The sequence below is a fragment of the Pongo abelii genome, chromosome 7, assembly GCF_028885655.2.
Source record: "Pongo abelii isolate AG06213 chromosome 7, NHGRI_mPonAbe1-v2.0_pri, whole genome shotgun sequence".
Classification (NCBI taxonomy): Eukaryota; Metazoa; Chordata; class Mammalia; order Primates; family Hominidae; genus Pongo; species Pongo abelii.
Window position 1 is genome coordinate 136104509 of NC_071992.2, and position 265345 is coordinate 136369853.

General features: G+C 42.9%; 1 protein-coding gene and 1 long non-coding RNA gene across 4 annotated transcripts; both read left to right on the forward strand.

The window, feature by feature from the left end:
* Window positions 1-3722: 3722 nt before the first annotated feature.
* On the forward strand, window positions 3723-194102 carry DEPTOR (DEP domain containing MTOR interacting protein). 3 transcript variants are annotated; one of them, XR_010141294.1, is made up of 10 exons: window positions 3757-4020; window positions 61439-61617; window positions 62876-62999; window positions 98296-98474; window positions 134679-134864; window positions 136121-136255; window positions 139953-140023; window positions 142166-142270; window positions 184226-184292; window positions 192738-192871. XR_010141294.1 is itself a non-coding variant. In XM_009244060.4 (9 exons), the coding sequence occupies exons 1-9, from the start codon at window positions 3899-3901 to the stop codon at window positions 192864-192866; spliced, it is 1230 nt and encodes a 409-aa protein (XP_009242335.2). In that variant the 5' UTR covers window positions 3723-3898; the 3' UTR covers window positions 192867-194102. The 3 variants fall into 3 exon arrangements, 2 of the variants coding, with proteins under 2 accessions (XP_009242335.2, XP_063582867.1); XM_009244060.4 differs by lacking the exon at window positions 184226-184292 and having other exon boundaries at window positions 3723-4020; window positions 192738-194102; XM_063726797.1 differs by lacking the exon at window positions 192738-192871 and having other exon boundaries at window positions 184226-185245.
* Window positions 194103-212584: 18482 nt separating this feature from the next.
* LOC134761967 (uncharacterized) lies at window positions 212585-219052 on the forward strand. Its single transcript, XR_010141295.1, has 3 exons — window positions 212585-212840; window positions 214226-214295; window positions 217464-219052. It is a non-coding gene; the product is annotated as an uncharacterized LOC134761967 (long non-coding RNA).
* Window positions 219053-265345: the final 46293 nt, after the last annotated feature.

Genomic DNA, 265345 nt, shown 5'->3' on the forward strand with positions numbered 1-265345 from the left:
GCTCATGCCTGTAATCCTAGCACTTTGGGAGGCTGGTGGGAAGGTCACCTGAGGTCAGGAGTTCAAGACCAGCCTGACCAACATGGTGAGATCCCCGTCTCTACTAAAAATACAAAAAAATTAGTCAGGCCTGGTGGCATATGCCTGTAATCCCAGCCACCCAGAAGGCTGAGGCAGGAGAATTGCTGGAACCCGGGAGGCAGAGGCTGCAGTGAGCCAAGATCATGCCACTGCACTCCAGCCTGGCTGATAGAGAGAGACTCTGTCTCAAAAAATAATAAATTAATTAATTAATTAAAATCAGGCAAGAATAATACCAATGCATATTAAAAGGCAACAATAATCATGACAGCTAACATATTAATCTTCATAGCTGACAGTATTCTTTCATGCATTTTATCAATTCAAGTTCATCTCCTTTTTATATTGCTGCTGACCCTTAGGAAGAGTTTATTACACCAGTGCTACTCCAAGTGTGGTTTGCTAACTGGGCACGATCTCGGCTCACTGCAACCTCCGCCTCCCAGGTTCAAGCAATTCTCCCACCTCAGCCTCCCAAGTAGCTGGGATTACAGGCACCTGCCAACACACCCAGCTAATTTTTGTATTTTTAGTAGAGACAGGGTTTCGCCGTGTTGGCCAGGCTGGTCTTGAACTCCTGGCCTCAAGTGAGCCGCCCACCTCACCCTCCAAAAGTTCTGGGATGATAGACGTGAGCCACTGCGCCTGGCTTCATTTTTATTATTGTATGTCATCAAAGTATCAGGCTTCAATGGGTTGAAAGCATACATATACACACACACAGGTGGATCTTCCCCACCAAACCTTTGAGAAGCACTGGCCCCAAAGCACCAAAACAGACAGAAGGCATGAAAGAGGTAAGTGTGGAGAGCTAGAAGAGAAAAGTGTGGAGAGCTAGAAGAGAAAGCTCACACTTAATAGTTCCCACCTGTAATAAGTGCTTTCGGTACATTTTATTTAATCCTCCCAATAACCCAATGGGATTGGTGTTATGATCTTAATTTTACAAAAGAGGGACAGCAAATTCAGAGACGATAATGAGCTTGCCCAAACATGGCCAAGAATCAAACCAAGGTTTGTCAGAATTCTGTTTTTCTGAAATATTTATGCTGAATTAGTTGCCATATGAGTGCCCTTTTCTCCTTGATCAATATCTAAAAAATTACAGTTTATCTGGAACCAGTTGCTCCTGGGCTCACAGTCACGGACATGTCCTCAGGATGTGGCTCACCAATTTTTCCCTAAGTTAAGAAAAAGGATCTGTCTTCTTACCCAGTGGAGCATGGTGTGTGTCATATGTCAAAAGGTTAAAACAATAACAGCAAACCAGTTCCCATTTCCTGTTCAAATATACCTACCTATACACACACCGCCCCCTACACACACTTCTTATTAGGCAAGAAAAATAAATCATGCTCTCTCACTGTCACTGGAACAATAGCATCAGGTACTTTCCTAACTCGAATTTCCTTTCTTTTCTTTTCTTTATGTTAAGGTGCTTTTTTATCTTAAACTTACAAATTTATGTTACTGACATGGATCTTAGAAACTTTACATAATAGAAATTTTAATGTTATTTATTTTTTCTTTTTTTTAAGTGGCAGGGTCTTGCTCTGTTACACACACTGGAGTGCGGTGGTGCAATCATAGCTCACTGTAACCTTGAACTCCTGGGCTCAAGTGATCCTTCCACCTCAGCCTCTGGGACAAGTAGCTGGGACTACAGGTATGCACCACCATGCCTGGGTAATTAATTTTTTTTTTTTTTTTGTAGAGACAGGGTCTTGCTATGTTGCCCAGGCTGGCATTGAACTCTTGGCCTCAAGCAATCCTCCCGCCCTAACTTCCCAAAGAACTGGGATTACATTATTTCATTTAAGGCAACCCTATGAAGTAGAAATTATTATTCCTGTTTTATCGATAGGAAAGGGAGGCCAAGAGAAATAACTAGCATAAGGTTGCAAAATTAGCAAACGACAGAATTGAGATAGAAATTGCATGTTTGACTGAGAAGCCCGTGCAAACTCTTGATATTCTATTTAGTAGTTATAAGATTAAAACATGAGCAATAGACACCTTTTAATCTCATTAACTCTGGGACTTCTGTTCAATGATTTATATATTTTATGCAGAATAAGGCTCTTAGAATCACAGTCACCTAGAACTATGTCTGCCTTGGTCTACATGTCTATTGTGGCCTATTTAAAAAATTAAGAAACTTAAATAATTTCTTTTGGCAAAAGAGTCACCTAACATCTGTCTCATGCAGAGTCAGAGCTGGTCTGCTCCTGGATGTTCAAGGGAGTTGGGCAACTATTCTCTTTCTGGAGTGGGGCTGAGCATGGCCAGGGTTTAAGGGCTGCCTAACTTTCTAGGCAAATTACTTCATCTTTCTATACTTAAGCTTTCTCATTTGTAAGTTGAAAATAATACCAAACTCCAAGGTTTTGTAAGGATAAGGTGTTTAGCGCAATGTAAAGCACAGAATAAATGCTCAACAGACATGAATACTGCCATAAACATTACTTCACCTTCCTGCAGACCAACTCTGACTCTGCATGAAACAGAAAATCAGAACATTTATTTGGTACTAATCAAATTTCTTTTCATAATCTTTTACGGTAGACAATACCATTGTATCCCCATTTTAAGAGGCAGTCTTTCAGTCTTTTCAAAGCATAACTTTGAAGCCAGAATGGCCTGGGTTAGATTTCTTCTTATACTTATTATTATTATTATTTGAGACGGAGTCTCGCTCTTGTTGCCCAGGCTGGAGTGCAATGGCCCTAACTCCGCTCACCCGAACTCGGCCTACAGCAACCTTCGCCTCCCGGGTTCGAGCGATTCTCCTGCCTCAGCCTCCGAAGTAGCTAGGATTACAGGCATGCACCACCACGCCCGGCTAATTTTGTATTTTTAGTAGAGACGGGGTTTCTTCATGTTGGTCAGGCTGGTCTGGAACTCCTGACCTCAGATGATCTGCCCGCCTCGGCCTCCCAAAGTGCTGGGATTACAGGCATGAGCCACCGTGCCCGGCTCTTCTTATACTTATTATTTGCTTGCCTTAGACAAGTAACTTCACCTCTCCAAGCCTGCATTCTAACGCAAAACAAACACCAATACCCATTTTATGATTTATTGTAATAATTAAAGAGGTAATACCATACCTGAAGTATCTTTAATGCAGCAGATGTCAAAAAGTGGTAGCGGCAATTATTTTCATTTTGTAAGGGAGGATTAAACACATTTAAATAGGACATCACAGGAGCGGAGCTGGATCCCAGGTCTGCCTGATTCCTAGGCCTGCGTTCCTTATTGATTACAACATAAGGCAAACAAGTCGTCTTTGGTGAGAGAGGTTGGGGAAAAAAGAATGTTTAATTTCTCCATGCCCTTCAATGACATGTATAACCTTCACTGTTGACCATTTGGCCAGATCGTTGAATTATGTTTTGCTCTCTGGCAACTTGGGGTGTGGAACGAACAATAAAAACGCCTTCATACTAATAACCTCCAGGCCTGTCCCCAGGATTCTACAGCATGAGCTTTGTGGGTAAAGAGAGCTCACCAAATTCAGCCTCCAGCAGCACACACAGCTCGGTAGCAGCGCCCCGCCCAGATGTTTATATTTTCCTCCATCGGCCCCGCCCCCCGACCACGAGTTGCTCTAGCCACGCCCCCAAGCTCAAGTTTCTGGGGCCGGACTAGCCCAGCGCGTCTGCCTACCCACAGGGATTCCCTCTCCAGCCAATCCAGTCAGAGCAGCGGAGCTGCCCCGAACAAAGATGGCGCGGGAAGCGTCTGTGAGGGCAGGCTGATCCGAGCACCCAAACCCTCGGCGGACAGCGGAGCTAGAGATAGCCGCACGGCCCCAACCATGGAGGAGGGCGGCAGCACTGGCAGTGCTGGCAGTGACAGCAGCACCAGCGGGAGTGGCGGAGCGCAGCAAAGGGAGCTGGAGCGCATGGCTGAGGTCTTGGTCACCGGGGAGCAGCTACGGTAAGGCAAGAGACACAGCGGGTGAGCTCACGATGGCACTGCCAACGCGTGCCCGCTGCAGTGCTGCGCGCACGCGCTCCCTGGCTCGTGGCTTGCGACTCGCGTGGGGCGCCGGGACGGCTGCGGGCGCGTGGATGGTCCTCAGTGCGCCCGCGCTTAGCAGCTGCAGCCCCGGTCCCTGAGGACTCGCTCGCCACGCGGGGCTGCCTGGCAGAAGCCGACGAGCGGGTGGTGCGCGCTGCGCCCTAGCCTGGCTGCTGCAGCCCTGTGCCGGGCAGAGTCCCTGCCACCCACCGCGCTGTCCGTCTTCTCGTGTACCTGGACGCCGCCAGGCCTCCCGGCTGACAGCCTGCGCCTCGTCCGCCAAGAGAGCAAGAGGGGTCGGTGTGGGGTCCCGAGAAGACCCCAGCCCCTCTACTCCTTGATAAGAGGAGCAAGACCAACGATAGCCTTCACTAGGTTTTCCTTTTTGCTGACAAGTCTTCCTTTACTCCCCTGAGCCTCGGTGTTTTACATCTGTAAAACAGGGCTGATTCAAGGGCTTTTGTGGGGTTAAACTGAGATAGCATTTCTGAAACCCTGCACCTATCAGTTAATTGGCACATCGTCCTCAATCATTTGGGTCCGCAAGGGGGCGTGGAGGCACCTTGTCGGGCTGCCTTGAGGCTGTGCCAACTCCCTGGGTTCTCACGTTTTGGGCAGCGGGATCCATGGGGACCCTGGCTGCTGCAAGAATTAAGACTTGCGGCGTCTCACGGAACTTGGGAACAAGGATGACCCCCAGAATCCCCCTTGCCATTCCTATCCCTGTATGGTCTTTCCTCTAGGGCTGTTTGGGAATAGTACTTATGGTCTAACTGGTTCTGCAGCTGCCCTTCGTGTGGTCATAAATCAGTTTGCCAGGAAAAAGAAAACCCAGCTCTGCAGCGTTTGAGCCACAACTTGTACGCAGGCCCCTGTTACTTCTAGTTCTTAGCCTGAATTCCCCAGCTCGTTTTGGTTTCTAAATGTCTGTGTTTCAGGACCTGAAAGAGTGTCTTGCAAAGGTCTCTGAAGGAGACCAATATTGGAAGTCAGAATTAACTGATTTTTAATGTTACAAAAGGCAAATTGCACCTATTGATTCTTTGTTGATTTTTAAAAATATGTGGTCAAAATTAAAGGGAATAAAAACTTCTTTTCCTTCGTCAAAAGTACTTTCTAATGAAACCTGTCAAGCGTGTCCGTGTGAAGAGACCACCAAACAAGCTTTGTGTGAGCAATAAAGCTTTTTAATCACCTGGGTGCAGGTGGACTGAGTCTAAAAAAGGAGTCAGCGAAGGAAGATGGGGAAGGGGTTGCTTTATAGGAGTTGGGTAGATAATGGATAGTGGTTTAAGTTTGTGAGGTGCAGTCCAAGAAGGCGGGGGTGACTTCATAAAGCCCTGTTGTAAAGAGTAAGAGTAAGGAAGAAGAGACCTGATATCCCTTGGAGAATAAATGTTGAAGGAGCAGGAGGGTGTCTTGCTGAGAAGATTCAAAGGAGGGGCTACAAAGTAGAAGGTCATCAATATATTGAATAAGGTGAGAAGCAGAGAGGTAGAAAGAAAGTAAATCATGAGAAAGGGCTTGGCTGAAGTAACGAGGGCTGTTCCTGAAGACTTGCAGCAGTACAGCCCAGGTAAGCTGCCGGGACTGATGAGTGTCAGGGTCAGTCCAGGTAAAAGCAAAGAGAGGCTGGGACGAGGGGTGCAGGGGAATAGTGAAAAAGGCATTTTTAAGATCAAGAATGGAACAGTGAGTTTGGAGGAAGGTATTGAGGACAAAAGAGTGTACAGGTTGGGCACCACAGGGTGGATAGGCAAAACAATTTGGTTGATAAGGTGCAGATCCTGAACTAACCTGTAAGACTTGTCCGGTTTTGGGACAGGTAAAATGGGGGAATTGTAAGGAGAGTTTGTAGGCTTTAGAAGCCCAAGCTGTAGCAGGCGAGTGATAACAGGCTTCAGTCCCTTTAAAGCCTGCTGTGGGAAAGAAAGTTTAATTTCTCTGCTCTTTATTACTGGGCCATCTTTTTAAAAGTCTTCTGTTGGATAGGGTTACTTATTTTTTCATTTATTTTACAAATATTAAATTTCATGATGGCTCTTTTTGTCCAGCAAGTACTTTTTCCTTCAAGATGCAGTTTAAATGCCTTTTCCTTGCAGTCCCCAGAGCACTTGTTATTCCCCACTTTTCTAGCGCCTCTCTGCACTGCAGCAGTTTTGAGAGCCATCCTTGTCACGCAGGAATTAGACCTGGGTTTGAATGACTGCTCCACCATTATGTAGGCAAGTGTCAGCATTAAGTTGTTTCAAGGAAGACTTTAAGCTAGACTGAATCTTGGCTTTGCTACTTACTAGTGTGGGACCTTGGACAAGTTATTACGCCAGTAATCCTAGCCCTTTGGAAGACCAAGGCAGGCGGATCCCTTGAGGCCTGGAGTTCGAGACCAGCCTGGCCAACATGGTGAAACCTCATCTCTACTATAAATACAAGAATTAGCCGGGTGTGGTGGTGAACGCTTGTAATCCTAGCTACTTGGGAGGCTGAGGCAAGAGGATTGCTTGAACCTGGGAGGCAGAGGTTGCAGTGAGCCAAAATAGTGCCACTGCACTCCAGCTGGGGCAACAGAGTGAGACTCCATCTCAAAAAAAAGAACGATGGGTAATAATGGAATTTACCTCATAGTGTTACTATGAGTATTAGATGAGTTGCACTTAGGACAGTTTCTGATAGATATGTACTAAGCACCAGGTCAACATTAGCTAAGGTGGAGTTCTGTGACCTTGGACAAGTAAATTCACTTCTCTGAGTCTCTGTTTCCACATTTGAAAAAGACAATGAAGATGAATGTATTTCATGGAGTTGTGAGAATTTGCCCCTGGGCTTCATGTATTAATGAGCATTCATCAAATTGTTCCTGGAATTAATTAGTATTATTGGTCTCTCTGCATCACTGCATGTGACTTCCAGCCAAGCAAGATCGGGCAGGAAGGATTGGGTGGTGGTGAAGAGCGCAGGATATAGAACTAGGCTGCCTGGGTTCTTATTCTGCCTCCACCATTTATTCTGTAACTTTAGGACAATATGTTTAGCCTTTCTGTGCCTCAGTTTCCTCTTCTACGAAATGTTATTCTGATGACACTTCTTCAGGAGCTCTGTGAGGATTAAATGAGATGCTACATGTAAAAGGCTTAGGAAATGTTAGCCACTTAATTCTACTTTGGAAAATTTTAATCATTGCTCTTTTTTATCTCAACTGTTTTGGCACTGTAACTAGCACATAGTAACTACTCAGTAAGTAGTTAAATGAATATCGTGAATATTCAATATACTTCTGTTAGTACAGAGCAATATAATAATCAGAATTTAGGAATTAAAGTGGTCGTATGCCTGGTTTCCTAGTTATTGGAGGGTTGGAAGTTCAGTCATTATTGTCACTTTCACAAAGAGTTCCTCTGTCTGCAGGATTGTAAGTGCTTTGCAATATTCAGGCCTCCTGCCTCTAAGTGCTTCACACACTCTCAGTTCCCCTCTGCTTTCTCTCGCTTTGCATTACTTTCTGGGTCATCAGAGATGAGGTAGAGGTGGTAAGAGGAAACCAAGGACTGGGATTTGAAATAAAAAATTTAGCCTCTAGGCCCAGTTCTATCAATTTCTTTTTCTTTCTTTAATTGTAGCTATGCCTGCTTGAGCAAGTCACTTAACCTCTCTAATCCTAAGCATCCTTCCCTACAAAATGGGAACAATAATATCTTCCCACATAAGATTTGTGGTGTTGGATCAAATAGGGTACAACATGGGAAGAAACTTTGTAAAATAAATCAATAAAGCAAGAAGAGTGTTGTTATGACTATTGTAACCTCCAGATGTGAAACTGGGGGCTGGCTCCACAATCCTGACACTTCTTTTTTTGTTTGTATTTTGTTTTTTGAGATGGAGTTTCACTCTTGTTGCCCAGGCTGGAGTGCAATGGCACGATCTCGGCTCACCGCAACCTCCGCCTCCCGGGTTCAAGCGATTCTCCTGCCTCAACGTCCCAAGTAGCTGGGATTACAGGCATGCGCCACCACGCCCTATTTTATATTTTTTAAATTTATTTTTCTTGAGGCACAAGAATCACTTCAACCCAGGAGGCGGAGGTTGTAGCTAATTTTGTGTTTTATTTATTCATTTATTTATTTATTTTTAGAAGAGACGAGGTTTCTCCATGTTGGTCAGGCTGGTCTCCAACTCCCGACCTCAAATCCGCTCGCCTCAGCCTCCCAAAGTGCTGAGATTACAGGCATGAGCTGCACCCGGCCGATCCTGACACTTTTTTTTTTTTTAAGACAGAGTCTTCGCTCTGTCATCAGGCTGGAGTGCAGTGGCATGATCTCAGCTTACTGCAACCTCCGCCTCCCAGGTTCAAGCGATTCTCCTGCCTCAGCCTCCCGAGTAGGTGGGATTACAGGTGCGCGCCACCACGCCCAGGTAATTTTTTTTTTTTTTTTTTTGTACTTTTAGTAGAGACAGAGTTTCACCATGTTGGCCAGAATGGTCTCGATCTCTTGACCTTGTGATCCGCCCGCCTCAGCCTCCCAAAGTGCTGGGATTATAGGCGTGAGCCACCATGCCTGGCCAATCCTCACACTTTTTAAAGGGCAGTTGGTTGTATAAGGACAAGAAATTAACTAACAGACCTAAAAATATCTCTTGCTTCCTTTTTCAGCTTAACTGCAGGACCCTTTGTTTAATTTTCTTCATGTTTTTCCCTTGTCATAAAAGATTTGACTTCCTTCCCCCAATGAATTTCTATTTTTGCATCTTAAAGATGCATTTGGGGCCAGGCGCAGTGGCTTAACACCTGTAATCCCAGTAGTTTGGGAGGCCGAGGCGGGCAGATCACCTGAGGTCAGGAGTTCAAGACCAGCCTGACCAACATGGAGAAACCCCATCTCTACTAAAAATACAAAATTAGCCAGGCGTGGTGGCACATGCCTGTAATGTCAGCTACTCGAGAGTCTAAGGCAGGAGAATTGCTTGAACCTGGGAGGCAGAGGTTGTAGTGAGCCGAGATTGCGCCATTGCACTCCAACCTGGGCAACAAGAGCAAAACTCCATCTCAAAAAAAAAAAAAAAAAAATGTATTTGGATACTACTTCACAGCCCCCAGGATGGGTATAACAAAAAAGACAGTCACAAGTGTTTCTGAGGATGTGGAGAAATTGTGGAGAAATTAGAACCCCTACACACTACTTGGTGGGAATGTAAAATGGTACAGCCACTTTGGAAAAATATTTGGCAGCTCCTCAAATATTAAACATAGAGTTATCATATGACCTAGAAATTCTGCTTTTAGGTATATACCCAGGAGAAATTAGAAAACATGTCTACATAAAAACTTGTACACGAATGTTCATAGCAGTATAATTCATAATAATCAAAAACAGGGCTGAGTACAGTGGCTCACGCCTGTTAATCCCAGCACTTTGGGAGGCTGAGGTGGGTGGATCGCCTGAGGTCAGGAGTTCCAGACCAGCCTGAACAACATGGAGAAACCCTATCTCTAATAAAAATACAAAAATTATCTGTGCGTGGTGGTACATGCCTGTAGTCCCATCTACTCAGGAGGCTGAGACACAAGAATAGCTTGAACCCAGGAGGCAGAGATTGCAGTGAGCTGAGATTGCACCATGACACTCCAGCCTGGGTGACAGAGCAAGATTCTGTCTTAAATAAATAAATAATCAAGGGCCGGGCACAGGGGCTCAAGCCTATAACCAGCACTTTGGGAGGCCAGGTGGGTGGATCACCTGAGGTTGGGAGTTCAAGACCAGCCTGACCAACATGGAGAAACCCTGTCTCTACTAAAAATACAAAATTAGCTGGGCATGGTGGCACATGCCTGTAATCCCAACTACTTGGGAGGCTGAGGAAGGAGAATCACTTGAACCCGGGAGGCAGAGGTTGCGGTGAGCTGAAATTGTACCATTGCACTCCAGCCTGGGCAACTAGAGTGAAATTCTGTCTCAAAAATAAATAAATGAATAATCAAAAATGGAAACAGCTCAAATATCTATTAACTGATAAATGGATAAACAAAATGTGGTATATCCATATAATGGAACATTATTCAGCAATAAAAAGGATTGGCCAGAGAATGCAATGACATTTATTTATTTATATATTTATTTTTTGAGACGGAATCTCACTCCACAGTGGCTCATGCCTGTAATCCCAGCACTTTGGTAGGCTGAGGCGGGTGGATAATGAGGTCAGGCGTTCAAGACCAGCCTGGCCAAGATGGTGAAACCTCGTCTCTACTAAAAATACAAAAATTAGCCGGGCACGGTGGCAGGTGCCTATAGTCCTAGCTACTCGGGAAGCTGAGGCAGAAAAATTGCTTGAACCCAGATGGCAGAGGTTGCAGTGAGCTGAGATTGTGCCACTCCAGCCTGCGTGACAGAGCAGGACTCCGTCTCAAAATAAAGTAAAATAAAATAAAATAACATAAAGAAGCCCAACAATATCACTATTCTCTTTCTAGCAATGGTAGCAATTGTAATAATAACAGTAACACTTTCATGGCACCTATTACCTGGTAAGGACTCTTCTAAGCACTTTATGTATGGTAATGCCTTTAATCTTTATAGCAACTCTATGTAGCAGATACCTTTATTACTTGTATTTTGTAGATTAAAAAATTGAGGAAAAGATCATTTAAACCAACAGGCCATAGATTATTCAGCCAGAAAATTACGGTAGAGTTGAGGGTTTCTGCTCTTAAGCAGTATGATAAGCTACAATACTGTTCCCAACTAGTGACTTACAGGGTTAAAAAAAATGAAACACTAAAACAACTTTAAAACAGAATCATGTATATGAGAATATCACATTGCAGTGTGACAACTTTGGTAAACAAAAAAGTAAGACAAGTAGCTTTTCCATTCTGCTGGGGAGAATCTGATTTATTCCTGTGAGTATTTATATTTTGACAAGATAGGATTGTCACTTTCTCTACTAAATATTAAACTCAATCTTTCCTGACATGTGGTTTTGAAAAGTGAGTTTGGACTCCACAGATTCAGAATTTGTAACCATTTTAATGGGAAGATAAATTGCAGTTCTATTTTGCCATCTGTGAGAATGGGAGTAGGGTAAGGAAGAGAATTAAGAATGTATAATAAAGGGAATGCTTAAATAGAGAGAAAATGCATTAATCATTAATTTCACTTTAATTCATTTAATTTCATTAATTCATAATTAATTTCACTTTTGCTCCTCTACCAAGATGAAGTGTGCTAATTACAACAATCTTATCCAATCACTAAGGCTGACTTCCCAAAAGCAACTTACTAGACTATGAGTTTAGTTAGCTAAGTTGGAGGAAATGCAGTTCTTTCAAATTGTTTGTCACCTTTGCCTTTTTTCTATAACAGGCTGCCTTTCAGGCTCTTCCAGGCTTGCTATTGTCTTTTTAATAAAAACGTCTTTAATAAATATTGAATTGCTTTCCTGAATTTACTTTGCAAATGTTAATGCAGTTTTCAGAAAAAAGGTAAAAACAGGCCAGGTATGGTGGGTCAGGCCTGTAATCCTAGCACTCTGGGAGGCCGAAGTGGGCAGATCACTTGAGGTAAGAAGTTCCAGACCAGCCTGGCCAACATAGTGAAATCCCATCTCTGCTAAAAATACAAAAAAATTAGCGCTGGTGGTGGTGCATGCTTGCAGTCCCAGCTACTCTGGAGGCTGAGGCAGGAGAATCACTTGAACCAGGAAGGCAGAGGTTGCAGTGAGCTGAGATGGCACCACTGCACTCCAGCCTGGGAGACACAGTGAGACTCTGTCTCAAAAAAAAAAAAAAAGAAAAAAAAAAAAAGGTAAAATCAGCCATTGAACCAAAGATCAAGCTCTAATAAATCGAATATGAGATAAGGAATTTAGAGCATACACAACAGGAAAAGGAGAAATAATTCATTTTATTCAAGTAGGCACCTAAGGAACTTTACGGTTGGTATAAGAATATCTTAGGGGGTGTCCCTTAGAAGCTAGGATTGAAATTTTCTTCTCCTAAACAGCAGAGAGGTATCCTGGAGTCAGGAAATTACTGCCTATACAGATTTTTGAAAAAGAAGGGCTTTAGGAAATGAAGAGTCCCTGTATTTGGAGTCAATGGTCAAGAGCCTAATTCATGTAGAATGTTTATTCTATTTTTATTTATTTATTTATTTATTTTTGAGATAGAGTCTCACTCTGTCACCTAGGTGGTGTGCAGTGGTGCAATCTCGGCTCACTGCAACCTCTGCCTCCCAGGTTCAAGTGATTCTCCTGCCTCAGCGTCCTGAGTAGCTGGGATTACAGGCAAGTGCCACTGCGCCCGGCTAATTTTTTAATTTTTAGTAGAGATGGGGTTTCTCCACGTTGGCCAGGTTTGTCTTGAACTCCTGACCTCAGGTTTTCTACCCGCCTCGGCCTCCCAAAATGCTGGGATTATAGGGATGAGCCACTGCGCTCGGCCTTGTAATTACTTTTCTAAAAGGCCATTGCTGATGTAAGTTATGGCTTCCATCAGCTTTGGAATCAATAAAACTGAAAATAAGTTAAATAAACCTCAAGAGAAGAGAATGCAAGGTGAAGGAAGGTCATTCTTCTGTCCTGTTGTGTTATTTCTTTCTTTTTTAATTTGTTTTTAAATTTTAGAAAAAAATACATTCTTTTATATTTTTTTTATTATTTATTTTTATTTTTATTTTTTTAGACAGGGTCTCACTCTTGTCACCCAGGTGCAGTGGCATGAACCTGGCTCACTTCAACCTCTGGGTCCCGGGCTCTTGTGATCCTTCCACCTCAACCTCCCAAGAGTCTGAGACTCAAGTATCTGAGACTCAGGCACATACCACCACACCCGGCTAATTTTTGTATTTTTTGTAGAGATGGGGTCTTGCCATGTTGCGCAGGCTGATCTCAAACTCCTGGACTCCAGCAATCCTCCCACCTCAGCCTCCCAAAGTGCTGATATTAGAGGCCATCAGCACCAGCTTCCTGTCCTGTTCTTTCTAGTTTTCATTTGAGTCAGGAGTTCATTTTCCCTTAATTAGTGGCCCTTAAATGGTTGGTTTCCATGAGTTTAGTGATTAGGAAATGACAAAGGAAAGAACAATCGGTCCCACTTTCTACACGGTAATTATACTTTTCCGTGTTCCATTATCTACCAAGGAGAGGTGGGTACCAAATCTGAGATCCTTGTTCTAGTATTATCAGCCTTAACTAAACTTAGAAGTTTATGGCAGTGATTGTTTCTATGTATCTTTAGATACATGGGTGACATAGTGAAGATGGAGTCGGGGAGAGGATTTAGTGGGACAGACAGCATGCTTGCAGGGTGGTACCTTCAGGATCAACTTGAGCTATTTTCATCAGGGCGGGCTGCAGAGAATCACTTTTTGGTAGCTTTACAAATATTTGTGAGGTTGGATGGGGAGATGAGGAGAGAAAACACACCCTGCAGTATGAGACAAGATATGCATTAGGGCCGGGCTTGGTGGCTCACGCCTGTAATCCCAGCACTTTGGGAGGCCGAGACGGGTGGATCACAAGGTCAGCAGATCAAGACCATCCTGGCTAACACGGTGAAACCCCGTCTCTACTAAAAATACAAAAAAATTAGCCGGGTGTGGTGGCAGATGCCTCTAGTCCCAGCTACTCAGGAGACTGAGGCAGGAGAAATGCCGTGAACCCAGGAGGCAGAGGTTGCAGTGAGCCAAGATCACGCCACTGCACTCCAGCCTGGGCAACAGAGCAAGACTCCGTCTAAAAAAAAAAAAAAAAAAAATGAATGATATGCTTTAGTATTCCCACTTTTCAGATAACAGCTGTTGGTAGGGTGTAGCAAAAGGGAACAAATGTCATGGCCTCTAGCTTGGGGAAGCCCGTGGCAGCTGCAGAGGAGGAGGTAGGTAGCAGCTGAGGGAGGCTCAAGGCTCAGGTCTTTCCACCTATAACTCTCAGGCTGCTACTTATAGATCTGTTTGATTGTGTTTGTTTGCTTGGATCCTTGTGTCCTCCTATCTCCCTGCAATACTTTTACCTACAGATTTTGGGTTCTGATATTTACCTGGAAGCTCTGTTTACTGAGCAAGCCGTGGGCCAGTACGTATCTATGTCTTGGCCTTGTTTAGATCATCCCCCTCTATGAGGCTCTCCTTTGAGTGGTTAAACTATTACAGCTATAGAGAACTGAACCTTGTCCCTTGTGTGCAGAGCAGGCAGGATTCAGAAGGACTAGTCCTAGCACAGTACGCTCAGTAGCTACTCTGACCTTGACTTAAGGTGTAAGAAACAAATGAACATTCTCATGGCCATTCTCTCATTGCATGCCACCATAGTTTCATTAGAGTTAGGTTACAGTTAGAGTGAGACGAAGTTTCTCTGTTGCCCAGCCTGAATTGCAATGGCGCGATCTTGGCTCACTGCAACCGCTGGCTCCCAGGTTCAAGTGATTCTCCTGCCTCAGCCTCCCCAGTAGCTGGGACTACCGGCATGCACCAACACACCTCGCTAATTTCTGTATTTTCAGTAGAGACAGGGTTTCACCATATTGGCCAGGCTGGTCTCAAACTCCTGACCTCAAGTGATCTGCCCGCCTCGGCCTCCCAAAGTGCTGGGATTACAGGCATGAGCCACTGCACCTGGCCAGTTGCATTTTATTATGTATGAAGTTTGACTAACATCTAACAAATATTGAAATTCTGGAGGAATACTATGTGAGTCGTGAGTGGTGTCCGAAAACAAAGAAGATAGTGTAGAGGGGGAACAGTGTAGAAATAAAGAATTATTTGCTGGTTTAAGGACAACCAATATGAGAAAAGGCAATTTATAAAGAAAAAAAATACTTTTAAAGGATTGGCTTTTTCTTTTTTTCATGTTGAAGGATTGAGCACATATTTCTATGGAGGATCTTGAGTTAGTTTGCTACTTAAAATGCAAGTTCCTTATACAGATAAGGTTTGTGTCCTATTTCCAAACACATATAATGAGTGTAGTAAAGAGGGAATTTCTTTTTTTGTTTTTCTTTTTTGGAGACAGAGTCTCTCTCTGTTGCTCAGGCTGGGGTGTGGTGGCGTGATTGCAACCTCTGCTTCGAGGGTTTAAGCTCACTGCAACCTCCGCTTCCAGGGTTCAAGCTCACTGCAACTTCTGCTTCTAAGGTTCAAGCAATTCTTGTGCCTCAGCCTCCTTAGTAGCTGGGACTACAGGCGTGCACCACCATGCCCAGCTAATTTTTTGTATCTTAGTAGAGATGAGGTTTTACCATGTTGTCCAGGCTGGTCTCGAACTTTTGAGCTCAGGCAATCGGCCCGTCTTGGATTATAGGCGTGAGCTACCTTGCCTGGCCTGAATTTCTTGATTTGAAGAACTATTGTTTTGCTTCTTAGTTTCTTTCTCCTTTCCCAAAGGGAAGGAGAATGGGGTAACCTTGGACCCTCTTTTCACTGAATTTTTTTAAAGCACTACTTATTTTTTACTCTTTAACTTTTCTATATATGAAAGTGACGTACACAGAATATATTCACTGCAAAAAGTGGGGTTTATTCCCTGTAGTGGTATATGACTGTGTTCTACACTGAAGTGTGAAATGCCCCTTAATCATCTTAAGTTATAGTGTGGTTGATAAAATAAGACTATACCAAAGCTCTTCCTATTTTGTTCTGAGGAACTGACAATAATAAAACTGTTTAGGGATATGGTTTTGAGGGAATTACCTAATGTATGACTCTGATTCATTTTCCTTCACATTGCCGATCACATTCTACAAACCAGTCATCAATAAAATAAATTCTAACAGTAGAAACAAATTCTCCTGTTATACAGTGAGCATAGCCTAAATCATCTTGAGAGAGGATTAGCAGGCCTTGATGCCACGATAAGGAACATTTTTCATCTTGCTATACTTGAAGAGCCAGAAGCCATCACATAATATCTAAAGACATCCCAGTATAAGCAATAGGAGTGAGCTAGTTTTTCCTCTAACATTGTATTATGAAAAATTTCAAATGTACAGAAAAGTTTAAATAATTTTACAGTGAACACTCATGTCCACCACTTAAGATTCCACAATTAACATTTCACTGTATTGCTTTATCACATAACTATCCATCTAGCTCTCCCTCTATCCATCCATCAATTAATTCATCTTTTTTTGGAAAGTATTTCAGAGTACGTTGTAGACAATAATACACTTTTCCTAAAACCTTCAGCCCTCAGTGTGCTAACTAGTATTCACTATTTGCTTTTGGTTCTTTTTTTCAGAGATAAAATTTATATAGAATAAAATATACCATTTGATGAATATTGGCTAATGCAATTGCAAATCTATGCAACCCAAATCCCTATCCAGATATTTTTTAATGCTTTTGACTGCAAGAAACAGACAATCAACTTAAACTTATTGCCTCCTATAAGTGGAAGTTCAGGAGATACAATGCCTTACAATTTAATTCATTCTCTGCAATTCTTTTGGTTCTCTCTTGTAGCTCCTTCATGTGCCAGCTCTTTTATTGGTTGGCTTCATCTTCCAGCCAGTGGTAGAACAGGAATTTCAGGCCTCATATGGCTTATAATAATGTCTGGGAGAAGGAGAAGAAGCATTTCCATTCAGGATTCCAATCACAAGTCCTGAGGTTCACCCTGATTTCACTGGTTAGGTCACATGCCTATTCCTGAGTCGGTGGGATTGTAGCCAGGGGAGGGGAATGACACAAGCCAAGGAGGCATCTCCCCCAATACACACACACAGACACACACACATACATATACACACACAGACACACACATATACACACAGATACACACACACAGACACACACATACACACATAGACACATACAGGAGTCACTCCACGATTCACGCACAACCCTATTCTACCACTTCCAGAAAAACTGCGCTGGTTAATATAATTTTCTACTATTTTGAGAAAGGGAAAAACCCACTAGTACATGTTGTTTTGAGAAAAAGAAAAATAGTGTCACAAATTAGAAAATACTCCAGTGAAAAGACAATCTTTTATTTCTTTGCAAATGTAAAACTACGATGCAGGAGGTCAACACTGTGATAGTAATCCTTACATTTATAATAGGCAACTATATTTCAGCTAATTTTATGAGAATTTCTTTTAAACAAACCTTATTTTTGGCAAATGATACCATTTCTTCACTTGCTCAGCTCACATTTACTCAGTGCCTGCTATTTGTCGGGCATCTCAGTACTAGCTGTGAGAGATACCAAGTGAAATAAGAGAAGGTTCTCATTCTTGAGCAGCTCAAAATATATCCTGCCCAGTTTTACCAAGTGTGTGTACTAAGTGGAATTCATGACCTAAAACCACATTATATTAAAGACTATGGAGAAATGGTTATGTGTTTTTACCAGTCCCTTCCCCTTCCCCTCCCCGCTCCCCTCCCATCCCCCGTCCCCTCCCCTCCCCTCCCTTCCCCTTCCCTTCTCTTATTTCTGGAGTTTTACTCACTCTGTCACCCGGGCTGGAGTTCAGTGGTGTAATCTCAGCTCGCTACAACCTCCGCCTCCAGGGTTCAAGTGATTCTCCTGCTTCAGCCTACCAAGTAGCTGTGATTACAGGCATGCAACACCACGCCCAGCTAATTTTTTCATTTTTAGTAGAGATGGGGTTTCACCATGTTGGCCAGGCTGGTCTCTAACCCCTGACCTGACCTCAAGTGATCCTCCCGCCTCAGCCTCCCCAAGTGCTAGGATTACAGGTGTGAGCCACCGCGGCTGTTTTTGTTTTCTCTTCTTTCTTTGTTTTGTTTATTGGACACATGGTCTTGCTCTGTCACCCGGGCTGAAGTGCAGGGGCATGATCACAGCACACTGTAGCCTTAACCCTACCCACTCAAGTGAGCCTCCCGCCTCAGCCTCTGAGTAGCTGGGACTACAGGTGTGTGCCAACACACCTGGCTAATTTTTTTTTATTTTTAGTAGAGTCGACGTCTCACTGTATTGCTCAAGCTGTTCTCAAACTCCTGGGTTCAAGTAATCCTCCCGCCTTGGCTTCCCAAAGTGTTGGAATTACAAAGGTGAACCACTGTACTGGGCCTCATTTATTTTTTTTTACTACAGCAATTAATTTAAAATGTTATTTGTTTTATTAGAAAGAGAACAAAGAGAACACAACATCATATTTTTCTCCTTCTAGGAGAAAGAACTCCTCCAAATAGAATAACCAAATGATGCCACACTCGTACGTAACTATGTTTCTTCTGAAATTATACTGCATCCTTAGAATTATGATACTATACTATTAGAATTGTCAGACATCAAGCCCTCCCCTCCCTTTAGCTCTCGACTTGGCAGAAGTGTCGAAAAGCTATAGAAAAGATTGGATTGTACATTTTGAAGCCAAAAGTTGACTCAACAGTGGCATAAAGGGCTCTGTCTTCCTGTTGAATTCTGGGCAGAATTTTTCTCAGTGCCTCATTACTAGTTTGATAAACAGTCAACAATCAACAATCTTGATTGATAAACAAGAATTCTTTATCCAAGGCTGGCAGGGTGGCTCATGCCTGTAATCCCAGCACTTTGGGAGGCCGAGGCAGGCAGATGGCTTGAGGCCAGGAGTTTGAGACCAGCTTGGCCAATATGGTGAAACCCCGTCTCTACTAAAAATATAAAAATTAGCCGGGTGTGGTGGTGCACGCCTGTAGTCCCAGCTACTCAGGAGGCTGAGGCAGAAGAATTGCTTGAACCTGGGAGGTAGAGGTTGCAGTGAGCAGAGATTACGCCATTGCACTTCAGCCTGGGTGACAGAGCAAGACTCTGTCTCAGAAAAAAAAAAAAAAAAAGACTTCTTTATCTGTTCATTTGTATTTGTCCTGAGGTAAAATCAATTTTATGAAGGGGTGTATATCACATAGGAGTGGGAGTTGGGAGGATGCCTGGGCGGAAAAGGGCAAAAGCACATATTATGGAAATCTCATGTCTCATACATTATTCATATAATGAATTTATTTAAAAGTTTGTACACAATAACTTTAATAAATATTTTGATGATAATTCAATAGCTATAAAAACTGAGAAACATTAAAATGAGGTTATTCAAAATCTAAGGGTGGAGGAGTTAGGGAGTATTGAAGATGTTATTAGGCATCCTTGGCAAAGAAGGACACTGAAAAAAGGAAGTCATACTTCTAACACAAGGGAAGATAACTGTCTTAGAAACTTCCACAGAAGCTGGGTGTGGTGACTCACGTCTGTGATCCCAGCCCTTTGGGAGGCTGAGGTGGGAAGATGGCTTGAGCCTAGGAGTTTCAGACCAGCCTGGGCAACATTGGGAGACCCCATCTCTACAGAAATTTAAAAAATTAGCCAGGTGTGTTAGTGCATACCTGTGATCTGAGCTACTCGGGAGGCTAAGGTGGGAGGATCACTTAAGCCCAGGAGGTGGAGACTGCAGTGAGCCATGTTCTGGCTACTGCACTCCAGCCTGGGTGACAGAGCGAGAGCTTGTCTCAGAAAAGAAAAAAGAGGAGAGGAGAAGAGAGGGGAGGGGAGAGGAGGGGTGGAGAGGGGATGGGAGGGGAGGGAAGGGAAGGGGAGGGGAGGGGAAGACGGGGAGGGGAGGGGAGAGGAGAGGAGGACAGGGGAGAGGAGTGGAGAAGGGAAAGGAGTGCAGGGCAAGGGGGCTTAAGACCATAAACCTAGAATAAGTGATAAAGAGCCTATGTTGTGGGAAACCAGGCCAGAATTGACCCTTTAGCTTCTGGGTTGCCCCTCTGACCTAACAAGCTTGTGGCAGTAGCTCAGTACAGTATGAAGATCTTCTCATGACTTTTAGATGAATTTGGGACAAAAAGTTAGAGGTGATGATAATCATTGTAGAGGAGGGTGATCAAGGTGTCTTTTTTGTTGTTGTTTTGTTTTGTTTTGTGTTTTTAGACAGAGTCCCACTCTGTTGCCCAGGCTGGAGGGCAGTGGTGCAATCTTGGCTCACTGGGACATCTGCCTCCTGGGTTCAAGTGATTCTTGTGCCTCCGCCTCCTGAGAAGCTGGGATTACAGGCATGGGCCACTACACCCAGCTATTTCGGGTCGAGACAAAGATTCCCAGGCTGATCTCAAACTCCTGACCTGAAGTGATCCACTTACCTTCACCTCTGAAAGTGCTGGGATTACAGGTGTGAGCCATTATGCCTGGCAAGGTGTCCATTTTTATATGAGTTTTTTGTTTGTTTGGTTGGTTGGTTGTTGTTGTTGTTGTTGTTTGAGACAGGGTCTCACTCTGTCACCCAGGCTGGAGTGCAGTGGCACAATCTTGGCTCACTGCAACCTCCCTCTCCCAGGTTCAAGTGATTCTCTTGACTCAGCCTCCCAAGTAGCTGGGATTACATGCACCTGCCACCATGCCCAGCTAATTTTTGTATTTTTAGTAGAGATGGGGTTTCACCATGTTGGCCAGGCTGGTCTTGACCTCCTGACCTCAGGTGATCCACCCACCTCGGCCTCCCAAAGTGTTGGGATTACAGGCATGAGCCACCATGCCTGGCCTATATGTGAGTTTTGAAGAAATGCAACAATTCAGTCATTTGTTAAATAATAGTGATAGCAACAATTAAAAGAACTAGAAAAGCAAGAGCAAACACATTCAAAAGCTAGCAGAAGGCAAGAAATAACTAAAATCAGAGCAGAACTGAAGGAAATAGAGACAAAAAAAACCCTTCAAAAAATTAATGAATCCAGGAGCTGGCTTTTTGAAAGGATCAACAAAATTGATAGACCGCTAGCAAGACTGATAAAGAAAAAAAGAGAGAAGAATCAAATAGACGCAATAAAAAATGATAAAGGGGATATCACCACCGATCCCACAGAAATACAAACTACCATCAGAGAATACTACAAACACCTCTACACAAATAAACTAGAAAATCTAGAAGAAATGGATAAATTCCTCGACACATACACTCTCCCAAGACTAAACCAGGAAGAAGTTGAATCTCTGAATAGACCAATAACAGGATCTGAAATTGTGGCAATAATCAATAGCTTACCAACCAAAAAGAGTCCAGGACCAGATGGATTCACAGCCGAATTCTACCAGAGGTACAAGGAGGAACTGGTACCATTCCTTCTGAAACTATTCCAATCAATAGAAAAAAAGGGAATCCTCCCGAACTCATTGTATGAGGCCAGCATCATCCTGATACCAAAGCCGGGCAGAGACACAACCAAAAAAGAGAATTTTAGACCAATATCCTTGATGAACATTGATGCAAAAATCCTCAATAAAATACTGGCAAACCGAGTCCAGCAGCACATCAAAAAGCTTATCCACCATGATCAAGTGGGCTTCATCCCTGGGATGCAAGCCTGGTTCAATATACACAAATCAATAAATGTAATCCAGCATATAAACAGAACCAAAGATAAAAACCACATGATTATCTCAATAGATGCAGAAAAGGCCTTTGACAAAATTCAACAACGCTTCATGCTAAAAACTCTCAATAAATTAGGTATTGATGGGACATATCTCAAAATAATAAGAGCTATCTATGACAAACCCACAGCCAATATCATACTGAATGGGCAAAAACTGGAAGCATTCCCTTTGAAAACTGGCACAAGACAGGGATGCCCTCTCTCACCACTCCTATTCAACATAGTGTTGGAAGTTCTGGCCAGGGCAATTAGGCAGGAGAAGGAAATAAAGGGTATTCAATTAGGAAAAGAGGAAGTCAAATTGTCCCTGTTTGCAGATGACATGATTGTATATCTAGAAAACCCCATTGTCTCAGCCCAAAATCTCCTTAAGCTGATAAGCAACTTCAGCAAAGTCTCAGGATACAAAATCAATGTACAAAAATCACAAGCATTCTTATACACCAATAACAGACAAACAGAGAGCCAAATCATGAGTGAACTCCCATTCACAATTGCTTCAAAAAGAATAAAATACTTAGGAATCCAACTTACAAGGGATGTGAAGGACCTCTTCAAGGAGAACTACAAACCACTGCTCAATGAAACAAAAGAGGATACAAACAAATGGAAGAACATTCCATGTTCATGGGTAGGAAGAGTCAATATCGTGAAAATGGCCATACTGCCCAAGGTAATTTATAGATTCAATGCCATCCCCATCGAGCTACCAATGACTTTCTTCACAGAATTGGAAAAAACTACTTTAAAGTTCATATGGAACCAAAAAAGAGCCCACATCACCAAGTCAATCCTAAGCCAAAAGAACAAAGCTGGAGGCATCATACTACCTGACTTCAAACTATACTACAAGGCTACAGTAACCAAAACAGTGTGGTACTGGTACCAAAACAGAGATACAGATCAGTGGAACAGAACAGAGCCCTCAGAAATAACACCACATATCTACAACCATCTGATCTTTGACAAACCTGACAAAAACAAGCAATGGGGAAAGGATTCCCTATTTAATAAATGGTGCTGGGAAAACTGGCTAGCCATATGTAGAAAGCTGAAACTGGATCCCTTCCTTACACCTTATACAAAAATTAATTCAAGATGGATTAAAGACTTAAACGTTAGACCTAAAACCATAAAAACCCTAGAAGAAAACCTAGGCATTACCATTCAGGACATAGGCATGGGCAAGGACTTCATGTCTAAAACACCAAAAGCAATGGCAACAAAAGCCAAAATTGACAAATGGGATCTAATTAAACTAAAGAGCTTCTGCACAGCAAAAGAAACTACCATCAGAGTGAACAGGCAACCTACAAAATGGGAGAAAATTTTCGCAACCTACTCATCTGACATAGGGCTAATATCCAGAATCTACGATGAACTCAAACTAATTTACAAGAAAAAAACAAACAACCCCATCAAAAAGTGGGCAAAGGATATGAACAGACACTTCTCAAAAGAAGACATTTATGCAGCCAAAAGACACATGAAAAAATGCTCATCATCACTGGCCCTCAGAGAAATGCAAATCAAAACCACAATGAGATACCATCTCACACCAGTTAGAATGGCAATCATTAAAAAGTAAGGAAACAACAGGTGCTGGAGAGGATGTGGAGAAATAGGAACACTTTTACACTGTTGGTGGGACTGTAAACTAGTTCAACCCTTGTGGAAGTCAGTGTGGCGATTCCTCAGGGATCTAGAACTAGAAATACCATTTGACCCAGCCGTCCCATTACTGGGTATATACCCAAACGACTGTAAATCATGCTGCTATAAAGACACATGCACACGTATGTTTATTGTGGCACTATTCACAATAGCAAAGACTTGGAACCAACCCAAATGTCCAACAATGACAGACTGGATTAAGAAAATGTGGCACATATATACCATGGAATACTATGCAGCCATAGAAAATGATGAGTTCATGTCCTTTGTAGGGACATGGATGAAATTGGAAATCATCATTCTCAGTAAACTATCGCAAGGACAAAAAACCAAACACCACATGTTCTCACTCATAGATGGGAATTGAACAATGAGAACACATGGACACAGGAAGGGGAACATCACATTCTGGGGACTGTTGTGGGGTGGGGGGAGGGGGGAGGGATAGCATTAGGAGATATACCTAATGCTAAATGACAAGTTAATGGGTGTAGCATACCAGCATGGCACATGTATACATATGTAACTAACCTGCACATTGTGCATATGTACCCTAAAACTTAAAGTATAATAATAATAAAAAAAAATAGTGATAGCAATGTGTCATGTCCTATTTTATGCTTTTATATGTACATTATTTCCTTGAATTCTTACAATAATTTTATTATCTCCATTTTAAAATGGAAGAAACCAAGGCATGAGCAACTTGCCACGGTCACACATGTGGTAAGTATGGGAGCTTGGTTTATTGGTTTTGAATCCAGGCCTCTCAGAATACATACATACAGCTGTGGAAGTAGCCCTGTAAAATATCAAGAAGTAGGGCTTATTCTCTTTGCCTTCAGGTCGCGGTCTAAGCAGGATGGGAAGGAGGAAAAGACATGCATTTAGGTACTAATTCAAAAGGGCAATATATAGAATGGTTTAAACAATGATGGGGATTTCTTAAGCTTATGTAACATTAAATTTCAGGAGAGGGTTTGATCAGAATTTCAGGTCTATTCCTCCCATCCAAGTACCCAGGCTGGAGGACAGTGGTGCAATCTTGGCTCACTGGAACATTCTGTGGACAGGCCTGTAATCACAGGATTACAGGCCTGTCCCTGCTTAGCTTCCGAGATCAGATGGGATCCGGCGTGTTCAGAGTGGTAAGGCTGTAGACTCAAGTCTATTTCTCTTAAATTTCCTTGATTCTACTCTGAGCATTCACGATGTCTTCATGAAGACTTCTTTTATAGTCATACAATGGCCACCCACAGCAATCAAGACTGAAGACAGGGCTGTCTGCCATTCACCATCCACAAAAGTTGTGAGCTCTGATCTTTTTGAATCATCTTAACTCACAGACCCACTAGATACTAAGGCACAGCAATGTCCTTCATTGGTTGAAGAAAATATTCCACAGAAAAAGATACAGGCTGGGAAAAATTAGGAGACGTTAGTGTACATTTTGTTCTTTACTACTTACAATGTGATTGTCCTGGTAAACCTCCTCACCGTGAGGATGGCCTGTTCATCATGCTCACTCCTTCACCCCAAACCATTCCCTTACTTGGAAGATATGCCTGTCCCCCCCTACAAAGATTTACTCAGTAATAAAGTAAAATAGAGCTCTCAACATATGACTGAAGTGGTAATTGGCTTATGTTCAAATTTCATGGAATGATTTTTGTATTACTTGAGTTTTGATGTCTTTCCAAGAAACACCTCCACCCAGAGAGAGTCCCAGCCAAAGCTGTATAAAAGTCATCTCTTTGTATAAGCAAAGCTACTTAGGGAATAATTAAGTTGCAGACTTCTGGGAAAACTGCAAAGTGTTCTTTACTTGCATAACTCAACTGAGTAAAGGTCTTTCAGGTCGTGTGTTTCAATATATTTGTCATCCCCTCAGCCTCTGTTGGAGCTACCTTTGTTTTTTTGTTTTTTTGTTTTTTGTTTTGTTTTGTTTTGTTTTTTGAGACAGAGTCTGGCTGTGTCACCCAGGCTGGAGTACAGTGGTGCAATCTTGGCTCACTGCAACCTCCGTCTCCTGGGTGCAAGCAATTCTCCCACTTCAGCCTCCCGTGTAGCTGGGACTACAGGCACGTGCCACCACGCCCGGCTAATTTTTGTATTTTTAGTAGAGACGGGGTTTTGCCATGTTGGCCAGACTGGTCTCAAACTCCTGACCTCAAGTGATCCACATGCCTTGGTATCCCAAAGTGCTGGGATTACAGGCATGAGCTACTATACCTGGCCTGGAGCTACCTTTGATTATCAAGGTGTCAATTTTTTTCTCCACTATTAATAAGATTAAGCTTATACCTCAGTATATCATTGCATTGACATTACAACAGTAACTTTGGCATTGATTTTGTACTGCATCTTACCATAAACATAAGTAATAGGAATGAATCCAAATAAAAGTGATTTTATGCTCAGATAATACTGTATGAGTTTAGCCTTTTATTCTATGGAATGGGTAGCACGTGTCCACATGCAGCAAACCTTTTGTACTCAAGTACTGACAAGGAACTGTGATATGAAAAGCATGATTTTTCTTATGCCTGTGTTGACTACAAAAGAGAGAAGCTCCAGTTAAACCCATTGAGAAGCATCTATGAAATACAAGAAGCTGGGCTTGGAGCCAACACATTTGTCTACATGTTCTCCATTTGCTGAGTCTGCGCTAATGAGAGCTTTAAGCCAAGAAGAGCAGAGTCTGATTACTAAGGACTTTATTATAATTTTTTTTTTTTTTTTTTTTTTTGAGATGGAGTCTCGCCCTGTTGCCCAGGCTGGAGTGCAGTGGCACGATCTTGGCTCACTGCAACCTCCATTTCCCAGGTTCAAGCGATCCTCCTGCCTCAGCCCCCCTAGTAGCTGGGATTACAGACACGCACCACGAGGCCCAGCTAAATTTTGTATTTTTAGTAGAGATGGGGTTTCACCATGTTGGCCAGGCTGGTCTCGAACTCCTGATCTCAGGTGATCTACCCGCCTCGGCCTCCCAAAGTGCTGGGATTACAGGCATGAGCCACCGCGCCCGGCAGACTTTATTATAATTTACAATTACATCTTTCAAGTGAAGGTATAGTGGTTAAGGGCAGGAATTCTTTAGAAACCACTATCCCGATGCACCAGGATTTATTGAGCCATTTTGTTTATCATGGGACAAAAAGTTATTTGATTATTTATATGCTTAATTAACCAGGGGGAATCTCTTCAATTGTCTTCTTCTGCTTTGGGTGGTTATTCGACTGCTAGATAATTTCTTTCCCTAAAGGGGAACACAGAGAAGGGGAGGAAGTTGGTTTGGCTACTTGTCAGCAGTTCTGGAAGAACGTTTATTTAGGGAGGAGTTTGAAATCTGTGAGAATTTGGGGATTATCTGGACATTTTCAGTTCCTTCATGTTGTTCCTGTCTATCTGTAGTCTATGATTTCCTGGTTGAAGCCAGACTTACTGAGAGTGCATGAAGTTAGTGGATGAATCTCATAAAGATCTTCTCTCCTAGGCCAGGCCTGGTGGCTTGTGCCTGTAATCCCAGCTCTTTGGGAGACCGCAGTGGGCAGATCACTTGAGGTCAGGAGTTTGAGACCAGTTTGACCAACATGGTGAAACCCTGTCTCTACTAAAAATATAAAAATTAGTGGGTGTGGTGTCATGCACCTGTAACCCCAGCTACTCAGGAGGCTGAGGCAGGAGAATTGCTTGAACCTGGTGACAGAGAAGACTCCATCTCAAAAAAAAAAAAAAAAAAAATCTCTCCATAGGTTCTTGAGATTCAGAACACTGCTCTGTCGCCTGTGACTCTGCTACCCTACCAGTGTTCCTCCATTGATTCTCCAGCCTCTGCCAGAGAAAACTTCTAGTGGCCAGAACTCTATCTCATCTTCATGAGCTTCTAAACAGACAGGTGTTGAGGGGAAGGCCACCATCACTATGGTAGTCATACTAACGGGATCTATATGCTTTTGGGGAAATCATTGCAATCTTTATTAACAGCTTGTGTGAAAGGAAATTTTCTTATGATATTTATCCTCACAGTTGTTTTGTTTTTTGGTACAAGGTCTTCCTTTGTTGCCCAGGCTGAAATGCAGTGGTGTGATGAGGGCTCACTGCAGCCTTGATCTCCTGGGCTCAAGCGATCCTTCCACCTTAGCTTCCCCTTGAGTAGCTGGGACTGTAGGTGCACACCACCACACCCAGCTAATTAAAATTTGTTGTCGTTGTTGTTGAGACAGGGTCTCACTATGTTGTCCAGGCTGGACTCAAACTCCTGGGCTCAAGCGAGCCTCCCACCTCGGCCTCCCAAAGTGCTGGGATTATGTCTTGGGTGTGAACCACTGCACCTGGCCTCTAATAGTTCTTAAACATCAGTAATTGAATTTACTATTATTAATAGAACATAGCCACAGTTAGTTAATATGCCTGGAGAATCCTGGGAATTGGACTTTCATGGAAAGTTCAGTATAGTATGTAACAAAGACAATACTTATTTATAACTACCCTGGGGTCTATTCAGAATCTTTTTCAAAGGTTACATCTGAAAAATGCAGTTTGTCACTTAAAATTTGCCTACATTAGAAGGTAGACATTTTGTACCACACGAGGCCATGTGGCTTTGGGAATCGAATCTGTGTGACCTGAAATGCATTCCATGGTAGAACGTTGTCAAAGTGAGGTATGTTTTTCTCATAGGGCAGATGTTTTCTACTTGAAGAGCCCCTATGTCCCATTTGATAATTTTCCTGGATAAAGGTCAAGGTGATTGCAGGCCTGTCTCCCCGTCTCCTTCAGACTTTCAGGAATGGAAAGTATAAGCAATAGTTGAAACCTGAAAGAGAAGTACAACTGTAATTGCTGGACTCATTATTCTAGTGACTTAAAAGAATGGGCGCCCTTCCTGCATTGAGCCTTTTAGTACCTTGTATAGACTTCCATCAGAGGGTCTACAGCCTTGCACATTTCTGTCCTGTTTGTGTGGTGAAGTACATAAAGGTGAATACCACAACATTTTATGGTCCAGATTAAGGAACAGCTTAACTGGGCACCCATAAATGCAAAGGATCAGCAAGAAGGGACGTACAGTCCTCTGTCCTCTTAATATCCTACAATGAGTTGGGCAGGTACATGAAGCTGTCTGGCCAAGCTGCATATTTCTGTTCCTCAGGGAGTACCCTATCCGTCTGCTATAGTACAAGCATGAGAATGGCTGAATGGCTTTATTTCTGGAGGACAAGTATTTTGAACTCAGGCACAGAAGAGACTGAGCTGGGAAAGAGTGAGTGCTGAAGTCTTGGGGGCTTGCTTGAAGCTGCAGCTTCTCCTGCTGTGGAAAGGCCAGGCTACTAGTCCCAGCCCACTCACTGCTTGGCAGATCAAGCTGAGCTTCTGAGGTCACATCCACAAATTCCATGGGTCCCTCCACAGCTGGCATGTCTGCACAATTTCCAAGGTGAGGTATGGTGTCCTATTTATTCATATATCCAAGGGTTCCTTGCTTAAAATCCAGGAAGAGGCATACCATTATTTCCATGGTACAAATGCATTTTGACTTACACGGATGCTTTGAAATGAGGACTTTAAACTTTACCTTATCTTATTAGATAAGGATGTTTAGATCAAAGGTTAAACTAGGTTTTTTTTTTTAACCTCTTACTCTTTTTAATTGTTTAACCCTTTTTAACACTCTATTTTATGTCCGCCAAGATACATGGCTAATTTATTCCTTGGGAGTAGGTTGTAAATTTTGTTATTATGCTATTTTTTTGCAGTATTTATGGATTTTGTGTTATGTGGATTTTTTTCAACCTTCTCAATAAATAGTAACAACAATAATAAAAATAAAAACCAGTATTTATTGAACCATACTACGTGACCAGTAGTTGCGTGCAGTTTATTTAAACAGTATCATTTAATCCTTGAGTAAGTATCATTAGTCCCATTTTAGAAATGAGAACGCAAAGGCTTAGAAAGATTAAGAAACTTGCCCAGGGTTACAAGATGAGCAGGTGGGAGCTGGGATTGCAGCTCCAGTGTCCCTCCAAAGGCCATGCTCTTTGATGGTTGAGGACACAGCTGGGCTCAGCCCTAAGCTGTTGGAGTGTGGCGGTCAGAGGCAGAGATGCCCCAGCTATTGTGGACATGGAGCCTGGACCTTTGAACTTTGACTTTTCTTTGTTTCTTTGTATTTTTGTTTTGTTCTGTTTTGAGCCTGAGTCTCGCTCTGTTGCCCAGGCTGGAGTGCAGTGGCGCCATCTCAGTTCACTGCAACCTCTGCCTCCTGGGTTCAAGTGATTCTTTCGCCTCGGCCTCACGAGTAGCTGGGATTACAGGCATGTGCCGCTGTCTGGCTAATTTTTGTATTTTTAGTAGAGACGCGGTTTCATCTTGTTGGTCAGGCTGGTCTCAAACTCCTGACCTCGTGCAATCCTCCCGCCTTGGCCTCACAAAGTGCTGGGATTACAGGTGTGAACCTGTAATCCTACCCAGCCTTGACTAATCTTTGAATATTTGTGAATACTTGACTAATCTTGAAAACCGTGCCCAGCCTTGGCTAATCTTTGAATATTTGTGTCTGTGTTGGGCAAAAATTAAACTTAAATAGATGATAATAATTGTGTCAACCACATATATGGAAATGATTGATAACAACATTAATACATTGTAAATGAATAAATATTTATTAATAAAAGCTACAAAAACTTGGGTTGGTTGCATGAATAATTATTTATACTATTATGTATGCCTAATTACCAGACAACATACTGATCAGTGTATGTGTGTATGTACACATATAAGAAGATATCACTATGGATTATAATTAACTAAAAATATTAGAAGTTCTAGAATATGAGTATAGTTGGTTATATTTTAGGTTCTCAAAGAGTTTCTATGACATGAAATTCTAGGAAAATGCGTATCCCCAGACTGGATGTGTTTTACACACAAGGGATAGATTATCCATCAGAATCTCATGTAAGGATCATTAAAACATATTCCAGGTCGGGAGTGGTGGCTCACACCTGTAATCCCAGCACTTTGGGAGGCCGAGGCAGGCAGATCACGAAGTCAGGAGTTCAAGACCAGCCTGGCCAGCATGGTGAAACCCTGTCTCTACTAAAAATACAAAAATTAGTGGGACATGGTGGCAGGTGCCTGTTATCCCAGCTACTCAGGAGGCTGAGGCAGGAGAATCATTTGAACTTGGGAGGCAGAGGTTGCGGTGAGCTGAGATTGCACCATTGCACTCCAGCCTGGTTGACAGGGTGAGACTCTGTCTCAAAAAAAAAAAAAAAAAAAAATTAAAAAAATTATTTGGTATATTGTAGTATAAGAGCTTTTCAAGATATTTCTCAATTTCTGTAAGCACTGGACAATTAATTCAAGACACTCCTGCTTTCTTTGTAGGAATAGATAAGGCAATAATTTTATGACTATAACTGAATTTTTTCACACAAGACCTTGAGATTTGGTAGAAAATAGGATCTGTTTGATCTGCCTGCCTTGGCCTCCCAAAGTGCCGGGATTACAGGTGTGAGCCACCGCGCCTGGCCTGTCTACTGTTCTATAAAATAAGAAGAATAAAAGGGGTACTTGAGGTACATGCATTTGAAGTTCTTAGAATGACACCTAGCATGTAGGAAACACTCATTGTTAGTTGCTCCTGCTATTAATAATAGTAAATAGGTCAACATGACTCAGTTAACATTCAGGAAGTACCTTTTTTTCAATTATGAAATGAGGATGTACAAATTTTCATATATCATTTTAAATGTAGAGATGTTTAAGTTATAGATGCCTATGTGAGGGATAGACAACAACTATGGCTACCTGTATAATAAAGTTTTACTGAAACACAGTCATGCCCGTTGATTTACATATTGTCTACAACTACTTTTGTGCTTCAACAACAGAGTTAAGTAGTTGCAACAGAGATTGTGTGGCCTCCTAAGCCAAAACTATTTGCTATGTGGCCCTTCATAGAAAAACTTTGCCAACCCTTAGTGTATATCTAAGAAAAAAAAGATGTGTGTACGTGTGTGAATGTGTGTGTGTGGTTTCTATATGGTTAAACTAAGGAACATTTACTAGAAGTTGTTGGCATTCTCCCAAACAAGAGATTATAAATTTATAAATTGATTTTGAAAGGTTTGGTGTTGATTATGATATTTTTAATTTTAAAAGCCTTGTATTGGGCTGGGCATGGTGGCTTACGTGTGTAATCCCGAGAACTTTGGGAGGCCAAGAAGGGCAGATTGCTTGAGCTCAGGAGTTCAAGACCAGCCTGGGCAACATGGTGAAACCCCGCTTCTCCAAAAAGTACAAAAAATAGCTGGGCATGGTGGCATGTGCCTGTGGTCCCAGCTGCTCAGGAGGCTGAGGTGGGAGGATCGCTGGAGCCCGGGAGGTTGCAGTGAGCTGAGATTGTACCACTGCATTCCAGCCTGGGTCCCTGTCTCAAAAAAAATAAAAACTGAAAAAAAAAAAGGTTTATATTTTAGGAAAGCAAGCTTAGGGACACTGATAGTTTTGATCAAGGGTAAATACTTTACTGAAATAATTAGCCACATAGAACCCTAAACCATTTGTTTTCTAGTTATTTTCCCCTCAGCATAGGTGCCTACCACTTATTTCATTGATACAGAAGATGACATTAAAAATATATATGCCACTAAGGACTAATAGGTTCTCTCTGTGCAGCCTGTGCCAAAACCCCATATTCCTTTTGGTGAAATTCATATGAGACCACATGTATTGTTGTTTTAGCCAAATGTGGAATACTGACTTAATTTTCTCCCATCTCTTTTGGTGAACCCTCTATCAGCCACTATAAATTTAAAAGTAGTATTGTAGATAGAAAGTCATACTGTTCTTCAGCTTTTCCCTATCCTGTAATAGAGTGATTTATTCATTTTGTCATATATTTATCGGCTGCTTGTTTTGGTTAATGTTATCAGACTTCCTCATGTTACGAGACAAGAAATTACTTTAGAAACCCGTTATTATTTAGCTGGATTGCACTTTACTAACACAGGAGTCTCTTTCGATATCTTTTAATTCTTGTTCTTTGTCTCAGGATTTTATCTAGGAGCTGAACGAAGGCTGAAGAAGGAATTACCTACTCTTCATTCATTTTCATATCTTCTTTAAGCGGGAAAAGTTGTTTGTCAGTTGGACCCAAAAGGCATGCATACATTCATTCAGATGCTAAATATAGACTTATAGAAGGTTAATGCCTTAAATCTGTGCAAGAGTGTATGTGCATTTACAATGGTAGTAAAAAATTTCAGTTAAATAAAGTATCTGGTTTCTGAGATGAGTTTTTTGGCATTGGCAATTGGAATGGTTTTTGTTTTGTAAAACATTTTTTTAAAAATCACAGTCTGTTATGAGACAACCATAATTTGTGCTCCGTGAATCACTACATAGCTCAGAGAAACTTGCAAACCTATTTCAAGATCATGCAGTCTTCGTCATCTCGAAGTTCTTAAATGTCTCTGGAAATCTCTTACCTATCTAATTTTAAATCCTTCTAGCAGTTCCTATGCTTCCCTAATGAGACTCCTAAGCATAGTCACAGTTATACAGTTATGTTTGTCTGAGCTTGGTTTTTTAGCCTTCCCTTGAATTTATAAGAGCCTCTATTTCCTTTCAGTAAACTCCCTCTTTGCTTAAATTAGCCAGAATTTGTTCTTGTTTCTTGTAATCAAAGAACCATAATTAACACAGAGATTAGTACCAGGAACGGGGTAAATATAAATTCTATGTGACAAAAATTATAGATGTCGGCTGGGCGCAGTGGCTCACGCTTGTAATCCCAGCACTTTGGGAGACTAAGGCAGGCAGATCGTAAGGTCAGAAGTTCAAGACCAGCCTGGCCAACACGGTGAAACCCCGTCTTTACTAAAGATACAAAATATTAGCTGGGCGTGGTGGCGCACACCTGTAATCCCAGCTACCCGGGAGGCTGAGACAGGAGAATAGCTTGAACCCGGGAGGCGGAGGTTGCAGTGAGCCAAGATTGTGCCATTGCACTCCAGCCTGGGTAACAGAGTGAGGCTCCATCTCAAAAAAAAAAAAAAAAAAAATCTAGATGTCTATTACACACCCCCCCCCCCTTTTTTTTATTTTTTTGAGACAGGGTCTCACACTGTTGCCTAGGCTGGAGTGCAGTGGCATGATCATAGCTCACTGCAACCTTGACCCCCTGGGCTCAAGTGATCCTACCATCTAAGGCTCCTGAGCAGCTAGGACTACAGGCATGTGCCACCACACCTGGCTCATTTTTAATTTTTTTTGGAATGAAAAGGTCTCACTATGTTGCCCAGGTTGATCTGAAACTCCTGGGCTCAAGTGATCCTCCTGGCTCAGCCTCTCAAAGTCCTAGGATTACAGATGTGAATCAGTGCACCTGGACCTTACACTTTTTTTTTTCTTTTCTAAAAGCACAAAGACAGAGCTATTTATATTAAAGTATTGCCTGCTACAAGGTATAAGCAAAGGCTAATTCTGCTTGATATAGAATAACCATCTTATCCCTCACATTTGTATGAGCTCTAATACCCAAAAATGTTTGACTTCTAACTACATTTGTTATATAAATGGCTGAATGTTATTCTATTTTTGCAACTCTCACAGCATCTTCACTCTTCTAGGCATAGAGTAGAATATAAATAAATGTGAAATGCATGTTGATTGATCCCTAGTGGAAAGTAAAATTGCTTTTAGTTTCAAAGCATTGAAATTTCATTCTCCTCTTTCCTTTTTCAAAAGCAGGAAGACTCAGAGATTTTAAGAATTGAACCTCTGTGCTTTGGAATTCACATTGGGAGTAAGAAGCAGAGTGTTTGTACTTAATTGATTTCATTTGGTTGTTTGCAGTTTCAGATCTATGCATGGACAAGGATATTTATGCAATTCTCTCATGAGCCATTAACTTTCTATTGGTCTTTTTATGTTTCGGTCTGTCACTTCAGTGTGCTATTGAAACTGCTAAATATTTAGGTACAAACACAAACTCCCACTTCAGAATCAGCTGATTATGTAATTGCAGGTGAGAAGATACACAAACATATTAATATTTTTAGCTCTCCCTGATGCTGTTAGAAAGATATGATAATTTCAGCCAGGCGCAGTGGCTCACACCTGTAATCACTGCACTTTGGGAGGCCGAGGCGGGTGGATCACGAGATCAGGAGATCAAGACTATCCTTTCTAACACGGTGACGCACCATCTCTACTAAAAATACAAAAAATTAGCTGGATATGGTGGCATGTGCCTATAGTCCCAGCTACTTGGGAGGCTGAGGCAGGAGAATTGCTTGAACTCAGGAGGCAGAAGTTGCAGTGAGCCAAGATCGTGCCATTGCACTCCAGCCTGGGCAACAGAGCAAGACTCCATCTCAAAAAAAGAAAGTTATGATAATTTCACTCTCATGGATTCGCAGCAGCTGTTAGTTGATGGCTCGAATGCTTTCTGAAGCAATGGACATAGGTCGTACTGTTAGCCTTTGGTCTGTAGAATCACAAGGAACACTTGCTGGGTGAGACGAAAATATAAGGAAATTCCATTATTTCTATATTTCTGTAACAGTTTTCCTTTTATTTTGTTTTATTTATTTATTTTTTATCCTAATTTTTAAACTTTTTTTTTTTTCAGTTTTCCTTTTCTTGATTTTAGTTTTGTGCTAAGTGTCTGTGATACATATTATGAACATCTGCTAACATTTACACAGCATCTTATATTTTGGAAAGAGATTTTATATACACCAGTCTATTGATCCCCAACATTCTACTGACCCTTAATCCTAAGAGCAGAGAGGAACCTGAGTGATTATGTTGATTCCTAATTTAGAGATGAAAAGCTTTACGTGAAGTCTTGTAATACTTCCTTGCTCAATGTTGTGTCCCCAGGATTTGGCACAAAGATGGGTATACAATAGACACGGAATAAAAAATATGCTAAGTGGCAAAATAAATGGAGCTCAGAGAGAAACTAAGTGACTTGGCCATGGGCACACATGACTGAGTGATAGAGACAGTGCTCAGATTTAGGATTTAGGATTTTTTTTTGAGACAGAGCCTTACTTTGTCTTGCCCAGGCTGGAGTGCAGTGGCACGATCTCAGCTCACTGCAGCCTTTGCCTCCCTGGTTCAAGCAATTCTCCTGTCTCAGCCTCCCGAGTAGCTGGGACTACAGGCGTGTGCCACCACACCTGGCTAATTTTGTATTTTTAGTAGAGATGGGGTTTTACTATGTTGGCCAGGCTGGTCTCAAACTCCTGACCTCAGGTGATCCACCTGCCTCAGCCTCCCAAAGTGCTGGGATTACAGGCGTGAGCTACTATGTCTGGCAGATTTAGGACTTTTTGACTCCAAGTTCCATACAGCTTTCTAATGCTTGTGCTCCAAAGAGGACAACTGAAGTAGTTTATAGTGATGCCAAAAGCTAAAGTAAAGAAATACATTTGAAATCTTAAGATGCAGATTTCTTAAGTTGGATGAGGAATTATTTTCAGCTAAAATTAAGTTGTATAGTTCGTATGTGTTCAAGGGGAATTTTTAAAAAGTATGCAAAATTGGAGAGAACATCTTGAGGGTCATGCCATTTTGGAGTTTAGAGTGAATCATCAAATTTCAGGATTTTTAGACACGAAAGAACCTGTACATTTGGAGACAAGACAAGTGAAATGTACTAAAATTGTGTGCTCCATGAGGGCAGGGTCTATGTGTGTCTGTTTACTACTCTATGCGCAGTGCCTGGCACAGTGCCCAATGGACAGCAGTGAAGTAGGAGTTCAAGTAATATTCATTGGCTGGGTGAGGTCCTTTTTTTTTTTTGAGATAGAGTCTTGCTCTGTTGCCCAGGCTGGAGTGCAATGGTGCGATCTCGGCTCACTGCAACCTTGGCCTCCTGGGTTCAAGCAATTCTGCTTCAGCCTCCCAAGTAGCTGGGAGTATAGGCACCTGCCACCATGCCAAGCTAATTTTGTATTTTTAGTAGGGACGGGGTTTCGCCATGTTAGCCGGGCTGGTCTCAAATTCCTGACCTCAGGTGATCCACCCGCCTCGGTCTCCCAAAGTGCTGGGATTACAGGCTTGAGCCACTGCACCCAGCCAAAAATACTATTTTTTTGCCCTAAGTTTGTTGCCGTAAGTCACTCCTTAATGAGGGTCTTCCTAAAGGTTACTCAAACCATGCATGGTTGATTAACATACCATCTTTATGTCATCAGCATAGGGAAGTTGTTGAAACTTAGGCTGGAGGAAACAGCAATGATCTAATCCAGCTCCTTTAAAGGACTCTTGCTTGGCCATCTGATTTGGTATTAGATCAGGGATGAGAACTGACAGTCTTGGTCTCCTATTTCATCATGTCAACTATGAAAGTTCTTATAAGGAATCTAGACTGACTCCTCTGGCGACCGAGTGGCCCCTGAGGTAACCTACAGAGACTGAGCAGGACATGAGGCTTACAGCTCCATCCTGGGCTCCTTTCTGCTCAGTCCTGCAGGCATCTTCACAGGACTGTGCCACCCAAACACAGCATTTTTCTGCACTTCCAATTTGGTCTTCCCAGCTTTACCAGTGCTTAGTCTCAATCTTTAATTCAAGATTGAAACTGGGCAGCCCTCACTGATAAATTTAAAATGCGTAGCACTCCCACCTCCCTTCTGTAAATGTTATTCCTGATCTGGGGGTCAGGGGTTGTTACTCTGACATCTTGAGCCTCAACACTCTTCCCCACCCCAAAGTGCCTCTATCCCTCCACAAGAGGAGGAGGAAGTAAAAGGCACTTGATTTAATTGGCTGTGTGAAACCTCAGTTCTCTCTCTCTCTTTTTTTTTTTTTTTCTTTTGAGATGGAGTCTCACTCTATCTCCCAGGCTGGAGTACAGTGGTGTGATCTCAGCTCACTGCAACTTCCACCTCCCAGGTTCAAGCAGTTCTCATGTCTCAGCCGCCCTGAGTAGCTGGGACTACAGGTGCCTGCCACCACGCCCAGCTGATTTTTGTATTTTTAGTAGAGACAGGGTTTCACCTCGTGGGTCAGGCTGGCCTCGAACTCCTGACCTAAGGTGGTCCACCCGCCTTGGCCTCCCAAAGTGCTGGGATTATAGGCGTGAGCCACTGTGCCCGGCATAAACCTCAGTTATCTTTAAGTCAATTGCAGCTAGAAAAAACTAGATACATTTTTTAAAAATGTTTATTTATTTATTTTTATTTTTTTTTTTTTTTTTGAGGTGGAGTCACAGTCTGTCACCCAGGCTGGAGAGCAGTGGTGTGATCTCGACTCACTGCAACTTCCACCTCCTGGGTTCAAGCAATTCTCCCTGCCTCAGCCTCCCAAGTAGCTGGGATTACAGGCGTGTGCCACCACCCCCAGCTAATTTTTGTATTTTCAGTAGAGACGGGGTTTCGCCATGTTAGCCAGGCTGGTCTCGAACTCCTGACCTCAGGTGATCCACCTGCCTCAGCCTCCCAAAGTGCTGAGATTACAGGCATGAGCCATTTTGCACCCAGCCTTTATTTTTAAGAGACCAGAGTCTTGCTCTGTTGCCCAGGCTGGAGTGCAGTGGTGTGATCATAGCTCACTACAGCCTCAAACTCCTAGGCTCAAGTGATTCTGTCACCTCAGCCACCCAAGTAGCTGGAACTACAGGCACACACCACCATGCCTGGCTAATTTTTGTATTTTTTTTTTTGTAGAGACAGAGTCTCACTATGTTGCCCAGGCTGGTTTTGAACTTTTGTCCTCAAGCAGTCCTCCTGCCTTGGCCTCCCAAAGTGCTGAGATTACAGGTGTGAGCTACCATGCCAGCCAGTGAATACACTTTTTACCTAAACTGTGAGTCTCCTATGTGCCAGGCCCCATGCTAGCCCTTGATGGCAACATGAAAACCATCGGAATCTTGTCCCCAAGTAGCTCACAGCATGAGATTCCAGACAGCTACAGCCAGAGATAGAAATGTGGACAGAAAATTACAACCCAGCGTGAGAATTTCTGCGGTAGAAGGATGTGCAAGGTGCAATGGGAGCTCCGGATGGAAGTGACAGACTGCCTGGGAGAGTGAGATAGCCAAGACTTCCTGCAGCAGGTGACAGCTGAGTGAGGTTTGAAGTTTGGAGGTGTTTTTACTAGGAGTGCAGTGCAGGAAGGGGGAAGCACCATACAGAGACAAGAGCAGGTAGAAAGAAAGGTGTGAAATAACATGACATGTTTAGGAAAGTTGAAATAGTCCTGTTGTCTAGTGGTTTTCGATGTTTCTGATGTTTCTGCTTGCTCGTCTCTATCTGTAAAAATAGTTCAGGCATAGATTTTTCCCCAATATGGGCCTTATATGGGCTTTTTTTTTTTCGAGACAGAGTCTTGCTTTCTTGCCCAGGATGAAGAACAGTGAAGTGCAGTGGTATGATCTCGGCTCACTACAACCTCCGCCTCCCAGGTTCAAGCGATTCTCCTGTCTCTCAACCTCCTGAGTAGCTGGGACTACAGGCACATGTCACTATGCCCAGCTAATTTTTGTACTTTTAATGGAGATGGGGTTTCACCATGTTGGCCAGAGTGGTCTCGAACTCCTGACCTCAAATGATCCACCCACCTGGGTCTCCCAAAGTGCTGGGATTAAAGGTGCAAGCCACTGCACCTGGCCAATTTTTAAAATGTTATTTATTTATTTATTTTTATAGAGACAGGGTCTTGCTATGTTGCCTAAGCTGGTCTTGAACTCTTGGGCTCAAGCAGTCCTCCTGCCTCAGCCTCCCAAAATGCTAGGATTATAGGCATGAGCCACTGTGCCTGGCCTAATGTAACAGTTACACACATGTACTACTATACTAATGCATTCTGTATATTATAAATATACACACACACACAAATTTTGCCGGGTGCAATGGCTCACACCTATAATCCCAGCACTTTGGGAGGCCAAGGCAGGCAGATTGCTTGAGCTCAGGAGTTCAAGACCAACCTGAGCAACATGATGAAACCCCATCTCTACTAAAAATACAAAAAAAAAAGCCGGGTATGGTGGTGCATGTCTGTGGTCCCAGCTACTCAGGAGGCTGAGGCGGGAAGATCACTTGAGCCCAACCGGTGTAGGTTGCAGTGAGCCAAGATAATGCCACTGCACTCCAGCCTGAGTGACAGAGTGAGACCCCGACTCAAAAGAAAAAAAAAAATTAAAATCCTTTTAAGAAAAAGTATAGATATGCTGATGTTTTCTAGCTGTGCACCAATGGTTGGTCTTAGGCCCCTCCTTTATAGGCCACTGTTAAGACTCTAAGCCTGGTGAGAGAGGCCAGGCCTGTCAGATTCACTGCTATATACCCCTTGTCTAGCATTACTAGGCACCCAATAAACATGGATTGTTGGATTGAGTTTGATTTTCCCTATTGCTAGGCCATAAGCCTAAAGTGATGACTGGTGACAAATGTTTATAGACTTTACTGAAGGAAGGCCTTCATAGGATTTCCCAGAGCTCTATGCAGGACACCAGAGCTTTGATTTTGAGCTCTAGCCATCACTGTTTATCTTAGGGTAGTCAAGACCCTCACATAATTTCTCTGTGTCTTCTGAGAGCATTCGCGTTGTTCATCAGGGCCAATAGTATTCCTGTGCATTACGTGGTGCCTGTGGTGAGTGATTAATAAAAGGGATATTGTGACTCTCTTGGCAGGGATGAAAGGACTATCAACATGGTAAATAGCCCTTGTATAAGCAGGCGAAGAGAATGAGGCTATTCTTTTCCCACCGTGGATCTTACTGGTGATGATAACAACACCAAAAGCATATTTTTCTGTTTGACTTTTGAATCCAGGGGTCTATGATGTTGTAGCAACAAAACTGTTTCTTTCACATGGCAACAAAACATAAGATCTGGCCCATGACACTACCTTCCTACTAATGGGTGGATTGGAACAAGGTTGAAGGGTAGTGTTTTGTGTGAAGTGCAATTAACATTGTATGACACATTAATTTGAGGTTTTTAAGAAATATATGGGGCACAGATTTCTTCACCAAATTTCAAAGAAACCTAGATTTTTTTTAAAAAATATTTTCTTCCCAGAATGATTTTTAAAATACATATGCCTACTGATAATATTTTATGTTTAGTTAATCAGCCTATAAATATTTATTGAGGGCCTGTGGGAGCAGCTTTTGCTTGTGCTAAACAAAATATCAAGAAATAGACACCATGATTCCTGCCCTTAGGGAGATGACTTTTTAGGTAGAGAAAGAAAATAAGGGCCAGTGTGGTGGACTTTGGGAGACCGAGGCAGGCAGATCAAGTTTGAGACCCGGCTGGCCAACCTGGTGAAACCCCATCTCTGCTAAAAATACAAAAATTAGCGGGGCGTGGTGGCGCATGCCTGTAATCCCAGTTATTTGGGAAGTTGAGGCAGGAGACTCGCTTGAAGGTTGCAGTGAACCAAGATCATGCCACTGTACTCTGGCCTGGCAACAGAGAAAGACTCTGTCTCAAAAAAACAAAAACAAAAAAAAACAAAAGGAAGAAAATCAGAATCCATGAATCAATGGAGGGCAATTGAGTTACTGTGATATAATATGAAACATATTTAGTCCCTGGTTCCTCACAGAGCTTCAACTCTCAGAATTTCCCCAGTGATAAGAGTGTCTGTTGTTATAATAAGCCCTTACTAGCACAACTGAATTTATGTTAATAAAGTGACTTAGGGTGGGACGCCTAGCTAGCCTCACCATGGGGCTGGCCATCAGAAAGACCAAGTGATTAGAGGATGAGAGGGTTGGAACTTTCAACCCCACCCACCAACCACTAGGAAAAGTGGAGGCCGAAGGAGTCTGGAGATCAAACTGTAAGACTCTTGAACAATGAGATTTGATGAACTTCTGAGTTGCTGACATGTGTAGGTGCTGGGAGGGTGGCTGGCCAAGAGAGGGCATGGAAGCTCTGTGTCCACCTTTCTATACCTTGCCCTATCCATCTCCACCTGGCATTCATCAGTATCCCCTCTAATACACTGGATAAAAAACCAGTAAATGGGTGAGGTGCAGTGGCTCACTTGTAACCCCAGTGCTTTAGGAGGCCCAGGCAGAAGGATGGCTTGAGGCCAGGAGTTCCAGGCCAGTTGGGGCAACATAGTGAGACTCTAGTAGCACAAAAAATGAAAAAAAAATTTTTTTTAACCAATAAATGTGTTTCCATGACTTCTGTGAGCCTTCCTAACAAATTATTTGAACTTGTGGAGGAGACGATGGGAATCTTGATTTAAAGCCAGTCAGTTAAAAGTACAGGTGACTGCCTACTACTTGCAATTGGTATCTGGAGTGGGGGCAGTCTTGTGGGACAAGTGTAGCTGGGACTACAGGCATGCGTCACCCCGCCTGGCTAATTTTTGTATTTTTAGTAGAGATGGAGTTTCGCCATGTTGGCCAGGCTGCTTGCAGCTCTTTTCTTAAAACAAAGAAATTGAGGACTTGAGTTGCTATTGAAGCTGTTTGTCCCTGAGCTTCCCTTGTGTAATCAGTGGGAAAATTACAAGTCTGATAAATGCGAACTGATTTTCTGGACATTTTACATTTCATTGGAAAAATAGAGAGTTATCAGATTTCTCCAGGGCAAATGTAACTGTGATGTAAATCAGAGTCACCAAGGAACAGAGCCCTAGGCTAAAATAGATGCCAGGACCTCATTTAAAAACCATGACAGCCAGCCCACGAATTATCAGAACACAAGTATCATTTACTTCTTGGTGCCTGGAGTGAGAGTTTGTCGTATTGGCTTTGCTTCCTAGCATCTCACACAATAACAAATGCTAGGATGGAACGATATTGGAGACAGGTGCAGTAGTGTGATTATATTAAATTGAGAAAAGACTTTCAAAGGCTGTCTAGAATCTTAATGATTTCCAAAGGGTCCTCTTTCAGCTTCCCTACCTTGCCTCTGGTAGCCTAATTAATAGAGTGTGACTTTTTAGTTCTTGCCAAGTGCCACCCCAGTTCAAATGACAGCTGTCAGGAGAATGTGACAGATAACTGATGAAATCTTTAGTTACCTAGCTATCTTTAGAAGACACTGTCTTTGGCTTAATGAGTGCTGTATTTTATAAGTAGCCACAGGTGTTTGGCACCCTGTCGGCATTCTTGGGACTCTAAATAGAGTTAAGTTTTCCGTCTTTATATAGGCATCAGCAGGGTTTGAACACCTGCCCATCTACCATAGCAAAGTGGAAATTTACAGAGAGAAAACGGAGCCTTTAGGGTGGCATGAAAGGTGTAAACATGCAAATTAACTCTACAGATAAAACCATTAATGTAAACAATTGCAAACTATGCAGAAATATTAATAAGACTAAATATACTCTTTCAAATATGAGTCTTGATGAGTGAAAAATCTTAAGTTCTAGGTTCTGTATGTGGCCTTGCCACTTACAAACTATCCATAACCAATTCCAATCACCAGAAGTGAACCTTCTTCTCATCTACAGACAGGGGTTAATCATCTCTTAACTAGGTTACATGCTTGTTTGCCAAATCAAGTTTTTGCAAATGAGATGCAGTATGTAGAGGTAATTTATAAGCCATAATGTGCTGAGCACATGAAATTTGGATTTATTATTATGTAGAACCTCATTAGGTATCAGATATATAGAACACTGGATAATCTGGAGCTACCACCTAAAGTCTCAGTCACACCTGACATGAATTTCCACTTGGCTGTTGATAATGGCTTTGGTGCCTCTTGTATTTTTTTTCTGATTCTCAAACTGTTTGAGTGACCTGGAGATCCAGATAGAGGTGTATGTAGATATATGAAATTGTATCTACCAAAGCCTCATCATATACAGGCATATACCAAGAGTATTCAGGGGCTACATTGGGAAACAGGTAGTCTGAAAATTTGACTCTAAGTGTAAAGAACACCTGCAAAAGTCAGAGCACCTATGTTAAGAAAGGGAAAATGCAAACCTGGCATAAGCCAATATACGGATTACCAGAAGGTGCTTTTCACTGGCTGTGTCTAACAGACATAGAAAAGATTTTCCTGAGGGTGGTATCAGATATGTGAAACAGCGTTTTATTATGCAGCCCTGGGAAACATTTTTGTTTTCTACATTGTCATTAGTGAAATATAAATTTTTAGGGTTTTAAAATTTTTTTCAGGCCTTATTTTTTATTTTTTATTTTTTTGAGACAGAGTCCCGCTCTGTCGCCCAGGCTGGAGTGCAATGGCACAATCTCGGCTCACTACAACCTCTGCCTCCTGGGTTCAAACAATTCTCCTGCGTCAGCCTCCCTAATAGCTGAGATTATAGGTGCCCAGCTAAGTTTTATATTTTCAATAGAGACAGGGTTTCACCATGTTGGCCAGGCTGGTCTCGAACTCTTGACCTCAAGTGATCCACCCACCTCAACCTCACAAAGTGCTGGGATTACAGGCGTGAGCCACTGCGCCTGGCCCCCAGGCTTCATTTTAACTCATGTTCTGTTAGACATAAAAAGAAATCACAGTACCAAGTGTATTTGATGTCTGCACTGAGTACCAAAGATGGCCTAAACATTTGACTACGTGAGTTAATGATGGGTAAGGGATAGTTAACCCCCAAAACGCTTAATGTGGAGTGGTTTGGGATCATTTGTGACTTTTTTGTTTCCTAGAGGGGTGTGTGTGTGTGTGTTTGTGTATGTTTCGATCACTGCATCTGAGATTTTCAGTATTCAGCATTTTTGGTGGGTGCCGTTTTATCTTTTCAACACAGCAGAGCTGCCTCTGCCCATTGCCTCACAGGACTTTAGTGAACAGGAGCACCTTCAGTGTTGGCTGTTTATCTTTGGGACTGACCAGATACCATGGCCTTCTATCAATTTCCCTGCTAGCTAATGCTCTGACTTCTTTGCTCAGCTATCCATTGTCTCCTGGAGTGCCCTGTGAACCAGCCTGAGCTACACCTATCCAAACCTGCCTGGATCCTGACAGCAGACAGAGCTTCAGCCACAGCCAGGACCATGCTATGTACACACATTCTTTTTTTTTTTTTTTTTTTTTTGAGACGGAGTTTCACTCTTGTCACCCTGGCTGGAGTGCAATGGCATGATCTTGGCTCACCACAACCTCCGCCTCCCGGGTTCAAGCGATTCTCCTGCCTCAGCCTCCCAAGCAGCTGGGATTACAGGCATGTACCACCAGGCCTGGCTAATTTTGTATTTTTAGTAGAGACAGAGTTTCACCATGTTGGTCACACTGGTCTTGAATTCCCGACTTCAGGTGATCCGCCCACCTCAGCCTCCCAAAGTGCTGGGATTACAGGCCTGAGCCACCACACCCGGCCCCTGCTGTGTACACATTCTGTGAAGAATAACATGTTCCTTTCTGAAGGAAGGGTTATGTAACATTTCTTATCCAGTGGAACTAAACAGACACATAGGTTGTCCAAATACTTCTTCATATTAATAGAAAGGTGATGGCAGAAACATTCTGAAGTCCTTCTCTTCCATGGATATGACAGCTATCAACACAGCTATCAAAGGACCCCACACTAGAGGCTCAAGGTTTGCATTCTGTACTACACTATGGTTTCTTTTTGTCCAGCCTGAAACAAAGATGAAAATCCAAACCTTTATACTCACAGAGTGTCATTTACCCTAAGCCCTGTCCCACACACTTTGGGAAATATGAAAGAAGAATGAGACAGTTTTTTACTCATCAAATTTGTAGTATAATTGAAGAGAATTAATGCAAATAAGATTAAAGTAATACAAAATATTATACAGGTCAACCTGAGCATTTTAGAAAGTAGATCATATCTGTTGGATGAAAAAACACATCATGGAAGAAGGCTGAGGCATTTGAGTTTGGTGGATAAATAGGAAAAGAGGGAGAGCATATTCTGAAAAGGGAGTACCCTAAATGTAGGGAAGAGGCAGAAAGGAAGGATTGGGCTAAAATTGGAAGACGAAAATAATGTTGGATAGATTGAGTTTTAACATATTAAGGAAACTTTGACTGGCATACACACACACAATTCCCTAACATATAGAATACAACATTTCCATTTGGAAGAAACAACACCTGTTTCAGTTACATAATCCTTGAACTCCAGAAACTGGGCCAGCATGAACAGTTGTTTAAGCTATGCCAGGTATGCAGTTGGGAATCAATAAATGTGTTTCGGTTGAGAAATTTTTGCAAGTCCTTTAACTGCAAGCTGCCTCCGCGATAGCTGCGGATGGTCCTGAGAACACTGCTGAAGATTTGAAATATTTTTAAATCCAGAAAAACCTTGTCTATTCTCAAGTTATAGACGTGCAACACTCAAAGCCTGTGGCACTTTGGCAGCCTCAGCATCTGTCCTGTGAACTGAAAATAGATGATCATAACCCTAGACAGTGTTTGTACAGCATGCTTAGCACAAGATTCACTTTAATGTGTTCATCCTTGTTTGGAAGCCCAAAGGAGATGAGATTTGCTGTTTTGTGCTCCCTGGCCTTGTGGCTTATGGTAGATCTTTTCAGTACAGAATGTACCCAACACAGTTGATTCTATTTTGATCTTGTGTGTGAGGATGTATCCTAGAGGCTGTCAACCTAAAATAATAAAAAGGATCAGAATCTAGTTTTGTATTTTTGTTTTTGTTTTGTTTTTTGTTTGTTTGTTTTTGAGATGGAGTCTTGCTCTGTTGCCCCGGCTGGAGTGCAGTGGCCCGATATTGGCTCACTGCAAACTCCACCTCCTGGGTTCAAGAGATTTTCCCTCCTCAGCTTCCCGAGTAGCTGGGATTACAGGCGCCCACCACCACACCCGGCTAATTTTTGTATTTTTAGTAGAGATGGGGTTTCACCCAGTTGGCCAGGCTGGTCTTGTACTCCTGACCTCAAGTGATCCGCCTGCCTCGGCCTCCCAAAGTGCTGGGATTATAGGCATGAGCCACTGCACCCGGCCAGAATCTAGTTTAAAGAGTGTTTATTCAAGCTCAAAGTTTGAGGACTGCAGCACCAGGCACTTCCAAGTTGCCTTGGGGAGTGGTCTGGAAAACAAGAGAGGTTCACATTTTTAAGGAAAAAAGAGGACGAACAAAGAGAGGGGGCAATGACAAAAGTTGTTCATCAGGAATTTTCACTGGTTTACAGAAATAACATTGATTGGTGATTGGCTGTACATTGTTGAACTACAGGGTGCATGGCATTTTATGGCTACTTAGTGTCAGTCTATAGCCCACAAAGTAAGTTGCTTCAAGAGGTAATTATTTAGCTCAAGTGAGAGTGGGATGTGACTGCTGTTACCTTTTAAATGTCTTTCTAAGCCTGATAATTTAAAGGGGCTCATATTCCTTGGATAAAAGGTTTTTATTTCTCAAGTTTCATCAGGGTGTCCATAAAAACCTGAGAAGTTTGAGTTGAGAGATTTTAGAGACAAATCCAGTCAGTTTCCTCAAGAAGCTGAGGTCTTAGTTGGGTGAGAGATCTCCCCAGGCCATGTTACTTAAACCAGCAATGCATACTCTTCAGTTAGGTGTCCTGACTCCTCCTAGAGACAACACAGGCCCTGGCTTCTGTTGTTCCATCGAGGCTTGGACAATTGTCAAGTTGGCTTACTATGCCCTAACGTCACCTCTGTGCATCCTTTCCCATCAGCGGGACAAGCCCTCCTGCTTTTCCTTCTAAATCATGAGGCTTCCTAGTTTAAATTTCTTCCCCATCAAAATGGGAATGGCTTTAATACCTACCCAGCCTTTCTTTTCTTTTCTTTTTTTCCGTGTTTGTTCTTTTCTTTTTTTTTTTTTTTTTTTTTTTTTTTTGAGAAGTCTTGCTCTGTCACCTAGGCTGGAGTGCAGCGGCACGATCTTGGCTCACTACATCCTCCACCTCCTGGGTTCAAGCGATTCTCCTTCCTCAGCCTCCCAAGTAGCTGGGACGACAGGCAAGTGCCACCACGCCTGTCTAATTTTTGTATTTTTAGTAGAGATGGGGTTTTGCCATGTTGCCCAGGTTGGTCTCGAACTCCTGACCTCAGGTGATCTGTCTGCCTTGGCCTCCCAAAGTGCTGGAATTACAGACATGAGCCACCGCACCCACCCTCTTATTTATTTCATAATGCAGTGTTGGCTCTGTTTCATTCCAACCCCACTGGGTTTGCAAAGTGTGGTCCCTAATCAGTATCATCAGCATCACCCAAGCCTTTTTTTTTCTTTTTTGGGATGAAGTCTCACTCTGTTGACCAGGCTGGAGTGCAATGGCACGATCTTGGCTCACGGCAATCTCCGCCTCCCAGGTTCAAGTGATTCTCCTGCATCAGCCTCCCTAGTAGCTGGGATTACAGGTGCTTGCCACCATGCCAGGCTAATTTTTGTACTTTTAGTAGAGACAGGGTTTCACCATGTTGGCCAGCCTGGTCTGGAAATCCTGACCTCAGGTGATCCGCCTGCCTGGGCTTTCCAAAGTGCTGGAATGACAGGCGTGAGCTTGCCAATCCCCCAAGCACTTTTGAAAAATGCAAATCCTTGGGCCCACCCCAAACCTATTGAATTACAAACCATAAGAGGTGGGGCTCAGCCTTCTGTGTTTTACAAGCCCTTCAGGTGATTCTAACACAGTCTATTTTTGAGAATTACTGCTCTCACCTTCTCTGACTGTAATAGTTACAGCAGTCTGCAGATTACTTGGTGTGTATTTTTTTATATCAATGAGGGGGTGGTATATTGGGAAATATTATTATCTTTTTTGAGATGGAGTCTCGCCCTGTCACCAGGCTGGAGGGCAGTGGCGCAATCTCAGCTCACTGCAGCCTCTGCCTCCTGGTTTAAGCAATTTTCCTGCCTCAGCCTCCCGAATGGCTGGGACTACAGCCACGTGCCACCACGCCCAGCTAATTTTTTAATTTTTTATTAGAGGTGGGTTTCACCATGTTGGCCAGGATGGTCTCGATCTCTCGACCTCGTGATATGCCTGCCTCAGCCTCCCAAAGTGCTGGGCTTACAGGCATAAGCCACCACGCCCAGCCTATTTTAGTTATTATTTAAATAATATTTTTATATTTGATCTTTCTATATATTTTGTCTTTGTCTAAAATTGTCCCTGAGACTGTTTCTTCTCAGGAAAGAAATTTTCAGTTTCCAGGACTAAACATTTCGTGACAATGCAGTGTCTTTCTCAAGAGTGAGTATAATCTGGGTGTTTCCAGAAATGACTTGCAGGGCTGTCACAAACAGATTCTGGGCTAGCTCTCTCATCAGCGGTCCACTCTTGCTTAAAGCACTAGATTAGCAACTTCTGTTTCCACAGTGGCGCTCAACCAATATTCTGGTAGTAGTCAGGAGGTCAAGGTTTAAGTCTTATCTGGGAAAAGAGGCAATTTACCTAACTTCTGTAAGTCTCCGTTTTTCCAGCTGTAAAACAGTGATATTGGCAAGGACTTGAACTAGATTGCCTGACATTTCTTTCCAGTTAAGACAATTCAGTGATTCTGGTTATCGGTTAGGTTGATACCATAGAAGAGATGAGGTTGATTCCAGCAAACCTCGCAGTAAGGAGTGGCCAAGCACTCTTTCACCTGGACTTTTCTCTGCTTTGACTTACTACTCCACCAGAAGGGCTCTCTTTCTAATCCTTTAACGAAAGAGAACAGCCAAGTCTCTCCAGTAATTGCCAATCAATTGTTCCTTGATTCAGGACTTCATTTGTTAAAAAAAAAAAAAAAAAAAAAAAAGCTGAAATGCTACTTAGTGGCCTCTTGATGGCACTTCTGGCAAAATCTGACTCTCATTTAATCCTCTCAATAACCCTATGAGACATTCTCTATTATTCCCATTTTACAGATAAGAAAGTAAAGGCACTGAGAAGTTGAATGCTTTGTCCAAAGTTACACAGTGAATAACAGGTGGACGCTGGAGTGCAGTGGCGCGATCTCAGCTCACTGCAACCTCCACCTTCTGGGTTCAAGCGATTCTCCTGCCTTAGTCTCCCGAGTAGCTGGGATTATAGGCACATGCCATCAGGCTAGGCTAATTTTTTTTTTTTTTTAGAAATGGGGGTTTCACCATATTGGCCAGGGTGGTCTGAAACCCCAGACCTCAAGTGATCCACTCACCTGGGCCTCCCAAAATGCTGGGATTACAGGCACGAGCCACGGTGCCTAGCCAACAGGGATATAATAAGGCTCAGCTCTGACAATGTATTATGGCGCCATTCAGATGTAAGATATTACTGTTACTATGTCTGCTGTCCACCAAAGAAAAAGTTAAGCTTTTAAAGGATTAAAGTTAGTTTTATTTGGAAGGCTTACTGAGGACTATAGACAGGGGTCAGCAGCTCAGGAGCAGCCCTTTAGAAAGGTTCTATCCAACTGCCCCGGCACAGTATTTCAGCCCATTGCTTATATACAGGTAGTGGAGGTTCAGTACATGCAAAATCACATCAGACTTGTTCAGAAATTACATTAAGCTGAATCACATCAAGGTTTGGATGTAAGGGTGCATCTGATTGTAGATTACAGAGGCATAATTACTAACTCCTTCAGATGTTATCTTATGGGTAGGAAAAGGCAAGGACTAGAGTCCTTTATCATTTGTTTATTTATTTGGTTGTTTGTTTGTTTGAGACAGGGTCTGGATTTGTCACCCAGGCTGAGGCGTGTGCCGCCACACCTAGCTAATTTTTTAATTTTTGTTGCTAGAGATGGGGTTTCACCATGTTGCCAAGGCTGGTCTCGTACTCTTGGGCTTAAGCAATCTGACAGCCTTGGCCTCCAAAGTGCTGGGATTATAGGCGTGAGCCATGGTGTGGGGCCTCATTTATCTTTTAAAGTGTACAGTGCTCCGGCAAGTCTAGGGGGCTGTGTGCTCTATCCTGTTTTGTCTTCAAAGTATCTTTCTAGAGAGCTACACATTATTAGAGTCAAGGGCTTTGTGAAATTATGTTGGCAAACAGAAATGAGCAAACATGCCCTCTTATATGTGTTACATTGTCTCACTCTGCTAATACTCCATGTTGATTTCAAAGACAGTACATGATATATGAGATTCAGAATGAAACATGCTTCCTTCCTTGTGGGGAAAAGAAAGACAGACCAGATTGTTACTGTGTCTGTGTAGAAAGAAGTAGACATAGGAGACTCCATTTTGTTCTGTAATCTGTAACCTTACCCCCAACTCTGTGCTCCCTGAAACATGTGCTGTATCAACTCAGGGTTAAAGGCAGTGCAAGATGTGCTTTGTTAAACAAATGCTTGAAGGCAGCAAGCTCGTTAAGAGTCATCACCACTCCTTAATCTCAAGTACCCAGGGACACAAAACACTGCAGAAGGCTGCAGGGACCTCTGCCTAGGAAAGCCAGGTATTGTCGAAGGTTTCTCCCCATGTGATAGTCTGAAATATGGCCTCGTGGGAAGGGAAAGACCTGACCGTCCCCCAGCCCAACACCCGTAAAGGGTCTGTGCTGAGGAGGATTAGTAAAAGAGGAAGGAACACCTCTTTGCAGTTGAGATAAGAGGAAGGCATCTGTCTCCTGCCCGTCCCTGGGCGATGGAATGTCTCGGGTGTAAAACCCGATTGTATATTCCATCTACTGAGATAGGGGAAAACCGCCTTAGGGTGGAGGTGGGACATGCGGGCAGCAATACTGCTCTTTAAGGCATTGAGATGTTTATGTGTATACATATCTAAAGCACAGCACTTAATTCTTTACCTTGTTTATGATGCAGAGACCTTTGTTCACGTGTTTACCTGCTGACCCTCTCTCCACTATTATCCTATGATCCTGCCACATCCTCCTCTCCGAGAAACACCCAATAATGATCAATAAATACTAAGGGAACTCAGAGGCTGGCGTGGATCCTCTGCTGAACGCCGGTCTCCTGGGCCCCCTTTTTTCTTTCTCTATACTTTGTCTCTGTGTCTCTTTCTTTTCCAAGTCTCTCATTCCACCTAACGAGAAAAACCCACAGGTGTGGAGGGGCAACCCACCCCTTTACTTCCTGGGTGTGTTTATCCTCTCAATCCATTGCAGTGGCAAGACAGAGAGGTTGCATAGAACTTTACTTTGTATTAACTTGACGTGAGTCCTGGAAGGGCTCTGTATAGGAGTTAGGACTCTTGACTTGTTTTTTATTCACAGAGCCATTGCTAGTGAAACATTTGGCATAGACCACCTTTATTTATTTATTTATTTATTTAGAGACAGATTTCACTCTTGTTGCCCAGGCTGGAGTGCAATGGCACAATCTCGGCTCACTGCAACCTCTGCTTCCCGGATTCAAGTGATTCTCCTGCCTCAGCCTCCCAAGTAGCTGGGATTACAGGCATGTGCCACCACGCCTGGCCAATTTTTTATTTTATTTATTTATTTATTTTTTGAGACGGAGTCTCGCTCTGTCACCAGGCTGGAGTGTAGTGGCACGATCTTGGCTCACTGCAACCTCTGCCTCCTGGGTTCAAGCGATTCTCCTGCCTCAACCTCCTGAGTAGCTGGGACTACAGGCATGTGCCACCATGCCCAGCTAATTTTTGTATTTTTGGTAGAGACGGGGTTTCACCATGTTGGCCAGGATGGTCTTGATCTCTTGACCTTGTGATCTGCCCTCCTTGGCCTCCCAAAGTGCTGGGATTATAGGCGTGTGCCACTGCACCCAGCCTAATTATGTATTTTTAGTAGAGATGAGGTTTCTCCATGTTGGTCAGGCTGGTCTCGAACTCCCAACCTCAGGTGATCTGCTTGCCTCAGACCCCCAAAATGCTGGGACTACAGGCCTGAGCCACCGCGCCTGGCCATGGAGCACCTTATGAAGTGGTTACTGCAGCTATTTGCATAGTGTGTGTGTGTGTGTGTGTGTGTGTGTGTGTGTGTGTGTGTGTATGTGTGTGTTGTCCAAGACCAATTGCTTCTGGCTCTACAGAATCACCTGTGCTCTGTTTCTATAAACCAGTTGTATTCTCTTTCCTTCTTATTTCTATTTGTATTTGTTGTTTTGTTCTGATCAGGTTGGGAGAATTCAAGCATTTTCTTGAAGCAAAACTACATGAAATGTGTATTATGATCCCATTTCATGTAAAAAATATACAAATATAGCCATATGTGTACACATACATAGAAGATTTCTGTAAGAATACATAGGCAGCTATTATATTAGGTTCCTTTGGAAAGTGGAGGTGGAGGAAAGCCTGAAACATATTTTTTGCACAGTAGGTAGAAACATATAGTGACCTCCTATGTCGCCATCTCCTAGCTTCAGCAATGATCAGTTCATTGCCAGTTAACTCAGCTTTAATAATTGTCTGTTCATCTGAAACAAGAAAAGAGACTTTTAATTTTATTTTTATATACATTTGAATTATTTTCTACTGTGAGGATATATTATTTTGATAATTTAAAATCTGAATTAGAAAATAAGTTCAAATATTAAAAGGAAATGCAGTGTGTTATATTTCATTTTTCTTGTTTTTGTTTTTTTCTTTTAGACTCAGAGTCTTTCAAGGGTGTGTGATAAAGAGTGACTTTCCCTGGGTTCTCAGATCCCCAAGGACAGATATTGGCTGTTGCAGAACATCTGGAAAGGAGGATAGCCGTAGTTTAAAGCACATCTATGTCAGTACTGTTGCCCAAATCACAGGCTCACACTGTCAGCCGCACTATTTGGCTTGCTGTGTTTGTTAAACTGTTTACTTTGGCTGAGATTTATGACGCTGTTTTAAAATGAGAATATGTGGTTTCAATCTCCCCTTTGTTCCCTGAGTCCCACAATCTGCCACAGTTCTCTGCAAGCTATTTTTGAAAAACAATTTCTACATTTCTTATCAGATGGACAGTGATTTTGCAGGTATTATTAACACCCTGCACCCAGTAATGTTTGTTCTCTTAGGGCTGGAAGAGGAAATGGTCTGATGCAATTTCAGCAGCTGGTTAGCTGCACAGGAATAGAACATTACAGAATCACCTTGAATCTAAAGCCTGTGAACCAGCTGTCTGAGATAAATAATAGGAAGGTTTTTTTTTCTTAATTTATATTTCATAGCCAGTGGGATTGAAAATGCAGCTAAAATACAGATGGTCACTTCCCAATGGTTTAATGTGGAGTGATTGGGACTCTGTTGCTCAGAAAACTATTCTATCTATGCTTCCTACCATGCTGAATACATAATATGCACGAATTAACTTTCACATCAATGAGATTTCTATCTCCTACTATTTGCTATGCACTAGAATTGCAACAATAAATAAGCAACTCTCCTTTAGTATCCCTGATGTCATCTAGTTGTAATACAGTTCGATGAAGGCTTTACTGTTGGCGCTAAAATATTGTGGGACAATAGAGGAGAGAAAAGGCTGTTTTCTGGCTTTGGAAGGCTGGGAAAATGTTCACAGAGGAGGTGCCCTTGAAAAGCTGACCCTTGAAGATAAGTCAAATGGTTATGAATTATTGAAGGCAGGAAGAAGGAGCATTCTAAGCAGAGGCATGCAGGGTGATTAGCATGTTCAGAGGCTGAAGAAGAGTTCAGAATATTCAGAGTACAAAGCAGGAATGCATGTGATTGGGAGGTGAAAGAGACAAGGAAGCTCAAGAGGGGATCTAGGGTCAGGGTGGAAGGCCTCCTTCCTTAGCTCCTGGGTAGGTGAGGTTCTTTTGGATCCAGGGAGTCGAGTCCCACTCAGCCCCCTGAGGGGATTGGTAGTGTCTTGGCTATTATACGAGTGCACATGGCTTGGAAGAGGAACTGGAAAACTCTAAGGATCTGAGGAACTCCTGCAGCTTGTTCCTCTTGCATCCCTCATTTGCTGCTTCAGGGGCTTCCTGCTGCTTTCTTGGCTTCTCTGTGCTGCCCCCACTCCCCTCTCCTTCCTGAGGGTCCAGTTTCCTCGATGACTTTTAGCACTGAGTGTTTTTTTTTGTTTTTTTTTTGAGACAGGGTCTTGGCTCTGTCACCTAGGCTGGAGTGCAGTGGTGCAATCTCAGCTCACTGCAACCTCCATCTCCCGGGCTCAAGGGATCCTCCTGCTTCAGCCGGCGTAGTAGCTGGGACTAAAGGCATGTGCCACCACACCCAGCTAATTTTTGTATTTTTAGTAGAAATGGGGTTTCACCATATTGGCCAGGCTGGTCTCAAACTCCTGACCTTGGGCAATCCACCCGCCTCGGCCTCCCAAAGTGCTGGGATTACAGGCATGAGCCACTGCGCCCAGCTGAAAATAACATCATTTCTATTAATGTCCTTATACATTCATTTGTTCACCAAATATTAAGTATTTGCTGTGCCAGGCAAAACACATATGTGTGCAGTGTGAAAATTTTTATCTCTTTATTGGGATAGTTTTTCTGGAATTATACAATTTTCAAAGCTCATTTTTAGAAGTCTGTGTTTCTGACTACAAAAGAAAAAAGATAATAGCACAGTTCTTATAGATTTTAACCCCTGGTGACGTGTCTAAAAATATTGAGTTCTAGGCTATATCCTGGATCCAAAATTATTTCCCCCCCATCATACTCAGTTTTCTTAAACATGGAAATGTACCAGGCCCCAGTGGGACAGTAGGAATAGTGTGTAGTGCTTCTCCCCTTCCACCCTTGCAGGGAATTGGTGGAAATCAGGAATGTTCAAGAATTAGCCCTAAGCTCAAGGGTCATAGAAGGATAGTAACTGAAAGGTTCTATTCTGTAGTTTTTTTGTGTTTTTTTTTTGAAACAGGGTCTTGCTCTGTTACCCAGGCTGGAATGCAGTGGCATGATATCGGCTCACTGCAACCTCTGCCTTTTGGGTTCAAGCAGTTGTCCTGCCTCAGCCTCCCGAGTAGCTGGGACTACAGGCACACACCACCACGCCCGGCTAATTATTTTGTAGTATTTAAAAATAAATAGGCTGGGTGCGGTAGCTCAGGCCTGTAATTCCCAGCATTTTGGGAGGCCAAGGTGGGTGGATCACCTGAGGTCAGGCGTTTGAGACCAGCCTAGCCAACATGATGAAACCCCGTCTCTTCTAAAAATACAAAAAATTAGCTGGGCATGGTGGTGGGCACCTGTAATCCCCACTACTCGGGAGACTGAAGCAGGAGAATTGCTTGAATCCACGAGGTGGAGGTTGCAGTGAGCCAAGATTGCACCACTGCACTCCAGCCTGGGCAACAAGAGTGAAACTCTGTCTCAATAAAAAAAAAAAAAAAAGATAAATACTATCTAATAATTCTTTTAGGTTGGAAAGTTTACAGGAGCTAAAACTCTTTTCTTGGCTCATAATATATTCCTCCTCCTACTATATATAACAAATTACATAGTAGCTTGTTCCACATTTTAATTTCTAAGTAAATTGGTCTTCATTATTCTTGGATTCCTGACAGACATCATATCTAAGAATTAATATTTTGCATTCTGCCACTCTGAGCATGTTAAACAAATTACTCAGTGTCGTTGTCACTGAATTAATTAGAAGGATTCATGGGATGACTTTAGCACACCCTATGTAAACTTGTTTTTTTTTTTTTTTTGTAAGCTGGTGCTTAGTTTTTATTATTAATAATTACAACTCTATATAGGTATCATTTGTGGTTTTAGAATTGACTGCTTCAGGGAGTTATGAGGATTAATGCCCATAAAGCAGTTCAAACTGTCCCTAGCACATAGATGCATAAGATTATCTTCATTTTACCAGTAAAAACTCTGATTGATGCTCAGAGGTTGTAGAGTTACTGGCAGCACTAGGGTGAGAACCAAGTCTTTGTATTCCTAATCCCGTTTTTCTCATTATCCTCAGAACTGACATTTTGGGATGAAATCTGTGATAGTCAGAAATGAACAAATCTGTGTGGAGTGGAAATGTAGCAGGCCCTGGTGGGACAGTAAGGATAGTGTGTAGTGCCTCTCCCCAGGAAGTACTTCAGACCCAGGAAGAGTTGGAGGGTCTGCACTTCCTGAAACACCATCCCAGAACATGGGCCGGTTGTCCAAAGGAAGAACTGAACCTCATTGGCTTGCTAGGAAATACTCCTGCCACCTCTTTTGTTCTGAAGATCACCTAGGTCTTCCCTGGAATTGTGTGCTGGAGGCTATTTTAGTTGGTTTTGTTTAGACTTATTATGTATATTGAGGTAATATTATAAATTAATTTAGTGGCTTAAAAAATCTCCATATCTATTAACTTCTATCTGCTGTATTTATTTATTTGTTTATTATTTATTTATTTTTGAGATGAAGTCTCTCTGTGGTGCCCAGGCTGGAATGCAGTGGCATGATCTTGGCTCACTGCAACTTCCGCCTCCCAGGCTCAAGTGATGCTCCCACTTCAGCCTCCCAAGTAACTTGGATTACAGGTGTGTGCCACAACACCCAGCTAATTTTTGTATTTTTGTAGAGACGGGGTTTTGCCATGTTGCCAGGCTGGTTTGAACTCCTGAGGTCAAGTGATCCTCCCGCCTTGGCCTCCCAAAGTCCTGAGATTATACGTGTGAGCCACCATGCCCAGCCTATCTGCTTTAATTGCTTTTTCTTCTTTGTTTTATTGAAGTATTTTTTCAATAAGAATTTCATTTTTCAGTTATGTGATTTATTTGTCCTGACAGCTTATAATTTACTTGATAATCTATCTGACATCCATTTATTTTCCAAGATCTATATCTCCCTCTTCATAATTATTTTATCTTTGATTCCTTATTTTCTTGACTTTGTGTTCTTTTTAAATTGTTTTTAAATTTTTTATAGTTCAGAACACTTTAAGAAAATTGTCTGTTTCTTGAATTGTGTTTTCTTTCAGACAGGGTTCTTCTTATCTACTGAATGCTCTCTTTTTCCCTTCCCTCTGTTTTTCCTTTCTTTTCTTTTTTCTTTCTTTTTTTTTTTTTTTTTTGGTATTATTTATTTTTGCTTCACAGTATCACATAGCTGTTTGCTTTTTCCCATGATGTTTATGCTTAATGCAGACAGTTTTGTTCATGCTTTCAATCTGTCCATACTCCATCTGTGCTCGGAAATAAAAGCAGGTGACATCTCCTTAGCACCTTCCTAAGTCATCTCAGAATGTCATTTTCCCCTCTGAGCTAAATTTGATAGCTAATTATTTGTTCCATTGTTTTACAGCTTAAGGGCTCCTGGTGATGGAAGGAGAGAGTCTTGCTTCTGAGGTTTTGTTCAACTTCCTGTCCTAGGGTTCGTTTCACATAGTCAGAGATGGATCCCACTGCTATGGAGGGATATTTTTGCCGCTGCAACAGTCCCCAAATTTATTATTGAGTTTGGGAGGCTTCACTGTTAGAGAAAAGGTCTAGTTCTTCATCTCCTTCATTGCACCTATCTTTCCCCAACAGCCATTTCGACTGTCTCCTAATCAGGAGACAGAAAACTCAGTTATTTATGGTTATTTTTTCTTCAGACTTTGGGGTTATTAATGAAAATTCTGAGGGTTTCATTGACTTAGCAACAAGGCTTCTGGGTGGTGAGAGTCTACTTGCCTTACCTTGCCACTCTAAAATCTCCTGCTTATTTTTTTGGCTGCTACTTTATTTACGTTTTCATCTTTTCCCTTTATTCAAAAATTACAAAGCCTTTTTTTGGTTATTTCAGTGGGTAGAGAGTATTTTAAGTCTAATCTACCCTATCAGTAATACAGGCCTAAATCACTTTATTATATCATGATTCCTTTTGTTTGTTTGTTTATTTTTATTTTATTATTTTTTTCTTTCCAACTTTTATTTTCGTTTCAGGGAATTCACGTGCAGGTTTGTTACATGAATAAATTGCATGTTGCAGGGGTTTGGTGTACAGATTATTTTGTCACCCGGGTAATGAGCATAGTAGGCAATAGGTAGTTTTTGGATCCTCACCCTCCTCCCACCCTCCACACTCAAGTAGGCCCCTGTATTAGTCCATTCTCATGCTGTTAATAAAGGCATACCTGAGGCTAGGTAATTTATAAAAGAAAGAAGTTTAATGGACTGTCAGTTCCATATGGCTGGGGAAGCCTCATCATCATGGCAGAAGGCAAAGGAAGATCAAAAGGACTTCTTACATGGCAGTGGGCAAGAAAACTTGTGCAGCGAAACTCCCATTTATAAAACCATCAAGGCTGGGTGTGGCAGCTCATGCCTGTAATCACAGCACTTTGGGAGGCCGAGGTGGGTGGATCACTTGAGGTCAGGGGTTCGAGACCAGCCTGGCCAATATGGCAAAACCCCATCTCTACTAAAAATACAAAAAATAGCTGGGAGTGGTGGTTCACACCTGTAATCCCCACTACTTGGGAGACTGAGGCAGGAGAATTACTTGAACACGGGAGGTGGAGACTGCAGTGAGCCGAGATTGCACCACTGCACTCCAGCCTGGGAAACAGAGTGAGACTCTGCCTCAAAAACAAACTAACAAAAATAATAAAAACAACAACAACAAGAACAAAAAAAACCCATCAGATCTCGAGATTTATTCATTACCACGCGAACAGTATGGGGAAAACTGCCCCATGATTCAATTATCTCCACCTGGCCCTGCCCTTGACACATGGGGATTATTACAATTCAAGGTGAAATTTGGGTGGGGACACAGTCAAACCATATCAGCCCCAGTGTCTATTGTTGCCTGTTTACTTTTTTTTTTGACACAGAGTTTTGCTCTGTCACCCAGGCTGGAGTGCAGTGGTGCAATCTCAGCTCACTGCAACCTCTGCCTCCCAGGTTCAAGCAATTCTCCTGCCTCAGCCTCCTTAGTAGCTGGGATTACAGGCGTGCACCACCGTGCCTGGCTAATTTTTGTATTTGCAGTAGAGACAGGGTTTCACCATGTTGGCCAGGCTGGTCTCGAGCTCCTGACCTCGAGTGATCCACCTGCCTTGGCCTCCCAAAGTGCTGGGATTACAGGCGTGAGCAACCGTGCCCGGCCTATTGTTCCCTTCTTGATGTCCATGTGTTCACAATGTTTAGCTCCCTTTTAGAAGAGAGAACATGTGGTGTTGGTTTTCTGTTCCAGCATTAATTTGATTAGGATGCCAATTAAAAACATTTATGTAGTTAGGGTTTCTTTTTCTTTGTCTGGCTACTTCTGTTTGCTGTTTTTTGTGTTTTTTTTTTTAATTATTTTCCTTAATATGAAGAAAGGGAGATTTTGTGCTTCAGTTTCACTCCACCAGCTTTACCAATGTATAATCTTTACAGTTCCCATTTCCTACCTGGTCCTTGGCAAATGAAGGCTAGTCTGGCTCCAAGCACATGGGTTGAAGTATCTTCTGGAACACTTAGATAAACATGATGATTCAGGTGCTCTAAAAAAATCACACAACTAGCTTTCCCTAGAAGAGGAAGCCCTAAGGACTCAAAGTGTCTGCTGGCATCAATGTAGGTTCCTTTCTTTTTTAGCTTAAAACATTAATCCTAATGTACTAACCTTCAAGTTTAATAAAATATATCCCCCATAAGGTTGTCAGAAAATGCAGAGTGCCCACTAAAATTTGAATTATAGATACAGTATAATGAATTGTTTTTTTAAAGTACAAGTACATCCCATGCAATATTTGGGTCATGCTTTTCTACACAATGGTTTGCTGTTTATCTGAAATTCAAATTTAACTGGGTTTCCTGTCTGGTTTTTCCTTCCTAAACCTGGCAGCCCTACTCTAACACCACCATCTTATGAGAATGTTTTCTGGGTCTATTGGATACCTCTCCTTTAGTATTTTCCTGATATCACTGATATCCTCATCTCTGTTACTAGTGGATTCATTGCTATGTCCTTTCCTTAGCCAATCCTATAGTGTGACTTGACTCTTAAGTTTTAGATAATAAATATTTGCAGATGGTAGAACATTGTACAGTAAGCATCATTAACATTTATTCCCAATTATTTAGCACTCAGCTAAAGAGCAGTAATAAAGCACATAAGGTAATCTTTGAGCAACCAAAATAGATGTCATAAATTCCATGCCCAAAGTGCTCATTTTCTTTCTTCGTAGATGTTCATATCAGGCTTTTGCTCAAAATATTTTAAATCCTAAATACTGACTACTTAGCAGACCATGGCAGAACAGAAACAGCAGATTAGGGGAACTGCTTGAGTTTAGGAACAAGGACAACAAGTGCATATCACAGCAGGACAGGGAAAGAAGATAGGAGAATGAGAAACAGACCCTATGAAGTTCTGGAACCACTGGGTGCAGAGTACATAGCTCTGGCAGTTTACGTGGTCTCTGAAGGCACCACTGTGGCAACATTCCATGCCATGGAGCCACAAGCTAGCATTCAGCTTGAGGGTGTATTGGGACAATATTGGTATTAGTAACAGATACCTGAATAAACTCACTAAAGCACAGGGAATGTATCGATTCATATAATTTAAGCCCCGGTTAGGTGGCTTCATGAACTGTTGAATTCAGGTGCTCAAACAGGGTTGTTTGTAATCTCTCTGTCTCTCTCTTTTGTCTCTATCTCTTTATCTCTATCTATCTGGTCCACTTTGCTCTGTGTTGTATTTATTTCTAGGCCGGTTCTTCCTTTATGATGGCAAGTGGCTAGTAGTAGCTCAAGACGCATATATACATATATATATACACATATATATTATATATATACACATATATATATTATATATATTTTAAGACGGAGTTTCACTCTCGTTGCCTAGGCTGGAGTGCAATGGCACGATCTCAGCTCACTGCAACCTCCACCTCCCGGGTTCAAGCGATTCTCCTGCCTCAGCCTCTTGAGTAGCTGGGATTACAGGCACCTGCTACCACACCTGGCTAATTTTTGTATTTTTAGTAGAGATGGGTTTTCACCATGTTGGCCAGGGTGGTCTCAAACTCCTGACCTCAAGTGATCCTCCTGCCTTGGCATCCCAAAGTGCTGGGATTACAGATGTGAGCCACCACACCCTGATGTATGTCTCTAGTGCCTAGAAGTACCTAACAGGCAGGTAGTAGACATTCATTAATATTTGTTATATGAATGAATGACCACAAGTAGGGTGGGCCCTGAACAATTTGTGATAAACAGGGTGCACTTTGTTTCAGCACATTTCTAGGGTTTTTGTTTGCTGGTTGAAACAATAACCCCACTGGAGAGAGAAAAAGCAGGGAGTGAGGCAGAGTAGGGGATGGAGAGCTTTTCTCACTCTCAGGAGTGGCAGGAGAGTTCTGGGTTGGCTGTGATTGTTTCACCCTCATATTTACCTCTGTCATCTAGATCAGAGGCTGGAGTCACTTTCTGGAGCCTTTGAACTCTGACAGTATGGAAATCACCAAGCGAGCTAAAGATGTTCAATGACACTCTCATGCCTTTAGAACTTCTGTTATGTTATTACTCTCTGGGATTGGTTTAATAATTTGTGCTGTCATCAAGATTTCCAAAGTAATTGCTAATTTTTCTTTCAGGCTCAGGCTGCATGAAGAAAAGGTTATTAAAGATAGACGTCATCATCTCAAGACCTACCCAAACTGTTTTGTCGCAAAAGAACTGATTGACTGGCTGATTGAACACAAAGAGGCTTCCGACAGAGAGACGGCAATTAAACTCATGCAGAAATTAGCAGACCGGGGCATTATTCACCATGGTGAGTGCGGTGGCGAGTCAAGGTGACTTGAGAGAAATAGAAGGACTAAATCTTTTCATGAACATACCCACTTAAGAAAGAAAACATTTTGCTTTATTTTATCTCCAGTGTACCTCTCCCTGATTGCATTTTCTTCCTCCCTCTGAGAGGCATTTGGGTTCTTTCTTTCTTTTTTTTTTTTTTTTTTTTGTATTTTTAGTACAGACCGGGTTTCACCCTGTTGGTCAGGCTGGTCTCGAACTCCTGACTTTGGGTGATCTGCCCACCCCAGCCTCCCAAAGTGCTGGGATTACAGGCGTGAGCCACTGTGCCTAGCCGGCATTTGGGTTATTTCTATGTACTGCTTTATACCTGTCTGTATATGCATCTTTAAGGAATGCATCATATTGTTTTAAAAGTTTTCTATCATTATAGAAGTGCATATTTATTCTTTTGCAACTTGATCAACACACTGTGAGCTTCATCCACGTTGATAGTATATGTCTTATTTGTTATTTTTGCTGTTGTGTAATACATATGTATAATTATGCCACTATACATTTTTCAGTGGGCGTTTACATGGTTTCCAAGTTTTTGCTGTTACTCTCAGTGGGTTCAATGAAGATTCACCAACATGTCTTCTTGAAATCTCTCATCCTGGCCTTGACCTTTGCACATGCCATCGTTCTCTTGGAATACCCTTTCCCCTCATTTTTTGCCCAATTTCGATTCATTCTTCAGGTCTCCACTTACATGCAAACTCTTCAGGGAAGCTTTCTTTTTCAAAAGTTGTGTCACTGTGTTCCTGGGGCACTGGGTACTCTTCCTTTGGGCTCCCATTGCACTCTCTCCTTACCTCTGTAGCCTTATCATACCGTATTTCAATTACAGTTAACATTTCTCCTTACCTCACTAGATTTCATATTCTTTGAGGCTGATGCATGCCCCAATATGCTTTAGAAGAATTTGTGGATTGCATGATGAATTGAATTATGTGAACTTCCTAAAGATGGTGATGATGATGATGATGATGATGATGATGATGATGATGATGATGATGATGATGGTGATAGTGATAATAATAGCTAAAAATACTGAGGACTTACTCTGTACCAAGTACTATGTAACTGTTTTACAAGTATTAGCTCATATGGTAGATATTTGCATGCATGAAGAATTTGGTAGTGAAATAATTCTTAATTAGCATCATGCTTCACTTGAGTAATTAAATAATAGCGATTTTTTTCTCATTTGCTTCTCTGTGCATATTGTGTTTCAGTGTGTGATGAGCATAAGGAATTCAAGGATGTCAAACTCTTCTACCGCTTTAGAAAGGATGACGGCACATTCCCATTGGATAACGAAGTGAAGGCCTTTATGAGAGGACAGAGGCTATATGAAAAGTATGTTCCACATGAAATCCCCCCTGTAATCTTGACTTATAGAGAGAAGCAGAACTGTGCCAGTCTCATTATGTTGGTTTCAGCGTGGCTCTTCTATGTGGGCTGGTTACATAACTGTTCTTTTCCATATGAGAAAACTATCAAGCATTTGCTGTCTCTTTGCCAGAAAATAAGTCAATTTCATAAGGTTCTTAATAAAGAATTTACTTAAATCTTATTTTCTGTATTTAAGTTGATTCTACAAAGCTCCAGAATTTTTGTTTACCATCAAATGATGTGGATGCCCCTTTCCTCTCTTATTTTTATTTTTTATTTTTTGGCACTGAGTCTCACTCTGTTGCCCAGGCTGGAGTGCAGTGGCATGATCTCGGCTCACTGCAACCTCCGCCTTCTGGGTTCAAGCGATTCTCATGCCTCAGCCTCCTGAGTAGCTGGGACTACAGGCGTGAGCCACCACACCTGGCTAATTTATGTATTTGTAGTAGAGACAGGGTTTCACCATGTTGGCCAGGCTTTTCTCAAACTCCTGACCTCAGGTGATCTACCCACCTCGGCCTCCCAAAGTGCTAGCATTGCAGGCGTGAGCCACCGTGCTTGGCCCCCTTTTTTCTTTTAAATACTGTTGTTGTGTAAATTGGAGGTTCAGGCTTGTAAGTGACTGGAGAAGCAGCATCGAGAGCAGGGGAATTGGTCAGGCCAGGAGATGCGTAGTGAGAGAACTTCAGATAGTAGGATGTCTATGAGGAACAAGTTTCAGCTCTTTCAAGGGATGAGTATAGTGTAGCACAGGAGTATTTTGTTGGTGGGTCTCGAATCTTCTGAGTGGCCATCTCCGGGTTGATCTGCTACTTCTGTGGCCTCTTTACCATCCTGCCTTCCTCATTTAGTTTTCTAGGGCAACCATTAGAAAAAGGGGTGCAGAAGCAATGGCACCTCCTTTGTAACCCTGGCTGCCTTACAAGACTTGAGGGAATTAAAAAATACATATTTATCGGCCAGGCGCAGTGGCTTATGCCTGTAATCCTAGCACTTTGGGAAGCTGAGGTGGGTGGATCACTTGAGGTCAGGGGTTCGAAACCAGCCTGGCCAACATGGTGAAAGCCCGTCTCCACTAAAAATACAAAAATTAGCCTACCATGGTGGTAAGCACCTGTCATCCCAGCTACTCGGTAGGCTGGGTACGAGAATCGCTTGAACCCAGGAGGCAGAGGCTGCAGTGATCCGGGATCACATTACTGCACTCCAACCTGGGTGACAGAGTGAGACACCATCTCAAAACTAAAACAAAAACAAAACATATTTGTCACATAAAAGAGCCTGTTGTACAGTGGGTGGGGGTAAGGGTCTGGGTAGGTGTCTAAGTGGTCAGATTAATTGGCATGATGGTTAAAAGCCAGACAGAGTTTGAAGTGTAGCCCTGTCACCTTACCTTTGTAAAGCTCAGTGTCCTCATTAGTGACATGACAGCAGCAAAAGAACCTACCTCCTAGTGCTGTTTTGGGAGTTAAAAGGATAACTGTGTCAAGTGCTTAAGTATTTAGCTCAGGATCTCTGGTGTGTAGTAAGACCTCACAGATGATAGCCATTCCAAATATGAGCACAGTACTGATGGCCACCCTCGACTGTGTCCTTCCTGTGTTATGTGCTCTGTCCCAGTTCTTGTCTCCGTTTCTTGAGGTGGAATGATCACCATTTGATGTCCTAATTTGTACTCAGTCTACTATCACTTGCTTTCTGTATCGAAATGGAGAAACTCTCTCATCTTTCTGACTCATATGAATTTGAATGGAAAGGATCTATCAGTACCTCCATTTGTTTACTTGAGCATGTGCATTTGTTTTGTTGCTACTTTCTTTTAATTAGTTCCTTTTCTAAAATTCTAGCAGATGTTAGGTATTTCAATTACGACAATGTTCCTTTCAAACAATGATTCTATGTTGGCCAAAACATGCATGTCATCTCCATGGATGAAGGCCGTGGATTCTGTAACACTTTTCCTTTTTTTTTTAATTAAAAAAGATTATCATTATCGTTATTATTATTATTTATAAAGACAGGATCTCGCTCTGTCTCCCAGGCTGGAGTGCAGTGGCATTATCATAGCTCACTGTAACCTTCAATTTCTGGGCTCAAGTGATCCTCTTGCCTCAGCCTCCCAAGTAGCTGGGAGTACAGACTTATGCTATCATGTCCAGCTATTTATTTTTTTTAACTTTTTGTAGAGACAGGATCTCATTATGTTGTTCAGGCTGATATCAAACTCCTGTCCTCAAGTGATCCTCTTGCCTTGGCTTCTCAAAGCATTGGAACTACAGCCATGAGCTACTGCACCTGTAACACTCTTCTCTAGCTACAGCTTATCTCTTGGGATCTGCATAACCACACTGTGGGGCAGGGATCAGCTATAATTGAAAATGTCTGGCAGAGAACTGTTATTCCTTAATGGAATAGTTATGATGGCAAGATAATAATAAGAAGAGTTAAAGTTGCTCACACCTTCTAGAAAGCAGACTTACTCCAGCCTCATGTTCTGTTGGATCTCCCTTCCATCCTATGGGCCAGTCACACAGCACTATGTATCTCTGAGCATCTTCTTTCCCTTCAGGAGATGCATTAATGCATTAATTATTCAACAAATATAGATTGAGCCCTTTCCACATGCTAGGCACAGCTAAAGACACTAGAAATGCCTGTAGCAAAGCCCCTGCCTTCATGAGCTTGCACTTCAGTTAAAGAGGCAGACATTAAAGGCACAGACACATGAAGATGTGATAGAGTATAATACAGGTGTCGTCAGTGCTAGAAAGAAAAATAGACTTACTGAGGGTGGTGGGGTACTTTAAATAGGGGCATCAGGGAAGGTGTTTTTGAAGAGACAACATTTGAATAAAGAAAGCCTTGCAGATATCTGGTGGAAGAACATCCCAGGCAAAGGGAACAGTAAGGATAAAGGCTTTGAGATGAGAATGTGCTGGACATATTTAAGGGCAGTAATGAGACCAGAGTGTCCAGAGGGCAGAAGTAAAGAGGAAAGTAGTAGGAGATGAGACGGGGCCAGTTCATAATAAGGCCCTTAAAACCATGGTAAGAATTGGTGATTTTAAGTGTAATGGGAGGCCATTGGAGAGGAGGGAGTGGGGAAGTGGCAATCTGATATACTTTTTGCATGTACTGTTCCCTCTGCCTAGAGGACTCATGCTGCTCTCACCCCTTTCCCTAAATCACTGACTCCTGTGGCTTCCTGTTAATTGTGAAGGTGGCTCAAGTAATATGTGGTGGCTCATGCCTGTAATCCCAGCACCTTGGGAGGCTGAGGTGGGCAGATCACCAGAGGGCAGGAGTTCGAGACCAGCCTGGCCAACATGGCGAAACCCTATCTCTACTAAAAATATAAAAATTAGCTGGGCGTGGTGGCCGGCACCTGTAATCCCAGCTACTTGGGAGGCTGAGGCAGGAGAATCGCTTGAACCTGGGAGGTTCAAGCTCCCTTTCTTTGAGACAGAGCAAGACTCTGTCTCAAAGGAACACACACACACACACACACACACACAAACAAAACAATGTTTATTATTTGTAAGTTAAGCTTCTTAATGCACTTCCTTTAGATTATTTTACCTAAGCTTCTTTTTAAAATAGATGGAGCATTACTTTACTGGCCCATTTTCAGAGGGAGCATCTGGGATCCAATGCATTTAAGTAATTTATATGTGATGTTGACACAGTTTGCGAGGGACGGGGTGAGGCACGAACCTGGGGTGGCAGGTGTTGGGGCTGCTGCTGTCTCAGCAGCTCTGAGGGGGCGGGCGTATTGTCAGTATTTCTTTTTGGCTCTTTTCTTGCTTGTTTGTTCTGTGTTATAAATAGGACTTTGTGAAACTTTGTGGTTTCTGACTGAGGTTTTGCTGAACCATGTTGATTTTTGGGAACCCTGGCTTTCTTTTTTATTTTTATTTTTATTTATAAGAGTCTCACTCTGTCACCCAGGCTGAAGTGCAGTGGCATGATCTCGGCTCACTGCAACCTTCACCTCCTAGGTTCAAGCGATTCTCGTGCCTCCGCCTCCCAAGTAGCTGGGGCTATAGGCATGTGCCACCATACCTGGCTAATTTTTTGTATTTTTAATAGAGATGGGGTTTTAACTTGTTGGCCAGGCTGATCTCAAACTCCTGGCCTCAAGTGATCTGTCCGCCTCAGACTCCCAAAGTGTTGGGATTATAGGCGTGAGCCACTGCGCCCGGCCTGGGTACCCTGGCTTTCTAACCCATAGTGGTGTTTCTCAGTCTGCTCGTTGGTAGGATAAACCCAGGTCTCAAAACTACAGTTTCAGTAACTCTGCTGGCTCTTAGTATGTATGTCACTCTAGTTACCTTACTTGAGACATGCTGGAACAAACACTAATGAAGAAGCAAGAAGCTGGCCCTTTCAAGTTGCCCCAATGTGAGTGAGGAAAGCTTTAGAGGAAATGGAGGCATGGATCGTCCTGCATAGTGAGTGGCAATGGCTGTAGGCTCTGGAGTCACACAGCCTGGGTCTTCCATCCCCGCTTCACAACTTGCTTGCTTTGTGCCCTTCAGCAAGCTGCCTAAATCTCTGTGATCTGCAGTCTACCGTGGAGATAAGGTTGGGACCCACTGCTGGAAAAGGCTGTTGGGAGGACTGACCGAGATCCATCTGTACAGTGCTGAGCACACTGCTTGACATGGACTGAGAGCCTAGGAAATGTTAGCTGTTGTTATTAGAGTAGTAAATAATAATATAAATACGTGACACCTATTCTTGTTTTCTCAAATTATTTTAAGATGCAGCTTTGCATAGCAGATAACAGCCCAGGAGCCCAGCTACCTGGGTGTGAATCTTGGCTCCATGCCTTGGGGCAAGTGGCTTTATCTCTCTGTGTCTCCATTTGCCAATCTAGTAAATGGAGATACTGACCGTGCTGACCTCATAGACTTGTTGTGGGGGTAAAATGGACTAATGGGTATGCACACAGGACAGGGCCCGCATCAGATATGAGTGTATGCTATTGCTCACCTCCTGCTGCCAGCTTTGGGGGAGTATGAGAAAGGGTGTGTGCTTATGGATTGATGCCTTGATGGTGTCATTTTGAGGAATTCATCTAAGTGCGTTCAGGGCACAATATACTTTCATCAACAAGCTCTAAGCTCTGTTGAGTTTTCATTATGGCCAGCAAATGGGCTGAGGGTGCAAAGAATAAGGCATAGCATTTTGTCTCTTCGGGAGGGGCTTACAGCTCTCCACTTAATTTTGCATGGGCACAAGTACCCAAGACACTCAACAGATGAACATAAGTCACATTTTCCCAAATAGTACAATTTTTGCTTCTCAAAGGAAACCTTTATAAGCAGGATAGTACCCATAACTTAAAAGAACAATGTTGAATCTCTATACACGGCCTTAAGATGGTAGAAAGTGTTTTGAGTGCATGTTCCCCACTGCAAAACTTGATTGGCAAAATAGATTTCTTTAAGAAAAAAGCTGGCCAGACATGGTGGCTCACACCTGTAAACCCAACACTTTGGGAGGCCGAGGCGGGCAGATCACTTCAGGTCAGGAGTTCAAGACCAGCCTGGCCAACAGGATGAAATCCTGTCTCTACTAAAAATACAAAAATTAGCCAGGCGTGGTTGCATGTACCTGTAATCCCAGCTACTCAGGAGGCTGAAACAGAAAAATTGCTTGAACCCAGGAGGCGGAGGTTGCAGTGAGCCGAGATCGCACCACTGCACTCTAGCTTGGGCAGCAGGGCAAGACTCCATCTCAAAAAAAAAAAAAAGAAAGAAAAAAGAGAAAAGTTGAATTCAGGATTATCAAGTCCTCTGTATAGTAACAAATAAAATTAGCTATAAAAGTGAGTGTGTGTTTGAGGTACAATTTGGTCTTTCCTTACTAAACCCAGTAGTTGAAATGTATATTTTAAACTAACTTTGATTTTATCTTCAGACTTAGAAGAGACTTCTTAATTTTAATTTAACCTCAGTTTTGATATGGAACTAAATCCCCTCTTAATCTGGTTCATAGACACATTAGTCTAGTTTTTTTTTTTTTTTTTTTTATTCAAAGGGCCTTGATTTTCTCAGCAGCAGGAGTTTCTATCTCCAGCTACTATTAGTCTCTTTATCCTGCTTAGGAGTTTAGACCTGATGAAGAATTGGCTTTAACATGCCCATATGCCATTAGATGTCTATTGAATTCCCACTGCTTCCTTCAATTTCTCTTCCATAGGACCAAAGAGAAATAAAAGGGAGAAAGTATATCCAAAGAGGCAAAGCCCTTCTGCATGTTTTATCTTATCAGAAGTTTCTCTACCCTGTGTGTTAGGATCTTTCTCCTGTTCTCTCCCCGTGCCTGGGACAATAAATATTTGTTGAATGAACAAAGGGCTCTACATGTTGTGATTGCTATGAGCTGCTGAGCCTGTACCATGAGCTCCACAGAGCTTGCTTTTAATAACAAGCAACAATAGCCAGAGATTCACCTTGTCTGGCCTCTTTAGAGCCCACAAACCATCATATACATTAATTTGTTTGATCCTCTGTACAACTCTGTGAGTTATACCCAGCAGGCATAATATTCCCATTATAAAAATGGGGGACATGAGCTATGGAGAGAGGTTTAATGACTGAGATAGACCCTAGGTATGGAACTGGAGTGAAAAACAAACAAAAAAAGTCTTCACGCTTTTGTCTCCATCTTGTTCTATTTCCAGTATAGAGGCGTTTTTCAGGTGACCAGCCTGGGCAACATAGTGAGACTGTTCCTATTAATTTTAAAATAAGGCCAGGCGTAGTGGCCCACACCTGTTATCCCAGCACTTTGGGAGGCCAAGATGGGCAGATCACTTTACATCAGGAGTTTGAGACCAGCCTGGCCAACATGGTGAAACCCCATCTCTACTAAAACTGCAAAAACTAGCTGGGCATGGTGGTGGGTGCCTGTAGTCCCAGCTACTCGGGAGGCTGGGGTGGGAGAATCGCTTGAACCCGGGAGGCGGAGGTTGCAGTGAGCTGAGATCATACCACTGCACTCCAGCCTGGGTGATAGAATGAGACTCTGTCTAAAAAATAATAATATAAATAAATAAAATAAAGTCATTTTTTAAAAAGAAATGTTTCTTAAACTGAGATCCTGAGTTTTACAAATTGCAAACTGTAATAAAAATATTTTCTGGCCAGGCTCATGCCTATAATCCCAGCACTTTGGGAGGCCAAGGCAGGCGGATCACAAGGTCAGGAATTCAAGACCAGCCTGACCAATATGGTGAAACCCAGTCTCTACTAAAAAAAACAAAATTAGCCAGGCGTGGTGGCCGGTGCCTGTAGTCCCAGCTACTTGGGAGGCTGAGGCAGGAGAATCGCTTGAACCCGGGAGGCAGAGGTTGCAGTCACCCATGATTGCGCCACTGCACTCCAGCCTGGGTGACAGAGCAAGACTGTCTCAAAACATATACATATTTTCTAATATATGTATAGATATGCACTTTCACAGTTTACTTGTGCTGCCCTAGTGGTTACATATAATTTTAGAATGAATGTTCCCGGCCTTCTTGGTTTATTTGAAGAATGTCCTAAGATTGCAATGTGAGTGGGTTAAAAGTTGTTACCTTTCGTAACTTTTTATTTGTGTGACCAGAGATGTTTATACTATGTAACTAATGTCAAGAACTGTTAGGAGTCTGAGATTTTTACCCTACTTGCAAGCTCACAAGTTTGCTGCCACCATTTTGTGGATACTGGCAGAAAACAGAAGACCTCTGGACAAAGACAGCTCATTACTCTCAGGAAGAGCAGCAGCCAGAGTATCATCAACTTTAATGAATCAGTTCCCAAGCCATAGTCCTCGCAGAACAGCACAGTGAGGGGCAAGTGTTACCTGCACATGCAGTGGGCTGTGTGACAGCAGAGGAACCCTAAGCTTTGGGAACCTGAATATTTTATAATGGTCTTCAAGCAAACTTGCCCTCTGTCCGAGATAAGGAAGATGTTATCTTCATTATGCTGGCAGAAAACAAATCTGCCCTGTTCCTCCAGAAAGAAATACTACCTTTATCTTTTAGGTCTGTTCACTGTACAAAAATTCTTGAAAAGCTAGTCTGGAACAAAAGCTGTCAGTGCTTCTGCTTATAAGACATAAAGAAATCTGAGAGACCCATAAAGAATTATCTCCTAACAACTACAACAAAATGTACAAGTAAATTGGATTCTGTAGCTGATCACTGGAGTTGCCATAATTATCCTTACCAATCCTCTTATTTCTTTATTTTTTGTGTAATCAAGACTACTTTATAGGTTTCTCTGTTTAACTTTTATAAGTAAATGTCATAAACATGAAATTTGAAAATGGATTATATGAAAGATTTCAAAAAAGAAGTTAGTTTTAAAAGTTTTAAACCTATGCTAATTTTAAAGGGCCATCATCTCTTCCCACAGAGTATTTACTAATTTTAGAACAAAATTTAAGTGGTTTTATTGTTCATGTGCAGCTTAGAGCCATGGGAAATTTTTCACCTAGAAATACATGTTTGTTAGATGCTCCTGAAATCTTTATCTTTCTTTTTTCAAATTTTTTTTAATTGAGACAGAATCTTGCTCTGTTGCCCAGGCTGGAGTGCAGTGGCACAATCTTGGCTCGTTGCAATCTCTGCCTCCTGGGTTCAAGTGATTGTCTTGCCTCAGCCACCCCAGAAGCTGGGATTACAGGTGTGCATTACCACACCTGGCTAATGTTTTATATTCAGTAGAGAGCGTTTTGCCAGGTTGGTCAGGTTGGTCTCGAAGTCCTGGCCTCAAGTGATCTGCCTGCCTCGGCCTCCCAAATTGTTGGGATTACAGGTGTGAGCCACCACACCCAGCCTGCCTGCCTGCCTTCTTTCCTTCCTTTCCTCCGTTTCCTCCCTCCCTCCCTCCCTTCCCCTTTCTCCCTCCCTCCCTCCCCCCCTCTCTCTTTCTGTCTTTCTCTTTCTCTCTTTCCTTCTTTCTTTTCATTGTGTTCCTTCTTGCTCTCTCTCTCTCTCTTTCTCTCTCTCTCTCTGTCTGTGTGTTTCTCCAATTTCTTTATAGGAAGCCATGCAAAGTTGTCTAGCCTGACAGGTTATTCAGATGCTTTGTAATTTGCCCATCAGGGGTCTTGGGGACTGAAGAGACTACATAAAGCAAACTCAGTGTTTTATAATTCTAAATTTCAACAAAAGTTTTATACTGTATAATTTCTCTATGTAAACAATGCCTTATAAATTATAAGTGCCATTTAAAGTATGTCAAAGAGTGTGCTTGCATGTTGGAAATAACCAGCCCTAGGTCACCTAACTTTATTGGCTCGCTCATCTTCTATAGTGACAAGCTTGGTCTGCCAGGGAAGGGCCATCTCAGGAGGCAGCCTCATGTCTAGTTTCATCCAGGTAGCTGAGTTCAGTCCTCTTTCCTGGGAATAGAACAACTAGTCAGTGTCTACATATTTGGTTATACCAAGGGACTGGTGGTAAAATGCATGTGTGAACACAGAGCTATTGGAAAACAAGTGGTGGGAGGCAACCTCTTCACATCTATTAGTATGGCTTTTTTTATTTTTGAGCCAGAGTCTCATTCTGTCACCCAGGCTGGAGTGCATTGGTGCGATCTCAGCTCACTGCAAATTCCACCTCCTGGGTTCAAGTGATTCTCTTTCCTCAGCCTCCCGAATAGCTGGGAGTATAACCATGTGCCATCATGCCCGGTTTTAGTAGAGGTGGGGTTTTGCCATGTTGGCCAGGTTGATCTTGAAATCCTGACCTCAAGTGATCTGCCCGACTCAGCCTCCCAAATTGCTGGAACTACAGGTGTGAGCCACCACACACCCAGCCAGTATGGCTATTATTTTAAACAAACAAACAAACAAAAAAAACAAATTTGTGTTGGTGAGTAAGTGGAGAAATTAGAACCCTTGTGCATTGCTGGTGGGAATGTAAGACGGTGCAGCAGTTATGACAAATGGTATAGAAGTATCTTTAAAAAGTAAACATGTAATTACCAGGCCAGGCATGGTGGCTCACACCTGTAATCCCAGCACTTTGAGAGGCCGAGGTGGGCAGATCACCTGAGGTTGGGAGTTCGAGACCAGCCTGACCAACATGGAGAAACTCTGTCTCTACTAAAAATTCAAAATTGTCCAAGCTTGGTGGTGCATGCCTGTAATCCCAGCTACTTGGGAGGCTGAGGCAGGAGAATCACTTGAACGCAGGAGGTGGAGGTTGCAGTGAGCCGAGATGGCGCCATTACACTCCAGCCTGGGCAATAAGAGCGAAACTCCATCTCAAACAAAACAAAACCAAGCAAAAAAACCCATGTAATTACCATGATCCAGCAATCCTACTTTTGGATATATACTCAAAAGTGGAAAAGCAGGATCTTGAAGAGATATTGGCATACCCATATTTCTAAGCAGCATTATACAGAATAGCCAAAAAGTGGAAGTAACCCAAGTGTTCACTGATGAATGAATAAACAAAATGTGATAGCCACATATAATGGAATATTATTCAGCCTTAAAAAGGAAAAATATGGCCAGGCACAGTGGCTCACGCCTGTCATCCCAGCACTTTGGGAGGCCGAGGTGTGTGGATAACCTGAGGTCAGGAGTTTGAGACCAGCCTGGCCAACTTGGCAAAATCTCATCTCTACTGAAAATACAAAAATTAGTCGGGCGTGATGGTGGGTGCCTGTAATCTCAGCTACTCAGGAGGCTGAGGCAGGACAATCACTTGAACCCAGGAGGCAGAGGTTGCAGCAAGCCGAAATCACGCCATTGCACTCCAGCCTGGGTGACGAGTGAAACTTCGTCTCAAATTAGAAAAAATAATAATAATTTAAAAAAAAGAAAAATTATTCTGACACATGCTTCACAACAGGGATGGACCTTGAAGACATTATGCTAGGTGGAATGAGCTCATCACAAAAGGGATAAATATTATATGATCTCACTTATGTGAGATACCTAGAACAGTTAATTCATAGAGATGGAAAGTAGAATGGTGGTTGCTAGGAGCAGGGGAAACAGGGGAACAGGGAGTCATTGTTTAATGGGTATAGAGGTACAGTTTAGGAAGATGAAAAAGTTATGGAGAGGGATGGTGCTGATGGTTGTACACTGCTATGAATGTACTTAGTGCTACTGAACTTAAAAATGGTTAAAATGGGGCTGGGCGCGGTGGCAGATGCCTGTAATCCCAGCGCTTTGGGAGGCTGAGGTGGGTGGATCACCAGAAGTCAGGAGTTCAACACCAGCCTGACCAACATGGTGAAACCCCATCTCTACTAAATACAAAAAGTTAGCCGGGCATGGTGGCATACGCTTGTAATCCCAGTTTCTTGGGAGGCTGAGGCAGGAGAATCACTTCAACCTGGGAGGCGGAGATTGCAGTGAGCAGAGATCGCACCATTGCACTCCAGCCTGGGCAACAAGAGCAAATCTCCATCTCAAAAAACAAAAAAAAAAAGATTAAAATAGTAAATTTTATGTTGTGCATATTTTACCACAATAAAAAATAAAGTAAATCAATATTTTAAAACACACAAAAAGGCAGGGAGTGGGGAACAGACAGGCTTATCTTATCAGTGTACTGGCAAGCAAGAGAAAGCCAAAATGATATCTAAACAGTTGGGGCCAGATGTTTTTGATCAGAGGAGTTGAAGAGATAGCGGAGTAAGCCTGGAGATGTTGATAATGATGAAGGCAGCAAACCCGGGGCGAGTAGCCCTTACTGATGCTTATTACATACCAAGGACTTTACAAGTATCTTCTAAAAGCTTCATTCTAAACCAAGAAGACAAATATGGTTATTCTCCCTTTGGAAAATAGGGAAATTGAGTCTAGAGAGGTTAGCTAACTTGCCTAAATTCACACAGCTGGAAAGTGTGGGAGAGCATCTTCAAACCCTGGTTTCTGGCTCTAGGACCCATGATCGTAACTCTTTTTCCTTTAGTCCCAGGCAGCAACAGTAATGAACCCACTGAATAAAGGTAAACGGGATGCAGCTTAATCAATTTTTAAATGAGTGGGGGAAAAAGTGTCTGTCACTTGGCTCATGCCAACTCCTTGGGTCTGGTTTTGGAAATCACATCCTTCTTACTGTTTCTTTGTAATGCCTCCCTCCCCCTGCTGTAACATATATGGCAATTTGTTAACATGCAAAACAGGCAGCCGGCCAGCTGTGCTTGCCAGAAGCCATCAGCCCTAGATTGTCATCTGCAGATTTCTAGCTCTGGTTTATTATGTAGAAGTGACTTGATTTATTTTTTATTGATTTATTGATTGATTTTTTGAGACGGAGTCTCATTCTGCCACCCAGGCTGAAGTATGGTGGCATGATCTTGGCTCACTGCAATCTCCACCTCCTGGTGAGTTCAAGCAATTCTCCTGTCTCAGCCTTGTGAGTAGTTGGGACTACAGGTGTGCGCCACCACACCTGGCTAATTTTTGTATTTTTAGTAGAGACAGGGTTTCGCAGTGTTGTCCAGGCTGGTCACGATCTCCTGACCTCAGGTCGTCTGCCCACCCTGGCTTCCCAAAGTGCTGGGATTACAGGCGTGAGCCACCGCATCCGGCCATGACTTGATTTAAAGGTAAATATATTGCTATTTGAATGGTAGACTGGACTCATTGATGGTGGAGGTTGACTGTGCTGGCTACTTCCGCCAAGTTTTCCTAATCCTATGTAATGTCAGGGCTATGAACCAAGTTTCTGTAACATTGATTTTGCTAATCCATCTCTGTAGTAATTTTTCAGCTTGATAGAATGCAGAAATCATTTAAGTTTTCTGGAGTTGAAGAAGCATGTGTCAGAGTTCTTATCCTGCCCCTTATTAGCAAGACATTCAGCTTTTCTGAGTCTCTGTTTTTTCATGGGAAAATGGGAAGATAATGCATACTTCACAGGCATGTTTTGAGGACATGATAAAATCCAGTGGAGTTTCATCTAATGCAGGATATGCTAGGTTTCTAATAAACAAGGAAAAATGCAATGCATGTAGTCTAAAGTATCCTTGTGCTACCCAAGCTGCATAAAAAACACATGCCTTCCTGCACTAGAATTGTATTCAGCATGGTGAGATATTCAGCTTCTATGTGGGACATTTCTGTTTGTCCTTCCAGATCCATTCTCTATCCTTTTCCAACCTGCTGTGTCCCCAAGAGGCTGACTTATATGGACGGTTTCACCGGAGTCCATTGCCCTTTGGCTTCCGGTTCAGCTCAGTCAGTGGGAGGCACTAGTAGGAAGTAGGTGGGAGGAAGGAGATTGAGGTCAGTGTATTTATTCCCCTGCTTCCTCCCTGCCATTGAAGGCCACTGTATTAGTCCATTCTCACACTGCTATAACGAACTGCCAGAGACTGGGTAATTTATAAAGAAAAGAGGTTTAATTGACTCACAGTTCTGCATGACTGGGGAGGCCTCAGGAAACACAATCATGGCAGAAGTGGAAGCGGAAACATCTTACATGACGGCAGGTGAGGGTGAGACAGAGAGTAGGAGGAACTGTCAAACACTTAGATAACCATCAGATCTTGTGAGAACTCACTCACTATCATGAGAACAGCATAGGGGAAACTGCCCCCGTGATCCGGTCACCTCCCACCCAGGTCCCTCCCTCGACATGTGGGGATTATGAGGATTACAATTCGAGGTGAGTTTGGGTGGGGACACAAAGCCAAACCACATCAGTCACGGTTACTGTCATGCAGCCCTCCCCTTAACATCTGTCCCCTTGGGCTCTGGAAACTGGTCTCTCTCTACAATCCTGAGGCCTAGAGTTGTTAATGACCACCCCGTTCTGTCAGCCCAGGAGCTTCACCATCCTTTATAATTTCCCTTAACCCTACCCATAGCTTTGGTAGTTCCTTTATTATAAACTGTCTTTTTTATTTATTTATTTTTATTATTATTTTTTGAGATGGAATCTCGTTTTGTCGCCCAGGCTGGAGTGCAGTGGTGCAATCTCGGCTCACTGCAAGCTCCGCCTCCCGGGTTCACGCCATTCTCCTGCCTCAGCCTCCCGAGTAGCTGGGACTACAGGCGCCCGCCACCATGCCCGGATAATTTTTTGTATTTTTTTTTTAGTAGAGATGGGGTTTTACTGTGTTAGCCAGGATGGTCTCCATCTCCTGACCTCGTGATCTGCCCACCTCGGCCTCCCAAAGTGCTGGGATTACAGGCATTAGCCACCGCGCCTGGCCTAAACTGTCTTTTTTATTAACCCATTTGCATAGCCTTGTTATTTCTGGCTGGGAGCCTGTGAAATCCACCTGGGAAGTGAGACGAGTTCATCTCCCATCTCCTTGAGTGGACAGGCAGGCAGAATTATCCACACTCTATAAATGGAAAAGCCACTTGCTCTTTTTGTTTTGTTTTGTTTTCTTCTGATTGTGTACTATGCATGATGTGATGGTTGAAGTTGGCACATGATACACTTAGTGGCCACTGTTGTATGAACATTGAATATGGCTGGATTATAATGAATTATTTTGACATCCTTCCTCGCTGCTTCTGTATCACCTTGGGTTCCAGCACAGCAGCCATCTCAACAGGGTGATTGAGTCTTGATATTTCAGTCTGTCCAGCTTGACTATAAGCTCTCTGAGGTCATGCACCTTGAGGCCTCACACAACTTTGGTATACGTACATAGCATATGCCCCATAAATGTTAGTTGAAGACATGAATAGATAAATGATTGCATGGTAATTCTTTCTTTTCTTTTTTCTTTTTTTTTTTTTGAGACAGAGTCTTGCTCTGTCACCAGACTGGAGTGCAATGGCACGATCTTGGCTTACTGCAACCTCCGCCTCCTGGGTTTAAGCAATTCTCCTGCCTCAGCCTCCCGAGTAGCTGGGACTACAGGTGCGTGCCACCACGCCCAGCTAGTTTTTTGTATTTTTAGTAGAGACAGGGTTTAACCATGTTGGCCAGGATGGTCTCAGTCTCTTGACCTCATGATCTGCCCACCTCAGCCTCCCAAAGTGCTGGGATTACAGGCGTGAGCCACTGCTCCCGGCCTATAATGAATTATTTTGACACCCTTCCTCTCTGCTTCTGTATCACCTTGGGTTCCAGCACAGCAGCCATCTCAACAGGGTGATTGAGTCTTGATGTTTCAGTCTCTTCAGCTGGACTATAAGCTCTCTGAGGTCATGCACCTTGAGGCCTCACACAACTTTGGTGTACGTACATAGCATATGCCCCATAAATGTTTGCTGAAGAGATGAATAGATAGATGAATGCATGGTAATTCTTAATTAGGAAAGAAATCAATAGGCAGTCCATTCCTCCTTTTCCTAACCTGAAGAATGTTGAAATTTCAGTAAAACTAGTAGTAGATATTGATTATTCTAGGTCACTCTATTTGTGTTTATTGGTTGTGGGTTCTGATCATAAAAATTCAGAAGATAAGAATAATAATCTTAGCCATCATTTACTGAGGATTTCTATGTTCTAGGCACCTTCCTAAGTATTTTTTACATATTAGTTCATTTAATCCTTCCTACACCTCTGAGAAGAAAATATTTTCATCACCAATTTCCAATTTGAGATGGGCTAAGTAGATGCTTTCAATACTCCATTTGCTAAAGAGTGATTCTGGCCAAAAGTTGCTCATGGCACAGGCTCTTCACTTTCCCGAAATTCTGCATTAAAAATAAAAAAGTTAAATTCCTTGCAGTGAACCTATAGAAATTGAATGCCATGTTCAGCACGTTTTGAATCCAAGAACCCTAGCTGCCCCAGAGGGTCAGTTGATTCCATCTGGAAGAGAGACTAAGACTCAGAGTCCTTCCTAGAGGAAATCCCTCTTGTTTATTTTTAAGTGTGGAGATTCTAGAGCCAATGGATGAAGGCACGTGGGGCAGGGTTAGGCTGTGCTAAACGTTCTAAGACACAGACAGAGCAGCAATGGGGTTGCGGCCTTCTGAGAGAAGTGGCACGTATTGAAGTAAAAGTGGGTATTTGAAGAGTGATACCAGTGGAAGACATGGCTGGGAGTTTTTAAAGGAGGAGGATATTCTTCCATGATTAAAGGCTTTGTCCATGCAAACCAAGGCTCCCTCGGTTGGTCGGGCGCTTTGTTGTTAAGCGCAGAGATGATTCCAAGGGGTGTAGTTGCTGTATTGTTTTTCTTGCTTTGTTTGCTAAATGAAAACATCCCTGCTTAATTGCAGTCCCTTCACACAGAGCTTTGGAGGGAAAACAAAGGCATTGTTCCATCAGATGGAAAAAGCACCAAATTGACAAAAAACATTTAATAATTTCAGACCCCCTAACAAAAGAGTGTTTCAGACCAGAAAGAAAGAAAATCCAAATAACATTTTTAACTTTATTAAAGTTAAATTTGTAATTAAATTTTAATGATAAATTTATTGAAATGTAATCTCCATAAACTGAACATATCATAAGTGTGCAGCTCAATTCATTTTCACAAGCTGAACATACCTGTGGAACCACCACCCGAATAGTGGGTTTTTTGTTGTTGTTGTTGTTGTTGTTGTTTTTTTAATGTTCTCTGAGGCCGGGTGCAGTGGTTCATGCCTGTAATCCCAGTACTTTGGGAGGCCGAGGTGGTAGATCACTGGAGATCAGGAGTTTGACCTGACCAACATGCTGAAACCCCATATCTACTAAAAATACAAAATTAGCCGGGTGTGGTGGCGCATGCCTGTAATCCCAGCTACTCGGGAGGTTGAGGCAGGAGGATCGCTTGAACCCGGGAGGCGGAGGTTGTGGTGAGCCGAGATTGTACCATTGCACTCCAGCCTGGGCAACAAGAGCGAAACTTCGTCTCAAAAAATAAAATAAAATAAAAAATGTTCTCTGTATTCTACCAAGGTTTAATATCCTAAACAAAATTAACTTTTGCATCGGTGTTAGTTTCTTCTAGAATATAAAACATTCTTTTAAGTAACTTAACTTCCTTGGCTTTTCTCTGTTTCACCTGCCACCTGATGCTGCCCTTCTTCCCTCACCCTCTCCAGATGCCTGGAATTTGTTATTCTGGCCAGTTCAGACTGTCATCCAGCCTCTGCAAGGGTCAGCTCTGAGGGGCGTGTGTGTATGAACCTTGTATATCACTTGTTCATGCTACTTTATGCTAGGCAATATGCTAGATGCTTTAAACGGATTAGCTCTAATTTTCACAATGATTCTGTTAAGGTAAGTATTATTGTCCTCATTATGTACAAGAAGCAGCTCAGGATCATAGCACCCAACTGCAGCTTAGAAGTCCCAGGACGGCTTCCCTCCTGCCACTACCTCTCCGGAGCCGTGGATGTTCATAGGCAAGAAAGGGGGACAAGGTAATTGACCAGATCATCCCAACACCTTTTGTGTGGCTCTGGAGTACTGTTTTGTACTCATTATATTTCCTTCCTACGCTAGGACAGGTATATTCAGAAAGAACTGTGAAGTTTTCCCTTTCAATCATATTCTGCTTTTGCAAACCATTCCTTTCTCCTAGTCCATGCTGAGATGGTTGAGAGTCACCAAGCATCTGCCTGCACACCAGTGGCTCCTGATTGCTGAGTGTTTCTTTTTCCCATCGACCCTAGACTGAAGTTAGTCACTGATGCTTTGGCTCTGATGAACCCCTTCTGGTTTCTAGCCAGTGGGTGAAATCATTATATATAAGAGCAGTTCCCAGCTTTCAAGAGGTTTGTTTACTTTGCTTCCTCCTGATCTTCCAAAGTGGAAGTTTTGCCTTATCTTTATATTCCCAGTGACTAGCACAGGGCAGCATATCCAGTAAGTGCCTGAGACATTTGCTGAACTGAAAGCACTGTTGCCATAATGAAACTGAAAAGGTGACGGATAATCACAGTACAAAAGGATCATTATGCTGTCATCTTTATCCTGATAGACACTCTTGAGCTCAGAATTTTTCCATGGCTATCACCTATAGGCAATGAAGCCTTTCTGACCTAATCTTTGCCTGCTGCCCATGCTTAGCTCCCTGTGCTTTGCTCTCCTGCCCTCCCCCATCCTCTCCCTGCCCCGTACCACATGATTAGTCCTGACCTCTCATTTGCACCATGCATTTGTACCTGCTCCTTGATCCTGTGTCCTCTCACCGTCTCGAAGGACCAATTTCCATTTCTTCTTAACTTGGAACTTGAAAGTGCGCTCTGACACTTAAGTATTTCATTCCCTTGCTTCCCCTTCATCTTGTATGTACCTGTACCTCTGTTATAGCATTTATCTGTCTTGCACGTAGGTTTTTTAATGTTTGCTTCCCCATCTAATAGTAGGCAACTTAAGAGTAAGGGCCACATCTTTTCATTTCTGCATATCCTGGGAGACAGATGATGCTCAATAGATATTTAAATGGTCTAGGCATCATGGCAGGTGCCTGTAATCCCAGCTCCTTGGGAGGCTGAGGCAGGAGACTCTCTTGAACCCAGGAGGTGGAGGCTGCAGTGAGCCAAGATGCACCACTGCACTCCAGCCTGGGTGGCAGAGTGAGACTCCGTCTCAAAAAATAAAATAAATAAATAAAAACTAAAATAAAAATAAGAATTAAAAAATGTATTTATTAAATGAATGAACAAATGAAACTACTAAATACTGATTTTTAAGAGCTTTATGAAGACATAATTCACATACCATACAATTCACCTATGTAAAGCATATAAGTTAATTTTATGCTTTTTAAAAACTTTGTTTATAGTATAATCACAGATGTATGCAACATTACCACAGTCAATTTCAGAGCATTTTCATTACTTCAAAAAGAAATCCCTTACCCCATAGCTATCACTCCCCTATACTTTCATCTACCCCCTCATCCCTAAGCAAACATTAATCTACTTTCTGTCTCTATACATTTCTCTATTTGTTTAATTTTTATTTTTATTTATTTATTTTTTTTGAGACAGAGTTTTGCTCTTGTTGCCCAGGCTGGAGTGCAATGGTGCGATCTCAGCTCACTGCAACCTCCGCCTCCCAGGTTCAAGCAATTCTCCTGCCCCAGCCTCCCAAATAGCTGGGATTACAGACATGCACCACCACACCCGGCTAATTTTGTAACTTTAGTAGAGACAGGGTTTCACCATGTTGCCCAGGCAGTCTCAAACTCCTGACCTCAGGTGATCCACCCACCTCGGCCTCCCAGAGTGCTGGGATTACAGGCATGAGCCACCATGCCTGGCCACATTTCTGTATTTTGAGAATTTTATATCAGTGGAATAATATAATGTATGGTCTTTTGTGACTGTCTTCTTTCACTTGGTATAATCTTTTCAAGATTTCTCCATGTTGTAGCTTGTTTCAGTACTTCACTTCTGTTTATAGCCAACTACTAATTCCTTGTATGCATACACCACATTTTCAATTTCATCAGTTGATGGACATTTGGGTTGTGTTTACTCTTTGGCCTTTATAAATAATATCGTTATGAACATTGATGTGCAAGGTTTTCTGTGGATATATGTTTTCATTTCTCTTGGGCACGTACCTAGAAGTAGAATGGTGGGATCATACAGTAACTCTGTGTTCAACGATTTGAGGAACTGTGAGACAATTTTCTGAAGTGCCTGCGCCATTTCAAATTCCCACCAACAGTGTATGAGGCTTCTAGTTTATATCATTGCCAAAACTTGTTCTCTGTCTTGTTTCTATCCAAGTAGCAGATATGAAATGGTATGTCGTTGTTTTTATTTGCAGTTCCCTGATGCAAATCTTTCTATGTAATTATTGGCAATTTTTATATTTCCTTTAGTTTATTCAGATCATTTGCCCGTTTTTATTTTTATTTTGAGACAGAGTCTTACTCTGTCACCCTGGCTGGAGTGCAGTGGCGTGATCTCAGCTCACTGCAACCTCCACCTCCCTGGTTCAAGCAATTTTCCTGCCTCAGCCTCCTGAGTAGCTGGGATTACAGGTGCACGCCACCATGCCCAGCTAATTTTTGTATTTTTAGTAGAGACAGGGTTTCACTATGTTGGCCCGGCTGGTCTTGAACTCCTGACCTCAGGTGATCCGCCCACCTCAGCCTCCTAAAGTGCTGGGATTACAGGTGCGAACCACTGCGACCAGACTGTAATCCCAGAAGAAGGGTAGTTTTAGCTTTTAAATCTATTTAGTGTTATTTTTTCTATGCGGTGTGAGGTTAAGGATCCAACTTCAGTATTTTGCATGTGACTATCTAACTGTCCCTGCACCATCTGTCGAAAAGACGACCCTTTCCCCCATTATATGGCCTTGGCACCCTTGTTGAAATCAGTTGACCATAGACATACCAAAGTAGTGATTTAAAATTTGTGTTAAGATAGATAATAATATAAAACACCTTGGTTGAATAATGAAAGCAGAGACTGCTTCTCTTGTCTTTTTATATTGCTTCCACAAATATGAGGGACAGAGAAGCCCTGCTATCACCTAACCTGTTATGTAGAAAGGCAGTTCCTACTTATCATTGTATTCAATATTTTATCATTGTTTCTTTTTTTAAATTTTAATTTAATTAATTTAATTTTTTTTGAGACGAAGTCTTGCTCTGTTGCCCGGGCTGAACTGCAGTGGTGCCATCTCAGCTCACTGCAGCCTTCACCTCCCAGGTTCAAGCAATTTTCTTGCCTCAGCTTCCTGAGTAGCTGGGATTACAGGTGTGCATCACCACACCATGCTAATCTTTTCTTTTCTTCTTTTTCTTTTCTTTTTTGAGATGGAATCTCGCACTGTCACCCAGGCTGGAGTGCAGTGCTGCAATCTCGGCTCACTGCAATCTCCGCCTCCCGTTCAAGCGATTCTCCTGCCTCAACCTCCCGAGTAGCTGGGATTACAGGCGTGCACCACTATGCCCAGCTAATTATTTGTGTATTTTTAGTAGAGATCGGGTTTTACTATGTTTGCCAGGCTGGTCTCCAACTCCTGGCCTCAAGAGATCTGCCCACCTCGGCCTCCCAAAGTGCTGGGATTACAGGCATGAGTGACAGCACCCTGCCATGTTTCTTATATCTTTTAAATATATTTGGCGTGGTGAAGTGGCTCACACCTATAACTCCAGCACTTTGGGAGGCCGAGGTGGTAGGATTGCTTGAGCCTGAAAAGTCAGGGCCACAGTGAGGTGTGGTCACACCACTGACAGGGTTAGACACTATCTAATATATATATATATATACACACACGTCAATTTTCCCAGATTGTCTTCAGTTTTCCTTCATCACTTCATCTTACCTCTCCTAAATATCTTTATTTACTCCTCATTTCTTTCTCTGTTTTGGTAGCAATTTCTTCTATTTTCTAATAATTATGAAAGCATTCAAAATAAATAATAACCATTCCTGTCAAATGAGCCTTTATAATAGATTTTAGAACCCAGCTTCCCTTGACATTTGTTTGAAAAGGCTCACCGAGGTTTGAATTGTTTCGAATCGAGGGTACAAGCACTTTGTTTCTCTCCTTCGTATATAATTTTGTGGTGATGAAACCATAGTTGAATGTAGCCTTTTAGGATGGCCATGGCCTGAGAATCCACACTTGGCTTCTATCTAAAGCTGATTCAGATTCTGAAAATGGCTGTTGAATGCAACACTAAAACCCATGGGGAATGTGAAAATTACAACTTTCCAGAATATCAGTCTCTTCAGAGCATAAAACCAACACTAAAAAGTTCTCATCTTTCTTTCAGCTAATTTGAAATAGCAAGCAAAGAGGAAGGGATTTTATTTCCAAAAACAACACCCTCCATTACTGTTGCTTATGGTATTCACTTAGTTTTTAGTCAGTCGATTAGAAGATATTTGTTGAGCACCTGATGTATACCTCCTCCCTGGGCTCAGTTTTCTAAGAAATAAAAACAATTAAGACATGATGCCTGTTCTTCAGAAAGTTCTAGTTTCACTGGAGGGATAAAAATAGTACATAAAAATTGAGAGGAAATTCAGGCCGAGTGTGGTGGCTCACGCCTGTAATCCCAGCACTTTGAGAGGCTGAGATGGGTGGATTACCTGAGTCAGGAGTTCGAGACAAGCCTGGGCAACATGGCAAAACCCTGTCTACTAAAAATACAAAAATTAGCTGGGCATGGAGGCGCGTGCCTGTAATCCCAGCTACTGGGGAGACCGAGGCAAGAGAATTGCTTGAACCCAAGAGGTAGAGGTTGCAGTGAGCTGAGATCCATCACACTGCCCTCCAGCCTGGGTGACAGAGTGAAACTCTGTCTCAAAAAAAAAAAAAAAAAAAGGAAGTCAAAGAATTTCTTTTTTTAAAAAAAAAGAGACGAAATTCAGAGAGGGCAAGACCTGTATGGATTGCTCCTTAGTTGGGATATGTTCACAGAGACCGTAGGGCTTGATCTGTCCATTTAAAATAGTCCCACTGTCTCCATTGACACTTTATATGAATGACAGCCAGGCCCCTTCTGCTCTTTCCATCAGGCTGGTGCAGCCCCTCACCTCCACACAGGACACAGGACTGGTCATGAAGGCCTGGAGTTGGATTTCAGCCCCTGAACCTAGGTTCCCTTGTACAGTGAACAACCTGTATCACTGTACAAGTAGCCCCTAAAGTTCCGAGATACATGTGCGGAATGTGCAGGTTTGTTACATACGTAATAGTGTGTGCCATGGTGGTTTGCTGGCACCTAGGCATTAAGCCCTGCATGCACCGTGCCCTCCCACCACTACTGGCCCCAGTATGTGTTGTTCCTCCCCGGCCGTGTCCATGTGTTCTCATTGTTCAGTTCCCACTGATAAGTGAGAACATGTGGGCTTGGTTTTCTGTTCCTGTGTTAGTTTGCTGGGGATGATGGCTTCCAGCTTCATCCATGTCCCTGCAAAGGATGTGTAGTTTCAATTTCTTCAGGGAAGGGAAAATGGGAAGAAGCGAGGGAACACCATGAGTAAGGAACCAAGGTGAGATTGAGTATGTTCTATTCAGTGTCTGATATGAAGGCTGGTGAAGGAGGGTAGAAGATCCTCGTTGTCAGACTATGAAGTGCTGTTTCTTCCCCTGTTCCTCACCTTTTCCAGTATGCAGTAGTTTTACTCATAAATATTAACTGAGCAGCTGTTTATTAGTTCCAAACCAAATTATTATGAAAATTACATCAATTTAGCTAAGTAACATGTGCTCTATAGACAATAGCATAGTACTTAAAAATATCAATGCTCTTGTGAGCATTTCTCCCTAATTAATACTTTCTTGCTGTCAAGGCCGAGGGAAAACTTTCCCTTTCTTGCTGTTGGGGCCAAGGGAGAAAAGGCATATATATTTATGCATAGTTTTATGTGACATAGGAACCTTTAAAATGAAGACCCAAAGATACAGGGGAAATTGTCCATTTCTATGCTAAGATTCAAGAAATTATGAACAGTTGTGTAGAAATATGACTGGAGGCCAGGCGTGGTGGCTCACGCCTGTAATCCCAGCACTTTGGGAGGCCAAGGCAGGCGGATCACTTGAGGTCAGGAGTTTGAGACCAGCCTGGCCAACATGGTGAAACCCCGTCTCTACTGAAAATACAAAAATTAGCTGGGCATGGTGGCACACGCCTATAATCCTAGCTACTTGGGAGGCTGAGGCACAAGAATCACTTAATCACTTGAACCCAGGAGGTGGAGGTTGCAGTAAGCCAAGATTGTGCCACTGTACTCCAGCCTGGGTGACAGAGCAAGACTCTGTCTCAAAAAAAAAAAAAAAGAAAGACATATGATTGGACAAAAAGGGTATGATCTATGGTTAATAGACTCAGTGGGGAAACCCAGTAAAGCCTGTCTATCTAGATTCTTCTTGGCCTCTCTGAGCATGCATTCCTTCTGAGTGTGGGGTAAGACCCTCTCTGGAATGGGGGTCTTATGACCTACAGTCAAACAAGATAGGTCAGATAGCTTCTTTTTTTTTTTTTTTTTTTTTTTCTTAAGACAGATTCTCACTCTGTCACCCAGGCTGGAGTTCAGTGGCACGATCTTGGCTCACTGCAACCTCCACCTCCCCGGTTCAAGTAATTCTCCTGCCTCAACCTCCCGAGTAGCTGAGATTACAGGTGCCCACCACCACACCCGGCTAATTTTTTGTATTTTTAGTAGAGGTGGGGTTTCACCATGTTGGCCAGGCTGGTCTCAAGCTCCTGACCTCAGGTGATCCACCCACCTTGGCCTCCCAAAGTGCTAGGATTACAGGTGTAAGCCACCACACCTGGCCAAGGTAATGGTTTTAATATTTGGGTGAATGAATTATTAACTTTTTTTTTTTTTGGAGACAGGGTCTCACTCTGTCATCCAGACTGGATTGCAGTGGTGCAATCACAGCTCGCTGCAGCCTCAAACTCCTGGGCTCAAGTGATCCTCCCACCTCAGCCTCCTGAGCAGCTAAGACTACAGGCGTGTGCCACTACACCCAACTAAACTTTTGGTATTTTTTATTGAGATGGGGTTTTGCCATATTGCCCAGGTTGGTCTTGAATTCCTGGGCTCAAGTGATCCTCCCACCTTGGCCTCCCAAACTGCTGGGATTAAGGTGTGAGCCACCATGCCTAGTCTGTTTTGCTTTTAAAAATAATTGATCATGTTAACACATGACTTGTTTTTTAAAGCTCTCTTTCTAAATTCTGAAGCATCTTTTTGACCTAAGCCCCACAGGCCATTTTGTCTCCCTCCCTGGCTTTTGCTCCTGTACATCATTCACATCTATTCCCAGGTTACATAGGGCCTCCTCAACTCTTTTGAATTTTTTTTCCCAATGTACAAGGAGATCGCTATCAGCTTATTTCTATTCTTGTACTGGCCCCTAAATGTAGTAGTTCCTTCTATTGTAGTGCTGCCTTCCCTCTAGGTTAATATGCGTCTGGGAAATCTGAGTCAGATATAGATCCAGGAAAGGTGGAAATCAGCTCACATGCACAAGCAAAACCTGGTGAGTGCTTGCAGCAGGCAAATATCGGGGGGTGTGTGTGTGTTTATGTATGTGTGTTTTGAGACAGTCTTGTTCTGTTGCCCAGACTGGAGTGCAGTGGCACAATCTTGGCTCACTGCAACCTCCGTCTCCTGGGTTCAAGCGATTCTCCTGCCTCAGCCTCTTGAGTAGCTGGATTACAGGTGCCTGCCACCACACTTGGCTAATTTTGTATTTTTAGTAGAGACAGGGATTTGCCATGTTGGCCAGGATGGTCTTGAACTTCCAACCTCAGGTGATCTAACCACCTCAGCCTCCTAAAGTGCTGGGATTACAGGCATGAGCCATTGCACCTGGCCTCTACGATTGAATTTTAAGAGTTATTATGTTCTGGATGCAAATCCGTTATTAGACATATACTCCGCAAATATTTTCTCCCATTCTGTTCTTGATGGTATTGTTTGTAGCACAAAAGTTTTTAATTTTGAAATAGTCCAATTTGTCTATTTCTCTGTTATGTTGCTTGTGCTTTTGGCACCCTATCTAAGAAAACATGCCTAACCCAAGCCTATGGAAACTTGCTACTTATGTTTTCTTTCAAACATAGGAGTTTTGTAATTTTAGCTCTTATGTTTAGTTCCATAATCCATTTTGACATAATTTTTTTCCTTTCTTTTTTTTTTTTTTTTTGAGTCAAAGTTTCGCTGTTATTGCCCAGGCTGGAGTGCAATGGTGTGATCTCGCCTCACCGCAACCTCTGGCTCCTGAGTTCAAGCGATTCTCCTGCCTCAGCCTCCCAAGTAGCTGGGATTACAGGCATGTGCCACCACGCCCAGCTAATTTTGTATTTTGGGTAGAGACGGGGTTTCTCCATGGTGGTCAGGTTGGTCTCGAACTCTCGACCTCAGGTGATCCACCCACCTTGGCCTCCCAAAGTGCTGGGATTATAGGTGTGAGCCACTGCACCCTGCCAACATAATTTTTATATAAGGCATGAGGTATATATTAAAAACCACTGAATTGTACGTGTTAAATAGGTTAATTTTATGGTATGTGAATTATCTCTGAGTAAAGCTGGAAGAAGAAGGAAGGGGAAGGGGCGGGAGAAGAGAAGGAGAATAAGTCATCTTGGCAGCATCTGCTTCCTCTTTCTTGAGCCCCGCATCACCACGTCCAGACTTCCTTACTGGAGAGAGGCTATTTTGAGGGACACCGCAGAGCCAACTATCTAGTTCTGGCCATCATCTGCATGTAATTGTGAGTGATCCCAAGCTAGAGTCATAGAGGAACTGCCCAGGTGAACCCCAGACAATGCATACAATGCTAACATATAATTAAATGATGGTTATTTTAAGCCACCAAGTTTGGGAGTAGCTTGTCTTATAGCAAAAGATAATTGCAACAAGTAGTAAGTCAAATTCTTGCTTTAACGTTGTGACTACATATTAATCCTAAAATAAAATCCCACGAAAGGCATGGTCTTCAAAATAAGAACCTGGATGGAGACATTAGTTGATTATAAGGGGAAATGAAATAAGGAAGCGCTAAGGCTGGTGGAGCATGTTGTAAATGGCAAGTTGATCCAATCCAGGCAGGCATGCCAGCTGGCCTCAGTCCTAAAGCTCACACTGGCAGAAGCAGCTAACCATTCACTTGTCCAGAGGCCACCAGATACTTAGTAGGAGCTCTAGAGGGCTGGCAGGTCATGTTTCTAGTTACAAGAAATGACACAAGTTAACCCCATCCACTGGCCCTCCCCATTCCCTGAAAGGAAAATCACTGAACTGGAAGGGACAGAGTGGTCAGAAACAGGGATAAAGGCCGGGAGTCTGTGTCTGTATCTTAAATGGAGACTATCAGTGGTGCCAAACTCTCTTGATTATCTCCACACAGGTCTCTTTTTTTTTTTTTTTTTTTTTTTAAGAGACAGGGTTTTATTTATTTATTTATATATTTTAGATGGAGTCTCATTCTGTCACCCAGGCTGGAGTGCAATGTCACAATCTCAGCTCACTGTAACCTCTGCCTCCTGGGTTCAAGTGATTCTCCTGCCTCAGCCTCCCAAGCAGCTGGGATTATAGGCACCCACCACCACACCCAGCTAATTTTTTTGTGTTTTTAGTAGAGACGGGGTTTCACCCTGTTGGTCAGGCTGATCTCGAACTCCTGATCTCAGGTAATCTACCTGCCTTGGCCTCCCAAAGTGCTGGGATTACAGGCGTGATCCACTGTCCCTGGCCAGAGACAGGGTCTTGCTGTGTCATCCAGGCTTGAGTGCAGTGGCACAATCATAGCTCACTGCAACTTTGAACTCCTGGGCTCAAGGGATCTTCCTGACTCAGCCTCCCAAAGTGCTGGGATTGCAGGTGGAAGTGAGCAACTGCACCCAGCTTGGAGTTATTTTTAGTATATACTTGGATAATGATGTATAGTAGGAGAATGCATATAATTAAGTTTAATTTATTCATTCAGCTTTTTGAAAACCTACTGTGCTAGGAAAAAATTGTGAACCACATAGACAGGGACTCTGGTCTCAAAAAGCTTCTAATCAAGTGAGCAGGTAATTCCCCTAGGGCTTCAAGAGGGACCTTAGAAATGGTACATGGTCCAGATTTGTAGGAATTGGAGATTTCTTAGAGAAAGTGATACCTAAAACCAGAAAACTGAGGACGCTGGTTTTTCCTCCATTTTGTCCTCCAAGACACCTTATTTGAGAGTCAAAAGAAATGAAGGAATGGTGGTATTTCTCGCCTGGGCATGCACTCACATGGGTTCTTCTATTTCTTTCTTTCTTTTTTTTTTTTGTGACAGAGTCTTGCTCTGTCACCCAGGCTGGAGTGCAATGGTGCGATCTTGGCTCACTGCAACCTCTGCCTCCTGGGTTCAAGCGATGCTCCTGTCTCAGTCTCCCATGTAGCTGGAACTATAGGCATGAGCCACCATGTCTGGCTAATTTTTGTATTTTTAGTAGAGATGGGGTTTCACCATGTTGGCCAGGGTGGTCTCGAACTCCTGACCTCAAGTGATTCGCCCACCTTGGCCTCCCAAAGTGCTGGGATTACAGGCATGAGCCACCGTGCCCAGCCTCTATTTCTTTTCTAGATTCTTGTCATCATTCCATGTGGCTTTATTCTATTCAGTTTATTCCCTGGAACTTCAGTGTTCATCCATCATTCTGTTGTGACTTTCTGAGCTATGTAACATGCCTCAGTGTGTGTGGTTTCACATATCTTTGCCACTGCTTATTCATATGAATGTGTTCCAGCTATCTATTCCTACAAAACAAGTCATACTAAGATTTAGCAGTCTAAAACAAACAATGATGTGTTATTTCTTCTGATTCCATAGTTTGCGTGGTGGTTACTCTATTGGTTTCATCTGGGCACATTCATATGCTTACTGGAGGATCAGCTGGGCTGGAAGGTCCATGATGCCCTCATTCACATGTCTGATAGCTGGTGCTTCCTGTTGCTTGGACAACCTGGTCCTCCTCCTGTGGCCTCTTCCCCTCTAATAAGCTAGACCTGCCCCCTTTCATGGTGATTTCAGGAGGGCATTCCAAGGGGCAAAGGTGGAAGTTGTAAGGCCTCTTAAAACCTCACCTTAGAAGTTGCATAACGTCACTTTCATTGCATCCTGTTGGTCAAAGCCAGTCACAAAGCTAGGCCAAGTTCATCACCTTAGAAGTTGCATAACGTGGCCGGGCATGGTGGCTCACACCTGTAATCCCAGCACTTCGGGAGGCCGAGGGTGAATCACTTGAGGTCAGGAGTTCGAGACCAGCCTGACCAACACGGTGAAATCCCATCTTTACTAAAAATACAAAAATTAGCCAGGTGTGGTGGCATGCACCTGTAATCCCAGCTGCTCAGGAGGCTGAGGCAGGAGAATAGCATGAACCCGGGAGGCGGAGGTTGCAGTAAGCCGAGATCACGTCACCACACTCTAGCCTGGGTGACAGATCGAGACTCTGTCTCAAAGAAAAAAAAAAAAAGAAGAAGAAGAACCTCACTTTCACTGCATCCGGTTGGTCAGAGCAAGTCACAAAGCTAGCCCAAGTTCAAGGGAAATTGAAATGGACTCAGCGTCTGGATGGGAGAAACAATGAAGTCACACTGGAAGACACATGAGGAACTACTGTGTCCATCTTTGCATACAATTTCCTAGAGAGTGTTTTTATGTTTCTGTCACTTGCGTTGACATACTTGTGACAGTTGTCCTTACCACCTTCTAAGAAGGGGTTGTCCATTATTATATTAAATAAAATTCATATCGCTTATACCAACTCAGCTGTTACTAACTTTGGGAAAGAAGCCTGTTGCCTGTTGGCTCTTTCTTTCTTTCTTTTTTTTTTTTTAGACAGAATCTCGCTCTGTCGCCCAGGCTGGAGGGCAGTGGTGCTATCTCGGCTCACTGCAAGCTCCGCCTCCTGGGTTCACGCCATTCTCCCGCCTCAGCCTCCTCAGCAGCTGGGACTACAGGCGCCCACCACCACACCCAGCTAATTTTTGCATTTTTAGTAGAGACAGGGTTTCACCATGTTAGCCAGAATGGTCTCGATTTCCTGATCTTGTGATCCACCTGCCTCGGCCTCCCAAAGTGTTGGAATTACAGGCATGAGCCAGTGCACCCGGCCGCCTGTTGGCTATTTCTAAGCATGGATTAAAGTGCAGAAGAGGTTTGATTTGGGAAAAGATCTAAATAGATCCTTTTTTTTTTTTTTTTTTGAAACGGAGTCTTTCTCTGTCCCCCAGGCTGGAGTACAGTGGTGTGATCTCGGTTCACTGCAACCTCTGCCTCCCAGGTTCAAGTGATTCTCCTGCCTCAGCCTCCTACCACAGTAGCTGGGATTACAGGCATGCACCACCACACCCAGCCAATTTTTGTATTTTTAGTAGAGATGGGGTTTCACTGTGTTGGCCAGGCTGGTCTTAAACTCATGACCTCAAGTAATCCGCCCTCCTTGGCCTCCCAAAATGCTAGGATTACAGGTGTGAGCCTCTGTGCTTGGCCTCTAAATAAGATTTTTAAGTGACTTCTGTTACATGCTGAATGAGAAGGTCTTTAATGAGTTCTATTAGATGCTTATACCTTGTATACTCTTATCCTTTTAATAAGGGTATACATTCATGGGCCAGGCACAGTGGCTCACACCTGTAATCCCAGCACTTTGGGAGGCTGAGGCAGGTGGATCATGAGGTCAGAAGTTCGAGACCAGCCTAGCCAACATGGTGAAACCTCATTTCTACTGAAGATACAAAAATTAGACATGATGGCACACGCCTGTAATCCCAGCTACTCAGGAGGCTGAGGCAGGATAATTGCTTCAACCTGCGAGGCAGAGGTTGCAGTGAGCCGAGATCAGGCCACTGCACTCCAGCCTGGGTGACAGGGTAAGACTCCCTCTCAAAAAAAAAAAAAAAAAAAAAAAAGGAGTATACATTCATATACTTAGAACTTCACTTGCCCCCAAGATTTTTGATGATAACAACAATTTAGTGCAGGAAGTGGAACAGGTATTATCTTCCTCATTTAATATGAGTTTGGGAGACAGTGAGAAGGTACATGACTAGTTTGTAGCAGAGCTGTGTTTGGGTCCCAGGCATCTAATTTCTAATCCTGAGCCCCTTTCATGGATTTCAAATAGAAATCTAATCATTCATTCTTCTAGGAAGAGAGAAGGGACCTTAAAGGAATCTCCATTTTCATCAGCTCATAGCTATGAAGGCAGAAATTCATCTTGCCCCAATGTAGCTACAATGATTACTTACATAGCATAACACTTTATGTATACTGTACATTATTTCTTATTACAAAGTTGTTTCATTCACACTCATATGATTTTCACAACAGCTGAGTAAGGATACCATTATACTCTTGAGAAAAACAAGGTTGAATAAAAGAAAAGTGGCTCCTAGCATGTTGGAAGGCTGAGGCTGGCGGATCACCTGAGGTCAGGAGTTTAAGACCAGCCTGGCCAACATGATGAAACCCTGTCTCTACTAAAAATACAAAAATTAGCGGGGCTTGGTGGCACGTGCCTGTAATCCCAGCTACTTGGGAGGCTAAGGCAGGATAATTGCCTGAATCCGGGAGGCGGAGGTTGCACTGAGCCAAGATTGCACCATTGCACTCCAGCCTGGGTGGTGACAAGAGTGAAACTCCATCTCAAAAAAAAAAAGAAAGAAAGAAAAGTGGCTTGCCTTACATCTCAAAGCTATTAAGTGACTCACCGGGATAAACTTAAATCTTTGAATGCCTAGTCCAGTGTTCTTCCTACCATTATATTCTTGAGAAAAACAAGGCTGAATAAAAGAAAAGTGGCTGGGCACAGTGGATCACGTCTGTAATCCCCGCCCTTTGGGAGGCTGAGGCAGGTGGATCACCTGAGGTTGGGAGTTCGAGACCAGCCTGACGAGCATGGAGAAACCCCGTCTCTATGAAAAACACAAAATTAGCCGGGTGTGGTGGTGCATGCCTGTTATCCCAGCTACTTGGGAGGCTGAGGCAGGAGAATCGCTTGAACCCGGGAGGTGGAGGTTGCGGTGAGCTGAGATTGCGCCATTGCACTCCAGCCTGGGCAACAAGAGCGAAACTCCATCTCAAAAAAAAAAAAAGTGGCTTGCCTTACATCTCAGAGCTACTAAGTGACTCACTGGGATAAACTTAAATCTTTGAATTCCTAGTCCAGTGTTCTTTCTACAGCATGGTTGGGCTCTGAGTTTCAAAGCATTGAAAATAAACATCATATGGCATTCAGGTACAGGGCTTAATTACCTCCAAATGCAATGATTGATAGGTATAGAGTGAGTGTTTGCATGACCTTGAGCAAGTTTCCTTCCCACCACACTGAAAGCTGCCCTTCCATTTTTCTCATTTGAATGGGAACTACATTTTTCTCATGTGGATAAAGAGGGTTTGGACTACAATGATCTCCAAGATTTCTTCCTACTCTAGAATGAAATAATTGAATTTGTATTGTATATTATTATTAGTTTCAAAGGAAATGAAGGTTTTTAAAAGAGACAGCCAGACTTTCATATGGAAGACAGTAACTCATCAGGAATAATTTTACAGAGGAAGATGACACAATGACCGTGACATTTTATATGGTTCAATTTTTAATTTAACAAAGTTTTATGGGCCAGGTGTGGTAGCTCACACCTGTAATCCCAGCACTTTGAGAGGCCGAAGCCAGCAGATCACTTGAGATCAGGAGTTTGAGACCAGCGTGGCCAACATGGTAAAAACCCATCTCTACTAAAAATACAAAAAAAAAAAAAAAAGTAGCTGGACATGGTGGTGCATGCCCGTAGTTTCAGCTACTTGGGAGGCTGAGGCAGGAGAATCACCTGAACTTGGGAGGTGGAGATTGCAGTGAGCTGAGATTGCACCACTGCACTCCAGCCTGGGTGACAGAGCAAGACTCTGTCTCAAACAAAACAAAACAAAAACAAAAAACCCCAAAGTTTTATGGACAAACATGGACACAACCTTCTTGGAGCCTATAATTGACCTGTCTTTAATCTGATAATCACAGAAACTGTACAGGGAGCAATGAGATGGTCTAATTGAGACCTGACCGTAACCGAGATGCAAAACAAGAAGTCAAGTAGGCATGGGAGGGGGTGGTGGGGAGAAGAGAAGGAGAGCATTTTAGCCATGGGGATGGCAAATTCAAAGGCCTGTGGTAGATGGGACATGGTATGTTTGGGGAACTGAAAGAGGGCAGGATCACGCATACTTTATAGGCTATGTGAAGAATTTTGGTCTTTATCCTAAAAGCAATGAGAAGCTATTGAAGTGTATTTTCAACAGGGGAAGGACATTATCAGGTTTGAATTTTTAAAAGATAATTTAATAGCTACGTGTAGACTTAGGGGTCCAAAGTTGGGTTGAGAATAAGAGTGAATGCATAGTATAGTCAATTAAGAAAACACTGTAGTTGTCTAGGTTAAAGTATTGGTATTTTAGACTAAGGTGGTGGCAATGCCTGAGATGGGAAGGCTTAGACATACATGAGAGAGATTTTAGGAGTTCAAGTTCACAGTTCGTGCTGATGACTGGGCAGGGGGTGAGAAAGAGAGAGGGGCCAAGGACAATGCCTCATTTTCTGGCTGGACAGTGTAAGCATTGACTGGCACAAGACCAGGTTTGGAAGGAAGAACGTGAGCTCAGTTTTGGGCTTGTTGATTTTGAGGTGGCTTTGAGAAATCTATGTGGATGCAAAGCTGTAGGGTTGGGAGTATAGGCCTGGTCTGGGAATATAAATTGGGGAATCTGGAATGTGGATAGTAATTGAAGACAGGGAAATGGAGGAGCTCACCAGAAAGACTATGGAATGAGAAAAGAGGTATGTAGGGAATGAATCTCAAGGAATTCCAGCCTTTAAAGTCCAGGGAGATGCAGAGAAGCCAACACAAGGGTAGCTGAGTAAAAGGTAGGAGCAGAGGACAGGTCGGAAACCAATAGTGTGACTGATGTCCCCCTAGCCAAGGGCAGTGGTCAGTACCTTCTACTATTGGTTTTTTTTTTTTTTTTTTTTTTTTTTTGAGAGGGAGTCTCACTCTGTCACTTAGGCTGGAGTGCAGTGGTGCAAACTCAACTCACTGCAACCTCTGCCTCTGGGTTCAAGCAACTCTCCTGCCTCAGCCTCCTGAGTAGCTGGTGCTACAGGCATAGTGCCAATGTGTCTGGCTAATTTTTTTGTATTTTTAGTAGAGATGGGGTTTCGCCATGTTGGCCAGGCTAATCTCAAACTCCTGACCTCAAGTGATCCACCAGCCTCGGCTTCCCAAGGTGCTGGGATTACAGGTGTGAGCCACCATTCCCGGCCCCATATACTGGTATTAATGTCAACCAGAATAAGGACTGACATTTGTGTTACATTGCATTATATATGGATGCATAGGAGAACACTTATAGGCCCAGTTGAAGCTATTTTGGAGATGTGAAAATGGAATCCAGAGGAGTTGAGGAATGCCTGGGAAGATAGGTGTGAGAAGCAAGCTATGTGGGTATGGGAGGATTTCAAAAGAGTCACTTATGTAGTCGTCTTAGTTCAGGCTACTGTAACAAAATATACCATAGGCTGAGTAGCTTAAACAACAAACATTTGTTCGGGAGGTCCAAGATCAAGGTGCCAGCAGATCCAGTGACACCTGCTTCTTGGTTTGCAGGTGGCTGCTTCTTGGTTTGATCCTGCTTCTTGGTTTGCAGATGGCTGTCTTCTGGCTATGTCCTCACATGGCAAGAGCAGAGAGAAAGAAAGAGAGCAAGCTCCCTTTTGTCTCTTTTTATAAGGGCACTAATGCCATCATGATGGTTCCAGCCTCATAAGCTAACTACCTCCCAAATGTGCCACCTGCAAATGTCATCACATTAGAGACTAGAGATTCACCGTATGTAATCAGCAGGCACGGCTGGGCACGGTGGCTCACGCTGGTAATCTTCGCGCTTTGGGAGGCCAAGATGGGCAGATCACGAGGTCAGGAGTTTGAGACCAGCCTGGACAATATGGTGAATCCCCATCTCTACTAAAAATACAAAAATTAGCCGGGTGTAGTGGCATGTGCCTGTAATCCCAGGTACTCTGGAGGCCAACGCAGGAGAATCACTTGAACCCAGGAGGTGGAGGTTGCAGTGAGCAAAGATCGCACCATTGCACTCCAGCCTGGGCAACAAGAGTGAAACCCCGTCTCAAAAAAAAAAAAAAAATTAGCGAGGACACACTCAGTTCACAGCACTAGTCTTCTTAGCACAGAAGTGAAATAATGCAATTAGGAAAGAAATACTAGCTTTTTCATAATGGTAGAGTAGAACATGAAATTGTAACTTCTTTTCAAGATTGCTAACTTGAATGCAGTCTACTAATCGTAGAGTTTTGGATTGCATTTCCAATTTTTTTTTTCAAATTACTAGGAGAAAATGCATCTTGTTTGCTTCTGAAGCAATTAGAAATTACATGTGTGATAGGCTGGGCATGGTGGCTCATGCTTGTAATCCCAGCACTTTGGGAGGCCGAGGCGGGTGGATCACCTGAGGTTGGGAGTTCAAGACCAGCCTGACCAACATGGAGAAAACCTGTTGCAACTAAAAATACAAAATTAGCTGGGTGTGGTGACACATGCCTGTAATCCCAGCTATTCGGAAGGTCAAGGCAGAAGAATTGCTTGAACCCAGAAGGCGGAGGTTGCAGTGAGCCAAGATCACACCATTGCACTCCAGCCTGGGCAACAAGAGTGAAACTCTGTCTCAAAAAAAAAAAAAAAGAAAAGAAAAAGAAAAAGAGAAATTACATGTGTGGTGGCACCTGACAGCTGTGTCTGTCTGTCTGACAACTTTGCTGTGGTACTTCATGGAAGTCTATGATTTCAAATGAAATGTTTTCCTTTTGTGTAGGTTTATTTTTCTTTTCCCTTTTTTTCTTCCCAGGCTGATGAGCCCTGAAAACACACTCCTGCAGCCCAGGGAGGAGGAAGGGGTCAAGTATGAGCGTACCTTCATGGCATCTGAATTCCTGGACTGGCTTGTTCAGGAAGGTGAGGCCACCACGAGGAAAGAGGCAGAGCAGCTTTGCCACCGGCTTATGGAGCATGGCATCATCCAGCATGGTGAGTGTATTGGGCAGCTTTGCTGCAGGAACAAACAGCCAGCCCGAAATCTTGTGTCTTACAACAACAAGTACTTATTTCTCACTCATGAATCTGTAAGTCAGTGGCACCTCTGCTTATGTTCAGCTTGTCTCCAAGCTGGGGGTCAAGTTCAGGTCTGTGCTCCACGCCTTTCCATTCTGGGACACAGACTAAAGGAATATCCGCTATCTGTGATGTGTTGTTTTTAATAGATGATTGCAGATGCTAAAGAGGGCAGGCAGGTTCTTATAGCGCCTCCAAAAGCTGCTGCTTGGATGTGATGTAACATCACAACTTTGTATCTAACTGGCTAAAGCAAGTCATGAAGTCAAGTATAATATGGAGTTGGGAAGTGGATGCCTCCTAGCAGGTTGGTTGTTAGAGGAGAATAAACATTTCCTGAACCATGATGTAAGCTGCCACAGTGAAGAGTTAAGCCAAAGAGGCTTCATAAAAGTATCACTTTCCTTTTAGGTCCGAATCATAATGATGCAATTTAAGTTACTGGTTAAGAAGTGTTTTAGTCAGCCCTTTGTATCTGTGCGTTCTGCATCTGTGTATTTAACCAACCATGAATTTAAAATCTTTGGAAAAAAGTTGTGTCTGAACTACACACACATAGACATTTTTTCATCATTATTCCCTAAACAGTACAATGTAACAACTACTTACAGAGTGTTTACATTGTATCGGGTATTTTACATTGTATCTGACCTACGTTGGTTAACTGTAGGTCATGAGACTCCCATTCCAAGTCGGGCACGGTGGCTCACACTTGTCATCCCAGCACTTTGGGAGGCTGAGGTGGGTGGATCGCCTGAGGTGAGGAGTTCAAGACCAGCCTGGCCAACATGGTGAAACCCCAACTCTACTAAAAAATACAAAAATTAGCTGGGTGTTGTGGTGCACATCTGTAATCCCAGCTACTCAGGAAGTAATCTAGAGATGATTTGAAGTATACAAAAGGATGTGCATAGGTTATACATGTAAGGACCAAAAGAACACTTTCCCCTTTGCCCGCTGAAGGTTTGCTGAAAATCACTGACAAGAGGAAGATTTGTTTTGTTTTGTTTAAGATAGAGTCTCCTTCCATCACCCAGGCTGGACTGCAAAGGCACCATCTCGGCTCACTGCAACCTCCCCATCCCGGGTTCAAGCGATTCTCATGCCTCAGCATCCTGAGTAGCTGGAATTACAGTGGGATTACAGGCGCACTAATTTGTGTATTTTTAGGGGAGGGATTTGCCATGTTGGCCAGGCTGGCCTCTAACTCCTGGCCTCAAGTGATCCACTCGCCTTGGCCTCCCGAAGAGCTGGGATTACAGGCGTGAACCACCGTGCCGGGCCCAAGAGGCAGATTAATAGGAGAAAAGGCATACAAATTTGTTAACATGTATGGCAGCCTTTAGAATGAAAACCCAGAAATACAGGGAAAATTGTCCATTGTTATGCTTACGTTCAACAAAGTATGGACAGTTATGTAGAAATATGATTGGACAAAAAGGGTATGATCTAAAGTTAATAGACTGAGTAGAGCAGCCCAACAAGGCCTGTCTGTATAGATTCTTTTTGGCTTCTCTGCAGCATTCATTCCTTCTAGGTGTAAGGCAGGACCCTTTCTGGAATGGGAGTCTTTTTTTTTTTTTTTTGAGATGAAGTCTCTCTTTGTCACCTAGGCTGGAGTGCGGTAGCGTGATCTTGGTTCACTGCAACCTCCGCCTCCCGGGTTCAAGTGATGCTCCTGCCTTAGCCTTCCGAGTAGCTGGGATTACAGACATGCACCACAACACCCGGCTAATTTTTGTATTTTTTAGTAGAGATGGGGTTTCACCATGTTGGCCGGGCTGGTCTTACGCTCCTTACCTCAGGTGATCCATCTGCCTCAGCCTTCCAAAGTGCTGGGATTACAAGTGTGAGCCACCATGCCCGGCTTGGAATGGGAGTCTTATGACATACAGTTAACCAACGTAGGTCAGATAATTTCTTTATGGCCTGTTTTTACACAGAAAGGCAGAGGGAAAGTTAGAGTAATATTTTAAGATTTTATGTAATCCCAGCACTTTGGGAGGCTGAGGCTGGTGGATCACCTGAGGTCAGGAGTTCGAGACCAGCCTGGCCAACATGGTGAAACCCCATCTCTACTAAAAATACAAAACATTAGCTGGGTATGGTGGTGTGTGCCTGTAGTCCCAGCTACTCAGGAGGCTGAGGCAAGAGAATCGCTTGAACCCTGGAGGTGGAGGTTGCAGTGAGCCGAGATTGTGCCACTGCATTCCAGCCTGGGTGGCAGAGCAAGACTTCGTCTCAAAAAAAAAAAAAAAAAGAGTAAGTATTGTTTTACAGTACTTTTATTTCATTTAGATATACACTATAAAACATAGGGATATATGCAGGTATATAGTGAGTTACAACCTAAAAATTATTTGTTACTGTGTATTGGAGTCAAATATTTTGGAAGCCATGGATCTAGAGGCATTGCTTAGAGTGAGTGACACTGTATTCCAGGCTGCTTTCTCCTGTGCAGTTCTGCCACAGTTGGACTCACAGCTGTCTGTTGGTGGCCTAACATGTCTAGCTCTGGTTTAAGTTCACTGAGGAAAGGAAGATGGACAGGGAAGCACAGTGCTGGTGTGATCCCTGACCTTAAGCAGTTCCTAGTATTGTCAGGACTATGAGATGGTCATAGAAGCATTTAGAGGACAGTAGAAGATGTGCTATCTATTTCATTTATTTATTTATTTTATACTATGTGCCAGCACTGTGCTGATCCTTTTAGCCTTATTAACTTATTAGTAAATAAACTCTATGAGGTAGATATTCTTTTTTTAAAAAATGTATTGTGATAAGAACATTAATATGAGAGCTACCTTCTTTTATTATTATTATTATTATTTGTTGAGACAGTTACTGCTCTGATCATGCAGTGGCAGATCTCGGCTCACTGCCACCTCCACTTCCCAGGTTCAAGGGATTCTCCTGCCTCAGCCTCCCGAGTAGCTGCGCACCACCACACTCAGCTGATTTTTGTATTTTTAGTAGAAACAGGATTTCACCATGTTGGCCAGGTGGGTCTCGAACTCCTGACCTCAAGTGATCCGCCTGCCTCAGTCTCCCAAAGTGCTGGGATTACAGGCATGAGCCACCATGCCTGGCCTGAGAGTTCCCTTCTTAAAAAATGTTTAGATGTACAATACTATAGGACCAATATTTTTATTATCTCCATTTTACAAATCAGGAGGTGAAGGCACCAATAGGATAAATTACTTGCCTGAGGCCACTCAGGTAGTAATGTCCAAATGGATATTACTGCTAGTAAGTGTGACCTTGGAGTTGGGTGGGATGACTGTGGTTTTTCCCCAGTGAAAAATGTTAGGTTTAGGTTACAGTTGGTTCTTTCATATCTTTGCTCTACAGAGAAAAAGTCAGATGAGGCTGGGCATAGTGGCTCAGCGAGCTGGCCAACATGGCAAAACCCCGTCTCTACTAAAAAAACAAAAATTAGCTGGGAGTGGTGGTGGATGCCTGTAATCCCAGCTACTTGGGAGGCTGAGGCAGTGAGAATCACTTGAACCCTGGCGGCGGAGGTTGCAGTGAGCCAAGATCACGCCACTACACTCCAGCCTGGGCGACACAGCAAGACTCCATCTCAAAAAAAAAAAAGTCAGATGATACCAACTTCTAGGAGAAAACCAGCCTCTTATACTGTGGTGTACTGACTCCCACTGTATATCCTTGGCTTTAGAAAGAAGATAGAGGATGCTGTGAATGGTTTCTAAATGATTTCCAAGGGATGAGTAATTATGCTTCAATTACAGTGTAACTTTGTAATGTTATAAACAGAAACACCATAAAGGTACAATGTAAAGGATAAAATAAATACATTTTTGATAATAAATCTTTTTTTTTTTTTTTTTTTTTTTTGAGATGGAGTTTTGCTCTTGTTGCCCAGGCTGGAGTGTAATGGTGTGATCTCGGCTCACTGCAACCTCCACCTCCCAGGCTCAAGCAATTCTTCTGCCTGCCTCAGCCTCCCGAGTAGCTGGGATTACAGGCATGTGCCACCATGCTTGGCTAATTTTTTGTATTTGTAGTAGAGAGAGGGTTTCACCATGTCAGTCAGGCAGGTCTCGAACTCCTGAACTCAGGTGATCCACCCACCTTGGCCTCCCAAAGTGCTGGGATTACAGGCGTGAGCCATCGCGCCCGGCCGATAATAAATCTTAACCACAGAAGTATGCTTTCCATGGTTGTAGGAGGGCTGAATATTCTATATAAAAACTGGGGTTTCTGAGGGAGTTTCAGTTTCCCAGCACAGTAATTCATTGCTAGGTCACAGGTTGTAACTTGGAGTTATGAAAATGTGGCCACCATACCTGTGTATGTTAGAGCTCATGGTAAGTACCAGTTAGTGTCTTGAGCAAAGCTTTTAATTGTCTGGCTAATAATTAATTTCATAGGTTAAACATTAAGGAAAGTCAGCCTTTAAGCTTTGAGCAGAAAGTTTCTGGATAAAAGTGGTTCCCTATTTTGAAACCAGTAAGTGTAAAAATCAGGTTCACCTATGAAATCCTAACTAGCTTCATCTATGAATGGTGACTGGTGTGCTTTACTCAAGGCAGAAATTGTTAGATGAATAATTAACATGCATGTGTATTTATGTGGATATATATATGCATGTATATGTACATATTTATACAAATGTCTGTATGTTGACCACATCTATACATATTTGTCTAGCTTTTTAATTTATAGATGTGTACCATCTATAAAGGCATTAGGCTACTTTATAGATCTTAATATACTGTGTATTTAATATGTGTGCTTCACACATATGCTTTGTATGTTGTACTTATTAAATCCTCACAGCAATTTTGTGGCATTAGTATTATTATTGCAGATTTACAGTGAAGAAATCTGGGTTTCAAATCCTTTAAGAGATTTTCTCAAGTTGCAGAGCTACCCTGTAGCTACTAGGTGTTGTGTCTTAGAAAGAAGCTTGCCTTGATCTGGGATGTATGTGACTGGGTATGGCTGCCTGGCACGATGGAATGAGCACAGTCTTTGGAAAGAGAGACTGGATTTAGATGCGGCTTTTTCACCTACTAAGTGGCCACGTCTGCATCTTGTAACTTTCCCATTCCTCGGATTTTGAAACTATAAAATTAGAGTTACATGATAGACCTTTGAGAGTTTGTTTTTTCAGAGACCTATGAACATCCACAAGTTCAGTGTGTACTAGGAGGGTTCAACGTGTAGTTGTGTTCGTGGCTAAGATTTATTACAGTGAAGGGATACACAGCAGGGTCAGCAAGAGAAAAGGGCACATCGGGTGGAGTGTGGAGAAATCCAGGCACAGTTTCCTATGTCATTCCTTCTTGAAGGGACTCCCTTCTCTAGCCGTGAAATGCAGTAACACGTGTGCAATATCTCCGCCAGGGGAGCCCTCCTAGGGGCCAAGGGAAAATATCCCCTTTGCCGTCTGAAGGTTGGCTGAAAAATCGGCCGGGCCCAGTGGCTCACGCCTGTAATCCCAGCATTCTGGGAGGCCAAGGCGGGCGGATCACAAGGTTGGGAGATGGAGACCATCCTGGCTAACACGGTGAAACCCCGTCTCTACTAAAAATACAAAAAACTTAGCCGGGTGTGGTGGGGTGGTGGGCGCCTTGTAGTCCCATCTACTCGAGAGGCTGAGGCAGGATAATGGTGTGAACCCGGGAGGCGGAGCTTGTAGTGAGCGGAGATTGCACCACTGCACTCCAGCCTGGGCAACAGAACGAGACTCCGTCTCAAAAAAAAAAAAAAAAAAAAAAAGGTTGGCTGAAAAATCAACTCACAAAAGACAGATTAATTGGAGAAAAGGCAAACCAATTTATTAGTGTGTACACTGGGAGAACCAGAGTGATTGCTTAATATCCCAGTGGGGTACAGATACTATCTATCCTACTTCTTAGAGGAAAGGGAGATGGAGAAGTGTGAACGATTTTTAGGAGGATTCAATGGGCTTGAAGAATATACAAGGGCCTGCTACAAAGTCCATTGCGTCAGCAGAGCAGACCATGGTTTATGGCAAAAGTCTGACCAGGTTTGTCGACAGACTTCAGTCTTTCTTCCTGTCATATGAGTTCAGTTAATGAAAACTCAGGGAAGGAACCAGAGGTAAATTGTTTTCTTCTTTGGCAGGTCCAGACTTACGCAGGTAAGGAACTTCGGAGACCTTTATCCAGTGCTTTGGGGGACACATAGGATTGAGGGGCAGAAGCAGGGGAGAAGGTCAGAGACATCGTAGATTTTTCTTCACTTCAGCATATCAAAGTGCCATATTTTGGGATATCCGTTTCTGAGCCCTAATACCATGTTGAGGTGCAGAGCCAAAGATTTTTACTGGGGGCTTTTCTTGCTCAGCCAGCCACAACCAGCAGCATTGCAGACTCTCAGAAGGAAAGCAAGTATTCTCCATAAATCACACTGTTTGTACAAACAGTCTAGGCAGGCCGATACAACACAATTCAGTGCACCAGGTGGGCAAAGTCCTTATCAGTTAGTGACTTGGGAACCTTCCAAAAGCCAGGTTCCCAGATGCTAGCCATGGGCCAGCCCCATAAGCCTGCCCTTCTGTATTGGGGCTGCTATGGTAACTCTTTCCTGCACAGAATTGTTGGGAGAATTAAGTGATTGCGCTTGGCAAAAGCTTTTTTTTTTTGAGACGGAGTCTTGCTCTGTCTCCCAGGCTGGAGTGCAGGGGTGCAATCTCTGCTCACTGCAAGCTCCGCCTCCCAGGTTCACGCCATTCTCCTGCCTCAGCCTCCCAAGTAGCTGGGACTACAGGCGCCCACCACCACGCCCAGCTAATTTTTTTTTTTGTATTTTTAGTAGAGACGGGGTTTCACCGTGTTAGCCAGGATGGTCTTGATCTCCTGACCTTGTGATCCGCCCACCTCAGCCTCCCAAAGTGCTGGGATTACAGGCATGAGCCACCACACCCGGCCTGGCAAAAGCTTTTAACACAGCATCTACCTCTTATGGCCCTCAAATGCTAGCTCTTGTATGTGATCTGATCTACTCTAATAGGTGAAATGTATAGAGCTCTTACTATATCCCAGCCGCTGTTCTAAGAACTCTATTCACGTATGTATTTCCCTCAAAAACTCTGTGAGTTAGGTATCATAATCATTCTCATTTTTGAGATGAGGTTAAGTAACATGCTGAAGGCTGGGCATGGTGGCTCAGGCCTGTAATCCCAGCACTTTGGGAGGCTGAGGCAGGCAGATCACTTGAGGTCGGGAGTTCAAGACCAGCTTAAGCAACATAGTGAAACTCTGTCTCTACTAAAAATACAAAAATTAGCCGGGTGTGGTGGTGGCATGTGCCAGTAGTCCCAGCTACTTGGGAGGCTGAGGCAGGAGAATTGCTGGAACCAAGGAGGCAGAAGTTGCAGTGAGCCGAGATCGTGCCACTGCACTCCAGCCTGTGTGACAGAGTAAGACTCTGTCTCAAAAAAAAAAAAAAAAAAAAAAAGTAACATGTTGAAGATGAGAGCTAGTGAGTGGTAGATTCAAGATTCAAATCAAGACAGTCTAGCTTCAGAGCCTGCACTCTTAACCACTAAAGAAGATGAGATGCTAACTGCAGGCCCCACTAGAAAAAAATTCTCAAGTTCTATTGCGTCAGCCGAATCAGCTGACATAGCCTGGCAGATATTTATACTACAAAAATTATTAACCTGTGAAATCTACAAGATTCTTTTCTCCCAAACAATGACCAGGGACCTTGAGATTTTTGGGTAACCTTTGCAAATGGGAAATGGGATGAACACACTTTTTTTTTTGAGACGGAGTTTCGCTCTTGTTGCCCAGGCTGGAGTGCAATGGTGTGATCTCAGCTCACCACAACCTTCGCCTCCCAGGTTCAAGCAATTCTCCTGCCTCAGCCTCCTGAGTAGCTGGGATTACAGGCATGTGCCACCACACCCGGCTAATTTTGTATTTTTAGTAGAGACAGGGTTTCTTCATGTTGGTCAGGCTGGTCTTGAACTCCTGACCTCAGGTGATCTGCCCACCTCGGCCTCCCAAAGTGTTGGGATTACAGGCATGAGCCACTGCACCTGGCCTCTTTTCTTTTTTTGAAACAGGGTCTTGCACTGTTGACCAGGCTGTAGCGCAGTGACATGATCATGGCTCACTGCAGCCTTGACCTCCCAGGCTAAAGTGGTCCTCCCACCTCAGCTCCTGAGTAGCCAGGACTACAAGTGCTCACCACCACACAAGGCTGATTTTTTTTATTTTTCATAGAGACGGGGGTTGTTGCCAAGTTGCCCAGGTTGGTCTTGAACTCCTGGGCTCAAGCGATCCTCCAGCCTTGGCCTCCCAAAGTGCCAGGATTACAGGTGTGAGCCACTGCAAAGGGCCTGAACACACTTCTTTACTCACATAAGTTATCTTTCCCAACTCCCTTAGTTGCCATCCAGCTATTTTAGCAGCCTTAAATGGAGGGAGATGGAAACCAGATAATCATGTGGGTAAATTGCTCACAGCTGCAGCAGCTGACCCTAGCCTACCAGGCCGCCGCTGCTGTGTCTGGGAGGATAATTTCCTCTTTTAGAACTTTAGTCAGAGCACTTCAACAATTTCAACACTAAGCCCTCTTTCTTTTTCTTTTGTTTTAAACATATATTTATATCATACCGTGCCATATACAAAGCAGTTTTACATACATTATCTTTTTAATCCTCCCAGTTGCTTGAGAGTAGCTATGATTATCTCATCCTTCAGTGGAAGACAATAGCAGAGACATTTGCTCTGCTGGCTGTGAAGAGAGAATTTGGGATCTGCAGCAAAGGAAGCTAGAGGCCACATCCAGACAGGAATTAACTGCATCTCTCCAATAATTAAGATAATTGATAGAGATCAGCCTAAGCCTGGAATAGCCCAGCTGGAAAGGAAAGGGGAAAAAGGGGAAGAGGAGAGGGAAGGAAGAAAAAGAAGATACTAACTGGGTGTGGTGGCTCATGCCTGTAATCTCAGCACTTTGGGAGGCTGAGCGGGGAGGATTGCTTGAGGACAGGAGTTTGGGACAAGCCTGGGAAACATAGTGAGATCTTGTCTCTTTAAAAAAAAAAAAAAAAGAGAAAGAAGGTACTGATGATTGAGGCTAAAGGCAAGATTACACAGAGGAGGAAAAATCATTTTTTCTTTACTTTTCATGAGTTCTTAACTGAGACCTGCTGTAACAAAGGACAGACTAACAAGAAAAAAATGAACAGAAGTTTAATATGTATGCCCTCTGTAAATATGGGTGAAAATCCAGAGAAATGAGTAAATCTCTAGGATAGATCTCAAAAGAGTAGTTCAGGCCAGGCGTGGTGGCTCACACCTGTAATCCCAGCACTTTGGGAGGCTGAGGCGAGTGAATCACTTGAGGCCAAGAGTTCTAGACTAGCCTGGCTGACATGGTGAAACCCTGTCTCTACTAAAAATACAAAAATTAGGCAGGTATGATGGTGTGTGCCTGTAATCCCAGTTACTTGGGAGGTTGAGGCACAAGAATTGCTTGAGCTCAGCAGGCAGAGGTTGCAGTGAGCTGAGATCACACCACTGCACTCCAGCCTGGGCAACAGAGCAAGACTGTCTCAAAAAAAAAAGGGGGGGGGTGTGGGTAGTTTAGACTTCAGGCTTAAATACCATTATTCCCTGAAACAAAGAAAAAAAGATGTAACCCAGTTAAAACCAGAGGGTCAGAAAAAGCGCCTTATACAAATGTATGGTTTGTCATCCAGATTTAGGTCAACACCTTCTTTATTTATTACGAGTCTCTAGTGACTTAATTTTCTTTCTGTTCCTGGTGCAGAGAGGGAGAGACCCTTACAGAGGGGCATTTCCCATCTCTGCATGTTGGCTCACACTTGTAATCCTAACACTTTTAGAGGCCAAGGCGGGAGGATTGCTGGAGCCCAGGAGTTTGAGACCAGCTTGGGCAACATAGCAAAATCCCATCTCTAACAACAAAAAAACAATTTAAAAAAGGACAAAAGGACATTTCCTTTACAGATGTACATTTCTGAAAGGACAACTTTTTGGAGCTACTGTTGTGTCTGCAGCTTCTCAAAATAACCAGTACTAAACAATCCTTATGCCAGGTAGCCACATTTCGGGGTGACATGTCCTGAGCCCCATCAATTGCAACTTTCTCAAGACTATATGGCATTAAGAAAAAAATTATTGACACTTGTTAGAAAAGTAAGGAAAACTTTGTTTAAGATAATTACAATAGGGGTATTGCAATAAGGGAGACAGATTGGGCTCAACTTATAGGGACAAGTAGGGATTTAGAGTCAAGGAGCACAGTGCGGGGTGGGTCAGTGGATGGAAAATTACTAAATAGGAGACTTAGGGTGGAGAGAGTCTTACTCAAGACAGGCCAAGGACTTAGAAATCAAAGGTGGAGATAACAAACTTGATTGGGTATCAAGGGTGAGGGATTTTCAGTATACCGACTTATCAGGGTTATTTGCTAAAACTGGGCTGGGTAAGCAAAGATAGCAGGATGGGGGGTGGAGGGGAGGGGAAGGGAACAGCAAGGTGGAGGCCCAGTAGAAAAGAGGGCTCAAAGGAGCCTGACTGAAGCTTGGTCCAGGGGAGCGTCTGTCAGTGCCAACCTAGTCTTGCTTGCCCACCCGCCCTTCCTCTCTGTCGCGGCTCTCCTGCTCTCCTACTCATGCTCGCTCCTTTTTTTTTTTTTTTTTCTTTTTGAGATGGAGTCTCACTTTGTTGCCCAGGCTGGAGTGCAGTGAACCAAGATTGTGCTGGGTTCAAGTGATTCTCTTGCCTCAGCCTCCTGAGTAGCTGGGATTACAGGTGCGTGCCACCACACTGGGCTAATTTTTGTATTTTTAATAGAGACGGGGTTTCACCATATTGGCCAGGCTGCTCTTGAACTGCTGACCTCAGGCAATCCACCTGCCTGGCCCTCCCAAAGTGCTGGGGTTGCAGGCATGAGCCATCGCTTCCAGCCCCCTACTCATGCTCTCCGATTTGCATTTGCTAACTTCTTGCCAAGAGGACTTTCAAGACAAGAAGAAGAAATGGAGGAGACTTATTTATAGATGGCACCCTGTGTCTTAGCCTTTCTTTACCCCTAACTAGAGAGTAAATGTTTTAAGGATAGAGAAGTTGTTTTGTTCATTTCTGTATTCCTATTGATTTGGCATATATATATATATATATATATAGAATGAACACGTGACAAAAGTGACCACTTACTGAGGACTTGGCCTTTGCTGGGCACAATACTGGTGTTTATACCAGCAAGCTTTCTTTGAATATAAGCAGTTCCAATCATCACTTCCTTTAAATATATGGCAGAGCCAGCTGATAGTTAAAGGAAATGTTGAAAACAAGGCTACCTGAAGAAGAGAAACTGAAGAAACTCTGGGGATCCAGGAACCAGAAACTAGTGACTAAAAGGTAATCCCTTCCAGCCATCTATGGCCAGGTGAATCAGCTCTGTTTTCTGCATATGCAGTTGCCTTCTCCAGATGCTAATGTTCTAGAGAGGACCCTTATTGGCTGGGTCGGGTCACAGGCTCACCTCTTGACCCTGGGTGGGGACCCTTTGACTGACAGATTCACCAAGTGGGAGAATGGGGGTAGTTGTTCCACTCTCCCCCCTGCCCGCACACCCTGCAAAGAAAAACAAAAGAAAAAGCAAGCCCTGTTTCCACAGGGAAATGAGTGCTTGGCAGGCTGTTCTTTACTGCTATTAGCTCATTTAATCTTCACAAGCAATCAATGCACTTGATACTGTTATCTCTCTTTTTAAATTTTATTCCATTTTTTATTAGATGGAGCCTTACTCTGTCGCCCAGGCTGGAGTTCAGGGGCACAATCTTGGCTCACTGCAACCTCTGCCTCCCGGGTTCTAGCGATTCTTCTGCCTCAGCTTCCCAAGTAGCTAGAATTACAGGCATGTGCCACCACACCCAGCTAATTTTTTTGTACTTTTGGTAGAGACGGGGTTTCGACATGTTGGCCAGTCTGGTCTCAAACTCCTGACCTCAAGTGATCCGCCCGCCCTAGCCTCCCAAAGTATTGGAATTATAGGCATGAGCCACTGCACGTGACCATCTCTGTTTTTTTAGATGAAGACATTGAGGCATTCGCAACTGGTATAATCATTCTTAGCTCCTAAATGTTCAACTTTGAAAAGAAAAAAAAAAAAAAAAAGCTGGGTAGAGTATTTTCTCAATCTACTTTCAATATTTAACATTTCAAGTGTAATCTTAGCAGCAGCTGTAATCTAATCTAATTTTTTACTTTCCCAGGTTAGACTTTCTGGGCATTTTCCCACTGTGCTCTCTCATATGCTTTGGCCCTGTGTTACTTTCTATTATAGCTGAATCCAATGCAGGAGGAAAAATAGACACAGCCAGAATGCTGTTGTAATGTAAATAGAAAGGAACAGGTTGCTTTATAGAGGGCTAAGACATTGGCACACAATATAGTGTTGGTTTAGGTTAAAGGAAAATGTACCTGTAACGGCACCAAGCCTTAACTTTTCAGAAAGTATGAAAGGAATACACAATGCCTTATCTTATGTAATCTTCTGAAAGAAGAGTGTTATGCACACAGACCAGAGGTTTCTCTCTCTCTTTTTTTTTTTAAAGATGGGGTCTTGCTACATTGCCCAGGCTGATCTTGAACTCCTAGGGTCAAGTGATCCTCCCACCTCAGCCTCCCAAAGTTCTGGGATTACAGGCATGAACCACCATGCCCATTTGAGGCTTTTCTTTTGTAAACAGTGTCATACCTACGAATATTTCTTTCCTTCTTGACATTAGTAGAATCTTTGTCCATTGTATATAAACTGCTTCTCGAGGACCTATGCTTGCTTCTGAAGCCTGTGTTCCTACCCACCCCTGCCTCAGTCCTGACAGCTTGTCACCCAGTGTCCCCTGCAGTGTGTGGTCCTCACTTTGCCCAAGCATGATCTTTTACAACAGCACACAGAAGTCTTAAAACACAAGCACAAGATCTCTATGCAGTTGAGGTATATTGAAAGTGTGCTCCTACTGAGTGCTCAGCTTGGCCTTATCTGGTCATTTAAATCCTCAGCAGGGTTTAAGTGGTCATTTTCAGTGGGGCCTGTAGGCTGAGGTCTCAGGCTCGCTATAAGAGCATATCAGGTTTCTCAGTCTCCTGGGTGGAACAGAGAGTTCAAACTTCAGATTCTGATATGCTTCATCTCTCTCCTGGTCAAAGAGTGCTGTGATATTAAGTTCCAGTTCCTGATGAACATGAGCTAAATCATACTCATCAATGGGAGGCGGGGGCTGAGGAGACAAGGGGACCAAAAGTTGAGAGGCTCTCCTTTAAGCAGTGAATTGTTTCCATTCTCTTTCCATCACAGACCTTTTTTCTAGCCCTGACCCCTGTGTCAACCTTGGGTGAGCTTCTAGTATCAGCCCCCTCCCAGCTGGGTGGCTAGGGGGTTAGGGCTGGGATTCCTTTCTGGGACCCAGGCTCTCCTTATGCAGGTATAAACAATGATTACTCTCAGCCGTTTCAGCCTTGCTGCACTGCTGTCACTCATGATTCTTCCTCTAGAAGTTTTTCCACTAGCTTCTTCTGGCTTTTGATTCTGAGCCGCTCACTATAATTCAGTTTCTCTTAGCTGATCATTCTTATCTCAGTACATCTGGATCGTCTTTTCTGTTTGGCTCTCTGGTTCTTTGGAAAAACTCCTTCATTCTATCTTCCCTCTCCCTGCTCCCTGCTCACCCCCACTCTAGCCAGGAATGGATAGTTATGCTAATACTATAACTATCCAAGTATGTTATATATAGTATAACAGTCCAAGTATGTTAATGCCAGGGAGTAACTACCAGGAATAAAACTGAGCATAAGCAAACTCATCAGTGTGACCACTGAACGGTATGAAGATGAAATTTAAGAAGGAATTTCACTTACACTCACATACATCTATCCTGATTATGATTGGAAAAATATGTGTGTTGATTAATATTCATAATCAGTTTTGATTTAGAGAGTAATGTTTTTAAAAATTATTAATTAGTATGTTATTTTAAAATCAACATTTTAAAGACTAGAACCTTTCATCCAGCTTTTTTTCTTTTTTTTGAGATGGAGTCTTGCTCTGTTGCCCAGGCTCCAGTGCAGTGGCATGATCTTGGCTCACTGCAACCTCCATCTCCCAAGCACAAGCAATTCTCCCTCCTCAGCCTCCCAAGTAGCTGGGACTATGGGCGTGGCTAATTTTTGTATTTTTCATAGAGACAGGGTTTTGCAGTGTTGCCCAGGCTGGCCTCCAACTCCTGACCTCATGTGATGCACCCGCCTTGGCCTCCTAAAGTGCTGGAATTACAGGCGTGAGCTACTGCACCCGGCACAGCTTTTTTTCTAGAAAGCTTCCCTTTACTTTCTTTCACCTCTGAGTGATGACACTTAACCCAACAAAGAGCTCACCCCACCCCCGCTTCCATCCAAGGAAGGCCTGCGTATCAGGGTTCATATTCTTTAAATTTTATTTTAGCCACTCCCCCAGCTGTCCCAGGTTTTGATCATATTGGCAGTTGGCAAAGCCTCCAGGCCACTGGGGAAGGGGTGGGTGTTGGTTTTGCCCCACTGGCTCACTCCTGTGACTCTGAAATCCTTCTTGGTGCTGAAATCATAACCTCAATGGGGAATTCCCCTTAAGTGGGAACAAAATGTGCTTCCTCATCAAAATAAGGGAAATGGGATGGGGGAGATAAGTGTGAGAAAAACTGGAACAACTCTTGATCATTTGCTTGTTCAGGACAAGGATCATCTTCTATGGCAAATGGCTTTCAAGGTGCTGTACCCAATGAAAGGGGTGAACTTGTTTGTTGGTTGGCTGTTCTGTTCTTGTGGGAAATCAGCCACCAGACCAGGGCTACTCAATGAAAATATGCTAGGAGCCACCAAGATGATCTACATATGTGATTTTAAATTTTCTAGTAGAAATAGCAAGAAAAAAAGGAGGAATGGGTTAAATTAATCTTCATAATATACTTTAACTCGCCATCTCCAAAATATTATCATTTAAAAATGCAATCTATATGAAAAATGCAAATTAGCTACTTTACATTTTGTTTTACTAAGTCTTCAAAATCCAGTGTGTTTTTTCACTTAATCAGACTCACATTTCAAGGCTCACGTGGCTAGTGGCTGCCATCTTGGAGAACACAGCTCTAGGCTGTTTTGAAACCAGCAGAGGGCAGCATGGTGTCCTGACCTGTGTGCATTTCATTTTTCTTTTCTCTCTTTGTGTTTTTTTTGGAGATGGAGTTTTGCTCTTGTTGCCCAGGCTGGAGTGCAATGGTGCAATCTCGGCTCACTGCAACCTCCGCCTCCTGTGTTCAAGCAATTCTCCTGCCTCAGCCTCCCAAGCAGCTGGGATTACAGGCACGTGCCACCACAGCCTGCTAATTTTTGTGTTTTTAATAGAGACAGGGTTTCACCATCTTGGCCAGACTGGTCTCGAACTCCTGACCTCAGGTGATCCACCTGCCTCGGCCTTCCAAAGTGCTGGGATTACAGGCGTGAGCCACTGTGCCCAGCCGCATTTCATTTTTCAGTCTCTTATCTTTGTGATCTTTGTTCCTCTATGTTTGAGATTTCTGATATCTGTATTTTTACAGTGCCAGTTTGGACATCCATATAAAGCGGGTACCAGCCACATAGGTAACAACAAGTGTTCTCCCTTCCCCAGCACCATGATTTCACAATCCTATTTTCTTTCTCTCTCAGTTTTTGATGAGGAAGCTAAAGCCCAAAGGTATTAGGAAGTCACCCAAAGAAAACACAGTAAATGGCATGAGGAGAAATAGAACTATAGTGCCTGACTCCAGAATCCAAGTTCCAAACAAATGTTCTATGGCCTCCATGAGAAACAATACCTGTGCTTGTTTAACAGGTTCTCCTAAAGAATCGAAACAATGTCCATCAAACTGCTAATGTATGGCTTCCAAACTGAATTAACACCAAATTCTACACTACCAATTATATTTTAGGGGGAGTCTATTCAGGTCAATTTGCAGCTTCAATTTTCTACTTTTTCTTTCCACTCCGTTTTTACTTTACCTTTGATTTTTTAATATTTCCAGAAGTAAAAAATGTAGGATGGGCACAGTGGCTCACGCCTGTATTCCCGGCAGTTTGGGAGGCCGAGGCAGGCAATCGTTTGAGCCCAGGAATTCAAGACAAGCCTGGGCAACACAGTGAAACTCCATCTCTACAAAATATCAAAATAATTAGCCAGGTGTGGTGGTGCACGCCTGTAGTCCCAACTACTAAGGAAGCTGAGATGAGAGGATCGCTTGAGCCTGGAAAAGTCAAAGCTGCAGTGAGCAGTGATTGTGCCACTGCACTCCAAGCAACAGAGCAAGACCCTATCTCAAAAAAAAAAAAAATGTAGTTGGCTATTATTGTTTAGACTGGACTTGATTTTGGCAATTCTCTTAAATTCCTAGTCTTCAGCCTGGGCGTGATGGCTCATGCCTGTAATCCCAGCACTTTGGGAAGCCAAGGCAGGCGAATCACGAGGTCAGGAGTTTGAGACCAGCCTGGCCAACATGGTGAAACCTCGTTCTACTAAAAATACAAAAAATTAGCTAGGAGTGGTGGCGGGCGCCTGTAATCCCAGCTACTCAGGAGGCTGAGGCAGGAGAATCGCTTGACCTGGGAGGCAGAGGTTGCAGTGAGCCAAGATCATGCCACTGCACTCTAGCCCGGGCGACAGTGTGAGATTCCGTCTCTAAAAAAAAAAAAAAAAAAAAAAATTCTAGTTTTCATTGTGGGGTCCTTTGGAGTTTTACTGAAAGCAGAACAATATTATTAATGGTATATTAGCATTATGGAGGCCATGTCTTTCAGGGAGAGATTGGTTTCTACATATTTATTAATTTCACTTGCTTTGGATAAAAGAATACAGTATCGTAATTTCTCTTCCACAGATGGAAAAATTGAGGCCTAAGGACTGAACATAACATAACTGAACATTCACCTGTTCTGTTGCAGGGGAATCTGAGCCACGTTGCTAGAAGCCATGTCTTCTGACAGCTTGACTTCCTGTCTAAGCAGCTTCATGGCTTCTGAGTCAAGCATAGTTTCTTACATGATATGGGCTTCAAATAGAAAGTGTTTGTTTCCTAAGCTTTTGATCTTATGTCTCTAGACTTGAATTTGGGATGCTATCTGGGTTGTGTTTAGCAACAAAGAACAGAAAGTGCAGTAAAGATAGTTTAAGCCTCTAGACTTGAATTTGGGATGCTATCTGGGTTGTGTTTAGCAACAAATAACAGAAATTGCAGTAAAGATAGTTTAAGCAGTGAGGTTTCTCTGCCTCCTGAAATGAGATGCCCCCAGGTCTGGAATCCCAGGCTGACACTGAGACTCCCCACAAAGGTGCTGTCGATCTCTCTCTCTCCTGTTCTTAGTGTACACCAGGCCTCATGCCTGCACTCTGGGCAGGAAGAACAGGGAATGACAAAGAGTTAAGAGCGGAGAGGTGTCACCTAGCAAGACTTTGCTTTTTATCTGGGAAGGGCAGTCTGTCCCAGGGATTTCATCCACATCTCATGGGCCAGAACTGTGTCACATGGTCACCCCATGCTGGAAGGCAGTCGGTGACTCATATGGTTTTGGCTGGGCACACTACTGCCCTGAGCAAAACTCTTAAGGAGGAAGAAAGAGAGATTGGTTTGAGTAAGCAGCTGGCACTGTCAGCTACAAGGACAAATGTCTTTTTCATTAAATAACTAAGCAAACTTCCTTATGAAACATACGATTTTAAGGAACAGCTTTCTTCCTGTGTCAACACAAAGAGTTCCTTATAGCTCTAAGCTAGATTTAAAAGCAGATGGGTATACCAATGTTAATGTCTCAGTTTCAACAAATGTACCATAGTTATGTTAACATTTGGGGGTGCTGGATGAAGGGCATAAGGGAGCTATCTGTACTATCTTTGCAGCTTTTCTTTTTTTTTTTCTTTTTTTGAGATGGAGTCTTTCTGTGTCTCCCAGGCTGGAGTGCAGTGGTGCAATCTTGGCTTACTGCAACCGAGTAGCTGGGATTACAGGCGCGTAGCATCACGCCCAGCTAATTTTTGTATTTATTTACTTATTTTTTTGAGACAGAGTCTCACACTGTCACCCAGGCTGGAGTGGAGTGGCGCCATCTCGGCTCACTGCAACCTCTGCCTTCCAGGTTCAAGCGATTCTCCTGCCTTAGCCTGTTGAGTAGCTGGGATTACAGGTGCCCACCACCACGCTCAGCTAATTTTTGTATTTTTAGCAGAGACGGGTTTCACCATGTTGGCCAGGCTGCTCTCGAACTCCTGACCTCAAGTAATCTGCTTGCCTCGGCCTCCCAAAGTTCTGGGATTACAGACATGAGCCACCATGCCTGGCCTTCTTTGCAGCTTTTCTGTAAATCTAAAGTTATTCTGAGATGTAAAGTTTATTTTTTAAAAAGTAGGTGGGTTTTTTTTTTCTGCATCTTCTTTTTTAAAGCTATGAACAATATAGAAAATATATAAAGACAGTTAAAAAAAAAAAAGACTATGTCTTGCCACTGCTATGTTCCTTTTCTGAACTTTAGCCTCTTTCTCCTTTGAGGGTCTGTTGACATACTGACTATCTCTTCAGTCTCAAAAGCAGCACCGATAAATTACTGTGCAGTAAAGCACCAGCAAGTTAATATGGTAAACTTCCTGGGAATACTAAGAAAATGCCATGCATGAGTGAGCCTTTGGGAAGAAACTTTCACATCCTGGGGTTCCTGGGAAGGATTTTATTTCAGTATCCCCAATGTCTTTTCCCCGAGACCACCTAGAGTTACTTCTAGACCCTTCTATAAAAATAATGTCTGAAAAGGCTTCTACCTTGGAAAGATATCCTTTTGGCCCTGACACCCTGGGCCCTTGCATGGAAGCACACATGGCTAATATTTATTGAATCTATGGACCAGGGACGCTACTAGGCCTTTTATTTTATTTTTAAATTTTATTTTATTTTTAATTTTTGTTATACTTTAAGTTCTGGGACAGGTTTGTTACATGGGTATACATGTGCCATGGCAGTTTGCCGCACCCATCAACCTGTCATCTACATTAGGTATTTCTCCTAATGCTATGCCTCCCCTAACTCTGCACCCACTGACAGGCCCCAGTGTGTGATATTCCCCTCCCTGTGTCCATGTGTTCTCGTTGTTCAGCTCCCACTTATGAGTGAGAACATGCAGTGTTTGGTTTTCTGTTCCTGTGTTAGTTTGCTGAGAATGATGGTTTCCAGCTTCATCCATGTCCCTGCAAAGGACAGGAACTCATCCTTTTTTATGGCTGCATAGTATTCCATGGTGTATATGTGCCACATTTTCTTTATTCAGTCTATCATTGAGGGACATTTGGGTTGGTTCCAAGTCTTTGCTATTGTGAATAGTGCGCTATAAACATACGTGTGCATGTGTCTTTATAGTAGAATGATTTACGATCCTTTGGGTATATACCTAGTAATGGGATTGCTGGGTCAAATGATATTTCTGGTTCTACATCCTTGAGGAGTTGCCACACTGTCTTCCGCAATGATTGAACTAATTTACACTCCCACCAATAGTACAGAAGCATTCCTGGGCTGGGCACAGTAGCTCACGCCTGTAATCCCAGCACTTTGGGAGGCCAAGGCGGGCAGATCATGAGGTCAGGAGTTTGAGACCAGCCTGGCCTACATAGTGACTAAAAATACAAAAAATTAGCTGGGCGTAGTGGCAGGTGTCTGTAATCCCAGCTACTTGGGAGGCTGAGGCAGGAGAATTGCTTGGACCCAGGAGGCAGAGGTTGCAGTGAGCCAAGATCACGCCATTGCACTTCAACCCGGGCAACAGTGTGAGACTCTGTCTCAAAAAGAAAAGTGTTCCAATTTCTCCACATCCTCTCCAGCATCTATTGTTTCCCAACTTTTTAATGATCACCATTCTAACTGGCATAAGATGATACCTCATTATGGTTTTGGTTTGCATTTCTCTAATGACCAGTGGTGATGAGCTTTTTTTTTCATGTTTGTTGGCCGCATAAATGTCTTCTTTTGAGAAGTGTCTCTTCATATCCCTCATCTACTTTTCAATGGGATTGTTTTTTTCTTGTAAATTTGTTTAAGTTCTTTGTAGATTCTAGATATTAGCCCTTTGTCAGATGGATAGATTGCAAAAATTTTCACCCATTCTGTAGGTTGCCTGTTCACTCTGATGATAGTTTCTTTTGCTGTGCAATAGCTCTTTAGTTTAATTAGATCCCATTTGTCAATTTTGGCTTTTGTTGCCATTGCTTTTGGTGTTTTAGTCATGAAGCCTTTACCCATGCCTATATCCTGAATGGTCTCTAAGAACTTGCTTTATGAATCTCAGTTCTCCTGTATTGGGTGTATATATATTTACGACAGTTAGCTCTTCTTGTTGCATTGATGCCTTTACCATTATGTAATGCCCTTCTTCATCTTTTTTGATCTTTGTTGGTTTAAAGTCTCTTTTATCAGAGACTAGGATTGCAACCCCTGCTCTGCTCTTTTTTTTTTTTTTTTTTTTTTTTGCTTTCCATTTGCTTGGTAAATATTCCTCCATCCCTTTATTTTGAGCCTATGTGTTTCTTTGCACATGAGATGGGTCTCCTGAATACAGCACACCAATGAGTCTTGATTCTTTATCCAATTTGCCAGTCTGTATCTTTTAATTGAGGCATTTAGCCCGTTAACATTTAAGGTTAATATTGTTATGTGTGAATTTGATCCTGTCATTATGATGCTAGCTGGTTATTTTGTCTGTTAGTTGATGCAGTTTCTTCATAGTGTCAATGGTCTTTACAATTTGATATGTGTTTGCAGTGGCTTGTACTGGTTGTTCCTTTCCATATTTAGTGCTTCCTTTAGGAGCTCTTGTAAGGCAGGCCTGGTGGTGACAAAATCTCTCAGCATTTGCTTGTCTGTAAAGGATTTTATTTCTCCTTCGCTTATGAAGCGTAGTTTGGCCTGGATATGAAATTCTGGATTGAAAATTCTTTTCTTTAAGAATGTTGAATTTTGCCCCCACTCTCTTCTGGCTTTGTAGAGTTTCTTCTGAGAGATCTGCTCTTAGTCTGATGGGCTTCTTTTTGTGGGTAACCCTACCTTTCTCTCTGGCTGCCCTTAATATTTTTTCCTTCATTTCAACCTTGGTGAATCTGATGATTATGTGTCTTGGGGTTGCCCTTCTCGAGGAGTATCTTTGTTGTGTTCTCTATGTTTCCTGAATTTGAATGTTGGCCTGTCTTGGTAGGTTGGGGAAGTTCTCCTGGATAATATCCTGAAGAGTGATTTCTAACTTGGTTCCATTCTCCCTGTCACTTTCAGGTACACCAATCAAACATAGGTTTGGTCTTTTCACATAGTCCCATATTTCTTGGAGGCTATGTTTGTTCCTTTTCATTGTTTTTTTCTCTAATCTTGTCTTCACGCTTTATTTCATTAAGTTGATCTTCAATCTCTGATATCCTTTCTTCTGCTTGATTGATTCAGCTATTGATACTTGTGTATGCTTCACAAAGTTCTCATGCTGTGATTTTTCAGCTTTATCGGGTTATATATATTCTTCTCGAAACTGGTTATTCTAGTTAGCAATTCCTCTAACTTTTTTTTCAAGGTTCTTAGCGTCTTTCATTGGGTCAGAACATGCTCCTTTAGCTCAGAGGAGTTTATTATTATCCATCTTCTGAAGCCTACTTCTGTCAATTTGTCAAACTCATTCTCCATCCAGTTTTGTTCCCTTGCTGGTGAGGAGTTGTGATCCTTTGAAGGAGAAGGGGCATTCTGGTTTTTGGAATTTTCAGTCTTTTTGTGCTGGTTTTTCCTCATCTTTGTGGATATATCTACCTTTGGTCTTTGATGTTGGTGACCTTCGGATAGAGTTTTTGTGTGGATGTCCTTTTTGTTGACGTTGATGCTATTCCTCTCTGTTTGTTAGTTTTCCTTCTAAGTCAGACCCCTTTGCTGTAGCTCTGCTGGAGTTTGCTGGAGGTCTACTCCAGATCCTGTTTGCCTGGGTATCACCAGTGGAGGCTGCAGAACAGCAAAGATTGCTGCCTGTTCTTTCCGCTGGAAGCTCTGTCCCAGAGGGGCACCTGCCAGATGCCAACCAGAGCTCTCCTGTATGAGATGTCTGTCGACCCCTGCTGGGATATGTCTCCCAGTCAGGGGGCATGGGATTCAGGGACCCACTTAAGGAGGCCGTCTGTCCCTTAGCAGAGCTCGAGTGCTGTGCTGGGAGATCCAGTGCTCTCTTTAGAGCTGGCAGGCAGGAACATTTAAGTCTGCTGAAGCTGCGCCCACAGCCTCCCCTTCCCCCAGGTGCTCTGTCCCAGGGAGAGGGGAGTTTTATCTATAAGTCCCTGACTGGGGCTGCTGCCTTTCTTTCAGAGATGCCCTGACTCTAGAGAGGCAGCCTGGCTACAATGGATTTGCACAGCTGTGGTGGGCTCTGCCCAGTTCAAACTTCCTGGTGGCCTTGTTTATACTATGAGGGGAAAACAACCTACTCAAGCCTCAGTAATGGCAGACACCCTTCCCCCCACCAGGCTTGAGTGTCCCAGGTCCACCTCTGACTGCTGTGCTGGCAGTGAGAATTTAAAGCCAGTAGATCTTAGCTTGCTGGGCTCCATTGGGTTGGGAACTGCTGAGCTAGACCACTTGTCTCCCTGGCTTCAGCCCCCTTTCCAGGGGAGTGAACAGTTCTGTCTTGCTGGTGTTCCAGGTGCCACTGGGGTATGAAAAAAAAACTCCTGCAGCTAGCTCAGTGCCTGCCCAAATGGCTGCCCAGTTTTGTGCCTGAAACCCAGGGCCCTGGTGGTGTAGGCACCCGAGGGAATCTCCTGGTCTGCGGGTTGTGAAGACTGTGGGAAAAGCATTGTATCTGGGCTGGAATGCACTGTTCCTCATGGCTGAGTCCCTTACGGCTTCCCTTGGCTAAGGAAGGGAGTTCACTGACTCCTTGTGCTTCCTGAGTGAGGCAATGTCCCACTCTGCTTCTGCTCGCCCTCCATGGGCTACACCCACTGTCTAACCAGTCCCAGTGAGATGAACCGGTACCTCAGTTGGAAATGCAGAAATCACCCACCTTCTGCGTTGATCTCACTGGAAGCTGCAGACCAGAGCTGTTCCTGTTCGGCCATCTTGCCCAGGTCTAAATTTTATTTTACAAATATTTTTTTGAGATGGAGTCTTGCTCTGTTGCCCAGGCTGGAGTGCAGTGGTGTGATCTTGGTTCACTGTAACCTCTGCCTCCTAGGTTCAAGTGATTCTCCTGCCTCAGCCTCCCGAGTAGCTGGGATTACAGGTGTGTACCACCATGCCCGGCTAATTTTTGTATTTTTAGTAGAGATGGGGTTTCACCATTTTGGACAGGCTGATCTTGAATTCCTGACCTCAAGTGAACTGCCCGCCTTGGGTCCCCAAAGAGCTGGGATTACAGGCGTGAACCACCGTGTCCGGCCTACTAGGCCTTTTACATATGTTGTTTCATTGTTCCTCCAATTCATTTTATAGATGAAGAAAACTAAAATTCAGAGCAGTTAAGTAATTAAGTAAATCGTGAAACTGGGATTCAACCCTGGGCTGTCTGAGGTCAGAGCAATGTTTTCTGTGCTATAGCCATATCCTTTTCTTTTTTTTTTTTTTTTTTTTTAATAGAGATGGGGCTTTACCATGTTGCCCAGGCTAGTCTCAAACTCCTGAGCTCAAGTAATCTGCCTGCCTTGGACTCCCAAAGTGCTAGGATTACAGATATGAGCCATCGTGCCTGGCTGCCACATTCTTTTGGTAAGCAATTCCAAAGTAATTAGCATTTTATGGTGGTGAATATTTTTTAAAAAATTATTTTAAATAAATAGAGACAAGGTCTTACTGTGTTGCTCAGGTTAGTGTCAAACTCATGGTCTCAAGTAACCCTCCTGCCTTGGCCTCCTAAAGTATTAGGATTACAGGCAGGAGCCACCGCACTGGGCCATTGGTTAAGAATTTTATGGAAAACATTTCCAGCCAAATTACCTTCTGTAACCTGGAAACAGGAATAAATGTGGGCAAAGCAGACTCCACTCTCTTGTTTTGCAAGCTTGCCTGCCTCCTCGTTTCCATGATCACACCTGGAAATGGGAGGCAGTCTAGTGTGGAGGTTCAGGGGTGAGACCTGGAGTGAGTCTGTCAGCACTTCTCTCTTAGACAAGGCAAGTTTGCCTTGTCTAAGCCCCAGTTTCCTTATCTGTAAACTGGGAATCATAATATGGGAATATAATATATATGGGAATATAATAACTCTCTCATAGTACTGTTGTGAGAAGTAAATGATATAAACCTGTAATGTGCTTGGCACAGGGCCGTGCACAGGCTATCTATCACTCAGTAAATGATAGCTGATGATTACCATTATTTTTATCATCTGCATTCTCATTATCGGATGCCTGAGTGGGTGGAGCTTAATGTATTTGATGACCTCGTCCATTGCTGGTCTTAAACAGTGTCTTATACATACTCTCTGCTGTTACATGCTTGTTAAGTAAATCAACACTGAAATACTTTGATCAGGCCTTTGGGTTTGTGCCAATAATTTCAAAAGATCTAGAATAGAGTTACAGATTTCTTTTGTTGAGTTATATATCTGAGATATTCCATTTGCCAGATGAAATAATTTTGTTTTTAGGCTTCTCTACACTTACAGTACAATCTAGTCTCTGATAAACAAGATTATCTTTGAAAATCCTACCTCTTGTTCTGTGTGTTATCACTAACAGTAGAGGTTCTTTCTAGTCTTTGGAATGTACCCAGCTATTATTTTTATTTGTTTATTTAGATTTTTTTTGAGACGGAGTCTCACTCTGTCACCCAGGCTGGAGTGCAGTGGCGCATCTCGGCTCACTGCAAGCTCTGCCTCCTGGGTTCACGCCATTCTCCTGCCTCAGCCTCCCGAGTAGCTGGAACTACAGGCGCCCGCCACCACGCCCGGCTAATTTTTTGTATTTTTAATAGAGACGGGGTTTCATCATGTTAGTCAGGATGGTCTCAATCTCCTGACCTCGGGATCCGCCTGCCTCAGCCTCCCAAAGTGCTGGGATTACAGGCGTGAGCCACCGTGCCTGGCCACCCCAGCTATCGTTTAATGATACATACAGAATAATAAAACATAGTTTGACTTTCCATCTGTTTATTGCCTTTACATTTCTGGCAGTAAGACACAGAAGCTGCAGCACTCAGACAATCACAGTGTCATGTTTGGTTTTCTGTCTTTACTATAGTTACTTTGAATCCTTTTACCTCTTTTCCATCCTTTTGCCTCCCTTCAATCAATTAAATAAGTGTAAGTGGGTTATAACTTTGTGAATGTGAAGTATTTTGTTTCAGTAATATCAGTTAATAGGACTTTATGTCCTACAATCAATTTCCTGCTTTCATATCCTCTTCTTAATGTTGTCAGTGCTAAGGAAGTAATTATTTTAGTCCTCTGACTCACTGTTGTTATTGCCTTTTGGAGAGTTTTGTATCCCAAGCAGCTAGCACCGTTTTTATGGAGTAGGCACTTAAAAACAATTGCTTACTGTTTTGAAAAGTCGATTCAAGGACTTTTGCTGCTTTAGGAAATAGGGCTCCTTCAACTACTGCTTCCATTTAGGATGGCTTGAGATAGTTGAGATGGCCTGAAGTACAGCTCAGGTTTTCTTTTCTTTCTTTCTTTCTTTCTTTTTTTTTTTCTAAATCTTTTATTCTTGGTTTGGGGGTACATGCGAAGGTTTGCTATGTAAGTAAACATGTATCACGGGGGGTTATTGTACATATTATTTCATCACCCAGGATATTAAGCCCAGTGCCCAACAGTTATCTTTTCTTCTCCTCTCCTCCTCCCTCCTTAACCCCTCATGTAGGCCCCAGGGCCTGGTCTTTTTTTGTTGTTTTTTGAAACAGTGTCTCGCTCTGTTGCCCATGCTGGAGTGCAGTGGCACAATCTTGGCTCACTGCAACCTCCGCCTCCTGGGTTCAAGTGATTCTTGTGCTTCAGCCTCCCAAGTAACTGGGATTACAGGCGTGTGCCGCCACACCTGGCTAATTTTTTTCTATTTTTAATGGAGACAGGGTTTTGCTGAGTTGGCCAGGCTGGTCTTGAACTCCTGGCCTCAAGTGGTCTGCCTGCCTCAACCTCCCAAAGTGATGAGATTACAGGCATGAGCCACCACTCTTGGCTTGGCTGTTGTTTCCTTCTTTGCATTCATAAGTTCCTATCATTTAGCTCCCATTTATAAGTGAAAACATGAGGTATTTGGTTTTCTGTTCCTGCATAAGTGTACTAAGTTTAATAGCCTCCAGTCAGATTTTCTTAAAAAAAAAAAAAAAAAGCTTTAACTTTTCTATTGTAACTAATTCTTAAATAAGGTTTTTCTACAAATGCATGATTAAAAAGCATGTTATGAATATTTCTTCAGTCTTGACCATTTTTAAATTATGAAACATACTAAATGATATCAGATGCTTGGATTCTGTTGGACTGTGATCTAGCAGGACCCAGAAGACAAAATACTGCAAATCTATCCCTGGATGTGTGAAAGAAGTTAAAGCTTAAGTCTTACTGGCAGGGAAACCACAGTACTTTTGTATGCAGAATTTACTCACCTTCTAGAAACACCAAGTCTAAGGAATAGTTCTACCATCCATTTATCCTTGCAGTTTATCAGTGATCTTGAGCGAAGTCTATCAGGGCTAGGTGACTCTTTTAGGAAAAGATACAGAGATCAGTAGTAGCTAAGAAGATAAGAGGAAAAGGAGTGAATGAGTGGATAAGAGTGCCATCCTTGGTGACCAAAAAAACGATCCTTCACAGAAGCCCCAGCCACCCTTGTGCACTTGGTGAAGCAGTGAGCTGGCAGCTAGTGAGGGTCTTATGTCTTTAAGGTGATCTTGATGACCTCTGTAACTTTGACACTGGTTTGCAGTTAGCCCCATCTTGCTGACCTTCTTCTTCCTCAGTAGGATAATCATCATCTTTATTCCCTCTCTGTTTAAGTCTGTTTTCAGTCTACTAAGTTGTTTATGTGACCGTAAGTCCAAGACCACCTTTTAAAAATTTTTGATGATGTGTCATCCAGGGCACAGTTGGTATCTGCGCATTCCCTATATGCTGCTATCATAGTGCTGGATTCAGTTCACATGCTTCATGGTGCCTGTTGTGTTATATCATTTATGAGCAAGCATTTCAAGGATGAATGAAAGTATGTGACCTTCCTCCTTCCAACTAGATAAGTAGACTAAATTTCTTTTTTTTTTTTTTTTGCCCAGGCTGGAGTGCAGTGGCATGATCTCGGCTCACTACAACCTCTGCCTCCTGGGTTCCAGTGATTCTCATGCCTCAGTCTCCCAAGTAGCTGGAATTACAGGTGCGTGCCACCACGCCTGGCTAATTTTTATGTTTTTACTAGAGACAGGGTTTCACCATGTTGGCCAGGCTAGTCTAGAATTCCTGACCCCGGGTCACCCACCCGCCTCGGCCTCCCAAAGTGCTGAGATTACAGGCATGAGCCACTGTGCCCAGCTAAAATATTTTTATATTCAGGAGAACCTGTAGAATTCAAGATGATACATTTTTATATTCATCCTTGGACTACATGCATGAGTTGAATGGAAGCCAATTTTCCCCCTTTTAAGTAATCAGCTTCTATTATTTCTTTGTCTGCTAAAATCATCCTAATAATATATAAGGGAGGAAAATGTAGTCACGTTATCCACAAAAAGAAGAATATATCTGTACCGTGTCACTTTATTATTTTGGTAAACTACATGACATTTCCCTCATGATTTCTGCAGTTAAACCTAACAGTGTATAGGGATCTGTTTTTCTTTGACCAAATAGTGAATTGAGTGCTTCTAGAGTTCCAACTTTCCTAAACAGAGATCCTGTTGTATTTATGTGGCTCTAGCTTTCTGGCTACGTCTGCTTTTCTTCCTAGTTTAAATCCCATTTAATACGAAGTCAAGACAAGCCCCTAGAGAATTCTACCAAAGCAAAAGGGAAGGCTTGGAAAGTCCCAGAAATTATCAATTGGATGAGTAACAAATTGTCAGTTTTCAATTACAACTGGTAAGATCACAACTGGAACATTAGATATTGAATGTAGATGTTGAACACTGCCTCTTTGAATCTTTGTCCTGTTTACAGATAAATAGTTCCAAGGAGCAAAAAATGGAATTTATCAAATGGTATGTATTACATTTACCATAATACGAAGGTCCTGTATATCACTGGGATCTGAGAAATGTAGAATTGGAACAAATTTAAGACTTACAGGCACAAACAAACTGTTCCCCATGCTTTTTCCTTCCTTCTCTTTATTTTTTTTTCCATATCATGGATTTTTTTTTCTGTGTTTAACAAAAAGTAAGTTGTTTATGTAGCAAGGATTTTTATATTCAGTATGGAGAATTACATGTTAATGTGTAGAAAAAAATCAGGCTGAGGCCGGGTGCGGTGGCTCACACCTGTAATCCTAGCACTTTGGGAGACTGAGGCAGGTAGATTACCTGAGGTCAGGAGTTCGAGATCAGCCTGGCTAACACAGTGAAACCCCATCTCTACTAAAAATACAAAATTAGTGGTGTGTGGTGGCAGGCGCCTGTAATCCCAGCTACTCGGGAGGCTGATGCAGGAGGTGGTGATCCGAGATTGCACCATTGCACTCCAGCCTGGACAACGGAGCAAAAACTCCATCTCGAAAAAAAAGAAAAAGGAAAAAAAAATCAGGCTAAGCGTGGTGGCTCATGCCTGTAATCCCAGCTACTTGGAAGGCAGAGGCAGGGCAATCGCTTGAACCCTGGAAGTGGAAGTTGCAGTGAGCCAAAATCGCACCACTCTGGATGACAGAGCAAGACTGTCTCAAAAAAAGTGTACAAAAAAAATCAACTTTTCTCCCTCTGGAATATAAACTCTATGTCATTTAGCTGTTGTTAATTCTTGAGCCTCTACTTATATAATTTATGACTATAAAAATGAAAGTCAAATTTTTGACTTTCATAATCTAGTTACTTCCCAAACCTTACTGTGTCTTAATGCACTGCTTTATTTTTTGCTTTCTGTCAACTTCTCAAGTTGAATATCTTCCAGTGGTGCACTCACTAAACTTTAGCTGTATATCTGGTTATGATTTCATATGTTTTTCATAGGTAAAAAGGTAACAAACTGCTCAGAGAAGGGCAATGTGTTCTTTAAAGAAAGTTAGACCAGGCGCAGTGGCTCACACCTGTAATGCCAGTACTTTGGGAGGCTAAGGTGGGCAGATCATGAGGTCAGGAGTTTAACACCAGCCTGGCCAGCATGGTGAAGCCCCGTCTCTACTAAAAATACAAAAAATTAGCTGGGCATGGTGGTGCACGCCTGTAGTCTCAGCTACTTGGGGGACTGAGGCAGGAGAATTGCTAGAACTCAGCAAGTGGAGGTTGCAGCGAGCCGAGCTTGCACCAATGCACTCCAGCCTGGGCGACAGAGCGAGACTCTGTCTCAAAAAAAAAAAAAAGTTAGAAGAATTAGAATTTCAGAATAAGTAGTAAATTTAAAAAAGAAAAAAGAAAGGCAGAAAAGATAGAGAAAATGAGTTCTGCATAGGAACTTAAATGAGCAAAGTGTGAAGTCAATCTTTAGAAGTCTAAAATGAAGAATGCTTACAACACTATATGTCAGATGCCGTGCCACATCTCTTACATAAATTATCTCATTTTTCCTTCCCATGGAATATATTCAAAAAATTGAACAAGTTGTCCAAATACTCAGATAGTAAATGTGGCAGAGCTAGGATTGAAACTGAAGGTATCTGGCTGTAAAACTTGTACTTTTCATTGTATGATAAATTTTCTAAAAGTAGGCCGGGCATGGTGGCTCATGCCTGTAATCCCAGCACTTTGGGAGGCAAAGGCGAGTGGATCACCTAAGGTCAGGAGTTCGAGACCAGCCTGGCCAACATGGTGAAACCCTGTCTCCACTAAAAATACAAAAATTAGCCAGGCATGGTGGTAGGTGCCTATAGTCCCAGCTACTCGGGGGACTAAGGCAGGAGAGTCACTTGAACCGAGGAGGTGGAAGTTGCAGTGGGCCAAGATCACGCCACTGCACTCCAGCCTGGGTGACAGAGCGAGGCTCCTCTCTCTCAAAAAAAAAAAAAAAAAAAGAAAAAGAAAAAAAGAAAAGAGAAATTTCTCAAAGTTATTCAGCATAAAAATTGTCAATAAAGTTCCAACTTAATTGCCTTGTTCTTGTGTGAAATGATGTCTCTTTTAGCAGGCTTTGGTATTGGTGAGCATAAAGAGATGAGCAGATGAAGGTGTCATATTTTAATCACAATGTTAAAATCAGTAGCTGGGGTGGAGTATGATACTTAGTAGGTGCTCAGTTTGTCAAATAAATGAATGGATGTCACGTGTGATTTATTGGTGCCATAATATGGCTGTCTACCTGCACTCCTTCAGCTTTTGAAGCTGTGATTATATATATTAAACCTAAAACTTTACTCACACACAAAGCAAATGTATGAAACTCAATGTTTATATCATTAAACTGTTTATATCATTAAACTTTTAATGAGAGACAGAAAAAAGGCAAAATATTAATAACTTATTGGCAACAATGCAAGTGATACATACAATTGTCACTTTTGTATGCTGAGAGGAGAACTCGACTCCGTCTGTGCCAGCCACACAGGTAGGTGAATAAACACGTGGCAACCTTCATTTCAGGGAGGGTGGCTGCTCCTGAGACACTCAGATCCAAATCCATCCTTGAAAATTGAGGTGGGGCATTAAATATTATATCCCATAAAATTGAATTCTCCTAGGCCAAATGTCAGCATATCATCAATAGATGATGATAACAGTAAAAAACAACAGTGGTTGTAAAATAATGAATGTATAATTTATTGAGTGCTTACAATGTATTTGGCATTATGCTGAACACTTATAGTTGACTATCTCATCTGGCCCTCATGCTACCTGATTTCCTCATGTTTGAGGTCACCTGTTCTATTGGGGAGAGAATGTGATGAGGAAGGACTATTTAAAGTTGACTTTTGTATTTGATCTTAGATAGTATGTTTGCCCTGTTGGTTATAGGTGGTATAGAGGTGGGGAGGTATAAGATGGAGACTGGGTGTAAATTAAACACTGGGTCAGTAATTAAAGCTGGAGGAGATACATAATTAGGTCAGCAGTCAAATTTCTATTTCATTTAAAAATAATCTCAAAGTACTTTGAAGTCTGTTATAGACTTTTTTTTTGGATTTAGAATGCCTTTCTGGATTTATTTATACAGAGCCAAAATTTTATGTAATTCACTGTGCAAAGAGAAAACAGTAGGTTTTAATAATGTATACAGGGCTATATATACATTTTAATAAATGTATACAGGGCTATGTATTTTCAGGTTATAATTTTAAGATACTGTTGCCAAAGCCAACTTGAGGATTTTTTAAAAATCTCAATAAACTCAGAAGGTTGCCAGAAATAACTTACCTACAAAATTTTATTATAGCATTACTGAGTATAGCGACGTAGTGAATTTATGTAAAAATTTGACTATCCACAAGACAGCCACATTGGTAGCTATCATATCAAAGTGTGATTGGCTTATTTTTTGGTCCAGGTTGCATTAGGTGAGCCTCTCCTGAATCCAAGAATGGTTGGTTTATTTATGATTTTATTATATTTTATATTTTATTTTTTGAGACAGAGTCTCACTATGTTTCCCAAGCTGGTCTTGAATGCCTGGCCTCAAGCGATCCTCCCATTTCAACCTCCCAAAGTGCAGGGATTACATGCATGAGCATTCATTGATGACTGATTGGTTGAGTGAGACAGGATCTCACTCTGTTGCCCAGGCTGGAATGTAATGGTGTGATCACGGCTCACTGCAGCCTCAACCTCCTGGGATCAAGCGATCCTCCTGCCTCAGTCTCCTGAGTAGCTGGGACTATAGGCATGCTCCACCATGCCTGGCTAATATTTTAATTTCATTTTATTTTTAGAGACAGAATATGTTGCCCAGGCTGGTCTTGGACTCCTGGCCTCATGCTATCCTCCCACGTTGGCCTCCCAATGTGCTGGCATTACAGGTGTGAGCCACCACACCTGTCCAGATTATTTATTAAGAACATGTAGAAATACCACTGAATTAACTATATTTGTCTTTGAGGCCAACATTATTCATTTGGCCAAAGTGAATATCACCATTTAAAAACTGTGGAATACCCATATGAATTATTAGATTAAATGCTGGCACTGGTGCTCTCTTAGTAGGGACCCATGTTGTAAGACTTGATATTTATGTGACCAGAAGAATTGTTGATTAACATATGTGGATAATAAATATAGTTACAACTCTAGATTGCATTTGTTGATGTTGACCTAGAGAGGATGTGATGCTGTTTGTGAAATAGCAAAAGAGACTGTTGAACCAGTTAGCATAATTGATAAAGGCGTTAATATGATTCTTAATGGGTTTTTATTACCTAGATTATTTTCCTAGTGGTTTATAACATTTTGAATTTTACAATCCAAAAAAACTTGCCAGGATTTAATTTTTTATTTAACTTCTGTTTTTACCATTTTTTCCCTAAAACATTGGGCAAGAAAAGTACCTGGTATATAGTCAGTCTAACTCAATACATGGTAGTTGAATAAATGGATGGATGATCAAACAACAAAAAAATAGTAGAGTCTTGCTCTGTCACCCAGGCTGGAGTGCAATGGAGTGATCTTGGCTCACTGCAACCTCCACCTCCCAGGCTCAAGCGATCCTCCCAGCTCGGCCTCCTGAGTAGCTGGAACTAAAGGCACGCGCCATGCCTGGCTAATTTTTGTATTTTTAGCAGAGGCTGGGTTTCAACATCTTGGCCAGGCTGATCTCAAACTCCTGACCTCAAGTGATTCACCCGCCTCGGCCTCCAAAAGTGCTGGAATTACAGGCATGAGCCACTGCACCTGGCCTCATTGTGGGGTTTTAATGTGTATTTCCATATTGACTAATGAGGTTGAGCCTCTTTTCATGTGCTAATTAGATATTTGTGTGTCTTCTGTTTTTGTGTCATCTATTCAAGTTTTTTGCTTTTGGGGGAAAGTTGCATGAGACTTCTGCATGATGGTGACCAGTTTGCAGAGTTCTTGATGACTCTGCAGACGGACAGAAATGACCCAGGAACGTGGCCTTTGGGGGCTGATGTACCACCTGCACTATAGCTCCAAGAATCTTGCACTCAAAGTATAAAATTCAGGCAATAAATAAATCTCAATGGATTTCTAAGATATAAATGGTATAGAATTGGGTGCACATTCAGACTAATAGTCATACATGAGCAGTTTTATAGGACATGGTTTTGATTTTTATGATGATCTAGAGAAGGAATTGTTTCTCATAGAAGCAGTAAGAGCAGTGGTTTGGAACTTGGACTCTGGAATCAGATACTGTATTATATTTCTACCTCTGCCATTTACTATGTCTTCTTTGGGTGACTTCCTAATACCTCTGGACTTCAGTTTCCTCATCAAAAATAGGAAAAAAAATAAGAAATAAAATAGGCCGGGCGCGGTGGCTCACTCCTGTAATCCCAGCACTTTGGGAGGTCAAGGTAGGCGGATCACCTGAGGTTGGGAGTTTGAAACCAGCCTGGCCAACATGGAGAAACCCCATCTCTACTAAAAATACAAAATTAGCCGATCATGGTGGCGCATGCCTGTAATCCCAGCTACTTGGGAGCCTGAGGCAAGAGAATCGCTTGAACCTGAGAGGTGGAGGTTACGGTGAGCCAAGATTGTGCCATTGCACTCCAGCCTGGATAACAAGAGTGAAACTCTCTGTCTCAAAAAAAAAAAAAAAAAAAAAAAGGAAATGAAATACTGGTACCTATATCCCAAGCTGTTGTGATAATTGAAGGAATTAGAACATATAAGACACTTACTTAAGGTCATGCTGGGTTTATAGGACATGCTGTATGAGGGGCTAGCTCTTGTTATTACTGACTTCAAGTTGACACACTGGCATGTTTATATCACTCTAAAGTGTGGATTTTGGCTGGACACAGTGGTGTGTGCCTGCAGTCCTAGCTACTTGGGAGGCTGAGGCAGGAGGATCGCTGGAGCCCAGGAGTTCGAGGCTGCAGTGAGCTATGATCGTGCCACTGCACTCCAGCCTGGGCAACAGAGTGAGTCTCTATCTCTAAATAAATTAGTAAATAAATAAAGTATAGATTTCCTTAGGGACTAAGCAGGCTTTATTATTGGATAACCATTTATTTATGTATTAAACATCAAACATAAATGGCAACAGACAGTATGATTCCACTTACATAATGTTCCCAAAGTGATAACATTATAGAGATGGAGAGCAAAGGTGGTTGCCGGGCATCAGGAACTCAGTGAAGGAGGCCATAGAGGGGAAACACAGGGAGAGAGTTCTTTTGCCATGATTGTTGTGGTGGTTACAGAAATCTCTACATGTGATAAAACCGCATTGAACTATATGTGCTCCTGCACACACATGCACACTCACACACACAAATGAGTGCATGTAAAAGCTGGTGACATCTGAATAAGGGCTGGAGACTGTACCGATGTCAACATTCTGGTTTGATATTATACTGTAGTTATTTGTGTAAGGGGTTACCATTGGGGAAATCTGGGTGAAGGGTACCCAGGAACTCTCTGTACTCTTTGCCGATTTTTTTTAACAGCTTTATTAAGATATAGTTCACATACCAAGCAATTCATTAAAGTGTACAATTGAGTGGTTCTTAGCATATTTACAGAGTTTTGCAATCATCACAACAGGCAATTTTAGAACATTTTCATCACCTCAAAAAGAAATTGTGTGCTGTAGCTAATACCCCTCCCAAACCAACCCCAAGGCCCCCCTCCAGCCCCTGGCAACCACCAGTGTACTTCTGTCTCTAGAAATGTCTCTGTTTTGGACATTCCATATGAATGGAATCATACAGTGTGTGGTCTCTGTATTTTCTTTGCAACTCTCTGTAAGTCTATAATTATTTCAAAATAAGAAGTTATTTTGGTTTTTTCTGAGACAGAGTCTTGCCCTGTTGCCCAGGCTGGAGTGCAGTGGTGCAATCTCAGCTCACTGCAATGTCTGCCTCCCGGGTTCAAGTGATTCTTATGCCTCAGCCTCCCAAATAGCTGGGATTACAGGTGCATGCCACCACACCTGGCTAATTTTTGTATTTTTAGTAGAGACGAGGATTCACCATGTTGGCCAGGCTGGTGTCAAACTCCTGACCTCAAGTGATCCACCCATCCTGGCTTCCCAAAGTGCTGGGATTACAAGCGTGAGCCACTGCACCCAGCCTCAAAATAAAAAGTTTTTAAAAATGAATTGAGGGACTGGGCGTGGTGGCTCACGCCTGTAATCCCAGCACTTTGGGAGGCTGAGGAGAGTGGATCAATTGAGGTCAGGAGTTCGAGACCAGCCTGGCCAACATGGTGCAACCCTGTCTCTACGAAAATACAAAAATTAGCCAGGTGTGGTGGTGGGCACCTGTAATCCCAGCTACTCGGGAGGCTGAGGCAGGAGAATCGCTTGAACCTGGGAGGTGGAGGTTGCAGTGAGCCAAGATCATGCCACTGCACTCCAGCCTGGGTGACAGAGCGAGACACCATCTCAAAAAAAAAAAAAAAAAGAATCGAGTGTGGCTATGAGACAAGCTCTCTGCTGGGCACTGGGGACACATGAGTAAGTGAAGCCATGATCACTACCCCAACAAGCTTAGAGTTTAGAGGGAAAGAGAAGGGGCAGACATTGAGGGTGCAGTGTTATCAGTGCTTTGGTGGAGGCAGCACAGGAGCCAGGAGAACACTAGGAAGAATAGAACTCAGATTGAAAGCAAGGTCAGGCAAAGTTCCCCAGAGGAATTGGTTAGCAAATTTTTAAAGTGCATGCCATGTGGAAAGAACTTGGGACCATGGGCGGATGGGCGGCAGCTCATGTGGCATCTGTGGAAGAGAAGTCTTTCTTGAGACTTTTGCCACTGTTGCCTGCAAGTCCTTTGGCTGTAGCGCTCAGTGGCCAGGATGCCAGATAGTCCTCATTGGTTGTTTTTTTTTTTTCTCCCCAGTGTCCAACAAGCACCCATTTGTGGACAGTAATCTTCTCTACCAGTTCAGAATGAACTTCCGGCGGAGGCGAAGACTGATGGAGCTGCTCAATGAAAAGTCCCCCTCCTCCCAGGAAACTCATGACAGTCCCTTCTGCCTGAGGAAGCAGAACCATGACAATCGGAAATCTACCAGCTTTATGTCAGGTATGCCATCCCAGCGTTTATTGGAGCTCAAGTGTTTGTCTTTTGAGAAATAGTGGAGCCATGACTCACCTTTGTGAAATTCTGTTCTCTATCAGAGCGTAGAATTTTTATTTATTCATAACCAAGAAGTATGAAAAAAATTCCGAAACCCTAAGTTTTTCTTGCACAGCCAACTTAGATGCCAGGACTCTGTTTTATAAAATTATGTATTTGAATTATAGAAGGCCTGTAGGCTCTCACTCATACCTTATTTACTTTTTATTTACAAGCCATTCTTGCCTGGCATGGTGGCACACACCTATAATTTCAGCTACTTGGGAGGCTGAGGTGGGAGAATCACTTGAGATCAGGAGTTTGAGACTAGGCTGGGCAATATAGCAAGACCTCATCTGTCCAAAAAAATTTAAAAATAAATAAATAAATACAAGTTTTTGTTTGTTTGTTTGTTTAGACAGAGTCTAGCTCTGTTGCCCAGGCTAGAGTGCAGTGGTGCGATCTTGGCTCACCACAACTTCTGTCTCCCAGGTTCAAGAGACTCTCCTGCCTCAGCCTCCCAAGTAGCTGGAACTACTGGCATGCGTCACCATGCCTGGCTCATTTTTGTATTTTTAGTAGAGATGGGGTTTCACTATGTTGGCCAGGCTGGTCTCAAACTCCTGACCTCGTCATTCTCCTGCCTTGGCATCCCAAAGTGCTGGGCTTACAGGCATGAACCACCGTGCCCGGCCTTACAAGTAGTTTTTATATATCATTTAATTATTCAGTTTTGTAAATCACAACTTCGAAAAGCTATCCATTTCAAAGATGAATAAGAAGATTATTTCTGTGGGCATTTACACCAGTAACCACAAAAAAGTGACTAGTTATCCACCCGTTATCAGGGGGTGACAGAGAACAAATCTCTACTAAAAGTACAAAATTTAGCCGGGCATGGTGGCGGACACCTATGGTCCCAGCTACTTGGGAGGCTGAGGCAAGAGAATTGCATGAACCCAGGAGGCAGAAGTTGCAGTGAGCCCAGGTTGCGTCACTGTACTCCAGCCTGCACAACAGGGTAAGACTTCATCTCAAAAAAAAAAATAATATAATACAATATAAAGTAAGTGGCAGAGCTGCAACTCAAGTTCTTGTTTTTCTGCCACTAAGACCAGTGTGCTTTCTCCTGGCCCCTCTGGACCTTGCAGTTGAAAGCCTATGTGCTCTAGTGAGCCAAGACCACCCCCTCGGTGACTGTGTGTGTTCTCTGGCCTACACAGTGAGCCCCAGCAAGGAGATCAAGATCGTGTCTGCAGTGAGGAGGAGCAGCATGAGCAGCTGTGGCAGCAGCGGCTACTTCAGCAGCAGCCCCACCCTCAGCAGCAGCCCCCCTGTGCTCTGCAACCCCAAGTCTGGTGAGTGCCCAAAAGGTGGCCCCACTCCTAAGACTGTGGACTTGGGCAGGTCCCTGGGAAGCAGAATCTGAGATAGCAGGAGACTAGTGTGTGGGTTCTAATAAGTTAGAGCATGCTCCTGGGGTCCACACGTGTTGAATGGAAGGGAAGGAAGAATTGAGCTGAAGGAGAAATTGGGTTGTAGCCCAGTCTCAATGAAGGCTATCATTGACCCAGTAAGACCTCTGGAGCTGGGATGGCCCTTCCAAGTTGCCTGGAGTTGTGTTGAGGGGGCTGGGCCTTTACATCCACATGTTGGCCACTTATTAGGTATTGGCTGCCCCTGGGAGGAGGGCATGACCTTGGACAAAGCAGCTGTCTTCAGAGAGATGGTCTCCAAGACAGCTGAGGGCTGTCGCCATTAGCACTCTCGGAGCTGGGAGAAGTCCCTGAGCCATGAAGGGGGTTTTGGGCAGTGCGTGACAGTGTTTACAGCAGGGGAAACAGCACTTCCCCAGAATGTAGCTGATGCAAAGATCTGTTGGGGCCCAACACCCTTAAGGAAGAAGCATGGATGTGTGTAAACCCAGCTGTCCCTGGAATTGACCCTGGGTGCCTTGTGGTTTCAAAATCTGCTCATCAACCTCCATGGCCTTTATATTCCAGGAAAAAAATCTAGGCACAAAGATCGTTGGTGAACATGTACTTAGAAACAATCCTTCCTCCACCCAATCAGTTCATCAACCACCCAGGAACTGGTAATCCATTGAAACTACCCTTTCTCACCATCCCTTACCCACCTAATGTCCTCACTTGCCAGGATGAGGATGTGTGGTCCATCACTACAGTAACCACCAGAAAACACTCTCAAACCCATTTGTTTAAGGCACTGTCCACCCCCAGTTCAGTCTGTCACCTTCGAGGAAGAGGCTCTGTTCCTTTTGTTCATGTTGTTTCCTCATCATCAGATCTTGGGGATACAAAGATGACAGGTCATAACCCCCAACTCAATGAAAACACCACCTCTTTGGAGAAAAAAACAAAACATTTCATGTTAGTAAGAATAAGGACTAATTGATGCAGTTCAAAAGGCTTTGAGAGAAAACTCTGTCATCTAATGCTATTACCTAGGAAGGTGGCTCTTTTTCCTGATCTAACTTTTTTTCTTTTTTTGCTGCCTTCTGGAGTGTTAGCGGCAGGAATAAATGTAACCTGTAAGTGAATGAAGAAACTTGCTTCCACACTGTCCTGGCTGAAGAGTCGTTGAGTACTGGGTTTTTCAATTACTGGAGCTTGCTGCTAAAGTAGAATGAAAAAGGAGAACTGAATTCTTAGAAATGGGATGTTTGAAGCCTTCACAGAAATCTGACAGGCATCCTCAAAGTTAAAAGCAAAAGATCTGTTTCAATAAAAGGGTCAGTGGTGCCATAACCATTTTACATGTTTTTGATTGCTTATGATGGAGTATGAAAAACAGTGTTCATTACTGAAATTAGCAACAAAATCCATGTTCCCTGAGGTAGGTTAGTATTGTTTCCTCTTTCTCCTTGCTTCTGGGTCAAAGGGAAGAGTTTACTGTTATGCAGGCAGAAGAAAAAGTCTTGTTTCCTTTCATGGGTCTCCAAGGACAAGAGCTGTCAGGACTGAGTTGTGGTTTGTAAATCCCACTTCTTACCCATAGTTTGACAAGCTTCTCTCTCACTCTTAAGAGGATTCCCAAGACCCAGTGAGTTCATCTGTGATTTTTTTTTTTTCTCAAGCAGATGATCAGGCCTTCACAGTGATGCGTTTAAAAATTAATTATCTGAAATACACCAGGATATGTTTTTTTAGTACTGTATATAAATGCCCTAAGCCAGACACAAAAAAACAGTACTAAAGATATTGATGTTATCAGTATCATTGTGATAAGCAAATAAGCCTCCAAGGATATGAAAAGAAAAAAGTTTTCCCTGGGTCTCAAAGTTTCTATATTTTTCAACATAATAAAGAGAAGTGCATTAAAATAAATGGTCAGCTCTGCTGCCAAGTAGTACAGTGTGATTCATGTATCCAAATTCATAAGCCCCCGAGGGTTTATGGGGAGTGGAGAGAGAGTTATCCGACAGGGAATAAAAAAGATCTCAGTCCTCAAATATTGACCACTTTTCTTACCTCCCATCCATCTGCTGAGAGATTCTGTTTCCATCTTGATATTTGACTTACTCCCTCTTGTTTGGTGAACATAAATTAATTTTTGCTTTTATGAGATTTCTGAAAGCAAAGGTGATAAGATCAGCAACCTGTCACCTCAACAAGAAGCACTGGATTGCCTTTCACTGAGAGGGTGCTTGTCAGGCCAGAAGGCCGCGCATGTAACCAGTGGGCAAGGTCCAGCTGCCTGGTAGATCATCAGGCCTCGCCCCACGCTGCCTTTCCTTGTCCGCTGCACACTCTTTCCAGGACTGGTACCTGACCTCTGACTGTCACTAGCAAAGGGGATTGGAGGATGCCACTTCACCAGGTTAGGCCCCTTGGCTGGGGCCTTTTCTGTTTCTCTGTGGCACTTCAAGTTCATGATGTCTACAGAGCTGGATTAGAATGGTCTCTGTCCCCTGACCCCCTGGCTACTTGGGGAGGATACGACAGCCCCTCTCCAGTTCTTAGTGAGCCCAGGATGGATGGGGAGGTTCATTATCGGTGGGTTTTAGGCAGCCGCAAGTCAGGAATTGGCTGCTATCTGCCATCTTGGTAGGTAACAGCAGTGAGCTGATGTGAACAGGTGTCTCAGGAGGACAGCATGCCACTATCTTCCTGAGCTTCTAGACCCTTTCTTTTGCTTGCAGGACAGCACGGCCCAGAGTGAGTGTGGCACAGTAGCTGAGAGTGTGGATGCTGGTGTCTAATGCCTGAGTTTGATTCTACATCTGCCACCCATTCGCTCTGGGACCTTGGACACAATCAATTTAACTTTTCTAAGGTTGTTTTTGCAGTTATAAAATGGGGATAACAATGATCCTAACTCGTTCATTCTTGTGATGATTGAGTGAGTTAGTATATTCACCTCTCATGGTGCCTCTCTAGCACATGTTGAGTACTCAGAAAAGTTCACTGGCATTATTACTCAGGGCAGAAAGCAGTGGATACATGCAGTCCTAGGTGTTAAGAAGGCAGTGAGGCCGGGCGGCTCATGCTTGTAATCCCAGCACTTTGGAAGGCTGAGGTGGGCAGATTGCCTGAGGTCACGAGTTCAAGACCAGCCTGGCCAACATGGTGAAACCTGTCTCTACTAAAAATACAAAAATTAGCCAGATATGGTGTTGGGCGCCTGTAATCCCAGCTACTCAGGAAGCTGAGGTGGGAGAATTGCTTGAACCCAGGAGGCAGAGGTTGCAGTGAGCCGAGATCACATCATTGCACTCCAGCCTGGGCGACAAGGGCGAAACTCCATCTCATAAAAAAAAAAAAAAAAAATTTGACCTGCCCCCTTATCCCCATCCCTGGCACTCTTGCTTTCCTTCCCTTTCTTTTTTTCCTTAGCTTTGTAAGGTAGGTTTAGGGTTATTTATGTTTGCTGCTATTTTCTGTCTCCACTCAGCTAAAATATCAACTGTGAGGCAGGGATCTTTGCCACTTTTTCTCACTGATGGTCACCTACGAGATATCAATAAATAGCTGCTGAATATATGGATGGAGGACTTGGAAGTGCTTATGTCTTGACATTGTGTTTGTCTGACAGTGCTGAAGAGACCTGTCACCTCTGAGGAACTCCTTACTCCCGGGGCTCCGTATGCAAGGAAGACATTCACGGTAGGTTGATGGTCTGGCCTTTTTCTCCTATGCTGCCCATTTTTCTGCACCATGTCCATGTGTCAGTGGGTAGCCTATAGACTGAAATGAAAACTATTTTTCTAATTTTCTTTTTGTTTTTAGCATAATTATGATAATAGGCTTTCTTGACCTCAAGGCACTAAGATGCATTAGGACTTCACAAGCTTTATTATTAATATAGCATTTAAAAGTTTTTTGATGTGTTCTTTGTTAAAGAAAAGATTTCCATTATGCACTTATTCTAATTGAATTGCAAATTTTAAGATTGGCTTCATTTGCACTTGCATTTACCTTAAAATCTAATAATTTTAGATTTTATTTCCCACCATTAGTAATTTAAATTATTATTAGATTTTATGGCCAATGGAAGTGCAAATGATGCCAATAATCCCTTCTGCATTATAGTTAATTCTAGAAATTATTTAAAACATTAAGGGAGTGTTAAGGTAGAGAAAGGAAACTGTGGGATAAATTGTTCTACCGTAGGCAGGGTGCTTCGACAATGTGAGCCTGCCTTGAGGTACACAAGCCTCTGACTTGCTGTGAGCAGCTCCGGACCACCTGCCCCTTCTTGGAGGTCCTTTAGGTTCCTTCTGTCTGCATTGGATTTCTTCAAATGGAATGAAAGTGCTCCTCTCAGCATCACCGCACCCACTCCCCTTCCCGTGTCTCCTTCTGTCAATCTCCTCAAATTCACGTTCATACCCTCTTCAAAACACTTCTCCTCCTTCATCTTCTAACTTTAGTGGTATTACCTCAGGCTGGGGGAGAATTCTATCCACACTCAGTCACGCTGCAAACATTTGCTGAGGGCTACTTCACATTCTGAATGCTGAGGAGTTAATAGGAGAAAGGCGCTGACAACATGTCTGTACCAGAGGAAAAGATAAACTCCACCTTCGGAAGTGAAATTGAGTATAATATACAAATAACAGCAAACTGTAAAGTAATGGAAGTGCCTGAAAATCTTGAGCATTTCCACAAAAATTTTCATTTGCCTCCCTGTTTTTCCTCAGTCTCCAGCATTCAAAAGAGAGTAGATTGTATTTTGAAAGTATTTATTTTTGATTTTTCATTTAAATGCCAACATTGTTAGTAATTGATTGTGAATGTGTTTCGGCTGTGTTTTGGTTGGGATATGTGTGAAAGATGTGGCTAGGAGCTGTCCAGAGAATTAAACTGCCAGCTCTAATAATGATTTCTATAGAAAAGGCCTTCTCTAATTCCAAACAACTTTTGGATTAGAGTCTACTTGTACATTGTGAACTTTATGTGCTTTTTCACTTTTCTTCCCCCCTTGGTGGAGAATATTGTGTTTTTAGAAAGCCAAGGCTAGGCTGGGCGCGGTGGCTCACGCCTGTAATCCCAGCACTTTGGGAGGCTGAGGCGGGCGGATCACCTGAGCTCAGGAGTTCGAGACCAGCCTGACCATCATGGTGAAACCCTGTCTCTACTAAAAATACACAAAATTAGCCAGGCGTGGTGTTGCATGCCTGTAATCCCAGTTACTCAGGAGGTTGAGGCAGGAGAATCGCTTGAACCTGGGAGGTGGGGTTGCAGTGAGCTGAGATTGCACTACTGCACTCCAGCCTGGGTGACAGAGCAAGACTCTGTCTCAAAAAAAAAAAAAAAAAAAAAGCCAAGTCTCTTTATTTCCCACCATTAGTAATTTCAATAATTATGCTAGACTTCAATGACATTGCAGGATCAAGAGTGTATCATTTGGATACTGGGGAAAAGAACAAACTTAGAGTAGAAATTGTATCTGGAGAGACATTTCAACCACGTTACGACTTTTTCTAAACCTTCTATTGGAGTCTGACATTAAATTGTATAACAGCCTAAGAAAGAGAAAATCTTCCAGTTGTTTATTGAATCATGCCCTCATGGGAGCATCTTCTTTCTGCCAAACAAGTTAGATTTTTTTTACCACCTTTTCTACAGGGAGATGCCCGGGTTTGTGGTAGAAGCAGTGTTCCAATCCCCTGGCAGGGAAGAGAGAAACGGAGGAAAATATGTCACGGTGTATACTTAATCCTGGGCTGGTTTTCTCTCCCTCAGAAGAATAAGCAAATTGCCGGAGACAGTCGGCTGCTTGCTAATTGTGGTTTTCCTCTCTAGATTGTTGGTGACGCTGTTGGCTGGGGTTTTGTGGTGCGAGGAAGTAAGCCATGCCACATCCAGGCTGTAGACCCCAGTGGCCCTGCAGCCGCAGCAGGAATGAAGGTACTAACGGGTCTTTCTCACCCTCTTTTATATCTGTCTTGGGTTCTTCATGCTAAATTGGCCATGATTCTTACTAGGGATCCAAACCCGTCTTATTTTGTGTCCTTTTCTATTTCTGCCCTCTCGTTCTTGTTCTCCAAAGTCTTTAACCTCTCCCTGGGTCTTCCCTCTCCTCTAATAAACATTTAGGAGTGCCTAGCCAGGTGCGGTGGCTCACACCTGTAATTCCAGCACATTCGGAGGCCAAGGCAGACAAATCACTTGAGGTCAGGAGTTCAAGACTAGCCTGGCCACCATGGCGAAACCCTATCCCTACTAAAAATAAAAAAATTAGCCGGGCATGGTGACACACACCTGTAATCCCAGCTACTCAGGAGGCTGAGGCAGGAGAATCGCTTGAACCCAGGAGGCAGAGGTTGTAGTGAGCCAAGATCGCACCACTGCACTCCAGCCTGGGTGACAAAGCGAGACTCTGTCTCTAAAACAAAACAAAACAACAACAACAACAACAAAACAACATTTAGCAGTGTCTAAATACCTCTAGCTTAATTTCATTATTTGGTGCCATGTGTACTTTTTCTCCTTAAGTGTTTTGGCTTCATTTTTGTCAAATTTCCTTTTCCCTTTCTGAATGGGGTTAAAATGAAGCCAAGCACATATGATATAGGAACCGGGAGAGCAAGTTTTCCTACCTCCCTGGTGTTTGGAGGTTTGGTCTCCAAACCTCCTCTGGTGTTTTACATGTTCCCCCTCAACCAATACTGAATTTGAAAAAGTATGTATTTCCCTTTGCTTAAATCTTTGTGTAAGAACTCCAATGCTTCTATTCTATGCAAGGTGTATTCCTGTGGGGTTTATGTATCCAGTAGCACATAATAGACCATACGACATAGCCAATATTGAGAAAAAGAAAACAAAAGCCAGGAACTTTGGAAGAGATCTGGAGATCTAGATCTTGGTCCTGTTAGTTACTAGCTCATTGACTTTGAACAAGTTTTATAGCATCTCAGAGTCTGTTTTCTCCTCTCTGAAATGACAATCATACTATTTCCCATTGTTTTATGGATTAAATGTGTGGAAACCTTGATAAAGTACAAAGAGCTACACAAACAACAATTCATTAATGAATGAATTATGGAAGATTTTTGAAAATAACTTTTACATATTTTTTAGTACTAAAATGATACATATACATGCCAGGTATGGTGGCTCATGCCTGTAATTCCAGCATCTTGGGAGGCTGAGGCGGGTGGATCACTTTAGGTCAGGAGGTCAAGACCAGCCTGACCAACATGGTGAAACCCGGTCTCTACTAAAGATACAAAAAATTAGCCAGGCGTAGTGGCGCATTCCTGTAGTCCCAGCTGATCGGGAGGGTGAGGCAGGAGAATTGCTTGAGCCTGGGAGGCAGAGGTTGCAGCAGGCTGAGATCGCACCAATGTACCCCAACCTGGGTGACAGAGTGCGAGACTGTCTCAAAAAAAAAAAGAAGAAAAAAAGACACATATACAGTCAAGAAAATTTGGAAAATATATGCAAGCAGGAAAAATTAAAATTAAAATTACTTCTAATCTTCCCTAACTCAGAGATGACTACTGTTAACATTTTTTAAGCAGCTTTATTTGAAGTGTGTAATTGGCATCCTATAAAACGTAGCCATTAACATTTTGATTTATATTCTTCTAGACTTCTTGTGTGTGTATATATATTATTTACATTGTTTTTATTGATGAGGATGTTGAGGTTTTCTGCTTTGAAATACTTTTTATAGCACAGCTTTGTTCTATTGTCTGTGAAATGTTTCACAAGAGGGTATTTCTGTCTTGATTATCCGAAACCATAAGAGGATGCAGAAGGCTTAAAAGCTAAAGATCATTCCCCTGTTCATTTATTCAATACTTTCATCCTCTTCCATCAGCCTTTTCCTAGAGTAGCAATAAGCATGATTGGGATCGCCGCCTCTCTGATTTCCAGCATGAGCTCTCTGGCATTGGTTTGCATGCTGGAAAAAATAAGTGGGCAACAGAAAATGGCTCAAGGAAGCAAAGAGCACCTTTACTGCTTGCCCAGGTAATCAGCGCTGGTATGATTAGGGGCTGCTTCCGCCTTTTGATTTGAACACCTCACTCATGTCGGGGGGGCACAGGCCCTGGGGTCCTGTGCTCTGGAGCAGCCGTGGAAGCCCTGCTGGCTAAGGTGGTGCATGGCAGAGCCCTTCTACCTTCCCAGGACTGCAGCGGGCACAGCACCAAAGCAACTCAGAGTAGGAATGTTGGCCAGGATCATAAAAAAGCAAGCATTTGCATCCATGCCAAGGCTGAATTTTTCATTTTCTAATGGAACTCTTGGCTGGGGAAGGATTTTATATTTTATTTCCACAATAAAGTACCTAGCATAAATTTTTTTTGGCACAATGCTTCAGTTCTGAGTGTGCACTCACTCGCATGATGCTTTGGCTTAAAGAGCATTTCTTTTGAGGAAAGCAATGAATTTATTTACATTGCAACTAAAGACCTTGTTTTGCTTAGCCAAGTGTACAGTGAAATTAATTGATTTTAGTTTATCTTTGTTGATGTACATACATAACCATTCTGGGCATTGTCAACTCATTAACTAACTCTTTAATGTATATACCCTGATCGATGTTTTACCTGATATATTTTTTCAATTTCATAAGCTAATACTTCATATGGTTTATATGTTTAGTTTCTTCAGAGGTACACAGTGGTTTTCTTATGTTATAGAGCTTTACAGAGTTCATTAGAGCAGCCTTTCCATCACTGTATTATTACACAGTTTCCTGGTCCAGCAAAACATCTGTCCTGAGGTTCTCTGATCAAAGCAGTTTTAAACTGCCACATATTTTATCCCCCTTTTAGAAATTTACAAAGCACATTAGCATATTGAAAACTCTGACAAACCTGGCAGGAGGAAAAAAAAAATTGTTTAACATAACATTTTATCATTTAAGAGAAACACGCAAAAGGAATCTTTATCAGTGTTGTTGTTAAGATATAGCCCTAAAACCCTTCTAAGAAGATGCTTTTGGCCAAACTGCATTGGAATTGATATAAAGTCATACACTACTTAATGACAGGGTTATGTTCTGTGAAATGGGTTTTAAGGCGATTTTGTCATTGTGACCATCATGGAGTGTACTTACACAAACCTGGGTGGTATAGCCTACCACACACCTAGATATAGCCTATTGCTCCTAGGCTATAAACACTGTACAGCATGTTACTGTACTGAATACTGTAGGCAATTGTAACACAATGGTATTTGTGTGTCTAAACATAGAAAAAGTAATGAATTGAGCTATAATGTTATGACAACTGTGATGTCACTGGGCAATGGGAATTTTTTTTTAAAGCATTCTTTCTTTCTTTTTTGTTTTTTTTTTGAGACAGAGTCTGGCTTTGTTGCCCAGGCTGGAGTGCAATGGTGTGATCTCGGCTCATTGCAACCTCCGCCTCCCGGGTTCAAGCAATTCTCCTGCCTCAGCCTCCCAAGTAGCTGGGGCTACAGGCACGCACCACCATGCCGAGCTAATTTTTGTATTTTTAGTAGAGACGGGGTTTCACCATTTTGGCCAAGATGGTTTCGATCTCTTGACCTCGTGATCTGCCCGCCTTGGCCTCCCAAAGTGCTGGGATTACAAGGGTGCGCCACCATGCCCAGCTGAATTTTTTTTTTTTTAATTTATGAAGTATTTATTGATGATTCTTGGGTGTTTCTCAGAGAGGAGGATATGGGAGGGTCATAGGATAATAGTGGAGCGAAGGTCAGGAGATAAACACATGAACAAAGGTCTCTGGTTTTCCTAGGCAGAGGACCCTGTGGCCTTCTGCAGTGTTTGTGCCCCTGGGTACTGGAGATTAGGGAGTGGTGATGACTCTTAAAGAGCATGCTGCCTTCAAGCATCTGTTTAACAAAGTACATCTTGCACCGCCCTTAATCCATTTAACCCTGAGTTGACACAGCATATGTTTCAGAGAGCATGGGGCTGGGGGAAAGGCCATAGATCAACAGCATCCCAAGGCAGAAGAATTTCTCCTAGTCAGAACAAAATGGAATCTCCTGTGCCCACCCCTTTCTACACAGACACAGCAACAATCTGATCTCTCCTTCCTTTCCCCACACTTCCCCCCCTCTTCCTTTCAACAAAACCGCCATCGTCCTCATGGCCCGCTCCCGATGGTCGCTGTCTCTTCGGAGCTGTTGGGTACACCTCCCAGACGGGGCCGCCCGGGCAGAGGCGCTCCTCACTTCCCAGACGGGGCCGCCCGGGCAGAGGCGCTCCTCTCCTCCCAGACGGGGCGGCCGGGCAGAGGCGCTCCTCGCTTCCCAGACGGGGCCGCCCAGGCAGAGGCGCTCCTCGCTTCCCAGACCGGGCCGCCCGGGCAGAGGCGCTCCTCACTTCCTCCCAGACCAGGTGGCAGCCGGGCAGAGGCGCTCCTCACCTCCCAGACGGGGCGGCCGGGCAGAGGCGCTCCTCACTTCCCAGAGGGGGCGGCCGGGCAGAGGCGCTCCTCACTTCCCAGACCGGGCGGCCGGGCAGAGGCGCTCCTCACTTCCCAGATGGGGCGGCCGGGCAGAGACGCTCCTCACTTCCTCCCAGACGGGGTGGCGGCCGGGCAGAGGCGCTCCTCACCTCCCAGACAGGGCGGCCGGACAGAGGCGCTCCTCACTTCCCAGACTGGGCGGCCGGGCAGAGGCGCTCCTCACTTCCCAGACTGGGCGGCCGGGCAGAGGCGCTCCTCACTTCCCAGACTGGGCGGCCGGGCAGAGGCGCTCCTCACCTCCTAGACGGGGTGGCCAGGCAGAGGCGCTCCTCACTTCCCAGACGGTGTGGCGGCTGGGCAGAGGCGCTCCTCCCTTCCCAGATGGGGCAGCCAGGCAGAGGCGCTCCTCACTTCCTCCCAGACGGGGTGGCGGCCAGGCGGAGGCGCTCCTCACTTCCTCCCAGACGGGGTGGCGGCCAGGCGGAGGCGCTCCTCACTTCCCAGAGGGGGCGGCCGGGCAGAGGTGCTCCTCACTTCCTCCCAGACGGGGTGGTGGCTGGGCAGAGGCACTCCTCACCTCCCAGACGGGGCGGCCGGGCAGAGGTGCTCCTCATCTCCCAGACGGGGCGGCCGGGCAGAGGTGCTCCTCACTTCCCCCCAGACGGGGTGACGGCCGGGCAGAGGCACTCCTCACCTCCCAGATGGGGCGGCCGGACAGAGGCGCTCCTCACTTCCCATACAGGGTGGCAGCCGGGCAGAGGTGCTCCTCACTTCCCAGATGGGGCAGCTGGGCAGAGGTGCTCCTCACTTCCTCCCAGACGGGGTGGCGGCCAGGCAGAGGCGCTCCTCACTTCCCAGACTGGGCGGCCGGGCAGAGGCGCTCCTCACTTCCCAGACTGGGCGGCCGGGCAGAGGCGCTCCTCACTTCCCAGACTGGGCGGCCGGGCAGAGGCGCTCCTCACCTCCTAGACGGGGTGGCCAGGCAGAGGCGCTCCTCACTTCCCAGACGGTGTGGCGGCTGGGCAGAGGCGCTCCTCCCTTCCCAGATGGGGCAGCCAGGCAGAGGCGCTCCTCACTTCCCCCCAGACGGGGTGGCGGCCAGGCAGAGGCGCTCCTCACTTCCCAGAGGGGGCGGCCGGGCAGAGGTGCTCCTCACTTCCTCCCAGACGGGGTGGCGGCTGGGCAGAGGCGCTCCTCACCTCCCAGACGGGGCGGCCGGGCAGAGGTGCTCCTCATCTCCCAGACGGGGCGGCCGGGCAGAGGTGCTCCTCACTTCCCCCCAGACGGGGTGACGGCCGGGCAGAGGCACTCCTCACCTCCCAGACGGGGCGGCCGGACAGAGGCGCTCCTCACTTCCCATACGGGGTGGCAGCCGGGCAGAGGCGCTCCTCACTTCCCAGATGGGGCAGCCGGGCAGAGGCGCTCCTCACTTCCTCCCAGATGGGGTGGCGGCCGGGCAGAGGCGCTCCTCACTTCCCAGACGGGGCGGCCGGGCAGAGGTGCTCCTCACTTCCTCCCAGACGGGGTGGCGGCCGGGCAGAGGCGCTCCTCACCTCCCAGACGGGGTGGCCGGGCAGAGGCGCTCCTCCCTTCCCAGACGGAGTGGCCAGGCAGAGGCGCTCCTCACCTCCCAGAGTGGGCGGCCAGGCAGAGGCGCTCCTCACTTCCCAGAGTGGGCGGCCGGGCAGAGGCGCTCCTCACTTCCCATAGGGAGTGGCAGCCAGGCAGAGGCACTCCTCACTTCCCAGATGGGGCAGCTGGGCAGAGGTGCTCCTCACTTCCTCCCAGACGGGGTGGCGGCCAGGCAGAGGCGCTCCTCACCTCCCAGACGGGGCGGCCGGGCAGAGGCGCTCCTCACCTCCCAGACGGGGCGGCTGGGCAGAGGCGCTCCTCACCTCCCAGAAGGGGCGGCTGGGCAGAGGCGCTCCTCACTTCCCATATGGGGTGGCAGCCGGGCAGAGGCGCTCCTCACTTCCCAGACAGGGTGGCGGCCAGGCAGAGGCGCTCCTCACCTCCCCGATGGGGCGACCGGGCAGAGGCGCTCCTCACTTCCTCCCAGATGGGGTGGCGGCCAGGCAGAGGCGCTCCTCACCTCCCAGACGGGGCGGCCGGGCAGAGGTGCTCCTCATCTCCCAGACGGGGCGGCCGGGCAGAGGTGCTCCTCACTTCCCCCCAGACGGGGTGACGGCCGGGCAGAGGCACTCCTCACCTCCCAGACGGGGCGGCCGGACAGAGGCGCTCCTCACTTCCCATACGGGGTGGCAGCCGGGCAGAGGCGCTCCTCACTTCCCAGATGGGGCAGCCGGGCAGAGGCGCTCCTCACTTCCTCCCAGATGGGGTGGCGGCCGGGCAGAGGCGCTCCTCACTTCCCAGACGGGGCGGCCGGGCAGAGGTGCTCCTCACTTCCTCCCAGACGGGGTGGCGGCCGGGCAGAGGCGCTCCTCACCTCCCAGACGGGGTGGCCGGGCAGAGGCGCTCCTCCCTTCCCAGACGGAGTGGCCAGGCAGAGGCGCTCCTCACCTCCCAGAGTGGGCGGCCAGGCAGAGGCGCTCCTCACTTCCCAGAGTGGGCGGCCGGGCAGAGGCGCTCCTCACTTCCCATAGGGAGTGGCAGCCAGGCAGAGGCACTCCTCACTTCCCAGATGGGGCAGCTGGGCAGAGGTGCTCCTCACTTCCTCCCAGACGGGGTGGCGGCCAGGCAGAGGCGCTCCTCACCTCCCAGACGGGGCGGCCGGGCAGAGGCGCTCCTCACCTCCCAGACGGGGCGGCTGGGCAGAGGCGCTCCTCACCTCCCAGAAGGGGCGGCTGGGCAGAGGCGCTCCTCACTTCCCATATGGGGTGGCAGCCGGGCAGAGGCGCTCCTCACTTCCCAGACAGGGTGGCGGCCAGGCAGAGGCGCTCCTCACCTCCCCGATGGGGCGACCGGGCAGAGGCGCTCCTCACTTCCTCCCAGATGGGGTGGCGGCCAGGCAGAGGCGCTCCTCACCTCCCAGACGGGGCGGCCGGGCAGAGGCGCTCCTCACCTCCCAGAAGGGGTGGCCAGGCAGAGGCGCTCCTCACCTCCCAGACGGGGGAGACCGAAAAAAGAAGGAGAGGGAGACCGAAGAAATAGAGGGAGAGGGAGAGGGAGAGGGAGAGGGAGAGGGAGAGGGAGAGGGAGAGGGAGAGGGAGAGGGAGAGGGAGAGGGAGAGGGAGAGGGAGAGGGAGAGGGAGAGGGAGAGGGAGAGGGAGAGGGAGAGGGAGAGGGAGAGGGAGAGGGAGAGGGAGAGGGAGAGGGAGAGGGAGAGGGAGAGGGAGAGGGAGAGGGAGAGGGAGAGGGAGAGGGAGAGGGAGAGGGAGAGGGAGAGGGAGAGGGAGAGGGAGAGGGAGAGGGAGAGGGAGAAGGTTTCTACTAACCAAATTTTTTAGCTTTATTGCAATCTTATAAGATGATGGGAGGCCAGGCTCAGTGGCTCATGCCTGTAATCCCAGCACTCTGGGAGGCTGAGGTGGGAAGATCACCCAAGGTCAGGAGGTTGAGACCTACCTGGCCAACATGCTGAAACCCAGTATCTACTAAAAATACAAAAATTAGTCGAGCATGCTGGTGGGTGCCTGTAGTCCCAGCTACTCAAGAGACTGAGGTAGAAGAATCACATGAACCCGGGAGGCAGAGGTTGTAGTGAGCCAAGATTGCACCATTGCACTCCAGCCTGGGTGACAGAGCGAGACTGTCTCAAAAAAAAAAAAAAGATGATGGGACCACCATCATATATGCAGTTCGTAGTTGACTGAAACATCATTATGCAGTGCATGACTATACAGAGATATACATTTTTTTAGTATTACTGTTTGTTGGTTAAATTACAATGATAGCAAATACCATGTCCTTCCGTATAGTTTAGCTGCTTATATTCATTAGAAATTATTTTGTACATTATTTTCTTACCAAAAACACTGACTCAATTATTTCCTATTTTACCATTTCATAGAATAATTTCACTTACAAAGAAGCCATTTGTATAATCTATTTGTAAAGGCTTGTTCCCAGCAACCTGTCATTGCTGCTATCTTCAACTCGGAAAACTGCAGAGTTTGGGGTGTGTAGTCCTCAAGAAGGTCCTGGGGTGCCCTGTGGGAAGGATCTGCCCACTTGGGCACTGGTTAACCTGCTAGGTCTGAGTGGTGGAAATTGTCCAACATTCTGACCACATGCCTCCTTTTGGCATCTCTGACTGTCCAGAGCTGATCTAGGATAGTGTAAAGTGCCTCAGTGTCCCTTCCTACACTGAATGTCAGGCTCTCCCTTTAGTCAGGGTTCTCATTTTCTCCAGGTTTTGAATGGGGGCAGAACCCTGTATCTGGGCCTTTGTGGCCGCTCCATCCAGTGAGATTTTCACACTTTTGCTATGACTACTTTTTTTTTTTTTTTTTTGAGATGGAGTTTCACTCTTGTCGCCCAGCTGCCGTGCAGTGGCAGGATCTCGGCTCACTGCAACCTCCACCTCCTGGGTTCAAGCGATTCTCCTGCCTCAGCCTCCCGAGTAGCTGGGATGACAGGCGTGCCACCATGCCCGGCTAATTTTGTGTATTTTTAGTAGAGATGGGGTTTCACCATGTTGGCCAGGCTTGACCAAGCATCTTTGAATTTGAGCTATTCTTATTTTGAAAGTTCTTTTACTTGAAAAATAAAATCTGTAAACGTCGGGCTTGGAGGACTTTTGTTTGGCACTACAATTCTAGAATGGAGCATGAAATATGGAAATCATCAAAAGTTTCATCAACCCATGCAATGCATTTACATCGAGAAGTTGTTTCCTGCATTTTTCCTTTGATGACTTTTCACTCATCCTTGAAGAATTTTATATCCAGGGCTTCTGGTTTCCTTTCAATGCAAAGGGGAAAGGAGCGAACGAGAGAAGGAACTGTCTCTTCTACGTACCTGACCCTGAGCCGTGCAAGGCTCTTTTGCTACAGGAGCTCATTTAATGTCAGCATCCAAATACTCATATCCTAGAGGAAGAAATCATCCCAGGAGGAAAAAAATCTGTCTCTTACCTCTTTGCTGCTACTTTGAAAGGGAAGCCAGTTCCTTCCCCACAGTATTTTTTTTTTTTCCTTTTTTTAGACAGAGTCTCACTCTGTCGCCCAAGCTGGAGTACAGTGGTACGATCTTGGCTCACTCAACCTCCACCTCCCAGGTTCAAGCGATTCTTCTACTTGAGCCTCCCAAGTAGCTGGGACTACAGGCATGTGCCACCATGCCTCATTTTGTATTTTTAGTAGAGACAGGGTTTCACCATGTTGGCCAGGTTTGTCTCAAACTCCTGACCTCAAGTGATCTGCCCACCCTGGCCTCCCAAAGTGCTGAGATTACAGGCGTAAACCACCATGCCCAGCCCCCAAGCTATTCTGTAGGTTACAGTATAATGGATATTGTGTAAACATTAACGTTGGTTTCATGTCACAACCTTGAATGATATAATTTTTTTAATCACATCAAGTCTAAACCCATTTCTGGACAATACTATCTAGATAACCTTATTTTACATGATCCTCTAGAAGACATCCTCTGCTTTAGTCAGGGAGAATTTTTACATTTCCGGAATACATCATGATTATGCTTATGTCTGCCTCTCAAGAAAATCTAATTAAGTGACTCAGGCACTCAAAATACTCTAATGGCTCCCCATTACAATAGGAATAAACTCAGATGTTTTCTGTAGTCTACAAAGTCTATAATCTGGGCCCTACTTATCATACCTTTATCTCCTTCCCAGCCTTCTCTCTGTTCCTCCCAGATACTGGGTTTGCTCCTGCCTAGGGCTGAATAGCTGGTTCCATTGTTGTCCTTCAAGTCTCAGATTAAATGTTAATTTTTCAGAGAAAATTTCCTTGAATACCCTGTGATATTCCTCCTGTCTTTCTCCAATTACTTCTCCTCTTATCACCATGTGGTCTTAGTCATTTTAGGCTGCTATATAGAACTGATGGCTTAAATGACAAACATTTGTTTGGGAAGTCCAAGATGAAGGTGCTGGCAGACCCGGTGTTTGGTAAGGGTCTTCCTTCTGGTTTGCAGTTGGTCATCTTCTCGCTATATCCCAACAATGATGATATAGCTCCAGTGAGTGGAGGAACACCAGGTTCTTTGTCTCTAGTCAAATTGGAAAAAATGACATGGACACACATGGAGTGGTTTTCAGAAGTAGAGAGTCTAATAGACAAGAAAGATGGGAGGAGTCTGAAGATAGATGCTCCCCCATACAGAGACAGAGGGAGGGGGGCTCCAAAGCCAAAAGAGGAGACCCCAGGTGCCATGGATACCAGCCAGTTTTATAAGTAGGCTGGCGGAGGTGGTGTCTGATTTGCACAGGGCTCAGGGGATTGGTTTGACGAGGCATGTCATTCATGTAGCCCAAAAAAGCTTGCCCTCCCACCCTAGCCTTTTAATATGCAAATGCAGGGCACCCTGATGTTCTACACACGCTGGGATAGGTGGGGGCAGCCATGTTGCCAGGAACTTGTGGGGCAAGGGCAAGAAGGCCAGGGAATCGCCATGTTTGGATGGACCCAGTTTCTAATAGCCACCATTTGCATATTAAAGGTTGCTGGCCTGGCTTTAAGAGCTGCTTTAAAAACAAAAACTTCCCTAGGACCCCTTTTCCTCTCTATCTGCCTAAAATAACTTCTTAATAACTCTTACAGCAATGATATAGTACAGAGAGAGCAAGAGCAAGTTCTCTGGTCTCTGCTTATAAAGGCACTAATCTCATTCATTTGGGCTCAACCCTCATGACCTAATTACCTTCCAAGGCCCCACCTTCTAATACCATCACACTGGGGGTTAGAATTTCAATGTATGAATTTTTTTTTTTTTTTTGAGACAGAGGTTCGCTCTTGTTGCCCAGGCTGGAGTGTAATGGCCCAATCTCAGCTCACTGCAACCTCTGCCTCCCGAGTTCAAGTGATTCTCCTGCCTCAGCCTCCCAAGTAGCTGGGATTACAGGTGTCTACCACCACGCCCAGCTAATTTTTTTGTATTTTTATTAGAGACAGGGTTTCACCATGTTGGTCAGGCTGGTCTCAAACTCCTGACCTCAAGTGATTCACCTGCCCCAGCCTCCCAAAGTGCTGGGATTACAGGTGTGAGCCACCATGCCTGGCCATGGAATTTTTTTTTTTTAAAGAAAGAGTTTCACCTTGTCACCCAGTCTGGAGTGCAGTGGCCTGAAGATGGCTCACTGCAACCTCCACCTCCTGAGCTCAAGCGATCCTCCTGTCAGCCTTCAAAGTAGCTTGGACCACAGGCACATCATGCCACCATGCCTGGCTAATTTTTGTACTTTTTGTAGAGACGGAGTTTCGCCGTGTTGCCTAGGTTGATCTCGAACTCCTGACCTCAAGTGATCTGCCCACCTCAGGATACCAAAGTGTTGAGATTACAGGCTTAAGCCATCACACCCAACCTCAATGTATGAATTCTGGGAATACTCAAACGTTCAGTCTGTAACACCTGTCTTATTTCCATCATATTTTTTAGAATCTGATTATATGTATTTATATGTTACTTGTCCATCTGTTCTCAATGGCTGTCTAAATGTAGAGCCCTTGTCTGTTTTAACTACTATATTCTCAATACCTAGCACAATTCTTGGCATTTAGTACGTGCTGGAAGCAAATTTACTAAATGATTCAATGAACTGATACTTCCAAAGAAAGGCTCAGGAAATACACTTAGTGACCACTAGCATTGTGTCCCCATGGTCTCTCAGTGTTCCAACAACTGCTGAAGGTGGGTGGGTAGTGTTCGCCTGACTTTACAAATGAGGAAACCGAGACCCAGCTTATCCCTTTCCCAAGGTCACCCAGCTTGTAAATGTCAGAGTTAGATTCAAATCTGATTTATCTCCCCCAACACCCACATGCTTCCTATTGTATTATTTCAAAAAATGCAAACCCATGAGGCAGAGCCCAACAGATGACATATTCTATTAAACCCTGAAATCCCTGGCAAACTGCTCATAGATGTGTGACCTTTCGTGTCTTCTGCAGAGAGAATTTGTATTCTTGTTGGAGTGGTCACGTGTTCACCTGGGTTGTTTTGGAGAAGATCAAATAAATAATTTTCATTCTTGGCATCAGCTCCTCACTTAGGTCAGGACCAGATCTAGCAGGGTCATCCAAGTGAAAAATCCCAAATCCTTACTTTTGGTAGTTTAATCAAACACTCGTCAGAGCAAACCATTCAGCCTTCAAGCTGTGAAGGAATTTGAGCCCTACTTACAAATCGGGAACAAAAGATATCCTTGCTTTTTTATGGAAAGTTTATTTTTTCTTATGGGAATAATTAAATCCTGTGAGAAACAGTGTTCAAGTTTTCATGCTACCCTGTGCCAAGCCTCAAAGGGATTTCAAGCCTCCTGGCTTCTTTTCTTGTTTCCTGCCGTGATGAATTGATGGATGTGGACTTAATGGGGCCTTTTTTCTCTGTTTATCTGTTTCTTTGCATATTTACATAGAAACAGAACCATCTGAGTCAGAATAAAGAATTAGTGGCCATGATGTCCTTTTTTTCCTCTTTCAAAAATTTCTTATTTTTCATAGCAAGGAAAAAAAATGTCAAAATCCTGCTTCTTGGTCTTTCCCTCTGATGGCAACATAACTGTCTATTTCATGGAATTTTCCCCCTGAAGCAAGAGAGGCCAGGTTCCTAATTAATTTGGCCAAGATAATTTGGGCACTAAAGAAGCAAACTGTGGAGTAACTGTCCACACAAATGAGAAAATGCCTTCTGTGATTTTTTTTTTCCCTAGGACATAGATCCTGAGGTGATGTTTTAAAAATATGTAGTTATAGCCGGGCATGGCGGCTCATGCCTGTAATCCCAGCACTTCGGGAGGCCGAAGCAGGCGGATCACCTGAGGTCAGGAGTTCGAGACCAGCCTGGCCAACATGGTGAAACCCCATCTCTACTAAAAAATACAAAAATTAGCCGGGCCTGGTAACACATGTCCACAATCCCAGCTACTAGGGAGGCTGAGGCAGAAGAATCGCTTGAACCCGGGAGGCGGAGGTTGCCATGAGCCAAGATCACGCCACTGCGCTCCAGCTTGCACGACAGAGCAAGACTGACTCAAAAGAAAAAAAAAATTTAGTTCCTTTCCAGTGGAGTTCAGGAGAGTCATATGGGATAAACGGCGTTGTTTTGTATGCGGTGCTATGTCTCACTTTTGCAGAGTTGTAGCTTCTCAGTTAACAGAAAATGATAGGGTCAATGAGCTACTGCTCACCATTGGGCATGACTGGGAGGAGCAAGATGACCACTTTGCTGTGAAGCAGTGGCCTGAGAGGACGGCTTCTCAGGGTCTCATCACAGAGCCCTTTTCTGCTCTGTGTCCTTCCTTTGCAGGGATTCTTCTTCTGTGCCAGGCTCTGATGCCCTCAGTAATACAGCGATAACAGTGCACAGTTCCTTGTTCAGTCACTGTTCACTGACCGCTACCATGTGCTAAGCATTATGTTAGACCTTCATGGGGTTTATAGCCTAGAGAGGAAGATAGACATTTTTTAAATGCACAGCTTTTGGCCAGCTTTTGTAGCTCACACGTGTAATTTCAGCGCTTTGGGAGACCGAGGCAGACGGACCACTTGAGGTCAGGAGTTTGACACCAGCCTGGCCAACATGGTGAAACCCCGCCTCTACTGAAAATACAAAAATTAGCCTGGCATGGTGGCCCATGCCTGTAATCCCAGCTACTCATGAGGCTGAGACAAGAGAATCGCTTGAACCCAGGAGGAGGAGGTTGCAGTGAGCCGAGATTGCACCACTGCACTCCAGCCTGGGCAACACAGTGAGGTTCTCTCAAAAATAAAATAAAAAATAACCGGGGACTGTTGTGGGGTGGGGGGAGGGGGGAGGGATAGCATTAGGTGATATACCTAATGCTAAATGACGAGTTAATGGGTGCAGCACACCAACATGGCACATGTATACATATGTCACTAACCTGCATGTTGTGCACATGTACCCTAAAACTTAAAGCATAATAATAATAAAAAATAAAATAAAATAAAATGCATACCTTTTAAGTGTATAGATTGGTAAGTTTATCAAATGTGCACACTGGTGTTACTCTTAATCAGAACACAGAACACATCTGTCCCTCCAGAGAACCCCTAGTGCCTCTTTCAAGTCAGCCTCTTTCAGCAGAGGCAACCACTGATGAGATCCTGTCACAAGAAATTAGTTTAAGCTCTTAGAGTCAGACAGAATATTGGCTCCACTCCTCAAGCCCGTGTAACTTTTGGCAAATTGTCTCCTTTCTCTGGGCTTCCTTCTCATCTGTTAACTAGGGATATGTGTGGTGTCTTCCTCGTAGGGTTGGTGAGGGATTAAAGGAAGTAATGCACGCAGGGCCCCTCATGCCGGTCAGCCATGTCGTCCTTCCCTCCTTCGCCACAGTCTGAATACATGGGCACATCTCAGAGGCATAACCAGCTTGTGAAATAAATCTGAATAATTCTTCAGTCTTGGAAATATGTCTTGAGTTCTCTGAGGTTCAGCTTTCCCAGATTGAGTTGCCCTCTGCCCTGTCACCCTGGAATCCTGCCCAATCTTACCGTGTCCCCCAAGTTCCTGTTCCTAACCTCATCTAAGTCACTGCCACACTGCTGGTTACTGAGGACCAAGGTCCTTTCTGACTGATTTCATCGGATGTCACCTTCACCCCGGTATCCCCCATCACCAGCACTGCGTGTTTCCCCACTTTCCAAAATCTCCAGAAGCATCTCTGACTTCTTCCAGTTATTTTTTTGTTTGTTTGTTTTTTCTTGTTTGTTTGTTTGTTTTGAGACAGAGTCTCACTCTGTCACCCAGGCTGGAGTGCAGTGGCATGATCTCGGCTCACTGCAACCTCTGCCTGCCAGGTCCAAGCGTCCTCAGCCTCTCAAATATAGCTGGGACTACAGGCACATGCCAACACACCCAGCTAACTTTTGCATTTTTAGTAGACGTGGGGTTTCACCATGTTGGCCAGGCTGGTCTCAAACTCCTGACCTCAAGTGATCCACCTACCTCAGTCTCCCAAAGTGCTGGGATTACAGGCAAGAGACACTGCACCCAGCTTGTTTTGTTTTTTGAGACAGGGTCGCACTTTGTCACCCAGACTGGGACTGGAGTGCAGTGGTGCGAACGTGATTCACTGCAGCCTCCACCTCTTGGGCTCAAGCGATCCTCCCACCTCAGCCTCCCAAGTAGCTGGGACTACAGGCATGAGCCATCACACCCAGCCTCCTTCTCATTCTTTTCATCTGACACATCACATTCCCTTTGTCTTATGGCCCATGTTTGTGTTCACTTAGGGCTTGAGTTTCTAGTTTGTGACTGGCAGAAGGGCCGCTGCCAAAGAGCCCTGGCTTAAGTGTCAGACATGGGGGGTTTGAGTCTTAGCTTCGCCACTTTTACAGGACCAAAAAAAATTACTTAACCTAATCTAAGCCTCAAATTCTTCACCTTTAAAATGACGCTGGCCAGACATGGTGGCTAATTCCTGTAATCCCAGCACTTTGGGAGGCTGAGGCAGGTGGATTACTGGAAGTCAAGAGTTTGAGACCAGCCTGGCCAACGTGGCGAAACCCTGTCTCTACTAAAAATACAAAAAATAGTTGGGTGTTATGGCATGTGCCTTTAATCCCAGCTAGTCGGGAGGCTGAGGCAGGAGAATCACTTGAACCCAGGAGGCAGAGGTTGCAGTGAGCCGAGATCACGCCACTGCACTCCAGCTTGAGTGACACAGGGAGACTCTGTCTCAAAATAAAATACAATAAAATAGGGCTGATAATAGTCATGATTAAATGGAATATGTGGGCCGGGCACGGTGGCTTACACCTGTAACCCCAGCACTTTGGGAGGCCATGGCAGGCAAATCACCTGAGGTTAGGAGTTCGAGACCAGCTTGGCCAAAATGACAAAACCCCATCTCTACTAAAAATACAAAAAATTAGCTGGGCATGGTGGCAGGCACCTGTAATCCCAGCTACTCAGGAGGCTGAAGCAGGAGAATCACTTGAACCCAGGAGGTGGAGGTTGCAGTCAGCTGAGATTGCGCCACTGCACTCCAGCCTGGGTGACAAGAGTGAAATTCCATCTCAAAAATACATAAATAAAAAATAAATAAAAAATAAATGAAATATGTGTCCTAGCTCAGTAGCTGGTTCATAATCAACAATAAGTATTTCTGGGTGTCATTTATTATATTGCTTATTTAAATAATTGCGTTACTCAGAGTCTTCTGGCTGATTGTTGCTTAAATACATTTATATTTGCAAACAAAACACAAAGTAACAAAACAGTAGCTAAAAGGAGATAATGGAGAGGGTCTATGTAATCACATGTTTCTGCCATATTGCAGTATACTATTCCAATTCTTTCTAGTCTTAGAAAAGCTAAGTCTAGGTTTCTCATTTTTAAATAGCAATAATAATTGCTTCATGGCATAGTGATGAGGATAAATAAAAAAGTGTGTATGAGGTATCAAGCCCATGCCCATCATGTGATGGACATTCAGTGAACACTGTCTACTATATTTCATCAAATAAAAGATGCATGGATTGTGGCTGGGTGTGGTGGCTCAAAACTTTAATTGCAACTCTTACGGAAGCTGAGGTGAGAGGATCACCTGAAGCCAGGAGTTTGACGACCAACCTGGGCAACATAGCAAGACCTCACCTCTACAGAAAAAGTTAGCCAGGCTCGGTGGCACGTAGTCAGCCACTACTGGCATGTAGTAGTCCCAGCTACCTGGGAGGCTGAAGTGGGAGGATCACTTGGGCACAGTAGTTCAAGGTTACAGTGAACTGTGATTCTGCCAATGCACTCCAGCCTGGGTGACAGAGCGAGACCCCATATAAAAAAAAAAAAAGATGCATGGATTGTAAGCTATGCTTTGATTTCAGAGTTGCTAAAATGTGCATCTAAAAATCAACAAATGCTGGTATTACAAGTTCAAGCCCCATTGACTACTACATTCGTATCAGTGGGTTCATTTTTACTAATTGCTAAGTTTGTTTAACGTTTTGTTGACACTAAACATTTTTATTCACAACAGTAGGAAAAGTTCTCTTTTCCAAAGCAGATACATGGAAATTTTTTTAAACATCTTGGTACAATCCTGTGCTTCTCCTAAATTGATCTGCTATGGGTTTTTACTCTGCCTTTTAACTCTTTGTGTTGGATCCTTAAAGACAGTAAGAAGGGCCAGTTCTGAGAAAGGGGCAGTCTTGAGGCTCCTAAAGCCTCAGAAGCTTAGGCAGCTACTCTGTTTTTCCAGGTCACATCCAAATAACTAGTGTGAGGCCAAATCTGTCACCCCTTTGGAGGACTCTTCAAAGCTAGATAAGTCCTAAAAGTGTCCCCACTTTTTGTTTTTTTATTCATTTAATCTGTTTTAATTTTTTTTTTTCTAGAGATGAGACTCTCCCTATGTTGCCCAGGCTGGTCTTGAACTCCTGGGCTCGAGCAATCCTCCTGCCTTGGCCTCTCAAAGTGCTGGGATTCCAGGCATGAGCCACTGCACTCAGCTGAAACTGCCCCCACTTGTAAAGTCAGGGACTACCCTCGACTGACCTGTACCTAGAAGAGATTCAAAGCTGATCCAACCCAAGCTAGACATCTTTTTTCAAAGATGTACTCTTGAATTTATCCATGACAGTATCGGTCAGTTAGGAATGCCATAATAAACCACAGACTGGATGGCTTAAACAACAGATTAATTTGCTCACAGTTCTGGAGAATGGAAGTCTGAAGTCAGGAGCCAGCATGGTGAGGTGGGCCCTTCTCCTGACTCACAGAGGGCCACTTTCTCACTGTGTGCCCACAAGGAAGATAGAGACAGTGAGCTCTTTGGAGTCTCTTCTCATTAGGCCACTAATCCTATAGGGACCCACCTTTATAACGTCATTAACTTTAATTACTTTCTTTTCTTTTCTCTTTTTGGAGACAGAGTCTCACTCTGTGGCCCAGGCTGGAGTGCAGTGGTGCAATCTTGGCTCACTGCAAACTCTGCTTCCCGGGTTCAAGTGATTCTCCTGCCTAAGCCTCCCAAGTAGCTGGGATTACAGGCACGCACTACCACGCCCAGCTAATTTTTGTATTTTTAGTAGATATGGGGCCACCACACCAAGCCTAATTATTTTCTTATTCCACATACAGTCACATTGGGCATTAAGACTTCAACATCTGAGTTTGGGGTGGGATGGCACAATTCAGTCCATAGCAGTGACCAACCCAAGTATCTTGGGAAGTAAAGATAAACATGAGAGTGCCTTTACTATATCTGCTGGGATGTTACCTAGATAAGATTCTATATATCAGTTACAATTAGCTTCATTTATGACTGTCATAAATCCTCCAAAACAATGATTAGTATTATTTTAGTATTTTGAGTTTTTTTGTTTCTTTGTTTTGTTTTCATGTCAAAGCCAGAAGGAAGCCAGTTCAGGGCTGAGCTGTGTCTCCATGGTTTCGGTCACCTATTTTGTTTTTTTTTACTTTGCTTGGCTTCCATTCCCAAGGTTACTTCAAGATCTGAGATAGCTGCTAGAACTGTAGTGATTAGGTTTGCATTCTAGCCACCCAGGAGGAAAGAAGGGAAGCAGAGGGCACTATCCTTTTTTAAAAAACACATCTCATTGGTCATGGTTGCTCACGCCTATAATTCCAGCACTTTGGGCGGCCGAGGTGGGCGGATCACCTGAGGTCAGGAGTTTGAGACTAGCCTGGCCAACATGGCAAAACCCTATCTGTACTAAAAATACAAAAACTTAGCCAGGCATGGTGGCATGCACCTGTAGTCCCAGCTACTTGGAAGGCTGAGGCAGGAGAATCGCTTGACCCTGGGAGGTGGAGGTTGCAGTGAGCCGAGATTGCACCACAGCACTCCATCCTGCGTGACAGAGCAAGACTCTATCTCAAAAATGAATAAATAAACAAAAATAAAAGACACCTCTGGAAGTGGCACACATGACTTCTTTTACATCCCATTAGCTAGGACATAACCACACATGGCTGTACTTAGGTGTGAGGGAATCTGGGAAATGTAAAATTTATTCTGGATGGCTGTTAGGGGTTGAATTTTGTCCCCCAAAAAGATATATTGAAGTCCTAACCCCGAGTACCTCAAAATCTGACTCTCTTTAGAAATAGGGGCCTTACAGAGGTAGTTAAGTTTAGATGAGGTCATAAGGGTGGGCCTAATCCAATATGACTGATGTCCTTCTAAGAAGGGGAAATTGGCCACAGGGACAGACATACTCAGAAGAAAGATCATGTAAAGACACAAAGGGGAATTGTCCATGTGACTGGAGTGGTGCATCTATAAGCCAAGGAGTGCCAAGGATTGTGGGCAAACTCCAAAAGCTGGAAGACACAAGGAAGGATGCTCCCCTAGAGCCGTCAGAGGGAGCATGGCCCGCCCTGCTGAACCTTTGATTTCATACTTCTAGCATCCAGAATGTGAGACAAAAAAAATTTCTGTTTTTAAAACCTTCCAGTTTTTGGTACTTTGTTACTGTAGTCCTAGGAAACGGACACAGTGGCCATGTGTCCAGAAAAATAATGGGGGTTCTATTAGAAAAGGGGTCGGGGCATTGGATACAGGGGAGAAACCAATAGTTTCTGTTATTGACTGGAAAAAAAATGTACAAACATCCTTCGACAAGTATTTATTGAGTACCTACCGCATATAGTACACTGTGGCAGGTACTGAGGATCCAGTTGTGAGCAAAGCCAGTGAGGTCCCTGCCCTCAGGGGGCTTCAGATCTAGTGACAAGACAGATATTAATGACTTGCAAATATTTAATTACAAGCTACGTTAATCCACACAGATTTTAATTAAATGTAATGTTTAATTACAGACTGTGATATGTGCATTTGGCAGGAAGGTTACAGGGTAAAAGACGGATTCTCAAATACATATTTTGGCATATTTGGACATTTCACTCATTTTCAGAATTTTGTGATGAAGACTGTAAAGTCAAGTGTTGGGTCTGTCATTTTGCCTTTAGCTTCAGAGTCTCTTAATTCCACCCACCATTTTTTTTTCTGCCAGATGAAATCAAATATTGTTGGCATTCTACTTACAGCTTATGGTTCTCCAAGGAGAGCCTGTGAGAGAGAGAGAAATGATGGAAAGCCAAAATGGGAAAACGTTTGTTTGGCAGAGGGTCAGATTACTGGAACAGGAATTATGGAGCTTCAGTTGATTGAATGCTTTGTTTTGCACATTCCTGTTCCTCCTCCAGTCTCTTCCAGCTCAGTAAATATCGTTGCCATCCACCCAGTTACTGGGGCCAGAAACCTAGAAGTCATGCTTGCTTTTCTCTTTGCCCTCCGATTATAGACACTTCCAGAATGCATCTCAAATGCATCTTTCTTCATTTCCCAAAATCCAAACCACAATCATCTCTTACCAGTACACTGTGGCTCTAGCTGGTCCCCTTTCATCTACTCTTGCACACTTATCATCCGTTCCCCACCAAGCAACCAAAGGAAATCAGGAAATGATGCCACTCTCCTGCTTGAGATCCTTCATTGCTTTCCCACTGCATCCTTACCTTGGCCCAAACAGTCATGCCTGACCTGCCCTCCTCCTTCCTTACCTCCATTATAGCTTTTTAGCTCCTGAAACTAGTGGTAGCTTTCCCTCTTAGGGATTTTAATTTTTTTTTTTCTTTTTTTTTTTTTTTTTGAGACTGCGTTTCACTCTTGTTCCCCAGGCTGGAGTGCAGTGGTATGATCTCAGCTCACTGCAACCTCTGCCTCCCAGGTTCAGGTGACTCTCCTGCCTCAGCCTCCCAAGTAGCTGGGATTACAGGCATGTACCACCATGCCCTGCTATTTCTTTGTATTTTTAGTATTGACGGGGTTTCGCCATGTTGGTCAGGCTGGTCTCGAACTCCTGAACTCAGGTGATCCTCCTCCCTCAGCCTCCCAAAGTGCTGGGATCACAGGCGTGAGTCACCGTGCCTGGACTGTCTTAGGGCATTTGTATGTGCTGTGTTTTCCTCCTGGAATTCTTGTTTCATGGCTTTTCACTGGGTTTACATGTTTTACACCTTAAATGTCTCCTCCTTTTTAGTTAGAATGGTACTATGGTCTAAATGTTTGTGTTTGCCTCCCACACCCAAATTGTTATATTGAAACCCAATCCCCGATGTGAGGTATTATAATGGGGCCTTTGGAAAGTGCTTGGGTTTTGAGGGTGGAGCCCTCATGAATGAGACTATTGCCCTTATATGGAAGCCCCACAGAGCTTCCTGGCCCCTTCCTCTGTGTGAGAACACAGCCAGCAGGTGCCATCTATGAAACAGAAAGTGGGCCTTCACTAGACTCCAAATGTGCTGGCACCTTGATCTTGGACTTTGCAGCCTTCAGAACTATGAGAAATAAATTTCTGTTGTTTATAAGCCACCCAGTCTATGGTATTTTGCTGTAGCAGTCTGATGAGACAGATGGAAAACTTTCATAGCATTTCTGCTCACAGCTCGTTGGTTGGAATTGTGTTGCGTGGTCACTTTAAGGGGAGCAGGGAACTCGAGTATTTCAATTTTCATTTTAGAGGGCAAAAGAAACAGAGATGGAAGTGGGGTAAAGTGAATGACACCTAGAGTACCTGCAGAGCTCCTCATTACTCTCTTTCATAATCCTTGTATATTTTTTCTTCACAAATACGTATTTCTCATCTTGCTTTTTTTTTTTTTTTTTTTTTAAGAGACAGGATCTTGCTCTCTCATCCGGGCTGGAGTGCAGTGGCACAGTCACAGCTCACTGCAGCCTCAAATTCTTGGGCTCATGGGATCCTCCTGCCTCAGCCTACCAAGTCACTGGGACTACAGGTGCATGCTATCATGCTCAGTATTTAACCCCTCTGGAATATATGCTGTACGTGTGTAGGAATAGTATCTAATTGGTGTTTTACTATATGTCCAATAAATGTTTGTTGCATGACTAAATTAATACTTCTGTTACTAGGGACAGTGTATATTCTAGTCTAGACACTCTCTCTACCTTACTAGAATAAAAAGCTTGTGTGATAGCAGATAGCTGGCGGAATTTCATTCAAGTACCTACAACACTACATGACATTTAAGAGGTGCTGAAAATTTTTTTAAAAAGATCAGTTGGTTGAGTCTATTTATTCACATCTTACTATTTCTAATATATGAATTAAATTCTTAAAAGTTTATCCTCAAACCACTATCATAATCTAAGACAAATATAAAATGTACTGGAGCTCAGCAGTAACAAGATAATTTATATGAAAATCCCTACCATTTTACCTGGTACTAAGTTGGTACTCATTTTTATGTTCTAAAAGACTTTGAGCATGTCAATGAATGTCCAGACAACGTATTATTTCAGTCAGATACAGAGGCAGACAGCACTGAGCATGTTTGTATTGCTAAAAAGTAGTTTTTTTCATGGAATATTTTTGGGCCCTCCCACCCCCAACTTTTAGTAGATTTCGTGGATAACTGGTGAAAATAGTTAGTTCTAAGATATATTAGAGCAATATTTATTGAGTTATCTCATGTGCTAGGCACCATGCTAGGTTCATTTTCTCTGTTTTATCCTTTATAACAATCCTGGGATGCAGGTATTAGCTCCATTTTTACAGACGAAAAAAAAGAAAGTTCAGAAATTTGCCTATCATATATGAATTCAGATATGCCTAGACCTTGATCTCATGCTTTGGAATTGTTATTGTACACTCGTGGAACTGATTGTCTTAAGAGAAGGTATTGGCCAAAAATACCTTTCCTATTATAGGAGTTTAGCTGATCTTCAGTTGATCTTGTGGTAACAAGCATATTACATTCGGGTTCATTCTGCATTGGCTCTTGCTGTGTAGGTATATCCTCTGAGAACATAATGCTGCTAGATGGTGTTTTGGGGCAGTGATAAATTCCAGTCAATAACATTTTTAAAACTTAAAGGACTGAGCTCTAGAAACTAGAAAGAATCTGTGCTTGTCCTTGAACTTTCTGTATCCCAAGGATTTGAGCAGCCCAAATCTGTTGACCTTTAGGATGCATGTGATATTCAGAATTTTAGCCTGTCTCCTGAATGAGTATTTTCTGTTGGCATGAAGTCCAAAAGCATGAACTCTAGTGTCTCATGTTACCAAGTGTAGATCCTGATGATGTGGTTATAGACAGCCTGCAGCAAAGTCTGTACTAAGCCTCATCGGACACCTTGTTCCACTCTGGGCTTTAGAGTCTGGTTTTTCCTTATTCTGTGTTTTGTCTGACACTGGTTCAAGTTCTTATTCTGAGTTTCATAGTTAGACTTGTCTCCCTTTGCCCTAAGACTTCATTTCCTTCCCCATCCGTCCTCCAGTCCCCATGCGTAAATACACTCTTCCACCAGTACCACTGTGGAATGAGAGGTCAGAATCTGCAAAAGGCCTCCAGACTGACAGGAACCAAGGATGTCTTGAATCCAGCAGGCCCAATCTGGGCTGATGTGAATTTTTTGGTCTTTTGAGATCACCTTCAAACTAACTTCTAGGAAATGAAGGAAGCCATTGACAATGCTTAATGGGCATGGGGTCAGCTTTTGTTCTTGGCTCTTATCTAAGATTTTGCATTGGATTGCTTTATACATGAAAATATATTGGGATAAAGATAGTTTCGTCAAAAATGTGTTTGAAATCCACCCATACATAAATATCTTTTGAATTCCCAAAGTGCTGTTTGTTTCTACTACCAATAATCAGAAACTTAGAACTGGAAAGATTCCTCTGATTCTTAACATTATTTGGAGGTCGTATGCTTCCTTCAGAATCCAATAATAGCTATGGACCCTATTCTCAGGAAAAAGGTGGGCACATGTGTGTACCATATTTGCACAATTTTTTTTTTTGAGAAAAAGTCTTGCTGTGTTGCCCAGGCTGGAGTGCAGTGGTGCGATCTCAGCTCACTGCAACGTCCGCCTCCCAGGTTCAAGCGATTCTCCTGCCTCAGCCTCCCAAGTAGCTGGGACTACAGGTGTGCCAGGCTAATTTTTAGTAAAGATGGGTTTTCGCCGTGTTGGCTAGGCTGGTCTTGAACTAGTGACCTCAGATGATTCACCTGCCTTTGCCTCCCAAAGTGCTGCATGAGCCACTGCACCCAGCCACAGTTGCATAATTTAATGTTGTTAATGGAGTATCTGAAACTTATCCAGGATCCCAGGGTAAAAATCCTCCAAACCTAGCATTCTATTTTTTTTTTTTTTTTTTTTTTTTGAGATGGAGTTTTGCTCTTGTCACCCAGGCTGGAGTGCAATGGTGCGATCTCGGCTCACTGCAACCTCCACCTCCTGGGTTCGAGTGATTCTCCTGCCTCAGCCTCCCAAGTAGCTGAGATTACAGGTATCCACCAACATGCCTGGCTAATTTTTGTATTTTTGGTAGAGACAGGGTTTCACCATGTTGGACAGGCTGGTGTCGAACTCCTGACCTCAGGTGATCCACCCACCTTAGCATCCCAAAGTGCTGGGATTACAGGCATGAGTCACTGAGCCCGGCCAAGCATCCTAATTTTATAGGTAAGGAAAGTAAGGCCCAGAATTGAAATGACTTATCCAGTGTCAATTGAGATAAACAGAAGTAGAATCTGATCACTCCTGAGCATGCTGTTAAATAAGTTGTGTGAAATAGACCCACTTCAGGGCCTGGCCCATTGGGCACTCATAATATAAATTTTCCATCCCTTCTCTGTCCTCTGTTCCACTTCTACTATCATAGTTGTTTCAGAGACTAATATGATCTAGACTTTTTAAAGTTTATATTATATTCAACTGCTCTTAATAATAGTAATGCCCACCGGGTGTGGTGGCTCACACCTATAATTCCGGCACTTTGGGAGGCCAAGGTGGGTGGATCACCTGAGGTCGGGAGTTCGAGACCAGCCTGGCCAACATGGAGAAACCCCATCTCTATTAGAAATACAAAATTAGTGGGGTGTGGTGGTGCATGCCTGTAATCCCAGCTACTCGGGAGGCCGAGGCAGGACAATCGCTTGAACCTGGGAGACAGAGATTGTGGTGAGCCGAGATTGTGCCGCTGCACTCCAGCCTGGGCAACAAGAGTGAAACTTCATCTCAAAAAAATAAAAATAAAATAATAATAATAATAATAATAATAATAATAATGCCTTTCTTTTGTAAAACATTTGTCAGAGGATGTCACATTTCTCATTGTATTTTCCCAACTTTCTGAAATAGAGGTGAGTAAGTACTGTCAACTCAGTTTCACATGTAAGATGATGGAGACCCAAAGAGGTTGCTCGGGACCAAGTTAAGAGTAAATTCTAGGCCGGGCGCAGTGGTTCGCACCTGTAATCCTAGCATTTTGGGAGGCTGAGGCGGGTGGATCACCTGAGGTCAGGAGTTTGAGACCAGCCTGGCCAACATGGTGAAACCTCATCTCTACTAAAAATACAAAAATTAGCCGGGTATGATGGTGCATGCCTGTAATCCCAGCTACTCGGGAGGCTGAGGAAGGAGAATCACTGGAACCCGGGAGGTGGAGGTTGCAGTGAGCCGAGATGGCGCCACTGCACTCCAGCCTGCACAATGGGAGTGAGACTCCAGCTCAAAAAAAAAAAAAAGAGTAAATTCGAACTCTGTCATGCCATGAATTCCATTTCCAGGTACTGGGCTGGAATAGAATCCTCTTATTTAAAACAAGCATAAACAAGAACACAGAGATCCTTGAGTGAATGCCCAGACTAGATTTTCTTAACTTTTACTACGTGTCAGAATCATCTGGGAAACTCCTAGAAAATACCCAAAGATACAGACTCAGTTGGTCTGGGGTAAGGCGCAGACATCAGCACGGTTTGGAAACTCCCAGGCAATTTTAAAGTGGAGCTTAGAGAGAGCCTACTGGCCCAGACCTCTTAAAGATGGATATGATGCTGCGTAATCTGGTCATATTGTTGGATAGAGGGCTGCATTGATTTTCATGCCTCAAATTCAAATGGAAGGTGGTGTTCCACAGTTTATGAAATATATTGTGAAGGCATTTAGATGATGTACTTTTTTTTTCTTTTTTTTCCTGGAGATGGAGTCTTGCTCTGTCACCCAGGCTGGCATGCAGTGGCATGATCTTGGCTCACTGCAACCTCCGCCTCCCAGGTTCAAGCGATTCTCCTGCCTCACCCTCCCAAATAGCTGGGATTACCGGCATGCGCCACCACGGCCAGCTAATGTTTTTTGGTACTTTTAGTAGAGACGAGGTTTCACTATGTTGGCCAGGCTGGTCTTGAACTCCTGACCTCAAATGAGCCACCCACCTCGGCCTTCTGAAGTGCTCGGATTACAGACATGAGCCACTACGCCTGGCCTAAATGATGTACTTTTGACGTTGCAGTATTTCCTTGCACAGTATCATTTTACACACACATTTGGGAATTTATTAGCTCCACTTGATGTAAAAATTTTCTTGGAGCAAACCAAGCAAAGAAACAGCTCCAAATCTTTTTTTTTTTTTTTTCCTGAGACGGAGTCTCTCTCTGTCACCCAGGCTGGAGTGCAATGGCACAATCTCGGCTCACTGCAACCTCCCCCTTCCAGCGAATCAAGCAATTCTCCTGCCTCAGCCTCCCAAGTAGCAGGGATTACAGGCGCCTGCCACCATGCCCAGCTCATTTTTTGTGTGTGTTTTTAATGGAGATGGGGTTTCACCATGTTGGCCAGGTGAACTCCTGACCTCAAGTGATCCACCCACCTCGGCCTCCCAAAGTGCTAGGATTATAGGCATGAACCACTGTGCCCAGCTCCTCCAAATCTAAAACCAGTTTTTTAAAATCAAGTATTGCAGCCGGGCACAGTGGCTCCTGCCTGTAATCCCAGCACTATGGGAGGCTGAGGCAGGAGGATCACCTGAGGTCAGGAGTTCGAGACCAGCCTGACCAATATGGTGAAACCCCATCTCTACTAAAAATACAAAAACTAGCCAGGCGTGATGGCATGCGCCTATAATCCCAGCTACTTGGGAGGCTGAAATAGGAGAATCACTTGAACCTGGGAGGCACAGGTTGCAGTGAGCTGAGATCGCGCCATTGCACTCCAGCCTGGGCAACAAGAGCAAAACTCCATCTAAAAAAAAAAAAAAATCAATATTGCTCGTGCACTCATCTTGGTTACTTTGAATTGTCATACCTGTGCCATGTGACATGCAAGACACCTGGCCCGTCTAATTGCCAACGTAAGTAAAACATAGCTCTTGTTTCATGTACCATACCTAGTGATGGTACCCATGAATGGCTTTGGTCTTGTACCCTAGAAAGCCTCTACTGTTCTCTTTGAGCAATGGACACTTTTTTAAAGAATGGGAAAATATCCTTTATACTATCCCGAGGAAGGTTCAAGGAGGGCAGTGTCTTATTAATTCAAATATGCTTTGAGTCTTGAGTTTTATTTCATTTATTTATTTATTTATTTATTGAGATGGAGTCTCACTCTGTCACCCAGGCTGGAGTACAGTGGCTTGATCTCGGCTCACTGCAACCTCTGTCTCCTGGGTTCAAGTGATTCTCCTGTCTCAGCCTCCCAAAGAGCTGGGACTATAGGCGCACACCACCATGCCTGGCTAATTTTTGTATTTTTAGTAGAGACAGGATTTCACCATATTGGTCAGGCTGGTCTTGAATTCCTGACCTCAGGTGATCCACCCACCTCGGCCTCCCAAAGTGCTGGGATTACAGGCATGAGCCACCGCACCCAGCCAAGTTTTAAAATATGGATTTTTTTCTGCTGAAAAGAAAATGTTTACTTCTCCCCACCCCTCCCCATAATGCCTAGACCCATATCCAGTCCGTTTTGGCAGGAGTTTGTGCTGACTGGTGAAAAGTTCACAGAGCAGGGTGTTAAAGGGGCCTTACTCTTGTGATGGAGAGAGTGCAGAATGCCAGCTATCTGCATAAGGGAGGCCCAGAGAGGCCCTCTGCATCTCTGAGGAGAAAGCTGTCTTTATCATGGCCAGATGTGGCCAGCTGTGTAATTGCTGATCACTGGGGCCTTAACTGCCCTGTGTTCTGGGTGAGGTGACCGCCTGCATGTACCCACAGCTGGGTTAATGAGATCAAGTTTCACTTTTTAGAGCTAGAGTAATCAGGACCAGGCACAAACCATATCCTCGTAAGCCTGGGGGTGCATGGGTATCCCCTGCCTTGGCCAAGCCAGGAGAGGCCAAATACCATGGTGGACCCTTGTCTGTGTAAGCTGGAATCCTGGGCTGTGATGTGTCTGCAGAGAACAGACTTTAGTGTCTCCAATCCTGCGGGAGTCAAATGTCCTTTCTCTTCAGTTATTTCTGATATTGTGGAAATAGGATATGTATTAAAAGAAATTACTTAAAAAAGTACCTTTTTGAATGTTTAGGGCAGGGACACTACTCTGTCTGATACTATAATGGTGGGTGCAGGTCATTATACATTTGACCAGAGCCATAACATGTGCAACGCTAAGAGTGACCCCAGTGTAAACCGTAGACTCTGGGTGATAATGGTGTATTGTGTAGGTTCATCAATTTTTTCTTTTTTTTTTTTTTTTGAGCTGGAGTCTCACTGTGTTGCCTAGGCTGGAGTGCAGTGGTGTGATCTTGGTTCACTGCAACCTCTGCCTCCTTGTTTCAAGCAATTCTCGTGCCTAAGACTCCCCAGTAGCTAGGATTAGAGGCGTGCCACCACACCCAGCTAATTTTTGTATTTTTAGTAGAGATAGGATTTCACCATGTGGGCCAGGCTGATCTCTAACTCCTGACCTCAAGTGATGCACTCACTTTGTGCTGGGATTACAAGTGTAAGACGCCATGCCCAGCCTCATCAATTTCTTTGTTGTTGAGACAGGGTCTCACTCTGTCACCTAGGCTAGAGTGCGGTGGCTTGACCTAAGCTCACTGCAACCTCCAGGTTCATCAGTTGTAACAAATGTACCACTCAGGTGGGGGGTGTTGATAATGGGGGATGCTGTGCCCATGTGGGGCAGGAGGCATATGGGAAGTCCTATAGCTTCCTCTCAATTTTGTATGAACCTAAAACTATCTTAAAAAATAAAGGTTATTTTAAAAATACTAGTGAGGCACAGTGACTCATGCCTGTAATCCCAGCACTTTGGGGTCCCAAGGTGGGAGGATCACCTGAGCCTCAGGAGTTTGAGACTAATCTGGGCAACATAGTGAGACTCCATCTCTACAAAAAATTATTTTTAAAAGCCAGGCACAGTGGCTGACGCCTGTAATCCCAGCACTTTGGGAGGCTGAGGCGGGTGGATCACCTGTGGTCATGAGTTCAAGGCCAGCCTAGGCAACATGGTGAAACTCTGTCTCTACTAAAAATTCAAAAATTAGCCAGGTGTAGTGGCATGCACCTGTAATCCCAGCTACCTGGTAAGCTGAGGCAGGAGAATCCCTTGAATCCGGGAGGTGGAGGTTGCAGTGATCCAAGATTGCACCACTGCTCTCCAGCCTGGGCGACAGACTAAGACTCCGTCTCAAAAAAATAATAATAATTTAAAAATGCATTATTTGCATTTACTTATGTGCTCCATCCTGCTGTAAGGATTTCATGCCCATCCCTTCCATTTTATCCATCACCTCCCAAAGCTGACTGTACCCCATGCTTCCTCAGAGCTCCTGCCCATATTCCATCCCATCCCAGACACCAGTGCCAGCACATCTCATCAACACAGTGATCCCTCTAAGTCTCTGCTTATCTTTACCTTAAACTTCCTTCTCCTGATAATCCCCTCCCCTGTTTCCATCATTGCCAACATTTTTCTTCAAGTTAGGCAGCCTTGATACTGGGAGCTCTCTTGTCTCCTCAGTCTCCCTGCTCAAACCTGGGGAGCTTCCATTTTTACGCCTCCTTTCAATTCCCACTGCTGTGACTTGAGTTCTGCCTCTTTCATCCTCTGTCTCAAGCCTGAGGGATGAGTCCTTTTTTACCAGTCTGGGAAAAGGAAAGGGCCTGGTGGTGAGCTGAGGCTTCTCCCTGTTAGCAGGGCTGGCAGTTGGGATGAAGAGCTGGACACAGAGTGCGGGAGAGTGAGAACAAGTTGGAAACTAACAGCACTTCCGCCTTTACCTCTCACTTCAGAGAACAGGTTGTAACCCATCAGCATCTAGCCTCTGTATTAATAACTTCCTTTTCTAATATTTATTCCATATTCCCTGAGCCGTCAGCAAGCACTTCAGTTACTTATAGTTCCCAAAACTTCATTCTTATATGACACTAACTTTCTTTTTTTTCTTTTATTTTTTTTTTTGAGACAAAGTCTTGCTCTGTCACCCAGGTTGGAGTACAATGGCATGATCTTGGCTCACTGCAACCTCCGCCTCCTGGGTTCAAGCAATTCTTCTGCCTCAGCCTCCCGAGTAGCTGGGCTTAAAAGGTGCCTGCCACCATTCCCAGTTAATTTTTGTATTTTTAGTAGAGATGAGGTTTCACCACATTGGCCAGGCTGGTCTCGAACTCCTGACCTCAAATGATCTGTCTGCCTCTGCCTCCCAAAGTGCTGGGATTACAGGCGTGAGTTACCACACCCAGCCAACACTAACTTTCATTCCTGAAGGTTCCCAAGTGGGACCACAAGTGAAGCTGGTGATGAAGGCTGTGACCTTGTTGGCTGGTGGGGGCCTTGAGTCCACTGTTGGTCGGTAGGGCCGTCAGCTGGGGAGCAGAACTGCATATGGAGCAACAGAGAGCAAAGCCGAGCTGAAATCCTTCAGCACCTCTGCGTCTGCCTCTCACTGCATTTAACCATAACAGCCATAAGTCATGGTGGCTCCTTCGCTTCTACCTTCCAGGTATTATGGAAAATTCTTTTCTGGCCAACTTGAATCTGGAACTGTGCAGGAAAGGGAATCTGAAAAATGTAGTTCTGGTTTGGCCAAGTTGACGCCACAAAGCTCCACCCTCTTATTTGATTCATGTTCTTCCTCACAACTGGTCCAGAAAATGCGCTCTGTGCAAGTGTGAGCCAGGGATGGGGGAATGAATGTGAGAGTCATCCAGTAAAGGAGAAGTTGAGGATGGGCTGATATGGGGGGTAGAGAGCTTTTGGTGAGTATCATACCTAATACATGCTACTGGATATGGAATTCTTTTTTTTTTTTTTTTTTTTTTGAGACAAAGTTTCACTCTTGTTGCCCAGGCTGGAGTGCAATGATGCGATCTCAACTTACTGCAACCTCTGCCTCCCGGGTTCAAGCAATTCTGCTGCCTTAGCCTTCCAAGTAGTTGGGATCACAGGCATGCACTACCACGCCCAGCTAATTTTGTATTTTTAGTAGAGACAGGGTTTCACCATATTGGTCAGGCTGGCCTCGAACTCCTAACCTCAGGTGTTCCACCCACCTCTGCCTCCCAAACTGCTGGGATTACAGGTGTCAGCAACTGTGTCTAGCTGTGAGCTATGTTTTATAGTTGAGGCTGAAAGAGTTTGAGTCACAGCTTCTTGTTGTGTAACTACGTGGCAGAGCCAGAAGCCAAGCTAGCCCAGGTCTGTCTGGCTCCAGAGCCCTTGGTCTTTCCATTATATCACAGCACCCTTCAAATGTGTGATATTACCTGACTTTTCTGATCCTCAGCTTTCCTTCAGGCTGATATTGGCAAAATGTTATTCACTCTGCCAGAGGTTAGATGTTCTCTAGAAATGAAGATTTTGAGGGATCTCAATCTCCAAATCCATAGATTTATCTGACTGGTGTGCTAGGCTCCTAAAGATGACAAGACACAGATGACTCACTGGCCCGCATCCACTTTTTAATTGCCAGGCAAGGATTTACTCCCAATCTTTAGCCAAGTCAGTATGGAGCACTCTTTAAGCCTTTAGCATGACTTCTTGAACTGAGTCAGTCCTGAGTAGCTTGATTGGCAACCCCAGTCCTTGCTTGGTCCTGAATATAGCTATGTACTGGTAGACAAATGAAGGGGTGGGTGACTCACGCCTGTAATCCCAGCTCCTCGGGGGCTGAAGCAGGAGACTTGTTTGAACTCAGGAGGTGGATGCTGCAGTGAGCCGCGGTCACACTATTGCACTCCAGTCTGGGTGACAGAGTGAGACCAAGGGTCTCTGGAGCAGAAACCAGCTACTTGGCTCTCTCCCCTGGGGGCATCCAGCAAAGGATGTTGAAGGTTGCTTAGTCCCAATCTCATCACACCCAAAAAGAGGTTGCTCCATGCTCAGTCCTATTTATAATCATTTTACTTTTCCCACCAAAACACTACCAACAAGATGGTGGTATAACTGTGTGTCTCTGCAAGCATGTACACACACACACACACACACACACACATTGTATTCTTAGCTGAGATCAGGGCAGCTCCACCTTGGAGGAAGAATCGGATATGCTGACTCACCCTTACAGGTTAGATAATGTCACCAACACATCCTAAATCACCCCCTATGAATGAAATATAAATATGAAAAAATGCATTGCATTTATAAAAACAAAGCTGTAATGTGATTAGTTGCATGATTAGTAACTTTTTTTTTCTTTTTTTTTTTGAGATGGAGTCTTGCTCTGCTGCCCAGGCTGGAGTGCAGTGGCGCAATCTCAGCTCACTGCAATCTCCACCTCCCGGGTTCAAGCAATTCTCCTGCCTCAGTCTCCCAAGTAGCTGGGATTACAGGTGCCAGCCACCACGCTTGGCTAATTGTTTTGTATTTTTAGTAGAGATGGGGTTTCTCCATGTTGGCCAGGCTGGTCTCGAACTCCTGACCTCAAGTGATCCACCCACCTCGGCCTCCCAAAGTGCTGGGATTATAGGCGTGAGTCACTGTGCCTGGTCATGATTAGTAACTTTAATACTGCATTTTGTTTAGTACTTAATCTTTTAAAATCTTTGTTATATTAATTTTGCATTTTGGGCGTCATCTGGAAAAAAGAAAAATAATTTCTGGGTGTTAAGTAGTTATTGATAAACATTTATTGCTAAATTTTGCTAAATATTGATAAATAATATTGCCAAACAGATACTTGGGCAAAAGATTCTTACGGAGGAAAAAATTTGAGATCAGGGAGGAAGTTTGTCCTTGTGGAACCTCTTTCCTCTTTGCTATAAGCTTGTGTGGGAGTGATATATGTGTTAAGACTCTTGGCCAGGCGCAGTGGCTTATGCCTGGAATTCTAGCACTTTGGGAGGCTGAGGCAAGCAGATCACTTGAATCCAGGAATTCGAGACTAGCCTGGGCAACATGGCAAAACCCTGTCTCTACAAAAAATACAAAAAAATTAGCCAGGCATGGTGGTGCATGCTTGTAGTCCCAGCTACTCAGGAGGCTGAGGTGGGAGGATCGCTTGAACCCGGGAGGCAGAGGTTGCAGTGAGCGGAGATGGCACCACTGCACTCCAGCCTGTGAGACAGAGTGAGACCCTGCCAAAAAAAAAAAAAAAAGAAAAGAAAAGAATGTGTCTCTTGCTGTTGGAACCCCTCCTTCCCATCCCATTCAAAATTACAGGGTATTCTAAAGAACTTCCTATATCCGCAGTAAAAGCAAATGTTGTATGGGGGTGTAGGAATGTAAGAATGAGAATTTGTTCTTAGGTGATAGATACCTTTCCTTCAGTGGTAGAGGAGGGAGTCCACAGAATCTTGTGGTTATAGTGTGTAAATGTTGCCTTCTTTTCAGCAACTGGAGTGCAGTGGCACAATCTTGGTTCACTGCAACCTCCACCTCCCAGGTTCAAGTGATTCTCGTGCCTCAGCCTCCCAAGTAGCTGAGATTACAGGTGCCCACCATCATGCCCAGCTAATTTTTCTATTTTTAGTAGAGATGGGGTTTTGCCATGTTGGCCAGGCTGGTTTTGAACTCCTGATCTCAGGTGATCCACCCGCCTCGGCCTCCCAAAGTGCTGGGATTACAGGCATGAGCCACCGTGCCTGGCCATGCAACTGAACACTTCTTATAACGTTCGGAAACCACCAGATAGAGAGAATGCTGTGTGTCCTTAATGCAAGCAGCCCTCGGAGTTGTTTCTGGAGCCGTCATGAGCTGCCGATGGGAAGGTGACATCAGTGTTGGTCACAAATTCTCCATTCAACCTGATCTATGCCTCTAGAGAGAATTCCCAGGAAGGCAAGTTTTTGCCCTAACTTTGGGAATCCAGTATGTATGGACTGAACCGGGGTTCCCCATACCTCCCCCTCTTTTACGTACACCACAATCACCCTGTGATTGACCCACTCTGCTGAGTAGAGCATACCAAGAGGGAGCCTAGATCTTAAACAGAGCTTTGATTGATTGGGGCTGAAAGGGGGCAGATTCTGTATGAGACCAGCAGGCATTACAAATTTCTCAATTTGAAACAAAAATGCTTTAATGCTACTTATTGTTGTTGTCTTATTGTGAAAGGTAGTTATTCTTACATATGGTTGGCTTTCTTTCAAGGTCAATTGCACAGTCTGTTCCTTGGGGGCACTGCATAGCCCTATAGCATGCTTAAAATGCATAAAGCTTAGAGGAAGACTAGTTCTCTGGAGATAATCCTGTGTTTGTCCAAAAACTGGATCCCTGCCTCCTCCCACACAGTCACTCTGCAGCCAGTTGCATACTTGGCAGAGAGATTTATGGGGCTGAACATACAGCTGCAAGTTTTCTTTTCTTCTACTTTTTTTTTCTCCCAAGAACAGTGTCCTGCTGTCAGGGCTGTGTGCACTAGACACAAACACATAACTTATTTACTACAGCAGTATCCAAAACTCCTAAGTAGTGTCCTTGCTGAATGTGGATGTTTTCATGAATATGAAACATTCTAAAGATGTAAGGAATTCCTAGATACAAGCCAATCTTGACTCAGTTTACATCTCTGTCTAATATTTTGGTGAAGGACCATCCAGGAGTCTAGTTACACTGTACAGCTGTTTCAGTTCTAAAGCAACTTGGTTAATGTGGATACCTTATGGTCAAGATCAGAGATTCCTTAACAGAATTTGACTGCTCTGTTTCCTTTAAAAGTATGCTGATTGTTTATAGTGGCTTCTGGATTCTCTGTCCTTGGGAGGTTCTCTTAGATTGAAGCAAATTCTCTCTTATACCTTGTGTTGGTTTTTGTTTTTATTTTAATTTTTCCTTTTTGATCTGAATAAATTACATCATCACTTAACACCTATTGCCATTTCCAAGACAGAATCCCAACAGGCTTTTCTGGGTATGGACCCATGCAATGGTTTGTCTGCCTTTCAACAATTCGTATTCTCTTGGCCGTTTGGGGGAACAGGGATTGTGCAGAGGGAAGGATGGAAGAGGAAAACCAATATTTATTTAACATTCAGTGGTAATAAACACTGGGATTAGAACTTAGAGTTGATCCTCATAATAAACTTGATCCCCATTTTACAGGTGAGTAAATTATAACTCAGATAATTTCTAACTTGCCCAAAGTAATACAACTAATAAATTGTAAAGGTGAGAGTTAAAGCAATTTTTTATTGAACTATATAGAAAGTGTACAGATTATTTATACACATCTCCAGTTATTACAAAGTGAACTGCTAGGCCAGGCGTGGTGGCTCACGCCTGTAATCCCAGCACTTTGGGAGGCCAAGATGGGTGGATCACCTGAGGTCAGGAGTTTGAGACCAGCCTGGTCAACATGGTGAAACCCCATCTCTACAAAAATACAAAAATTAACTGGGTATAGTGGCAGGTGCCTATAATCCCAGCTACTTGGGAGGTTGAGGCAGGAGAATCGCTTGAACCCGGGAGGTGGAGATTGCAGTGAGCTGAGATTTTGCCACTGCACTCCAGCCTGGGCGACAGAGCAAGACTCCATCTAAAAAAACAAACAAACAAACAAACAAACAAACAAAACAAAGTGAACTGCTATTGTAACCACTACCAAGAAAATTCTAAGACCATAGATTATTTGTATACTCTTGAACTTTATATGAATTAAGTATGATATAGTTATAGTATTGAGTACATATTTAGGAGTGGAATTACTGGTCATAGATTATGTATATGTATATAATATATTTAGAGTGATCTTCTGCCTAGCTGTTCTATGCTTTATTGAAAGTAGGACCAAACTATTATTGTCAAACTACTTGTTTATCTCTTGGATTCTGTGAGTTTTGTTTCATGTAATTTAGGCTTTTTTGTTGGGTGCATGTATGTTTTTAATTTTCATATCCTTCTCATGGATTGGACTTTTGTCGTTATAAAAGGTCTCTTTTCTGCAGCTCCCTTTATCACAAGTCAAGTGTCTGTGTATGAGGTTTAGTTTCTGGATTTTTCAATTCTGTTATATTTGTCTATCTGTCTATACCAATACTACACTGTCCTAAAAGAATACAGCTTTACGATATATCTTTTAGCTTTTTTGTCTGTTTGTGGGCATGGGAGAGACTCTCTTCTTACATTCTTTCATTTGTAGTGTTCTGAACCTCAGTTTACATATCCAAGAAGAGTGTTTTCTTTACAAATGTAATATAAGCAAACGCCTGGTCTAATTCTTGTAAACAGTAAACCAAAGTTGTTGGTTGTTGTTAATAGTAACTGGGTTTTTCAATCACTAACAAGTAGAAGTTATTTTTCTAACATAAAATTTAAGAACTGAAATATACTTTTTTTTTTTTTTTGAGACACGGCCTCACTGTGTTGCCCAGGCTGGAGTGAGTGGTGCAATATCAGCTCACTGCAGCCTCCGCCTCCCTGATTAAGTGAGTCTCGTGTCTCAGCCTCCCGAGTGGCTGGCTAATAGCTGGGATTACAGGTGTGCACCACCATGCCTGGCTAACTTTTTTATTTTTAGTAGAAATGGGGTTTCACCATGTTGGCTAGGCTGGTCTCAAACTCCTGGTCTCAAGTGATCTGCCCACCTCGGCCTCCCGAAGTGCTGGGATTTCAGGCATGAGCCACCGCACCAAGCCGTGAACTGAAATATACTTTAAAGTTCCTAATAAGTATATTTTTTTTCTACTCAATTTATCAGATGGAGAATGAACACTTTGAGAAGTGAAGTTGAATGTTGACAGCAACTCAGCTCATGAAGTCCAGGGCTGAGACTAGAGCTTATCTCCAGTCTCCTGATCCAATGTTTTCTTTATTACCCTGCACTTAACTTTAGCTTTGGGGGACCATCACTGAGGAGAGAAGGAAGAGAATGAGAGTATTCCTGAAGATAAACTTCTTTTTTTTTTTTGAGACGGAGTCTCACTCTGTCACACAGGCTGGAGTGCAGTGGCGCAATCTGGGCTCACTGGAACCTCCGCCTCCTGGGTTCAAGCGATTCTTCTGCCTCAGCCTCCCGAGTAGCTGGGACTACAAGCGCATGCCACCATGCCTGGCTAATTTTTGTATTTTTAGTAGAGATGGGGTTTCACCATATTGGCCAGGCTGGTCTCGAACTTCTGAACTTGCGATCCGCCCGTCTTGGCCTCCCAAAGTGCTGGGATTACAGGAGTGAGCTACCGCGCCCAGCCGAAGATAAACTTCTTAAGGAATTCATTTTTGCTATGGTTAAGCCAAGCTTTCTAGGCAAGTGAAGGGTGCCCCCCATTGAACATAGTAACATTCATGTTGTGTCGATCACCTCATACCGAATTTCTCACCCACCTACAGAAGACAGATGGTAAATTATTTAATCCTCTGCTGTCCCGTTTCTATTACGAAGCAAAGATTGCAACAACAACAAAGAAGGAATGTGAGTGGAATTGGTAATGTCAGTTAAAGGCAGAGATTAGGCGATGCCATCAGTCACTGTGACAAATGGTGTGTGTGGGGAGCTTGCTGTCTGAAGCATTGTTACCGTGGGTAATTATACACTTTATATTCATGTGTTATCGTTCCACCTGGAATCTTTAAACTCTTCATCCAGGAGACACTAATCTTCACCTTATTATTACGCCCTAGTGTCACTCTAGCAGAAGAATGGGGCTGCCAACAGGGGGAGGGAACTTCCTCCTTCTCCTCTAGGTTGTAATAAACATGGTTATTTGTTATTTGAACTCTGGCTGAAGATAAGACGCTATATGCCCCTGCCAGATATGGCCCAGGTGTAGAGATGAGTCCAGGTTATTGTTAAAAGAGTGAAAATGCCCCTGTCACATTCCCCATCATTTTCTTCCATCTATAAAGATGATGGCAATGGTGTTGGCAATGGTGGTGATAATGATGATTATCAAGTGAGCATTATTCCATTTTCAGGCATGCTGGAAGGAAAAGTCAAACGCAGTGTTCTTAAGAAATTACACTGGGCCCGGTGGCTCACATCTATAATCCTAGCACTTTGGGAGGCCACGGCGGGTGGATCGCTTGAGGCCAGGATTTCGAGACCAGCCTGGGCAACATGGTGCAACCCCTGTCTCTACTAAAATACAAAAAAATTAGCCAGATGTGGTAGTACACACCTGTAGTCCCAGCTACTAGGGAGGCTGAGGCACGAGAATTGCTTGAACCCAGGAAGTAGAGGTTGCAGTGAGCTGAGATTGTGCCACTGCACTCCAGCCTGGGTGACAGAGTGAGAGTCTGTCTCAAAAAAAAAAAAAAAAAAGAAAAGAAAGAAAAAAAGAAATTTGCTATAGCCTGGCACAAAGGCTCACACCTGTAATCCCAGCACTTTGGGAGGCCAAGGCAGGTGGATTGCTTGAGCTCAGGAGTTCAAGAGCAGCCTGGGCAACATGGCAAAACCCTGTTTCTACAAAACTTAGCTTGGCATGAATGCACACACACTCCAGCTACTCAGGAGGCTGAGGTGGGAGGATATAGCTTGAACTTGGGAGGCAGAGGTTTCAGTGAGCTGAGATCACACCACTGCACTCCAACCTGTGTGACAAAGTGAGACCCTACCTCAAAAAAAAAAAAAAGAGAAACAAATAAACAAATAATAAATAAGAAGAAAAGAAAAGAGGTACTTAGACACCAGGCTAGGATGCTCATCTATGTGGTATCTGTGCCTGTTTGGGGGAAGCTGATTATCCACTGCTCAGGGGGCAGAATAGCTGAGGTCTTAAGTGTACAAGTTTCGAGTCAGATCCTGGTTTCACCACTTACTAGCTCTGTGAACTTGGGGCAATTACTTTACTTTCTGAATCTACCCCCTCAATCGTGAGATGGAAATAAAAATAATAGGACCTGCGTTGGGAATTTTTAATGAAATTACACAGGTAAAGAGTTTTGGAAAATTGTTAGATGTTCTTATTAGCTATTATAGCACTGCCCATGCTGACTGGCAAGTTGTGACCTAAGAAGTAGTCTGGGAATATGAACTACTATGGTCTGAGTGTTTACACCCCCTCCAAATTCATATGCTAAAATCCTAACTCTCAAAGGGATCAGGTATTAGAAGGCGGGGCCTTTGGGAAATGATTAGGTCACTGGGTCAGAGCCCTCATGAATGGGATTAGTGCCCTTATGAAAGTGGCTGGGAAGAGATTCCTTGCCCTTCTACTATTTGAGGACACAGAAGGTGCCATCTACAAAGAGGAAGCCCTCACCAGACACCTGCCAGCCTTGATCTTGGACTTAACCAAGATCCAGAAATGGGAGAAGTAACTATTTATTGTTTATAAGCCAGTTTATGGTATTTGATGTTTGTTGTCGCAGCCCAAACAGACGAAGACATGGATGGACCCAATGGCTAGGCTTCCTCAGGTATAGGACAGAGAGGAGAAATAACAAATTATAAGAAGATAGTGCTTTATCTAAATGTGTATGACATTGCTTTCACAATCTGATATCATGTTATGAAAGCCAGATATATGATTTGGAGTGAAGTTTAAAGAAATAGGAACAATCAATAACTTTTCTTTCAAAAATCTAAATTTCAACAGCTTTCAAATATTTCTTAATCTACTCATGATTTTTGTTGCTCTGCTTCAGTCTCAGCCTTTTTCTTTTTGACGTTTTGGCTGCCAAAAAGCCTGAGTCCTTATTCTCAGGAGCCTGATTATTATCTCCGATAGTGGTTCTAAACTTAGTCATTTTTGTCCATCATTATTTTTATTAGTTTTGAAGTTTAAAAAATAGCAAAATTTGGCTCTAAAATTGAAACAGACTTTCGTCAAGTAATAATTTTTTTGTTTTTTGTTTTTTGAGACAGAATCTCGCTCTGTTGCTCAGGCTGGAGTGCAATGGCACAATCTCACCTCACTGCAGTCTCTGCCTCTCAGATTCAAGCAATTCTCATGCCTCAGCCTCCCAAGTAGCTGGGACTACAGGCACATGCCACCACGCCTGGCTAATTTTTGTATTCTTAGTAGAGATGGGGTTTCACCATGTTGGCCAGGCTGGTCTCGAACTCCTGACTCCAAGTGATGCACCCGCCTCAGCCTCCCAAAGTTCTGAGATTACAGGCATAAGCCACCATGCCCGACCTTTAGGCAAGTGATAATTTTAATAACTAAAACATCAGCCTTCTGCTTCCTTGAGGCAGTTAATGCTCATAGTCAAAGAATGCTCTCTTATAATACTAACAGGTATGGGATGAGCATTTAAACTAACTTTTGGTAGAAAAAATCCTAGCAGGGCCGGTCGCGGTGGCTCACGCCTGTAATCCCAGCACTTTGGGAGGCCAAGGTGGGTGGATCACGAGGTCAGGAGATCAAGACCATCCTGGCTAACATGGTGAAACCCCATCTCTACTAAAGATACAAAAAATTAGCCAGGCGTGGTGGCCGGCACCTGTAGTCCCAGCTACTCGGGAGGCTGAGGCAGGAGAATGGCGTGAACCGGGAGGTGGAGCTTGCAGCGAGCCGAGATGGCGCCACTGCACTCCAGCCTGGGCGACAGAGCGAGATTCTGTCTCAAAAAAAAGAAAAAATCCTAGCAGATAATTATGGGCACTGTTTCTCAATGTAGTTCTGTACACAAATCACCTGATATGCTCAATGAAATTGCAAATCTTGGGACATACCTCCAGAGGGTCTGATTTGGTAGGTCTTGGGTGAGATCTGAGAATTCATACTTAGAATGGGATCCCAAAAGTGACTCTCATTTACACTACGGTTTGAGAGCCACTTTTTTTGTATTTGGGTGTGCTTTTTCACTTGAGCAATTGAGCAGTGAAAAATGGCTCAAATAGTGTTAACCGAATGCATAGCTAGAACTTCTAACATGCAACTGGACTCCAAAAGTCTTTCTTATTAAGTGGTACATTTCCTAACGTAAGTATTCCAGAGAGATGGGCTGGATACCTAGTAGGGATGTCTAGGAAAGAATTCCACTTTTTATGGGAGTTGGATCAGGATGATCTGTATAACACAAATGAGTGGTCTACTTGATTAAGGTTTTAGTAATGGCTTGCTACTTAACATCTTGTTCTGCTTTCTGTATCATTTAACTGGGCAGCCTTTCCTACTCTACTAAGCAGATCTCAGCTCTCCCTGGTCATTTTCCACATCTATTTGTGTGTATCTTATCATTCTTTTCTGTCTGAGTCTTTCTCTATATTGTTAAATGTTTTATGTTATTTTCAGGGATAGTCAGAAGCAGCCTTCCCCTTCAATCCTTCATTCTCAAGATCAGAAAGAAAAAAACAAGAAGGTATTGAATGAATGCAACAATTTCTGGGATGCAAATTTCTTGGTGAATACAGACTTGCATGACAGTGAGAAGACAATTATGTAATCATAGGTGTAGTGTTTCTCCCCAACTTCACTCCCACTTTGGATGAAACAACTGAATCATTGTGATGGGACGCCAGCCTATAAGAACAAATGTGCAGTTGAACAATCCCATGGGCACTCAGTCTATCCAGAGGATTATCGTACATCTGCCAGGACTGGCGCAGGGAGAGGAATTGGAGGCAAGATTATTTAGTGAGTTTGGCTTCCTATCAGGAGGAAGGCTGGAGTTCAGCCTAGGTATTTATCCCAACCTGATCACACCCTGAAATGTGCTGAGTCCTGCCTCCTGCTTCCTGTTAACTCTTACAAGGCTAACTTTGGTTCTTATAACTTTTCTTTTAATTCTTCAAACAGGGTCTCACTCTGTTACCCAGGCTGGAGTGCACTGGCGCCATCTCAGCTCACTACAACCTCTGCCTCTTGGGTTCAAGCAATTCTTGGGCCTCAGCCTCGAGAGTAGCTGGGATTACAGGCATACACCACCACGCCCAGCTGAGTTTTGTATTTTTGGTAGAGATGGGGTTTCGCCATGTTGGCCAGGCTGGTCTTGAACTCATGATCTCAGGTGATCCACCCACCTCGCCTCCCAAAGTGCTGGGATTACAGGCATGAGCCACTGCACCCAGCGGTTCTTAGAACTTTCCTCTAGTACCCACTTGCTTGGAGACATTACTTACCTAGGCTTCATATTACTTGTGAAAGTTTTGTTCTTCCTTTTCATTCAAGAATTTGCTCCTCATCCCTTCATTTGAAGGTGAAGGTACTACCTCCTTGTGGGAGATGAGTTACAGAGCAGTTATATGAGCTCATGATTGATCCCTTTTCCAAGAACTAGGGAAATGCAATCCCATCTTTGGAAACAGATCCGATAAAGATAATTATAAGGAAAAAAAAAAAAAAGTATTGCAACCTTACTTGAACTCTTGTTACCACCAGTGGGTGGCACCTAAGTCACCCCACCTCAAGTAGAAGGTAATAAGTTCCTAAGGTGGCTGCCCGCCATTCAGAGGTAGTCACGCATTCTGTGTGTTTGTGCCTGTGTGCTTTTGAATACAGAGGAGAAATAATTTTCCCCAGGCTGAGTGCTTCCTGTGGTTACTCATAATGTGTGTTGACTTGCAACACATAGTGTACCATAGATGTTAATTGAAAATTCATTATAACTGAATATGTTACATAGTAATACCTACATTTCTAGATCATTTTGTACATTTTTACTAACAGGACATTGGAATTGCTGGAACCACAGCAGTTGTTCAGACCACTTAGGGACAGATGACGTCTTTCCTAACAGCCTAAATCTATTTTTATTTTATTTTTTATTTTTGAGACCGAGTTTTGCTCTTGTTGCCCAGGCTGTAGTGCAAAGGCACTATCTCGGCTCATTGCAACTTCCGCCTTCCAGGTTCAAGCGATTCTCCTGCCTCGGCCTCCCAAGTAGCTGGGATTACAGGCATGCACCACCATGCCTGGCTAATTTTCGCATTTTTAGTAGAGACAGGGTTTCACCATGTTGGATCAAGCTGGTCTCGAACTCCTGACCTCAGATGATCCACCTGCCTTGGCCTCCCAAAGTGCTGGGATTACAGGTGTGAGCACTGTGCCCAGCGTATTTTTTATTTTTATTTTTTTTTAAATTTTTATTTAATTTTAAAATTTATTTTATTTTATCGAGGCAGAGTGTCACTCTGTTGCTCAGGCTGGAGTGCAGTAGTGCAATCTTGGGTCACTGCAACCTCCGCCTCCCAGGTTCCAAGTGATTCTCCTGCCTCAGCCTCCCAAGTAGCTGAGATTACAGGTGTGCACCACCACACCTGGCTAATTTTTGTATTTTTGGTGGAGACCAGGTTTCACCATGTTGGCCAGGCTGGTCTAGAACTCTTTTTTTTTTTTTTTTTTTTGATTTTTTATTTCTATAGATAATTTGGGAACAGGTGGTGTTTGGTTACATAAGTAAGTTCTTTAGCAGTGATTTGTGAGATTTTGGTGCACCCATCACCTGTGGTCTCAAACTCCTGACCTCAAGTGATCTGCCTGCCTCAGTCTTTCAAAGTGCTGGGTTTACAGGCATGAGCCACCATGACTGGCCCTAACAGCCTAAATCTAAAATTACTACCTTGAATATTAACATGATAAATGTTTTGAAGACATTATTTTTTGCCTTATTCAAGGAAAAAGTTTGAAATAAGTATCTAAGTTTACATATTATTCAGAGTTTTTAGTGACACAAAAAGAAACCCAAAAGCTTAGTTGAATAAAAACCTTCTTAAGAAGCTGAAAGAAGCTAAACATCAACACCGTAAGATATTTGAGTGGACCTAGGGACTGTTTAACAGTTAAGAGAAGAAACATTTGTCATCCACTATTCTGTGCATGCCTGAGAACTTGCATATACATATTTTACTTTATAAATTTGTTCTTATGTAGGGCTGTAGAGTATCCTGGAGGTCAGATTCCAGATGCAGCACTTAGTTGTGTGAACTTGAGCAAATAATTTAACCTCTCTGACATTTAGTTTGTTTATAAAGATTGCATTGGGGGCCAGGCATGATAGCTCATGCCTGTAATTCCAGCACTTTGGGAGGCTGAGGTGGGTGGATCACCTGAGGTCAGGAGTTCAAGACCAGCCTGGCCGACATGGTGAAACCCCGTCTCTACTAAAAATACAGAAATTAGCTGGGTGTGGTGGTGTGTGCCTGTAATCCCAGCTACTTGGGAGGCTGAGGCAGGAGAATTGTTTGAACCCAGGTGTAGGAGGTTGCAGTGAGCCAAAATCCTGCCACTGCACTCTTGCCTGGGAGACAGAGTGAGACTCTGTCTTTAAAAAAAAAGATTGCATTGGGGATGGTGGGTTGCCAGTGACAGAAATCAGCTAGCCTAACAACAACAACAACAAAAAATTGATTAGAAAGATATTAAGTATGTGAAACAAACAAAGGCAGATCCAGAGAACCAGGCAGATCCAGAGAATCAAGCTTTTTTTTTTTTTTTTTTTTGAGATGGGGTTTTGCTCTTGTTGCAACCTCCGCCTCCCGAGTTCAAGCAATTCTCCTGCCTCAGCCTCCCAAGTATCTGGAATTATTACAGGCATGCACCACCATGCCCATCCAATTTTTTGTATTTAGTAGAGACGGGGTTTCACCATGTTGGTCAGGCTGGTCTTGAACTCCTGACCTCAGGTGGTCCACCCGCCTCGGCCTCCCAAAATGCTGAGATTACAGGCATGAGCCACCGTGCCTAGCCTGGAGAACCAAGCTTCATAAAGGACAGGAACCAAGGCATATTTGGGGACCCAAATACCAGAGCAAATGAACTTTCCTGTGTTACTCAGCTCCACAGTCAGTGGTCCAGGAGACAGAGTCTGACTGGCTAAGCTTGGGGTCAGGTGACCCTGTGAATGGGGGAGGGCAGGTCATGTTGGTTGACATTCCTATCCATACTGCCCACAGCAGAGGAAACGTGATACCTGAAAAGGATATCAAGTCAATTGTAGCGAAATGAAGCTGGATAACCAAAAACAAACAGATGTCACCTTATGACTTTTAGGACAATTTTTATTAAGTGTGTAAAGTACTTGGATTGGTGCTTGAGAAATAATAGGTTTTTCAATATACGACTGAATTGATTGAGACGTTGCCTGCTATTTTGAAAAGGATCCTGCCTGTGATACTCTGCCTTCTAAACTAAATTGTAAGCTTCATGAAGGCAAAGATGCTGGTATTTATTAGGTTGGTGCAAAAGTAACTGCAGTTTTTGCAATTAAAAATTGCAAAACCACAATTGCTTTTGCACCAACCTAATAAATCTTTATTTAAGTTCTCCACACACTAGTTGGTACAAGATGTCGTGGGCTTTTTCTCCAGAACATCTGTGACAGAGGGTCTTCACCTGATCCTCTATACCCCTAGAGATGTGCTCAGGTGGCAGCACAAGTAAGAAGGTTTGTGGGAAATGAGCAGTTCACAGTGTGCTTGGTCTGACCCCACTCTTGACTGGCTGCTCTGGACAGCATGTGGGAACGCAAGGGAGTGAGACTGTCTTTATGCCTAGGGTAGCCGTGAATCAGCCTTACTTTATGAAAGAGTGAATTAGTCACAAACTTTGGCATTTGAGAAATGTGTGTGTGCATGCACTTAGAAAACAAAAACAAGAAATGACCTTTTTCTGTTTTTCTAATTTTTTTTATTTTTTATGTTTTTTAGGCAGGATCTCACTTTGTCACTCAGGCTAGAATGCAGTGGCATGATCTTGGTTCACTGCAGCTTCAACCTCCTGTGTTCAAGCGATACTCTTGCCTCAGTCCCCCAAGTAGCTGGGACTACTGGCATGTGCCACCACACCTGGCTAATTTTTTATTTTTATTTTTGTAGAAACAGAGTTTCGCCATGTTGCCTAGGCTGGTCTCGAACTCTTGAGCTCGAGTGATCCGCCTGCCTTGGCCTCCCAAAGTGCTAGGATTGCAGACGTGAGCCACTGCGCGTGCCCGGCCTGTTTTTCTAAAATTAAATTCAGTTGAAGTGACCATCACCAAAGTTGATGACAAGTTCAATGTCAGATCATTTTGGTGTCCCTTGCCTGTGTCCTTCCCATTTGAGATCATGTGCACCATTCCCCACCACAGCCCCCATCCCAGGGCTTTTAGGCAGTCCAGTAAAATGAACCCTGACCAGTATTAGTGACTGGTGCCACTGGCCCTTGGCCAGACAGCCCTGCTGACTGCCCTTTTCCTACCCCTGAACACCTGGGTAAAGGTCCTGTGCAGAGTTCACCAGGTGCTCATCCTCCCACACAGACAGCCTTGACCATCCTAGCTTCTGAGGCCTCCAAGAGCTCTGCAATCAAGAGGTACACGGGACCCCATCTTGAACCAAACCAGCCTCTCCCTTCTGTCTACAAGGATCTACCCACTGTTAGCATCAGGGCCCTCTTCCCTTCAATGTTTATTGTTTTGTTTTGTTTCATTACTTAACTAAGAGCTTTATGGAGATATAGTTCACATAGCATGCAATTTATCCATGTAAACTGTAGAATTCAGTAGTTTTTAATATATTCACAGAGTTATGTCACTATTACAACAATTTTAGAGCATTTTTATCACCCCTAAAAGAAACCCTGTACCCATTACCAACCACTGCCATGCCCCACCCCACCAGCCCTGCTCCCAGCCCTAAGTAATCAATAATCTACTTGCTGTCTGTGGATTTGCCTACTCTGGACATTTCGTATAAATGAGCTCTTATACTCTATGGTCTATTCTGACTGGCATCTTTTACTTAGCATAATGTGTTCAAGGCTCACCCATGTTGTAGCATGTTGTATGTTCCATTTTATGGCCAAATAATATTCCACTGTATGGATATACTGAATTATATTTCTCCTTTCCTCTGTCTTTTTTAATTTTTTAAATATATAGATATATATATTTTGTAGAGACAGGGTCTCACTATGTTGTCCAGGCTGGCTCAAGCAATCCTGCCTCAGCCTCCCAGAGTGTTAGGATTACAGGCATGTGCCACCACGCCCAACCTCCTTTCATCTGTTGATGAACATTGGGGTCCTTCAGTTCTTCAAGCTTCAAGCCACCCTCTCTTCAATGCTTTTCCCTCTGGTGGCCACAGATCAGGGACCACAAACTCACATGCCTGGCAGCCAGGTGTTAGGAAGATAGGAAGCCGTAAGGACTGTGGCAAATGAGTGTCCATGCCATGTGTAGAACAGGCAGGCTCTACTCAGCCATGGCCACATGGCCATCTACACCTGGTATGATCACAGCTTCTGATTGTCCCAGAGAAGCCAGAGTCTGGATTTTTTTAAATTTATTTATTTTGAGACAGAGTCTTGCTTTGTTGCCCAGGCTAGAGTGCAGTGGCAGAATCTCAGCCCACTGCAACCTCTGCCTCCCAGGTTCAAGCGATTCTCCTGCCCCAGGCTCCTGAGTAGCTGGGATTACAGGTGCGTGCCACTACGCCTGGCTAATTTTTGTATTTTTAGTAGAGATGGGGTTTCACCATGTTGGCCAGGCTGGTCTTGAACTTCTGACCTCAGGTGATCTGCCTGCCTCGGCCTTCCAAAGTGCTGGGATTACAGATCTGAGCCACCTCACCCAGCCCAGAGTCTGGACTTTTGTGCAAAGATTTTCTAAATTTTATTTTATTTTTTACTTTTATTTTTTGAAATGGAGTTTCCCTGTTGTTGCCCAGGCTGGAGTGCAATGGTGTGATCTCGGCTCACTACAACCTCCACCTCCTGGGTTCAAGTGATTCTCCTGCCTCAGCTTTCCAAGTAGCTGGGATTACAGGCACCTGCCACCACGCCCAGCTAATTTTTTTGTATTTTTAGTAGGGACGGGGTTTCACCATGTTGACCAGGCTGATCCACCCGCCAGGCTGATCCACCTCAGGTGATCCACCTGCCTCGGACTCCCAAAGTGCTGGGATTACAGGCATGAGCTACTGTGCCTGGCAGGTTTTCTAAATTTTAAATGCTGGTCAATTAAAACAAACATGATGTGCGACAGGACACACAATTGTGGTTAAGACTAAATGCTGAGGCCAGGTGTGGTGGCTCACACCTATAATCCCAGCACTTTGGGAGGCCAAGGTGGGAGGATCACTGGAGGTCAAGAGTTCAAGACCAGCCTGGCCAACATGGCGAAACCTCCTCTCTACCAAAAATACAAAAAATTAGCTGGGCATGGTGGCACACACCTGTAATCCCAGCTACTCGGGAGGCTGAGGTGGGAGGATCGCTTGAGCCTGAGAGATGGAGGAGATTGTGCCACAGCACTCCAGACTGGGCAACAGAGTGAGACTCCATCTCAAAAAAAAAAAAAAAAAAAAAAAAAAGTAAATGCTGAAATGTGATCCCTGAGCAATGCGGAGACATGGCTAATCTCAGGGAGCCTGCGAAGGGTCAGCTGGAGACAGGGCACTCACCTGGCAACTCCTGCCCTCTTATTTGGCAGTGCAAAAAGGCTATTCATCTCTTTGGAGAAGGAAATCCCTGTATCTGTGGAAAAGACAAGGAATTTGAAAGGCCCAAGTCTAGAGTCTAAAGCTCTGGGTTGAGAAGGAGGTGAAATTCTTCTCATTCTTTGGCTCATGAGTCTGCTGCAGCAGAAAAAAAACAAAGCCCAGGCTGATGCCTACATCAAATTACTGCTAAATTGTCTTGCAAATTACTGTGGCCTCGTTCAGGGTAGATTGTGACCTGCTGGTGTGACCTTGATTATGACTGTGACCTCCACCATAGTTGAAAACTGCTGATTTTGTATAAGATGTGCCCTGAATCCATGAAGACATATTTGTGGAACCAAGAAAAGAGAAACAGTAATAGTGTGATCTTATGTGGAGAAAACACCCTAGTCATGTAGGCTGGGGAGTGGAAAGGATCGAGATTTATGACAACAGTGAGTGTTTATTGAGTAAAAGCAGTCTGTGTACTACTGCCGGCTTTCTATTTTGTTTCGCCTGTGACCGTGAAAGAAGTGGGTATTTTTTGAAAGGAAAGAAATTAATAGAACTCAGCGTCGGTGTAGTGCTTGGTGTTTGCAAAGAGGTTTTAAATGCACTATCTAGTTTGAGCCTGTGAGAATAGGTGTTTTTACCTGTTTTACAAATGAGGCATTTATATCATTGAAACATAGAAGAGGAGAAATTACTTGATTAATGTATTCCACCAAAGGGACCTATAACTTAAATCTGTATCTTTGATTCTAAGTCCCCTCATCTTTTCCACAGTGACAGAGCTTTCCAATACTCTTCCCAGTACTCTCCAATTTTGTTGTATCTAAGTAATAAGTATAGATATTTTTGGACTTAATATCATGTTTAAGTTTATATCGATATTACCCACACCGAAAACAATAAAAGGAAATGATGGTTCCCAAGGTGTTTTGGTACTTTTTACATTCTTTGGTTGAGTCCTCAACACTAATAATTAATAATTGGGAGCAAGCGTGCCTGTGAATTACTGCAAGTGGAAACTGTATATATGTCATTAATTCTTACAACAGTCTTATAAGGTAGGTATTAATCTTATTATTATTATTAATTCCTATTTTAGGGTTGAGGGAAATAAAGCTCAGAAATTTAAATACCTAGCTAAAGCTAGTACATTTCTGAGTTAGGATTTAAGCCCAATTTTGTAAAACACTAAAACGATTTTTTTTTTTTTTTTAAATTATACGGCCTTCCAGAAAACGTGTAGCTCTTTGGAAATTATTGAATTGGAGTCGTCAGCTGGATACATTTGGATATTTTAAGAATGAAGTTACCTGTTATGGCTACACACTGTCTTTATTAAAGCTTTGTGCAAAACCAGGCGCTATAATAGATGCTCTTGCTTTGCATCTTTCCTTTAGGTCTGTCAGTTTGTTGTCTCTGTCAACGGGCTCAATGTCCTGCACGTAGACTACCGGACCGTGAGCAATCTGATTCTGACGGGCCCACGGACGATTGTCATGGAAGTCATGGAGGAGTTAGAGTGCTGAGCTCCTGGTCCTCCCAGCCCTCTAGCGGCCTGTGGGTGATGGAAGCCAGAATGACACAAAGCAATGCAAAGACAAGATTACCATTCAAATGGATGGTTTTGGACATACGAGTCTTCTCCGCACATACGAGTCTTCTCCGCACATACATGTCTAAAGTTGAGTTTTATACACTGAATGTGGAAGAACCGGGTATCATATGTTTTTTTAAAAAACGTCAGTGTAGAAAACATTCGAGAAACCGTTTTCCTACATGATAGAACTGCCTTACTAGATTTCTATTTGTAGCTCTCATTCATTGTTTTTATCTTAGTTTGCAGAAAGGTGTTGAAATGCTTCTCTAGCCCAAACAGCGACATGCTAAAGTCCCCTTCTTCAGAGTCAATAGAGTAGTTGTTAAAGGTTTTAAATTGTACTTTCTCCAAAATTAGTGTGCAGCTATTTAATAGGGAATCTAGATTTCACCAAGATTCAAATCAAAGCAACATTTAAAGGAATAAGACCTGTTCACTAGCATTTTCAAGGGGGTTCTAAAGCATTGAAGTGCTTAAAAGCCATAAAAGATGACTTCTTAATTCCTGCCTTTAGTGTCAACTTTTAAGTTAATACAGGTTTCAATTGTGGCATTAGGAAAAAAAAAAAAAACCTTGTGATGCTATGGGTGGGGGTAGTTAGGGAGAGACTACATGAAATTGTGTGCCCCTATTTTCTTTCTGATCCTAAATCATTTTGTTTTATAAATCAGCTATAGCATCTTTCTAGAATTAATCCTGAATATGTTGAATGTTAAAATAGAGAAGTTTGTATATACACATAATTAAAAATCAACCCTTCTGGCAAGATTTCACTTTGAAGGTGTCTGTTTTTAAGGGAAGGCTAAAACTTGGCTGATATGTGATAAAACTTGAACTCTATATTGCCTCCTTAGCCTGAATTTTTACTAGCTTTCTAGTGTAACATATTCTAAGGACATGACATGCTGCTTATTTGGGGGGATTACTTTTCACCAAAATGATCATCTTGTGTTGTAACTTTTCAGCTCACTTGTATATACGCATGTTTTCATTTTTGGTCTAGAAAATAGTGCATTTTGGGGCTCAGTGTGCAGAGGAAATTCCTCAAAGTGCCAAATTAGGGAGTCAGGAACTACTAAATTCTTCATTCCAAATAATGGATCTGAATGACGAGGTTAATTTTTTATCATGCATTGACAAAATAAAATATGAGAATTGTACCACAGCCATTTCTTTTCATTAGGTTATCGTAATGTATAGGTACTGGTGGAATGGACCTACCGTGCTAAATATGTTACAGATATATATATATATTTCTGGTAATCCAACTTTTCTGATTTGTAGCTTTAGTCAGAGAATAGGATTTTGGAGTGACAGAGAATGTCTAACAGTAATACTGTTGATATACATTTGAGAAATACTATCACCTCTGTGTGGGTGTGCATCTGTACTGTATGGCAGGCTCTGTGCATTTAATATATATGATATCCTTTAACCCTCAATACAACCTTGCAATGTAGATATTAACAACCACATTCTTCAGATGTGGAAACTAAGCCTGAGCAAGTTTTAAAATGGTCTCTGAATTCACACAGCTGCAGGAACTACTAAGTGAAATAGGCTGAATGTAAACACAGGTTTAACGCTAAATCCCATGTTACTCCCCTCAACTTTTCCGCATTTAAGGACCTTATATTGAGGGTTTATTCTGAGCCAGGCTCTATGCTAAGACTTTACGCCATTTGTCCTTATTGACCTGTGAAGTCAATACGGTCGTTATCTCCATTTTACAAACGAGGAAACTGACTTGTAAAGTGGTTAGTCTTATGCCCAAGGCCACAGAACGAATGAAGTGGGAAACCTTACCACTGGCTTAAAAAAACTTCCATAGCATCTTTAAAAGGTGAGTCTTAAATGCTTTCCGTGCTCAGGTATTCATTAAGTGACAAAAGAAGAAGGAACACCTTTCGAGAAATGGTATCTCCTTTCGAGAAACGGTATCTTCTTCTTGCCTGCTGTACCCATTATCTTGGACCCTGGCATAATAGAACTTCCCTTTAGCCAACCTAAGCACCGGAGAAGCATTTCTCTGTATCTATTGCACACAATCTCCTCTTGGCCGTGAGGAAGGAAGGAAAGAAGGGAGAGAGGATTTCCTTCTTTGGTTCCCATCACCCTAGGTTCAAAAGCCATGATAGCTACTCCTCCAGCCCACCCCTGACATCTTTACACAGCAATTAAAATGACTACCCCTACCTTCCTGGGGACCCTATCTCACTTCCTCCAGCCCTTGCACACGTACTTTCTTCTTCATGGAAAGAAGAATATTCTTACTGTTGCCTGGAAAATTCTTTCTTCATGTAAACTCCTTTTAGAAATTATCTCCTCTGAGAAGCCTTCACCAGCAGCCCAGTTCTAGGATTGATGCCTCTTCTCTAAATTTACATGGATCCTTAAGTCCTCCCTGTGCCCCGTTAGAGCACTGATGACATTTACTTTGAAATTCCCCTGTTACATGTCTGTTTGCCTAAGTAGACTGTAAGCATCTGCAGAACAGGGGCTGTGTCTTAGTATCCAGGGTATTTTCCTCACCTAGCACAATTCCTGCCACAGAGTAGTGTGTCAGCTCTCTATTGTTGTCTAAAAACCCACCTCAAGGGTGGGGTGCAGTGGCTTATGCCTGTAATCCCAGCACTTCAGGAGGCTGAAGCAGGCGGATCACTTGAGGCCAGGAGGTCAAGACCAGCGTGGTCAACATGGCGAAACCATGTCTCTATTAAAAAATAGAAAAATTAGCTGGGTGTGGTGGCAAGCACCTGTAATCCTAGCTACTTGGGAGGCTGAGGTGGGAGAATCGCTTGAACTCACAAGGCGGAGGCTGCAGTGAGCCAAGATAGTACCATTGCACTCCAGCCTGGGCAACAGAGCGAGACTCCAACTCAAAAAAATAAATAAGTAAATAAAAAATAAAAACTCAGCCGGACATAGTGGCTCATGCCTATAATCCCAGCATTTTGGGAGGCCGAAGTGGGTGGATCACTTGAGGTCAGGAGTTCAAGACCAGCCTGGCCAACATGGTGAAACCCCGTCTGTACTAAAAACACAAAAAATTAGCTGGGCGTGGTGGTGCATGCCTGTAATCCCAGCTACTTGGGAGGCTGAGGTGGGAAAATTGCTTGAACCCAGGAGGCAGAGGCTGCAGTGAGTCAAGATCATGCCACTTCACTCCAGCCTGGGCAACAGAGTGAGACTCTGTCTCAAAAAAAATAAAAATAAAAACCCATCTCAAATCATGGCTTAAAAAATATAAAAATAAAAACCCACCTCAAATCATGGCTTATAGCAACACCATTTATTTGCTTATAATCCTATGCTCTGGCAGTCTGGGCAGAGCTCTGCCAGTATGATCCACCACTGCTCCTTGGGTGCCAGTTGGGACACCACACACCATTGTGGTTAGTGAGCAGATTGGTTGGAGGCGGATTGACCTTGACTGGCCTCATGTATATGTCTGAAAGTTGGCTGGGGCTGTCGGCTGAAATTCCTTGCTTCTACTCCACATGGCCTTTCCCCATGGCCAGCCCAGGCTGAGATCTGAGATTGAAGAGGGTGAGAACAGAAAGTACAAGATCTTCTTTTGACTTGAAAGCTAGCCCAGAATCAAGGGAAATAAACCCCATCTTTTGATGGAAGGAGCTTCAAAGAATTTGTAGTCTTTCCAATCCACGAAGAGTAGGTACCCACTATTTGTTGAATAAAGCCCTATCGAAAACTTTTTAGCTATCCAGATGCAAATTACTGGCCAACCTTTGGGTAGCATTATAAAATTCTGCCCAAAATTCTACCAAATTACTGGTACTTGTAAAATTCTACCAAATAACTGGCCAACTTTTGGGTAGAATTGTAAAAATTAAGTTGTGAATAAAGCCTATTGCCTAACAAGAACTTCAAAGTCAGAGAATCCTAAAATGATTGTGCTACACAGGGCCACATAGAGCACAGCTTTGTCTTTTTTTTTTTTTTGAGATGGAGTCTCGCTCTGTCCCCCAGGCTGCAGTGCAGGGGCGCAATCTTTGCTCAAGGCAACTTCTACTTCCCAAGTTCAAGCAATTCTTCTGTATGAGCCTCCTGAGTAGTGGGACTGCAGGCATGTGCCACTATGCCCCATTATGTATTTTTAGTAGAGATGAGATTTCACCAGATTGGCCAGGCTGGTCTCGAACTCCTGACCTCAAATGATCTGCCTGCCTCGGTCTCCCAAAGTGCTGGGATTATAGGCATGAGCCACCATGCCTGCCCGCTTCGTCTTTTCACTGGACTAATGAAGATACAGATGTGGAATGGTTTCATGGCATGCCCAACCTCATGAGGCTTGTTGGGTCAGAGCTTGTGCCAGATGCCAGTCTTCTGCCTTCCAGTCTTATAGTTGTTACGCTATAGCCTTCTGCAGTGGATGGTGACGTGGCCAAAATAAGCCTTTGGTTTTGGAGTATTCATAAAATGAAAGTGGTGCCCTGTACCTTGATGCTGGGGGAATATATTTTAATTGACTCAAGCCTTTCATTGCTGAATGATATCTTAAAAAAAAAAAAGTATTTTGCCTGATATTTTCACAGTTGTTCTGCTTGAAATGTAAAATTCCAATTTCTAAGTGTAATACCAAGATTTATCCTAAATTAACAATAAGCAGTGTTTCTAATAGCTTTTCATATATGTGTGTGTGTGTATAATCTTCAAATAGGAAAGTGTATTGTGCGTGAGGTTTCACTCATTGACAACCTCTGAAATGTCTTTCTTTGCCCCCTTTAAAAAAAAAAAAACCATGATTTTCCAGGTGTTTGTGTTTATGTTTTCGCTACGGAGATGAAAGTAGTTTTTGTTTCTTCATTAGCATAGGATGTGCACATCGAAAGCCATGTTCCCTTGTAGAAAGAAAAATGCTGTTGCCTTTTGGGTTGATTCTATTATCTGATGTTTTATTAATCTCTGTGAAATAATTGTGTAAATTAATATAGAGACTAGTTGAGAAATGGTGGATAACATGAAGAAGATACCCATTTTTGCGTAGATTAGATGTGATCAACTTCACACTATCATATGAAAGGTGGCTTCATTGGAGAGACAGGAATTAATATTAAAAATGTTTTCAGTTCAGACTGATGTCTTACATTTCCAAATATCATTTTGTTTTGAATATGTGGTATAAGTAATCTGCTTTAAGTCCTATTTCAGGTTGAGTGCAGTGGCTCACACCTATAATCCCACCATTTTGGGAGGCTGAGACCAGGAGTTTGTGACCAGCCTAGGCAACAGAGTGAGACCCCATCTTTACAGAAAATAAAAAATTAGCCAGGCGTGATGGCACATGCCTGTAGTCCTAACTACTTGGAGGCTGAGAAGGGAGGATTGCTTGAGCCTGGGAGGTTGAGGCTGCAGTGAGCTGTGATAACACCACTGCACTCCAGCCTGGACAATAGAGCAAGACATTATCTTGAAAAAATAAAAAGACCTGTTTTAAACTGATGATATTAACTATTCTCTCCTGTTGACTTTTAATCTTGTTTCATTTTTATTATAAATAATCAGAATGACTAAAACATTTCAATTTTGCTTGTTGGCTGAAATCTATTGATGTAGTTAACCAAGATTTTACTCACTTAAGGCAGAATTTCAGGTGTGACATGTTTTTTCTTCAGTTCAGTACCAAAAAGACAAATCTGCCATGTACCAAAATGAAATTTGTCATCAAAAACAGCATATGGTATTGTCAAATACATTAATAAATATTAAAGATACTTAATATATAATCTTTATTTTTAAATTATGTTGAGATTTACTTGCTCCTCTTATGAAAATGTATACCATAATACTTAAAATTATTGTATGAAAACACATAGGTGTATAGCATGAAATAAATGTTCCTTTTTTTTTTTTTTTTTTTTTTTTTTGAGATGGAGTCTTGCTCTGTCACCAGGCTGGAGTGCAGTGGCGCAATCTCGGCTCACTGCAACTTCCACCTCCTGGATTCAAGTGATTCTCCTGCCTCAACCTCTTGAGTAGCTGGGACTACAGGCACGCACCACCACGCCCAGCTAATTTTTTGTGTTTTTAGTAGAGACAGGGTTTCACCATGTTGGCCAGGATGGTCTCGATCTCTTGACTTCATGATCTGCCTGCCTCGGCCTCCCAAAGTGCTGGGATTACAGGTGTGAGCCACTGTGCCTGGCCGACATTTTTTAAAACAATGACTTTAGGGTTTCAGCTTTTCCTGTCTTTTAAAACAAATTAGCCATTTTTTATTCTAAGAAAGGGTTGTATTATAAAGCTGACCTACTACTAGCTTATCAGAAAAAACACATGGGTCTCATATCTGATTCTCCTATGTAGCCAAAAGTGCCATTTGTAAGTCTACTTAATGATGGATATTTTCTGAAGATCTTTTGCCTGGAAAACAAATAGTGCATTAAAAAGCTTTTTTGGTACTCTGCTGGATTCAGAATTATTTTCTCCCTACCTAGGTCAGTATTGATGGGTGTAATAGAATATTCTATGTGGAAAAATACTATGTGATTGTTTACTACTCTGGGAGAATGTTAATTTTTTTCCCAATGAATTAGGAAATCAATTACATAATTTCATGTGTGTATGGGTTACTGTAAAGTATTGGGGTGAGAGGTTTTTCAGACTACACTCGATAATAACCAAAAATATTTTTGAATTTTCTGTAATTTATTCACTCACTCATTCATTCTTTCATTCAGGAAACATTACTGAGGACTTGGGTTTTGCTGAACATTGTATATAGGTACTATGAATACAAAAATGCGTAGACATGCCCTTGGACCCAGATAATCCTTCAAGAGTCACCTTTGAGCCTGAATCCTAGAAGTCTCCACATATAGGAGGAAATAAAAAATCATGGTGTTAAAACAGGTGGCTTAATGCTAGAAACCTCCATCCAACCCAAGCACCAGAATATAGATAATTATTTACACTTACCTGTATTCTTTTTCCCAGCCACTTTTCTTTATCCAAGGAAAACACAATGATAAACATTGAGTTTATAATTTTCTTGCTTTTTTTTGTTCTTAAGGGTTGTTTATGTTTTTAAAAAATGAACTTCATTAAAACAGCACCAAGTTTTAATATAATCTTCTAGGACTTGGTTGTTTTCATCCAGTATTAATATTATTAAGTTTCTTTCAAATGTTTGTGTATAGTTGTGATTCATTCATTTATCATAGCTTCATAAATTTCCAGACCACTAATTATTTATCTATTTTCTTGTCTGTGGGCTTTTGGGTGCTTTCCATTTTTGTTTTCATAAGTGGGGTTACTGTGAACATTCTCATAGCATCTCCTAGGGGTCCAAGTGAAGGAGTTTCCCTTAGGAATCCACTTAGGAGAAAAATTCCTGAGTCATAAGAAATGTGAATGCTCAACTTTACAAAGTCGCATCTAACTGGCCTTCAAATTGGTTGAAGTAAAACATAAAAATGATGCATAGGCTGGACGTGATGGCTCACGCCTGTAATCCCAGCACTTTGGGAGGCCGTGGCAGGTGGATCACTTGAAGTCAGGAGTTCGAGACCAGCCTGGACAACATGGTGAAACTCCGTCTCTATTAGAAATACAAAAATTAGCCGGGCGTGGTTGTGCATGCCTGTAGTCCCAGCTATTCGGGAGGCTGAGGTGGGAGAATCACTTGAACTCAGGAGGGAGAGGTTGCAGAGAGCTGAGATCACACCGCTGCACTCCAGCCTGGGCGACAGAGCGAGACTCTGTCTAAAAAAATAAAAAAGTGGGGGTGGGGGGAGATGTATAGTAATCAATATCTTCTCCAGCACTTGATGTTTGAAACTTCTTAATTTTGATCAAATGAGTGTTTTTTTTGTCATTGATACTAAGGATTCTACATTGCTGCAAAGCTAGTAAACTTTAAAGCACAGAAACCCTAAGAAGTCGTTTGCCATCCTAACTTGCTACATCACTGTCTTTATAATACCCAGGATGTCTTGAAACTTTTACCTTACAACTCTGTGACTTGAGTGAGGCCAGGATTATTAGGAATTGGTATGACATAGTCAGGAACATGCAACAAATGATTTATTAAGTGCCTACTATGGCCAGTCACTTAATATTTGGCCAACAGCAGTAAGTAAGACTTATGAAGCTTGCATATTCTTTGGGGAGACAGACAATAAGTAAGTTATATAAATAAAATAGTTAATTTTAGATAGGGGTAAGTGCTAAGGAGTAAATAAAACTGAATGAGTGATAGAGAATGACCAGGTTTCATCTGAGAGGTGAATGAAAAACGAGGCTTCCAGGTCTACAATTCCAATGAGGCACCATTAACATTACAATCTATAAGAACAGTACTTTCTGAGTTATGGAGTGCAACAGCCCTGAGCAAAAGCCTCTGCAAACCTGATGGTTTGAGTTAATGCCTAAAGTATGGGAATGAGCCAGCCCTAGAGAAACCTGGAAGAAAAGCATTGCAGAGAAAACAGGAAGTCTAAAGGAACCAAGACTGTAAAGATCTTAGTGGTTAAGAGCATGGGCTCTGGGGACATAAAGTCCAGGTTCAGGCTGGGCAGTGTGGCTCACACCTGTAATCCCAGCACTTTGGGAGGCCAAGGTGGGCAGATCACCTGAGGTCAGGAATTCTAAACCAGCCTGGCCAACATGGTGAAACTCCATCTCTACTAAAAATACAAAAATTAGGCCAGGTGTGGTGGCTAACACCTGTAATCCAAGAACTTTGGGAGGCAAAGGTGGGGAAATCATGAGGTCAGGAGTTCGAAACCAGACTGGCCAACATGGTGAAACCCCGTCTCTACTAAAAATACAAAAAATTAGCTGAGTGTAGTGGTGGGTACCTGTAATCCCAGCTACTCAGGAGGCTAAGGCAAGAGAATCACTTGAACCCGGGAGGTGGAGGTTGCAGTAAGCTGAGATCACGCCACTGCACTCCAGCCGGGGTGACAGAGTGACTCTCTCTCAAAAAAACAAAAACAAACAACACCAACAAAATACACAAATTAGCCAGGAGTAGTGGCGGGCACCTGTAATCTCAGCTATTCAGGAGGCAGAAGCAGAAGAATCACTTGAACCCAGGAAGTGGAGGTTGCTGTGAGCTGAGATTGCGCCACTGCACTCCAGCCTGGGCGACAGAGCGAGACTGCGTCTCGAAAACAAAATAAATAAATGAAGTCCAGGTTCAGATTCCTGCTGTAACACTCAGGAGCACATCCAGTTACTCAATCTCTCCAGGCATCAGTTTCCTTATCTGTAAAAGAGGGATAACAGTACCTACTCCATTTGACTACTGTGAGGGTTAAATTAGATGATGCAGGTAAAATGCTTATCCCTGTGCCTGATCCATAATACCTAATCAATAATTGAATGTTTTTCTTGTTTTCATAACTACTAAACAAAAGAGAAAATGCACTCTAGAGGAGTGATTTGCCCCAAAACTCACACCAACTAATGTGTAACTGGGACTGAAATTCATGCTCAGAAACTTTCAGTCCAATGCTTTTTTTCAGCACATCTTCTGCACCTTAGTTTTCTCATTTTTAAGTGGGATAATAATCTCATATGAAGTATTGTAGTAATCTTTTATTAAGGCTAATGAATTAATACATGTAAAGCTTTAGTACAGTATCTGGCACACAGTAGGTGCTCTGAAATTAACTATAGGTATTGTTATCATTATTAATACTATATTATGTTAATTACCTGTCCTCTTGGCAGGCCCACACTAACGCACAAGAACATTACATTGTCTATACATTTATATCTTCACCGGCAATACGCATTTTAGCTGTTCTAATTATCATAAGACAATAATACAAGTGTGATATAGTTTGTCTCTGTGTCCCCACCCAAATCTCATCTGGATTTGTAATCCCCACATATCAAAAGAGGGAGGTGATTGGATCATGGGAGTGGTTTCCCCCATGCTGTTCTCGCGATAGCGAGTGAGTTTTCATGAGATCTGATGGCTTTATAAGGGGCTCTTCCCCCTTTGCTTTCTCTTCTCCCTCCTGCTGCCCTTATGAAGAAGGTGACTGCTTCCCCTTTGGCCGTGATTCTAAGTTTCCTGAGGCCTCCCCAGTCATGCTGAACTGTGAGTCAATTAAACCTCTTTCCTTTATAAATTACCCAGTCTTGGGTAGTATCTTTATAGTGGTGTGAGAATGGACTAGTACACTGGCAATATGCATTTTAGTTGTTTTAATTGTCATAAGACAATAATACAAGTATTAGAAAAATACATATAATAAACTCTATATTCAGTTGAGTACGGTAAAGGAAATCACCCATTCTGTTGCTTTCCCTATATTCCTCAGGTACTGAGAAAGAAATTAACGGGTTGGTAGAAAATGTAGATTTGCCTGTAATCCCAGCACTTTGGGAGGCCAAGGTGGGTGGATTACCTGAGGTCGGGAGTTCAAGACCAGCCTGACCAACATGGAGAAACCCCATCTCTACTAAAAATACAAAATTAGCTGAGGGTAGTGGCGCATGCCTGTAATCCAAGCTACTCGGGAGGCTGAGAGAGGAGAATCACTTGAACACGGGAGGCGGAGGATGTGGTGAGCGGAGATCTGCCATTGCACTCCAGCCTGGATTTCTGGCTGTAAATTGGAAGAAGGCAAAAATAATTTTGCATTGGATCCTTATTCAGCTATCTAGCTTTTAAAACTAAAAGTTTTAAGTAAATAACTTCCCAAACAATCTTTAAAACTTAAAATTTCATACAGAATAATTTTAAAACACTGCTTAATATTATCTACTTATTACCTTATCAGACTCTCAGCAGTTTTACAGCCTGTTAGAAAAGCAATCAAAGTAATCAACGTTTATGTACTGAGTATTTTATACAGCAAACACTCTTTCTCAGGATATATTGGAGATTTAGTTTTGATGACAAAGGAGGTTCTTTTCCTGAACACACCTTAATTAAGACATTATTTGTCTTTTGAGGGCAGCCTCCTAAGTCTACAGGTTTTAGAGATTCATGCCAGAATTATGTAAGCAACACCACCCCCATGTGCTTCTGTTAGCACAAGCTTTCTGTGGTCAGAGATGGAAGCACAGGCTGCTGTCATGGAACGCACTGGGCAAAATAAAGGAGTGCTCTGTAAAGAACTTGGCTGAAGTGTCTATTTTCTTAGTTCCAGGACCTGACAACTCTCTTTTTCTTTTGCATGTCATTCTGCTTATATGAATTTTTCTCTTTGCCTCTTGGGACTCCCTATCTTATTCTAAAATGTGCTTTTCTCCCTTGGGGTGAAATACTAAATTTCTTGAAGTCTGAGATGACTGGGTCCACAGAGGCCAATTCATAATTGAAACTTAATATAGGTGGCCACTGACACCTCTTGAGATTCAATCCCAGAGGATGGAAGAAAGAGAGAGAGAAGATGTATGCTGTTACCGCAATGTTTGTTGTTGTTGTTTGTTTGTTTGTTTGTTTTTTGAGACTGAGTGTCCCTCTGTTGCCCAGGCTGGAGTGCAGTGGCGTGGTCTCAGCTCACTGCAACCTCTGCCTCCCAGGTTCAAGCAATTCTCTTGCCTCAGCCTCCCAAGTAGCTGGGATTACAGGCACGTGCCACCATGCCTGGCTAATTTTTGTATTTTTAGTAGAGACAGGGTTTCACCATGTTGGCCAGGCTGGTCTCAAACTCCTGGGCTCAAGTGATCCACCCACCTTGGCGTCCCAAAGTGCTGGAATTACAGGCGTGAGCCACTGCACTTGGCCTGTTACCTCAATTTTGAAAATGTGTGGGTAAGTGTGAGCCCAGGTTTTAAAAGATTTGGATATTTCTGCAGCTGTGAAAGGTAAGGAAGCAGAATACTAGCCCCTGCTCCTGAACCCAGAAAACCCATGTATGGTGTGACATGGAAATATCAAGACTAGTTAATTATTGAGCAGAGAGTCTCCCAGATTTGGTATGTAGCAGCAGAAAATGAGTACGTGAGAAGCTCTAAAGAAGATGGGACTTCTTTAGAGTGTCAGACCAGCCTGTCTATGTTAGAGAAAGAACCCCTGTTTTTTCAGATTTTTCTCTTGGCCATCCTGGACTACACAAGAAGTTAAAAACTTTCTAGTGTTTTCTTGCTTCATGTATACCATCTCATGCCGTTAAAATATGTATTATTTTTTATTGCAAGCACAGGGCAATCCACTCATTCAATTCCCTACTTACCCATCCACCTTCTTTGATTTCCGTCTTCTCATCAGTACTTCATACCCTCCCAACTTATTATTTTTGTTTGTTTGTTTGTTTTCTATATATTTTCCTGCACATAGTAGGTGCTCACTTCCCAACTTATTACATAAATGGAAACAAAAATACGAAATCATAGAACTTTTTTTAATCAGTAAATGACCATTTTTTAATCAGTAAATGTGCTGTTTTGCTGTGTCCTTAGGAACTCAGAAACAGTCTTTGAAATAACTCCTAGTGATACCTAATATTTATTGCACACCAAATATATGCCAGCTCCTCTACTAAATGTTTTCTACAGATAATCTCATTTAATCCTCACAACAAGTCCATGGGGTAGGTTCTAATAAAATCCTCTTTTTTTGTTTTTTTTTTTGAGACTGAGGCTGGAACGCAGTGGTGCGATCTCGGCTCACTGCAAGCTCCGCCTCCCGGGTTCACGCCATTCTCCTGCCTCAGCCTCCCGGTAGCTGAGACTACAGGCACTTGCCACCACGCCCAGCTAATTTTTTGTATTTTTAGTAGAGACGGGGTTTTTACAGTGTTAGCCAGGATGGTCTCGATCTCCTGACCTCGTGATCCGCCTGCCTCGGCCTGCCAAAGTGCTGGGATTACTGGCGTGAGCCACTGTGCCCTGCCAAAATCAAGGAACTCAGCTCTCTAGGAAGGTTAAGTCAGTGGTACAGGTCATGTACTGGACAAGCTGTGGGGCCAGGCTTGGAACCCAGTCACTGACTACTGAGGGCATCTGCCTCCTAGGACCATCCAGTTTGCCCAGAAGCACAAGGTCACTCATGAACATGCTGGAAGAAGACAATCTAGAGCAAGAGCTTGTTCTTTGGGAGCACCCCACTTTCTTTTTCTTTTGTTGTTGTTTTTGAGACAGAGTCTCACTCTGTCACCCAGGCTGGAGTGCAGTGGCACAATCTCAGCTCACTGCAACCTCCACCTCCCAGGTTCAAGTGATTCTCCTGCGTCAGCCTCCTGAATAGCTGGGATTACAGGCGTGCGCCACCACACCCGACTACTTTTTTGTATTTTCAGTAGAGATAGGGTTTCACCAGGTTGGTCAGGCTGGTCTTGAACTCCTGACCTCAAGTGATCCCCCTGCCTCAGCCTCCCAAAGTGCTGGGATTACAGGCATGAGCCACTGCGCCTGGACCCCACTTTCTCAGTGTTGCTGTTGGAGACCATACCCAGCCCCCTCCTGAGCAGCAGGGATCTAGGGCTCATTCCTGTAACTTGTTGGCTGCCATTACATCCTTGCTTTTCTTCTGCAGGCACTGGTGATTGCATCTGCTTTCCTCTTTCTTCTCAACATCACTGCCTATCATTTGGTTCATTTTTGGGTTTTCCTTGTTCCCAAACTGGGAGTGTAGTAGCTTATTTTTCAGATTCCTTTGTAGGTTTTATTCTGGAAGCCAACACCCAGACCCTTTGCTTTTATCCGTGTATTTTGTTTCATTTCATTCAACACAATGATTGACTCTTTGATTTGCTGGAGACCTTTGCTATGGTAAATATTAAATTGCAACACCACAGGTGGGCAACCAAAAAGTAACCTGGCAAGTCGTGGAGCTCTAGAGGATTGGAACTACATCAATGAATTCTTACATGCCCAGGGCCTAAAAAGGTCAGCAGAAAGCCTCTTGATTAGCATTTGTTAATGAAAGTATATGTTTGTAAACATTTCTGCAAATTTGTAAATATCCCTTGTCCTTCCTGAAATGTAAGTAGGCCTAGAATTGAAGTCTTGCTGAAGTCTGTTTCTTGCCTCCTTTCTCAGATGGCCTGTAAGAGACATTCTACTCTCTTTTCATTCATTCCTGGAAGCGGGCTTGTATCTTCTCTTTCCCTAGGTCCTTCTTAAGACACCCATAGGGCCGGACTGACATCTGGTGGAGGACAAGAGACCTTTAACCTCGTGTCTTTCTTAGAGTTCAGAGAGAATAAAGTATGGGTTTACCCCAAGGATGGAGGAGAGGCAGAGACCTTTTTAATTTTTTTTTACAAGATCTGAGGTCACCAAACCACCATAAAATGAATCAAGCCAAATCCTCAGGATTCCAGACTCTAGAAAGTTTCTCACTGACAATATCAATAGTTCTTGAATGTCTATGATGTGTCATGCACATGCTAAGTGTTTTCTGTACTGTGAAAGGAAGATATCTTGGGCCCCCCAAATCACTAAGGAAAACTCAAGCTGGAAATTGCTTAGGGCAAACCTGCCTCCCATTCTATTCAAAGTCACCCCTCCGCTCACTGAGATAGATGCATATCTTATTTCCTCCTTTGGAAAGGCTAATCAGAAACTCAGAATGATGTAACCATTTGGGTCTCACCTATCTGTGACCTGGATGCTCCCTCCCGCTTGCAGTCTTCCTGCCGTTGCTTCAAGTTGTCCCACCTTTCCAGACCGAACCAATGTACTTCTTACATATATTGATTGATGTCTCATGTCTCCCTAAAATATATAAAATCAAGCTGTGCCCCAACCACCTTGGGCACATGCCGTCAGGACTTCCTGAGGCTGTGTCATGGACGTGTCCTCAACCTTGGCAAAATAAGCTTTCTAAATTAACTGAGACCTGTCTGAGATGTTCTGGGTTCACTGTACATTATGAAGTATATTATTTACTTTGTGTACATAGTCCCATGTAATCACTTTCTAATACCTCTCACAATGCTTCAGCAATTCCACCTTAAACTTTTTTTTTTTTTAGACAATGTTTCTCTGTCACCTAGGCTGGAGTGGCTGGAGTGCAGTGGTGCGATCTCAGCTCACTGCAACCTCTGCCTCCCGGATTCAAGCTATCCTCCCACCTCAGCCTCCTGAGTAGCTGGAACTGCAGCCTCCACGCCTGGCTAATTTTTGTATTTTTAGTAGAGACGGGGTTTCACCATGTTGGCCAGGTTGGTCTCAAACTCCTGACCTCAAGTGATCCACCAGCCTCGGCCTCCCAAAGTGCTGGAATTACAGGTGTGAGCCACTGCACCTGGCCCAATTCCATCTTAAATTTTGATCTTTTACCTGCCCTTTGACCTCCAACATGCAAAACAACTAGTCATAAGGTCAGGGCTCTGTGTTACAGCTGGACTTTGCACTGACACATATGTGCACACACACACACACTCATATACACACATTTGAAGGAAAAAACACATTCATCTTAATTCAGGATGTGAGAGTTGCTGCTGTCTTTTAATTCCTGACAACTCCTTCATTCTTGGATGTGTTGTGCCTTTCTTATGTGAATTAGAAGTCCAGAAAAATGTGTTGGAGTTTTTACTTAGGTGAACGTGTCATCCAACCAGCTTAGAAAGACTGCCTAGCCAAGTTACTGACTACCTCAAAGTTTTATCAGGAGAGAAAGTAGCTGTGAACAATTCAAGATCATTAGTGCCAGAGCAAAAACAGCTCAATGGCTGTGCATATTTATGGTTGCGTAATACAATGCCCATAATTGTTAGGGGGCTTCCTGATTCCAGCTCCCTCCCAGTTGTCTGAAGGGGGAGCAGAATGCACACACCACCCTTTAGCCAATTTCAACCAGAGACTGAAGTACTGTCTTCTTACTAGTTGGAAATGGCTTCTGTTCACATCAACTACATCATGGATGACTTTGGATGATGTAAACCTCTTAATATGAAAAAGATTAAGTCCAGAAACAAAGCATGCATTGGTTCATCTGGCAACTCTGGTGAGGTCAGACAATTGGAGAGTCTGTAAGGGCTGACACCCCTCGTTGCGTGAACAGAGACTGCCTCTCATTTGCCCCCGCTCCTAACCCCTGCCACCCCAAGAATTCTACCACAAAAAATAAAAATACAAGTTCTCATTCAATACCCTCCTTTTTTTGGTGGAAACATTTCTTTACAGTTAATGTCTAGACTCTAGATTAAGTTCACGTAAAGCTTCCCTTTTTAAAAATTCATGCTGACTAGGAGTTAAAGTGCAAGGCTATTTCCTTTTGATCTCCTTGCCGTTTGTTCTCCATGACCACCAACTGACTTTGCCTGTCTTTTACTGTTTCCTTCCCCATTTTTACTCACAATCTGTTACGTCTCCTTATCAGCTTCTGGCAGCCTCTTCCAGCGCTCATTGAATGCTGAGCTCTCTCTCTGGGATGCTGGCTACAATGGGGGTCTCTGGGATGCTGGCTACACTGGGGGCAAGCATAAACATGAGTGTGGGTGCAAAACTATACAATGGAGCAGCACTGTGGAGCTCATTTGGAGAGGCTGTATCTGCTGGTGGATTCATGTAGGATGACAGACGGGAAATACAGCCAAAAGTCAGCACCCGGGCAGCAGAAAGATATATCCAGAAGCAAGTCCAGGTGCTGGTATTGGACCTGAATTGGATATGGAGCCAAAAAACATAATCTACACAATGCATTTGGAGGAAATACATTAGGAGACAAAATGAAAAATGGAAAGGGGCCGGGCACGGTCGCTCACATCTGTAATCCCAACACTTTGGGAGGCTGAGGCAAGCGGATCACTTGAGGTCAGGAGTTGAGACCAGCCTGGCCCACATGGTGAAACCATGTCTCTACTAAAAATACAATAATTAGGTGTGCATGGTGATGCATACCTGTAATCTCAGCTACTCGAGAGGCTGAGGTGGGAGAATCACTTAAATCCCGGAGGCAGAGGTTGCAGTGAGCTGAGATCATGCCACTGCACTCCAGCCTGGGCAACAGAGTGAGACTTCATCTCAAAAAAAACACAAACAAGAAAAAACAACAACAAAAACAAATCTGCAAAACTGCGTGCAGAGTTTCTGTAAAGCTACAGGGCATTATTCTGCTGAAAGACTAACTCCCAGGTTTACACAGCGACGATGATGGCAGACCTGGAACATGAATCAGGTGTTTCTGACTTCAGGACCAGTACTTTTGTTCACTACATTTTTCATCAGCTTAGGGCGAAGCACTGAAGGTGCCTCCTGCAAGGGTCAATGCTAAGGTACAAGGACTCAGGATTGAATTATGTATTAGCCTTGGGCTTTTACAGATTAAGGATGTTGGGAAATTAGAGAACCACAGTATGAAGCTCTAGAGGGAGTGCTGGAGGGTCAGAGCGGTGAGATGTGCTGTAAATAGGAAAACAAATCATGAGGTCAGAAGTCAAAAGAAGAGAACAGGGCAGAAGCATAGAGCCACGGAATTTACACTAGGAAAAAGGCTCAAGCTGGAGACTGAACCATAGGAGGATGCTAGAAGCCAGCTTTCATGTGATGTGGGTTAAGGGGGTCACCAGGATAGAGAGGACCCAGCAGGGTAGACTTGAGGCAAGGGATGAGAATATCAGAGAAACCACCAAAACTTCCTACAAATACTAGCCCAAAATGTCTTTGTCATGATTATGAAGAGTGGAAAAGTCCAATAGATCAAGACTAGGTAAATTATCACTTGGGGTGATCATATTTGGGATTCTTGGTTATTCCAGAAAGATCAACCCCAATTCTTCTGAGCACCAATCATATATATTTTAATTGTTCACTCAGCTCTCATTTGTATGGACATACAAATAGCTGGCTATACTATTGAATTATTAAATGCACATTGTTGAATATATTTTTCATTCCCCAGTACCTGTTCCTATTCTTTTGCTAACACCTGTATTTTGGGAGTAAATTGCCTCTCCTTCATTTTGTGTAGTTCTTGTGAGATGTCTATCATGGTGTCCCAGTCTCTCATAGTGAAAATAATGAGTCCCATATCTAGGCTATACCAATTAACATTCCCTTCCAGGACTTTGAATTTTGAGCAGAAGAATATAAAGGTATAGAAAAGAGCTGAGGTTTATTCACCCAGGTGGTTCCCCAGGCCTGTCTTGGTTGCTTTCCTCTCTGAGCATGGTCCTAGAGCTTTAGGATGAAATCTGTGGACTATAGTGGGCTTTCGTGATGTAGGGAGTAAAGAACTCATGATTAGGACAAGGTGGTTGAGTAAGCTTGGAAGAACCCACGGTATCAATTCCACAGAGGAAGTGGAGACCAAACACCAGACACAGAATCAGGCATCTGCCAAAGAATTCAAGCAAGAATGCAAGCAATCAGATTCAGAAGGTGTACTGTGGAAAAGATTGCCTGATTAATTCAGAAAAGAGTGGTAGATCAGTCATAATGTTTCCTGCTTGCAAGTGACAGAAAACCAGCTTGAACCAGTTTTAAGAGAAAAGAAAAAGGCTGTATTGCTTTAGTTAACCACATTGCAACAGGAACAATGATTAAATAATTTATCATCCACCTGGGGCACTTCTGAGACTGAAAGAGCTACACTTCTGAGAAAGAAAGTTAATGATTAAGCTGGAACAGCAGGTGTAAACTGGGACAAATGGGCCCTATACCCATTTGGATGTCTTCTCATCCTAGTGTAAGGAAGTTATGATGAATAAACCTGAAAGGCTGCCTGCCAGGGGTCTATCTCTCTCTCTGTATCTTTCTCTCTGTCTCTCTCTCTTCGTGTGTGTGTGTGTGTGTGTGTGCGCGCGCGCGTGCACGCAGCTGACAGAAGCTCTGGGGTCGAATTCTTACAGGTTACCAATCAGGAAGGAAAGGATACTTCTTTTGTTTGCTCCAGTGTAAAATATCTTGTCCAAGAATTCCAAGTAGTCTGACCTACATCATATACTATCCCTGGGCCAATTTTTGTGGATAAAGAGATGGATGCCTAACCTACCATGGGTTCATCTGGGTCACATGTGTTTACTGTGCTGAAGACATAGGAGTCCTATGAATCCATAGTCCCAATAATTTGGAGCAGCACTTCCTTGAAATAAAGGCTCTTCTGGAAGACAAAACCATAAATATCCACTCAGGCAGCCTTTTATAGAGTGTCTCTGCCAAGTCCACTCGCAGTATGGGAACTGTTAAGTGTTACATAAAACACTCTGGAGCTACCTGGGAAAGGATTGAACCATGATCCCTGAGACCTTGGAAGCCCTTTGCAATCTGCTTTAACAAAGAGCCATGGGGCTGCTCTATCCCTTTATAGTCTTGTATGTAATTGCCCATTGGGGGTATGTGAGGCCCCAGGCCTCAGTGTTCCTATAAGCCACTAGCACCTCTCAAATGAAATGATGGTGGTAATGTAGGGAGAGGAACAGATCTGATTTCGTGGTGCTCTTCTCATTTGGCTTTGCCCTGAAAAGCCACTGGCAGAGCCACAGCACCCTGGGCACCTTAGGCTTTCATTGAGGAGTTGGGGAACAGAAAGGAAAGCAAGGACTCCGTAGAAAAACTTTAGGAAAGAGGACAGCTAGAGGCAGACTTCCCTTCCATCCAAGATTGGCTAGGCTCCCAGTTCTACCTCCCCCGGCTCCTGTTTCAGCTCTGTTGTTGGAAAGCACAACTGTGATGGTTAATACTGAGTGTCAACTTGATTGGATTGAAGGATGTAAAGTATTAATCCTGGGTGTGTCTGCGAGGGTGTTGCCAAAGGAGATTAACATTTGAGTCAGTGGGCTGGGAGAGGCAGACCCCCCCCCTTAATCTGGATGGGCACCATCCAGATCAGCTGCCAGCGAATATAAAGCAGGCAGAAAAATGTGAAAAGTTTAGACTGGCCTAGCCTCCCAGCCTACATCTTTCTCCCATGCTGGATGCTTCCTGCCCTGGAATATCGAACTCCAAATTTCTTCAGTTTTGGACTTGGACTAGCTCTCCTTGCTCTTCAGCCTGCAGATGGCCTATTGTGGGACCTTGTGATTGTGTGAGTTAATACTTAATAATCTCTCCTTTATATATGTGTGTGTGTGTGTGTGTGTATACACTATATATTCTGTTCCTCTAGAGAACCCTAATTCAACAATCATTTATGATGAAACTTGGAACAAAGAAAGACGCTACTTTTTGCCACCGTGATATGATCCTCTCTACCTTGCAGAAGAGTTCTTGGTGGCTAAAACTCAACAAGAATCTGCTTGTCCCCAGCCCAGACTTTGGGAGAAAAAGGAGTGGATAAATGTATGGAAGATTGATTGAGTGACTGTGGGCTCCCACCCAAAGAGATGATTCAGTCCAGTGGCAGGGAGAAGAGTGAGACCCAGTGGAACGTGATTTCGCAATGGGCCCCTTGCCACAACAGGGAACACAGTGTTTACTGAAGAGAGCTCTTCAACCTCTCAGTCATCTTTGCCTTCCAGAAAACTGCAGCCTCAACTCTAGTAAATAATCCACCGGCTCAGCCCAAGCCCTGTTGGAGCGGACAGGGCTATCCTTGCCACAGTACTGAACAGCAGGAATGTTGCTTGCAAACCCTGCCCTTTGGAAGTAGCCAGCAAGGCTGAAAGTGCTCAACCACTCTTTGGAATGCCACACTGTATATGGGAAATTCCATAATGCACTATTAATAAGTAAAGTTTCTCTTGCTGGGTTGTAAGTATCTGGGCAAGTCACAGGAAATTCTTCTTGGAACTAAGCAATATGGGAATAAACACACGTATTAACATCTGCTCACGATAAGTAGCTAATGAAATAGCCCACTTTGGCCCAGAGTTCGGGATAATGAAACAAATGACTGGTGGTTGATATAATCACTTCAGTGCCAGTATATGTTCACTGTACGTCTTGTGTGTCCTATATGTTCATTTGTTCTTTCAATTGATTCTTCTTTCATTGTCCAAGACACAGTCTTTGTTTTTAAACTTTTTATTCATATATGCACTGGTTGCTGTGGCATCTTTCTGGACTGAGACATTCATTTACCTGGCTGCTAGGAGTGCTGGTGGTCAGTAGCTCTCATCTAAGCCTCTCTCCAAAGATGACCTCTGCTAAAGAGAGCTACCTGGTTCAAGATCATGCTCCCTTCCCCATGGTAGCCCACAATTTTAAAGAAAGGACTGACTACATTGCAAATACTTGAAGACACCTCTTAAAAAATTGATATGTAATCAATGTGGACATGTAAAGACCCAGCCCTTAAAGCCCAATTTAAGATAACCTAGAAGGGCCACTTGCTGGCTACTTCCACAGGGCAGGGTTTGTAGCGGAAAAGCCATCACAGCTCCAGCGTTTCCAGTGGGCTTGGCTGAGGCCTTTGACTGTCTCTCTGTTCATCTGCTTGCTGTGCTCATTGCTGTCTTTCTTCTTTCACAGATACTGTTCCTGAGAGCATCTGCCCCAGTCAACTTCTCATCCACAGATATTAATCTCAGTCGACCTCCAGGTAACCTGACCCCTGATACTATATAACATAAACCCTGAAAAGTGGCCAGGAGCGATGACTCACGCCTGTAATTCCAGAGCTTTGGGAGGCTGAGGCAGGAGGATCCCTTGAGGCCAGGAGTTTGAGAAGAGCCAGGGCAACATAGCAAGTCCCTGTCTCTGCAAAAATAATTACAAATTAGCCAGATGTGGAGGTAACTACTTGGAGGCTGAGTGGGGAGGATCACTTGAACTCAGGAGTTTTTGGTTACAGTGAACTATGATGGTGAGACCCTGTGTCAAAAAAGAAAAAAATGAAAGTGCCTTGATTATAATGGTACCACTTCATGAATTTTACAAAATGAACACACCTGTATGACCAGCACCCACCTCCCTTCTAACCCAAGGGTAACCACTGTTATCACGCCTAACAGTACAGATTTGTTTTTACCTGTTCTAGGGATTTATCTAAATGGTATTATATAGTGTACATTGTTTTTGTGTTTGGCTTCCATTACTCAACATCTTGTTGGTGGGATTCATTCACATTGCATGAGGCTGTACAATCATTCCCATTTCTTCTTTTTTTTTTTTTTTTTTTTAGATGGAGTCTCGCTCTGCCGCCTGGGCTGGAGTGCAATGGTGCGATCTCAGCTCGCTGCAAGCTCCACCTCCCAGGTTCATGCCATTCTCCTGCCTCAGCCTCCCAAGTAGCTGGGACTACAGGCGCCCGCCACCACGCCCAGCTAATTTTTTGTATTTTTAGTAGAGACGCGGTTTCACCATGTTAGCCAGGATGGTCTCGATCTCCTGACCTCGTGATCTGCCTGCCTCGGCCTCTCAAAGTGCTGGGATTACAGGCATGAGCCACTGCACCCAGCCAATTCATTCCCATTTCTATGTAATATTCCATGTGAGAATATAATACCATTTATTTTTCTATTCTTAGGTTGATGAATATTGGGTAGTTCCAGTTTGAGGCAATTATACATCTGCAGTGAGCATACTAGAATATGTTTTTGGATGGGCCTAAGCACTCATTGCTGTAGGGAACTGCATATATTTAGTTTGTGTAGATACTGCCAAGCAGTTTTCCAAAGTGGTTGTACCAATTTATACTGCCACTTGCAGTGTATGAGCATTAAGACCAATACCTGGTGTTTTCTCCACCCTTTTAATCTCAGCCACTGTGGTGAGTGTGTGGAGGTAGTACATTGTGGTTTTAATTTGGACTTCCCCGGAGGCCAGTGACACTAAGCACATTTTATACGTTTATTGGTTATTTGGACATTCTCCTTGGAGGATGTCTATTTGAGTCTTTGCCCATTTTCTGTTGGTTTACCGTTGGCTGCTGGGAGATCCTACAGAGGCCATCCCTGGTGGAGAGGAAAAGAGGAGTCATATTTTGTTTAAGGACAAAAGTAAGAAACAGATAAATAAAACATACAGGGAAGCATGTAGGAAATAATAAACACGGGCTTCAAAGCTGCTGGAGAAGGGAAGAAATGAGATTGATCTACAACAGCAAAGTCATAGACTTGAATGGGGAAAAGTAAATTGAGGTGGGATTGAGGAAGCCACAGAAAAAGATGGGGTCCAGGCCAGTCGCAGTGGCTCACGCCTGTAATCACAGCACTTTGGGAGGCTGAGGCAAGTGGATCACCTGAGGTCAGGAGTTCAAGAACAGCCTAACTAACATGGTGAAAGCCCGTCTCTACAAAAAATACAAAAATTAGCCAGGCATGATGGCGGGTACCTGTAATCCCAGCTACTTGGGAGACTGAGGTGGGAGAATCACTTGAACCCAGGAGGCGGAGGTTGCAGTGAGCTGAAATCATGTCATTGCACTCCAGCCTGGGTGACAAAGTGAGACTCTGTCTTAAAAAAAAAAAAAACAAGAAAAGAAAAAGAAAAAGATGGAGTCCAGCTATTGGACTCAGGAAAGACAAAGTGGTAGCTTTGGGTGGGTGCCAGCAAGAATCACGAAAATCCACTCAGCTGATGAGACTCTGTGATTGTAAGAATAGTTAGAGAAGGCTGTGTTTACCAGCTGGTATCCAAAAAACAAGTTAGAATAAAACACAATGGCTGTTATTGGTCTTGTGTATCCAGGCAGAGTCTCGAGCTGAGTAAACAGATAGCATGGCTTTAGAAGAGAAGGTGTATATTTTTTTCAGGCTCACTCAACCACTACATGTGAGAAATAACAAGGGCAGAGTGACCTGGAACACAAAAACATCATTATTCATGCAGCTCTGCTCCTGGGGAGTAGCCCACAGTCACAAGCAGCAGGAGGGGAGTGGAGTCACATCTATAGTGGCTTTGCAATCTTTTACTACCTACTACAAAATTGGCCCTCTTCACACTGCATCTTCAGCATGGGACCTGTCCTTATCCTAGAAATAGCTTTTCTTTGTTTGCTAAATATTGCAGCCTGGCTCGACCCTGAACATCCCCTCGATTCAGTCACTTGGAGTTTCCTTCTTTCTGCCAGATCAATCATCTGCTCCTGTTGTATCAGTGAATGTGATTAGAATTATCTCCCTTTGTTGGGAAGACAGACTCTAATGGTATAGAGTTTATTTTGTTTTCGTTTTTTCTTTGAGCAGAAACATGGGCACCATGACATTTTTCTGTGAAAATCCAGCATAATAATCTTCGATTGGCTAAAGTTAGGATGTACTATTAACTGTTTCACTTCCACTTGGTTATAAACCAGTGATTTTGAAGTTTATGAATGTGACCCATGAGAGAGTGTTCAATGTGGGACCTGTCCTTACTGCCACGGGGAATTTTGAAAATACTGTAGATCTTGCTTTTCTGTCAGTTTGACCTGAAAGGAGTTCCTCATGTTGGAATACTATTGGGAGTTCCATATAGGGTCATCATATTGCGTCCTCATAGCTGACCCTAAAAACTGGGATTCTCTTTAACCTTTCCAAATCCCCATCTGAGGACTTGTGCTCTGGACAAGACCTTATTGTTTGCAAGAATAGACTGTCTTGAGAGAACCTTTTTATTTTAGGGGTGGAGCCAGAACGAAGTTACTTTCCACAAACCTACTCTAACCTATTGATCCTGCAGGAACCGTTTTCCTATTAGTAGGAGGGACTGCAGAGAAAATTTACTCTCTCATTTACTCATTTGCTCATTTGGTGATTTTTTTTTTTTTTTTTTTTTTTTTTGACAGAGTTTCGCTATTTTGCCCAGGCTGGAGTGAAATGGCACGATCTCAGCTCATTGCAACCTCCATCCCCTGGGGTTCAAGCAATTCTCCTGCCTCAGCCTCCTGAGTAGCTGGAATTATAGACACCTGCCACCACGCCCAGCTAATTTTTTGTTTGTTTGTTTGTTTTCATATTTTTAGTAGAGACCGGGTTTCATGATGTTGGTCAAGCTGTTCTCAAACTCCTGACCTCAGGTGATCCACCCCCCTCGGCCTCCCAAAGTGCTAGGATTACAGGTTTCAGCCACCGTGCTCGCCCTATTTGGTGATCTTTTTATTGAGCATCTGCTATGTGTCTGGTAATTTGCACCCTAGAGACACAGCAGAAAAGAACCAGACATAGTACCTTTGTGAAGCTTATATTCTAGTGGGTGAGATAGACATTAATCAAGTGGCTTCAATAAAATGTAACAATAGGGAAGCACAGATACCTTTCTCTCAGAGGGGTTAAACTTGTTCTGTGTTTTTGCTTTTGTTGTATAATGGAAAGCAGTAATTCTCTTTTCTACCAATAACTTGGAGAAAAAAAAAAGAAGTAATTGAAAAACTCTAAGCAGAGGTTCTGCAGCAGTGGTTCTCAAACAGGCCTGATTCTGTCCCCACGGGGCATTTCGCAATGTCTCCAAAGATATTTGGTCATCACAACTGAGTGCTACTAGCATCTGGTGCGTTAAGCTTTTTATAATGAACAGGATGGCCCAAAATGTCAGCAACACAAGGGTTAGAAACTCCTATCTATATCATATGGGTAATACTTTAATATCCTTTTTTTCGAGACGGCGTTTCGCTCTTCCTGCCAGGCTGGACTGCAGTGGTGCGATCTTGGCTCACTGCAACCTCCGCCTTCCAGTTTCAAGCGATTCTCCTGCTTCAGCCTTCTGAGTAGCTGGGATTACAGGCTCCTGCCACCATGCCCAGCTATTTTTAAAAATATTTTTAGTAGAGATGGGATTTCACTATATTGGCCAGGTTAGTCTCTAACTCCTGACCTCGTGATCCGCCTGCCTTGGCCTCCCAAATTGCTGAGATTACAGGCGTGAGCCACCGCGCCCAGCCCAGAGTAGCTTTTTGCCTTTTATTTTTAAAACATAAATTCTTTGGTATTATATTTACTACTAATGATATGTTAACACTTTGGGGCCAGGTATTGTGCTAAGAACTTTTCATTCATCATCTCATTTATTCATGAGAAAATATGAAATAAGGAAAAGTATCCTCATTTCACAAATAAGAAAACAGAGGTTCAGAGAGATTAAATAATGTCCTTTGGGATTTGAAACCAGGTTTGACAAAGCCTAGGCTCTTAACCACCTTACTCTCTACCCCTTCTTGTGATACTGTCATTACTTTGCATCCTTATGAGGTTTTGTAGTTTCAAAGAATTTTCATATGATTATCTCCAAAGCACAGACTTGTGATAAAGCACCGGCTTGGAAGTCAAATGTATGTTTGAGTGTGGTCCTCCTTTACACTGTGACCTCAGATAAATTATTATTATTATTATTTGAGATGGAGTCTTGCCCTGTCGCCCAGGGTGGAGTGCAGTGGCATGGTCTCAGCTCACTGCAACCTCCACCTCCCAGGTTCAAGCAATTCTTGTGCCTCAGCCTTCCAAGTAGCTGAGACTACAGGTGTGTGTCACCACACCCAGATAATTTTTTGTATTTTTAGTAGAGACAGGGTTTTGCCATGTTGGCCAGGCTGGTCTTGAACTCCTGACCTCAAATGATCCTCCTGACTCAGCCTCCCAAAGTGCTGGGATTACAGGTATGAGCCACCAGGCCCAGCCTCAGATAAATTGTTTGACATCTTTTAGCCTCAGTAGTCTTCTCTCTAAAACCAGAGCATTCAACTAGAGTTATTTCTCAGGTCGCTTTCAGATTTGGGGCTTGTTTATTACTGCAGCATAACCTCGATATGACAGTTTCAGTATACTCCATAAAACTTATATTTCAGTATTATATGTCATCATACAAGATGAATCTATTTTATGATCAATAAATAATGATATAAGATAAATGACATAAGATAAAAATGCAGTGTATGTTAGTGGCTATCAAACTTCTTGCTTACAGTGTACAGTAGGAGATTCATTTTGGGCTGGGTGTGGTGGCTCATGCCTGTAATCCCAGCACTTTGAGAGGCCGAGGTGGGTGGATCACCTGAGATCAGGAGTTCGAGACCAGCCTGGCCAACATGGTGAAACCCTATCTCTACTAAAAATACAAAAATTAGCTGGGCATGGTGGCGGGCACCTGTAATCCTGGCTACTCGGGAAGCTGAGACAGGAGGATCATTTGAACCTGGGAGGTGGAGGTTGCAGTGAGCCAAGATCACACCAGTGCATACCTGCCTGGGCGGCAAGAGCAAAACTCTCTCTCTCTCTCAAAAAAAAAAAAAGGATTCATTTTGTATAATGACATATATAACTGAAATATAAGTTTTACACAGCATACTGAAACAGATCAACTAGGTTATGCTGCAGTAATAAACAACCCCAAATCTCAGGGGCTTAAAACAATAAAAATTTTGTTCTGGCTTGTGTTGTGTGCATCATGAGGTAGCTGGGAATCCTGCTCCATTTTTTTCTTCATCCCAGGACTCAGGATGGAGCAGCCTCCATCTCAAAGGTCACCAACATCAGCAGTAGAGACAAAGGGAGCACAGCAAATCTATAGTGGCTCTTGAAGCTTCACCTGGAGCGATACACATCCCTTCTCCTCACATGTTATTGGCTAAGTCATTTGGCTGCGCCTAACTTCAAGGAGTGGGGAAATGCCATCCCTTCATGTGCCTGGGAAAGAAACTAAAAACAACTGATGAACAGTATGAATGACTGCCACAAGCGTGTACCCTTACCATGTAGATACATTCTGATGTTTTCTTTTCTTTTTAATTCAACTAGGCACTAGTCTACTCTACCCTACCCTATTCTATTCTATTCCTTTTATTTTATTTTTTAAGGCAGTCTCACTCTGTTGCCCAGGCTAGAGTGTGGTGGTGCAATCTCGGCTCACTGCAACCTCCACCTCCTGGATTCAAGATGTTCTCCTGCCTCAGCCTCCCGAGCAGCTGGGACTACAGGTGCGTGCCACCACACCCAGATAATTTTTGTATTTTTAGTAGAGACAGGGTTTCACCATGTTGGTCAGGCTGGTCTTAATCTCTTGACCTTGTGATCTGTCTGCCTTGGGCTCCCAAAGTGCTAGGATTACAGGTGTGAGCCACCGTGCCTGGCCTCAAATCTTTTTTAAAAAAAATTATACTGCCTTCCAGAAAATGGTAGTCAGAACCCTATATATTGATTTCAAAACTCTCCTATGACTGTGATTGGGTCACAATCATAAACTTCAAAATCACTGGCTTATATCCAAGTAGAAGTGAAACGGTTAATAGTAAACTCCAACTTTAGCCAATTGAAGATTATTATGCTGGATTTACACAGAAAATGTCATAATGCCCATGTTTCTGCTCAAAGGGAAAACAAAACAAAATAGAACTCTACACAAGGCTGTCTTCTCAACAAAGGGAGATAATTCTAATCACATTCGCTGATACAACAGCAGCAAATGATTGCTCTGGCAGAAAGAAGGAAACCCCAAGTGACGGAGCCGAGTGGGATGTTCAGGGTACAGCCAGGCTGTAATATTTAGCAAACAAAGAAAAGCTATTCCCAGCCGGGCTCGGTGGCTCACGCCTGTAATCTCAGCACTTTGGAAGGCCGAGGCAGGTGGATCACCTGAGGTCAGGGGTTCGAGACCAGCCTGGTCAATGTGGTGAAACCCTGTCTCTGCTAAAAATACAAAAAAAATAAGCTGGGCATGGTGGTGTGTGCCTGTAATCCTAGCTACTCAGGAGGCTGAGGCAAGAGAATCACTTGAACCTTGGAGGCGGTGGCTACAGTGAGCTGAGATTGCATCACTGCACGGTAGCCTGGGCAACAGAGCAGGACTCTGTCAAAAAAAAAAAAAAAAAAGAGAGAGAGAGAGAAAAGAAAAGCTGTTTCCAGGAAAATGGGTATATGAGTAGAATTGCCTTTCCTAAAAAAGAGATGTTGGAGTCTTACCCTCTGTACCTCCGAACATAATGTTATTTGGAGATAGGGTCTTTACAGAGGTAATCAAGTTGAAATGAAGTCATCAAGGTGGGCTCTAGTCCAATGACTAATGTCCTCATAACAAGGACAAACTTGGATGAAGAGACAGACATGCACAGAGGAAAGACAATGTGCAGAAACACAGGGAGATCGAGGCCACCTACAAGCCAAGGAGAGAGACTTGGAAGAGATCCTTCCCTCACAGCCCTCAGAAGGAACCAACCCTGCTAACACCTTAATATTGGACTTCTAGCCTCTAGAACTGTGAGACAATGAATTTCTGTTGCTTAGTCCACCCAGTTTTTGGTACTTCCTCATGGCAGCCCTAGGAAGCTAATACAATGGGGGAAGATGGCTCCAGCAATAAGCAGAGCATATTGGAGGTAAGCAAGACCTCACTGGCAATATCATAAGAGGGTATATAAGATTTTTCTGCAAACAGTGATGAGGGCACTGGCATAAGAAAGTTATATGCAAGCAAAGAACACTGTGAGACACATATAACAGTTTCAATAAACCCTGGGCAATTCAAAGAAGACAACCTGGGCCTGGTGCAGTGGTTCATCCCTGTAATCCCAGCACTTTGGGAGGCTGAGGTGGGTGGATCACTTGAGGTGAGGAGTTTGAGACCAGCCTGGCCAACATGGTGAAACCCCAACTGTATTTTAAAAAATACAAAAATTAGCCAAGTATGGTGGTGCACACCTATGATCCCAGCTACTTGGGAGGCTGAGCCAGGAGAATTTCTTGAACCCAGGAGGCAGAGGTTGCAGCGAGCTGAGATCATGCCACTGTGCTCCAGACTCTTGGGCGACAGAGTGAGACTGTCTAAAAAAAAAAAAAAAAAAAGGAAACTAAACGAAAAACAAGAGAATCTGTACCACAGCGGAAAAGGCCAGTATTCTTACTAACATAAACTAGTGATTTTCAGCATTTCCTGGTTAAGGAGAGTAATTGGCATTCTCTGGCAGAATACCATTGAATAGTAACTAGAATTTGAGCTACATAATTACAGTATATTAATTGCACAGTAAAGTATAAATAATTTGTATTCTAGAGTGTAGGTTCAGTTCATCTCAACAAATTCTATTGTTGTTTCATAAAGCTCCAAGTTAAAAAAATACTCTCTAGCAATTATTACAAGTAGATTTATGTAACAGATAGAACTTACCTATTTAAAACAGACATATTTAGATGCAGAGCACGAGATACCACATTTTACATGGCCAACGTATGCGGGTCATGCCGGTTGCAGCCTGCACAGCTGTAGGGGACAACACACAAACTGTGAGGAATGATGCTTCCTGGAATCATGCCCTACAGTGGTCTTGCCCAGATAAGTAATCTCTCTCATAGGCCTTGTAGGGCTTTTATCTATTTATTTATTTTTAAATTTTTTTCCTGACTATACCGGGTAACAAAAGCTCTTACCACAAGATGATGGATTCAAAATTATTAGTTGACTCTATTTCCATGCGAAGGAAATGAGACTCTGTGAAACTGTTGTGGAGAATACCACCAAAGTGTCACAGCTGATAGCTTAGATATGTTAACCTAGATACATTAAGATAACTTAGATACAATAACGAAGACACATTACTGGAACTTAGTGCTCTTCTACCTGCGCCCCTACCTCACTCCTGGTTGCAGAGCAAAAAACAAAAACAAAAAAAAAGCAAAACCCAACAATCTTTGAGACAATGCAATAATTAAACAGGGAATATACAGTTGAATGTAGGTATATAAAGATAGAAGGAATGTTAAAATTCTCAGCAAATTTAACAATTCAGTTCCAGAGAACTTGCCATGACCTATGATACATGAATAGAAGAATTAAAAATGGTGTCACCAAGAGCTTTGGCTCTATATGAAAAACATTGAAGCAAAAAAAAAAAAGGAGATCTAGAATCTGGAAGCTTCTCCCATCCAGCCTGCAGCTTGGGGTTGTCTTTGTGCCGACAGCTGCCCAGTAAGTCAGAAGATACCTGAAGGCTTGGATCTCCCTGTTGCCATGTTGTTTACTCAGGAAAAGCCCCAGCCAAGTGTCACATCTTTTAAGAACTGTGAAAAAAAGCAAGTAATTTGTCTTACCTATTTAAGTGGTGAGAAACATTGAAAAGATTGATAGGAACGCCCCTCTTCTGCTGAATCCAACTCTGCAAACTGGTTGGAGAGCTGAAAGGGAAGTGCGAAGAGAAAGAGGGAAGCAAGGGCAGATTTGGGAACTGGTGAATCGCTGTTGTATGTGGATTCTGTGTATGAACAATAGTCCTTCTGCAATGAGAAGACTGGTTACAAGAATCCCAGTGGTCCTGGAATTTTTTTTGTTGTTATTTTCTGTTTTTTTTTTTTTTAAGAGGTGGTAAACTCAAATGCCGTGTTGGCATGTGGGTATGGAAACGTGTGCAGAGGCAGGGGCTAAGGCGATGGTGAGTAGAGGGACTGTGGTTAGCTGCAGACAGCGTGCTCCTCCTAAAGCATTCAAATTCACAACAGTGTTTTTTGTTAAAACAAAATAGAACCAAACCACTGCCCTAATGAAACAAACACTTCTGCAGGCCCAATGATCCCCTTAACTCACACCTTTGTAATCCCGGATCGAAAGGATCAGAAGCTGGCAAAAGCTGTGCCTCTGCATCTTCTAAAAGTCACTATTCGTCCATAAAGTACTGCTTTTTGTTTTGTTTGTTTGTTTGTTTGAGGCAGAGTTTAGCCCTTGTCGCCCAGGCTGGAGTGCAATGGCACGATCTTGGCTCACTGCAACCTCTGCCTCCCAGGTTTAAGCGATTCTCCTGCCTCAGCCTCCCGAGTAACTGGGATCACAGGCACGCACCACCACGCCCAGCAAATTTTTGTATTTTTAGTAGAGAGGAGGTTTCACCATGTTGGCCAGGCTAGTCTCAAACTCCTGACTTCAGATGATCCACCTACCTCAGCCTCCCAAAGTGCTGGGATTACAGGCGTGAGCTACTGCAACTGGCCTGTTTTTCTGTTTTGTTTTGTTTTGTTTTGAGACAAATTCTCACTCTGCCACCCAGTCTGGAGTGCAGTGGTGTGATCGCAGCTCACTGCAACCTCTACCTCCCGAGTTCAAGGGATTCTTCTACCTCACCCTCCCAAACAGCTGGGATTATAGGTGTGTGCCACCACACCCGCCTAATTTTTGTAGTTTTAGTAGAGATGAGTTTTGCCATGTTGACCAGGCTGATCTGGAACTCCTGGCCTCAAGTGATCTGCCTGCCTTGGCTTCCCAAAGTGTTGGGATTATAGGTGTGAGCCACAGTGCCTGACCTGAATGCTGTTTTACTAACAATTTGCCACCTTATTTATAAGTACAGTCTTGATTAGTTAATTTACCAAAGAACATTGATAATTCTTCCTAGAAATAAAGGTAGAGGGAATCATATTATTTACATACAGTCTTGGCTATTTAGTAGGCTAGGGTTTAGAATCTGTGCCCATACATTTTAATGAAGTATAATTTTGTGTTGATTACTTCTATCTAGATATGAAGATATGTTGCTTTCTAGAGTTTATGTAAGCTTTGTCTCTTTAAGGAGGCTAATACCATTAAGCTAATAATAATAACGGGTAACATTTATTGACCTTCCTATGTGTCAGACACCATATACTTTACATGGAATATCTTGTTGTGTCTCATTTAATTCTTGCAACAACCCTCTAAGGCAGGTAGTGTTGCTATCCTCATTACACAGATGAGAATGCCAAGGCACAGAGAAGTTAAGGAACTTTCCTAAAGTCACCCAGTAAGTGGCAGAGATGGGGTTTGAATTCAGGAGGTGTGGCTGAGTTAGCAGTCATAAATCTAACTAACTAACTAACTGACAAACAAACATCAAAATCTCTTGTCCTCTCATGGGACCCCTTTACCAAGTCTCTTGAATTCTTGGCTAGGCCAGTGGAGATAGTTATCCCAGAGCCTCAGACCTGCAGGCATACCGACTCCCACTGCCTTGCAGAAAGAGGTTCAGGAGCAGTGTTCTTGGTAGTCGCTTGAACTGTTTCTTCTGGGAACATCATTATCTCTGTTGTGATTCCTCAGAGCAATAGTCAAGGTCTCAGAGTAAAGGCCTCACTGCATACTTGCGGCCACTTATCTCACTGGGCATGTGAGAGAATGTCCAGGTTACGCAAGACAGGCTGACGGGCATCCTATTAGCACGAAAACATGACGCACCCTGGGTGGATGAGTTTGAACTCATAGCTGGTCCCCAGACCTAAAATTCCCAGAAGAGTGGGAGAATCAGTGGCTTCTTTTTGAATTCCCAGGCAGTGTCCCCGGTCACAAGGCATTCCCCAGGAAGGGTGAAGCTGTCTTGGGACGCAGAAGTTTGGAACACCATCTGGGAATTAACAAAGAGATAAGTTTTTCAGTTCAATGTCATTCAAGTTGATTTATGCTTCAGTACCAGGGACTTGATATCAAGTCCCTAGAGAAATAGGGACATATGGGGACTATTAGTGAATCAAACAGAAAAGAAGAAGTAGGCTAATAAGCATCCTTAGGAAAGGGAGGGAGGAAGGCTGTCCTGCTTTCAACTTAATGAAGGAGTTTGTCCTAAGTAGGAGGACATTTCTCCATGTTCAACTTTTAGCAAGGCTGTAGCTGTTGTAATCTGTAATCTGTTTTCTCTCTGCCTGGCTAGGGCCTGGGCTCCTCTTTGGCTGACTCAGTCTCACTTTGGCTCTTTCTGGCCCTACAGCTACCCTGGTTCCACCATGTCTTCCTCCTGGGCCTCTGGCTCTGCCACCCACATTCGGGTTCTGCTTTGGGGCAGCCCCATCCTTTGCCGCAGTGGGCATGTAGGACACCTTCAGGGTCTCCACACTGCTGCCTTCCAAGGTCTTTTGGAGCCTCATGATCTCGTGGACCCTCTACAGAAAATTGTCTGGGGAAGCTCAGAGTCATTTACTTTCTCTACTAACCACGAAGGACAGCCAGGTTTACTTTGACGTGGCCATTGCCTAGTTGGGCAGCTAAGGAGTGGCCATCACTTCTAGAGTCCTGAGTATGAAGGAGGGTAGAAATCTCTCTTCCCATTGGCTTTCTTCAGCCTTCAGGCTTTATCTCCAAGAAGAAAACCCAAAACAAACACACCGACCACTTCATCCTCCTCCTCTCTTTCTATATACCTTCTTCCCACAGTCCCTTCAGTTAGAACAGGCAGGATTTTTTCCTACTGTCTGACATTGTAGCCACCTTTAAGCATGGAGCAGCAAGTCCCAGGGCCTGACTGTCATGAGCAGAAAAGGAAGCTTCCCTATATTACGAAAAACTGCAAACTCATCCACCAGCCCTGACCTTGATTTAAAGACGGGCTCTCCAAAGTGCTATAGCAAATCCTTATTTTCTCTCCTCAGAAAGCCTGTTTTCATGGTCTTAAAAGAGGGCAGGTAGGTAAGAGAATGCAATAAAACATGATTCAAGGGATAAATGAAAATGCACAGTTTTAACATTTGCAAAACACATTTTTAAAACTGTCTCAACCTAACCATTTCCTTAAGGCCTCCTTGATGTTGAAGATTAGTGCATAATTACATTGAGAGCATAGGTCTGTTCTGGAAGTTGATTCATGTTTTACTCCAATTGAACTATTCATCTTTAGTGACAAGGTGCCAGTCACCTATGCCCTAATTGGTGTCCATGGAAAATGGAAACCTTATCCATGGGTCTTTTGGTGAGAAGTCAGTCATTTTCAGCATGTAGCAGGGATCTTTAATCCAGGAAGACCATATGAGACAACATGGGATGGAAAAATACTGAATTAGACCAGGCGTGGTGGCCCATGCCTGTAATCCCAGCACTTTGGGAGGCCAAGGAAGGCGGGTCACCTGAGGTCAGGAGTTCAAGATCATCCTGGCCAACGTGGTGAAACCCCATTTCTACTAAAAATACAAAAATTAGCTGGACATGGTGGTGTGCACCTGTAATCCCAGCTATTCGGGAGGCCGAGGCTGGAGAATTGCTTCAACCAGGGAGGCAGAGGTTGCAGTGAGCCGAGATCGCGCCACTGTACTCCAGCCTGGGTGACAGAGCGAGACCCTGTCCCCCCCCAAAAAAGAAAAATACTCAATTGATAGTGGGAAGCATTAGTGATAGTCCTTGTTTTGCCACTCTTGAGCTCTGTGACTTAAGGTTACTTAGGATGACTCACTTGATAACTTGTTTATTTGTATATATCTTTACCCCAAAAAGCTGATTCAGCATTTATTTGTAATGTTATGAAATGCTGCCCCCTTGTGTTTTTGCAGGGTTCATTTAGTTTCTGTTTTGATTTTAAAATAAATTCTTAATTTAAAACGTATTGACCTGTTAAAACTTTTCTTTGTTTCGATCATTTCTTTTTTGGCTCACTCATCTTCCTAACTGCCAAAATCAAATGAGTAGCTACTACTACACCTCATTAAGTTAACAGCTCTCTTACAATATCCTTGGAGAAATGTAAATATCATTTTAACGATAGAGAAAGGCAATACTTGCTGTTTCTTATTCCTAAGAGAATCATTCCTGGACTTGGAACATGGACTTGCTGGTCCCGCTCAGCTCCTATTGGACTAAACATTCCTGACTTTTCATTTAAGGAAGAGCAAAGTCTTCTTCTAAATGCCAACCTCATTCCCTTAGAGTGGTCATTCTTTCATCTGGAATACTGCAGCCACTCAGACAAACTACCTTGTAATAGCCCAGTTGTCACTTAAGGATACCTTGTCCCTTGGAGAATTGTGGAAAACATGGCCCAGGCACAAATTTTAGTGCCTAGGATCTGAAAGACTTTAAAATGATTTCTATTGCTTGGTTTCCTGGGCCACAATAAGTGTGACGTTCCATCCCTTCTTTTCTTCTTAAAAAAAAAAAGACCAAGATATTTTAAAAATACCACCCCCCCTTCTTTTTTTTGTCAGGGTCTCGCTCTGTCATCCAGGCTGGAGTGCAGTGGCATGGTCTCAGCTCACTGCAGCATCTGCCTCCTGGGTTCAAGCGATTTTCCTGCCTCAGCCTCCCAAGTAGGTGGGATTACAGGCATGGACAACCATGCCTGGCTACTTTTTGTATTTTTAGTAGAGATGGGGTTTCACCATGCTGGTCTGAAACTCCTGACCTCAAGTGATCCACCAGCCTGATAAATATGTATTGTATTTATTTATTTATTTATTTATTTTCGAGACAGGGTTTTGCTCTTGTTGCCCAGGCTGGAGTGCAATGGTGCAATTTCGGCTCACTGCAACCTCCACCTCCTGGGTTCAAGTGAGTCTCCCGCCTCAGCCTCCTGAAGTAGCTGGGATTACGCCACCATGCTCAGCTAATTATTTTTTTGTGTTTTTAGTTGAGATGGGGTTTCACCATGTTGGCCAGGCTGGTTTTGAACTCCTGACCTCAGGTGATCCACCTGCCTCGACCTCCCAAAATGTTGGGATTACAGGCGTGAGCCACCGTGCCCGGCCTAAATGTGTATTTTAATATTTTATATACATATATATTTTTTGATATATATATATATTTTGTGGCAGAGTTTCACTCTTGTTGCCCAGGCTGGAGTGCAATGGCACGATCTCGGCTCACCACATGCAACCTCTTCCTCTCGGGTTCAAGAGATTCTCCTGCCTCAGCCTCCCGAGTAACTGGGATTACAGGCATGAGCCACTATGCCTGGCTAATTTCACATTTTTAAGTAGAGATGGGGTTTCTCCATGTTGGTCAGGCTGGTCTCGAACTCCTGACATCAGGTTATCTGCCTGCCTTGGCCTCCCAAAGTGCTGGGATTACAGGCATGAGCCACTGCGCCCGGCCTTACATAAAAATATTTTGATGCAATAAATTTTAATATAAAATTTGCACATTTTGCAGCATACAAATTATACCTCATTTATTCCAGTTTTTTAATCTGTTTATTCTCAATGGCAGGGTTGGCCCCAAATAACCTTCCTCTTAGGCAAACACCTTATATAACCATAGCACAACTACCAAAGCCAGGAAATTAAAATTGGCACTATACTAATAAATGTAGACTCTCTTTCAATTTCATTAGTGTTTCAACTATTGTCCTTTTTTAGTTCCAGGATCCTATCCAGAACTCCATATGACATTTAGTTGTTATTTCTCCTTAGTCTCCTTCAGTCTGTAGCAGTTCCAATTGGGAGCAGAAGTTTCCACATCTTCTACTTTAGGCACACAAATTCAACCACACCTGGAATTTCATGATGTTTAGCAGCTTCTTGGGAGATGGGACCCTAGATTTCATTATCTCTTTAGGTTCTCTCTTCAAGCTCCACTTTGTCCCCACATAATAATCCACTGTCACCGAGGAAATGTGGCCCCGTCCCCAGGTCTCATTGCTTCTCTCATGGAGTAACTGTGCCAGGTTAGGCTGACTCCACCGTAGGAGCTCAGAAAATGACACCCCAAAATACAATGCTTTGGCTTGTTGAGTACTTAGAACTAAAGGAGATTGGAAGTCCTCTGAAGCAGCCTCAGAAGCAAAGTCTCTCTCTCCAACATTCTCCTGCCCTGAGGTCTCCTCTCCTTTCTCCTTGGTGGCAAGCCATAGAAATTATAATTCGAGGCCAGGCACAGTGGCTCATGCCTGTAATCCCAGCACTTTGGGAGGCCAAGGCAGGCGGATCATCTAAGGTCAGGAGTTCGAGACCAGCCTGACCAACATGGCAAAACCCTGTCTCTACTAAAAATACAAAAATTAGCTGGGCATGGTGGCACACACCTGTAATCCCAGCTACTCAGGAGGCTGAGGCAGAAGAATTGCTTGAACCCAGGAGGCGGAGGTTGCAGTGAGCCAAGATTGTGCCACTGCACTCCAGCCTGGGTGAGAAGAGCGAGACTCCATCTCAAAAAAGAAAAAAAAGAGAGAGAAATTAGAATTCTTCTTCCCCAGGGCAGGTTATAGAAACCAGCTATATTACTCTAACCTTCCCCTGCCTTCTGTGTAGGAGCTGGCTGTAAGAAACTCTCTGACCTACCTTGTCTGCTAGTAGGTCATAAGACCCTCCTTCTAGAGGGCTTCTGTCCTGTACCAGGAGGAAGAAGTGCTGCACACAGAGGCCAACAAGAATCTGAACAGACAGGCCTTGCTGGATTAACTCTCCCCCAGTCTATTACCATTAGTTCACACCCGTTTTATCCAATCACATTTCCACATGGCTGTCTACACTTTACTAAATCTAAGGATAAAAATGAACCATTTTCTCTGGGTCTTTGGGTCTTCATTTCTGAGGGCTCCCATGTCATGGATAACTTTGAATAAATAAATTTGTTATGCTTTTTTCTTGTTAACCTGTCTTTTGTTACGGTGTGTCAGCTTTGATCCTCATGATGGGTTAGGAAAGGTATCACATATTTCCTGCTTCCTGGAATATTAGTCAATGATATTTTCTCCAACTCATAAGCTTAGAAATTCAAGAGGCATCTTTATTGTCTCTTTAGGGCTGGCTACATGGTGGCCCTGGTGTACTGCCAGCTGCACCACTGCTTACCTTAGTGAATTCCTTTGACATGTGGCAGGATGCGGTGAGTTGGGAATGGTTTAAGCATTATTACTGTAGCCAGAAACAGTCCAGTTGTTTATGGCCAGGTTAAATAAGACAATGGGAAGGATATACGTGTGTGTGTGTGTGTGTGTGTGTGAGAGAGAGAGAGAGAGAGTGTGTGTGTTTGTATGTGTGACAGAGAAAGAGAAAGAGAGAATGGTGAGTATGATGCAGAGAGGAGGGTAAGATAGGAAAGGCAGCAGCTTGGACATAAAAGGAGTCCATGCTGAACATCTGCTATGTACCAGGGACTTCAAGACACTCTCTCATTTAACCCTCATAGCAACTCCACTTTAGTTTTGTTTTTGCTTTTGTTTTGAGTGTCTCACTCTGTAGCCCAAGCTGGAGTGCCGTGGTGCGATGTTTGCTCACTGCAACTTCCGCCTCCCGGGCTTAAGAGATCCTCGTGCCTCAAGCTCCCGAGTAGCTGGGACTACAGGTGCACGCCACTATGCCTGGCTAAGTTTTTGTATTTTAGTAGAGACCAGGTTTCACCATGTTGCAAATAATCTCAGTGGCTTAGAACAACAGAAATTTATTTCTTTTTAACACATATTCAAATCGACCATCAGCGGGGAAGCGCTGTTCTGAGTCGCCCCTTCTCAGGCTGATGGACCAACCGCTAGATGGAGCAACACCGGTCATCGCAACAAAAAGAAAACTCTAGAACTGGACCGTGCTTTACACAGCCTGTAGCCACCTGAAGTTACTTATATTTGATTCAAAAGTAATTAAAATCAAAGAAAATGGAAATTTCAGTCCCTTCTTTGCACAAGCTGCATTTCAAGTGCCTGATAGTTTTTTCCACTTGTGGCTACTGGCTACTATATTTTGTAGTGTGGATTATGGAACATTCCCATCATCACATTGGTCTTGACCGATCTGGTCTCTCACACTGTCCTGACTCAGAAATAACACATGTTTACTTCCACTCAGAATTCACTGGCCAAAATTGAGGGATTGAGAGGCTGACATTTTTGAAAGACTGTCCTGAAACTGAAGATAACAGAAGTTAAAGAAAACATAAACATAAAAACATTCTTTTTAAAAATTATTTTTCTGACCTAGTGGTATAACTTGTTTCTTTCCTCTACTCTCTCTTTTGGTAGTGAAATCCTACAGGCTTGGCAGAAATTTATAGATGCCTTGCCCAGATATCTAACTCCCTGGCCCCTAAGAAACCTTTACATGATTCAAACTGTCATACTTGCTCTTGTCATTGTGCATGTAGAGCTAGACTGACTTAGTTTTGAATCCTAATTCCTAACATGAAGTAGCTTTAAATTAAGGTTTTTCTCAAGCAACTTAACCTTTCTGAACCCCAGTTTTTTTTTTAGTAAAATGAATCTAATAAAAATATTTCTCACATATTTACTTTAACCTTATATATAAAATTAGAATACCTAACTGTATCAGGCAGCCAGTAACTGTTAGCTACTGTTGTTGTTGTTGTTGTTGTTACCACAAAGAAATTTATTTCCTTGTCCATTCATTCCAAGTCCAAGAGTTCTATCTCTGCTGGGCCAAATAAGGCCATTTTACTATGTCTTAATTATACATCATTTTACACCTATTCATTATATATGTATATATTTTTGATTACATATGTAATTGATTTTTAATAATATGTAGCATTCCACTGAGAGACCGGACATTTATTTAATTTCATTTCGTATTTATTTCATTATAATTGGCAATTATTAAGAAGCCCAACAAAACCGAGCTTTAGAAAGATGTTATCATCAAAATCTCTTACGTCTCTTATAAATTGCTGGAGGAAGAATAAATTGGCACAACCACATTGGAAAGGAGTTTGGCAGTATCTCATGAGGTTGAATATTCCTAACTCCTATAAACCAGCATTCCCATTCCTGTACTGGCATCACTATTCATAAGAAAAAAAAATGGACAACAATCTGAAAACCCATTGCTTAGATAATGAGAACATAGATGCAATTCAGTCCCACAAATAATGCTATGTATCATTGAAAATCAATTATAACTACATGTATCAATAGGAATAAATCCTTTAATATTGAATTAAAAAACCAGTTCAAAATAACTAAAACTAAATATACAGCATGTATATGTATCTATTTATGTATATGTGTATGTATATTTATGTACATATCCATGTGTGTATAGATATATATTTGTAATTTATTATCAGTATTCTAGTTCTCAGCTTGGTGATAGGTTCACAGATATCATTTTATCATATTACATCATAGTAAGAAAAAGTGAGGCCGGGCGTGGTGACTCACACCTGTAATCCCAACATTTTGGGAGGCTGAGGCGGGTGGATCACTTTGGGTCAGGAGTTCGAGACCAGCCTGGCCTACATGGTGAAACCCCATCTCTACTAAAAATACAAAATTAGCCAGGCGTTGTGGCACATGCCTGTAATCCCAGCTACTCTGGAGAAGGTGGGAGAATCACTTGAACCCCGGAGGAGGAGGTTGCAGTGACCCAAGACCACACCACTGCACTCCAGCCTGGGTGACAGAGGGAGACTCCCCCTCAAAAAAAAAAAAAAAGAAAAAGAAAGAAATGAACATGTACGGAACAATGATAGTAGTGTGTCATGAACTAAGGGTTGAGAGGAGTCCAGTGAGAGCACTTGAGGTGCACTGAGCCCCAGACCTTTCACGCTTTCTTACGTACTACCCTCAGTTGCCTCTAATTTTCTCTCTCCTAGTGGTACCTCACCTCGGCCAGGTTGGTCTTCCATTTTAAGACTGGGATGAAACACCACAAAACAGGGTAGGTGATATGGTTTGGATGTTTTGTCCCCTCCAAATGTCATGTTGAAATGTGACATCCAATGTTGGAGGGGAGCCTGGTGAGAGGTGTTTGTGTCATGGGGGCGGATTCCTCATGAATGTCTTGGTGTGGTCCTCGCAGTAATGAGGTGAGTTCTCACTCCATGAGTTCATGTGAGATCTGATTGTTTAAGAGAGCCTGGCAGCTCCTCCCGCTCTCTTGCTCTCTCTGTTGCCATGTGACACGCTGGTTCCCCTTTCACCTTCCACCATGACTGTAAGCTTCCTGAGACCCTCACCAGAAGCAGACGTGAGCACCATGCTACCTGTACAGCCTGCAGAACCATAAGCCAAAATAAACGTTTTTTCTTTATAAATTGCCCAGTCTCAGCTATTCCTTTATAGTAACACAAACAGACTAATCCAGCACTTATCTGACTTCCTCAGCAACTGCCAAGGGGTTAGATACGACAACACAGAAGTACAGAGGAGTTAGCTTCTTACAGAGTGAAACATAACCAATGGGAAAAAAGGAGGGAGATAGAGTAGTAGAGTGAGTAGATTTCCTCACCATTCTCTCTTCCATAGGCTACTCCGAGATGCAGTTCCTCCTGGCAACCCTTCTAGACAGGTTCTTTGTGCAAGGCAAACTTGCTTTGTCTCTTTGCAATGTGTCATGAAATACATAACAGCAGAGAGCATGGAACACATCCCCTTGTGTTGCTTTTCATCTTTCTTTGCCTTTTGGGTTCTCACTTTCCCCAAACCGTTTTAGGATCTTAATTCTTGTTTCAGGCTCTGTTTTCTAGAGGACTTAGTCTAACACAAGGGATTCATTAATAGTAATAACAATAATAGTCATGTCTCAAAATGAACTTATGTTGTGCCTGGTGCTGAACCACGCCCTTTCTCTGGATTATTTCCCATAAAGCTCCCAATAACCCTAGGAGATTGTATGATCTTACAGGTGAGGAAACAGTCACTCAGAGATGTCTTCCTTAAGATCACACAATCACTGCAATGCTTTATCTTTAGAAACATGCATATTATTCAAGGAAGAATGGACAGTTTCTGGATACTTGTAAAAAATAGAAATATGCTATTTTTCAGGCTCACTTTATGTAGCATTCCTTAGAGAACTAGCTTCTCCCCTGCTTCACAAATATTATGACTCAGAAATGCAATGGCTGTGACAGCCACACAATAAAGATTCTACACAAGCAGTTAAAGACAGAATATTTAACGACAGAAGGTTGAGAAGGCTTTGTCTGAATAAGAAACTTACTAATAATGTGGACAAACACAGAACAACCTCTCTTGCCTATTTGTAGTGATAATAATAGTATTGGAAAATATTGGCAAAAATATAATTTTAGGTAAAAAATAAATCCATGAAAATTTAAAAGCTAATATCAGGAAAAAAATCACCTAAAGCAACTTATATAAATAATGTAGGCAGGTTTGGATCTATTAATGGGTTGTGAAATATATTTCACAGGTTGAAACTAGCCTACTCTGAAACCAGAGTGGGTTAAAACCAGCATGATAAAAAGTAGAAATAGGACAGAATAGTAATGATCCATCTGCATTTAGGAAAGGTGTATATTGTTTTGTGAAGATTTTCTTTATAAATGTGTTTTAGAGTATATGTGACTGTATGCTAGGTTATGATGTAAATCTCTTTATTGTTGTAGAAAAGACTTTTAAAAACGCTGATATAGTTGGTGACAATATCACAAGGTTTATAAAACAAAAACAAAACATATTTTCAGAGTCACAGACATCTAAGTTGAACCATCTAGGTTGAACATCTACCCAACCACAATGTTTTCTTTCTTTCTCTCTTTTTTTTTTTTTTTTTTGAGATGGAGTTTCACACTGTTGCCCAGGCTGGAGTGCAGTGGCCCTATCTTGGCTCACTGCCACCTCTGCCTCTTGGGTTCAAGCAATTCTCCTGCCTCAGCCTCCCGAGTAGCTGGGATTACAGGTGTGTGCCACCACACCCAGCTAATTTTTCTATTTTTAGTACAGATGGGATTTCACCATGTTAGCCAGGCTGGTCTGGAACTCCTGGCCTCAAGTTATCTACCTGCCTTGGCCTCCCAAAGTGCTGGGATTACAGGTGTGGGCCACTGTGCCCAGCCCCAACCATAATTTTCTTTTGAGTCTAAGTCGAGTCTGCTTGCTCATCAGCTGCCCCTCAATGAGAAAGTCTTCTAGAAAAGGGTTAGAGGCTCTCCTTTTTTTTTTTTGTGAGATGGAGTCCTCTCTGTCACCCAGGCTGGAGTGCCGTGGTGCAATCTTGGCTCACTGCAACCTCTACCTCCCGAGTTCAAGCAGTTCTCCTGCCTCAGCCTCCTGAGTAGCTGGGATTACAGGCGCCATGCCCGGCTAATTTTTATATTTTTAGTAGAGACGGGGTTTCACCATTTTGTCCAGGCTGGTCTCGAACACTTGATCTTAAGTTATCCACCTGCCTCGGCCTCCCAAAGTGCTGGGATTACAGGCCTGAGCTGTGGCGCCCGGCCCCATATTTTCTTGTCTTAAGGAAGCCCATATCTCTTAATGCTCAGAAAACATCATAGAAATGCATCTCTTGGAGGCTGTGCTCCAATCATGCTTCTACCCGTGACGGACTGGACCCCACTGACCTTCCCACCTGATTCTCACATATCGTCCATTATGGCGGTTTTCTCATTTTCTCGACACCTGGGGGAAATCTTAAGGTTGTTAAGGGCTCGGAGCTAACACTTGACTCAGAGTCTGACACATTTTTGGTACAGAAAATGTTTATTTCTTTCCAGATGGTTCACACCTGAGACCTGACTAAGTACCCAAGCTTCAGGAAGATTCTTGGGATGGAGAAGACAAGGAGGAGATCTAAGCATGGTGAAATGGAAAACAATTAAACTCAGAAGGAATTTGAATTCGTTTTTGGCAGGACCCTCCACTTTTTCCTAGGCTTGCTGCCTAAACATCAATTCAGTCTGCCTCTTGCAGGTGTGTGTGTGACGCAGAGGGAGTCATTTCATGGCAGAAGTGTGGGCTGGAGAAGACCTGGCTAAATTTCAGAATAGATGGGCTGAGGATGGGGAGGGAACTTTACTTCCCCTCAGTGTTTCTCCATCTCTCTCCTTTGCAACTAGCTGCTTCCTCTCTGGAATTTTAACTTCTATTCCTGGAGGAGAGAACATTTTTAACTGCTATCAAACTCAGTAAAGACTCCAAAACAATTTTTTTTAAATAAAAATTACCTCCAAAAATGATCAAAGCAAGGTACAATAATTGTAGACAACATTAGCAATAAAGAGAAACAAAAAAGAATAAAATTTATATTACTATCACCTCATCACCCAGAGGAAATTATGGTTTACTCCTTGGTCTATATTCTTCCAGACCTTCTTAACACATATAACACATACTTTGTCCATTTTGTTTTGCTGTTGTGATTATCCTTGTCTCTTAAATTTCAAAAATAACCATGGTCATTCCTTAGGATAATTCTAGAAGTAAGTATCATAACTATATTTTCTGAGTCAAATAGTCCACATATTTTGAAGGTCTTCTCTTCAGTTTCCACACATATTCTCAGTCTCTCCTCTCCTCTCCAACCTTCATAGGCAGCCTGGAGATGTGACAAGACTCACAACACTGCTGTTCTGGTTTACTCTGTAATATCTCCATTTACTGAATAATTATTTGATAAAAGACCATGTCTGGTTTTTCTCCCAAATGCAAATATTTTTATCCATCTGCTATCTGATTAAAATGAGTTCATGGGATAATCTTGATAAATCTTAGACATAAATATTATGAACTGAAGTTTATTGGTGTGAGTGTTTACAAGTATAAGCACAACCAGGAATCATAGAGGAATTAGCTTTTCCTGTGATTAAACATGACTAATGGCAAGAGAGTCAGGGGAGCTTGTCTTCTAAGAAGTATAATTAACAGGGCAACATTGGAGCAACAAAAAGTTACAAAGTAGGAAAAGCAATCTTTTAGGCCATATTAAGAATGTTTGACTTTATCCTAACAGTAACAAGAAACTATTGAAGGAGACTAAGTAGAGGGTAACCTGTTTGGATTGACATTTTGAAAAGTTACCTTTCACTTCAATATAGAAAATGGACTGGTAGAGGCCGGGTGTGGTGGCTCACACCTATCATCCCAGCACTTTGGGAGGCGGAGGCGGGTGGATTGCCTGAGATCAGGAGTTCAAGACCAGTCTGCCCAACATGGTGAAACCCTGTCTCTACTAAAAATACAAAAAAATTAGCCGGGCGTGGTGGCATGCGCCTGTAATCCCAGCTACTCAGGAGGCTGCGGCAGGGGAATTGCTTGGACCAGGGAGGTGGAGGTTGCAGTGAGCTGAATCGCGCTAATGCACTCCAGCCTGGGTGACAGAGTGAGACTCCATCTCAGAAAAAAAAAAAAAAAAAAAAAAAGAAAATAGATTGGTAGAGTAAGCAAGAGAGGATGTGGGAAGGTCTTGGTGATTAACAGGACTATGGAATTCAACAGAGACTGAGGCATTGAGGATGATTCCTAAATATACAATAGCGCTACCTTTTCTATGAGAGTAGGAAAAAATAACAATAGGTGATAGGTGCGTGTATGTGTGTGTGCGTGAGTGTGTGTGTGTTTCTGCATACTTATATTTTTCTTTTTGCAAAAAAACCCCAAAACAGCAACAAAAAACCCTCACAAACACTAAGAATAACCAGAAACTAGGACATTGCTTACCCATAGAGAAGAATTGTAAGAGTAATAGGGGAGGGTGTGATTTCTCAAATATACCTTTTATCATAGTTTCTCTTAACTTTTTTTTTTCTGGCTGGGCGTGGTGGCTCACACCTGTAATCCCAGCACTTTGGGAGGCCAAAGCAGGTGGATCTCTTGAGGTCAGGAGTTCCAGACCAGCCTGGCTAACATGGTGAAACCCCAACTCTACTAAAAATACAAAAATTAGCAGGGCGTGGTGGCATAGGCCTGTAATCCCAGCTACTTGGGGGGCTGAGGCAGGAGAATTTCTTGAACCTGGGAGGTGAAGGTTGCAGTGAGCTGAGATCACGCCACCGCACTCCCGCCTGGGCAACAGAGTAAGACTTCATCTCAAGATAAATAAATAAATAAATAAATTTAAAGAACCCCCCCACCCCTTTTTTTTCTTTCCAACTTTTATTTTACGTTCAAGGCGTACATGTGCAGGTTTGTTACATGGGTAAATCTTCACAGGAGTTTGGTATGCAGATTATTTTATCATTCAGGTAATAAGTGAAGTACCCAATAGGTAGTTTTTCAATCCTCACCCTCCTCCTACTCTCCACCCTCAAGTAGGCCCCAGTGACTATTTTTCCCTTCTTCGTGTCCATGTATATTCAATGTTTAGCTCCCACTTATAAGTGAGAACATGCATTTGCTTTTCTGTTCCTGCATTAATTTTCTTAGGATAATGGCCTCCAGCTCCAGCCATGTTGCTGCAAATGACAGGATTTTGTTCTTTTTTTTGTGGCTGTGTAGCATTCCATGGTATATATGCACTGCATTTTCTTTCTCTAATCCACTGTTGATGGGCATTTAGATTGATGCCATGTCTTTGCTATTGTGAATACTACTGTGATTAACATATGTGTGCATGTGTCTTTAAGGCAGATATTTATTTTATTTTTGTTTGGATATATACCCAGTAATGGGATTGCTGGTCAAATTGTAGTTCTGTTTTAAGTTCTTTGAGGTATCTCCAAACTGCTTTCCCCAGTGGCTGAACTAATTTTCATTCCCATCAACAGTGTATAAGCATTCCCTTTTCTCTGCAACCCTGCCAACCTCTGTTATTTTTTGACTTTTTAATGATATCCATTGTGACTGGTATGAGATAGTATTTCATTGTGATTTTGATTTGCATTGATTAATGATGTTGAACATTTTTTCATTTGCTTGTTGGTTGCTTATATGTCTTCTTTTGAGAAGTGTCTATTCATGTCCTTTGTCCATTTTTAAATGAGGTTGTTTTTTGCTTGTTAATTTGTTTAGATTCATTATAGATTCTGGATATTAGACCTCTTGGATGCAGAGTTTGCAAATAGTTTTCCCATCCTGCAGGTTGTCTGTTACTCTGTTGATAGTTTCTTTCACTGTGCAGAAGTTCTTTAATTAGGTCCCATTTTTCAATTTTAGTTGTGCTTACAATTGCTTTTGGAGTCTTTGTCATGAAATCTTTGTCAGGTCCTATGTGTAGAATGGTATTTCCTAGGTTTTCTTCTAGGGTTTTTATAGTTTTAGGTTTTATACTTAAGTCTTTAATCCATCTTGAGTTGGTTTTCATATATGGTGAAAGGTATGGGTCCAGTTTCAATCTTTGCATATGGCTAGCCAGCTATCCCAGCACCATTTATTGAATAGGGAGTTCTTTCCCCATTGCTTGTTTTTGTTGGCTTTGTTGAAGATCAGATGGCTGTAGGTATGATACTTTATTTCTGGGTTCTCTAACCTGTTCCGTTGGTCAGTGTTTCTGTTTTTGTACCAGTACCATGCTGTTTTGGTTGCTGTAGCATTGTAGTATAGTTGGAAGTCAGGTAGTGTGATGCCTCCAGCTTTGTTTTTTTAGCTTAGGATTTATTGGCTATTCAGACTCTTTTTTGGTTCCATATTAATTTTAGAATAGCTTTTTCAAATTCTGTGAAAAATATTGGTAGTTTGATAGGAATAGCATTGAATCTATACATTACTTTGGGCAGTACGACCATTTAAACAATATTGATTCTTCCTATCCATGAGCATTGAATGTTTTTCCATTCATTAGTGTCATCTCTGATTTCTTTCAGCAATGTTTTGTAACTGTTGTTGTAGAGATCTTTCACCTCCCTGGTTAGTTGTATTCCTAGGTATTTTATTTTATTTGGCTATTGGGACTGGGATTGTGCTCTTGGCTTGGCTCTTAGCTTGGATGTTGGTGGTGTATAGAAAGGTTACTAATTTTTGTACATTGATTTTGTATCCTGAAACTTTGCTGAAGTTGTTTATCAGATCTAGGAGCTTTTGGGTAGAGACTATGGGGTTTTCTGGGTATAAAATATTATCTGTGAAGAGAGATAGTTTGACTACCTCTTCCTGTTTGGATGCGTTTTATTTGTTTCTTTTGCCTGACTGCCCTGGCTAGGACTTCTAGTACTATGTTTAATAGGAGTGGTAAGAGTGGGAATCGTTGTCTTGTTCCAGTTTTCAGGGGAAATTCTTCCAGCTTTTGCCCATTCAGTTTGATGTTGGCTGCGGATTTGTCATAAATGTCTTTTATTATTTTGAGATGTGTTTCTTCAGTGCCTAGTTGTTGAAGGTTTTTAACATGAAGTGATGTTGAATTTTATTGAAAGCCTTTTCTGTGTCTACTGCGATAATCATGTGTTTTTTGTTTTAACTTCTGTTTATGTAATGAATTACATTTATTGATTTGCACATGTTGAAGTAATCTTGCACCCAAGAGATAAAGCCTACTTGGTTGAGATGGGCTAGCTTTTTGATGTGCCAGTGAATTCAGTTTGCTAGGATTTTGTTCCTGATTTGTGCATCTATATTCATCAGGGATAATGGCAAGAAATTTTCTTTTCTTGTGTCTCTGCCAGGTTTTGGTATCAGGATGATACTGACCTCATATAATGAGTTAAGGAGGAGTCCATCCTCCTTAATTTTTTTGGAATAGTTTCAGTAGGATTGGTACCAGCTCTTCTTTATACGTCTAGTAGAATTTGGCTGTATCCATCTGAACCAGGGCTTTTACTGGTTGGTAGGCTTCTTATTACTGAATCAATTTTGGAACTCATTATTGGTCTGTTCAGGGTTTAAATTTCTTCCTGGTTCAATCTTGGGAAGTCGTGTGTTTCCAGGAATTTTTCCATTTCTTCCAGATTTTCTAGTCCATGTACATAGAGGTGTTTATAATAGTCTTTGAGGGTTTTTTGTATTTCTGTTGTATCAGTGGTAATAACCCTTTGTCATTTATGATGGTGTTTGGATCTTCACTCTTTTTTATTTGTTAGTCTCACTAGAAGTCGATCACTTTTATCTAGTCTTTCAAAGAACAAATTTTTGGTTTCATTTACCTTTTGTATATTTTCTTTGCATCTCAATTTCATTCAGTTCAGCTCTGATTTTGGTCATTTCTTGTTTTCTGCTAGTTTTGGGGTTGGTTTGCTTTTGTTCCTCTAGCTCCTCTAGGTATGATGTTAATTTGTTAATTTGAGATCTTTCCAACTTTTTGATGTGGGCATTTAGCACTATAAACTTTCCTCTTAACACTGCCTTAGCTGTGTTCCAGAGATTCTGGTATGATGTATCTTTGCTTTCATCAGTTTGAAAATTTTGGAACTCATTATTGGTCTGTTCAAAGTTTCAATTTCTTTCTGGTTGAATCTTGGCAAGTCGTATGTTTCCAGGAATTTATCCATTTGTTTTAGATTTCTTCTAGAGTGTGCATGACAGCACATACTTTTGACTGTCAAAGAATTTCTTGATTTCTGCTTTGATTTTATTGTTTACCCAGAAGTTATTCAGGAGCAGGTTAACTTCCATGTAATTGCATGGTTTTGAGAGGTTTCCTTAGTATTGATTTTAATTTTTATTGTGCTGTGGTCTGAAAGTGTGGTTGGTATGATTTTGGTTTTCTGGAATTTGTTCAGAATTGTTTTATGCAGAGCATGTGGTCAGTTTTAGGGTATTTGCCATATAAGAATGAGAAGAATGTATATTCTGTTGTTGTTGGGTGGAGTGTTCTGTAGATGTTAAGTTTGGGTCTTGAATATCTTTTTTTGTTAGTTTTCTGCCTCAGTGATCAGTCTAATACTGTCAGTGGGGTGTTGAAGTGGCCCACTGTTATTGCGTGGTTATCTAAGTCTCTTTGTAGGACTCTAAGAACTTGCTTTGTGAACTGGGTGCTCATGTGTTAAGTGCATACATATTTAGGAAAGTTAAGTCTTCTTATTGAATTGAACACCTTATCTTTATATCTTTATCTTTATATAATGTCCTTCTTTGTCTTTTTGATTATTCTTGGTTTGAAATCTGTTTTCTCTGAAATTAGAATAGTAACCCTGTTCTTTTTTGTGTTCCATTTGCTTGGTAGATTTTTCTCCAATCCTTTACTTTGAGCCTGTGGGTGTCATTGCATGTGAGATGAGTCTCTTGAAAACAGCATAGAGCTGAGTCTTTCTTCTTTATCCAACTTGCCACTCTTTGCCTTTAGTGAGATGTTTAGCCTGTTTACATTCAAGGTTAATATTGATATGTGTGGATTTGAACATGTCATCATGTTGTTAGCTGGTTGTTATGAAGACTTGATTGTGTAGCTGCTTTACAGCGTCAAGGATCTATGTACTTAAGTGTGTTTTTGTGGTGACTGGAAATGGTTTTTTATTTCCATGTTTAGTACTTCCTTAAGGGTCTCTTGTAAGACAGGTCTGGTAGTAACAATTTCCCTTAGCATTTACTTGTCTAAAAAAGATTTTATTTCTCCTTCATTTATCAATTTAGTTTGGCTTGATATTAAATTTTTGGTTGGAATTTATATTCTTTAAGACTGCTGAATATAGGCCCCTAATTTCTTCTGGCTTGTAGGGTTTGTGCGGAAAGGTTTGCTGTTAACCTGATGGGTTCCCCTTATAGGTGGCCTGCCCCTTCTGTTTGGCTGCCTGTAAGATTTTTTTCTGATGGTCAGAGATGATGAGCATTTTTTCATGTGTCTGTTGGCTGCATAAGTGTCTTCTTTTGAGAAGTGTCTTCTTTTGAGAAGTGTCTGTTCATATCCTTCGCCCACAAATGTACCCTAGAACTTAAAGTATAATAGTAATAATAAAAAGATTTTTTTCTTTTACATTGACTTTGGAGAATCTGATGACTGTGTGTCTTGGGGATGGGTGTCTTGTATAGGGTCTACGAATTTCCTAAATTTGAATGTCAACCTCTCTAGTGAGATTGGGGACATTTTTGTGGACAATATCCTTAAATATGCTTTATAAGTTGCTTGCTCTCTCTCCCTCTGTTTCAGGGATGCCAACGAGTCACAGGTTTGGTCTCTTTACATAATCCTAAATTTCTCAGAGGTTTTGTTCATTCTTTTAACTTTTTTCTCTTTATTTTTGTCTGTCTGAATAGATTCAAAGAACTGGTCTTCTAGTTCTGAGATTCTTTCCTTAGCTTGGTCCATTTTGTTGTTAATACTTCTGATTATATTATGAAATTCTTGTAGTAGGTTTTTCAGCTCTATCAGATCAGTTTGGATCATTTCTTCCTTTCTTTCTTTCTTTTTCTTTCTCTTTCTTTCCTTCTTTCTTCCTTCCTTCCTTTCTTCCTTTCTTCCTTTCTTTCTTTCTCTCTTTCTTCCTTCCTTCCTTTCTTTCTTTCTTTTTTTCTTTCTTTCTTTCTTTCTCTCTTTTCTTTCTTTCTTTCTTTCCTTCCTTCCTTCCTTCTTTTGTTGAGATGGAGTCTCACTCTGTTGCCCAAGCTGGAGTGCAATGGTGTGATCTCAGCTCACTGAAACTTCTGCCTCCCGGTTCAAGCAATTCTCCTTCCTCAGCCTCCCGAGTAGCTGGGATTACAGTTGTGCGCCACCACACCCCACTAATTTTTGTATTTTTAGTAGAGATAAGGTTTCACCATGTTGGCCAGGCTGGTCTTGAACTCCTGACCTCAAGTGATCAACCTGCGTTGGCCTCCCAAAGTGCTGGGATTACATGTGTGAGCCACCGTGCCTGGCCAGTTTGGTTATTTCTTAAAATGACTATTTCATCTTTCAGCTCTTATATAATTTTACTGGATTCTTTAGATTCCTTGGATTGGGTTTTGATTTTATCCTGAGTCTTGATGATCTTCATTGCTCTTCAGTGTCTGAATTCTATGTCTGCCACTTTAGCCATTTCAGCCTGGTTAAGAATCTTTGCTGGGGAGCTAGTATGGTCATTTGGATGTAAGAAGATACTCTGGCTTTTTGAGTTGCCATAGTTCTTGTACTGGTTCTTTCTTATCTCTGTGGGCTAATGTTCCTTTAATCTTTGAAGTTGCTTTCCTTTGGATGGGTTTTTTTTTTTTTTTTTTTTACTTTTATATTCTTTGATGTCCTTCAGAGTTTGAGTGTGGTATAAGTTGGGTTTAGTTGACTGGCCTTGTTTCTGGATGATTTTAGGGGGCCAAGGCTCAGTTCGACACTCCTAGGCTTTGTGCCCTAACCTTGGGGGGCTAAGACCTGCCCCACAGGTTTGCTCTCCTGCCCCTCGAGGTTAAGTGCCTGCTGCATTGGAGGGGCTGAGGAGTGTTCCTGATTTGCTGGCGACCACACTCCAATGGGGTGAGGGAGCGTGCCAGCAAAGGTGCTTCGTTGGGGTGGTGGCAGCAGGATCCGCACTCGTGTGTGCCAGCAGTGGCAGTGTGCATGGCAGCACATAGTTTTGACTATCATAAACTACCTAGTGTTTTGCATAATCAAAGCACAAAATTAAAGCAACATGGATGGGCATGAAACCTAAATTTTAATACAAACAGAAACAAACATTACCATATTTCTATTGAATATGTTTCAGGGATGCCAACGAGCCACAGGTTTGGTCTCTTTACATAATCCCATACCCTAAAGGAAAATGAGAATAATCCGAATAACTTCTCTATCCCATCCTCTGATTAAATATCACTAATGTAAAGAGAAAATAACTACTAAGAAACCTTGAATTGTATTTAGTGAGTTTATTATTGGTAATGGTATGAGTATGGCAATTCTGAAACTATCTTGTGTGTGTTGTATGATTGAGCAAAGGAGGAAATAGATTGATGTTTTGGGGAGTTATGTTTCTGACTGTGGAGAAAGGAGAGAGAATTATGTTATAAGAGAAGCCCTGTAGTAGCGAACTGCAAAGAGCCTATAGGCGACGTTGTCCCAAGAGTGTTCAGAGCTTGCCTTCTAGATACTCTCCCCCAGTGAAAGGAACCACTTTGGAGAAATAGCTGATTCTAGGACTGAGAAAAGGAAAATGCAAGGTAAGCCTGGGACATCTTGTTCCAGAAAGTAAAAGAACTGCTGAAAAATGGATGAGGTCATGTCAAAAAGGACACAGAGCCAGTCTGAAGTGGTTCTACTGGCCAAATATGGAATGATTTGAGAATCAAAATAAATTATGATAGTAATGTATTATAGTTAATTGAATAAAAATTAAAAATTCATGGATCTAGAGGTAGATAGATAAATAGATATTAATAGTATAGCCTTCCTTACTGTAGAATGCCAAACAATGAATACAGAAGGATTCCAAATATAGTAAAAATTGACTTAGGCAAGAATCATTACCGGATGCTAAAGTTATTAGGTGGTGGAACTTTATGGGAAACAAGATATTACACAGTAAAAATTGTGGTATTGGCACACTTGCAAGTCAGTGAGAAATAGGAGAACAATTGGCTGGAACAATTGGTTATTCATTAGGGACCAGGAACATGGATTCCAGAGCCAAAGTGTCTGGGATAAAATCCTTGGCTATACTGCTTACTTCCTTTGTGACCTTGGGTAAGCTACTTAAGCTCTCAAAATTCTGTTCCCTCATCTGTAAAACAGGGATAAGCATGCTATGTATTTATGAAAATTTAATTTTACTATTTGTATAATGCAGAAAGGTGCCCACACACATAAAATACTGTATACATATTAAGTAAATACATTTGGAGAAATAATTATAAAATTTAATCACATCATGCTAAAATTAGTTTCAGATTAGATTAAAGACAAACAAAAAATAATTTTAGAAGGCATTATGGGAAAGTGTATTTTAATTCTTGTGCAAGATACAAATAATGTAAACCATAAAGGAAAATGTCAATAAATTAAATCATACCAAAATTAAGAGTTCAAAGGCATCTGAAGCTTAATTAGTTCAAAACAATTTTTTTTTTTTTGAGACAGAGTTTTACTCTTGTTTCTCAGGCTGGAATGCAATGGCGTGATCTCAGCTCACTGCACCCTCCACCTCCCGAGTTCAAGCAATTATCCTGCCTCAGCCTCCCAAGTAGCTGAGATTACAGGAATGTGCCACCAGGTTTGGCTAAGTTTGTATTTTTAGTAGAGACAGGGTTTCACCATGTTGGCCAGGCTGGTCTTGAACTCCTAACCTCAGGTGGTGCACCAGCCTCGGCCTCCCAAAGTGCTGGGATTATAGGCGTGAGCCACCACTCCCAACCCAAAACAATATTTTTAATTTCCCTCTTATTCTAGACTCTTTTGGCATTTTTGATCGCAGAGAACGACAGCTTTTCCCATTGAGGCTTTTGTATCTTGCTTATTTTCTTTAAAAATAAATCGGGCCAGGCGTGGTAGCTCATGCCTGTAATCTTAGCACTTTGGGACGCCAAGGTGGGTGGATCACCTGAGATCAGGAGTTTGAGACCAGCCTGGCCAACATGGTGAAACCACGTCTCTACTAAAAATGCAAAAATTAGCTGGGCATGGTGGCCAGCGCTTGTAATTCCAGCTACTCAAGAGGCTGAAGCAAGAGAATGGCTTGAACTTGGGAGGCGGAGGTTGCAGTGAGCTGAGATCATGCCAGTGCACTCCAGCCTGGGTGACAGGCGAGACTCTGTCTCAAAATAAATAATAAATAAATAAATAAATAACTCGTGGAAATCATTTTATTTCAGTTCATATAGGTTTTCCTTATTGTTTTTTAAAAAAGATGCACAGTATTCTATTGCAAGGATCTATCATTCATGCAATCAACTTTCTATATAGGAATTTGTGAGTTGTTTCCAGTATTTTGGCAATTACAAATAATGTCCTAATAAATAACATTTTATGTATTTATTTTCATATTGTTGAAAGTAAACTTCAGGGCAAATTCCCAGAAGTCGGGTTGCTGGGTCAAAGCGTAAAATGTGTATTGACTTTTGTTAGATGTTACCAAATTTCAATCCACAGAGATTGCATCATTTTGCACACCCATCAGCAATATATAAGAATGCTCATTACCTTACAGAGTATATCATCGTACATACTAATTTTCATCACTTGGATAGACGTGAAATGTTTTACTCTTTTTCATTTGGATTTAATTATGAATGAGATAGAAGAGCTCTTCATAGGTGTAAGGACATTTTGTATCTTTTTAGGGGTGTATTGTCTACATCATGTACTTTGCCCATTTATCTATAAGGTTTTGATCCTTCTTTAATCTTGATGTTTACAAGTTCTTTACATATTAATGATATTAGTTCTTTATCTGCAACGTGTGTTGAAAATATTTTCTCCCAGTTCATCATTTGCCTGTGTTTTTGTTTACAGAGTTTTGTGTCATTCAAAAGTTATTTAAAAATTTCAAAAATTTTTAGAGTTGAGTTCATGAATCTTTTCTTTTATTGTATCTAGATTTTTAGACATATTTTGAAAGTCTTTCATCACCAGATTTCAAAGGTATTTATCATGTTTTCTTCTAATACTTGCATGGCTTCAGTTTTATAATGAGTTTTCTTATCCATTGGGGTTTTCTTTCTTGTGTGGACTGTGAAGATACAATATTATCATCTATATGGCTTTTCAATTGTCATAACCTAACATCATTTAATGAAAGTCTATCTTGGTCCCAGTAATTAGAGATGTCGACTTTATCATGCATTGTATTTCCATATATACTTGTGCCTTCTAGTCTATTCCACTAAGTAATCTGTCTATTCATAAACTAGTACAATAATCTTGTAATTATATGGCTTTCTGATATATTTGAGTATGACAGAGATTTCTGCCTCCACCTGTCCCTCGATGGCTCTTTATTTTTTTCAGTGTTTTCCTGACTATTCATGCATGTTTATTTTTTTCATATAAATTTTAGTATTAAATTATCTCATTTTAAGATAATCAAATCTTTTTGGCATTTTTATGGGGGCTTTATTAAATCTGAAAATTAACTTATGGAGAACTGACATTTTTATGACATTGAGTCATTCTCTGCCTATTTGTTTAAATTCACAAGTTAAGTTTTTGGAAGTGTTTTGACATTCCCCTTATGTAGATTTTAAAATTTTCTTAAGGCTATTTCTATTGTAATTGCTATTGTAAATGGGATTCACTCTTCCATTGTTTGTGTATATATGATGGATACTCTATTGATTGTTGTATATTCATTTTATATCTTGCTATCTTTCTGATTTGTAAAATCATGTTTTATTATTGATTCTCTAGATGCATTGAATTTTTATTTTTTTAATAGTAGGTTTTTCTTTTCTAAAAACTGTCTTTTTTCTTCCAAATACGCTGTTATTTTAATAATCTTTTATTCTTATTCATATTTTCAATTCTCTCTCTTCTTTAAATATTTTAAACATAAACTTATTGCATGCTTATTAATCTTCTTACCTAAAGTCTTTGTAGATATGAGTCTATTGTCCACTTGTTTTACTTCTGCTGGCTATTGCTTATAGTGTCTTACTTCCTTATGTGGTTTTGTGATTTTTTTAAAAATCATGTATTTGTATATCTTGGAATACTATCCGTGGAATTGTTCAAGGCCTATGTTTAAAATGAGCTCCTCTAGAAAGGACTGAATTTGCTTTTGCTGGGTGTTTAGGACCAATGTCAACCTGGGACCAATTTAAAATCATTCTTAGCCATGAGCTGTTGAAATTCACACACATCCTGTGAATTCAGGCTACAAACCTGGATGAAGGCTGTGTTAGGGCTGTACATCTCAGAAGGAAATCTCTCCTCACTTGTTTAGCCAGGTCCAAGATTAAAAATACATAAATACATTAATTTACTGTTTGCTCTGACAGCAGGTTTATTTCTGGATCTCACTTTCATGGAAGGTATGACCATTTATGTTGCCAGCTTTCTGTAGGGATCTCCTGGAAAAATTCCTTTTTAGGGGGCCCTAGCCTTGAGCTTCAGAGGCTGTCACAGCAAAACTCAGTCTCCAGGGTTTGGCAGATGCCCTAGGACAAAAGCATGCCTGAGTGTTTGTGCACCTTTCTGGATTCCCAGGAGACTTTTATTAATTTTTGACCTTTATGGATTTTTAAAAACTTTCTCACTAGGTTAACAATACATTTAGAAAGCACCTATTTAAATATGTTATATAGCTTTTTGGTTGTTTCAGTGGAGAAGTTGTTAAGAGTATGCAGGCTGTCCTAGTTTCACTAGACTTGGAAATCTAAAGTGATTTCTGAAACATCAAATACATTTAATTTAAAATGAATTAAAATTATCATATAGATATATATTTCTATCATTTTTCTTCCCTTCTTTTCACAGGTGTTGATAGATATCTATTTTTAAACATGGAAAGATGGTGGTGCAATGGCCAGTGAGTACAAAAAAAGTTTAAAAATTGTAAAAAGTATGAGCCCATCCTTAGAAAACATTCATAGAGATTTTTACATAGACAGGAAATTGTTTTACATAAAAGTGATTATTAACAGTAGCTGCTTGGGAGGTTGAATTATGAGTGATTTTTTTTTTCTTTTGTTTCCCCTTTTGTAATTTTCCATAATAAACATGGATTATTTGGCTGCAATATAAAAACCTGTTTAAAAATCATACAAATCTGAATGAAACATTTCAATACTAAACAGGAATAGTGTTAGTCTTTTTCAATACTATTTCAGTATCTTTTTAAATTCATCAGCTTTGACTTAAAGTCATATTTTATATACAGATAAGCTTTTTTTTTTTTTTTTGGCCTCTTGGAAAACTCAATCTGGTGTAGGCTTCTGTCTTCTGTAGAGCTATCTGATTTCCAGAAATGAAAGGCTCTTCCCAATAATGAGGCTGTCAATGGAAAGGGAGCAGAGAATGTGGTTCTCTTTCATTGGAGCCTTCCAAAACATTGCAAGTAGTTTGAGGAGTTGAAATGGCTTAGATGATGTCTTGCCTGGAAACAGAAAATAGGGATGATCTCGCAAATGCTTTCCAGTGGATGATTCTATTATTTTGTATGAGTGTCCCCTGGCTGGAATTAGCTCTTATTTTTTCCACTACCTCATTATAGAAAACTTAACTAACTCCAGATGAAGAATCTTACAGCTTCAACTCTTTTAGAGTTGATCTTGTTAACGGGTCTTTCTAGAATTGACCAGGTAAAAAAATATACAAAATTTAGTGTGGATACCAAGAAATTATGAACTCTGAAGACATCACAACAGCCCCTTTTCTGGGCAAATTTGCAAGAAAATGCCACACCAATAAGATCAACTGTGTGTAGAAGTGGTTGCTGTTGTACAATAAAAAAGTTTGGAAAAACAAAAAGAATACTCTTGAGACTCCAGGAAAATTCCACTTGCATACATCATAGAATTATTAAAACAGGAAAGACAGTGTAAGGTCATCCAAATCAATTTCTTTCTTTCAGTTAGTCCCCCAGACTTGGTGATGACCAACAGTCATTTTCACTGTGAAGGTTAGTTGTACCAATATGTACACTATACTTATTATTTTGAAAGAAAACTTTTTTTTCTAAAACATGATTCAGGTTAGTAGAATCCCACACCCTCATCAACAGAATTGTTTTCCTCTCCAAGATGTAGTTGTGTTTAGGTGTTCAATAAAATAACTGAAAGTCCTTCCAGTGTTACAAATGAATATTAATTGGTCCCTAGTAGTAAGTCAACTATGCTACATGTACTCATTCCAAAGATCAGACAGATACATTTATTTCGATCGTTGATTTGAAATCTCTTAGTTGAAAGTGCATTTTTGTTCTGTGTAGTAAGGAAAGATTTTTAAATCGTGTTCAATTCTGTCATCACAGACCATCATAAATTATTTCATTATCACAAGTCCTGACAGATCAAAGTTGGCAGGTTCACTTCACAGAGGTTTGGAATGAGCTGAAGGTTCATCATCATCTCTCCTCTAGTTTAAGGCTGAGTCCCTGTGCAGAATACCTCTAAGCAAGGAATATATCTAACCCTTTATGGTCCTGGATCCTCCTCTGGATTTCTGAATGGAAATGTTTTGTGTTGTTTGAGATATTAAGCCAATTAATTATGCTGCAAGTTGGCCCTCACACTGGTGAGGTAGTGCCTCCTAGGGACTGGCTACATCACCACAAATCTCCTTTTTCTTATTTAATTTCTTCATGCCTCCATTTCTTTTTCTAAATGGATGTTACTACATGCTCTTGCTGTATTTATAGGTTTGTGATAAAAATCATGCATGATAGTTTATTTCAGGAAGCTTTGAAAGTGAGATGGCTATCTCATAAAAATTATTCTTATTATCACTCTTAGAAGCAATATTTTCATAAGAAAAGCTTCTGAGAAAGTCAGATATGGAGGCTTGAGTGGGCTTCTTTATTTTTATTCTTATTTTTGAGACCTAGTTTCGCTCTGTTGTCCAGGCTGGAGTACAGTGGCATGATCTTGGCTCATGGCAACCTCCACCTCCCAGATTCAAGTGAATCTCCTGCCTCAGCCTCCGGAATAGCTGGGACTACAGGTGTGCACCACCATACCTGGCTAATTTTTTTTTTTTTTTTTTTTTGAAACCTAGTCTTGCTCTGTTGCCCAGGCTGGAGTGCAGTGGCACGATCTCAGCTCACTGCAACCTCTGCCTCCCGGTTTCAAGCGATTCTCCCACCTCAGCCTTCTGAGTGGCTAAGATTACAGGTGTGTGCCGCCACACCCAGCTAATTTTTGTATATTTAGTGGAGACAGGTTTTGCCATGTTGCCCAGGTTCCTCTCAAACTCCTGACCTCAAGTGATCAGCCCGCCTCAGCCTCCCAAAGTGCTGGGATTACAGGTGTGAGCCACCATGCCTGGCCTTTTTCTCATTATCAGCTGAACATTTAGGACTCTTTTTTGTGCAAATATTCATATAGTTTATTTCTGGTATATTTACCTATAAAATTTCATAAGAGTAAATTTTAAATGCACACATATATTAGGGCCTCTTACCCAAAAGGCCTGGAATAAAAATAGTGGAAGATACAGAGTGGTATCTGGCACAGTTAATATTAGTTAACAGTGAGGACTTACTGTGTCCCTGACACTCTTCTGAAAGCTTGAAGGGATTAATTAAATTAGATGGATTGATTCATTTGATAATTACCACATGCCCATGAGTACCATAGTGGGTACTCTTACTATTCCCATTTAACCATCCTAAGAAACAGGCACAAAGAGGTTGAGGGTCTTGTCCAAGGTTAGTAGTGGTGCCAGAATTCTGCACAAGAATCCATGCTTTTAATCACTGCATTATGAATGAATATGCTCCAAGGAAGCATGCATTCCACCTGGGCAGATAAGAAAGAAACACTCTAAATATCAGAGTTGAGAGCAGAGCTTTCTCAAATTAATATGTATATTTTTTCCAAAATACACAATAATGACTATAAGGGATCAAAGGAGCCGAAGATAAGTTCTACCTGGGGTAGTATTGAGCAGGAACTTGATGGAGGGGTGGGTTCTGTTTAGGTAGATGGCAATAGAAAAGTGTTCATATGGCTTAACATCAGAAAAAGGGCAGAATTAGGAAAATTCTATTTGGGGGTCAGAGAATAATACAAGAGAAAACTTTTAGGAAGTGCTTACTAAGTAAAAGGTGAAGAACTTTCCAGATATTATAAAATTAAATCTCCTAAACATGATAAGAGGTAACTATAACTACCATGCTACAATGTGGATAGAGTAACATGTCTGGCTCTGTCTGACTTCGGAACTCACACCCTTAATCTACATTATAAAGTTTGTCCAGGAGGTTGAGTGGACATAAGATAGGAAAGTTAGGCTAAGGCAGACATGGAGGAACTTGATTACTAAGCTAATATATTTACATCTTATTCTGTTTAAAGGAGCCACCATTGGGAGGATCAGAGCAGGTGGAGGATGTGAGTAAAGTGGGTTTGCTCCTGCAGGAATATAGAGACTATTGATCTCAACCTTGGCTGTGCACCAGAATCACTGAGAAGCTTCTAATAAAATACCCATGTCTGCCCCTGCTCCTGGTCAGCTAAATAAGAATCTCTGGGTTGCTCGTTTCCCTCATTTACTTAAAACTTTCCATTGCCAAGATATAGTCAAAATACTTACCTTGGCATACAAGGTTGTCCAAGGTCTGATCCTTGTTCACCTCCTGTGTCTCACATCACCCATCTTTATTTATATATATATATATATTTATTTATTTATTTAGAGACAAGGTCTTGCTCTGTCACCCAGGCTGGAGTGTGGTGGCGCGATCTGGGCTCACTGCAACCTGTGCCTCCCAGGCTCAAGCAGTCCTCCCATCTCAGCCTCCAGAGTACCTAGGACTATAGGCACGTGTCATGACGCCTGTCTAATTTTTAATTATTATTATTATTTTGTAGAGATAAGGTCTTATTATATTGCCCAGGCTGGTTCCCAACTCCTGGGCTCAAGTGATCCTCCCAAAGTCTTGGGATTACAAAGGCTCTGAGCCGCTCCACCTGCTCTTAAGTCTCTCCTCTGATTTCACCAAACTCTGCTCATTCAAAATAATTTGGGCCTATGCAGGCTCTCTCTTGCCTGATGACTTTGTTTTCTTGTTCTTTTTTTCAATTGTTTGGTTGAAAACCCAAGGACTTCATAAAAGCTTTTCTTTCTTTTCAGAATGCTTCTGTTTCATATCTTCTCAAGGCTGGCTGTCTCTCTTTTTGTCAGCCTAAAGGTCATCTCCTCACCTATGTACTTCTTGATCATTCTACCTGAATAAGTTGCATAATACCTGCACTCTCGCCCCTCAGCCCGCTACCATCAGAGCACTTCATGTTTTGTTAGCGTGTGTTTGTGTAGCTGGACTGTAGACTCCACAAGGCCAACAGACTTGTTTTGCTCACCCCATGCATACTCAGAGCCCAGCAGTAATATCTGTGGCATAAATTAATGAGAAGGCATATCTTAAATAACTTAGTTAATGTCACCCAACTCATGAGGGCAAAGCCTGGAGACGAACACAAGCTCTAAACCATCGTGGTGCTCTGCTGGAATATGGTGGTTTGCTCATTCATTGTTGCTTTTGTTCACTCATTCAGAGAACATGTTTTGGATTGATAATATGTGCTAAGCCAGGTGCTAGGGACACAAATAAAATGGTCATTGATCCTGAGAACATAACATGGACAACTTAAGTGAATACAGTCATGGAGGGAGCAGGGCACTGCCAACTGATTTCAGTGCTCAGCTTGGTTTCCTGTAAGCTTCTGTACTGAGGCTATTGCAGGGTAAAGAAATTCTCAGTCTAGTGGCTCATGGTGAATTTTCAGACAAATCTGAAGGTTTTGGATTGAAATAGTAAAAAGTTTGAGAACAAAAGCTTCATCAATTAATTAACACGTCAAAGGGTATAGATCAGAAGAGATACTAACTTGAACCACAACTTATATGAAAAACAGCTGAAAACAAAACAAAACAAATAACAAATATCGCAGAACATTTCACTACAGCATAACAAACAGAATTTTCCAAAACCCAGACCCAGACGAGATTTTCTATCTCACACCTTCTCTGTCTCTCTGCTCTCTCAGTTCTCTAAAAGAAGAGATCTCTGTGGTTTTCTCTTTATTTCTAGCTCTGTGTGCTTCTCATTTCTCTGGAAAATCTAAAATGTCCTCGGTGAATACTTTCTGGCCATCTTCAATCTTCCCAAGCTGATTCTTGAAATGTTGCCTTAGGATGTCTTTCCTTTGGTTTAAAGTTTTGCTCCTATTAATATTTTAAATTTCTCTGTAGTCTTAGTGGATATATCTTGGTGGTTATATGTTATCAAAAATTTTTTCTGGGGTGTAGGTTCTTGGAGGAAGTCTCACCAGAGGCCTGAGGCTAGCCTTGGTGAATCCATGGACTATGCTGTATATGGGAGCAACAGCATGAATAGCAGGAAATAATCTGAGACATAGCTTTAGGCTCGATGTACAGTGCAATCACCACTTCTTTCTTTTCCTTTAGCAACATATTGGCTTGATCAATAGGCAACAGGAAACAGGTAACAATGCTTCATTCTTGTCATCAGTTTTTACTGTTTTTTTTGGGGGGGGGTGTGTGTTATTATTATGGCTTCTTCAGAATAGTCAAGTAATTTTCCTTAAAAGACAGAAAAAATAGGCAACATGAAATTAAGTTGATTAAAAGAATGTGAATGGGGAAATAGATCAGCATAGTGTTAAGGATATTCGCTTTGGTGACATTTGAATTCTCACTTCCATTTACAGACTCCATAGTAATCTTGGTAATCTCTCTCCACCCTAGTTCCCTCTTCTGAAAATAAAGAGTGTAATACTACCACTTTATAGGCCCCTAGAGATGCTTCTCAGCTGGTCTACTCTTCTGGTAAGGGCATGAGTCCCATCAGGGGCGCTCGATCCTTATGACCTCATTTATACATTATTACCTCCCACAGGCACTACTTCCAAATACCATCATATTGGGGGTTAGGGCTTCAATCTATGAATTTTGGGAGGACAGAAATATTCAGCCCAGAGCCATGGGATAAAAAGAGTTGGTGCTAAAATAAGAAGGATTGGGTGGAAGATATTTAAGAGGGCAAATTTCTAGTCCCTCTCCTTAATGCTACACTCCTGTATGTTGGTAGAAAACAGGTTTATTGTTTGGAGATGGAAAAACCTGGAGTTTTGAGCCTGAGAGTGAACCCATGCAGTGGAGAGTACAGGCATGCTACTGACAATAGAGGATTAAGAGGCCGTATGCATAAGGAGTGCTGATTTTGAAGTCCTCAAGCCAACTCGTTCAATCAGAACTCTGGCAGCCAGACTTTGTCCTTGAGGCAAGGGACAGGAAGTGCACGCTTTGAGGAAGCTGCCAGCCCAAGAGGAAGGAATAAAGACACTGACCCTGGGGCTTCTTAACAAAGGGCTACAGTGAAGGTCACCCTAAAAAGCAGGGACTCATGTTCAGCTTCCAATTCCTTTTTCAATCTCCCACTCTGCGTTTACTCTCCTTTCTTTTTATATCTCAGATTTTTACTTTGAAGAATTAAAATCTCAGGGTGGGCACGGTGGCTCACACCTGTAATCCCAGCACTTTGGGAGGCCAAGGCAGGTGGATCACTTGGGACCAGGAGTTCGAGAACAGCCTGGCCAGCGTGGTGAAACCCCATCTCTACTAAAAATACAAAAAAGGGCTGAGCATGGTGGTGAGTGCCTGTAATCCCAGCTACTCAGGAGGCTGAGGCAGAATAATCGCTTGAACCCGAGAGGTAGAGGTTGCAGTGAGCCGAGATCATACCACTGCATCAGCCTAGGAGACAGAGTGAGACTCCATCTCAAAAACAAAAACAAAATAAAAAAACTACAGAAAAGTTGAAAGATTAGTACAAAGGATACCCATATAGTCTTTACATAAATTCATCAACTGTTAACATTTTGTATACCTTCTCTTGCTTTTTCTCTACACAGACATTTTTTTTTTTGGAACCACATGATACTTTCTCATACTCAGACCACCAAGGAATAGCAGAAGTCTAAGTAAAGTTCCTAATGTGGAGATGGAATTCCAAACAAACAAAGAGACGAAGTCTTTTGGAAAATATAGAGTCTATGCAGAGAGAAAAAAGCTTAAAAAAACACAATTGTTAGTATCTTCAGAGAGGTTGTGCCTATGAAACAAGGATAGGATACTATTATAAAAACCTTTAAAAAACACAAAATAGATTTATTGGAAATCAAAATGTAATAGTAGAAATTAGAAACTAAAATATAAGGCCAGGCACAGTGGCTCATGCCTATAATCCCAGCACTTTGGGATGCCAATATGGGTGAATTTCTTAAGGCCAGGAAATCAAGAAATTAAAATAAAATTTAAAAGTAAAGTGACAAAGTAGAAGTAAAAGTAAAGTGACAAAGTGACAAAGTAGAACAAAAAGACAAAGAGAGAAACAGTGAAGAAAAAGTAGTAATGTTACAGTATCACTCTCAGAGGTCTATTATCTGAAAAAGGAAATCCAGACAAAAAGAAAAGAAAAATAGAAGGGAGGATTTCATTAATAAGATGCTTAAGGAGATTTTTCTAGAAACAAAGCATGTGAATTGCTAGATTGAAAGAATCTATAGAGTACCTAGTCAATGGATGACTGGACCCACATCAAAGCATACCATCATGAAATTTCAAAACATAGGAGACAAAAAGATTTTATAACCTTGCAGGAGGAGTAGGTTGTTGCGGAGACTGTTCACTCAGAGAGGACCAAAAGTCAGAATGGCTTCTTAATCATAGCAACAATGCAGGAAGCAAGAAGGAGGGGAGCAACACCTTCACCATTGTGAAGGAATATTATTTCTAAGCTAGAATTCTGCACCCATTAAACTTGTAATGAAATGTGAGGGTAAAACATAAGACCTGAAAAATGTGTCTTCCTTCACCACACACCTATCTTAGGATACCACTCGGGAATATCCTTATTCAACATGAGGGAATGACATAGAACTAGGAAGACATGTACAATTGAAAACAGGATATCCAGCACATGAGAGAAATAGAGAGAACCTGTGGAATGAGAATTGCACCCAGGTACAGAGGTCAGTGGCAACAGGCTGAATATTTTTGGCTCCCACCCCCTAAAGAACCACATGTTGCAGACCAAATCCCCAATGTGATGGTATTGGAGGTGGGACCTTTGGGAGCTGATTGGGTTCTGAGGGTGGAGCCCTCATAAATGGATTAGTATTCTTCTAAGAGAGATGCAAGAGAGATGATCTCTCTCTCTCTCTCTCTCTCTCTCTCTCTCTCTACCATGTGAGGACACATGAAGACAGCCATTTGCAAACCAATTTGTAGGCCAACACCAGGCACTACAGCTGTTAGTGTCTTCACCTTAGATTTCCCAGCCTTTAGAACTGTGAAAAGTAAATTTGTGTTGTTTAAGCCACCCAGTCTATGGTATTCTATTACAGCAGCCTGAACTGACTAGGACAGCAGCCTTTCAAATTGAAGCAGCCTGGCGCAAGAGACAGATAGCTAAGAGCTGTCATCACCATGCCTGCTACTGTTGAACCAGCTTTTAAACCAGATCAAACTCCTGGAGGATGTACTCAACCAGAGCAAGGGGATGTACTAGGAAAGAGGGAGCCATCATATCCAGGAAATCAGAATCCAGTCTTGGAAAAAGGCAAAGGAACTTCTAGGTACAGTAGAAAAGCAAAGGCCAGGATGACAACCAAGCAGAAGCTCTAAGGGGGAAAACTGCCCAAAGAAGGAGAAATGTCTAAAAAAACTACCTGATGTAAATTATGGAACCCTGTACTGAGATGCTGTTGGAAGTAGTAGGAAGAACTAGCAAAAAGCAAAGAGAAGAGTAAGAAAATGAAAAAGCAAGGTAGTTTATTAACTTCAGGAAAAACTAAGCGTAGAAAGAAAATAATCATTGATGCTTCCATATAAATAATATTTTCATAGCATATGAATGAAAATGCTGAATATGGATTTAACCAAAATTGTAATCTAATCACATTGGGATGATAGAAGAGGAGAAAGGGAGATGACAGCATAAGAGAGCCTATCCTTTTTGCCATAATAGGAAATATATAAATGATGTTTAAAATTGATTAATAGGGCTGGGCATGATGGCTCACACCTGTAATCCCAGCACTTTGGGAAGCCGAGGCAGGCAGATCACCTGAGGTCAGGAGTTCGAGACCAGCCTGGCCAACATGGTGAAACCCTGTCTCTACTAAAAATACAAAAATTAGCCAGGCATGGTGGCAGGCACCTGTAATCCCAGCTACTCAGGAGGCTGAGTCAGGAGAATGGCTTGAACCTTGGAGGTAGAGGTTGCAGTAAGCCAAGATCGCACCACTGCACTCCAGCCTGGATGACAGAGTGTGACTCTCTGTCTCTCTCTCTCTCTCTCTCTCTCTCTCTCTCTATATATATATATAATATAACTGATTAATAGACACATGGCAGTACGTGTGTGTTATTTAGAAGTATGGAAATTTTGAAAGTCTCAGAAAAAAACTGCTAAAAGAGTAAAAAAAAATTTACTTCTGGAAAGCAAGACAGTATTATTTCTATTTTACAAGTTTTCAGTATTATATAACTTTAAAAATTACATGTATGAATTATTTTAATAAAATAATTAAAAAATTGAAATAGTCCATATCAGTTCTCTCAGCACGTCTGGAATCCAAAAGCCTCTCGATAGAAGTTCTTTTTCTTATTATGATATTGTTATTATTGGAAAGAGTCTTGGCTTTTTGTCAGATGATATTTAATCTAGTAATATCTGACACTGACTCTTTTTGGGGGTTTAAATGGGGCATTTAATTCATTGGATCTCAGTTTCTTCATTTGTAAAATGAAGGGAGTTTGGCACATACAGTCATGCATTACTCAGCGACAGGGATACAGTCTGAGAAATGCATCGTTTGACAACTTTGCTATTGTGTGAACATCTTAGGATGTACTTACACAGACCTAGATGGGATAGCCTACTGCACACCTAGGCTACATGGTATAACCTATTGCTCTTAGGCTACAAACCCATACAGCACGTTACTGTACTGAATACTGCAGGCAACTGTAACACAATGGTAAGTATTTGTGTATCTAAACATAGAAAAGGTACAGTAAAAACGTGACATTATAATTTATTTTCATGGAACCACTGCTGTATATGCAGTTCTCTGTTGACCGAAATGTTGTCATGTCACTCGTGACTGAATGTGTAATCTCTTAGACCTGATCCAGCATTATTGTGCTATGAACAGAATCTTTTATGCAGAATGCATACGCTGATAGGATGCTGTCACACATGAAAAACTTGGCTGCTGTTAGGGTCATGACTTTGATCTGGGCCATGGAGCTGAAAAGATGAGGAATGTCTTAATCATTGGTTCAAGAACATGAAAGGCGATTGTGAGAAAGGGAGGGCTCCAGCACCCTAAAGGAAAGAAGAAGACAATATGATTTTCACCTCTGAATAAGTCTTAACCTTGCAGAGCTGATGTGTTAAATAGGGTGATGGACTTGAATGCAATCGCAAAGCAAAAACCCTACAGGAGCGTGGGAGGTATCACTACATTGTTTGGAAAGAAGTCAGCATACTATAGTGGAAAAAGCTCTGGCCTGGGAGTCAAACCATTTGAATTCTAGTGTTCACTTTGCTGTTAATACTCTGGGTAAGTTTGGACAAGCTCTCTCATGGCTTTTGGCCCAGCTTCAGGATTGGTGGAATAAAGGTTGATTTGGTTGAGTTTCTTCCATTAGTAGGGAAATAAATCAAATCTGGAGCTAATGGGGTTGTTCATGGACCGAGACAAAAGATTCAGGAAGAACAGGAGCCAGATGTCCTGGAGCTCTGAGCAGGGCTGGTATTCAAAAGATTGAGCAACCAGGGTGGTACAGGGACAATCCAATCCGAATGAATGCTGGAAGCTACATTTGAGTGCAAACTACAGGCCTGCAGCAAATCTCCAGGCTACCTCTTCAATTGTGGGATCAAAAGGGAGACCTGAGGTAGAGGCCCCAGGGAGGGGTGGGGAAGAGGACATTCAGGGTGTTGGGGTGTTGGAGAAGCAGCTATTTACCAACCAATATGGAAATATTTCCTTTTTTTTTTTTTGAGATGGAGTTTTGCTCTGCTGCCCAGGCTAGAGTGCAGTGGCACGATCTCGGCTCACTGCAACCTCTGCCTCCCAGGTTCAAGCGATTCTCCTGCCTCCAGCCTCCCTAGTAGTGGGGATTACAGGTGTGCACCACCATGCTTGGCTATTTTTTAAAAAAATATTTATAGTAGAGATGGGGTTTTACCATATTGGCCAGGCTGGTCTTGAACTCCTGACCTTAAATGATCCGTCCACCTCGGCCTCCCAAAGTGCTGGGATTACAGGCGTGAGCCACCGTGCCTGGCCACATTTCAATATTTTAACAACTGGTATAACTGCAATGGTATGCTCCTGCTGGAGGTGAGAGCGCTATCTGGGTATTAGGAGATAGTGTTCCTTCAGACATCATTGTTAGGATAAACTGACGTAAAAGTTCAGGAAACATTTTTTTCTGCCCTTGTGTCCCACCACTTAGTACTCGGATTTGAGGGACAGAGTATCTCTTGGCTTAGTTTAGAGTCTATGCCCACTAACTAGGGGAATAGTTAAAAAAAAAAAAGGGCAAGCTGAATGACAACGCCCCTGCAACTGCATACAATGGATTGGAGGTAATTTCCTAAAGGAATTTAGACTTCTGCTACCAAGGGTGAGATACAAAGTGCTTAACAGCTGGTACGGCAAAGACATCAGTCAGTTAGATGGGGGCATGGGCCCTTGACTATGAGGCAGAGTCTGGAAGACACTGCTGTGCTGGCCATCAACCCTCTGTTACCAGCTTTGCTATTGTAAGATCGGGACAAATAGGGGTGTCCCAGAAGCAGGAATGGGGTAGTCAGCATGGATGGGGGATCATGGGAAAGGAGGTCCGGGACTTGGGCCATCGTTATTGCTCATAGATATGGCATATTATTATCAGCTGGAGCCTGCTTACTGGCTGAGTATGAGGGTAGAAAGGACACCAGACTGGGGGAAAAGAATCACAGCTGGGTGTTACAGGGAGGTTGGAGTAGAACTGCAAATAATTTGTTCAGCTGAAACTGGGGTTTGCTACAGCTTGTGTGGTGGTATTTTTTGGTTATCACAATGCCTAGGAGATGGGTGGGTGCTACTGGAATTTGTTTGATGGGGCCAGGAATGAGGTAGTCATGCTGTCCTGCCGAGAATGTCAATGGTACCTCTGTTGAGAAACATGTAAAGGAGAATCTTCCAGAAGGGGCAGCTGAAGAGAGTACAGTCCTGTGCAACGGGCAGAAGGGGAATAGTACCAGTTTGGGTAACATAGCTGCCATTTATTAATTGTTAGTTATGCATTAGGTCCATAAACACATCTATTATTTAATCCACATGACAATCCCCTAAGATATAATTAATTACCCTCTTTTTTTTTTTGAGACAAGGCATCACTTTGTCACTCAGACTGGAGTGCAGTGGCACCATCTCAGCTCACTGCAGCCTGGAACTCCTGGACTCAAGTGATCCTCCCGCCTCAGCCCTTCAAGTAGCTGGGACTACAGGTGTGTGCCATTACACCTGGATGGGTTTTTTTTTTTTTTTTGTATTTTTTTTTGTAGAGACAGGGCTTCACCATGTTGCCCAGGCTGGTCTCGAACTCCTGAGCTCAAGTGATCCACCTGCCTCAGCCTCCCAGAGTGTGAGAATTACAGACATGAGCCACTGCACTGGCTATCCCCTCTTTTTACACATGAGGAGTTAGGCTCAGGGAGGCAAAACAACCTCACCAATGTGAGACAAGAAAGGGGCAGAGGTGTGTGTGCAGTCCTTACAGAGAAATAGGATCACAGTCATGTCACAGACTTGGAATGAGACTCTGGGGAAGAGTTGTGTCCTGAAATCAATTACTGTAAGAAGCTGGAATTTTTTGTTATTTTTGAAAAGGCCCCAGATGTTCATATGCAGTTTTTTTTTTTTTTTCTAGTTTGAAGGAGGGAAATTTCAGTGGGGTCTTCTGGTCTTGTTTCTGTGATTCAGTTCTCAGTACTCCACCAGACTCTGAGGTCTGGCCCTAAGATCAGTGTTGAATAACCACTCTCGAAGCTGACACTTCACACACAACTGCAACTAAATGGAAAACTGATTGAAACCAGCCATTCCGATTCAACATTAACTGAGGTTTATCTACATTTAAAGTGAAATGCAAGAAGTCAAAAGTTAAGGAGAGGAAGGAAGGATGAGTTAGAATTCTTGAAAAGGAACCCATTTTATATGATTACTAAATCAGTACAAATCATCACATAAGATTTTTATCAAATATTATGCTTATTTGTGGGTTTTTGCACATATATTTCACATTTTAAAATCATCAGGGAACCTCCCATTCCCAATTTTCTGTAATTTTTTTTTTTTGAGACGAAGTCTCGCTCTTGTCCCCCAGGCTGGAGTGCGATGGCGTGATCTCGGCTCACTGCCACCTCCGCCTCCCGGGTTCAAGCGATTCTCCTACCTCAGCCCCCCGAGTAGCTGGGATTACAGGCGTCTACCACCACACTCGGCTAGTTTTTGTATTTTTAGTAGAGGCGGGGTTTCATCATGTTGGCCAGGCTGGTCTCGAACTCCTGACCTCAGGCGATCCAGCTGCCTCAGCCTCCCAAAATGTTGGGATTACAGGCGTAAGCCACAGCGCCCGGCCAATTTTCTGTAATTAAATTATTGGAACCATCCCCTTGGTAAAAATGAACACGAGTAAATTTTTATAAGTGAAAAGGGAAATCAGAATATGAGGATGATAGGCACTTGTATGGAGGCAGAGGGAAAGAGATCTAACTAAAGTGGTGATTGTCTTCAGGAATAAACACTGCATTTCAGGAATTCTAGTCCCTACGTGTGGATCTAGGGTGAATGGGTGTCTTTCCAGATCCCGCCTCTCCCAAACCCCGCGCAGACACTAGGTGGCGCTCTCCCTTTGCGGTCCCTGGAGTCGGAGCGGGTCTCCTAAAAAGCTGCGCCGGCCGCCTGGCCTAAGAGAATTGCGTTCAGTGAAGCGCGGAAGCCGAATGGCGCCTTGCTACGGCCGCGCCCTGTGGCTGAACTTAGGCCAATTCCGAGCGAGACCGAGAAACGCGGGGCGGCGGTGGGGGCTGGAAGGGGTCTTCCACTCACTCCAGCCGCAGGACCCCTGCTGCAGCTCGGAGCACGCGCAGCAATGCAAATAACACATTCGAGGAGAGCAGAGGAGGTGGCTAGCCGCAGCTTGGACAGTTGAAACGTCGGAGGGACTACCTTGCAAATCACAGCCCTTCTATCGGGATTCTCAGCTGGGCATGATGGAGGCAAATTTGGAAACCTAAGAGTACCACTTGCCTTCCTCTCTCATTGCTGCATCACCAGCCTTTGGTGGTGGTGAAATATTCTTTTCAGTTTTCCAAAGCAAGAAAGTATTTTCTCACAAAATAGGGTTTTGCTGAATTCTCAGTTTCCACCCACCTTCCGCCTAACATTTGTAAAGAATCGGGCATGCAGGGTGGGGCCTATGGGTCAAAAATAAGTAAAGGTGTTGACTCTTCTAGAGGGCCCACCCAGCAAGTGAGCGCGCGGGACCGAGTCTCCGGAGAGCCAGCGCGGGGCCCTGGTGGCCTGCTGTTCTTCACATCTCAGGGCAGAGCCTCTCAAAGAGTGGCCTGCAAGGATCTGAACCACCAGGGGGTGTGATAATTGCAGAGTCCCTGGCCTTACCTCAGGCTCCTTAAACCAGAATCTCTGCGGGTGGGGAATCGGCAGGTTATGAGGTACAACCACACGAAATTGCCTAAATTCGTCCTTTTGTAACCTACAAAAATGTCCATTTCGATACCTCCAGCTGATTCCCCTGCACCTTAAAGTTTGAGCATCGCTGCTTTGGCGTTTTAGAGCCCTTGGACTTGTTCACAAGAGGAAGAGGG

Excerpts from the sequence above, each read along its gene's own strand:
- DEPTOR (XM_009244060.4), top strand. The coding sequence starts at position 3,899 with ATGGAGGAGGGCGGCAGCACTGGCAGTGCTGGCAGTGACAGCAGCACC. Across the intron at positions 61,618-62,875 it reads CCGGGGCATTATTCACCATG|TGTGTGATGAGCATAAGGAA; the intron begins GTGAGTGCGGTG and ends ATTGTGTTTCAG. Across the intron at positions 63,000-98,295 it reads GGACAGAGGCTATATGAAAA|GCTGATGAGCCCTGAAAACA; the intron begins GTATGTTCCACA and ends TTTTCTTCCCAG.